At 44.4% G+C, this 288,358-nt stretch overlaps 2 protein-coding genes across 4 annotated transcripts; one reads left to right on the plus strand and one right to left on the minus strand.

Moving 5' to 3' along the window:
• Positions 1–336: 336 nt before the first annotated feature.
• SERP2 (stress associated endoplasmic reticulum protein family member 2) lies at positions 337–47,111 on the plus strand. Its single transcript, XM_040422010.1, has 3 exons — positions 337–478; positions 31,557–31,629; positions 46,591–47,111. Exons 1-3 carry the CDS (start codon positions 395–397, stop codon positions 46,629–46,631), a joined length of 198 nt encoding a protein of 65 aa, XP_040277944.1. The 5' UTR covers positions 337–394; the 3' UTR covers positions 46,632–47,111.
• A 40,903-nt stretch (positions 47,112–88,014) lies between these two features.
• Positions 88,015–193,619, minus strand: TSC22D1 (TSC22 domain family member 1). 3 transcript variants are annotated; one of them, XM_040425427.1, is made up of 3 exons: positions 190,918–193,619; positions 94,490–94,541; positions 88,015–89,760 (listed from the first exon to the last, which is right to left on the minus strand). In XM_040425427.1, exons 1-3 carry the CDS (start codon positions 193,617–193,619, stop codon positions 89,488–89,490), a joined length of 3,027 nt encoding a protein of 1,008 aa, XP_040281361.1. In that variant the 3' UTR covers positions 88,015–89,487. The 3 variants fall into 3 exon arrangements, with proteins under 3 accessions (XP_040281361.1, XP_040281362.1, XP_040281363.1); XM_040425428.1 differs by lacking the exon at positions 190,918–193,619 and adding an exon at positions 104,218–104,367; XM_040425429.1 differs by lacking the exon at positions 190,918–193,619 and adding an exon at positions 94,704–94,994.
• Between the last annotated feature and the right edge of the window lie 94,739 nt (positions 193,620–288,358).

The following is a 288,358-nucleotide window of genomic DNA, read 5'->3' on the forward strand; positions in this document are numbered from 1 at the left end:
ATACTAATAGGAACAATGGCTGGCACATATGTAATATATAGATGGCATATGGACACTTTGACAATACTAATAGGCACAATGGCTGGTACATATGTAATATATAGATGGCATATGGGCACTGTGACAATACTAATAGGCACAATGGCTGGCACATGGTGAGACTGCGGTTCTGCCCCTCTGTGTGACCCTCCTCCCGGTCCTCCGTCACTGAGGTGATGGAGCAGCCCTTGCACCGACTTGGAAAGCCTCCATCACCCACGGTGGCTCTTCCAGTGCTATGGACAGGTATCTGCCGACAGGGGGAGCTCTTACGTCTGGTCTCCGGGAATCGCTCCGGCTGCGCTCTGCACGCCCGTTATCCGCTGACTAGCCGGCCTCGCTTCCCGTGAAGACTATGGTGGCCAAGCAGAGGATCCGGATGGCCAACGAGAAACACAGCAAAAACATCACACAGAGAGGAAACGTGGCCAAGACCCTGGTGAGGAAGGACATGGGGGGCTGCAGGCGTCGCTGTGTGTGCAGTCGCCAGCCTTTGTGTGCGGTGTGCATGCGGGTCACACTATAGGGGTGCAGTGTGTGCTGCGGTACCGGATCGCTGTGGATTAGGGGGTTGCTGTGTGCAGTCAGTATGAATGCTGTCATATGTCAGAGCTGTTCTCAGATGGCTGCCCAGCTGTTCACTCAGCCTGCAGGTGCAGTCATGCTATTGGCTATGATGGGAGTTGTAGTTCTACAGCAGCCAGGAAGCTACAGGTTTCCCAAGTCTGCTTTCCTGGTGTATATTGATTTTCCCATATTGTAGCAGGCGGCTCCATACAGAAATGAGGTCTCCTGGGAGCTATGTACAAACCACAGTATTCATTAGGGCTATCACTTCTTGTGTGTCTCAACGTGGACCTTAGAAAAGCAAAAATGAATACATAAAATGCAGCTGTTGCCCATAGCAACCAGGGTTAGGCCTTATGGTATGGCCTCCGTAGTCAGGTGTTGTGGCTGATGGCTAACCTCCGGCACTCCAGCTGTGTTAAAACTACGACTCCCAGCATGCCCTATTCATTTCTATGGAGTTCCAAAAACAGCCAAGCAAGAGTTCATGCTGGGAGTTGTAGTTTTACCACAGCTGGAGTGCTGGAGGTTAGCCATCACGGCCCTATGGTGATCAGTCCAGGCTGTAATAGGGTAGGTTCACATGGAGGAGGCTTTGAGGCCATTTTTTAAAATCCAAAGCTAGAAGTGGATCCAGCAGGAAGAAGAAGTCCTTCCAATTCCCTTCGAATCCAGTGTCCTGTGAACCTACCCAAAGGGTACGACCCCGCGGCTTTAGCGGACACTATTTAAATGAATGAAGGCTAAGGATGAGCGAACTTGTGCTTACAAGGTTCGTGTTATCTAAGAATTCCGTCCGTGGTAGCGGAATCCATAATGGCATTCTTAGATAACCCGAACATTGTACGCCAAACTTGAAAACACAATTTCGCTCATCCCTGATGAAGACCACCAATTAGAGCCCGCTGCGGCCCATACTACATCACATTGCGACTGCACCACATAGCTGTGCTTAGTGTTAGGCCTCATGCCCACGGACGTTCCGTGCATTGGGGACTGCAACTTGCGGTCCCCAATGCACGGGCAACATCCGTGTGGCGGCCGGGACGGATCGAGACCCATTCAACTTGAATGGGTTCGTGATCCATCTGCACCGCAAAAAAATAGAACATGTTCTATTTTTTTGCGGTGTGGAGGCACGGACAGAAACACCACGTTCCGCACCGCAGCTCCGGATTGCGGACCCATTCAAGTGGATGGGTCCGCATTCGTGATGCAGGGAGCACACAGCCTGTGCCCGCATATTGCGGGCCGCAATACGGCAACGGCCATGTGCATGAGGCCTTAGAGTGGAGTCACACCATGGATTTTTCTGCAGCAAAATATCCATGCATTGCATGTGGGTTTATGCTATTTTTGTGGCAAATTCCTATCAAAATCCACATGTAACATGCAACAAATCCATGGCTTAAAATAACGCTCCCTGTGAGTAAACCCTTAAAAGGGGTCATCCACCTAGGAAAGGGGTCCTACTGCCGCTCCCACAAAAGTGAGCTGTGCTCTTTTGCATAGTAGTATTAGGCTGTGTTCACACAAGACTGAATAGCTGCAGGTTTGACACTGCAGATTTTTGTGCAGCGTTGTACAGCACCAGCAAAGTGGATGAGATGTTAAGAAATCTCCATGCCTACTCTGCATTCAAAAACTGCAGCGGAAATAGACCTGTGGTGAAGGGATGAAGTCCGCTGGCTTTTCTGCAGCAAAAGCCGCATATATTACATGCGTTTTTTGTTGTATTTTTTTCAGCGGAACTTTTGCTAAAACCACTTTGGATTATCCACTACCATTTCCAGTATGTGTGGATATACTCAGGCTAGGTTCACATGGAGTATTTTCAGTGCTGAAAAAAACCTCAATCCTCATTAGTTTTTTTTTTTCCCATGCGCCTTTTTTCTGACATGTTCTTTTAATGCGGTTTTGGCAAAGATTTTCATGGAATCCGCGTTAAGAATAGACAGGACACTTTTTTTGTCTGTGGTGCGGTCACATAGCATTATATTGATTTATGATACTAGTTAACCCTTAGGCCCCTTGCAGACAAGCGTGTCCGGATTAGGTCCTGATGCGTTGCGACTGAGATCAGGGAAAATTGTGCGAGTGCGTACGCAATTTCAGTCAGTTTTGATTGCGTTGCTCAGTTTTTCTTCCACGCGGTTGCAATGCGTTTTTCACGCACGTAAGAAAAAACTGATTGTGGTACCCAGATCCGAACCCGGACTTCTTCACTGAAGTTCGGGTTTGGGTTAGGTGTTCTGTAGATTTAATTGTTTTTCCTTATAACATGGTTATAAGGGAAAATAATAGCATTCTTAATACAGAATGCTTAGTACAATGTGGATTGAGGGGTTAAAAAAGATTTAAAAAAATTAACTCACCTCATCCTGTTGTTCGCGCAGCCGGCATCCTCTTCTTTCTTCTTCTTTCAGGACCTGCCAAAGGACCTTTGATGACGTAATCGCGCTCGTCAGCGCAGGTCCTGCTGAATGAAGATAGAATCTTCTATCTTCATTCAGCAGGACCTGCGCTGACGTCACTGCGCTCACCATGTGGTGAGTGCAATTACATCATCAAAGGTGCTTTGGCAGGTCCTGAAAGAAGAAGAAAGAAGAGGATGCCGGCTGCGCGAACAACAGGATGAGGTGAGTTAATTTTTTAAATCTTTTTTAACCCCTCAATCCACATTGTACTAAGCATTCTGTATTAAGAATGCTATTATTTTCCCTTATAACCATGTTATAAGGAAAAACAATTAAATCTACAGAACACCTAACCCAAACCCGAACTTCAGTGAAGAAGTCCGGGTTCGGGTCTGGGTACCACAATCATGCGCGTGCAAAACACATTGCTCTCGCGTGGAAAAAGCAACGCAATCGCAGTCAAAAATTACTGAAATTGTGTACGCATTTGCACGATTTTCCCTGATCGCAGACGCAACGCATCCGGACCTAATCCGGACATGCTTGTCTGCAAGGGGCCTTAGGCCTCTTTCACACAAGCAAGTTCAGTCAGTTTTGTCTGCGATTGCGTTCAGTTGTTCAGTTTTTTTCCACGCGGGTGCAATGCGTTTTGATGCGTTTTGCACACGCGTGATAAAAAACGGAATGTATACAAACAACATCTCTTAGCAACCATCCGTGAAAAACGCATCGCATCCGCACTTGCTTGCGGATGCAATGCGATTTCCACGCAGCTCCATTCACTTCTATGGGGCCAGCGTTGCGTGAAAATCGCAGAAGATAGACCATGCTGCGATTTTCACGCAACGCACAAGTGATGCGTGAAAACCAACGCACATGTACACAGCCCCATTGAAATGAATGGGTCCGGATTCCGTGCGGGCGCAATGCGTTCGCATCACGCATTGCACCCGCGCGGAATACTCTCTCGTGTGAAAGGGGCCTAAGGGTTACATAGCATCATAAATCAATATAATGCTATGTTACTTTCACACTTGCGCTTTCCCTTTCTGCTATTGAGATCGGTCATAGGATCTCAATAGCGGGGAAAAACGCTTCAGTTTTGTCCCCATTCATTGACAGTGGGGACAAAACTGAACGAAACGTAGTGCACCAGAATGCATTCCGTTTGGCTGCGTCCCCATCGCGGACAGAATAACGCTGCAAGCAGCGGTTTTATGTCCGCAATGTGCTGTGCAAAACGGATCCGGACGGACTTTCAATGGAGTTCATCACGGATCTGTCATGGCTATTTTAAAGATGATACAACCGGATTCATTCAGAACGGATGCAGACGGTTGTATCCTCATGACGGAAGTGTTTTTTGCTGATCCATGACGAATCCAGCAAAAATGCTGTTGTGAAAGTAGCTTTAGTTGCCCATTCCAATCAATCAGATTCTACCTTTCATTTCCCAATGGAGCTGTGAAAAATGAAAGGTGGAATCTGATTGGTTGCTATGGGTAACTAAGCCAGCTCTACTTTGCACCAGTTTGATAAATCAATTCTGTTCATCTGAATGAGGCTTTTAGAAATCCATGCTCTTCTTTCCAAAACAACCCCATTCAGATGAATGGAACTGATTTTCAGTCGCAGAAATTTCTGCAACAAAATCTGCCATCTGTGAAGGCACCCATGAGCCACCTGCCCATATTGCCGAATATGTGCGATTTTTCCGCAGCGTACTGTAGTACAGTACCAGCAAAGTGTAGGAGATTACACAAATCTTATGTACACTTTGCAGATTGTTTCTGTGCAAAAAAATTGACCTGTTGCGCGTATTTCCAAATCCACAGCATGTCAATTACGGTATGTTTGCCGTTTTAGACTACTTTCACACTAGCGTTTTGGCTTTCCGTTTCTGAGATCCGTCATGGGCTCTCACAAGCGGTCCAAAACGGATACGTTTTGCCCTAATGCCTTCTGAATGGAAAAGAATCCGCTCAGAATGCATCAGTTTGCCTCCGATCAGTCTCCATTCCGCTCTGGAGGCGGACACCAAAACACTGCCTGCAGCGTTTTTCTGTCCGCTAAGTGGTGCGGAGCAAGACGGATCTCTGACACAATAGAAAACGGATCCCTCCTCCATTGACTTTCAGTGGTGTTCATGACGGATCCGTCTTGGCTATAGAAGACATAATACAACCGGATCCGTTCATGACGGATGCATGCGGTTGTATTATTGTAACGGAAGCGTTTTTGCAGATCCATGACAGATGTGAAAGAAGCCTTAGCTGCGGATTTCACCCTTTTCCAATAAGAATAAGATCTGCGGCACAACAGCATCAAATCCGCTGTTAGGAATTGAGGATTTTGGTGCAGGAACGCACATAAATCCGCATGAAAATTTGTGTGGCTCTTATGTGCGTTTACTCACACCCGAGTGCAGGTACCCTTAGGGTAATTTCACACGATGCGGATTGTTGCGCTCATGCACACTTGATCCGAATTTTTTGCGGATCAGATGTGGACACGTTCATCTCAATGGGGTCGCAAAAGATACAGACAGCACACCTGTGAATGGGTCCGCATCTGTGAAAGGGTGCGCACACGGATGGTGTCCGTACATTACGTATTTGCGGGCCACAATACGGGCACGGCTGGCACACGTTCGTGTACACGAGCGGTTAGGCTGGAATTACGTGTGAATGATTAGCTGCAGATTTTCTGCAGTGTTTCTGCTTGTAATCTGCAGCAGAGAAAAAACACTTTGCATTGGAAAGGGTGAAATCCACAGTATAAATTGACATGCCACAGATTTAGGCTAGGGCTACATGGTGACAGTTGTCGCACAAAAGTCGCACGACAATTTTTAGAATGATAGTCAATGGTGTTGCACTGCAACATACTGCAACACGACAGTTGCAAAAAATCTACTGCGACAAGTTGCATTCGCAGCTTTTCGGATGTCGCAGTGCTGTACCATTGACTATCATTGCAACAAATGTTGCGCGACATTGGTGGTGGTGCGACATGAATGTTGCACGACACTTGTCGCAATGTAGTTGTTCTCTTTTTGTCGCACGACATATGACGCCATGTAGCCCTAGCCTTAAGATCCAGGTCAGTGGTGTGAATGGGTCCGCATGCAACCCGCAAAAAATTGAGGATTGGATGTGGAAACAAACCACGGTGGTGTGCATGAGCCTTAAGGCCTTAGCACAAGTCTGTGATTCACAGACATTTGAATATCTGTGTTCTGTACAGCCTTTCTGGGGACTGTATTTCCCTTGTAACTGGGGCTACTATGTCAGCCCCAGTTACAGGAGAAATCAGAAATAAATAAAAAAGTAATGTTAAATGTCTTTTATGACCTCATGAGGAGCACAAAGTTTAATATAAATAAATAAATAAATAAAAACTGTGCCAAAAGTGCTATGTACCCCTAAATGGTATCAATGAAAATGTCAACTCATCTGACAAAAAAACGAGTGCCCACACAAGACCATTGCCATAAAAAAATGGTGACCCAAAAACATATTTCCAAAAATGCTTTTATTGTGTAAAACTTAAAAAAAATTATATTTGATATCGCCACATCCATAACTACCTATTCTGTAAAAATATCACATGATCTATCCCGTCAGGTGAACGCCGTAAAAAAAAAAGCCAGAACAGCTATTTTGTGGTCACTTCCCAAAATGCATATCGAGCGATCAAAAAGTCTAAAAGACATGGTGATTCAAAATATTAATTATTTTATAATGCAAAAGTAATAAACCATGAAAAACTATTCGGGTCATTTAAAAAACTGGTGTAAAGTAGAACTGGCTTAGTTGCCCATAGCAACCACTCAGATTTCACCTTTCATTTTCCAAAGGAGCTGTCAAAAATGAAAGGTGGAATCTGATTGGTTGCTGTGGGCAACTAAGCTAATTCTACTTTACACCAGCTTGATAAATGACCCCATATACAGTACAGACCAAAAGTTTGGACACACCTTCTCATTCAAAGAGTTTTCTTTATTTTTATGACTATGAAGGCATCAAAACTATGAATTAACACATGTGGAATTATATACATAACAAACAAGTGTGAAACAACTGAAAATATGTCATATTCTAGGTTCTTCAAAGTAGCCACCTTTTGCTTTGATTACTGCTTTGCACACTCTTGGCATTCTCTTGATGAGCTTCAAGAGGTAGTCCCCTGAAATGGTTTTCACTTCACAGGTGTGCCCTGTCAGGTTTAATAAGTGGGATTTCTTGACTTATAAATGGGGTTGGGACCATCAGTTGCGTTGAGGAGAAGTCAGGTGGATACACAGCTGATAGTCCTACTGAATAGACTGTTAGAATTTGTATTATGGCAAGAAAAAAGCAGCTAAGTAAAGAAAAACGAGTGGCCATCATTACTTTAAGAAATGAAGGTCAGTCAGTCAGCCGAAAAATTGGGAAAACTTTGAAAGTAAGGGCTATTTGACCATGAAGAAGAGTGATGGGGTGCTGTGCCAGATGACCTGGCCTCCACAGTCACCGGACCTGAACCCAATCGAGATGGTTTGGGGTGAGCTGGACCGCAGAGTGAAGGCAAAAGGGCCAACAAGTGCTAAGCATCTCTGGGAACTCCTTCAAGACTGTTGGAAGACCATTTCAGGGAACTACCTCTTGAAGCTCATCAAGAGAATGCCAAGAGTGTGCAAAGCAGTAATCAAAGCAAAAGGTGGCTACTTTGAAGAACCTAGAATATGACATATTTTCAGTTGTTTCACACTTGTTTGTTATGTATATAATTCCACATGTGTTAATTCATAGTTTTGATGCCTTCATAGTCATGAAAATAAAGAAAACTCTTTAAATGAGAAGGTGTGTCCAAACTTTTGGTCTGTACTGTATACATTTGGTATCGTCATAATCATATCAACCCACATAATAAAGTTACCACATGGTGAACCCCATAAAAAATAAAAAGCAGACTAAATTGAAATTTTGTGATTAACCACTTACCGTCACGCTAACGCCGAAAGGCGTCATTTCTGCGGCGCTCCCAGGTCACACTAACGCCAATAGGCGTCATCTCGCGTGAGCCGAGATTTCCTGTGAACGCGCGCACACAGGCGCGCGCGCTCACACAGGCGCGCGCGCTCACAGGAACGGAAGGTAAGAGAGTTGATCTCCAGCCTGCCAGCGGCGATCGTTCGCTGGCAGGCTGGAGATGTGTTTTTTTTAACCCCTAACAGGTATATTAGACGCTGTTTTGATAACAGCGTCTAATATACCTGCTACCTGATCCTCTGGTGGTCCCCTTTGTTTGGATCGACCACCAGAGGACACAGGTAGCTCAGTAAAGTAGCACCAAGCACCACTACACTACACTACACCCCCCCCCCCCGTCACTTATTAACCCCTTATTAGCCCCTGATCACCCCTGATCACCCCATATAGACTCCCTGATCACCCCCCTGTCATTGATTACCCCCCTGTCATTGATTACCCCCCTGTAAAGCTCCATTCAGACGTCCGCATGATTTTTACGGATCCACTGATAGATGGATCGGATCCGCAAAACGCATCCGGACGTCTGAATGAAGCCTTACAGGGGCGTGATCAATGACTGTGGTGATCACCCCATATAGACTCCCTGATCACCCCCCTGTCATTGATTACCCCCCTGTAAAGCTCCATTCAGACGTCCGCATGATTTTTACGGATCCACTGATAGATGGATCGGATCCGCAAAACGCATCCGGACGTCTGAATGAAGCCTTACAGGGGCATGATCAATGACTGTGGTGATCACCCCATATAGACTCCCTGATCACCCCCCTGTCATTGATTACCCCCCTGTAAAGCTCCATTCAGATGTCCGCATGATTTTTACGGATGCACTGATAGATGGATCGGATCCGCAAAACGCATACGGACGTCTGAATGAAGCCTTACACGGGCGTGATCAATGACTGTGGTTATCACCCCATATAGACTCCCTGATCACCCCCCCTGTCATTGATCACCCCCCCTGTCATTGATCACCCCCCCTGTCATTGATCACCCCCCCTGTCATTGATCACCCCCCTGTCATTGATCACCCCCCTGTAAGGCTCCATTCAGACATTTTTTTGGCCCAAGTTAGCGGAATTATTATTTTTTTTTTCTTACAAAGTCTCATATTCCACTAACTTGTGTCAAAAAATAAAATCTCACATGAACTCACCATACCCCTCACGGAAACCAAATGCGTAAAATTTTTTAGACATTTATATTCCAGACTTCTTCTCACGCTTTAGGGCCCCTAGAATGCCAGGGCAGTATAAATACCCCACATGTGACCCCATTTCGGAAAGAAGACACCCCCAGGTATTCCATGAGGGGCATATTGAGTCCATGAAAGATTGAAATTTTTGTCCCAAGTTAGCGGAACGGGAGACTTTGTGAGAAAAAAATTAAAAATATCAATTTCCGCTAACTTGTGCCAAAAAAAAAAAAAAATTCTATGAACTCGCCATGCCCCTCATTGAATACCTTGGGGTGTCTTCTTTCCAAAATGGGGTCACATGTGGGGTATTTATACTGCCCTGGCATTCTAGGGGCCCCAAAGCGTGAGAAGAAGTCTGGTATCCATATGTCTAAAAATGCCCTCCTAAAAGGAATTTGGGCACCTTTGCGCATCTAGGCTTCAAAAAAGTGTCACACATCTGGTATCGCCGTACTCAGGAGAAGTTGGGGAATGTGTTTTGGGGTGTCATTTTACATATACCCATGCTGGGTGAGAGAAATATCTTGGTCAAATGCCAACTTTGTATAAAAAAATGGGAAAAGTTGTCTTTTGCCAAGATATTTCTCTCACCCAGCAAGGGTATATGTAAAATGACACCCCAAAACACATTCCCCAACTTCTCCTGAATACGGCGATACCACATGTGTGACACTTTTTTGCAGCCTAGGTGGGCAAAGGGGCCCATATTCCAAAGAGCACCTTTAGGATTTCACAGGTCATTTACCTACTTACCACACATTTGGGCCCCTGGAAAATGCCAGGGCAGTATAACTACCCCACAAGTGACCCCATTTTGGAAAGAAGACACCCCAAGGTATTCCTTGAGGGGCATGGCGAGTTCCTAGAATTTTTTATTTTTTGTCACAAGTTAGTGGAAAATGCTGATTTTTTTTTTTTTTCATACAAAGTCTCATATTCCACTAACTTGTGACAAACAATAAAAACTTCCATGAACTCACTATGCCCATCAACGAATACCTTGGGGTCTCTTCTTTCCAAAATGGGGTCACTTGTGGGGTAGTTATACTGCCCTGGCATTCTAGGGGCCCAAATGTGTGGTAAGGAGTTTGAAATCAAATTCTGTAAAAAATGACCTGTGAAATCCGAAAGGTGCTCTTTGGAATATGGGCCCCTTTGCCCACCTAGGCTGCAAAAAAGTGTCACACATCTGGTATCCCCGTACTCAGGAGAAGGTGGGGAATGTGTTTTGGGGTGTCATTTTACATATACCCCTGCTGGGTGAGAGAAATATCTTGGCAAAAGACAACTTTTCCCATTTTTTTATACAAAGTTGGCATTTGACCAAGATATTTATCTCACCCAGCATGGGTATATGTAAAAAGACACCCCAAAACACATTCCTCAACTTCTCCTGAATACAGAGATACCAGATGTGTGACACTTTTTGCAGCCTAGGTGGGCAAAGGGGCCCATATTCCAAAGAGCACCTTTCGGATTTCACAGGTCATTTTTTACAGAATTTGATTTCAAACTCCTTACCACACATTTGGGCCCCTAGAATGCCAGGGCAGTATAACTACCCCACAAGTGACCCCATTTTGGAAAGAAGAGACCCCAAGGTATTTCGTGATGGGCATAGTGAGTTCATAGAAGTTTTTATTTTTTGTCACAAGTTAGTGGAATATGAGACTTTGTATGAAAAAAATAAAAAATAAAAAAAATCATCATTTTCCGCTAACTTGTGACAAAAAATAAAAAGTTCTATGAACTCACTATGCCCATCAGCGAATACCTTAGGGTGTGTACTTTCCGAAATGGGGTCATTTGTGGGGTGTTTGTACTGTCTGGGCATTGTAGAACCTCAGGAAACATGACAGGTGCTCAGAAAGTCAGAGCTGCTTCAAAAAGCGGAAATTCACATTTTTGTACCATAGTTTGTAAACGCTATAACTTTTACCCTAACTTTTACCCAAACCATTTTTTTTTTATCAAAGACATGTAGAACTATAAATTTAGAGCAAAATTTCTATATGGATCTCGTTTTTTTTGCAAAATTTTACAACTGAAAGTGAAAAATGTCATTTTTTTGCAAAAAAATCGTTAAATTTCGATTAATAACAAAAAAAGTAAAAATGTCAGCAGCAATGAAATACCACCAAATGAAAGCTCTATTAGTGAGAAGAAAAGGAGGTAAAATTCATTTGGGTGGTAAGTTGCATGACCGAGCAATAAACGGTGAAAGTAGTGTAGTGCAGAATTGTAAAAAAGGGCCTGGTCTTTAGGGGGGTATAAACTTGTGGTCCTTAAGTGGTTAAAAAGCCAAATGTACCCCAAAATGGTGTGAATAAAAACTATGACTTGTCCATAAAAAATTAGCCCTCCCACCGTTCAGACAGCAAAGAATTTAAAAATGTATAGCTCTTAAAACCCATTTTAGCAAATTCCATATTTGAAAATCCTGATGGTGCTCCTTCCATTCGAAGTCTGCCATGTATGAAAATAGCAAGTTACGACCTTATATGGGGTGTTTCCATACTCAAGAAAATGCATAACAAATGTGGAGTGCATTTTCTTCTGTTTCCCGTTGTGAAAATGAAAAACCTGGGGCTTTTATTGTAAACATTAAAATTTTTCATTTTCACATCCAAATGTGTCTAAATTCTATGAAACATATCTGAGGTGAAAGCACTCACTATACTACTCATAAATTCCTTGAGGGTTGTAGTTTCCAAAATGGGGTCACTTTTGGAGGGTTTTCACTACCTCAGGGTCTCTTCAAGTGCGACATGGCACCCGAAAATCATTGTACAAAATCTGCCCTCCAAAAACCATATGGCGCTCCTTCTTTTCTGAGTCCTACTGTGTGCCTATACAGCAGTTTATGGGGTGTTTCTGTAAACTGCATAATCAGGGTAATCAATAAGGAGGTTTGTTTTTTCTGGTAAGGCCCCTTTCAAACGAGCGTAGGTCCGGATGTGTTCAGGGTGCATTCAGTGAAAGTCGCACCATTTTGCAAGCAAGTTCAGTCAGTTTTGTCTGCAATTGCGTTCAGTTTTTTCTGCACGAGTGCAATGTGTTTTGATGCTTTTTTCACACATAAACTGAAGGTTTACAAACAACATCTCCTAGCAACCATCAGTGAAAAACGCATTGCATCCGCACTTGCTTCCAGATGCAATGCACTTTTCACTGAAGCCCCATCCACTTCTATGGGTACAGGGCAGCGTGAAAAATGCAAAATATAGAACATGCTATGTTTTTCACTCAACGCAGAACTGATGCATGGAAAAAAAAAATGCTCATGTACACAGACCCATTGAAATGAATGGGTCAGGATTCAGTGCGGGTGCTATGCGTTCACGTCACGCATTGCACCCGCACAGGAAAACTCGCTCATGTGAAAGGGGCCTAACCCTTGCTATTTACAGGAAAAAACACCTGTGAAACACCTAAAGGGTTAATAATGTTTCTAAAATTAGCTTTAAATTAAAGGGGTGTAGTTTTTAAAATGGGGTAATTTATGGGTAGTTTCTACTATGTAATCCTTTCAAAGTGATTTCAGAACTGAATTGGTCCTTAAAGGCTATGGACACCTTTGGGGTCAATTTATTTTATTGCATTGTAATAATTTTGAGCTAAAAATAATTTTTTCAATTGGTCTATAATAAAAATATTGAATTTTTTTTGTGTACAGAGCTGAGATGCTCTACTAGTTGCCTGTGGATTTTCTCTCTTTTATGTCAGTTGGGGAGCAGACGGCTCCTTATCTCTGCTCTCCGCCCTTATAAACACTATAGCTCAGTTCTTATCTTACTGATAAGAATGTGGCTTAAAGAGGATCTATCACCGATCCTGACATTGTGAACTAAGTATCAGGATATATACAGCGGCGCCCAGGGATCTCACTGCACTTACTATTATCCCTGGGCGCCGCTCCGTTCCCCCGTTATCTCCTCCGGTATGTTCAGGGACTTGGTTATAGTAGGCGGAGTCTGCCCTTGTTCTGCGGGCATCTCCTTCTCCTAGGGCAGCTGTAGCGTTGGCCAATCGCGGCGCAGAGCTCACAGCCTGGGAGGTTTTTTTCTCCCAGGCTGTGAGCTCTGCGATGCGATTGGCCAGCGCTACAGCCTAGGAGAAGGAGACGCCCACAGAACAAGGGCAGACTCCGCCTACTATAACCAAGTCCCTGAACATACCGGAGGAGATAACGGGGGAACGGAGCGGCGCCCAGGGATAATAGTAAGTGCAGTGAGGGAGATCCCTGGGCGCCGCTGTATATGTAATGATACTTAGTTCACAATGTCAGGATCGGTGAAAGGTCCTCTTTAAATAAGTGTTTATGACCTCTCAGTAGTTTAGAGATCAGGTTTATTATATGACCGTCACTAAGTGAAAGTACCAGTCACAGAGTTAGAAAAACAGTTAACCCTTTGTGACAGAATGGCTCAATATTTTTAATAAAGGCCAATTGAAAATATAATTTTTAGCCAAGTGCAATCATAAACATAAATTGCCTTTAAACTGTCTGTTTTGGAAATTTTACTGAAAAGTTTAAACATTGTTTATACAAATTCTAAGCCTTCCAATGTCCTAAAAAATTTAAATGACATTAACAAAATGATCCTAACACAAATATACAAAATTTGTATATAAAATTTGTCCCAAACCACAAAGTCCCTTGGAGCGCAGCAGGTCTGTAGTGAAGTAGGTTCCAATTCACACTCAGTCCTTTGTACAAAAAAAAGACCGCGCGGCTCAAACTCTTTCCATAGGAGCGTGGATGAATAAGGTAGGTGGATGGTATCTTTAGATGCACTCGATCACTGGATTTAAGGTTCCCTTCACATTCAGATTTCTCACCTCCTGGATGTTAAATTAGAGGACTGAACATAGTGAGGTACCGCAACAATTCATTAAACAAATGGTTTTATTATACTCACATAGATAAAAAGTCTCATGCATATAAAAGTATAAAATGATGCCTGATCCGGGTTTCGCCTTATCTTGCTTCGTCAGGGGCTGCTCTGAATGCACTTATTCTCCCCACCCTTTTATATTCAGGTGAGTACTAATTAAATAGACCATTTAAACAATCCCAAAAGTGCAACTCCAAAAAACTCCATAAAATCGGCAATACAAACAAGTCTTCTATAAAATCATCCTCAATCAACACATTTTCTAATAAGGCAAATAAATTGTTTTTCTTCTACCTCACAGTTTACATAGCAGCAAAAAAACGCATTCCTCTTCTCTAGCCCTATTCACATACAAAAACACACATGTTCATAATCTTAAAACCCCTTTAGACATATCTTGATATTAGCTTGCAATACGGATATAACCGCATTCCTCTCCTCCAGCATTATTCACATGAAAAGCACACATACTTTACAACCATGTCGATGGAACCGTAGTTGTTTTGGGTATCTTTCATCACCCCTTCAGGCATGTCTTGATATCAAATTCTATATTTAACCCATCAGGTTGCAGTGTACCCAGACGGTAAATCCATTCGACCTCCTTTTTATTAATTTTTTTAATCGGATCCTCCCCTCTCCAATTCATCTGAACCCTTTCCAACCCCACAAACTTTAACCCCTGTGGGTTTTTATTATGTGCTTTCTTGAAGTGAGCTGAAACACTATGTGTGTCAACTCCTATTTTGATGTTTCTTAAATGCTCCTGTAAGCGAGTTTTCAACTTCCTAAAAGTCTGTCCAACATACTGGAGGCCTCATGGGCACTCCAGAATTTAGATGACCCCCATACTTTCACAGGTTAATTCTCCTTGCACAGTGTAGGTTACTCCCTTGCTGTTTGAAGTCACCTCTTCAGTTCTAATTTGTCTGTTTTCTCTTGTGCGCACCTTGCAAACCGCACAGAAACCGCACCAAGTGAATGAATGGTTTTTACTTTTTTGTTGATGTATAGGCAAACAGCTGTGAACCAATTTGTCTTTAATATTTGGTGCTTTCTTATATATTACAGTTGGCTTATCTGGAATTAACCCTCCAAGAACCGGGTCGTTCTTTAAAACCGCCCAGTTTTTTCTTACTGCATTTTTTATCAAGCCGGCACTATCACTAAACTGAGTGATAAACGCTAGCCTCATTTTCTCAGAGGCAACGTTGTCATCTTCCTGTTCTTTTATCTTTTGTCTACTTTCTTTTGCAACTGCATCTTTACACTCTCTCAAGCAACTTTCTGTATAGCCTTTTTCTAAAAATGTCTTCTCAATCAGTTCACTTTGCCTATAGTAGTCATGAATTTTTGTACAATTGCGATGTACAGGGTGGGCCATTTATATGGATACACCTTAATAAAATGGGAATGGTTGGTGATATTAACTTCCTGTTTGTGGCACATTAGTATATGTGAGGGGGGAAACTTTTCAAGATGGGTGGTGACCATGGTGGCCATTTTGAAGTTGGCCATTTTGAATCCAACTTTTGTTTTTTCAATAGGAAGAGGGTCATGTGACACATCAAACTTATTGGGAATTTCACAAGAAAAACAATGGTGTGCTTGGTTTTAACGTAACTTTATTCTTTCATGAGTTATTTACAAGTTTCTGACCACTTATACAGGGAGTGCAGAATTATTAGGCAAGTTGTATTTTTGAGGATTAATTTTATTATTGAACAACAACCATGTTCTCAATGAACCCAAAAAACTCATTAATATCAAAGCTGAATATTTTTGGAAGTAGTTTTTAGTTTGTTTTTAGTTTTAGCTATTTTAGGGGGATATCTGTGTGTGCAGGTGACTATTACTGTGCATAATTATTAGGCAACTTAACAAAAAACAAATATATACCCATTTCAATTATTTACTTTTACCAGTGAAACCAATATAACATCTCAACATTCACAAATATACATTTCTGACATTCAAAAACAAAACAAAAACAAATCAGTGACCAATATAGCCACCTTTCTTTGCAAGGACACTCAAAAGCCTGCCATCCATGGATTCTGTCAGTGTTTTGATCTGTTCACCATCAACATTGCGTGCAGCAGCAACCACAGCCTCCCAGACACTGTTCAGAGAGGTGTACTGTTTTCCCTCCTTGTAAATCTCACATTTGATGATGGACCACAGGTTCTCAATGGGGTTCAATTCAGGTGAACAAGGAGGCCATGTCATTAGATTTTCTTCTTTTATACCCTTTCTTGCCAGCCACGCTGTGGAGTACTTGGACGCCCTGTGATGGAGCATTGTCCTGCATGAAAATCATGTTTTTCTTGAAGGATGCAGACTTTTTCCTGTACCACTGCTTGAAGAAGGTGTCTTCCAGAAACTGGCAGAAGGACTGGGAGTTGAGCTTGACTCCATCCTCAACCCGAAAAGGCCCCACAAGCTCATCTTTGATGATACCAGCCCAAACCAGTACTCCACCTCCACCTTGCTGGCGTCTGAGTCGGACTGGAGCACTCTGCCCTTTACCAATCCAGCCACGGGCCCATCCATCTGGCCCATCAAGACTCACTCTCATTTCATCAGTCCATAAAACCTTAGAAAAATCAGTCTTGAGATATTTCTTGGCCCAGTCTTGACGTTTCAGCTTGTGTGTCTTGTTCAGTGGTGGTCGTCTTTCAGCCTTTCTTACCTTGGCCATGTCTCTGAGTATTGCACACCTTGTGCTTTTGGGCACTCCAGTGATGTTGCAGCTCTGAAATATGGCCAAACTGGTGGCAAGTGGCATCTTGGCAGCTGCACGCTTGACTTTTCTCAGTTCATGGGCAGTTATTTTGCGCCTTGGTTTTTCCACACGCTTCTTGCGACCCTGTTGACTATTTTGAATGAAACGCTTGATTGTTCGATGATCACACTTCAGAAGCTTTGCAATTTTAAGAGTGCTGCATCCCTCTGCAAGATATCTCACTATTTTTGACTTTTCTGAGCCTGTCAAGTCCTTCTTTTGACCCATTTTGCCAAAGGAAAGGAAGTTGCCTAATAATTATGCACACCTAATATAGGATGTTGATGTCATTAGACAACACCCCTTCTCATTACAGAGATGCACATCACCTAATATGCTTAATTGGTAGTAGGCTTTCGAGCCTATACAGCTTGGAGTAAGACAACATGCATAAAGAGGATGATGTGGTCAAAATACTCATTTGCCTAATAATTCTGCACTCCCTGTAAAATGTGTTCAATGTGCTGCCCATTGTGTTGGATTGTCAATGCAACCCTCTTCTCCCACTCTTCACACACTGATAGCAACACCGCAGGAGAAATGCTAGCACAGGCTTCCAGTATCCGAAGTTTCAGGTGCTGCACATCTCGTATCTTCACAGCATAGACAATTACCTTCAGGTGACCCCAAAGATAAAAGTCTAAGGCTGAGTTCACACGAGTGGATGCCGTGCGTGGCATCCGCTCCGTGAAAGAGTGCCAAGACCCGATGCAGACTGCAGAGGCACGGAGCATTAACATGACTGATAATGCTCCGTGCCTCTCTGTGATCTCTTTACTACGAAATCACAGTGACACTGGATATGCGAAATTGCTACATGATGATGTGTTTTCCTCTTTATGCACTGAAGCTGGCACGTTCCCTTAGTTTTTCCAGCAAGATGGTGCACCACCACATCTCGTATCTTCACAGCATAGACAATTGCCTTCGGATGACCCCAAAGATAAAAGTCTAAGGGGGTCAGATCGGGAGACCTTGGGGGCCATTCAACTGGCCCACGACGACCAATCCACTTTCCAGGAAACTGTTCATCTAGGAATGCTCAGACCTGACACCCATAATGTGGTGGTGCACCATCTTGCTGGAAAAACTCAGGGAACGTGCCAGCTTCAGTGCATAAAGAGGGAAACACATCATCATGCAGCACCTGAAACTTCGGATACTGGAAGCCTGTGCTATCATTTCTCCTGCGGTGTTGCTATCAGTGTGTGAAGAGTGGGAGAAGAGGGTTGCATTGACAATCCAACACAATGGGCAGCACATTGAACACATTTTATAAGTGGTCAGAAACTTGTAAATAACTCATGAAAGAATAAAGTTACGTTAAAACCAAGCACACCATTGTTTTTCTTGTGAAATTCCCAATAAGTTTGATGTGTCACATGACCCTCTTCCTATTGAAAAAACAAAAGTTGGATTCAAAATGGCCAACTTCAAAATGGCCGCCATGGTCACCACCCATCTTGAAAAGTTTCCCCCCCTCACATATACTAATGTGCCACAAACAGGAAGTTAATATCACCAACCATTCCCATTTTATTAAGGTGTATCCATATAAATTGCCCACCCTGTACTCTTTTAAACTGACTTTTAGGAATATTAGTCAGCCAAGGTTTATAATAGCAACTCGTGGTCTTAATATAGGTGTTAACATCTGTGGGCTTAAAATAGGTAGTTGTCTTAAAACTACCCCCCTCTAGGGAGATCGTGAGGTCTAAAAAAGTCAACAGAGGTTGCACTTATATTGCTGGTGAACTAGAGATTCCAGCTGTTGTGATTCAAATAATGCAGAAAGTTTCCCAAATCATGTGCATTTCCTCTCCATACAAGCAAGCAATCGTCTATATATCTTTTCCATGACAATAGGCCATCATCTGTTGTATTTTTCTGTATTTTAGGGGCAATAAAGGACTCCTCCCATATGGCCATATACAGGTTGGCGAAACTGGGAGCGAATTTCGCCCCCATCGCCGACCCGGTGCATTGTAAGTAATAGCTGCCGTCAAACCAAAAATAATTATGCATTAAACAGAACTTCAAACACTGTAATAAAAACTTCCTTTTCTCCTCTGACATTTCCACATCTTTTTTCAGCACACAATCTACTGCAGCAATCCCTTTTTCAATTGGGATTACTGTATACAATGATGTCACATCGACAGTTGCCAAAAGAATGTCACCTTCTAAAAACCCCAAACTTTCCAGGTGCTTAATAGTGTCCCCTGTATCTTTCAAGTACGATGGGACCCTTGCCACATATTTTTGCAAATAGAAGTCAATATATTCTGATACACGATTGGTGAGGGAATTGATACCGGAGACAATCGGTCTTTCGGGGGGATTTGTAATACTTTTATGAATTTTCGGGAGGTAGTATTTAATATTCAAATATTCATGTTCTTTTTTTATTTAAAATTCCTTTTTCTTTTCCCTCACTTAAAAGCACGCTTAGATCCCTCTTAAAGTCAGCGGTCGGATCTTTTTTCAATTTTTTATATGTTCCCTCATCCTGTAGCATACTTTGCATTGTCTCCTCATACTTTTCTTTGTCCAAAATAACTACCGTATTCGCCCCCTCCCCCTTTATCTGCTGGTTTCACAACAATTTTTTTATTGGCTTCTAAAGACTTTAAACCCTGTTTTTCCCCATAAGTAAGATTAATAAATTTTGGTTTTGTATAAATTTTTTCCAGCTCTCGTAATAACCCTGTTTTGAATGCATCAATGCACTCATTATTTTTCAAATGAGGAAAAAAACTTGATTTTTCTTTTACGTTAGTGTGTATAATAACATTGTGTTTGGTCTCTACTACTTCCTGCTTCTGGTTTGTTATCATATATTTGGCGATATTCAGTTTCCTGATATACCGATGAACATCTAAAAATGTTTCAAATTTGTTCATTTTTTTCGATGGTGCATATTTTAACCCTTTTGTCAACGCCGCTATTTCATTTTCATTCAGTTTGTGTGTGCTGAGGTTATATATCCCGTTTATCACTCCTTCACTTTCTTTCCTTTGGGGCTGCCTGTTTCCTTTTCCTCTGCACCCTCTGTTCGATTTCTTTTTTGGGGAGTTCTCATTTTTTCTGGAGCGCTGGTTATATGCTCCCTTGTCTGCTTCTCCTCCCTCTGAATGCCTTTGATGCTTTGATGGGGAAAATTTTCTTGCTGTATATCTTCTATATTAGTTACTATTTTCCCTTTATCTTTAGGACTGCTATATGGTTGTTGCCGATAGTAATTATTCACATGGTATCTAGATTGCTCATGTCTGTATCCCCGTTGATATCTCTGTTGATATGGGCTTCTATAATTATTTTGCCCATTGTAACCTCTCTGTGGATAGGGGTTTCTATATCTCTGTTGGTTGCCTTTTCTGTATGGCCTCTCTTCTTTTAAATAGTAGTAATTTTCTTCATAAACATTATTATTTTTATTTTGAGTATCTCTCTTGTTATAACTTATTTCTCCATTACCAGTAGATCCCTCTCTATGAGCCACGACTGCATCTCCTTCCACGTTCCCTACTCGATCACTATACTCCCCTGGTTTTGATTTCCATTTATATACTTTCTCTCTCTTATAGTCATTAGCTACTTTAATATATTTTTTTTGCTTCTTATTTTTAATTTCTGCTTCTATTTTTATCACAGTTTTCTGACAAGCTAGAGATAGCTCTCTATAATCCTCTAGTGATTTAAACGGTTCTAGTTTTTTATTTATCTCTTCTATTTCTTTATTTATGTTGAATTGCTTGTTCTTTCTAATTCCTATAATAAATTGCATAGCTTTAAAAGCACATTTATTCATGAGGATCTCCCACCCTTCCAATTCATTAACATCTTCTGTGCTCAGAGGTAGTTGCCATCTGAGTCCTTCCGGTATTTTCCTTTCTGCCAAATATTTCTCTAATGCAAGTGGTATATCAGGAAACTGAATATCGTCAAATATATGATAACAAACCAGAAGCAGGAAGTAGTAGAGACCAAACACAATGATATTATACACACTAACTTAAAAGAAAAATCAAGTTTTTTTCCTCATTTGAAAAATAATGAGTGCATTGATGCATTCAAAACAGGGTTATTGCGAGAGCTGGAAAAAATTGATACAAAACCAAAATTTATTAATCTTACCTATGGGGAAAAACAGGGTTTAAAGTCTTTAGAGGCCAATAAAAAAATTGTTGTGAAACCAGCAGATAAAGGGGAAGGGGGGGGGGGATTGTTATTTTGGACAAAGAAAAGTATGAGGAGACAATGCAAAGTATGCTACAGGATGAGGGAACATATAAAAAATTGAAAAAAGATCCGACCGCTGACTTTAAGAGGGATCTAAGCGTGCTTTTAAGTGAGGGAAAAGAAAAAGGAATTTTAAATAAAAAAGAACATGAATATTTGAATATTAAATATCCAGTTATTCCCGTTATATACTACCTCCTGAAAATTCATAAAAGTATTACAAATCCCCCCGGAAGACCGATTGTCTCCGGTATCAATTCCCTCACCAATCGTGTATCAGAATATATTGACTTCTATTTACAAAAATATGTGGCAAGGGTCCCATCGTACTTGAAAGATACAGGGGACACTATTAAGCACCTGGAAAGTTTTGGGTTTTTAGAAGGTGACATTCTTTTGGCAACTGTCGATGTGACATCATTGTATACAGTAATCCCAATGAAAAAGGGATTGCTGCAGTAGATTGTGTGCTGGAAAAAGATGTGGAAATGTCAGAGGAGAAAAGGAAGTTTTTATTACAGTGTTTGAAGTTCTGTTTAATGCATAATTATTTTTGGTTTGACGGCAGCTATTACTTACAATGCACCGGATCGGCGATGGGGGCGAAATTCGCTCCCAGTTTCGCCAACCTGTATATGGCCATATGGGAGGAGTCCTTTATTGCCCCTAAAATACAGAAAAATACAACAGATTGTGGCCTATTGTCATGGAAAAGATATATAGACGATTGCTTGCTTGTATGGAGAGGAAATGCACATGATTTGCGAAACTTTCTGCATTATTTGAATGACAACAGCTGGAATCTCCAGTTCACCAGCAATATAAGTGCAACCTCTGTTGACTTTTTAGACCTCACGATCTCCCTAGAGGGGGGTAGTTTTAAGACAACTACCTATTTTAAGCCCACAGATGTTAACACCTATATTAAGACCACGAGTTGCTATTATAAACCTTGGCTGACCAATATTCCTAAAAGTCAGTTTAAAAGAGTACATCGTAATTGTACAAAATTCATGACTACTATAGGCAAAGTGAACTGATTGAGAAGAGATGTTTAGAAAAAGGCTATAAAGAAAGTTGCTTGAGAGAGTGTAAAGATGCAGTTGCAAAAGAAAGTAGACAAAAGATAAAAGAACAGGAAGATGACAACGTTGCCTCTGAGAAAATGAGGCTAGCGTTTATCACTCAGTTTAGTGATAGTGCCGGCTTGATAAAAAATGCAGTAAGAAAAAACTGGGCGGTTTTAAAGAACGACCCGGTTCTTGGAGGGTTAATTCCAGATAAGCCAACTGTAATATATAAGAAAGCACCAAATATTAAAGACAAATTGGTTCACAGCTGTTTGCCTATACATCAACAAAAAAGTAAAAACCATTCATTCACTTGGTGCGGTTTCTGTACGGTTTGCAAGGTGCGCACAAGAGAAAACAGACAACTTAGAACTGAAGAGGTGACTTCAAACAGCAAGGGAGTAACCTACACTGTGCAAGGAGAATTAACTTGGGAAAGTATGGGGGTCATCTACATGCTGGAGTGCCCATGTGGCCTCTAGTATGTTGGACAGACTTTTAGGAAGTTGAAAACTCGCTTACAGGAGCATTTAAGAAACATCAAAAAAGGAGTTGACACACATAGTGTTTCAGCTCACTTCAAGAAAGCACATAATAAATACCCACAGGGGTTAAAGTTTGTGGGGTTGGAAAGGGTTCAGATGAATTGGAGAGGGGAGGATCCGATCAAAAAAATAAATAAAAAGGAGGTTGAATGGATTTACCGTCTGGGTACACTGCAACCCGATGGGTTAAATATAGAATTTGATATCAAGACATGCCTGAAGGGGTGATGAAAGATACCCAAAACAACTACGGTTCCATCAACATGGTTGTAAAGTATGTGTGCTTTTCATGTGAATAATGCTGGAGAAGAGGAATGCGGTTATATCCGTATTGCAAGCTAATATCAAGATATGTCTAAAGGGGTTTTAAGATTATGAACATGTGTGTTTTTGTATGTGAATAGGGCTAGAGAAGAGGAATGCGTTTTTTTTTGCTGCTATGTAAACTGTGAGGTAGAAGAAAAACAATTTATTTGCCTTATTAGAAAATGTGTTGATTGAGGATGATTTTATAGAAGACTTGTTTGTATTGCCGATTTTTATGGAGTTTTTTGGAGTTGCACTTTTGGAATTGTTTAAATGGTCTATTTAATTAGTACTCACCTGAATATAAAAGGGTGGGGAGAATAAGTGCATTCAGAGCAGCCCCTGACGAAGCAAGCGAAGGCGAAACCCGGATCAGGCATCATTTTATACTTTTATATGCATGAGACTTTTTATCTATGTGAGTATAATAAAACCATTTGTTTAATGAATTGTTGCGGTACCTCACTATGTTCAGTCCTCTAATTTAACATCCAGGAGGTGAGAAATCTGAATGTGAAGGGAACCTTAAATCCAGTGATCGAGTGCATCTAAAGATACCATCCACCTACCTTATTCATCCACGCTCCTATGGAAAGAGTTTGAGCTGCGCTGTCTTTTTTTGTACAATTAACAAAATGATGCCAACATAAAGAAGACATGTGGTGATTGTTAATAAATAACGATTTTTGAGGTATCATTACTGTCTTGAAAGCAGAAAAATTCTAATTTTGAAAATTGTGAATTTTTTGTAAATTTGAAATTATTTTAATAAATACAGGTAAAACATACCAGCTCAAATCTTTCACTAACATGAAGTACGATGTGTCACAAGAAAACAGTCTGAGTGGCTTGTATAAGTAAAAGCATTCCAAAGTTATTACCACATACTGTAAAGTGACACATTAGATTTGCAAAATTAGGCTTGGTCAGGACAGAGGGTACGGGGGTAAATTGCTTGTTCTGGAAGTGGTTAAGGAGAAAGAAAGAAATAAGTTAGTATAAACAATACAGCCTAGTTACCAGATCCTCTTCTTTTCTGTTTGCTCTGCATACAGCAACAGGCACTGTGCTCTTTGAGGAGTGCCGAAGTAGTTGGTCTCCTCTTCTTGGGGAAAGGGGTCTTTGTGCTTCTTGATGACTTTCTTCTTTGAGAGGTCAGCAGCTGGGCTGTCCCTCATCTTCATCTGCTGGACACCTGGGGAGGGAAGGGGTCAAAACCTCCACAGTGGGGACTACAGCAACTGAAGGAGTGGTTGGTGCTGCTGCAGTGGTGACACAAGGGAGGGGGTTTGGCCTGGGGGCAGGTGATCAGGGCCGACTCTATCATAAGGCAGCCCAAGCAGCTGCTTGAGGGCGCAGAGAAGGGGGGGAGGCGGCAAACAATTAACTTGCACTTGCCCCGCAGCCCGGCCCTCACTAGCTCAGTCCGAGCGGCACGCAGCTGACAGGCTGTGAGCTACGAGACCCTGGTGTATTTAAAATCTCATTTAGCATGTCTTTCAGAAAAGTTTCTCCTGGGATTCGAACTCACGACCTTTCACATCAGAGGCAAGGCATTTACCCACACAGGTATGAGAGCTGTATAGCCAGTTATGTAAAAAAAAAATAACTTTGATACCTAGTGTACATCCTGAAAGACAGGCTAAATAAGAACATGAGCACCAAATCTTTAACACTAGAGGCTGGTGGGAACACAGGCCGGAAGAGGCCTGCATCGCTGACATGGAGGTGTAAGTATAAAAGTGTGTTTTTTTTTTAAATACCGGACTGTTACTTTACTGCCGGGGGGGGGGGGGCTATTGGCGCCATGATACTGGCACATGGAGGGGGGAGGAGAGAGGCACTTGATACTGGCACATTAGGGGGCAGGGGGAGAGGATGGCACTATGATATTAGCACATGGGGGGGCAAGAAATGGACATAAATCATGAGGGGCAGAAATGTGAATGATGGGGGGGGCAAGAAATGGACATGAATCATGAGGGTCAGAAATGTGAAATGATGGGATGGGGGGGCAAGAAATGGACATGAATCATGAGGGGCAGAAATGTGAAATGATGGGATGGGGGGCAAGAAATGGACATGAATCATGAGGGGCAGAAATGTGAAATGATGGGGGGGGGGGGGGGCGCCAAAATGTAGATTTGCTTGTGTTGACAAAAATCCTTGCATCGGCCCTGCAGGTGATGTTGCCACTAAGGCAGTGGGAAGGTGGAGTAGATAGCCCTAATGGGTGTGGTAGGATTGGGGTGGGCTTCGCGCTGGCCAGAGCTTTAGCAGCTACAGATGTTCTCTCTCTTTGTACACAATGAAATTAAGAACACATTCCATTGAAAGTATGACATTTAGGCCAATTAACCATCCAAAAGGACAAGAAAACTAGAATAACCCACCCAGGTATACACTTCTCTTAATAAGACATGCAAGCCAGCTCCCATTCCAAAAGGTCAAGAGAACTAAAATGTCTTGAGAGAAAATTGCCTTGCTTAGCAGACTGGCCTTAGGGGGTAATCTTCGCACTGCTCTTTATAATTAGGGAGATAAAAAATATGCATGATACATATTGTATGTCAGGAGACACTGCTTTCAGTTTCTAGGAAGAATATACGCAAATTGGAATATCTTAATTCAGCTGGCATGAGATAAGATTAGCATTCTTTTCTTTTTTGGAAGAAAAACTAATTTGAATATTTTTCCCAGAAACCCAAAGTTATGCAAATTAGCTTAACTCACAAAACTGAAAAGAGAGGATATCCTTTCTATTGCCAGCAGAATTAAGATATGCACATTTGCATCTATTCCTCCCGGAAAGCTTGAGAACTGTTGCCTGGCATACAGTACTTATCATGACAATTTTCTTTTGTCTCCCTAATGATAAAGAGCACCATGAAGAGTACCAAGGCCATTTCACTAAGCAAAAAAAAAATTCTTTAGTCATTCTGGTTTTCTTGACTATTTCTCCTGTCTCTCTGGAGAAGGCTGGGTTGAGACAAGTGGGACATCCCTTGGTACTACTAGGACCTTCTTGAGTTTGTAAGGGAACACCAGTTGTAAGAGCTCAAACCTGACTTGTAGAAACCAAAGCCTATCCACAAGCTCATCCGAGCAAAGGACTTATTGGAGTCTATTCCAGGGCTTCTTGTTGCCACCGCTGAGGTTGTCTGGACGAATGTGGCTTTTAGCAGGTTAATTAACTAGCATAAAACCTGGTATATATGACCATTTGGGGAGCCTGCCCCTGAGAACTTTCATGTATGCCCGTGGACTATGCAACACCAGGTACTGCCCTAGGTGCCCTTTTGAAGAGGAAAATGAATTTAGAGACTCTATTCCCAAGAGCAGCCTAAAGTACACCACACTTTTTTACAGACTTTTCCACGGGACCCACACTGTTCAAGCTATCCAGGACGCCTGGTGCTTTATGAACTGTTTTAAGGATGCTCTGTAGCTTGCCAGGAAACTCCTGGTCATGAACAGGAAGAGGATGTCCAGGACTGCTGCAGGCTGGTTTGTAGCCTGCTCAGAGACTGCTTCACCATGGACTGTCTGGGTGTCGACGAAGAAGAGGATTAAAAACCCCTCTCCTTCCCCCTTTTCCCTCGGTGTGTCTGTCTATCAATAAAGCTTTGGGCCTGTGACTCCCTTCCCCTATCACTTGACTGATCCTTATTGATTGAAGTTTTATTAGTCAGTGTGGTGCAGTGCCTAATGCATAGTATAGGATCTGTGCCTATACTGTACATTATACTCCTGCACTTCAAAATAAATTTGTAGTATTTATTGCACTGTGTTACATCCTGTGCTGCGTCACAGTATTCTTTTTGTTTTTGTCCTGATGACTGATAGTAAATAAATGCCTTTTGCAAGGGGAGCTACTTTGCATGTCTCATTGACAGAAGTGTAATTATTCTGGATGGGATATTCTAATTCTCCTGTACTTGTTGATGGAGAATCGGCTTGCACCTGTCATGTGTGAGGGGGTGTTTTAAAATCCATTCTTCCCTTCTGTACTCATATTTATTTGCGAGTACGAGTAGTAGTAGGCTGAAGAAGGCATGTTTGATTCGTGTAGAATCGATTTGAGTTCAAATTAAACTTTTTAAAAAGTTTGATAAATTAGACCCCCAGCAAATTTCAGGAAGTTCGCTCATCCTTAATCTCTTTATTATGTAATAGTAGTTTCCACTTTAATGTTATCTTCATTTCCTTACAGATTCTTTTAATTTTCTTACGGCTAATTGACTACTAAGCTACTTTTGTTTCATTTTGATCAATAATGTTCTAGCCAAATAGGACTTCTGATACATTTGTGTTTGTATGACTACAAATGTGCTGCTTATTCAAATTCATAATTTTACTATATTGTCTTTCATCTAGTAAAACTAGTTATAAATTAAAGGGGTTGTCCGGGATTGGGGACATTGGTGTATGTGTACAATGGTCCCCTAAATATTACATTCATGCCTGTCCTTCCCTTACCAGACATTTCTGATGGCCCTTTTTCACTTCACAAATTTTCAGCCGGAAGTGCAGTTTCTATCACAGTCAGTGACGTACCGGGTCCCTTTCTGCATAGCGAAGCTTCTTCTTCCACTTCACAAGGAGCCCGGTGACGTCACCGTCAGCCTCAGTAATTATTCTGAGCGCATGGAGGAGCGGTAACTAGGCGGCAACACACCGCGCTAAGCCATGTCCCTCTGGTCCGATGACGTCACTGGGCAGGGCATATTCCTAGCAAGGAAGGAGGCGTTTAGGGGCATGCCTAAGAGGGAGGAATAGTTGCAGCAGGAGGCGGCATATGAATTAGGGGGTGACTGCACGGAGGAGCAGACACACACTTGAAACAACGTGATGCTGCACTGCGCTGGGACCCAGAAAGCAGTGCGGCAGGAAGTTACCGCACACATAAACAGAGAGGTAAACAATCAGTGGGGGACTGTAGGATCCCTGCTGGAGTGTAAAAATACCTAAAAACTTCTGGGGGGGACCGCTGTTATAGTGATTTAACTGGTTTTAAAAACAATCTTGATCCTGGACAACCCCTTTAAGGTACTATTTGTACCATTACATCTTGTATTCTACTTTTAAGGCTCTGTTCAAATTTCTGTCAAAATTGCAACATAATAGGAAAAACAGCGCTGCATGCTGTGCTGCTCATCACCATGACTTAAAGGGAACCTGTCATCCACTTTGTGCTGCCCATACTAACGGCAGTATATAGTAGAGACAGGTGAGTTGATTTCAGAGGTCTGTCATTTATAAGTTAAAAGTAAGTTGTTGCCGAGAACCAACATCACAATCATTGCAGACTAGACCTGGAAAAGAGTCACGGCCACCTGAGAAGAGTCCTGTTATCCATGACTTCCTGCTCTCCTGCCCACCTGCTGATGACTGACAGTCTTCTACCTAGTTTTCTCCCTTTCTCTCTAGTAGAGAACTGCCAATCATCAGCAGATGGGGGAGAGCAGGAGATTATGAATAACCAGGACTCTTCTCAGGTAGATTTGACTCTTTTCAAGGCCTGGGCTGTAATGATTATGATGCTGGTTCTCAGCAACCACTTACTTTTAGCTCATGTGTAACACACTACTGAAATACTTAAATCAGCATTTCTGTCACTAATTTATGCTGCCCTCAGTGAGATTAGCATAAAGTTGATGGCAGGTTCCCTTTAAGCCTAATGAATCCATTATGTCATTGGTGGCCGTCTGATACCATTAGTGTTCTTCACAAGATAGGTCCTGCACTGCGGTACTCCTGTATTTTTTCTTATGTTACATATTACTAAGGCTACTTTCACACTTGCGGCAGAGGAATCCGGCAGGCAGTTCCGTCGCCAGAACTGCCTGCCGGAGCTGTCAGAACGTATGCCAACTGATGGCATTTGTAAGACTGATCAGGATCCTGATCCGTCTTACAAATGCATTGAAATGCCGGATCCGTCTTTCCGGTGTCATCTGGAAAAACGGATCCGGCATTTATTTTTTTCACTTTTTTTTTCGGTCTTCGCATGCACAGATCGAAAGGACGGATCCGGCATTGCGGTATTTTGAATGCTGGATCTGGCACTAATACATTCCTATGGAAAAAATGCCGGATTCCGGCAAGTGTTCCGGATTTTTGGCCAGAGATAAAACCGTAGCATGCTGCAGTATTATCTCCGTCCTGAAAAGTCAAAACGACTGAACTGAAGTTATCCTGATGCATCCTGAACGGATTTCTCTCCATTCAGAATGCATTAGGATAAAACTGATCAGTTCTTTTCCGGTATAGAGCCCCTAGGACGGAACTGTATGCCAGAAAAGAAAAACGCTAGTGTGAAAGTACCCTAAGTCACCACCAGTATTCTAGCAGTGTAATTTGTTACACTGTTACATCCATACATTTTGAACCTTTTCATTATGGAAACCTAGTGATGTGATCTCAAGTCTGGAACCTTGTTCTAATGTGTAAACAGGAACTCGGTCTCTCCCCTGTGGCTGACTTACGTTGAACTACAGGATGACAACATCACTAATCAAATCCCTCCTGGCAGCACTCAGGCCCCTCCCCTCTCCTCTGTATCTCCCTGCATATAATGTATCTTCTATCTAAAGGACCAGCAGTGCAGATATATTGTAGGTAAGTGTATACAGTGATTAGGTGCAGTTATATAAACCTTCTGACTCACACTGCCTGTACTATCTGTGTGTGCTGACTCTCCAGTGTACTTCTGTGGGATGTAGCTTCACACTGGTCTACCTGCCTCCTGCATATAAGAGCTGAAGGGGAAGAGAGAGGGCAGGTTCAAGCTGCATAGGAATACATAGAGAGTCTGCGGTGTCACTAATCTGTCACGGTTTCCCTCTGAAGGCACAGCGTAGTGTGGTGAGACTCCTCCCCCTCTGTCTCTGCAAAGCCAGGCATGATGGGAAATGCAGTACTCATTGGGAAAACCATATCTGAGGGGAGAACCAATCATGGTAGAGAACCCACAAATTACACATCAGATACAACAGGCATACACAACAGACTCTTATTCTGTAATAATGGCCTATCCTGCACTATATAGGCAAAGAAAAAAAATCTTGGAGTGCTTCTTTATCTTTTTTGCTCCTGTGATGTAAAACAGAAATATTAGAGGAAGTTTAATTTCTCAGTTTTTTTCCCTGAAAAATAAACATTTTTGCAGGGTGGATTGTGACTTTTGATCATATGACCAGTCACCCACGCTATAGCAGTAATTCTCAATTATAAGTCTTTGGGTCAGGTTCTTATCTCAAGGTCACACACTTGCTCAGATTCATGAATGGTCTAGTTTTGCAGTTATTTTGAGCACAGATGATGTATTACTGCATAACTAGGCAGACTGATGAAAAGCCCTCGAAGGGTATGGCCACATGACGTGGCCCTGCTGCAGTTGCTATGCGACTAAGTACCGTATGGCCATACCAGCCATAACGGGATCAGATTAACTAATTAGAACCAAACTGTTTAATCAGTGGTCACTGTTAATGGCCGCACGTTTTTGTGGGTTACCACGCAAACCTTTAACAGTGAACACCACATGCACTCTTTGGTCCAAGTTTGGTTTGATCCTGTTGCGGCTCATATGGCCGCTCTGTAATCGGTCACGTCCCAACCCCGGCATGCCTGCCCAGTGTGGCCATACTCTAAGGGCTTAAGGCTATTATATACCCATCGGCACTCCTTATGATGGTGCTCCTGTGAGAAAAAAATGTGGTGTGCTCTATTGCATTCTGTATTGCGGAGGTTATGGAACATGCCAAATTTAATTTCCTTATCTCTGAACTCCCGACAGCTCATAAACACTCATTTAAGCCATAGGGTACAGCAGCATGTGTTACTGAAAAGTCATGCAACAATTTTTGTAACGATAGTCAATGGTGTTGCAATGCGACACACTGCAACTGTGACAGTTGCAAAAAAATCCAAGTTAGATGGATTTTTATGACAGTCACAGCATGTTGCATTGCGACACCATTGACTTTCATTACAAAGAATGTTATGCGACTTTTCAGCGACACATGTCAGTGTGTAGCCGTACCTATATTCTTATCAGTTTGATAATAAGTGTTTATGAGCTGTCAGAGATAAGGGCTACAGATTGAGCTGTCAGAGGAGCTCCCTGATGGATTCAGGATAAGGCAGAGAGCCTATAGGTGTAGTGAAACTGAAAGCTGTAGAGGAAAAAATGATTAATTTTTTTTATAAAGAACAATGAATGATCACCAAAATGAGTAAAGTGCAATGATAAAAAAATAAAATTGGCCCCAAAGCGGTCCATAACTTTTGAGAAACAAATCTGAAAGGGTGCTGACATTCTTATCAATACATACATACTGGTAGTGTAGTAGACTTTTTTTTTTTTACACTTTGTATGTTTGTATTTTTGGGACATACATATGTAGTATTTTCAAATTAAATTGTAAATTCTTTTTTCCACATTTTAGAGACCACAAGAAGAGAAATATCCTGTAGGACCTTGGCTACTGGCACTGTTTGTTTTTGTTGTCTGTGGATCAGGTATGAATATAAAGCAAATCCAGATATAAGAATATGAAATAAGCATTACCTGTCCAAAAAGTTTAGTGTTTTTGAGTCATTTGCCAAATGATGAGAAAAACATCGATTTTTACATAGCTGCATATGGAGTACTGGATACTTTGTAACTGCAGGTCATGGTATTTGCGACTATAAGGCTCCATTCAGACGTCCGTAACGTGTTTTGCGCACCTGCAAAACACGGACAGCGGCAATGTGTGTTCCGCATTTTGCAGACCGCACATTGCCGACACTAATAGAATATGCCTATTCTTGTCCGCAATTGCAGACAAGAATAGGACATGTTCTATTTTTTTCGGGAACGGAATTGCGGACCCGGAAGTGCGGGTCCGCAATTCCGTATCCGGGCAGCACCTCGTGCTGCCCCATAGAAATGAATGAGTCCGCAATTCCGTTCCGCAAAATGCGGAAAGAAATTGCGGACGTGTGAATGGGGCCTAAACAGAAAGACAAGAGAAGAATACTACTTGTACTTCTGCAATCATTGTAACTATTATCTTGCTAATTTTCAGAGTTGGAATACACATGTCTCAGCATGATTTTATATTTTTTTTATACCTAGGTATAACAATAATTTGAAAGTGATACAGGGTTTTCTGTACAGGAGAGAGCTGCAAGGGAAATCTGAAAGGGTTGTGTGGTTTGTATAGAGTTAATTGGAATTGCTCAATGAGACCGATACTTTATGAAACTGGCTCATCCCTTGTTTCTGAATTCAGTATTTCCTGGCTAGAAATTAGCCGCCCAGTGTCCACCTTGAGGGGCCTGCCAAAGCTGTAAGACTGTATAGACAACAGGACATGTACCTGAAGATCCTGACTGTAGCATAGCAAAGCATCTGTGAAGGACACATAGTGAGAGCTGTAGGTAGCTTGGAGCTGGGACGTCACTGTCTGCCATATTGGCGCTAATCTCCAACACCCACTGGGGATAACTTCATAAGATGCCAATTTACCTCTTAGCTTATTGTTGGAATGTGGAAGGAAAATTGAGCACCAGGAGGAAACCCACAGAGAACACACAAATTCCAGGTAGATATAGCCCACAGTTGAATTTGAACCCAAGATCTCATTGCTGCAAGGCAACAGGGCTAACCACTGAGCCACCAAGCTGCCTGTTTCCTCACAAGTATACGGCACAAAACTGCTGAAGCCAAGGTTAAGCTTTCTCTTGGACAATGATCGATGACACGTTCATCTGTCACATGGTCTAGGCGCAGCTCAGTCCCATAGAAGTCAGTGGGGCTGAGCGGGATACCAAGCACAGCCGCTATACATTGTACAGAGCTGTGCTTGGTGAGCACGGAGAGGCGCTGGTGCTTTCTCAAACAGCTGATTGCCGGGAGTGCTGGGTGTTGGACCCCGATCGATCAGACACTGATGACCTATAAAACAACCCTCTCTTCTTTCTTTCTCTCCCTCTTTCCCTCTTCGCTTCTTTTGCTCTGGTTCTTTATTTCTCTTTATTTCTACAATAATTACTCTGCAACGCAGGTTTGCTAAAATTGAACTGTCATTTTCAGTGTTTATTGACAGTCTAGCGCTTTATTTTATCCAACAGTCAGGCATTTGGTATGTTTGACAAATCACTGAGAATGATATAGAAGATAGTTGCAATAACAAAGAATATCACTGGGGGGAACTTCCTAAAACTTAACTTTTAATCAATTTTATAAAATACATCCAATAAATCAGGTTCCTACAGGACCAATATAGCCGTAGTACAGCAAAAAGAAAATCGGAGAGCTATTACGCAGGGAAGGCCAGTTACTCGAGCAGACAAGTGATGCAAATGGGACAGCACGTCAAAAATGCCTATGCCTGCCCCTATGCTCACCCTGAGAAAATCTGATACAATATACACACCAGACCAGCATGCACGGTTGGAGGGCTCCAGGGGGCCAAAGATGTAGCTCCATTTGATCAAGGGAGTGTACTCTCTTTTAAATGTAGGATCTTGGGTGGGCTAACGCCCCATAGGTGGATTCAGGCTGCCAGACTGCCCATCCCGGTCACATGATCCTGGTGTATGCCGCTGTTTGGCATACCATCCACCTAACTCCTTCCCATGTCCTCGCCCCCTAAATCCCAGTAAATTCATTCGGTAAAACAGATTAAGATGATAAGGGTGCGCTCCAAGCCCTCGACACGTGGAGCGCATCCGCACAAGCAACCAGCCCCATTGACAAGCAGGATCTCGTATTACGCAGCGAGATCCCACAATACTTTCCAGGAAGTGCAGATATACTGCAATCACATGATAAGCTCACGTGATCGCATCACCAATAGCCGTGCGCTCCACCCATATCAGGTGTGGAATGCAAGGTCCCTACCGACACATGAGGGCATGGCGTAAACGGGGGAATATATAGAGATTAACCCCATATACACCACATCCTCAAACGACCAGATACAGCAGCAGGTGGAAAGGAGGGTCCTATATTACTCAATTAAATAAACAAGGGTAACGTAAGATAGAAAATTTATAATCCAGAACCCTCAGAATGCATAGGGAGGGGGAATACAGGGAGTGCAGAATTATTAGGCAAGTTGTATTTTTGAGGATTAATTTTATTATTGAACAACAACCATGTTCTCAATGAACCCAAAAAACTCATTAATATCAAAGCTGAATATTTTTGGAAGTAGTTTTTAGTTTGTTTTTAGTTTTAGCTATTTTAGGGGGATATCTGTGTGTGCAGGTGACTATTACTGTGCATAATTATTAGGCAACTTAACAAAAAACTAATATATACCCATTTCAATTATTTATTTTTACCAGTGAAACCAATATAACATCTCAACATTCACAAATATACATTTCTGACATTCAAAAACAAAACAAAAACAAATCAGTGACCAATATAGCCACCTTTCTTTGCAAGGACACTCAAAAGCCTGCCATCCATGGATTCTGTCAGTGTTTTGATCTGTTCACCATCAACATTGCGTGCAGCAGCAACCACAGCCTCCCAGACACTGTTCAGAGAGGTGTACTGTTTTCCCTCCTTGTAAATCTCACATTTGATGATGGACCACAGGTTCTCAATGGGGTTCAGATCAGGTGAACAAGGAGGCCATGTCATTAGATTTTCTTCTTTTATACCCTTTCTTGCCAGCCACGCTGTGGAGTACTTGGACGCGTGTGATGGAGCATTGTCCTGCATGAAAATCATGTTTTTCTTGAAGGATGCAGACTTCTTCCTGTACCACTGCTTGAAGAAGGTGTCTTCCAGAAACTGGCAGTAGGACTAGGAGTTGAGCTTGACTCCATCCTCAACCCGAAAAGGCCCCATAAGCTCATCTTTGATGATACCAGCCCAAACCAGTACTCCACCTCCACCTTGCTGGGGTCTGAGTCGGACTGGAGCTCTCTGCCCTTTACTAATCCAGCCACGGGCCCATCCATCTGGCCCATCAAGACTCACTCTCATTTCATCAGTCCATAAAACCTTAGAAAAATCAGTCTTGAGATATTTCTTGGCCCAGTCTTGACGTTTCAGCTTGTGTGTCTTGTTCAGTGGTGGTCGTCTTTCAGCCTTTCTTACCTTGGCCATGTCTCTGAGTATTGCACACCTTGTGCTTTTGGGCACTCCAGTGATGTTGCAGCTCTGAAATATGGCCAAACTGGTGGCAAGTGGCATCTTGGCAGCTGCACGCTTGACTTTTCTCAGTTCATGGGCAGTTATTTTGCGCCTTGGTTTTTCCACACGCTTCTTGCGACCCTGTTGACTATTTTGAATGAAACGCTTGATTGTTCGATGATCACGCTTCAGAAGCTTTGCAATTTTAAGAGTGCTGCATCCCTCTGCAAGATATCTCACTATTTTTGACTTTTCTGAGCCTGTCAAGTCCTTCTTTTGACCCATTTTGCCAAAGGAAAGGAAGTTGCCTAATAATTATGCACACCTAATATAGGGTGTTGATGTCATTAGACCACACCCCTTCTCATTACAGAGATGCACATCACCTAATATGCTTAATTGGTAGTAGGCTTTCGAGCCTATACAGCTTGGAGTAAGACAACATGCATAAAGAGGATGATGTGGTCAAAATACTCATTTGCCTAATAATTCTGCACGCAGTGTACTTTTAAAATAAGACTGGTAAAAAGGACCACATCATAGAACTGGTGCACATGTGCTATGTAACTGACACAAATCTGCTGTACAAGGGGAGATATCACAGTACTCGCTGTGTATTGATATTGCGTTAACGGCATACATGGGGGGGTGGAAAGACCATCCATATCCAATATAGTAAAACAATTATTGAGTGCTCCAATGACAGAAAGCCATTACTACTATAGAAGATATTACAAGATATTTCAGAGAAAAACGTACAGATATCGAGCCGTTTATTAAATAATCACATGACACTTCCTTTGTCGATAATTGTTTCCGTCACACATAGGAGGTGGAGCACTAAACACTGACAAGGGACTGACCATAAGTGTGGGATGTCAAGGGATCAAATAAAGCAGGAAAAAGTGAGTCTCTCATTAAGTCCCCTGGGCGAGGGATTGGAACCTATATATCCATTCCCTTTTTTTTTTGGAGGATTCTACGATCCCAGTCGCCTTTTCTGGGAGACGGTCTCACCAGTTCTAATGCTAAGAATGTCAGTGAGTTCAAGTCCCCATCATGACATTCCCAGATATGGTTAGCTACCGGAGTGTTTTTCTTTTTCTTGATGTCATTTATGGGATCGGACCAAGGTGGGAGAGGATTAGAGGAGAATGACCAACTACAAATAATTAATCTCTCCTCCCGTGTACTCAGTGAAGCTGAGAATAACTTGCTGAAAAAGGGACTTTCATTTGTTCCAACAGCAAAGTTTGATCCCTTCATATGGGTCAAGGACCTTCATTTGTTCTCAAGGAAATTGAAATGGCATAAGTTTATGAAACATAATAACAAAGTTACCTGTGAACAACTTGGTTTGCAGGAGAATGAATACGCTGACCTCAAGGTATTTCTGTATTTATTGGATAAAGGTACATGTAAACCAGGACATGGACCATTTACGGACCTACGTCCAAAGAGTAATACATTACCGCCTCCCATGAGTATATCTGCACTTCCTGGAAAGTATCGCGGGATCTCGCTGCGTAATACGAGATCCCGTTTGTCAATGGGGCTGGTTGCTTGGTTACTTGCACGGATGCGCTCCTCATGTCAAGGGCGTGGAGCGCACCCTTATCATCTTAATCTGTTTTACCTAATGAATTTACTGGGATTTAGGGGGGCGAGGACATGGGGAGGAATTAGGTGGATGGTATGCCCAATAGCAGCATACACCAGGATCATGTGACCGGGATGGGCAGTCTGGCAGCCCGAATCCACCTATGGGACGTTAGCCCACCCAAGATCCTACATTTAAAAGTGAGTACACTCCTTTGACCAAATGGAGCTACATCTTTGGCCCCCTGGAGCCCTCCAACCGTGCATGCTGGTCTGCGAGAGGAGGATATCTACGTCTACTGCTATCAGATAAGTTTATGGCATTATCTTTGTATTATACTATGTATCTGTGACAGAGACCAATCATTGTTTCTTTTCCTCATCGCAGACCACTGCAGTTTTGGGGCGCTCCAGTTTTGTTACCTATCTCTTATATCTGTATTGGTATCCCTTTGCAAGACTGATACCGTATGTCGCCTGATGAACCCTGTCTACTACGGGGGGAAACGCGTTGGTACTGTGTACATTGTATCAGATGAGCGAGTGTGTATATTGTATCAGATAAGTTAGAGATTCTGTATATTGAATTTGATAAGGGATCGTGTATATTGTATCAGATAAGTTATAGGGGTTGCATAGGGATAGGTTAGCCGAGGTACGTGGACAGAATACTCCTACCATCAAGGTGTATCTCTGGGCTGAGCAGATTTTCTCAGGGTGAGCATAGGGGCAGGCATAGGTATTTTTGACGTGCTGTCCCATTTGCATCACCCATCTGCTCGAGTAACTGGCCTTCCCTGTGTAATAGCGCTCCGATTTTTTTTCTTGTTTGCTGTACTACGGCTATATTGGTCCTGTAGGGAACTGATTTATTGGATGTATTGTATTAAATTGATTAAAAGTAAAGTTTTAGGAAGTTGTCCCCAGTGATTTGGTATGTTTTGAGTCTTAAGCTACCTTTGACTGTAACGTCATCTTGCATCTCCTGTTGTACAGACAATTTTCTTGTCTTAGGCCTCATGCACACGACCGTGCCGTTTTTTGCGGTCCGCAAACTGCGGATCCGCAAAAAACGGAAGCCACCCGTGTTGCCTTCCGCAATTTACAGAACGGGCGCTGGCAATATATTTGCGGCCCCATTGAAGTGAATGGGTCCGCGGACCCAAACAACGGTCGTGTGCATGAGGCCTTATTGTGTTAACTAGAACTTTAACAAAAATAAGATTTGAAAAAAATAATAAAAAGCATCTTTAGTATCTTCAACAATTTTCTAGATACGGTACATTGCACTTAGGATTTGTCCACCTGTGCAGTATAACATAGGGGTCAGTCTCAATGGATCAGTAGAATACGAGGCAGGAAATTAGGACATTTCCGGGCACGTTGGCTGGCTGGCTCCTAGGATTTGTCCACCAGAGATGCATTGATCCACAGGCTACAAGTACATGATGTAGAGGCTTACTCAGCATGTAATCATTATATCAAGGTACATGCCAGGTATGTGTCACATTACATCAGATACGTTCCCTAAACAACCTGCACAATGTCCACAGTCCATAACTGCTGCAGTATGACAGATAACTGTTATTACACTCTGTGCCAAGTGCACATTTACCCAGTATATAGCTGCCAAGTTCTTCTATTGTTTTTACACTGGGAGACACCTATCATGACGCAATATCATTTATCAGATCACTGCATTTTAAAGATACCTGCCCTGTTATTATGTTCTCAAAAGAGCTTGATTTTTGACAGAAAATCCAGTTTTTCCATATTTCTGTCAGCCAGCTCCTTAAAATGCAAGTACTATGTTCTTGGCAGTATTGGTTAGTATTGTCCTTGAGTATCCTGGTTTATAATCATATGAGTACATCATCAATAGTCGCTGGGCTATGTGCTTCTAAGTATGGAGGAGGGGACATAAGGGAATTGTAGCTTGGCATGCTGCCAAGTCAGTCTGGCTGCTAGGCTGTGAAAATGAAGTAAACAGGAGAGACTGGCGTGGATGACAGAAAAAATACATGATTACAGGAAAAATCATGCTTTATACTTATCCATACTTGATAGAAATACAATCGTTAGACTGAAATTCCTACCACATAAAGAGCCCCTTTAATAGAGCGGAGCAGTGTTCACCTATTGTCTTACTGCACAATTTCTATATGCTTGTATGACCAATATATTCAATATATATGAGGTTATACAGTGCAGATATGCATGTACGTAGGTGGATATGGATCCGTGGGACCCTTGACCCTTCTGAGGGCAGTTTCTTACACATGCTGGAAAGGTGGTCACTCTCCATTTAAGATGTACAGAGATTACCAAGTGAGTGTGCACAGATGTTTCCGAATCTCCCGTTCGTAATAAGTGAACGTTGACAACATGGTAGTATGGGATCGGTGCTTGTCCCAGCTGATGGACTCCCACAATAAAATATTAATGACAGATCCTATTGGATGCCCTTTAATAGTGCTGATGATGGTCATTAAAATGTTATGTGGTTAAAATCTGGTGTCTGTACATGATACATTTGACATGCAGAGAAATTCGGAGTAGAGTGCACAGATAGGCGAAAGGAGCAATAGGCACGACAGATTGGCAGAAAAGTAATTCAAACCAAATTAAAGAATTGCTGCTGTTTAATTTTTTTTTTTTCTTAATTGTGTAGGGCAAATGATTTGGATTATTTTTGCTCTATACGTTATTATTGATTTTGTACTTTCTCATTACAGTCTGTCTTCACAGCACGGTACATAACAGGGTAGACGCTCCAAACTCACTGCTACTGAACCTCAATGCCTCTTTCATATGTAGCTAAAAGTGGCCATATATATTATATGTACTGCCCTGTCTGTCTGACTTCTGTACACTGTCAGTGGCTGACAGTGTACGTGCAGTGTGTATCCCAGGCACGCTGAATAACAGGCGAGCTACCGGGAAATGCAGGAAAGTGGGCAGTGATCTGCGTTTCCCGGCGGCTAGTTAGTCAGCACGCCTGGAATACGGATTGCAGGTACACTGTTAGCGCTCACCACTGACAGTGTACAGAAGTCAGCCAGACAGGGCAGTATATATAGTATATATGGCCAGTTTTAGCTACATATGAGGGAGGCAGTGAGCGAGGAGCGTCTACACTGTTAAGGCTACTTTCACACTTGCGTTCAGAGCGGGTCCGTCTGATGTCTGCACAGACGGATCCGCTCCTATAATGCAGACTTTTGGATCCGTTCAGAACGGATCCGTCTGCATTATAGTTTAGAAAAAATTCTAAGTGTGAAAGTAGTTCAGACGGATCCGTCCAGACTTTACATTGAAAGTCAATGGGGGACGGATCCGTTTGAAAATTGAGCCATAGTGTGTCAACTTCAAACGGATCCGTCCCCATTGACTTACATTGTAAGTCTGGACGGATCCGTTTGCCTCCGCACGGCCAGGCGGACACCCGAACGCTGCAAGCAGCGTTCAGGTGTCCGCTTGCTGAGCGGAGGCTGAACGCTGCCAGACTGATGCATTCTGAGCGGATCCGCGTCCACTCAGAATGCATTGGGGCAGTACGGATGCGTTCGGGGCCGCTTGTGAGCCCCTTCAAACGGAGCTCACAAGCGGCGCCCCAAACGCTAGTGTGAAAGTAGCCTTAGTACTGCACTGTGCTGAACAGTGAAGACGGGTTTTCCATAGCAACTCACTACTAAAAGACAACTTCAGAGGCAGTTTTTTTATTTTAAAAAAAGTACAAAATCAACAAATGAAGTATGTTGCAAAAATAATCAGAATCACTTGCCCTACACGTCTAAGGAAAAAACAATGGCAGATACACTTCAAATATGCTGTATATTGAACTACAGCAGTAATGTATTCATATTCCATAAAATGACATTTTAGAACAATTACTGAAACAGCTCCAGAAGGGCAGAATCAGTAACAAGCATTAACATGGCTGACTGCCAGGATTACAGCCTTTGCTGTCCTTCCCTTTCTAGCCTCATGTTTAGATAGATTGATCAAGGTGGCTTCTGGAACTATAAAGTTCCTTCATGTTCCAGGTACTAGACAGCAGGTTAACAGTCCTGCTGAACTGCGAAGGGATAGAGAGCCAGACTGCAAATAAGACCCCATCCTCCTAATGATCTCATGATCTTCCAGTTAAGTTTTGATCAGAATAGATATTACTCCCCAGTCCCTTTCTTTTAGATGGTTTACAGGAACTAACTTTGGTGGGTTAAAGGGGTATTCCAGAATTGGGTTCCTTTTAAAGTAAGCCCTCTAGGTTCCTAAGGGAAGAATCATACTCACCAGCTCCCAACCCATTTCAGTGATCTTCTGGTCCCCAGCTTCTTTACATCCAGCCTGCCTAAGTATAGGGTCACGTTCACAGCTACAGCCAATTACTCACCTCAACAGTGATGTGTCCCCAAGCAGCACATCACTGCTGGGTCACACGCCGCTTGGAGATACGTCACCGCTGAGTTTAGCAATTGGCTTCAGATAGCTGTTGGCCAGCAGCTATCTATCTAACATGAACAAAAATATAAACACAACACTTTTGGTTTTGCTCCACTTTTTCATGAGCCGAACTCAAAGATCTGAAACATTTTCTACATACACAAAAGACCCATTACTCTCAAATATTGTTCACAAATCTGTCTAAATCTGTGTTAGGGAACACTTCTCCTTTGATGAGATAATCCATTCCACCTCACGGGTGTGGCATATCAAGGTGCTGATTAGACAGCATGAATATTGCACAGGTGTGCCTTAGACTGCCCACAATAAAAGGCCACTCTGAAATGTGCAGTTTGATCACACAGCACAATGCCACAGATGTCGCAACGTTTGAGGGAGCGTGCAATTGGCATGCTGACTGCAGGAATGTCTACCAGGGCTGTTGCCCGTGCAATAACTGTTCATTTCTCTACCATAAGCCGTCTCCAAAGGCATTTCAGAGAATTTGGCAGTACATCCAACCGGCCTCACAACCGCAGACCACGTGTAACCACACCAGCCCAGGACCTCCACATCCAGCATGTTCACCTCCATGATCGTCTGAGACCAGCCACCCGGACAGCTGCAGCAACAATCGGTTTGCATAGCCAAAGAATTTCTGCACAAACTGTCAGAAACCGTCTCAGGGAAGCTCATCTGCATGCTCGTCATCCTCATCGGGGTCTGGACCTGACTGCAGTTCGTCGTCGTAACCGACTTAAGTGGGCAAATGCTCACATTCAATGGTGTCTGACACGTTGGAGAGGCGTTCTGTTTAAGGATGAGTCCCGGTTTTCACTGTTCAGGGCAGATGGCAGACATCGTGTGTGGCGTCGTGTGGGTGAGCGGTCTGCTGATGTCAACGTTGTGGATCGATTGGCCCCTGGTGGCGGTGGGGTTATAGTATGGGCAGGCGTATGTTATGGACAACGAACACAGGTGGATTTTTATTGATGGCATTTTGAATGCACAGAGATACCGTGACAAGATCCTGAGGCCCATTGTTGTGCCATTTATCCACGACCATCACCTCATGTTGCAGCATGATAATGCACGGCCCCATATTGCAAGGATCTGTGCACAATTCCTGGAAGCTGAGAACATCCCAGTTCTTGCATGGCCAGCATACTCACCGGACATTGAGCATGTTTGGGATGCTCTGGATCGGCGTATTCGACAGCGTGTTCCAGTTCCTGCCAATATTCTGCAACTTCGCACAGCTATTGAAGAGGAGCGGACCAACATTCCACAGGCCACAATCAACAACCTGATCAACTCTATGTGACGGAGATGTGTTCCACTGCGTCAGGAAAATGGTGGCCACACCAGATACTGACTGGTTTTCTGAAATCCCCCCCGGCCCCAGTAAGGCAACACTGTGCACATTTAAACTATACTGCGCCTACCTCATCCTTTTCTCCATTAGCGGCATTAGTCTGAAGAAGGCCATTGGGCCGAAACGTTACATACTGTACATACTGTATAGCTGCAGTAACCTGGAAACAATAAAATAATCATCTAACTACAATTTATGCTGGAGTTTGTTGCATCACTTATAATCAAATACTATACAGCATAGCTTGCATGCTTATTTCAGTGATGGGGGAGGGGTTGTACCAAACTGCTGCCACACATTTTTTTTCTCATGGCAAAAAAAGATTGGGCATCTTGAAATCCAACACTTCAAATTCCTCTTTCCACACACATTTGCTGATGGGAAAATACTGATAGGTCTCTGTATATATGGACCACTTCTGCCATATTGGTCAGGTTTGTCTGAATTTGCTCTAACAAGTATGGCCAGCTTTAGACTAGGTTCACATGTGACTGAAGTATTTTATAGTACGAGCAAAGTGGATGAGCTTAAGAAATCTCATCCACACTCTGTGTACAAAAACCGTAGCGTAAATTGTTTTGTCAGTTTGTCATGGATTTTGCTATGGAAAAGCAGCATAATCCACAGCATATTTTTCTGCTGTATTTTCAGTCATGTCCTTTTACACGGTTTGATATAGCAGGCAATCATCGGTAACAAACAAAACATTTTTTTGATCATTGCCTCATCGTCACTCGTCTCCATATAGATTCATTGTTTCTGGGCAACATACCCAGAAATTATGATTTTGGGTACTGGACGAAAAACATCATCATCCAGTGAATAACTGGGCACCTTTTAACACAGGCCAATTTTCAGGAAGGAATGTTTCTACGGTCACTCATCCCTAATAATTGGCCAGATTGTCGGTCCGTATAAAAGGACCATGAGTTACTGAAAGCTTGTTATAGCTCAATAACTTTCCATAATAACCCTATTTCCAAACATTTAACCTTGTAATACATGTTTTGTTTTTGTTTTTTTGGTAGGCTTTTACATTTATTTTTCCTTTCAGAGGGATCTCTGTGTCTGTATATTTTTACAGACACTGGATCGGAAAATGTACTATTTTTTTCATGTTTTACTTTTCAAAAAAGCATAGGGCTTCACAGAGTGGGCGATGTCACCTGCAGGTTGATAGGTTATAGCCATATTTACGTCCGAAACTAGCAAAATTGGCTGGTAGCTGGTGTAGATTTCCTTCTCTGGAACACCGACTTCTGAATAAATATGGCCACTTCCCAGCAAATATGCCAGGATTTGGCCGTACAAAAACTGCTACATGCACACTGGTAACATCTGGCAACGCCGTATCCAGAGAGCTTCGGCAGGCTGCTAGAAATACGAATGGAAGTGAGAAAGAAGCCTTAGCAGATTATGAAAAACATGATGTGAACCCAGCCTTAAAGGGGTTGTCTCACATCAGCAAAAGGCATTTATCTGGTAGAGAAAGTTAACACAAAGCACTTACTAATGGATTGTGATTGTCCATATTGCCTCCTTTGCTGGCTGGAATAATTTTTCCATTACATTATACACTGCTTGTTTATAGGGGTGACAACCACCACCGCAGCAGCACAGATACCAGGTGGACAATATGGGAGCTGCTGCACATGCGTGTGTATGTACAGTCGTGGCCAAAAGTTTTGAGAATGACACAAATATTAGTTTTCACAAAGTTTGCTGCTAAACTGCTTTTAGATCTTTGTTTCAGTTGTTTCTGTGATGTAGTGAAATATAATTACACGCACTTCATACGTTTCAAAGGCTTTTATCGACAATTACATGACATTTATGCAAAGAGTCAGTATTTGCAGTGTTGGCCCTTCTTTTTCAGAGCCTCTGTATTTCGACTGGGCATCCTCGTAATCAACTTCTGGGCCAATTCCTGACTGATAGCAACCCATTCTTTCATAATCACTTCTTGGAGTTTGTCAGAATTAGTGGGTTTTTGTTTGTCCACCCACCTCTTGAGGATTGACCACAAGTTCTCAATGGGATTAAGATCTGGGGAGTTTCCAGGCCATGGACCCAAAATGTCAACGTTTTGGTCCCCGAGCCACTTAGTTATCTATCACTTTTGCCTTATGGCACGATGCTCCATCGTGCTGGAAAATGCATTGTTCTTCACCAAACTGTTGTTGGATTGTTGGAAGAAGTTGCTGTTGGAGGGTGTTTTGGTACCATTCTTTATTCATGGCTGTGTTTTTGGGCAAACTTGTGAGTGAGCCCACTCCCTTGGATGAGAAGCAACCCCACACATGAATGGTCTCAGGATGCTTTACTGTTGGCATGACACAGGTCTGATGGTAGCACTCACCTTTTCTTCTCCGGACAAGCCTTTTTCCAGATGCCCCAAACAATCGGAAAGAGGCTTCATCGGAGAATATGACTTTGCCCCAGTCCTCAGGAGTCCATTCACCATACTTTCTGCAAAAGATCAATCTGTCCCTGATGTTTTTTTTGGAGAGAAGTGGCTTCTTTGCTGCCCTTCTTGACACCAGGCCATCTTCCAAAAGTCTTCTCCTCACTGTGCGTGCAGATGCGCTCACACCTGCCTGCTGCCATTGCTGAGCAAGCTCTGCACTGGTGGCACTCCGATCCCGCAGCTGAATCCTCTTTAGGAGACGATCCTGGCGCTTGCTGGAATTTCTTGGACGCCCTGAAGCCTTCTTAACAAGAATTGAACCTCTTTCCTTGAAGTTCTTGATAATCCTATAAATTGTTGATTGAGGTGCAATCTTAGTAGCCACAATATCCTTGCCTGTGAAGCCATTTTTATGCAACGCAACGCGTTTCTTTGCAGGTCACCATGGTTAACAATGGAAGAACAATGATTTCAAGCATCACACTCCTTTTAACATGTCAAGTCTGCCATTTTAACCCAATCAGCCTGACATAATGATCTCCAGCCTTGTGCTCGTCAACATTCTCACCTGAGTTAACAAGACGATTACTGAAATGATCTCAGCAGGTCCTTTAATGACAGCAATGAAATGCAGTGGACTATGCAATTCATCTGATCACTCTTCATAACATTCTGGAGTATATGCAAATTGCTATTATAAAAGCTTAAGCAGCAACTTTTCCAATTTCCAATATTTATGTAATTCTCAAAACTTTTGGCCACGACTGTACACTCCCACAGTCCTGGCCATCAAAGATGCCGGTACTTTTTCCTATAGTGTGCAAGCATGACCACCAAGCTGGATTACAGGGTGGTCGTAACTAGGTCTGAGTAATCTCGGTTTCGGATCAAAGATCCGAAGTCGATTCGTTCCCCACTTTCGTTTTAATGCTGTACGGAGAGGTGTCTCCATACAGCATAAAAATGTATGGGCTTCGCAGAAGCAAACTTCATTAGGTCTGAAGTCGTGTGAGACTTTGGAGAAGAACTTCAGCCTTAGATTCTACAACTTTAAAAACATTTTAAAACAGCAATCTGAAGTTGGATTCGGTACCAAGGTGTCACCAAGCCCATACATTTTAATGCTATACGGAAACAGGTCTCCGTACAGCATTGAAACTAAGTTTGGGAACGAATCGACTTTGGATCTTGGAACCGAAGCGCGAATCACTCAACCCTAGTCATAACCCTGGAAACGTGCAGTGTAAAATGCAATGAAAAAAATTTCATCGAGCCAGCAAAGGAGGCAATATGAACAATCACAATACATTAGTAAATGCTTTGTATTAACTTCCTCTACATGATAAAATGCTATTTGCTGAAGAGAGACAACTCCTTTAATGACTCGCACAATCATCTGTATGAAGAAATACTCCCATTGCTACAGATCGCAAATAATGTTCCTTGTACTCTTTGGCCATATTGAAGATTTTATTTATTTATTTGTATTTATTTTTTAATTCTCTCTTCCAGCAATTTTTCAAATTATTCAGAGCATCAGGATGGGTATGTGAAGGAAGAAATGAAAAAGCAGGACGTCTGGACATTTGCCTTATCTTAGCAGTCATAGCGGACAAAGCCACAGGTGTGAGTTGGTAGACGTCTTGGGACCCCTTCAGTTATGTTGTCCCTATGGAGTTTACCTTAAAGAAGGAAATGCCTGAGGACCATGTCCTTAATCTTGTTGAGCTTAATCGTCAGCAACTGCTCCAAGGAAGGACTTAATTATTTTCTTAATATGTGTCAGCCGATGTATATCAGTTGACTGTTGCCATAATCATTATTTATTTATTGATTTATTTATTTACTTATTTATCTAGTCTGTGTTTTTTTAATCTATTTATTAGATATGGATGAGAAGGTTTGTGGCCAGTATGTTAAATGAATCCATTAGGCTATGTTCATGCAGTGTGACTAAAAACATGCAGTTCTTAGGAAATGCTGCAATAAAAAAAGAATTGCAGCATGTCCTATCCCTCACTTGTAGGGGGAAAAGTGATTAAGTGTATCAGATGAAGCAGATCTACGAGTATATATCCTTCTACTACAACTTTAAGATTTAGAAAATGCAGTAAGCCCTTATGCATTTAACACAGGGGAACATACTCTATGCTGATGTTTGAATAAAGAACATTTTATTGATATTTTTGTCTTTATTACTTACATATCCTTGGTAGACGGTGGTTAAAATTTTCTTCATTACCTTCAATGATTATAATAGAGATATTAGATATATAAATATCCAGCATGAATCTTCATACCACACCATAAAACTCAATCTGAAATCACACCTCAGGGACAGAATGGTGTATTTATATCGAGCAGTAAACATCATACAGCGAGGTTCTCTCTTGGGTTCTTTACTGGAAAGTTTCCTAATGCACTTGTTGTTGCGTGTGTCAGATAAACAACAGGGGTATTGGTGGTTTCTGATTCTTCTTTTTCCCTACCTCTTTATTGGATTTTATGACCTTATTTAAGATCAGTGCAATGCATATGTGGTCACCTTCTTAATAACACTCTATCTGTCATTCACACCAGCAGCTGAAGCTGAGATCAAGAAAGTGTCTGAAGTGATCAGTCTCCATCCTGGATTTACAGTGTCAATGAACGTTCAAAAAAACATTTGATATGTCAAACGTTTTGGTCGGTGGAAGTCTGAGTGCTTAGACCCCCACCGATCATTAGAACGAGGAGAGAGAATTGCTTACGTAGCGCAGAAGACTCAATTACATCTTCTGCAGTGAGCAGAGAGAGCGCTTTATGTGAGCACTTCCTCCTCACTCTAGCAATTGGTGGGGATCTCAGCACTTAGACCCCCACCGATCAAAAACCTATCTTCAATAGTGCGCTCTGATTGGATGCGCTCACAGCCAGGGAAAAGAGAACCGCCCACAGCGAAACTGCGAGTCTCCGCCTAGTATAACCGAGTCGGCTCATTATAATATAAGGCGCCGAAATCAACTGGGCCAAGAGCGGATGAACGGGGTGGGGGGGGGTCTTTGGAAAAAAAAAAAATTGCCATGGCATTAGTGGGGGCTGCCCTATAAGGTAAGACCATAATTAGACTAGAGCTAAACTGATGAAAGGTCCTCTTTAAGAGCATGCGACACTGGCTGAAACAAGATACTGTAAATGCTCCGTTTACAATTAAGATGAAAAAATCTCTTTGTTTGAAGTAGTCACAAAGGAATTGATTGCCGTTTGCCCGTAATAACTCATTTCAAACAATTCACCAGGGTGATGAAACTAGCTGTAGGCACTGACTGAGCAGAACAGAATGGATGGCCAATCACTTTAGAAAGATGCGGTTGATGAAGGGCAGACCATCGTCATTGTTTTATCTAATATTAACCTATACAGTGGGGAAAATAAGTATTTGATACACTGGCGATTTTGCAAGTTTTCCCACCTACAAAGAATCGAGAGGTCTGTGATTTTTATCGTAGGTACACTTCAACTGTGAGAGACAGAACCTAAAAAACAAATCCAGAAAATCACATTGTACGATTTTTAAATAATTAATATGCATTTTATTACATGAATTATGTATTTGATACAATAGAAAAACAGAAGTTAATATTTGGTACAAAACCTTTGTTTGGCCCACTTCTCCAGATCTTTCAGGTTTTGGGGCTGTCGCTGGGCTACATTGAGTTTCAGCTCCCTCCAAAGATTTTTCGATTGGGTTCAGGTCTGGAGACTGACTAGGCCACTCCAGGACCTTGAAATGCTTTTTACAAAGCCACTCCTTAGTTGCCCTGGCTGTATGTTTCGGGTCATTGCCATGCTGGAAGACCCAGCCATAACCTATCTTCAATGCTCTTACTAAGGGAAGGAGGTTGTTGGCCAAAATCTTGCGATACATGGCTCCATCCATCCTCCCTTTAATACAGTGCAGTCGCCCTGTGCCCTTAGCAGAAAACCACCCCCAAAGTATGATATTTCCATCCTCATGCTTCACGGTTGGGAAGGTGTTCTTGGGGTTGTACTCATCCTTCTTCCTCCAAACATGGCGAATGGAGTTGATACCAAAAAGTTCTATTTTGGTCTCATCTGACCACAAGACCTTCTCCCATGCCCCCCCTGGATCATCCAGATGGTCATTGCCGAATTTCAAACAGGCCTGGACATGTGCTCGTGTGAGCAGGGGGACATTGTGTGCCCTGCAGGATTTTAATCCATGACAGCATAGTGTGTTACTAATGGGAATCTTTGAGACTGTGGTCCCAGCTCTCTTCGCGTCATTGACCGGGTCCTCCCGTGTAGTTCTGGGCTGATTCCTGACCTTTCTCACAATCATCATTACCCCATGAGGCGAGATCTTGCATGGAGCACCAGACCGAGAAAGATTGACACTTGTGTTTCTTCCATTTTCTAATTGCTCCAACGGTTGTTGCCTTCTCACCAAGCTGCTTGCCTATTGTTTTGTAGGCATCCCAGCCTTGTGCAGGTCTACAATATTGTTCCTGGTTTCCTTAGACAGCTCTTTGGTCTTAGCCATGGTGGAGAGGTTGTAGTGTGATTGAGTGTGTGGACAGGTGTCTTTTATACAGGTAAAAAGTTCAAGCTGCTGCAATTAAGGGTCCATTCACACGTCCGTTTTTTCAGGAACAGATCAGGACCAGATCTGGACCCATTCATTTTCAATGGGTCCTGGAAAAAATCGGACAGCACAATGTGTGCTGTCCGTTTCCGTTGTTCCGTTCCGCATGTCCGTTTAAATATAAAACATGTCCTATTCTTTTCCTGAAAAATCGGATCCTGGTACAATACAAAGTCAATGGATCCGCAAAAAATGGATGACATACGGATGTCATTCCGTATGTCATCCGTTTTATACGGAATCCGTTCCTGGAAATTAAATCCTGCCCACAGAAACCAAAGGGGAAGGGCTTGGCAGAGCTGGATCCTGTTTTTTGGTAATCAGACTGGAAGAAGTTGTCAGGATGCCACTGTATGATGTGGAACGATTGATTACACTAATTGAAGAGCGTCCCAATCTATGGGATACACGACTGGAGTCATACCATGACCGAGTGCAGAAGGAAAGGTCCTGGGAGGAGATTGCCAAGGAAATTGATGGGGCAGAATTTGCGAAAGCAGACTCAAAGAAGCGTCACATCATCAGTGAGTAATTTATATATGTATATATGTCTGGTCATATTTCTTGTATGAAATGCATATACTCAGGAATGTGTAAACTATGGCTCTCCTAAACTACTACTCCTCCTATGACGTGCTGTCTAGAGTAGTAGTTTTTCAGCATTTGGAGAGCAGCAGGCTGACCATGCATTCCATATAGAATAAAGATCCAGTTGCATATTCATGCTTTTTTTTGCTTTGCAAAGTTTTAAAATCCTTACGTCTAAGATTTTTACTTTGCAAACCTGTGCATAGCAAGGCATTCATATACATCTGCATATGCATGCTTTTGGAACTGGTTTGCAAACTTTTAAAATCCTTACGTATAAGATTTTTACTTTGCAAACCTGTGCATAGCAAGGCATTCATATACATCTGCATATGCATGCTTTTGGAACTGGTTTGCAAACATTTGAACCCCCCAGTCCCAGATTTTATCTTTGCAAACCTGGGCATAGCAAGGCATTATTAATACAGCTGCATATGGCTACTTTTTTTTTTAGGCCTTGCAAACATGTTAACTCCTTATAGCATGGCTGCTCAAGCTGTGGCCATCCAACTTTGGACAATCTACAACACCTAACATGCCATGCTATAGGCTGATAGCTGTAGCCTGTGCAGAAATGATGGGAGTTGTAGTTTGCAAACAGCATGAGGGCCTGAGGTACTGCATGCCAGCCTTACAGCTAATACTTTAAATTGAGTAGATTAGTGTTTGGATAGTGTGTAAATCTCAGATATGTTTTTTTTTTTTTTAATGATTGCAAATTTAAAATTTATGTCTGTTTATTCTTTTTTTTTTTTTATCCTAGTCAGCAAAATTAAAAACCGCTGGTACTCATGTCGTGACCAGTTCAAGCGGGAGATGAACCTGCGGCATAAAAGTGACGATGGATCTTTGGCCAAAAAGCCATACCTATATACCGAGAATTTACAATTTCTAAGGCCAATAATGGAAACTAGACCGTAAGTAATGTTTTATTAATATTATATTTCAATGTCATCTTGATGAGTATAGTTTGGTTCCTTTCAGACTGGCGTTTCTCGGTCGACCTGTGAAATCACTTTTCAGGCTCTCGCAAGCGGCCCAAAAATGAACAGTTATGGTCCAATGCATTCTGATTGGATATGGATCCATTTAGAATGCATAAATATGACCGGCATCATGCCTCTTTTACGCTCAGGAGGCGGGCATCTAAATGATGTATGACGAATTTAGGTGTGCTCCAGGAGGTGGCGAACCAAAGGGATCCGTCCTGAGGTACAATGTAAGTAAATGTGAACGGATCCTTTTGCAGTTACACAATATGGTGCAATTGTAAACGGATCCATTTCCCATTGCCTTTCATTGGAAAGTCAGGAGTCCGTATTAATATACCATTGGATCAGATTTTTCTCCTATCCAATGGTATTTTTTATCTTGAAACGTCCCCATCACCATGAGAAAGCCTCTATGTTATAAAATACCAGGCATGCTCAACCTGCGGCCCTCCAGCTGTTGCCAAACTACAACTACCAGCATGCCCGAACAGCATACAGCTATCAGCTTACAGCAGGCCAACGTGGGAGTTTTAGTTGGACAACACTCATTGAGTGAGGAATCCTGTGGGTTTAGTTGAACTAGATAGTCAATCTATCCAGACAGAATCAGTTATTCTCGTCTGCAGTGGGCCTATGGTATTTTCATATCCAATAGCTTGGATAGTGACCCTGCGTCATTCATAAAACTGTTGGCAACTAGCAACTCCCACAATGGTCCTATTAAGAGGATTTCTGTATGCCGTTCGGAAATTATGGGAAATGTAGTTCTGAAACTGCTTGACGTTTTCCAGATCTGCATGTCTGTCAAATAATAATCATTTTTACTTTTTTGATTTTCTTGAATAATTAACTTTAATAATACTTCTGAAAATATTTTACAGGACCGTTGATAACCTCAGCAACGCTTCGGAGGATGACCAAGCACCATCTGGGCCATCTTCCCTAGAAAATCCATCGGCCCCTCCATCCACGGATGAAACTCCACCATTAGAAACGGTCATGGAGGATGTCCCTGAAAATCGCACAGTGCCACAGCAGATAAGCACCCAGCCTCGTTCCTCGGGTAGACGTAGGGGTCCCCCTCCCCCCGATTCTGGTTTAGATACTCGAGCCATTGTTGAAGCTAGGGTTATGGAGTATCTAAACCAGAATCGTGGTGAGAGTGCGGACGAAACCATGGTTAAAAGTTTGGTGCCCTTACTTAAAAAAATACCCGAGGAACGAAAAGCTCGGTGTCTATCTGCTGTGGCACTTTTAATGGACCTATTTGCAGGTCCACAAGAACCAATTGAAACTGTTCACAATTTGGAGCGCGACCGAGATGCTATCCTGAATTGGAGGCCATATGCTCCAACGTATTCCCATAATCCACCCCCATCTCGTTTCCATCATGGAGAAATCTCTACCCAGGGGAGTTTTCAATTCGAGGCTGGACACCCCAGGTCTTCACAGGGAACTCGTCTCCCCAGTTCCAACCCTGGCCCTTTTACAAGGGATCTTTTTGAGCTATAATTTTATCCTTTACTAAAAAAAAAATTCAGAAAAAAATTTCATTTTTCATTTAAATATGTCTATTAATTTTTATTTATAGAATTAACGTTAATAACATATAGTTAATAAAATGTACGGCAAACACAAATTTTACAATTTTTGATTGGTTTAAAAAAATATATATTTTGGGGTTACAAAAACACAATTCAAAAACACATTTCCAACATTTTTTGATTAATGTTATTTAGAGGTATTTGAAGGTATTTAATAGCAAAATAAAAAACAAAAAAAATTTAAAACACTATCACCAAATTTTGAGAGAATGATAGTCATTTGTCAAATATTAAATACCTCAGCTCGCAAGCCCACGTCAAGGGTCCTCTTTATCTTGCGAGTCCCTAAACTAAACTAACAGGGGATCTAACTAAACTAATAAATTGAAAATTTGGATAGTAATTTGGAAACCAGATTCAAGCTGAAATCAACGACTTCCACGGATGGCTTCCAATTGCCACAGTAATGCCCCCTCTGGACTGCTGAAAAAGTCGGCATAGAATTCCCGAACAGCTAGCCTAGCCGTTCCCGGTCGTCCAGTCCGACTGAGATCAAAATTGACAGAAGATGGCACATTTTGACCAATATCAGCATCAGCGGAGGCATCATGTATCCTGGTGAAGTTGTGCAGCAGTACACAAGCCTGTATCACCAGGGTGGCATTGTCCGGATTCATTTGTATGGATGACATGAATACTCTCCACTTACTGGACAGTATGCCAAAAGCGCTTTCCACATACCGACGGGCGCGAGTCAATCGATAATTGAAGATGCGCTTCCTGTCATCCAGATCGCGTCTAGGGAAGGGCCGCATCAGGTGGTGTGACAATGCGAATCCTTCGTCTGCCACGATCACAAATGGAGCCGGCGGACCTGCAGATCCGGGTAGTCTTCTTGGCTCTGGCAGGGCAAGCTGGTTTTCACGAAGCCGTTCACCCATTCTGGAAACACTAAAGATGCGGCTGTCTGAAGTGCTCCCGTAGGCCCCGATATCCACAATTACAAACTTGTAGTTACTGTCAACCAAGGCCATCAGCACTACAGAAAAATATTGCTTGTAATTGAAGAACCGGGACCCTGAGTGAGGCGGTTTCTTCACACGGATGTGCTTTCCGTCCAGTGCCCCAATGCAGTTTGGAAACTGCGCGGATTGGTAAAATCCCTTGGCGATACGAAGCCAATCTTCCGCCTTGGGGGTGGGCATCACCGCATCTCTGAGTCGCTGCCATATGACTTTACACGTATGGCAGACAATCCCATAGATAGTTGAGATCCCTAGCAAAAATTCAAAGTGCAGCGATGCAAACGAATTTCCAGTTGCAAGGAATCTGTGGGAAAAAAAATAAATTTTGGTTAGTTCAATTAAAAAACACAAAATATTCACATTACCGATAAAAACTTACCTCAACGTGACAATAAGCCTTTGTTCGGCAGAGATGCTGCGCCGCATGCTAGTGTCCATGAAGTTAAGGTCTGGGTGGAGAGACGACAAAAGGTGATCAAATGACTCCATGGACATACGGCAAAAATTATGAAACTTGAAGGGGTCTTGACGCAGATCATTATAAAGTGTATGAAATTGTCCTTTCTGAAGTCTCTGCGCAACAATGGGATGAATCCACTGTCTCCTCCTCCTCCTCTCCGGTTCTTCTTCCAACATTGCTGCTTGTGGTCCAAATAAGCGAAATAGGACTCAATGGAACAGAACTCCACAAATATCCTTCGGCATGTTATCGCAGTAGAGTATGCATGGAAAAATGGCTATACAGCAAAATTTCCACACAGAGCTCTTTACCTCACGATGAACCAAAGAAAATGGCACCTGAGGTAACACATATCTTGTCTTTTATTCACTTTTTTTCTCATTTTTTCAAAGAAATCCAAACAACTTTATTTGCATCTTTAAATTTATACATCTTTCCGTTTTTTGCGGATCCGCAAAAAACGGATGACATACGGAAACATTTTCAGGAACAACGGATCCGCAAAAAACGGACAGAAAATCGGATTATAGAAAAATACTGACTTGTGAATGTAGCCTAATACAGGTAAAGAGTGCAGAGTAGGAGGGCTCCTTAAAGAAAAACTAACAGGTCTGTGAGAGCCAGAATTCTTGCTGGTTGGTAGGTGATCAAATACTTATTTCATGCAATAAAAAGCTAATTAATTATTAAAAAATCATACAATGTGATTTTCTGGATTTTTTTTTGATTCTGTCTCTCACAGTTGAAGTGAACTTATGATAAAAATGACAGACCTCTCCATTCTTTGTAGGTGAGAAAACTTGCAAAATCGGCAGTGTATCAAATACTTATTTTCCTCACTGTGCATAAAAATTCAAAGTTGTTTTTTTTCTGGATATAATTTTTTTTAAGTCACTCCATGTATTCTTCCTTTGTTTGGACTTTTAGCATTTCAAACAGCCTTGCTTGATATTCTCAGTCCGACCATTACAGACTAGAGAGGGAAGGGGAACAAGTGACTCATTTAGAGTATCACACTGTAGGTATCTTTATCTAGGCCTATCAATAGAACAATAGTGCTGTCACACAGTTACCTGCTGACTCCTGAAGAAGGACACTATTTTGTATTTAATGTTCAATGGCATAGTACTGCCAAAAATGAAAAGAAAAACAAACATGCTAAAAGAATTGTTTTCTACGAGTATTGAGGTTTTTTTTTAAATGCCACTTTCTGGTGGAGGTGTCCCTTTGAAACGAGGAAGTGTTTCTTGCAAGCTTAAAGTAATGTTTTATTGTTCAATAACCAGATACTAAGGAACAGTTAGATGGGTCATATTCAGTAATGACAGTATGAGCACTGAATGTACGTGTACTTACTGGTTGGCTTTGATGTGACTAGAGCAGTAAGAATGTACTTGAAATGTCTCCTTTATGAGGGCACTTTGTGTCGGCTCCTTTATTACTCATCAAATGCCAGAAGAAGGAGCGAGTTATGATGCAGCCAGTTCTGTAGAAATCCACACTAAATGATTAAGTGACTTATTGGGCTACTACGGTTTATTTGGCACATGGTGTATAATTTGAGCATTCAAATAAAGATGTTATTGCTGTGAGGGCGTGTTGACTGCAATGTCTATGGTGGATACCTTGTTTTACACAATCGGTGTCGAACCTTGATAGTAATAAGCTACACCTGGCATCATAAAAGATGTATTCTTCATATAAAATGCTAATGAAGACATAAACTTCTTGTTAAGTCAGGAAAGCTGCTGCCAACCTTCTGAAATAATCATGTTACTAGAATTAAAGCGGCATTATGCCAGCTACAATTTTTTTTTTAATTAAAACCAGGATCAGATACATAAGTGAGGATCAGTATAAATGAAAGCTGGTATCTCATCCCAGTTTTGGTTGTAAGCAAAGAAAGAAAGAAAGAAAGAGAAAAAAGGCAAAAATGTTGTCTAAACCAGCAGTACATGTCAACTTTCCATCAACAAATAGAGAATGCATAGCAGAAGAAATATATAGCTGCTATTTTCAATATGCCAATTTTCCTTTACAGATTAATGGTGGCCCTAATCAGTAGATTCCTATGGCCAGTGCATCATTTATTTTTTTTCTGGCTCACCCGACTTCTTTCATTCCCAGTGGTGGGGTATAACATATACCTACGGGAACCTATAGCAAAACCTGGAATGGGACCACATGCTATCAGGATATGAAAGGCTCCTGATTATTTTACCATGTGGCTTTTCTCCTTTTCTTGGCCTCCCAGTGATCTACACCCATTTTCACACTATCTCCTTCCATCATCCACAGCGATCACTAACTTCACCTCATCTCTGAGTAAAGATTATTATTAAAGGGGTTGTCACACTTCATCAAGCGGTGTTTATCCAGTAGAGAAAGTGAATACAAGCCACTTACTAATGTATTGTAATTGTCCATATTGCTTCATTTGCTGGCTGGATTCATTTTTCCATCACATTATGTACTGCTTGTTTACATAGTTACGACCACCCTGCAATCCTTCAGTAGTGGTCGCGCTTGTACACTATATGAAAAAGCACTGGCCTCTCTGGTGCCCAGGACCGTGAGAGCTCAAATAAGCTGGTGCTTTTTTATATAGTGTGCAAGCATGGCCACCGCTGCTGGATTGCAGGGTGGTCATAGCCATGAAAACGAGTAGTCTATAATGTGATAAAAAAATGAATCCAGCCATCAAATGAGGCAATATGGATAATCACAATAAATTAGTAAGGGACTTGTATTAATTTCCTATACATAACAAATGCTATTTGCTAAAGTGCGACAACCCCTTTAAGGCTATGGACACCTTAGGGTGCATTTTTTTTTTAGTACATTGTACTTGTTTTTGACAAAAAAACTCCAATAGGTATTGTAAAAAAAATGGTTAAAGAGGTTTTCTGAAATTTTTATATTGATGACCTAATCCAAAGAATAGATCATCAATATCAGATCAGCGTGGTCTGACTCCTGGCACACCCGCCAATCAGCTGTTTGTAGAAGCCGCAGTTCATAATGATAGATAATCGGTTCTCTTCCCTCCTGTGTCCTCTCTTGTTTTTATACTATAAACAGTAATAAGCAAAGTGTTCTAGTGGTGATAGATAATCAGTTCTCACCTCTCCTGTGTTCTCTCTTGCCCTTATACTATAAACAGTAATAAGCAGGGTGTTCTAGTGGTGATAGATAATCAGTTCTCACCTCTCCTGTGTTCTCTCCTGTTCTTATACTATAAACAGTAATAAGCAGGGTGTTCTAGTGGTGATAGATAATCAGTTCTCACCTCTCCTGTGTTCTTCTCCTGTCCTTATACTATAAACAGTAATAAGCAGGTGCTATTGAAAGAATCATTCTTACCTAACCTGATCCACTCTGGTCCTGCACACTGGCTCTAGAGTTTACATCTTCCAGTCTGCAGCTTGTTTACTTCCTCCCTGGCATGGTTACCTGCTCCACTGCTGCTAGTGCCTGGCTTCAGCGGTGATGTGTCTCTTGTGGACACATCACAGCTGAATCCAATCATTGGCTGAAGAGGGGATCATGTCCATGCCGGAGAGGAAGTAAACAATCCACAGACTAGAAGATAGACACACAGGAGCCAGTGCCCAGGACTAGAGCTGCGGATAGCAGATCAGTATGAATCTTTCCATAGCGGAGGCTGGCTGCGGGCACCTGTGAAACATTATATTTGTCTGATATTCAAATTTGTTTGATAATCTGAAACATTTAAGTGCGACAAAAGTGCAAAAACAAAAGAAATCTTTAAGGTGGCAAATACTTTTTCACAGCACTGTACATGATGGTGAGAAAAAGCCCAACGTTACCATTTTACTACAGTCAATTTTTATTACTGAATTATTGGCCATTTATAGAGGAGTCTAAGCTGGAGTTGGAGTGTGATAAAATGCAGGAGTCAGAACTTTAACTTACCAATTCCACAGCCCTGCTACTAAGTTTATTTAATTTCTTTAATCTATGATTCCTCCAGAGGGAGACAAGTAACATAGTTTGTAAGGCTAAAAAAAGACATCTATCCATCCAGTTCGGCCTGTTATCCTGCAAGTTGATCCAGAGGAAGGTAAAAAAAAAACTGTGAGGTAGAAGCTAATTTTCCTCAATGTAAGGGGGCAATCACACGTCCATGTGTGTTTTGCGGATCCACGGATCCGCAAAACACGAACACCGGGCGGCAATGTGCGTTCTGCATTTTGCGGACCGCACATCGCCGGCACTAATAGAATATGCCTATTCTTGTCCGCAATTGCAGTCAAGAATAGGGCATGTTCTATTTTTTTCGGGAATGGAAATGCGGACCCGGAAGTGCGGGTCTGCATTTCCGAATCCGGGCCGCACATCATGCGGCCCCATAGAAATGAATGGGTCCACAATTCCGTTCCGCAGAATGCGGAACAGAATTGCAGACGTGTGAATGGACCCTAAGGGGAAAAAAATTCCTTCCCGACTCCAATCAGGCAATCAGATAACTCCCTGGATCAACGACCCCTCTCTAGTAGCTATAGCCTGTAATATTATTACACTCCAGAAATACATCCAGGCCCCTCTTGAATTCCTTTATTGTACTCACCATCACCACCTCCTCAGGCAGAGAGTTCCATAGTCTCACTGCTCTTACCGTAAAGAACCCTTTTCTGTTTGTGTACAAACCTTCTTTCCTCCAGACGCAGAGGATGTCCCCTCGTCACAGTCACAGTCCTGGGGATAAATAGATGATGGGAGGGATCTCTGTACTGACCCCTGATATATTTATACATAGTTATTAGATCTCCCCTCAGTTGTCTTTTTTTCTAAACTGAATAACCCTAATTTTGATAATCTTCCCAGTTATTACTTTAGTTGCCCTCCTCTGAACCCTCTCCAGCTCTGCTATGTTTTCTTGTTCACAGGAGCCCAGAAATGTACACAGTACTCCATGAGGGACATTTACCAATGCTTTAACGCCACTATTGTGGCATTAAAAAGTCGCACATTATGGCACACGGCATCTGTGCACCATAATTTGCGACTTTTTGAGCTTCTCTGCACTTTTCTGAAGTGCGGAGATGAAAAAGTGGTGTGGCTTAGCACCGCCGCTGCATTTACTATAACTTTCCCCAGAAAGTTATAGCTGAAGTCTATGATTGCCTGTAGCTGGTATAGACTTCAGTTTCTGGCGCACAGTAGAGCAGAGGCGCACCTGATTTGTTAAGGGTACTTTCACACTTGCATTGTTGGATTCCGGCAGGCAGTTCCGTCGCCGGAACTGATGGATCCGGCAATCTGTATGCAAACGGATACCATTTGTAGACGGATCCGGATGCAGATCCGTCTCACAAATGCATTGCAATACTGGATCCGTCTCTCCAGTTTCATCTGGAAAAATGGATCAGGTATTTATCTTTATCACATTACTAAAGGTCTGCGCATGCGCAGACCACAAAACCGGATCCGTTTTTCCGGAACACTTGGGGCCGGATCCGGCATTAATGCATTATAATGGAAAATAATCATAATAAGTGTTCCGGAATTTTGGACGGAGAAAATACTGCAGCATGCTGCGGTATTTTCTCAGTGCAAAAACCGTACAGTGACTGAACTGATGCATCCTGACGCATACTGAACAGATTTCTCTCCATTCAGAATGCATTAGGATAAAACTGATCAGTTTTTTTCCGGTATTTAGGCCTCTTTCAAACTTGCGTTGTTGGGATCCGGCATGCACTTCCGTTGCCGGAGGTGCCCGCCGGATCCGGAAAAACGCAAGTGTACTGAAAGCATTTGAAGACGGAACCGTCTTCCAAATGCGTTCAGTGTTACTATGGCAGCCAGGATGCTATTAAAGTCCTGGTTGCCATAGTAGGAGCGGGGAGCGGGGGAGCGGTATACTTACAGTCCGTGCGGCTCCCCGGGCGCTCCAGAATGACGTTAGAGCGCCCCATGCGCATGGATGACGTGATCCATGCGATCACGTGATCCATGCGCTTGGGGCGCCCTGACGTCACTCTGGAGCGCCCGGGGAGCCGCACGGACGGTAAGTACACTGCTCCCCCGCTCCCCACTACACTTACCATGGCTGCCAGGACTTTAGCGTCCCGGCAGCCATGGTAACCATTCAGAAAAAGCTAAATGTCGGCTCCGGCAATGCGCCGAAACGACGTTTAGCTTAAGGCCGGATCCGGATCAATGCCTTCCAATGTGCATTAATTCCGGATCCGGCCTTGCGGCAAGTGTTCCGGATTTTTGGCCGGAGCAAAAAGCGCAGCATGCTGCGGTATTTTCTCCGGCCAAAAAACGTTCCGTTCCGGAACTGAAGACATCCTGATGCATCCTGAACGGATTTCTCTCCATTCAGAATGCATTAGGATAATCCTGATCAGGATTCTTCCGGCATAGAGCCCCGACGACGGAACTCTATGCCGGAAGACAATAACGCAGGTGTGAACGAGCCCTAAGCCCCTAGGACGGAACTCAATACCGGAAAAGTTTAATGCAAGTTTGAAAGTACCCTAAGGCCCCTTTCACACGGGCGAGTATTCCGCGCGGATGCAATGCGTGAGTTGAACGCATTGCACCCGCACTGAATACCGACCCATTCATTTCTATGGGGCTGTTCACATGAGCGGTGATTTTCACGCATCACTTGTGCATTGCGTGAAAATCGCAGCATGCTCTATATTCTGTGTTTTTCACGCAACGCAGGCCCCATAGGAGTGAATGGGGTTGCGTGAAAATCGCAAGCATCCGCAAGCAAGTGCGGATGCGGTGCGATTTTCACGCACGGTTGCTAGGAGACGATCGGGATGGAGACCCGATCATTATTATTTTCCCTTATAACATGGTTATAAGGGAAAATAATAGCATTCTGAATACAGAATGCATAGTAAAATAGCGCTGGAGGGGTTAAAAAAATAAATAAAAATTTAACTCACCTTAATCCACTTGCTCGCGCTGGCGGCATCTCGTCTGTCTCCTTCTTTGCTGAACAGGACCTGTGGTGAGCATTCATTCCAGGACCTGTGGTGACGTCACTCCGGTCATCACATGATCCATCACATGATCTTTTACCATGGTGATGGGTCATGTGATGACCGGAGTGACGTCACCACAGGTCCTGGAATGAATGCTCACCACAGGTCCTGTTCAGCAAAGAAGGAGACAGACGAAATGCCGGCAGCGCCAGCAAGTGGATTAAGGTGAGTTAAATTTTTAAAAAAAATTTTTAACCCCTCCAGCGCTATTTTACTACCATGTCATAAGGGAAAATAATACAATCTACAGAACACCGATCCCAAACCTGAACTTCTGTGAAGAAGTTCAGGTTTGGGTACCAAACATGCGCGATTTTTCTCACGCGAGTGCAAAACGCATTACAATGTTTTGCACTCGCGCGGAAAAATCGTGGGTGTTCCCGTAACGCACCCGCACATTTTCCCGCAACGCCCGTGTGAAAGAGGCCTAAGAGGCATCTGCCTCTTAATAAATTAGGCACATCTCACGCCAGTGCAAGGATATCAAGACTGGCAGATGGATCCGCCAGGCTTGATATATCTCCTCCCATGTGTGGTCTGACTCGTGGCTTGTAAAGTGGCAGAACTACAGTATCTCACAAAAGTGAGTACACCTCTCGCATTTTTGTAAATATTTTTTACAGCATGTTCCGAGTATTTCTAGAGAAGCATTCAGTATATATATATTTTTTTTTTAATAAACGTTTTTATTAGAATTGTAACATAATTTTATTATGAGATATACCGTAGTGGACAATGTCACAGAAAAATGCAATTGTTTCTTTGTGGTCTGACCTCCACAATGTTGTTTACAATTGACCAGATACATTTGAATATCAATCATAAATTGCTTTGCAAAATATAATGTGTAAAGGGATTATGCGATGGCCGCCCCTGTGGTAGAGTGTGGTTCATTGCATACGTATGGGGAACCGGTAAAAGAAGAGGAGGAAGACAAGGAGAACAAATAAAGACAACTAAAAGGTTTGGTCGCAAACAGTAACATAGAATGTATTGATAGATAAGAACCATTTGACCCATCTAGTCTGCCCAATATACTGAATACTATGGATAGCCCTTGGCCCTATCTTATATGAAGGATGGCCTTATGCCTATCCCATGCATGCTTAAACTTCTTCACTGTATTTGCAGCTACCACTTCTGCAGGAAGGCTATTCCATGCATCCACTACTCTCTCAGTAAAGTAATACTTCCTGATATTATATTTTAAACCTTTGCCCCTCTAATTTAAAACGATGTCCTCTTGTAGCAGTTTTTCTTCTTGTAAATATTCTCTCCTCCTTTACCTTGTTGATTTCCTTTATGTATTTAAAAGTTTCTATCATATCCCCTCTGTCTTGTCTTTCTTCCAAGCTATACATGTTAAGGTCCTTTAATCTTTCCTGGTAAGTTTTATCCTGCAATCCATGTACCAGTTTAGTAGCTCTTCTCTGAACTCTCTCCAAAGTATCAATATCCTTCTGGAGATATGGTCTCCAGTAGTACTTGAAACTAGCAATGCTCGCACAGTCCACAGAACCATATAGATACACTTTTCTTTAATCGGGTAGGGATTCCTAAGGGGCGTATTTAGGCTGAGTTAGCCAGGGAGCCCAGGTAGAATTCTTGAATTTGGGGGAGATTACCGTGTCCGGCAGTAGTTGTTCATATCGACAGGTTGTGTTCAGTTCTTGGATTACTTCTGATATGGGCTTAATAGTTTTTTTCCAGTGCCAAGTTATGATCAGTTTGGCGCTCAGTAGCACATGACCCACAAGATTTCTTTGTCTGGGGTTAATTGACTGTATACCCAGGAACAGTAGCGCGAGCTCCGGGGATGGAGTTACTCTCGCTGAGGTTAGTTCAGATATTAGCTCAAAAATCTGTTGCCAGAATGAGGTGAGACTGGGGCAGGTCCAGAAAATATGGTACAGGGAGCCTATGTTACCACACTCTCTCCAGCAATAAGGGGGAGCGCTAGGATATATTTTACTTAATCGTTGGGGGTGAAATACCATTGTAAGAGAGTCTTTACTCCCGCCTCATAGTGCGTAACTTATTTAAAGTTAGAAGATAGAAAACTCACAGCTGCGGCCCAGTTTTCTTCTGAGAGTGTCCCAATTCAGATTCCCACCTTTTAAAAGGGGGGATTTAACAAAAGTAGCTTTGTCCCCAAGGAGATCATAAATATATCTTGTAGTGTGTTTCTTGAAAAATGAGGGGTGTTGGTACAGACTAAGGATGTCCTTATTGACCAGAGGAGGGGATTGGAGGAGTGTGCTAAGATAGTGACGTATTCTTAGATAGTTATAATTAGGGCTGCACGATATATCGCAAAAGTAATCGAATTGCGATAATCGGCAAATGCGATTTGGCGATTCGGCCGACCCGAAAATGCCGCGATTATATATGAAGGGGCCCCTATTGATAAAAAGTCCTCTGTCCTATTGATAACAGGTCCAGCCTCTGTACTTACTTTCACGATGAATGCACTGCAGCGACGAGCGGGAGCGAGCGAGGCAGCCGGCCGGCGCGTGACTGACGTCACTTAGTCACGCTCCTGCTTCCTGAATTAAGTGGGAGGAGCGTGACAGTGACGTCAGTCACGCGCCGGCCGGCTCCCTCTCTGCCCTGCAGAGCATTCATAGTGAAAGTACAGAGGCTGGCCATTTTATGAATAGGAGAGTTATGTGCGCAGTTTAGGACACATGAAGGGACACATAGGGCCATGAGGGGGACCAGCATAAGATGCTATATGTGTGTCTTATGCTGGCCCCCCTCGTGGCCCCATGTGTCATAGCACACATCCACTATAACAGTGCCATCCACAGGTCCCCCATAACAGTGCCCTCCACAGGTCCCCCATAACAGTGTCCTCCGCAGATCCCCCATAACGGTGCTATCCACAGGTCCCCCATAACGGTGCCCTCCGCAGGTCCCCCATAACGGAGTCCTCCGCAGATCCCCCATAACGGAGTCCTCCGCAGATCCCCCATAACGGCGTCCTCCGCAGATCCCCCATAACGGCGTCCTCCGCAGATCCCCCATAACGGCGTCCTCCGCAGATCCCCCATAACGGCGTCCTCCGCAGATCCCCCATAACGGCGTCCTCCGCAGATCCCCCATAACGGCGTCCTCCGCAGATCCCCCATAACGGCGTCCTCCGCAGATCCCCCATAACGGCGTCCTCCGCAGATCCCCCACATAACAGCGTCTTCCGCAGATCCCCCACATAACAGCGTCCTCCGCAGATCCCCCACATAACAGCGTCCTCCGCAGATCCCCCACATAACAGCGTCCTCCGCAGATCCCCCACATAACAGCGTCCTCCGCAGATACCCCACATAACAGCGTCCTCCGCAGATCCCCCACATAACAGCGCCATCCGCAGATCCCCCATAACTATGTCATACCCAGCCGCGTCAGCGGCTCATATGGGAAAATCCAAGCAAATAGACCTCTAGCACAATTCCCTTAAAATATCGCATCGCACATCGTTATCGCAATTTTTAGGGCCCTAATCACAATCGCACAAAATTCCCATATCGTGCAGCCCTAGTTATAATATTCTCTTTGCAGTAATGCAAAGGTAAGTTTGAGTGAGTCGAAGCGAAGAACCGAGTTAGCGTTTATGAGTTGTGAGAGAGTCCTAACCCCCTTTGTGCGCCACTCTGAGAGATCAAAATCAGGTATTACTGTCTCCAAAGTACAGGTAGAGGATTGGGAGAGTAGAGGAATCTTTGAGTCCCCATGTGTCTTATGGACCTGGGTCCACAGGTCTCCCCATGTGCTACTGTTAGTAATTTGGCTTTTGGTAAGGCTACTTTCACACTCGCTTTTGGTGCGGATCAGTCATGTATCTGCACAGACGGATCCGTTCAGCTAATACAGCCGTCTGCATCAGTTCAGAATGGATCCGTTTGTATTATCTGTAACATAGCCAAGACGGATCCGTCTTGAACACCATTGAAAGTCAATGGAGGACGGATCAGTTTTCTATTGTGCCAGATTGTGTCATAGAAAACGGATCCGTCCCCATTGACTTACATTGTGTGTCAGAACGGATCAGTTTGGCTCAGTTTCGTCAGACAGAAACCAAAACGCTGCAGGCAGCGTTTTGGTGTCCGCCTCCAAAGCGGAATGGAGACGGAAAGGAGGCAAACTGATGCATTCTCAGCGGATCCTTTTCCATTCAGAATGCATTAGGGCAAAACTGATCCGTTTTGGACCGCTTGTGAGAGCCCTGAACGGATCTCACAAACGGAAACCAAAACGCCAGTGTGAAAGTAGCCTAATCCTGTAATGTGCACCGGCCTATAGATTGAGACTCTATTTGGACCCATGCCTTAGAACTATTAGGTGTCCACCATTCACGAGTGAACGAGAGCCCTATCGCTTTGTGGTCTTTGTGTCTTTAATGGACGGAAGGCCTATGCCTCCTGCTCTCTTTTTTCTAAACATTAACGTTTGGGTTATTCTGGGTCTAGACGAACCCCAAATGTAGGCGTTTAAGATAGTGTGGGCTCTTTTGAAAAAGGCATTTGGGACAGTAATAGGGAGAGCCCGGAAAATGTATATAAGTTTAGGGAGCGTCATCATCTGGAATGATGTGACTGCCCACCCAAGACATTGCCTTCATTGCAAAGTTGGAGAAATCATTAGTCATGGTAGATATGAGGGGCTCATAATTGTGTTTATATAGAAGGGAGCATGGAGATGTGAGTTTGACTCCCAGGTAAGGTAATTCAGTAGATTGCCAGTCTAGGTTGTATAGATGAAGTATCTGCCTCCAGAGTCAGCTTTGCTGTTGATAAGGTTGAAGGCTACTGTATTCTTAATAGCTATGAGAACCCCCCTGGACTTCTTGCTGAAATAGGAGTGCAAGATATTAGGAAAAAGGTGGTGACATACTCTAGCAGCATCAGTTTGCAATAAGTGGGATTCTTGAATGCAAAGGATGTCTGCATTAGAAGATATTGTTTACTTCCATATATAGGACCTTTTCTGAAGGCAATTGAGCCCCTTGGCATTCAGTGACATAATTTTAAGCCCCATATTATTGGAAAGAGGACCGCTTAATAGGTGCTACAGTATCTGTGGAAGCAAGCAAGTTGCCTATGGTACATGAACATTGAAACAGAATAACTAAGAGTAAACCGTAACTAAAAATCAAAAGTAAAGAAAACCTGAACGGCTCTGGGCCGCTTGCAGGAACATAGGGCACAAGTCCACTATTGAGGCCGAAAGTGAACGACGTAAAGGTGGTATTCTGTAGAAGAGGTTCTGCACTATAGGGAACGATGGTGTTGTCATCCCCTGATGGGGGTTTGATGCAGATCTTCCACACATAAGTCTGAGTACTTTGGTGGTAGGACAAGGTGGCAGTTCTTATATCTATGTAGCATTGGCGGTGGGCTGAAGGATCCCCCATTTATTTCACTGTATGCCACGTTGATGTGGTAGGTTGTAACAGATGCCTTTTGTCAGGGTCCCAAGAGGGCAAAGGGATTTGCCAGGATTGTAGTAGATCTTTTCCACCTTCAAAGGACTTGATGGCGTGAGTCTGGCCATTTCTTTGGACGAGCAATTTCAAAGGGTACCCCCATTTGTATACAATTCTGTGGTCCCGAAGGGCTACTGTGATTGGTAGTAGTGCTCTGCGTTGTTGGAGGGTCACCACAGACAAATCAGCAAACTGCTAAACTGTATGGTATGGTGAGGGAGAGTTCCTTGTTTTCTGGCAGCCGCCATCAGTGCATCTTTGATATGAAAGAAATGGATGCTTGCTAGAGTGTCATGCGGGACGTTGGAGCCCAGATGTTGGGGCTTTGAAACTCTATGAGCCCTGTTAATTATCATGTCCTGGGGGGACAGGTGTGGGAGAAGTGCTGACATCAGGCCTTTCAGGTAGATTGTAGGTCTTGCGGTGTAATATCTTCTGGTATGCCCCTGAATTTGATATTATTTTGCTGTGAGCGATCCTCCACGTCCGCCATTTTCAGCTTTATGGCTTCCAATTTGTCTGCTACATCATTGTGGGCATCAATAATGGAGTTTTGCGAGGTGGCAAATTCATCCATTTCGGTTTCAATATGGAGTATTTTGTCCTCCGCCTCTTGTACTCTGGCAGAGATAGGGTTAATCAGACCCGCTATATCTCAATGGAGGGAGGTTTTAAAGGCTATAAGCATGTTTTTTAAAGTGTCCTCCGATAGTGGTTTGTTAGTAGTAGGGTAGTTCTGAAAAGGGTTGATGACGGCAGTGTCTCGTGGAGAAGTGCAGGAGGGTGTACTAACCTTTAGACAGTCCGAGGCCTCTAGACGTGGCCTTTGTTTCTGCGGACTGCCAGAGGGAGATTCCGGCGACATGTGGAGCCGAGCGCCATCTTGAATTTCAGGCCTCTCCCGGGCCAAGGATCAGACGTCCTCTGGCGTTGGTGGTAAGGTAGTTGTCGCAGCTTTAGGCGGCATCATTGTGTCTGAGGCTGTCAGCGGTGATGAGGACCTCGGAGTCTGCGGAGGAGACATGCTGCGGAGGGAGGACGGTGACGCCGGCTTGCTGCTTGACTCGGCGCCATCTTTAGTTCTGTCTCATTCAAAGTAATTCTCCAGGTTATTGCTATTCAGCTTGGGTAGATGTCTCTTCGGCTTTCCCATAATCTACAGGAGGTAGTCTGGCATTTGTGGAAGTGGAAGAATCCGTGCTAGCGGGGGATTAGCTGAGTATACAGTCGCTCAAGTGCAGGAGCTTTCCTCTCATGCGGCCATCACTCTCGGCAGCCAAGCCACCCCCCCATTCAGTATATTTTACAATAAAGCCAGGATATAGACAAGATAGGGACAGTGATGAATGGGAACCCTACTGCTCTGTGAGTACACACCTCACATTCTTCTAAATATTTTATTATATCTTTTCATGGGACAACACTGAAGATATGACACTTTGATACAATGTAAAGTAGTGTACAGCTTGTATATATTGACCAATTAGCCATTTTACCTCCCCGGTGTCATGTGACTCATTAGTGTTACAAGGTCTCAGGTGTGTTAAATTTGATGTTAATCGCTCTCACACTCTCTCATACTGGTGACTGGAAGTTCAACATGGCACTTTATGGCAAAGCACTCTCTAAGGATCTGAAAAAAATAAATAAAATTAATTGTTGCTCTACATAAAGATGGCCTAGGCTATAAGAAGATTGCCGACACCCTGAGACTGATCTGCAGCACGGTGGCCAAGATCATACAGCGGTTTAACAAGACAGGTTCCACTCAAAACAGGCTGTGCCATGGTTGACATGGCGCGGCCTGAGTCCAGATGCTCAGCACCATATCCAGAGGTTGTATGAGTGCTGCCAGCATTGCTGCAGAAGTTAAAGGGGTGGGGGGGGGGGGGTCAGCCTGTCAGTGCACACACCATACGCCGCACACTGAATCAAATTGGTCGGCATGGCTGTCGTCCCAGAAGGAAGCCTCTTCTACAGATGATGCACAAGAAAGCCTGCAAACAGTTTTCTGAAGACAAGCAGACTAAGGACCTGGATTACTGGAACCATGTCCTGTGGTCTGATGAGACCTAGATAAATTTATTTGGTTCAGATGGTGTAAAGCGCGTGTGGTAGCACCGATGTGAGGAGTACAAAGCCAAGTGTGTCTTGCCTAAAGTCAAGCATGGTGGTGGGGGTGTCATGGATTGAGGCTGCTTGGGTGCTACTGGCGGTGGGGAGCTACAGTTCATTGAGGAAACCATGAATGCTAACATGTACTGTGACATACTGAAGCAGAGCATGAACCCCTCCCTTTGGACACTGGGCCGCAGGGCAGTATTCCAACATGATAACGACCCCAAACACACCTCCAAGACCACCACTGCATTGCTAAAGAAACTGAGGGTAAAGATGCTGGACTGGCCGAGCATGTCTCCAGACCTAAACCCTATTGAGTATCTGTGTGGCATCCTCAAAAGTAAGATGCAGGAGTCCAAGGTCTCTAACATCCACCAGCTCCGTGATGTCGTTATAGAGAAGAGGATTTCAGTGGTAACCTGTGAAGCTGTAGTGAACTCCATGCCCAAGAGAGTTAAGGCAGTGCTGGAAAATAATGGCGGCCACACAAAATATTAACACTTTGGGCACAATTTGGCCATTATCACTTAGGGGTGTACTCACTTTTGTTGCCAGCGGTTTAGACATTAATGGCTATCTGTTGAGTTATTTTGAGGGCACAGCAAATTTACACTATTATACAAGCTGTGGACTGACTACTTTACATTGTATCAAAGTGTCATATCTTCAGTGTTATCCCAGAAAAAGATATAAAATATTTGCAAAAATGTGAGATACTGTACATGCTCCTCTGGAATTCTGGGAAGAAAGGGATGCAAATGAGCTCTTAACAAGCTCTGCCTCTAATGCCACCTGATGTAAGGCAGCTATCCTGTAATTCAATGGTCAACCCATTACATAGGCTTTGAGACATGACTCGGATATTAAATAGGCTAGCACCTCATTTGCAGACAGCTGTTTCGGGGCATTCACTAATGTGAAAGTAGTCTTAGGCCTCATGCACATGACTGTTGTTGTGGTCCGCATCCGAGCCGCATTTTTTGCGGCTCGGGTGCGGATCCATTCACTTCAATGGGGCCGCAAAAAATGCGGACAGCACTCCGTGTGCTTAGTTGAAAGAAAGAACCGGCACTCCTTGCAGTATAATTATCGGTATTTTATTCGCCACTCTGGGATAGAGGTGACGCGCGTTTCGGCACATGCAAGTGCCTTTGTCAAACTCATGCAAACAGCAAGTGGCAACGAAATGAACATCAACATAGGTTTAAATAGCCCGCCCCTCATCACATGATAGAGGCTTGCGAGTCATCTGATTCTGACGTCATGTTGGCAAGGCAACCAAAGGTGTATTTACTAACATTCCAAAGAAAGAAAATAAAAGCGGTCCTTCTATCTCATCGAGGATCGCTAAGTTTCAGTTACACTGTGGAAACACATAGAGGATATAGAAAAAACGATTACTTATATGAATATGAAAGCATAATTAGTCGCAATGGATGATTCTTATATATGCTCATAGAAAACTACTCTAGGGGTTGAATCGTGAGTACACGGTGAGTAGTTTTCTATGAGCATATATAAGAATCATCCATTGCGACTAATTATGCTTTCATATTCATATAAGTAATCGTTTTTTCTATATCCTCTACGTGTTTCCACAGTGTAACTGAAACTTAGCGATCCTCGATGAGATAGAAGGACCGCTTTTATTTTCTTTCTTTGGAATGTTAGTAAATACACCTTTGGTTGCCTTGCCAACATGACGTCAGAATCAGATGACTCGCAAGCCTCTATCATGTGATGAGGGGCGGGCTATTTAAACCTATGTTGATGTTCATTTTGTTGCCACTTGCTGTTTGCATGAGTTTGACAAAGGCACTTGCATGTGCCGAAACGCGCGTCACCTCTATCCCAGAGTGGCGAATAAAATACCGATGATTATACTGCAAGGAGTGCCGGTTCTTTCTTTCAACTAAGTACTTGGGGGACACCCGCGGACCGTGCACCCACACCAGCAGTGCCGCCCGACATCTATCTTTTAAGCACTCCGTGTGCTGTCCGCATCCGTTGCTCCGTTCCGTAGCCCCGCAAAAAAAAAATATAGCATGTCCTATTCTTGTCCGTTTTGCGGACAAGAATAGACATTTTTACAATGGGCCGCCCGTTCCGTTCCGCAAATTGCAGAACAGTCGTGTGCACGAGGTTTGCTGTTCACTAAAATTCCTCAGTCCTTTTCCATGCCAGTGTTACCATTTAGTATGTACGGGTGACTTGTATTATTCCTTCCCATGTGCATAACCTTACATTTGTCAGTGTTAAACTTCATCTGCCCAAGCCTCCAATCTATCCAGATCCCTCTGTAGCTGTATAGTGTCCTCTTCTGTGATAATTACTTTACACAGTTTAGTGTCATCTAAACTAAATTCATCTGATCCAGAGGCATTCCTACACACCCTCCAGCATTTCAGCATCATATGAAGGCTTGAGAGTTCAGTTCCTTCTAATCCATCCCTCTTCAATAGGTGTAAGATATACTGTTCTTTATTTAATAGCTGACACAGAAGATTATTACTGTCACAAGGTCTAGGGGAATCCCAGTCCCTCATATAATTAATTTGTACAGCCAAAAAATATCTGAAGGGGGAAGGGATATATAACCGAGCCTAGTTCTTGCTGTTTGTCATGACTTGAAAGGTTGATTCTAGTGTTTGTTTGTTTTTGTTTTTTTTTAACTTCCAAACCAAATCTCTGAATATACCTTCTATGGCTTTAAATATGGATTTATTGCAGTATTAATGCATTTGTCAACAAATACGGTTTATTACCTGAGGGAACCATATCATTTTTATTAATGCTATTTGATCGTCCTTATTAAAGTTCAAATTCAAAACTTCACATTTATCTCATAATTTCCCAGTAAGGGTAAAATATTTAATTCTCCAAAGTCCCTAGGATTTGATACATATAAACCTAAGTATTTGACATTTAAAGTTGAAGTGCATCTGTCAGCAGATTTGTACCTATAACACTGGCTGACCTGTTGTATGTGCACTTGGCAGCTGAAGGCATCTGTGTTGGTCTTCCATTGATCGTGCCGTCGGAAACACTTGCTGCTCACGACAGGACCTGCGCATCCAGGGAGCAACGGCGTGATCAAATGGATGAGGTGAGTGTTTTTTGTTTTTGCACAGTTTTGGGGAAGGGGACATTAATATTTCTGGGCGCTACTAATGGAAAAATAATACTGGGGTGCACTAATGGGGATTTCTTAATACTGGGGGCCACTAATGGGAGCCTTATTAATACTAGGGGGTGCCAATGGGGGGGCATTCATTTTACTGGGGCCTGTGTTAAGCCACGCCCCCACAGCTTAACTTGGCCATTATTTTTCAGTATTCAGGTTGAATTGCTGTGTTGGTACTTTGCGATAAAAAAAGAGGGTTTACGGTTGCAGTTTGGGCACTCTGTCTCTAAAAGGTTCGCCATCACTGGTCTATGGGTACGTAGAGCCATACCTTTCAATACGTTTTTTCTTTTTACAAATGTATCTGCCTCATGTACAGCAAAAACGAGATGTGAACAGCACCTTAGTGTAAAGGAAAATGTTGATGTTGTTATACCTCCGTGGACTTTTCAAAAGTGTAAAGTATGCATTTATCAGTAAATCAAGAGATATAGGAACTTTTTGGTCTTTTTGCAGTGGCCATTTTTGCAAAAGTGACAGACTGTTCAATCACCCTGAGCGAATAAAACTAAATAAACGAATCTTTTTTTTTCTAATAGCTGTCCATTATTACATTTTACTTGAAATCTCTTTAATGTTGAGCTCTTTTAACCTGTGCTGCAGAACAGTTGTCTTTTGGCTTATCGGATATTACGAGTAGTCATTATTATTACTGCATATAGCAGGCGTTACATGCTCCACACAGATCTGCCTTCATCCCTTGTCCACTTTACAATTCCCTATAAACATAAATTGAATGCATGGTTTCAATAGAACGCTAGGTCATTCCGTACACAGTATAGCTGTTAGATTTCATACTAAGTCAGATTGTATCTATTCCGGCATATGGCAGACGTCTTATCATCGGGAACTCAGGCAAGACATGAAACCTGGAGAGATGAGATGTCTGATGTAACGTGCTGATGAAGCCTTGGTCTTGTTTCACTCCCACCCAGAGTCAAGTAAACCGGTCATGTAATCTATTACTGTCCCAAATTACCTGGCCCCCATGTTATTGGGGTATAGGCAAAGATCCAAGCGCTGTCACCAAATGACCAGTGACATTTAGACATATTCTGACTCACAAGTGTGATGCGTAAACCCTGCTGCTTACAATATGGAGTCTTAGAAAGCAATGTAACAAACAAAACTGCTCTGTAAAACTACATGCAGAGGATCAGGACAGTGATCGGGTACAAATGCTGGTTCCTGAAAACTGTTCTGTGTAACAGGTGCCACCAGTCACCTGACGTATGGCACTCGTTCATTGGGTGATGACATCTATAAAGCAGCACCTAAAATTGTTTGAGGGCAGCACATGTCCATGGGCATTGAACTGTGTAAAAGGTGGACATAGGGCAGTAAATGAGCTCTTAAAGGGCATCTGTCAGCAGTTTTGTACCTATGACACTGGCTGTCCTGTTGCATGTGCGCTTGGCAGCTGAACACATCTGTGTTGGTCCCATGTTAATAGGAGCAATGGGGACTTTGTCATTACTCCTAGAAGCTCTGCTCTCTCTGCAACTGCTGTGCCCTCTGCACTTTGACAGGGATCACGTTTACACTGCCGGGACCTGTCAATCAAAGTGCAGAGGGCGCTGCCGTCGCAGAGAGCTGAGCCTCTAGGTGTAACAGCACTGACTCCATTGCTCCAAGAGCAGGGCTTGACAAATTTCCTTGGAATCTAGGAGCCAGCTAAAAAAGTTAGGAGCCAGGCGGAGCCGCGTCATAAAATCTATGACGATTTTAAGCATGTATATTGCAATATATTGGTTTTCTATATTTGGGGGGGGGGGGGTGTTTAAACTTTTTTTTTTTTTACTTTATTTAATAACTATTAGCCTTCTTAAGGGCTAGAACCCTTGTCATATTCACCCTAATAGAGCTCTATTAGGGTGAATAGGACTTTACACTCTCCCTGCTGCCCTGCGCATAGTACACACAGCAGGGAGCTGACCATGGCAGCCAGCCTCTGATCAGCCCCTCCAGCCTCTGATCAGCCCCTCCCCCCCTCCCTCTCATCAGCCCCTCCCCCCCTCCCTCTCATCAGCCCCTCCAGCCTCCCTCTCATCAGCCCCTCCAGCCTCCCTCTTATCAGCCCCTCCAGCCTCTGATCAGCCCCTCCAGCCTCCCTCTCATCAGCCCCTCCAGCCTCCCTCTTATCAGCCCCTCCAGCCTCTGATCAGCCCCTCCCCCCCCTCCCTCTTATCAGCCCCCTCTGGTAACAAACCCAACCCGCCTCCCTCCCCAGTATTAATCATTGGTGGCAGTGGCCACAGGGTCCCCCTCCTCCTATCATTGGTGGCAGTGGGCAGTTCCGATCGGAGTCCCAGCAGTGTAATGCTGGGGCTCCGATCGGTTACCATGGCAGCCAGGACGCTACTGAAGTCCTGGCTGCGATGGTATGTTAGTAAGCAGCATTATACTCACGTGCGCCGTGATCGCCGGGAGCTCCTTCTTCTCATAGGTCTGTGCGGCGCATTGCTAATGCTATAAGCATTAGCAATGAGCCGTACAGACAGAAGAAGGAGCGCCCGGCGGCCACAGTGCACGTGAGTATAATGCTGCTTACTAACATACCATCGCAGCCAGGACTTCAGTAGCGTGACTCCTGGCTGCCATGGTAACCGATCGGAGCCCCAGCATTAAACTGCTGGGACTCCGATCGGAACTGCCCACTGCCACCAATGCAGAGAGTCGAGACTGAAGAACCCGGCACCCGACCTCTGACAGGACGCTGTGATCCGCGCGAATAACCCCTCAACTGAGGAGTTAATCGCGCGGATCACAGCGTGCAGTCATAGGGGCCGGGATATGGCCGGCACATTCATTGGTGGCGCAGTGGCCACAGTCCCTCCCCTCCTCCTCCTACTCTGTTCTTAGTGGCCAGCGGCAGCCGCGCACAGTGGGGAGGGAGGGACTCCTCTCCTCCACTGTGCCGCTCAGGAAACCATGGTGCTCGCCGAGAGCGCATCTTTGAAAACGGGCTGACAAATACCCAAGCGCCAGGACCAAATTCCTGGTCGCCATGGCGACCTGGCGCCCGGGATTTGTCAAGACCTGTCCTAGAGGCTCATTTGCATATATTAAAACTTAATTTTTCTCAGCAATGCGGGCTCATATGAACATGGGACCAACACAGATGCCTTCAGCTGCCAAGAGCACATGCAACAGGTCAGCCAGTGTCATAGGTATAACTCTGCTGACAGATGCCCTTTAAAAGGGGGTTGTCTCACCTCATTAATAAATAGTCATTCTGTCAGACATCTTTATGCACATGCGCAGTGACTCCCAGCCCCGGCCACCTCGTCTGTGCTCTGTCACATTCTCCCACAGCTTGTAGCTTCTAGAACATGGGTGCGTGCACGCACAGGCAGGGGGTGGGATTGCATCATGATCGCTTGTGCCTTCAATCAAATGTATCAGCAGCAAGCTAGGAATCAAGGCCTTGAGAGGCGTGTGGCAGCCAGCAAAGACCGAGGTGAGACAACCCCTTTAAGGACTGGGCCAATCTTAATTTTTCCTCTCCGCCTTCCAAGAGACGTAACTTTTTAATTTTCCGTTCACATTGACAAATGAGGACTTCTTTTTTTTGCATGACAAGTTGTATATTTTTTAATACACTGCTCAAAAAAATAAAGGGAACACAAAAATAACACATCCTAGATCTGAATTAATTAAATATTCTTCGGAAATACTTTGTTCTTTACATAGTTGAATGTGCTGACAACAAAATCACACAAAAATTAAAAAATGGAAATAAAATTTTTCAACCCATAGAGGTCTGGATTTGGAGTCACCCTCAAAAGTAAAGTGGAAAAACACACTACAGGCTGATCCAACTTTGATGTAATGTCCTTAAAACAAGTCAAAATAAGGCTCAGTATGACCTCCCTACAACGCCTGTGCATGCTCCTGATGAGGTGGCGGACGGTCTCCTGAGGGATCTCTTCCCAGACCTGGACTAAAGCATCTGCCAACTCCTGGACAGTCTGTGGTGCAACGTGACGTTGGTGGATAGAGCGAGACATGATGTCCCAGATGTGCTCAATTGGATTCAGGTCTGGGGAACAGGCGGGCCAGTCCATAGCATCAATGCCTTCGTCTTGCAGGAACTGCTGACACACTCCAGCCACATGAGGTCTAGCATTGTCTTGCATTAGGAGGAACCCAGGGCCAACCGCACCAGCATATGGTCTCACAAGGGGTCTGAGGATCTCATCTCGGTACCTAATGGCAGTCAGGCTACCTCTGGCGAGCACATGGAGGGCTGCGCGGCCCTCCAAAGAAATGCCACCCACACCATTACTGACCCAATGCCAAACCGGTCATGCTGGAGGATGTTGCAGGCAACAGAACGTTCTCCACGGCGTCTCAAGACTCTGTCACGTCTGTCACATGTGCTCAGTGTGAACCTGCTTTCATCTGTGAAGAGCACAGGGCGCCAGTGGCGAATTTGCCAATCTTGGTGTTCTCTGGAAAATGCCAAACGTCCTGCACGGTGTTGGGCTGTAAGCACAACCCCCACCTGTGGACATCGGTCCCTCATATCACCCTCATGGAGTCTGTTTCTGACCGTTTGAGCAGACACATGCACATTTGTGGCCTGCTGGAGGTCATTTTGTAGGGCTCTGGCAGTGCTCCTCCTTGCACAAAGGCGGAGGTATCGGTCCTGCTGCTGGGTTGTTGCCCTCCTACGGCCTCCTCCACGTCTCCTGATGTACTGGCCTGTCTCCTGGTAGCGCCTCCATGCTCTGGACACTACGCTGACAGACACAGCAAACCTTCTTGCCACAGCTCGCATTGATGTGCCATCCTGGATAAGCTGCACTACCTGAGCCACTTGTGTGGATTGTAGACTCATGCTACCACTAGTGTGAAAGCACCGCCAGCATTCAAAAGTGACCAAAACATCAGCCAGGAAGCATAGGAACTGAGAAGTGATCTGTGGTCACCACCTGCAGAACCACTCCTTTATTGGGGGTGTCTTGCTAATTGCCTATAATTTCCACCTGTTGTCTATCCCATTTGCACAACAACATGTGAAATGGATTGTCACTCAGTGTTGCTTCCTAAGTGGACAGTTTGATTTCACAGAAGTGTGATTGACTTGGAGTTACATTGTGTTGTTTAAGTGTTCCCTTTATTTGTTTGAGCAGTGTATAACCTTTTAATTTACACCATAACTTGTACTGGAATGGGGGAAAAAATAATTTTTTGAGGGGGCAAAAGTGTGGATTTTTTATTTTTTTTTCCATGTATTTGTATTGTTTTTGTTTACAGCATTGACTAAGCAAAAAATTACGAACACGATACCTATATTGATATAGGGGGAGATTTATCAAAACTTATGTAAAGGAAAACTAGCTTAGTTGCTTATTTGATAAATCTCCCCAATAGTTTCTATTATGTTTTACTACTTAGAATAAGTTTTTTATTTTTTAATATTTGTAAAAAAAAAAATTTCTTTACATCACCATATTCCGACACCCAACCTTTTTATATTTCCATTTACAGAGCTATCCATTTTTTTTGTGGGGTGAGTGGTAATTTTTGTTGGGGAACACATGACTTTTTTTTTCAGGGACATTGTAACCAAAAAAACGCTAATCGTCTCCCCCTTCCCCCCATTACGGTGTCCACCACGCATGATAAATCTATTTTAATAGTTCGGACATTTTCAGACTAATTGTTAGTCTGCTTCACAAGGCCCCAGGCTGCCATAGCAACTGTTCAGAGCCCTGTGATTTCTCTGTGGGGGCTCTGATCGGAGGACAGAGGGCACTTCAATCTTCTAACACCTCAGATGCTGCAGTCGCTGACAGTGGCATCTGAGGGGTTAAATCACTGGGATGACCTGGGTTGGCATCCGTGCGCTTTCCGGAAACGGCACAGACAGCCTTTAATGTAACTGCCTATTCTTGTCCGCAAAGCGCGGACAAGAATAGGACATGTTATATTTTTTTTTGCGGGGCCACGGAACGGAGCAATGGATGCAGACAGCCCACGGAGAGCTGTCCGCATCTTTTTTCCAGCCCCATTGAAGTGAATGGGTGCGGCTCGGATGCGGACCAAAACAACGGCCGTGTGCATGAGGCATTAATTTGTGAAAAAGGTAGTCAGTCATGCATCTGTCAAGATGTCTGTGAAGGATCTGTGTGTCATCCATGTTCGTGCTTTAGGATACATTCACACGACCGTATGTATTTTGCGGTCTGCAAAATGCAGATCTGCAAAAAATACGGATGACATCTATGTTGCATCGTTTTTTTTTACGGATCCATTTGTAACTATGCCTATCTTTGTCCACAAAATGGACAAGAATCGAACATGTTCTATAATTTTTGCGGGGCTACGGAACGGCCAGCACACGGTGTGCTGTCCACATTTTTTGCGGACCTGTTGAAATGAATAGGTCCTCGTCCAATCTGCAAAAAAAAACAGAACGGACACGGAAATTATATACCTTTAGTGTGAATGTAGCCTTAAGGTCCATTCACACATCCGTGTGTGTTTTGCGGATCCCTAAAACACGGACAGCGGCAATGTGTGTTCTGCACTCTGCGGACCGCACATTGCCGGCACTAAGAGAATATGCCTATTCTTGTCCGCTATTGGTACTTGGTGGCCATACCTGATGAATTACTGTGAACATTAAAGGGACCCCAAACCCCCCTTCACCGTTTTGTCTCTACACTAATGGACTATAAACAAGAGATCATCATGTCATCTTCTAGACAGGTATGGACAATTGTACTGGACACACAGGTATTCTAACCAGCTCATAGACTCTCCATAAACCAAGCAGCCCGCATTGCTGAACCCACCCTCTCAACAAATCACCAAAGCTCCCAGAAAAGTACAAATTGTTTCCTGGCCTAGGAACCAAACAGTAGATCTCGTCATCAAAGGCTGCTACCAGGGTAGTCTGGGCAGAACAAAGATTAGCATAGTCATAGTCTGTCCTTATCAGGCGGCTCAAGTGCAAGCTAGGATTTCACGTCTTCCAGGTCAAACCAGGGACGTGTACAAGAGAGACTGTGCGCTTCACCAGTGCACGTTTTAAAGGAAATGTCACCATTTTTTTTTCTGGCAGTTAAAACTAGTTAACAACATATATCCTTTTTTTGTAATCAGTTTTTATTTTACTGATTGCAGGAGATGTTTTTGATTCTACTTCCTGAACATGATTATGGGAGCAGCCATCTTGCCTGAGCTGTTAACAGCATTTAGCGGTATGCTTTACAGCAGCCACCATGGACAGGAGGGGACCTCGAACTTCTAAGGCCTCTTGCACATAAAACGTTTTTTTTTTCCGTGTACGGTCCGTTTTTTGCATTCCGTATACGGAAACATTAATTTCAATGGGTCCGCAAAAAACCCAAAATGTACTCCGTATGCCTTCCGTTTCCCTATTTCCGCTCAAAGATAGAACATGTCCTATTATTGTCCGCATAATGGACAAGGATAGGACTGTTCTATCAGGGGCCAGCTGTTTCATTCTGCAAAAAAACAGAATGCACACGGACGTCATCCGTATATTTTGCGGATCTGTTTTTTGCTGACCGCAAAATACTGCAAAAGCCATACGGTCGTGTGCATGAGGCCTAAGGGAGAGTTTTCTAGACATGCTCTGTGTAGAAGTCAGGAGGTGTGATATCACCAATTGTGAATGGTGGATCCTGTGTTATCTATGTACGTATAGGTGATATCAGCTTATGATTGTAATCCTGCCTATAATTATAAGTAGATAACTGCAGTAAAGTGATCTGTACAGAGCAGTAAGTGGAGCCAATTATTAAAGGGGTTGCCTCACCAGCAAATGGCATTTATCATGTAGACAAAGTTAATACAAGGCACTTACTAATGTATTGTGATTGTCCATATTGCCTCCTTTGCTGGCGGGATTCATTTTTCCATCACATTATACACTGCTCGTTTCCATGGCTATGATCACACTGCAATCCAGCAGTGGTGGCCGTGCTTGCACATTATAGGAAAAAGGTCCGACCTACGTGCACCCTCACAGTCCTGGCCACCAGAGGGGTCAGTGCTTTTCCATATAGTGTGCAAGCATGACCACAGCTGCTGGATTGCAGGTTGGCCATAACCCCCAGATACAGTCCTGATCAAAAGTTTAAGACCACTTGAAAAATGGCAAAAAAAAAATCATATTTTACATTGTTGGATCTTAACAAGGTTCCAAGTAGCGCTTCAACATGCAACAAGAAGAAATGAGAGTGAGACAAAACATTTTTTGAGCATTCAATTAATTGAAAATAAAACTGAAACAGGCTGTTTTTCAGCTAATCCAAATTTTAGGACCACATGCCTGTAAAAGGCCAAATCTGTGCAAAGATGTGGATTCATTGTCATTTTCTGTCAGGTAGTCACACGTTGTGATGGCAAAGGCAAAAAAACTCTCCCTTTTTGAACGTGGTCGGGTTGTTGAACTGCATAAGCAGGGTCTCTCACAGCTCGTCATCGCTGCTGAGGTGGGACGCAGTAAGACAGTCATTTGGAATTTCTTAAATGATCCTGAGGGTTATGGAACAAAAAAGTCAAGTGGAAGACCCAAAACAATTTCATCAGCACTGAGCCGGAGGATCCAATTGGCTGTCCGTCAAGACACTGGACGATCCTCGACCCAAATTAAGGCCCTTACTGGTGCCCCATAACCATCAGAGGGCATCTGAGACTGAAGGGCTTCAAAAACAAAAAACGTCTTCAAAGACCTCGTCTCCTTGAACGCCACAGAACTGCTCGTTTGGACTTTGCAAGAGAGCATCAAACATGGGACATTCAAAAGGTGGAAGAAAGTTTTATTCTCTGATGAGAAAAAATGTAACCTTGATGGTCCTGATGGTTTCCAACATTACTGGCAGGACAAGCAGATCCTACCTGAGATGTTTTCTACAAGACACAGTGGAGGGGGCGCCATAATGGTCTGGGGTGCTTTTTCCTTCAGTGGAACAATGGAGCTTCAGGAAGTGCAGGGGCGTCAAACGGCCGCTGGCTATGACCAGATGTTGCAGAGAGCATTCCTCATGACGGAGGGCCCTCGTCTGTGTAACGACTGGGTTTTTCAACAGGACAATGCTACAGTACACAATGTCCGCAGGACAAGGGACTTCTTCCAGGAGAATAACATCACTCTTTTGGCCCATCCTGCGTGTTCCCCTGATCTAAATCCAATTGAGAACCTTTGGGGATGGATGGCAAGGGAAGTTTACAAAAATGGACAACAGTTCCAGACAGTAGATGGCCTTCGTGCGGCCGTCTTCACCACTTGGAGAAATGTTCCCACTCACCTCATAGAAACGCTTGCATCAAGCATGCCGAAACAAATTTTGGAAGTGATAAACAATAACGGCGGAGCTACTCATTACTGAGTTCATGTTTGGAAGTTGGATTTCTGTTTTTTTTGGGGGGGGGGGGGGGGGGGGGGGGGGGTTTAGTTTTTTTTTTGGAGGTGTGGTCCTAAACTTTTTATCAGCTGAAAAACAGCCTGTTTCAGTTTATTTGTTGTTTTCATTAAATTGAATACTCAAAAAATGTTTTGTCTCACTCCCATTTCTTCTTGTTGCATGTTGAAGCTCTACTTGGAACCTTGTTAAGATCCAGCCATGCTAAATATGACTTTGCCATTTTTAAAGTGGTCTTAAACTTTTGAACAGGACTGTATAAGCAGTGTATAATGTGATGGGAAAAATGAATCTAGCCAGCAAAGGAAGCAATATGGATAATCGCAATACATCAGTAAGTGACTTGTATTAACTTACTCTGCATGATAAATGCCATTTGCTGAAGCAACACAACCTCTTTAAGGCCTCTTGTACACGTTTTTTTCCCCTCTGTTTTTTGTGTTCCGTATACGGAACCATTCATTTCAATGGATCCGCAAAAAAAAAAAACTGAAGGTACTCCATATGCCTTCCGTTTCCGTATTTCTATTCAAAGATAGAACATGTCCTATTATTGTCCACATAACGGACAAGGATAGTACTGTTCTATCAGGGGCCAGCTGTTCCGTTCCGCAAAAAACGGAAGACACATGGACATCATCCGTATTTTTTGTGGATCTGTTTTTTTTCAGACTGCAAAATACTGAAAAAGCCATATGGTCGTGTGCAAGAGGCCTAAGGTTGTATTATTCTTTAAAGGGATTTGTCTGGTTTGAAACACATTTAAAAAGGTCCCTTGATGACCTGACTGATCGTACACACGAAAAGGTGCCTTCACACACAATGGAATTTGTTGCAGTGTATGGCTTTGACTTGGATGGGTCTGCATATGTCATAAAAACGACCGAAGATAGGACTTTGCCTATCTTTTTGTGGTGTGGCGTTACGGATTGAAAGCGCTTCCATGGGATGTTCAATTTCTGTTGCTGTGCAGACCATATAATGCAGATCACGGACCCATTCAAGTCTATGGGTCCGCATCTGCAAACGAAGTGCACCTGGCTGGTGCATTGCGGACCACCATTTCTGGTCCGTAGCACGGGGTACACATGCTCGTGTGCATGAGCCGTAAGGCTGTGTTAAGTAACCAATACTGGGCATGGATCCAAAAACTGCAAATAAACCTTTCATTTTTACCACTCACCCCTTAAGTCTGCCGTTTTGGTGATGCCAAAGTAGAAAGTGTGAACTGGACCAACAAAAGGGCAAAGATTGTTGGTCAGAGGTGAAACTGGGAACCATACCTACTATACAGGCTTATCCTTAAAGGGGTTTTCCGAGAGTTTATAACTGATGTGCAATCCTCTGGATGGGTCATGAGTATCTGATCAGTGGGGGTTGACACCCAGGACCACGGCCAATCAGCTGTTTGAGCTGGCAGCAGCGCTCACAGCTTTTCCCAAGCCTGAATGGGGCTGAGCCTGATACCAAGCACAGCCGCTATACAATGTATGGCGCCGTGCTTGGCAAGCTGTCCTTCTCAAACAGCTAACTGGCGGGGTTCACAGGCGTCGGACCCCCCACCGATCAGATACTGACTACCTATACAGAGATTATAAAATGTTGGAAAACCCTTTTAATTCAGTGCCTCCCACCAGTTAAACTAACATCCTGAATTGATGAGAGCGCCATAGATTATAAAGTGCAAGATACACAGTGTATCTTCCCATTTAGCAAGAGGGCTAAGCCTTATGTTTAGGATTATAAGGTCATCAACAATATTTCCCGGATAACCTCTTTAATCACTTAGTCCAGGTAATGATACATACTGACTCAATCTTGAAGTTATACAGACTGTGAGGAGCAATGCTTACCTATACAGATTCTGTATTAGACCGTGTCCTACCCACATTTTTTTTTTTATAGGTCTATTGACTACATTGCAGACATATTCTATCTTTTTGTGGAACCAGACACAGATGAAGAAAGCGCACTGATGATCCGTGTGCTTTCCGCATCCAAGTCTGCTCTGCAGAAAAATAGAACAGGTCTTATAACTTAGCCACAAAATGCAGACCATGCCCCTATTGAAGTCAATAGGTCCGCCAAAAATGTGGATGCAAAACTAATGGTATTTGTATTTTGCGAATCCGTAAAAATACATACGGTCGTGTGCACGAGTCCTTAATAAAAGATCCAAAACAATAATTAGCAGACAACAGAATTATTGTGGATGCCAAGTAAACCAGAGGAAGATGAGGGCACCGCAGACAGAGAACAGCACTCCAGGCCTGTATTGTTACAGTGATGCAGCTTTCTGACTACACAGACATTAATGGGGACATCACCGCCAAACAGTCCATTCATTCCAAAGTCTACAGTAATGGAGATAAGTCATACAAGCCGCTGACGTGTCAGCTCTTCACCAAACTGCTCACCTGGAAAAAAATTTAATAAAATCGCCAGTCGCTCATATCTGGTCCGTCTATTAATCCTTAGCTGAGCAATGTTACTCGCCCATTACATCACCAGCAGAGAGCACTCATGAACAATTCATTGCAGAACATGATTAAAAATGCATCAGACTGAGAAACTCAGATAAATATATTATCCTCATAATCAGATTATTTGCCCTCCCCTATGACAAATACAAGTCCTTAATAATAGCAATTGTCTCGATATACAGGTATCCTGATGGAGCGGCTGACAGAGTATGCACCCTGCAGCTCCATTCTCTATGGCTGGAAATAGCCTGCCGCCCCATCACATCGGGAGACGGGCCCCAGCAGTTGGACTATACATTTTCGGTTCAATGGCTATTCCAGTCGTAGGGGCTAGAAAACCCTGAGCAGTTTTCCTCGACTGCGCTCAGACTGAATTCTTGAAAACTTTAAGCTTTTGAGAATGTACTACACAAAACAATCTGTAATCTTGGAGTATTTATACAATTCGAACTATAAATCAATCGTTCGTACATCGTGTGATCTAGACTCTATTGCATATTTTCTCACAACAGATGCATCAACACCACAACGGAAACCTCGACAGGAACTTACAGGCCCCAAAATAAGTCAATGTGGTCCACTGGGTGCTGTGAGGGGCCACGGTGTAACGGATCTGGCACTGCTTTGGAACAGACCATGACATGAACAGAGCCTAAAGCTACACATAATTGTCAGTCAGGCAATAGTTTAGCCAACAGCCATCCTCCTATACGTATGTATACGCTGACCATGCACGTCCCGTGAATGAGCAGAATGCAGCAGCCACACTCCTGGCAGCAGCTTATCTCCTGAGAACAAAAGGGTCGGGCAGTAGTGTTGAACAAACTTGTGCTTTAAGTTCGGCGTCTAAAGTTCAGGTTATCGAAGAATCCAGTTATGGATTCCGCTACCACGGACCATAACGGAATTTAGAATCCATAAAGGGATTTCTTCGATAACCCAAACCTTAAACGCCGAACATAAAACACAAGTTCGCTCAACACTATCAGGCAGTAAGAATCCAACATGCCTGAACCTTACTTCTCCTGACACCAGCTGGAGAGTTAGGAGGCCCCATACGCATTAGATGGACAATCAAACCTGCGGAAATTGATGGATTCAGCTGACACAGTACTGTGCAAAAGTTTTTGGCAAAATACTGCAAAGTAAGAATGCTTTCAAAAATAAAAGTATGAGTAGCTTAAGGCTACATGCACACGATCAGGATTCATGTGCGGAGAATCCGCACTGAAATCCGCAGGTGTTCGCAGGCAAATCCGTGCGGTCAATCCGCATTAATTGGTGCGGATTTGCATACGGATTTGCGTGCGGATTTGGTGCGGATTCGGTGCGGATTTTCCGCATGCGGATTTCACTAAGTGAATGAAGAAAATCCGGTCAGGAAAAAAAAAATTAATTGACATGTCGCGGATTTTAAAATCCGCACCGCAGGTCAAAATCCGCGCGGAAAAAATCCGCATCGTGTGCATTGAGAATTTCAAATTCTCATAGAGTACAATGGACATGACCTACGGTGCGGATTTTCCGCACGCAAATCCGCGCGGAAAATCCGCACGCAATCCTGATCGTGTGCAGGGGGCCTAAATTTATTCTGCAGCAGGAAAACCCCAAACATACAGCTAATGTCATTAAGAACAAGAAGTCCTAGAAGTGATAATATGGCCCCTACAGATCTCAACATCATCAAGTCTGTCTGGGATTACATGGAGACTTAGGCTCCATTCACACGTCCACAAAATGGGTCCGCATCCTTTCCGCAGTTTTGCGGAATGGGTGCGGACCCATTCATTCTCTATGGGGACGGAATGGATGCGGACAGCACACAGTGTGCTGTCTGCAGCCGCAATTGCGGAGCGCGGCCCCGATTTTGGGTCCGCAGCTCCGCAAAAAGATAGAGCATGTCCTATTCTTGTCCGCAGCTTGCGGACAAGAATATGCATTTCTATGGGGGTGACGGGCTGGTGTGTTGCGGACCCGCAATTTGCGGGTCCGCAACACACCACGGACGTGTGAATGTAGCCTTAGGCCTCTTTCACACGGGCGTGTCCGGATTAGGTCCGGATGCGTCACGATGCATTGCTGCAAACCCGCGCGAGTAGGAACGCAATTGCAGTCAGTTTTGACTGCGATTGCGTTCCGATGCTCAGTTTCTATCGCGCGGGTGCAATGTGTTTTGCACGCGCGTGATAAAAAACTGACTGTGGTACCCAGACCCGAACTTCTTTACAGAAGTTCAGGTTTGGGTTCGTTGTAGTGTAGATTGTATTATTTCCCCTTATAACATGGTTATAAGGGGAAATAATACATTCTGAATACAGAATGCATAGTAAAATAGGGCTGGAGGGGTTAAAAAAAAAATTTACAAAGAATTTAAGTCACCTTAATCCACTTGTTCGCGCAGCCGGCATCTCTTCTGTCTTTATCTGTGAGCAATAGGACCTTTGATGACGTCACTGCGTTCATCACATGGTCCATCAAATGATCCATCACCATGGTGATGGATCATGTGATGAACGCAGTGACGTCATCAAAGGTCCTATTGCTCACAGTTAAAGACAGAAGAGATGCCGGCTGCGCGAACAAGTGGATTAAGGAGAGTTAAAAAATTGTTGTTGTTTTTTTTAAACCCCTCCAGCGCTATTTTACTTAGCATTCTGTATTCAGAATGCTATTATTTTCCCTTATAACCATGTTATAAGGGGAAATAATAATGATCGGGTCCCCATCCCGTTCGTCACCTAGCAACCGTGTGTGAAAATCGCACCGCTTGCGGATGCTTGCGATTTTCACGCAACCCCATTCATTTCTATGGGGCCTGCGTTACGTGAAAAACGCACAAAGAGGAGCATGCTGCGATTTTCACGCAAGGCACAAGTGATGCGTGAAAATCACTGCTCGTGTGCACAGCCCCATAGAAATGAATGGGTCAGGATTCAGTGCGGGTGCAATGCGTTCAACTCACGCATCGCTTCCGCGCGGAATACTCACCCGTGTGAAAGGGGCCTTAAGGATCTGAGCAAGCCTACGTCAACAGAAAGTCGGTGGTCAGTTCTACAAAAACTGTGTACAAGAGTACCTAGAAGAACTGATGTAGTTTTAAGAGCACAAGGGTGGTGATTTGATTTAGATTTCTCTTCTTCATTCGCTTGCAATTTTGTTAATTGATAAAAAATAAACTATTAACACTTCTATTTTTTTAAGCATTCTTAGTCTGCAACATTTTCCCCACGCTTGCCTAAAACTTTTGCATAGTACTATACATCTAATGTGTATTGTCAGCCTTAGACAAACTTATACACACACATAGCTAAAAAATGCTTAAGTAGAAATATAGATCTTGTCTGCACGAAAAATGCATGCTGCCATAACAAAACCAAGTATACAACAAATCACCTTGGAAACTGCTTAAAATAGCTGAAAAATCATCATTTAGGTCTTTTTACCACATCCTGAGCAGGCAGAAAAAAAAACTGGATTGCGCAGGATTTGGAGGAGAAGGCAGCCAGCCAAATATAGTAAACGACACTGAAAGGAAAGGTATGGAAAACATTCCTCAGAAATGGCTGAAGATCACACATAATATGGCTGTTGTAATCGCCCTTAACATCTCATGCCAATATGCTCTCAGGATTTGTAAAACCACGCAACATTTTCCATGTCATCTTCTTGTGCCTGCGGGCTGTTTGCATGGGAAACCCTTCATGGCTCTGTTTTGGGAAGGGGGGGGGGGGAGGGGCTGTTGCTAAGCAAAGCCGTCTCTCCTAATAAATCTACCAAGATCAGCTGTAACTCCCTGCGTTCTGGAATATGCCAGCGCAGCGCATTCTCCAAGGAAAGTCCTCCTTGTCAGAGCATTAAATTACAAAGATCTGGGTGCAGGTCCCTAGAGACCGAGTGGCTGCAGCGGCCAGGGCACCTTCGGCGTCACCTTGCCGGTCCGGTCATTTAAAGCGGAGGCTGAAGTACGCCGACTCCTCTTTACCAACAATGTATGCTTTATTGAAAGTTGACAAGTGCAACAGTTAAATACAATGACGTGTTACAACTGTTTAGAGAACATGCACAACGTAGGCATACTACCTTACAGCTCAAATATCCCATTAGGTTAGCAGAAAGTGGTCAGTATCTGGAGTGATTCAACAAAAAAACAACAAAAAAAAAACCTTCAGTGAACTGGGTCTGACTTTAGGGGATATTCACCAGACAGGGCAAAGTTCAAGAAAAGAATGCGCAAAACGCGGCATGAATCTGCCATGTCCTTACCCAGACTGTACCAACCTATGACTTTGGCTTTTGCTGAACCACAAATCCCAGCGCGCTCCTGCCAACCGGTATTGGACAGTGTACGCTGTGAGACTTGTACATCGATAGAACCATAGGTCGCCTATCTCTACCCTGAACAGTTGTGCGGGTGTGCTCTTAGCTAACGCCTTTCGCGCCAGGGGAACCTGCATGTCCAGTTCTTCTAGCCACGTAAAGGGTAGCTGCTTTATATAAAAAAAAAAAACAACAAAAAAAATAAAAAAAAATTTCAGTTCAGCCAATGAAACCACTAAATTTCTAATCTGTACAACCTAAGTAGTACTTACAAGGTTTTTTTTTTTTTTCCTATTTTACAGAGTACTTACACTACATACACAAATATACAGTAGGCAAACTTCATTGAAATAATAATATTCCTAATTTCCAACAGCATCTTCTCATAACGGATCAGTGCATCCAATCCTATCAATAAGAGATATTGCAATTTAAGGGCTCAGCTGACCAAAGGGAGATAACCCAGGAGAACACTTCAGTATACCTTTACCCGCTAGGAATGTGTCTGTGGCATAAAATTGTCCTTCTCGCTGCAGGAGAACGGAAACCTCCCGTTACTTCCAAGTCCAGCTTTCCCACCCTTACGCCCAAACAGATTTGCATTGTACAGAATACAATAAAATAATTAAAAAGAAAAAAAACATGAAAACCCTATCTGTAGGTATCACAGCTCGCTTACAATGCAGTGTCCGTGCATTTACATTTGTAGTCCACAGACCATTCCCAATGCAACGCGCTTCAGAGGAGGTGGAGTGAGAGCTCTTTAATACTGAAAACTGGATGCAAGCGGAAAGCTGTAGCAGAGCAGGAGGCACGGGTTCTGCCTTATAAATAAGTGGAGATCAGAGGCACATCCAAAAGGTGAAGAATCTTGTGAATTCTGCAGTCACTGAAATTATTAGGACACTTCATAGCTATAAAAGAAGGCTGTGATTCTGGCCACCTCCTCGATAAATGTCAAACTCCAAGCTTTTAAAGCACTCCACGCCATGTCACCATCAGATGGTATTATACGCGGGCTCTTCTGAATAATAAGACCTGATGGTAACGGGACTCTTCCGCACTTGTCAGGATGGTATCAATGTACTAGATATGTCAACTGGAATCGAGCCCCATTTGGAGAGCTAAAGCTGCTACGCAGAGGGGCCCGAGCTCTGTGAAGCAGATTGTGCCGGTGTGGAGGTGCTTGCTGGAGGCTGTGAGGATGAAGATGAGGAGGAGGAGGGCGGAGAGCCGCTCTGAAGCTGAGCCTGGAACTGGGCGAGCTGCTCGGGGCTCGCCAGTGTCTTTAGCAGGCTGTTCTCCTGTTCCAGCTGGGAGTTCTTCTCAATCAGCTCCTTGATTTGCTCTTTGAGGACTTCGACTTCTTCCCTAACGGCGTACATCAGGTGGCTCTTCACCAAGTCCTGCAACAGAAAAGAGCAGTCAGTAGTCCACCCCGGGCAATCAGGACATGACTGGGGGAGTAGTGGATACAAAACTGTATCTGGCTTTCCTTTGTGCCCCTTTTTGGATCCATTCCTGGCTAAAAATTAAATGCATCAAAAACTGCATGTGTGATCAGAGCAGGGGTAAGCAACACAAAGGTCCATGTTAAAGGGGCTGTCCACGATTTATTTTTTCATCGCCAGAGACAGTGTTATAAAATACATATTGTACCAAACCCTCTGTTCCAGCACCCTCGTTGCATCAGTGATGTAATGTTTTGGCTGCACTGACAACATGCTATAACCACTGCAGCCAACCACCTGCCTCAGTGGTATAGAGCACAGGACTGCTGAGGAGACATCGGCAGGTAACGAAGGGGGTTCCGAACAACATCTTGGACAACCCCTTTCACCCAGTGTTCCTCAACTCCAGTCCTGAGGACCCACCTGCTGGTCATGTTTTCAGGATTTCCCTAGTATTTAGTGTCAGTGCATCAGGAGTTACCACAGGTCTTCATTCTGTGGGATATTCTCAAATCATGACCAGTAGGTGGTCCCTGAGGACTGGAGTTGAGGAACACTGCTTTAACCACCAAATCATGGATTGACAGAAGATAACCACCCTAGAAAAAAACCACCAGCGGCACTTTTTTTGGCAGCTGGCACATTGATTACTTGGCTCTTAGGATTTATCCAGTCCTACAATACATGATTGGCAGGCTAGAATCAAATCTCCAAAGTGTCACTGATGGCAAGGGGGTCAATATATATATATTTATTAGGGATCGACTGATATTGATTTTTTTAGAGCAGATAATTATAACCTGTGAACTTTCAAGCAGATAGCTTATACCGATATTCTGTGCATTTTCATTTTTGAAAAAAATAACTAAAAAATTTCTGTTACGGCGTTCACCACATAGGAGATTATTATATATATATATATATATATATATATATATATATATATTACATATACATACATATATATACACATACATATACACACATATATATATATATATATATATATATATATAATTTTAATAGTTTGGACTTTTCAGACGTGGCAATATGCGATATGTTTATTTATTGTTTATATATATTATATGTAAAATTGGAAAAGAGGGGGATTTATACTTAATATTTTGGTGTTTTTTTTAATTTTTTTTATTTAATAACCATTTCCCCCCTTAGGGCTAGAACCTGGGATCTTTTAATCCCTTGTCCCATTTACCCTAAAGCCTCATGCACACGTCCGTGGAACACGGACCGTGTTATACCGGCCTGGATTTCTTCTGAAAGCAGGAGCGCACGGCGTCATTGGTTGCTATGACGCCGTGCGCTTCTTGCTTCAGATCATACCAGTGTATTACTGTACTGCGGCAGCAGCAGGAAGCGCACAGTGTCATAGCAACCAATGACTCTGTGTGCTCCTGCACTCAGAAGAAATCCAGGCCGGTATCACACGGTCCGTGTTCCACGGTCGTGTGCATGAGGGTTAATAGAGCTCTATCAGGGTGAATAGGACTTCACACTCTCCTGCTGCCCTGTGCTATGTGCACACAGCAGCAGGGAGATTACCATGGCAGCCAGGGCTTCAGTAGCATCCTGGCTGCCATGGTAACCAATCGAAGCCCCAGGATTACACTGCTGGGGCTCTGATCAGAAGCTGCTACTGTCACCAATAAGGAGGAGGGGAGGGGACCCTGTGGCCACTGCCACCAATGTTTTTAATATTGGGGAGGGCACACTGCGCCACCAATGATAATTAACGTTTAATACAGGAGGCGGGTGTGTCAGCGCAGAATCACATAGCCAGCACCCTGCCTCTGACAGGGAACTGCGATCAGCGGCATCAGTTAACCCCTCAGGTGCAGCACCTGAAGGGTTAAGTGCCGCTGATCGCAGCTTCATGTCATATAGGCTGGGCACCGCCTCCTGTATTTGTATTAGACGTTAACCCCTCCTCCTCCTCCCGTCTCTCCTCATTGGTGGCAGCGCGGCACAGGGGGGAGGAAGAGAGTGACTCCTTCTCCCCTGTGCTGCTGAGGGAACATGAGCGCACTGACAGCAGCGCGCTGGACGCATTATCGCCAAGGTTAGATGTCGATAACTTTGAAAATAATGAATATCGGCAACTCTGATAAATCGGTTGAATATAATATATATTTTACACACACACTCTGGTCCTCTGTGCTGCCTCAGTCTTTCTGTCCCTGCATTGTTTACACCCGGTCATGGTCACATGCACTGCTCCAGCCAATGACTGGCTTCAGCAGTGACATGCTGCTTGTGACATCACTGCTGAATCCAGCGGGGGGCCCAGACGTGGACAGCTGTTATCAGCAATTGCCGGAGCCGGAAATATCACAGTGGCCGCAGCCAGATGCACGAAGCTCCATCCACTGTGTAGTGCCGTTGCCCATTCACTTGGATGCCAGCTGAGCTGCAGTGACCTGGCATGGCTATCTGACATTGGAAGGAGCTTTCTACTTCTGGCTCCATCCAGTGTTATTCTCGGCTGCTGCTGAGAACAGCTGATCGGCGTTCCCTTAGGATAGGAAAAAACAATTTTTAGGAGGTTTTGAAGTAGATTTTCCAGCCAAAGCCAGAAGTGGGTTGAGCAGGAAGGTGAAGTATAAATCCTTTGATTTCCAATTCTTTTTGAATCCACTTCAGCCGAGAAAACTGCAGGAAAATGTCTGTCAAATCTTCCTCCAAAAAACTCCAAGGACAGATCTTCTATATCTAGAGCACGGACAACCCCATTAATGTGACCTAAGCGAGTCCTAAATCTGACCAGCTTTCTTCATGACCTGAACTGAAAGGTTCAGACGTTCAGGCTTTGAGCTTCAGTGCAGCCGCAGGTGACCCAACTTGTGCCGGGCAATAGTTCTGGATGAGACCATGGAAACAGTGTGGTTGGGACCATTAAAGGGAACCTGTCAGCAGCAAAACCCATCCCAAACCGCCAGCAGTACCTTCAAGTAGCCGGCAGTGAGTTTCGAATGATTACTTTCTTACTGCATTCTGACGAGGCAGAAGAATGAAAAACGCTCTTTTATCCTCTGTCCGCGCTATTTTCCAGTCAGGCTTGAAGTCAAGGCGGGCAGCGGCCTCTTTGCTTCAAGTCAAAGTAATCACACCCCCTCCCGTGACTGACAGCCGGCTGTTCGGCAAAGCCAGCCTGCTGTCGGGCATAAGCGCTGTCAGTCACAGCGAAGGGGACGGGAAGGATGCCGCTGCCCCCTTGACTTCAAGCCTGACTGGAAAATAGCACGGACGGAAAATAAAAGAGCGTTTTTTATTCTTCTGCCTCATCAGAATGCAGTACGAAAATCATCATTCGAAACTCACTGCCGGCTACTTGAAGGTACTGCTGGCGGTTTGGGATTGGTTTTGCCGCTGACAGGTTCCCTTTAAACGGAACTTGTCACCTGGATTTTGGGTATAGAGCTGAGAACATGGGTTGCTAGATGGCCGCTAGCACATCCGCAATACGCAGTCCCCATAGCTCTGTGTGCTTTTATTGTGTAGAAAAACGATTTCATACATATGCAAACTAACCTGATATGTGTCCTGTACGTGAGATGAGTCAGGGACAGGACTCATCTCAGGTTAATTTGCATATGTATCTTTTTTATTTTTTACACAATAAAAGCACACAGAGCTATGAGGACTGGGTATTGCGGATGTGCTAGTGGCGATCTAGCAACCCATGGCCTCAGCTCTATACCCAAAATCCAGGTGACAGGTTCCCTTTAAGTACATTCTGGTAAAGGGAATTCTTTTATGATCTAATGTGGCGACAAGCATTTTATAGGGGCCCCTCCATACAGGTCTGGTGATCCTGCTCAGCTTCCCTCTGGCTTGGTACAGAAATGCCGGATCATCGGCCATATGTGAAGGGGCCATTACAAGATGCTTGAGAAGTTGCCCATTTATCAGAGCTGCTGCCATTTTTTATGGGATCGTTCATAATCATCCGCCGCATGATGGTGGGAAAAGAGTGCTGGACAGAAATACAATGCATGCACTAGACCGCACGTACATCAGGTGTGACAGACAGGTCAAGCTGGGCTACCAACTGTAGACAGGGGGCAACTGAATGTAAAGAGCATGACAGGTCGTCACATCGATGAGCTTTACAGTATGAGCCAGTGCGAAACCTATAGAAAATATGGATCACCTCACACATGGCCCCCTGTATGGGATGCATACAATCAGCTGGCTGCAGCCCTCTGACTGTCTCATGGATTGTCCCTAAAATATTCCCTTATGTGTGAAGAGTTGTAAAATACACGACTATATCATATATATGTACAGGTATATTACAGACTAAGCAGGGAGTGAAGCTAATGTACATATGAACTCCGTGTCCTCCGAGTGGGAGCGACATGGAGATGCGAGGACAACAATAGCCGGAGAGCTCGGCCGCCGCACACCGGCTGCAGCCGGTCTGAGCAAAGCAGGTTGCCGCATAGTGTTTTCCTCTCTGTCAGTGACGTCACGAAAAACCGTCCCCGCCCACCGCACTGACTGCGTCCTGGCCAATCAGCGAGCGAGATATTTATAGCCGGGAGTAAAAGCTTCTCCTCCTGCCTAGTAACAGCGAGCAGGGAATCGTGAGGAGCAGCGGCGGCGGCAGAGCCCCGGGCAGCGCTCCAGTAACAAAGAGGAAATGTGCCGCACACACTGCACTTACCATGGCTTGCTCGATTTTGTTGTCGATAGCTACCACGCTGGCCCCGGAGGCGCTGTAACACAAACAGAAGAGAGCCGCGTTATTACACATGACAGATAAGCGCAGGGACATAATGACAGAGGACAGTGAGACAGCGACCCCCGGCCGTGCAGGTGGCCGCCACAGTCTATAAGTCACACACAGGTCCCTATGGGGCAGGTGCGCCCGCCGTTACCTGCTGTCTAGTGTGGCCGCGGAGGTGTCTGCGCCCAGCAGGGAGGACAGGAAGGAGATGGAGAAGTGCCGCAGCTGGTAGACCCCTAGATCCATAGCGGCCGCCGCTCTACATCGCTAGCATTACAGCGGGGAGCGGGCACGGAGCGGCGCCGTGTGATGCTGAGGATGCTGCGGGAAGAAATGTCCCAGCTCAGCTCCCCGGGCTCCCTTCAGCGCCGGCCTGATTACATAATCCATGCACTGCGCGCTCATTGGCTGACGCCTGCTCGGAAACGCCCACGCCATTCCCAAGCCAGCCTTTCCCGGGCAGGAGAGCACTGAAGGATGCGTGATGGCTGCGGAGGAGATCATCTCCTGACCGGCCATACACCGGCCCTATACAGACTTTCTACAGCACGCCTGACGAGAACCGGGGGCACAGAGCACCGTGCGGGGTCTCAGCGGAGGTGACCCCGGGAAATCTCCAAAAGACGCCGGTCAAAGGCTGCAGGAGGGAAATACGCAGCGCAACAGCGGCCCCTGGCGGACAGAGTATATACTAGATCTGCCTCCAATACATATAATGCAAATACAAAACCATATATCCCGCACCCCTGCCTACAGTACACACATTTTATAACTATACGTGTATATATATATATATATATATATATATATATATATATATATATATATATATATATATATATGTCGGCCTAGGTCCCTTAGTTCCAGTGAAGAGTTAATGGTGCAAGTGGTTCTAAGTCCGGTTATGTGATTTTTTTTTTCCATCTTCATTCTTGCTTTCTGACAAACCAGCAGTAAGATGCATTAAGAGGACTCCTGGGCTCACACACAAGGAGGAGTCCTCCCAATGCATCTTACTGCCGGTTTGTGGGAGCACAGCGTCAGAATCCGAGTGAGTACGAAGATAGAAAAGACCTAATCGGAGCCGGCATCACTTACACTATACATCGCCTACTCTATAGATTCCCTTTCAGCACAAGTCACTTTGGAGTACAGCAGGACTGTGCGCCAGCGCAGAAAACAAGGTCCATAAAGGCCTGGTTGGCGAGTTTGATGTGAAGGAACCTGGCTGGCGGCACAGAGCCCTGACCTCAACCCCATCCAACACCTTGGGGATGAACTAGAATGGAGACTGGGATCCAGGCCCTCTCCTCCAACATCAGGGTCTGACCTCACAAATGTTCTTCTGGATGAGTGGGCAAGGATCTTGTAGAAGCCTTCCCAGAAGAGCGACGCTGGGACCGGCTCCATATTAGTACCTATGGATTTAGAATGGGATGTCAGAAAAGCTCCCGTCGGTGTAATGTGCAGGCGTCGCAGTGCTTTTATCCATACAGTGTGTGACCCCTGCCAACAGTATATATGCAACTTTTTCCATACATATATTTTACATCTGTCTAGAACTGCTGTGTGCACGGCCAATAGAAACCCTCATTAGGGCAGAGAACGGACCAGATTAAGGGTACTTTCACAACCTCTAGAGTTCCGTCACAGGGGCTCTAAACCGGAAAAGAACTGATCAGTTTTATCCCCATGCATTCGGAATGGAGAGTAAGGCTACTTTCACACTTGCGGCAGAGAGATCCGGCAAGCAGTTCCGTCGTCGGAACTGCCTGCCGGATCAGGCAAAATGTATGCTAACTGATGGCATTAGTAAGACTGATCAGGATCCTTATCAGTCTTAAAAATGCCTGATCAGTCGAAAAAATGCATTGAAATGCCGGTGTCATCTGGCAAAAACGGATCCGGCATTTATTTTTTCACCTTTTTTTCAGTCTGCGCATGCGCATACCGGAAGGACGGATCCGGTATTCTGAATGCCGGATCCGGCACTAATACATTCCTATGGGAAAAAATGACTGAACTGAAGACATCCTGAACGGATTACTCTCCATTCAGAATGCATGGGGATAAAACTGATCAGTTCTTTTCCGGTATAGAGCCCCTGTGACGAAACTATGCCGGAAAAGAAAAACGCAAGTGTGAAAGTACCCTTATCCGTTCAGGATGTCTTCAGTTCAGTCATTTTGACTGATCAGGCAAAAGAGAAAACCGCAGCATGCTACGGTTTTATCTCCGGCCCAAAAAAACTGAAGACTTGCCTGAATGCCGGATCCGGCATTTTTTTTATATAGCAATGTATTAGTGCCGGATCCGTTCTTCCAGTCTGCACATGCGCAGACCGGTAAAAATATAGAAAAATTATAATATCTAATCTGATCCGTTTGTCCGTATGACAGACGGATCCGTTCTTGCAATGCATCTGTAAGACGGACCAGGATCCTGATCAGTCTTAAAATGCAATCAGTTGGCATATGTTTTGCCGGATCAGACAGGCAGTTACGGCGATAGAACTGCCTGCCGGATTCCTCTGCCGCAAGTGTGAAAGTAGCCTAGGGTCCATTCACACGCCCGCAATTCCGTTCCGCATTTTGCGGACCCATTCATTTCTATGGACTTCCAGGTCCGCATTTCCGTTGCGTAACGGATATCGCTGGTCTCTGTGTTTTGCGGACGTGAATGGACCCTTAGGGTGCATTTACACTGCGCTGATGAGTGGACAATGGGAAGGAACTGTTTACAGGCAGTGATCCCCTCCACTGTAGGAGGATGAGCGATGGCTGCTGCTATCATGCGTCCTTGTACAAATTCGTTGTTTCTGGGCATGATCTGCTGCCCAGAAACAATGATGAGGTGTCCGCACTAAAGATACATTTACCCGATGAACAAGAGTTTCGCTCACTCACGGGGTGATCTGCGGCACTTTTACACGGGCACGTTATCCAGAACGAGCGTTTGTAGGAAAGTTTGTTTCTGACAATCTCTCCGTGTAAGTCAGCCATAAAGGTTGTATAAGGAACCACACACTATGGGGCCATACACAGACTGGACATTTGGTTATTAGATACAGGATTCTGTACTGGATAATTACACCAAGTGGATATTAGACATAGATTTAACTATAAGTATACATCCTCACATGGAACAAGAGGGGTCATTTATCAAATTGGCGTAAAGTAGAGCTGCCTTAGTTGCCCATAGCAACCAATCAGATGCCACCTTCTATTTTTCACAGCTCCTTTGGAAAATTAAAGGTGGAATCTGATTGGCTGCTGTGGGCAACTAAGCCAGTTTAAAAAGGTCCACAAATTGCAGATCCGCAAAAAAAAATAAAAAAATTGATCCGTTTTTTTGCAGATCCATTGTAACAATGCCCAAAACAGACAAGAATAGGACATGTTCTATTTTCTTTGCGGGGCTACGGAACGGACATACTGATGCGGACAGCACACATTTTTTGCAGACCCACTGAAATGAATGGTTCCGCATCCTATCCGCCCAAAAAAACGGAACGGAACCAAACAACGTTTGTGTGCATGTAGCCTAATAAATAACCGCAAATGTTTACGTTGCATATATGTCAGATGTATGTTCTCCAAACCCACCAATTCCATCGGGACCCGCCGATCATCTAATGTGTATGAAAGCCTCCCAACTCATCCATGTTGTATTTCGACTGCCCGATCCATTGTTTTGGGAGAAATATGCCACTGCCAGAGGAGAAGCAGTAGCTTCCTCCCCCTCTTTCTACTAAAGGTGGTGAAATACCCTCATCTCTCCCAGCTCCCCCATACATCTACACTCAGCCAAGCATCTATGTGTGGTCAGCCCCTGCCAGATGACACCAGCAGTGGTTTCCAGGGTTCCCTGGAAAATAAAAGTATTGGGTGAAAATTTTTTTAATTCTCTCGATGCTCCTCTCCCCCGACATCATCCGAGTCAGGAGCTGTTTGCTGGCAAACAATGAATCTGTATGGGGACAAGCGATCACAGTACTGGCCGGCATTAAAATGGCCTTAAAACTGGTCCAAACAAGACCGTGCCTTGAAGGCTGGGTTGGCGCACGCACACATTTCTGACCAATTTCAGCATTTGTAAGACAGGTCTGAGCTGCCTTTTTCCACATTGATCTTTGGTTCTGATAGAACTGGTTTGGTCTCACTTCTTATTCCCTAGGATGGAGGGGTCCTTCAGATGTTGTTTACAAGCTACAACCACAGTAAGGCCTCACGCACACGGCCGTTGTTCTGGTCCGCATCCGAGCCGCAGTTTTGGCGGCTTGGGTGCGGACCCATTCACTTCAATGGGGCAGCAAAAGATGTGGACAGCACTCCGTGTGCTGTCCGCATCCATTGCTCCGTTCTGTGGTCCGCAAAAAAATATATAACCTGTCCTATTCTTGACCGTTTTGCAGACAAAAATAGGCAGTTATCAATGGCGGTCCGTGCAGTTACGCAAATTGCGGGACGCACACGGACGCAATCTGTGTTTTTGCGGACCGCAAAACACACAACGGTCGTGTGCATGAGGCCTAATAATGGTGATCATCTATCCAATACCCAGGTATCCTCAGATATCACATCCAATAGGGGGACCCCTTAATTTGTGCATGGATTCTCTAAAAAGTGGAAAACCCCTTTAAGAAAAGACAGTTTTTTTTTTACAAAGGAATTTTAGATATAACCATTGTTATGTAACATCACATTCATCCCTGATTCAGACCATGACAATACTGGGGACATGCAGTACAACGCTCATCTGCCACCAGGGCAGGTACAGTGCCTTCCTTTCTCATGGACAGGAGATCCTGTTTTCTTTACATCTGACAACCACTGCGCCTGCAGCAGACTACATACCATAAACTACTCATGTCAGTAAATTACAGAGGACAGTAACATGTTTGGCATGTGACGACGCTGGATCACTTAGGATGGGAATATACTGTACATTTATTGAGAGATTTTAGGGTTCAGAATAGAAAATTGCAGCTCATTTCTCAAATGATTACTATATTTTTCATCCCATAAGACACACTTTTTCCCCCAAAGTGGGGGAAAAATGTCACTGCGTTTTATGGGTTGAATACTAATGGACGGTTCCATTATGGAAGCGCTTCATTAGTACCGGAGGACCGGGACGTGGTGAATGCCGTGCTGTGGGTACTCTGTGACCTTACGCTGTGAGCATCGGGTCACAGCACAGCTGACGGCAGGAACAAGAAGAGAGCGCTGAAGGTGAGCAACAGCGGCGTCCAAAGCAGGAGAGGCGAGTGGATTTTTTTATTTTATGTGACCTGAGGCTGGGGGCTGATATGAGGCATGTCGGGCTCATCTGAGGTCCAAAACGGATCAGTCTGCATTCTAATGCATTCTGAATGGAAGCAACGTTTTTGTGTCCGTCTGATGAAACTGAGCAAAACGGATCCGTCCTGACACACAATGTAAGTCAATGGGGACGGATCTGTTTTCACAGACACAATAGAAAACGGATCCATCCTCCATTGACTTTCAATGGTGTTCAAGACGGATCCGTCTTGGCTATGTTACAGATAATACAAACGGATCCGTTCTGAACGGATGCAGACGGTTGTATTAACTAAACGGATCCGTCCATGACGGATCCGCACAAAACGAGAGTAGCCTAAAGTAGAACTCCAACTAAATGCATTCTTATACAAACAAATGGCCAACATGGCATTTTGGCTTAACACACATGTTAATGATGCCGTTTGAGTGGTAGTTTTTAATATTGTTTCTTTTTTTAGCTAAATCCAGAAGTGGCTCACAAACTGCATTAAAAACTACAACAGCTGCCAGCCCCCTTGGCGATCAGCCAACGAAGGGGCCACATTTTGTTATGGCTGTGCCTGGTGCTGCAGCTCAGTGGCATTCCCATGAATGGAAGTGAAGAATCGGGCAAATTCTTGGAAAAGCTCTTTAAGGACAGAGAAGGTCACGCCTAGAAAATAGCACACTGAAATAAGGACAAGTAATCTTAGACTGCGTGATACGGATGTGGTGCCTGACAACGCTGCTGAAACTCATTTGGTTGCTTGTCACTGTTTTTCTGGCCGCTGCTTTGTTTAATGTGACTCAGCAGTTCAGCTGGAAGCCGGCAAGTCCCATCATTCTTCCTTCCAGCTTTGCTATTAGATTTTTCTTAAAATTTACATAGAGTTACAATGGGTCTAATGGACTGGCAGCTGTATAGTTTCAATTGCTGGGTCAGTCATTAGTTTGGTAATAGTTTCCTCTGGTTGTCGCGATCTGAGGATCTGTCGGTATTTATCCAGTTTGCACGAGCAGTTTAAGGATCCATTCGCACGTCCGTAGTGTATTGCGGATCCGCAATACACCCAGCTGGCACCCCTATAGAAATGCCTATTCTTGTCCGCTATTGCGGACAGTGATACAGATGAATGGTGGGGAGAGGCGTCTCCCTTGCCCGTTCCTCTGATAGGCTACAGGCCTAGTGCCTGTAGCCTATCAAAGGCTGGTGCAGGCGGCGTGATGACATCATCGAGCCGTACAGAGCGGGACACAGGCATCGCATCACTGACAGCAGCATAAGGTAAGTATGTGTGTTTATTGTTTTTATTATTTATAGTATACTGTGGCAAGAAGGGGGGTGGGGGCCCTATATACCGGCACAATAGAGGCCACTATGGAGAAGAGTGGAAGCACTATGGGGGCCCTATATACTGCCACAATATGGGGGGGTGCACTATGGAGTAGAGGGGAAGCACTATGGGGGCCCGATATACTGCCAAAATATGGGGGGCCCTATGGAGAAGAGGGGGAAGCACTATGGAGAAGAGGGGAAGCACTATGGGGGCCCTATATACTGGCACATTATGGGGGCACTATGGAGAAGAGGGGAAGGAGCACTATGGGGGCATTTACTGGCACGCATTATGGGGGGCACTATGGAGAAGTGGGGGAGAAAAGCACTATGGGGAAGGGGGAGAGGAGCATTATGAGGGCATCTATGTGGGGCAGTCTATAGGGGCATTTTATACTGGCAAATTATGGAGGACACTATGGGGGAGGAGCACTATGGGGCATCTTCTGGGGGCACTATATAAGAGTATTTTATACTGGCACAAATTATAGGGGCACTATGGGCACCTAAGCTCAACTGGGGGGACAAAGTTTTTCTAGTGGCACACAGTATGGGCCATTGGAACACATGAGGGCACTCTGGGGACATTGGCTCTACTGGGGGCACTAAGATATATATATTATTTTTTTACTGACACACAACGGGGCATTTTTTGCACTGGCGCACATTATAAAGAGAATTATTACTACCAGGGGCATTATGGTGGGCTTTATTACAACTGGGGGACTATGGGAGCATTATTACCGTACTTCTGGGACACAATTACTGTTGGGGGCACTATAGGAGCACTATTACTACTAAGTGCACTCCAGCACAGAATTATCACTATTGTTGGGATTTTGGGGAGCACTATTACTGTGGGGGCACCCTGGCACAGTATCAGCTTAGCACAGTTACTTTTGGGGGACATTATGGTTACACTATTAGTGTCAGGGACACTATTTGCTGGGTGCAGTTATTTTTTAGAGCATTGTGTTCCAATAATTATTGAAGGTGGCGCTATCTGTGTGTAACTAGTATTTTCAGGGGGTTTATTAGTTTATGCAGTATAGTTTTGGGGGTGCATGATGGTATGTGAAGGTGGGAGGATGATGGAAAAGTAGGAAACTAAGATGTCTGTCAAACTCTGCAGAGAGAAGAGATGGCTGAAAGAAATCATCATGGCGGTCTGGTCTGTATGGAGAAGATAAAGAAAGAACATCTACATCAAAGGAGACGTCACTGGATGTAAGAGGTATGTGGAGCTGTATTAGGCTACTTTCACAACTGCGTTAGTGATTCTAGCAGACTGTTCCAGCAGAGAACAGCCTGCCGGAATTCACTGGATCCGGCACAGCAGACTGAATGCCCGGCGCTTTTTTGATGTTCACTCTGTTGGTAAATTTCCCTAGAAACTGCCCTGTACATCGACATCTGTCCAGAATTGTATACGGGGCCTTGTCCAATGCCTCTGCCTGGGGGCATACCCAGCAAAATGTACTGCCACTGTGGTTATCTCAAATCTATTGCTTCAATTTCCACCACAATGTTTGGCCAGTTAGTGGTGGCCATAGGGGCAATATAACATACTATTTTCCTAAACTAGAAAACCACGTAGTTCAAGCAAACACCATTGTAATCCTCAGAATAATGGCAAAACCATTCAAAAAATTTCTCAAAGCGACTGAAGAGACAGTGTATTCATGGTGTCCGCTGAGAGAAACGTGCAGATGTCATTACTTTCTATCAGATCTACTGACCTTGGGACACGCTGGGCTACAATAAGACGATCACTTACAAATCATTACCCACGTGAATGCATTGACTCCATCTCTTGAAAACCTTTCTGGTCAAGCAACTTGTCAATCATTTCATAGTCTGATTCATAGAAAAACAAGAAAACTGCTGATAAACTGTATGACCAAAACGTCTGGTTACAAAAGTCGAGCCCATACATATGACAGCTACTGCACCCTCCCAATCTCGGAGACCCCCCTCAGACATGCACTCTGTAAAGCACGAAGGTGTTTTTAATAGGGAGAAGTGAATACACTGCTGCCAGATATCCCGAAAGCGGCTTATTTAAAGCGAGAACAAAGTATCATTCTCCCCCGACAGCACATGTTGGGGGAGAGTCGGGACACCACACATATGCCGGGTGGCTGATTCTCATTTAAGCAGCACCTTAGATAAAATGGGGTAGGCTCAATAATTTAATAATCCTGTCTAATATATAGACAGAGTAAACTTAGTGTAACGATGCGTCAGATTTAATTTCAGTAGCTTTTGGTAGTTGCTAAATTTTGTGCATTTTTACACACTTTTGAACTCTACATCCCCTAATTTTGTGCCAACCTTGTGGCACAATTTTAGCGCCTGCTTGTTGAGCTAGACCCATTCTTTACTTTACAAGCTGGACTAAATCTTGATGCAACATTACGCGCCAAAAATGCACCAAATGTTGGCTTCAAGATCTAAGAAAACGTGTCCCAATATCTTCAAGAATAGAAACTGAAGAAATCATTTGTTTTGGTGAAGAAAGCAACAAAGACTGTACAAACGGCTCAGTATTGAAAAAAAAGGGATGCACCGCCAGCATGGGCACAATCTTACGGCTCCTGCAGAAGATACTGTGCCTGCATATCGTTATGTCCTAATGGCAAACTATGGGGAGTCAAGGATCTGCACAAGATGTCTTCCTGCCCGTCCTGAGGGAACCATTCATAAAAACAAGCAGTCATCTCAGGTAATAGGAAGCAGAAACCACAGGGAAGACAAGACTACCCTTCACACAGCAGAAAATCCCGCAGTTAATCCTTTACTACAACCTCGTTTTATTGTGCAAGGCGGAGAGATGAAAGACTTCCTGAGAACAATCACTCCTAGCAGCCCATAAACACACAAGTCACCATTGTATCAAACAGACCATCACTTGTTTCTAGAGATGGGTCCAGCTCATAATCTGGGCACAGTCCGTGAATATGCTGCATTGTGCTGGTATTCTCTCGGATCATAAAAAAAAACATTGCAGACAACAGACAGTTCTCGGAAAAACTAGAATATACCTCTTGAGATGCTGCTCCAGCTCCAAGACAAGCACCTTCATGGTTCCTGTGCTAGAACCTCTGCTATGGAGAATGTCCCATTGCACTGAGAAGTCTGGTGGAAACCTTCTGCCTAGCTGCCAAGTGCGCCCTTCATGCCGTATCATTTCACAAATCGTCCAGCACAGCCCGGGCTCATCTCACTATTCTGTGATTTCTATGTAAAAAGGGGGGGGGTTACTTTTCGGTAGCAGGATACACAGATCTCTTGTATGTTTAGCGGAGATGTTGGTGCCTGGCTTGGCTTCTAGATCAAGAAGAGGAAACAAGGGCAGATGATGACAGCACAAGCCTCACATCACGTGACGCTGTTACATAAAGCATCAAGAGAGATTAAAATCTTTACGACTGGGAGATTTTACATCTCGCCAAACACATGAGCTCGCCTCTGCCCACAGTAGGCTAATCCAGTTATGAAATCGCTGTTCTATCCCCAAGCAGCCTGGTAACTAATTGGTGCAGATTTTCCTGTTGCCTAATCCACTTTACAAGGAGTCTGTTACTACACTTCAACTCCCAGATTACAATCTAGTATTAGGAGCTGCGTTCAATGAGCAGGTGTTTCCACGACTAGAAAAACGTATAGGCCAGCCAGCACAGGGTTAAAGAAATCCACTCATTCGAGTCACAAGTAATTATCACTGGGGCAGAGAGCGCCTGTCTTGAGGAATTAGTCATGATCAACACAACCTGGAAACAAGTCACGTTGAAAAATCATACATGAAGGAAAGCACACGGGAAAAAAAAAATATATATATATTATATAATATACACTCACCTAAAGAATTATTAGGAACACCATACTAATACGGTGTTGGACCCCCTTTTGATTACAGAACTGCCTTAATTCTACGTGGCATTAATTCAACAAGGTGCTGATAGCATTCTTTAGAAATGTTGGCCCATATTGATAGGATAGCATCTTGCAGTTGATGGAGATTTGAGGGATGCACATCCAGGGCACGAAGCTCCCGTTCCACCACATCCCAAAGATGCTCTATTGGGTTGAGATCTGGTGACTGTGGGGGCCATTTTAGTACAGTGAACTCATTGTCATGTTCAAGAAACCAATTTGAAATGATTCGAGCTTTGTGACATGGTGCATTATCCTGCAGGAAGTAGCCATCAGAGGATGGATACATGTTCTCATTCTGTTTACGCCAAATTCGGACTCTACCATTTGAATGTCTCAACAGAAATTGAGACCCATCAGACCAGGCAACATTTTTCCAGTCTTCAACAGTCCAATTTTGGTGAGCTCGTGCAAATTGTAGCCTCTTTTTCCTATTTGTAGTGGAGATGAGTGGCACCCGGTGGGGTCTTCTGCTGTTGTAGCCCATCCACCTCAAGGTTGTGCGTGTTGTGGCTTCACAAATGCTTTGCTGCATACCTCGGTTGTAACGAGTGGTTATTTAAGTCAACGTTGCTCTTCTATCAGCTTGAATCAGTCGGCCCATTCTCCTCTGACCTCTAGCATCCACAAGGCATTTTCGCCCACAGGACTGCCGCATACTGGATGTTTTTCCCTTTTCACACCATTCTTTGTAAACCCTAGAAATGGTTGTGCGTGAAAATCCCAGTAACTGAGCAGATTGTGAAATACTCAGACCGGCCCGTCTGGCACCAACAACCATGCCACGTTTAAAATTGCTTAAATCACCTTTCTTTCCCATTCTGACATTCAGTTTGGAGTTCAGGAGATTGTCTTGACCAGGACCACACCCCTAAATGCATTGAAGCAACTGCCATGTGATTGGTTGACTAGATAATTGCATTAATGAGAAATAGAACAGGTGTTCCTAATAATTCTTTAGGTGAGTGTATATACATACACACACACAGAGCTAAACTGTTCCAGCACAGAGCAGTCTGCGGATCATCTACTTCACCACCAGATTCCCATTGGCTGCAATGAGGTCCGGCCGTGATCTGCCAGATTTCCGGCATAAATACTGGGTTTTGGCCAGACAAAAAACGTTATTCTTTTTGTGCGGCCAACGAGCCGCCATTTGCACTGGATCATGACCTCTGAAATGGAGACATGAACGCAGCCTAAAATGTCATCAGCAGATAAAAAGTTAAATTTACCAAAATTTGTTTCAGGTCCGATTAGGCCGTCTGATTCTATCCGCTCCACATAAACTCAACCAAACTCGAAGAAGCCTCAATTGCCCTGAAAAGTCGTGCACAACACGCTGAGGTCTCCTAGGGTCCGAATCCAACCCCGTGACGGTGACCTGTATGGCTATGAGTAAATGTATGGCAACTACAGGTAATAAACAGCCCCTTTTATAACACCCGCACTCTCTGAATTTATTTTTAACCACTTCGTTACCGGGCAGTTTTCAGTTTTTGCACAGCCATGTTTTTTACTTTCAGTTTACATATCTGCATGAGGGTCTGTTTTTTCGCAGGATAAGCTGTTTGTAATGGCACCATTTAATATTGCATACAATGTGATTGAATGGGGGAAAAAATGCAATTCTGACACAATTTTATGGGTTTGTTTTTGCAGTGTAAAACTGACCAGCCCCCTTTATTCTCTAGGTCCGTACGATTACAGCAATACTGCATTTACATATGGTAGTTTTTCTTGTGTTTTAGTATTAAATAAAAAAAATAAAAAAAACTTTTATAAAAAATTTATCTCCATATTCTGACCCGAAAACATTTTTATAGTTCCAGTACATCTGCAGAGCTGTGGGAGGGCTCATTTTTTGTGTGACCATCAGTAGTTTTTATTGATGCCATTTTGGGGTGTGTATGACTTTTTGATTACGGTACTTTATATTCAACTTTTTGGGGAAGCTAGCAACAAAAATGTGCAATCGGCCATTAAATTTTTTTTATTTACACTATTGCCGTATGGAATAAATGTTTATATATTTTGATAGTACAGGCATTTTCTGACACGTCAATGCCTATGATGTTTATTTTGTTTATTGTTTACTCTTTTTTAATTTTGGGGAAAGGGGGGTGATTTGCATTTCTCTAGTTTTGTATGTTTTTCTTTTATATTTTTGAGCTTTTTCCTTTGTACAGGCTCTGGCCTATTACTGCTATGGAATGCCTTCCCAGATCTCAGCGAGGGGAAGACATTCCTGCCTGGGAAGCATGGGCTTCTGGGTTTTTTAAGGGGGTTTAATGTCTGCAATCAGCATCATCTCTGATCACAGACATTACCCCCTCTGGAACAGGCGCCATCTTTAAAGACTACCACTGACATATATAGTCATATGATGGTAGGGAAGTACTTAAATTTTAAAAAAAGGTCTAAAAAAAAATAAAAAATTCCCTTTTTGGGGTGACTCCTTCTCGGTCTTTTGATCTGTAAAATGGTGGCCGCCATTGTGAGCGATTCATGCAGGATGAACTACAAATATTTCGAATTTGGCGACATTAAAGACTTTTGGGAAATTGTCAAGAAATTTGACTCCTCTCTAATCGGATGCCTACATTTTGCTACCAGATTTTAAGATTTTAAGATTTATTTTATACACGTTACTTTTAATCCCCAATATTGTCCTGTACATTAAGATATTCTGACAGGACAGCATCATAAATCTACCAGTACAAGGTTTCCCAGTGATAAGTTCTACACAGAACATAGAGAATGCGGTCATATTCCCTAGACTGAGATAAAATCACATAGAACCTATCCTCACTTGACCCAAAACTTTCCCAGATACAACAATGGAAAACACCTTCTTAGTAAAGGTTGTCGTACACATTCACCAACTGTCTACAGCTCTCTCTCTCCTGGCACCCCGTACACGATCGGCCAAATGTATATTTAATGGGGAGAAGGGAGAAAGCTGCTGTCAGACACCACTGCAGCAGCGTCTCATCTCCCAGGAGAACAAAAGGATTGGGCAAAATAATTCGCTTTGTCCTATCCTTCTCTCCCCTGACGTCATCTGGTGGGTGGGGGTGGGGAGTCGGGGGCTCCCAACACACATAGGACTGTCAGCCAAACCCACCTCTTTGTGGATTCTGCTGACAATGCGCTAATGTGTATGGAGACCTTAAAGGCTATGTACACCTCTGGAGGCATTTTGTTTTTATCATTGCATTTTACAAATTTTTGGCTAAAAATAATTTTCAAATTGGTCTTTATTCAAAATATTGAGCCATTCTGTCACAAAGGGTTTGTCTAGCTGTGTAAATCCTACTTTCACTTCCACCTTGTCAGTCATCTAATAACCCTTATCTCTAACTTAGGCTACATGCACACGACCGTATGGTTTTTTGCGGTCCACAAACCTCGGATCGGCAAAAAAACGGAAGCCGCCCGTGTGCCTTCCGCAATTTGCGGAACGGAACGAGCGGCCCATTGTAGACATGCCTATTCTTGTCCGCAAAACGGACAAGAATAGGACATGCTATATTTTTTTTGCAGGGAACGGAGCAACGGATGCGGACAGCACACAGAGTGCTGTCCGCATCTTTTGCGGCCCCATTGAAGTGGGCCCCATCTTTTGCGGACCCAAACAACGGCCGTGTGCATGAGGCCTTACTGAGAGGTCATAAACCCTTATTTAAGCCACATTCCTATCAGTAAGATAAAAACTGAGCTACAATGAGCGTTTATAAGGGCAGAGATAAGGAGCCCCTTAGGTGAGCTGGCTGACAGAGCAGAGATTCTGCTAATAGAGCATCTCCGCTCTGTACAGGGAAAAGGGCTCCATGTTTTTAAAGGGGTTATCAGGTATCTAAAATATCCCCCCCAATGCCCGGGCCCGTTGCATGGATTGTAGTCTCCTGCTCCCTGGCAAACGAGTCGTTCCGGATCTCTGTACCTCCCCATCGCTCGGATCAAAACATGTAGGGGTCTGGAGGTGGTTTATCTCCCTCCTTGAGAACAACAGGGTTGGACATGTTAAAATCCAACAGCCTGACCCTTCTCTCCCCCAACACCTGCTGTCTATGGAGTCAGGAGGCCCCCATACACATTAGCGGGTTTGGCTGACTTCTGTGCAAAGTGTATGGCCGCCTTTAGCGCACGTTTACAGATGTGATGTGCTCAACATGAATACTTGGATCAAATTGTAATTAAAAAAAAAGAATACACATGCAAGTGTTTCTGGGTTGAGTTTTGATGAGTATGGCCCAGTTACAGCAGCAGAATTTAGGAGTCTATCCTTAAAGGGATTCTGTCACCTCTTTTTCCCCTATAGAGATGCGTACATGCACGGCTAGATCGTCGCTAGCATGTCCGCAATATACTGGTCCCATATCTCTGAGTGGTTTTATGGGGTGTAAAAAATGATTTTATATATATGTAAATGAGCCTGGTAAGGAGCCCAAAGGGCTGCACTAACCGTTCTGGAGCCCAGCCACGCCCCCTGTGAAGGAGCCCAGCACCGCCTGTATCCACGAATCTCCTCCTTGCTCACGAAGTCAGATCGCCATAATCTCGCAATGCACGAGCTCGCATATGCGCAGTGACGGCATAGTGTTCCTATGCGCACCGTGAGATTACAGCGATCTGACTTGGTGAGCAAGGAGGAGATTCGTGGATACAGGCGGTGCTGGGCTCCTTCACAGGGGGGCGTGGCTGGGCTCCAGAACGGTTAGTGCAGCCCCTTGGGCTCCTTACCAGGCTCATTTACATATCCATCTCTATCGATATATCCATCTCTATCGATATATCCATCTCTATCGATATATCCATCTCTATCGATATATCCATCTCTATCGATATATCCATCTCTATCGATATATCCATCTCTATCGATATATCCATCTCTATCGATATATCCATCTCTATCGATATATCCATCTCTATCGATATATCCATCTCTATCGATATCTCTATCGATATATCCATCTCTATCGATATCTCTATCGATATATCCATCTCTATCGATATCTCTATCGATATATCCATCTCTATCGATATCTCTATCGATATATCCATCTCTATCGATATCTCTATCGATATATCCATCTCTATCGATATCTCTATCGATATATCCATCTCTATCGATATCTCTATCGATATATCCATCTCTATCGATATCTCTATCGATATATCCATCTCTATCGATATCTCTATCGATATATCCATCTCTATCGATATCTCTATCGATATATCCATCTCTATCGATATATCTATCGATATACACTGCTCAAAAAAATAAAGGGAACACAAAAATAACACATCCTAGATCTGAATTAATTAAATATTCTTCTGAAATACTTTGTTCTTTACATAGTTGAATGTGCTGACAACAAAATCACACAAAAATAAAAAAATGGAAATCAAATTTTTAAACCCATGGAGGTCTGGATTTGGAGTCACCCTCAAAATTACACTGCGTGCAGAATTATTAGGCAAATGAGTATTTTGACCACATCATCCTCTTTATGCATGTTGTCTTACTCCAAGCTGTATAGGCTCGAAAGCCTACTACCAATTAAGCATATTAGGTGATGTGCATCTCTGTAATGAGTAGGGGTGTGGTCTTATGACATCAACACCCTATATCAGGTGTGCATAATTATTAGGCAACTTCCTTTCCTTTGGCAAAATGGGTCAAAAGAAGGACTTGACAGGCTCAGAAAAGTCAAAAATAGTGAGATATCTTGCAGAGGGATGCAGCACTCTTAAAATTGCAAAGCTTCTGAAGCGTGATCATCGAACAATCAAGCGTTTCATTCAAAATAGTCAACAGGGTCGCAAGAAGCGTGTGGAAAAACCAAGGCGCAAAATAACTGCCCATGAACTGAGAAAAGTCAAGCGTGCAGCTGCCAAGATGCCACTTGCCACCAGTTTGGCCATATTTCAGAGCTGCAACATCACTGGAGTGCCCAAAAGCACAAGGTGTGCAATACTCAGAGACATGGCCAAGGTAAGAAAGGCTGAAAGACGACCACCACTGAACAAGACACACAAGCTGAAACGTCAAGACTGGGCCAAGAAATATCTCAAGACTGATTTTTCTAAGGTTTTATGGACTGATGAAATGAGAGTGAGTCTTGATGGGCCAGATGGATGGGCCCGTGGCTGGATTGGTAAAGGGCAGAGAGCTCCAGTCCGACTCAGACGCCAGCAAGGTGGAGGTGGAGTACTGGTTTGGGCTGGTATCATCAAAGATGAGCTTGTGGGGCCTTTTCGGGTTGAGGATGGAGTCAAGCTCAACTCCCAGTCCTACTGCCAGTTCCTGGAAGACACCTTCTTCAAGCAGTGGTACAGGAAGAAGTCTGCATCCTTCAAGAAAAACATGATTTTCATGCAGGACAATGCTCCATCACACGCGTCCAAGTACTCCACAGCGTGGCTGGCAAGAAAGGGTATAAAAGAAGAAAATCTAATGACATGGCCTCCTTGTTCACCTGATCTGAACCCCATTGAGAACCTGTGGTCCATCATCAAATGTGAGATTTACAAGGAGGGAAAACAGTACACCTCTCTGAACAGTGTCTGGGAGGCTGTGGTTGCTGCTGCACGCAATGTTGATGGTGAACAGATCAAAACACTGACAGAATCCATGGATGGCAGGCTTTTGAGTGTCCTTGCAAAGAAAGGTGGCTATATTGGTCACTGATTTGTTTTTGTTTTGTTTTTGAATGTCAGAAATGTATATTTGTGAATGTTGAGATGTTATATTGGTTTCACTGGTAAAAATAAATAATTGAAATGGGTATATATTAGTTTTTTGTTAAGTTGCCTAATAATTATGCACAGTAATAGTCACCTGCACACACAGATATCCCCCTAAAATAGCAAAAACTAAAAACAAACTAAAAACTACTTCCAAAAATATTCAGCTTTGATATTAATGAGTTTTTTGGGTTCATTGAGAACATGGTTGTTGTTCAATAATAAAATTAATCCTCAAAAATACAACTTGCCTAATAATTCTGCACTCCCTGTAAAGTGGAAAAACACACTACAGGCTGATCCAACTTTGATGTAATGTCCTTAAAACAAGTCAAAATGAGGCTCAGTAGTGTGTGTTTACTCCACTTGCCTGTATGACCTCCCTACAACGCCTGTGCATGCTCCTGATGAGGTGGCGGACGGTCTCCTGAAGGATCTCCTCCCAGACCTGGACTAAAGCATCTGCCAACTCCTGGACAGTCTGTGGTGCAACGTGACGTTGGTGGATAGAGTGAGACATGCTGTCCCAGATGTGCTCAATTGGATTCAGGTCTGGGGAACAGGCGGGCCAGTCCATAGCATCAATGCCTTCGTCTTGCAGGAACTGCTGACACACTCCAGCCACATGAGGTCTAGCATTTTCTTGCATTAGGAGGAACCCAGGGCCAACCGCACCAGCATATGGTCTCACAATGGGTCTGAGGATCTCATCTCGGTACCTAATGGCAGTCAGGCTACCTCTGGCGAGCACATGGAGGGCTGTGCGGCCCTCCAAAGAAATGCCACCCCACACCATTACTGACCCAATGCCAAACCGGTCATGCTGGAGGATGTTGCAGGCAGCAGAACGTTCTCCACGGCGTCTCAAGACTCTGTCACGTCTGTCACATGTGCTCAGTGTGAACCTGCTTTCATCTGTGAAGAGCACAGGGCGCCAGTGGTGAATTTGCCAATCTTGGTGTTCTCTGGCAAATGCCAAACGTCCTGCACGGTGTTGGGCTGTAAGCACAACCCCCACCTGTGGACGTCGGGCCCTCATATCACCCTCATGGAGTCTGTTTCTGACCGTTTGAGCAGACACATGCACATTTGTGGCCTGCTGGAGGTCATTTTGCAGGGCTCTGGCAGTGCGCCTCCTGTTCCTCCTTGCACAAAGGCGGAGGTAGCGGTCCTGCTGCTGGGTTGTTGTCCTCCTACGGCCTCCTCCACGTCTCCCGATGTACTGGCCTGTCTCCTGGTAGCGCCTCCATGCTCTGGACACTACGCTGACAGATACAGCAAACCTTCTTGCCACAGCTCGCATTGATGTGCCATCCTGGATAAGCTGCACTACCTGAGCCACTTGTGTGGGTTGTAGACTCCGTCTCATGCTACCACTAGAGTGAAAGCACCGCCAGCATTCAAAAATGACCAAAACATCAGCCAGGAAGCATAGGAACTGAGAAGTGGTCTGTGATCACCACCTGCAGAACCACTCCTTTATTGGGGGTGTCTTGCTAATTGCCTACAATTTCCACCTGTTGTCTATCCCTTTTGCACAACAGCATGTGAAAATGATTGTCACTCAGTGTTGCTTCCTAAGTGGACAGTTTGATTTCACAGAAGTGTGATTGACTTGGAGTTACAGTGTTTTGTTTAAGTGTTCCCTTTATTTTTTTGAGCAGTGTATCTGTCTCTATCTATATATATACACACATACACACACACACACACACACACACACACACATACATACATACATACATACATTTTTTTAACCATTTAGAGATATGGGACAGGTATATTGCGGACATGCTAGCGGCGATCTAGCCGTGCATGTCTGCATCTCTATAAGGGAAAAAGAGGTGACAGAAACCCTTTAAAGTAATAAGACCTCAGACTTAGCCAATCAGCTAGTGATGGCCTATTCTGAGGAAATAAAACCCCTTTAACTAATAAGTAGCACTGACCGCATGACAGTAAAACGTCAGTAAATACAACAAATGTACCCATGTAATGTGAGGGCAGAACGTAGGCCATTGCCCAGTTATGTGTGAATCCAGCCTTAGCAGATATTAAAACTAATTCAATTATTAAACCAACCGGATTAGTCAGAGAGCAGAGACCTGTGAAGTCTACGGAAAACAGCCTCCAGCTACAACTGAACACAACTCAAGTGCACGGATCTGTTTTCTTCTGCTGTCAGATTGAAGAATTCAGCAGCAGCCCATGTCTGGCCCCCTCAGATTCTGATGTATGGTGACAGGGCGTGCTCGGAAACATCACCATACCGGTAAATCGAGACCTTCCCCATGTTGATCAGTTTCGGTAAAGGAGATACCACTTTCAGTTATGGGGATGTTGTAAAACACAGTCCAGTCATCATCACTACAAAAGTCATCTGACATGAATTTACAAGTCTTGCTGCTGGTAATCTTTTCCTATATACAGTAATTGCTTTGGGCATCTTACAAGCTTTTAAAAAGAAAAGAATAATGAAAAATGCACAAAAATACTCACTCTTCCTCCCCTAATCTGTTTTTCCTTTATCCCATTTTATCTCATATTACAATTAAAATTAAGAAATATAAAAAGAAATCTACATGCGTCTCGAGATCGGACATGTCCTCCTCGCTGTCCAGTGCCCGGCTGTAAGTCAGCTGGCTGCAGCAGGAGACTCCTCCCATCTGGAGCAGAACAAAATGATTGTTAAAGGGGGTGTTGGGCCATTAGCAAGCAAAGTGTTTAAAAAAATAATCATCACTCGCCTGCTCCCTCTGATCCGTTCCAGTTCCCTTCAGCAATTATCACTCCCCAGCCTAAAATGTGATAGATGGCTGATATGCGCTGCTGCAGCCAATGATTGGCCTCAACAGTGATGTATCCTCAAGCAGCATGAAACCCAGCAGTGACGTGCCACTTGGCGACAAGTGAACACTGTGGCCAGTCATTAGCTGAAGCAGCGGGTGTGACCCCATGTCAATCTATTAATGTACAAACTGCACACAGCAAGAGCATTGAATAGAACCAAGCTGGTGGTTATGATCTTTTCAACAGGTACAACATGCTGCTGGAGACAGTTAAAGTCCTAAAGGCTGGACAACCCCTTTAAACCTGCCCTCAGTCATTACCCTTGTCAAACTTAGCAGGACATTAACCAGTTTTCTTGGCAAGACGTCTCAGGAGCAAGCAGAAAATGCTGCAGACTGATAGTGGAGGCCAGATAATCTGCCGTCACTCATTTCCAGGCTTAGTGGTACACCACTGCGCCTTTACCGGGCTGTAGCCTGCGCGTCTCAGACTGACATCACTTCCCTGGGTCCATAATTAAATAGGAGATTCCAAATCTACCCCAATGTGATGCAAAATGAAAACGCCCAAAATAAATCTCTGCCTGGTCTCCTGCTCCAATATGCGGAAACACATTGGCACAAAATATGCCAACCAATAGGTGGTATAAAGTTAGAAAGAAGAGTCTGAAGATGAACCAGATTTAATATCCAGACTGAGCCACTTAGACCTCCTAAAGGTGCGCCAAATCAATTACGGTATGTTCGCACAACGCATTTGAAAAATCTGCGTATCTTTTCAGTTTTTTAAAAAGCAGTTTTTCTACATATATTTTTTAACCAATGGGTGTTTCAGCAGAAATCATGCAAAAGAAAATGCTCGGACGCGAACTGAGTGTTCTTTTTATGCTTCCCATTCATTTCAGTGGGAGATTGGGTGCGGATTCCGCCCCACGATAGGGCATGCTGCTTCTTTTTTACTCGTGGAAAAATAAAGCAAGTGCTGCTTCTCATTGAAATAAATGGTAGGCTTTTTTTGGAGCCGATTTTGAGACAGGATCTTAGGATTATTAAAACTGTACTTCCCTATCTGCTCCCTGATGATGGGTCAGAGCGGGAGGCAGACATCACTGACCGCCCATCTTTCCACCCCTACCTTGACTCATTAGCATGCAACTGGTCCCAAAATAGCCCTCTACAGGGTAAAACAAGGACATATTATTAGGAAGTATTGTTTGCCCTCCTCCAGCAATGAGCAGAATCCAGACAACTGTTCCTGTAACACTATGAAGTGTCCTTATAAAACACTAATGTGGTCTTAGACCCCAAGGTGTGACAGCCACATTTGAAGATTTCCACTACTGCATAAATACAGTGCTGTAAATGTCTACCATCCACCACAGGGACAGTGTTTAGATGAGAAGCTGCAGCGCCACCTGGTGGACAAATCATGCCATGACATGGCAGGAACTAAACGTATGCAGACATCATTACTACTAGTCCGTGCCCAGGCTTATGCATAACATTTATGGAATGCCGATGTATGCAAAAAGAATGTCATTTTGGCATACGTCGGGGAGGTCACCAACACTAAGGCCCCAGAAGGAGGGAAGGAGAAAGAAAGGAAAGGAAAGAAACAATTTGACCCTATGGGTGATGTATGTAAGCCTATACTGTGGAATATGACAGAGGCGTATGTTGGGAAATGGTCAAATACTCCTAACATTTACCTCTGATGAAAGGTTTAAAAGTGATGTGTATAGGGCACAAAACTACTGAACATTGGCCCAGGGGTGCACCTAGCCTTTCTGCTGCCTGAGGCAAAGACTGAAACGGTGCCCCAAACCCCCAATGCCAATTTACTAACCTAACCCCTTCCCTCCAGCCCTACTGTTAAAGACATACTTGGAGAACATTACATACAGAGCTACAAAACATACAGGGCAATACAGCGCCACATATTGTGCCCACAGGGCTTCCCAAAACTATACTGCAAAAACAGATAGTCCCCCTTCTGCTGCCCCCCTCTTGCCCCTAGCTGGTGCTGCCTAAGGCAATCACTGTATAGACTGCTCCCTGACAACACAGAAGGCGGCTGGGGCATTGCTTTTGCGGCAAAATTAGATTAAAAAAATAAATGGAAAAAAAAGGGGGGGGGGGGGAGGAATTGGCAGGTGAAGAAGTCAGGTTTCTTTTTTTCCTAATCTACAGGCACCAAGTCTGTCAACATGTACAGTATTTTATGCCATACACTTAAAGGGGTTGTCTCATTGCAGCAAATGGCATGTATCATGTAGACCAAGTTCATACAAGGCACTTCCTAATGTATCGCAATTGTCCATATAGGAAAAAATGCAGGGCTATGAACGCTTCCATCATCCCGGCCACCAGAGAAGCTGGCGGCTTTTCCTGTAGTGTACAAGCATGACCACTGTTGCTGAATTGCGGGGTGGTCATAACCCCTGGATATTAGCAGTGTATAATGCGACTGAAAACGGAATCCAGCCAGCAAAGGAAGCAATATGGACAATCACAGTACATTAGTAAGTGGCTTGTATTAACTTTCTCTACATGATAATCGTTACTTCCCTCGAAGGCTGGGATCACAGTGCGTTTCTGCACTCTGCTGAGCTTTCCGCCAGATGTATACATCAGAATACCTGAAAACGGTATGTCATTCAAACGTATACCGAGATGGATCCACTCATATCAGCGAGGCGGACGCCGATTCACCTACTGTATGTTCGCTTGTTTTCATTACTGAACAGAAAGCAGGTCCTTGGTGACCCGTGTGCCCCATTGGACAGATCTGCGGTGGTCTCTCTCAGCTATCCACATATACCCCTCATGGAGAGCCCAGTGGAGGGCTAAAACCCAGTGTGATCCCAAGCCGTACAGACAAACATGCAGCAAGAGGGTTACACACAGCGTAAGCATTAACTTCTTACCTGAAGTTGTCCAAGAAATGAGCCATTTCCATCAAGAGAGAGAAAAAAAGGAAAAAGAAAGGAAATTTACAATTAGCATCTTAATACATTTATCCAATAATTCTTTAACTAGAAAAACGAACGTCCTGTGCAAATACCTATAAAAGCTAGACGGACACACTAAAAATGCCAGCAGCCTCCCAGAGTTAGGCTACTTTCACACTCGCGTTTTGTGCGGATCTGTCATGGACGGATCCGTTTGTATTATCTGTAACATAGCCAAGACGGATCAGTCTTGAACACCATTGAAAGTCAATAGGTGACGGATCTGTTTTCTATTGTGCCAGATTGTGTCATAGAAAACAGATCTGTCCCCATTGACTTACACTGTGTGTCAGAACGGATCCGTTTGGCTCAGTTTCGTCAGCGTTTTGGTGTCCGCCTCCAAAGCGGAATGGAGACTGATCGGAGGCAAACTGATGCATTCTGAGCGGATCCTTTACTATTCAGAATGCGTTAGGGCAAAACTGATCCGTTTTGGACCGCTTGTGAGAGCCCTGAACGGATCTCACAAAACAGAAAGCCAAAACGCCAGTGTGAAAGTAGACTTACCTGGACAAGCAGCACTATGCCAGGTGCATTCAGTAGGATCATGTACACTCCACAGGTACACTTTTTTTTTTTGCAAGATACACTTACACAGATCAATGCTGCCACCCAGTGGTGGGATGAGATTACTGCACGTTATGAGCAAAAGCAGCTAAACACCAGCCAATAAACACACTGAATTGGGGGAAGTCTTTACAATGAGAGTTGCTTTATTTTCAGAATGCATTGCTGGTCATAATGCAGTGGTAAATGTCCATATTCACACTGGATTAGCAAACGTATAGGCCCTGTCTGATGCCACAGGACAGCACCATAACAATAAGGCTAGGTCTACACGACAACATTTGTAGGCACAACTACACTGCAACATTTGTCGCCCGACATTTTGTTGCACTAATGTCGCGCAACAATTTTTATAATGGCAGTCTATGGTGTCGCACTGCAACATGCGACATGCTGCGACTGCGACGCAACAGTCGCAGAAAAATCCATCTCAAATGGATTTTCTGCGACTGTCGCCTCGCAGTCGCAGCATGTTGCAGTGCGACACCATAGACTGCCATTATAAAAATTGTTGCGCGACATTGGTAGACCTAGCCTAATGCCCCATATGAGAATATCTCGGACAGTACCTCACACCTAAGACCAGAGAAAATAAAATTACATGACAAAACCAATGCACACCGTATAATAACAAAATAAAGCTTTTATTGGGCAACCAGAAAATCGATTAAAAACACACAGTAGACCAGGGGGGTCTCAAATGCAATATATGTGAGACCACCCCTACACATTGCACAAATAATGTGGAGGTCTGAAATATAGGCCAATGGATCAGATAACTACACTACAGCGGAGAAAAAAATCCACAATAATACAAAGAAAAAAAATAATGAATCAATATTAAACAAAATATAAATCAGAATAATTAGTTATAAATAGAATATCACATGATTCAAAAGTTGTAAAGTGTTGTCACATTTATAATGAAATATTTTTGCACCGGCACATTATACCTTTTCAATCATGTGATATTCTGTTTAGAAGGAATTATTTTGATTAGATTGCTTCATTATTTTTTTCTCTGTGTATTGGATAGGGATGGTCCTTCAGTTATTATGGATTTTATTTCCCGCTCTAGTGTAGTTATCTGATCTATCGGCCTATATTTCAGACCTCCACATTATTTGTACATTGTGTGGGGGGTGGTCTCATATATTGCATTTCAGACCCCCTGTTCTGTGTGTTTTTTATGGTTGTCCAATATGCTTCATTTTGTTGTTCTTCGGTGTGCATCGGTTTTGGCATGTACTTTTCTCTGATCTTGCAATATCACATGCAGATGGCATCCGTAGTAACTGCATGGGCAGTGGTGCCCGGCCACTTCCTTATATATGGTATCTCACACCTAATACATCATATGACAGCATACCACAATGTTTTTGGAGGATGGTCAGCTCTAACAAGTGAAGTTGTTCTATTGCTAGATAAGGGTACTTTCACACTAGCGGTTTTCTTTTCCGGCACGGAGTTCGGTCACAGGGGCTCTATACCGGAAAAGAACTGATCAGGCATATCCCCATGCATTCTGAATGGAGAGTAATCCGTTCAGGATGCATCAGGATGTCTTCAGTTCAGTCTTTTTGACTGATCAGGCAAAAGATAAAACCGTAGCATGCTACGGTTTTATCTCCGGCGAAAAAAAAACGGAAGACTTGCCTGAATGCCGGATCCGGCATTTTTCCCCATAGGAATGTATCAGTGGCCAAAATACCGAAATGTGAAAAAAAAGGTACAAGACGGATCCGTCTGTCCGCATGACAAGCGGAGAGACTGATCCGTTCTTGCAATGCATTTGTGAGACGGATCCGCATCTGGATCTGTCTCACAAATGCTTTCAGTCACAGCCTGCCCACCGGATCACACTGCCGCAAGTGTGAAAGTAGCCTAACACACATGTAAAAAAAAAAAAAAAAAAAAAAAAAAAGCTTTACAGAAGAGGGCAGCAAATACCTATTCTTAAATTGTCAAGACTGTCGCGCCAAGACACATGCACTACACAAATGCTATTTACTGCAGAAACCCAAAGTAATGTCATCAGACTACTGACCATGTTGCCCAAAAGCATTTAGCATCCTAAATATACATTAACCATAGACTGCATTAAAATGGGAGCCTAAAAAATTATAGTACAGTACACTGCCAGAAAACACTGCCACAAGCAAGACGCTGGCAATAAAAGAAGAGGCATCAAAACTGTGGAAAAAAGTTCAGATTCCAGTTCACAAGTGAAGTCTCCCAGAAGGTGGCAGTATAAGCCCGTTTATCCTCTGCACTAACAGTGATGTATAGTGACATCTAGTGGCTCTCAGGAGAATGCAGCCAGATGACTATTTCAATAATTAATTATAGATTACACTGTTTCCTCAACCTCAAAATGAAAACATTAATAAAACAAACCAGGACACACAACATTTGTAACATCTCGCCTGATAAATGGTGTCTTGTGTGGTGCACAATGGAATAGGCACCTATGTTCGCACAGTATCGGCGATATGCGATTTACATCATTTATGCAGAATTATAATTTATTTATTGAAGGACAGGGTAGAATCAAATGTTATCCCAAGGCAGTGTAGAAAAAAAAAGGAAGATGCCTTCCGCTGGGGGGAGGTGCAGTGGTATAAGGGTGAAGACCCACTTATAGTCAATATGCATGAAACCACGCACTCTCAAAGTAATATGCAAGAGTAGGTTTAATGTAATGCTCCTTTATACCAAAATAGATATATATCTCAGGAATGCAATAAAGAAAAAGTTTTTTCGAAATAAGAAAAAAATAAAATAAAATTCAATTATAAGCAAATCTCCATATGCGATATAGATGAAGCACTTTATATTGCGATTGCTGTGGGAGACGAACCATTAAACCTTTATCAAATCATCGCTTAAAAGTAGAGTAGTATGTATGGTCGCGGTGGCGTCCCATGTGGAGGACGTTAGACCAGGAGCAAAATCTACTCCCGGTCTAACGTCCTCCACCGCACCCATACATACTACTCCACTTTTAAGCGATGATTTTATTTTTTTTATTCTTATTTCGAAAAAACGTTTTTTTATTGCATTCCTGAATTTTTTGTGCAACTATTTGTGACCATTTAGGAGTTTTTGCCATGGACACTTTTTTTTTTTTTTTTTTTAAATGGACAGGGCTCAGCTAATGGGCCTACTTGGCCCAACATATTAATGGGTGTGAATTACAGCTGACCTTTATGCCAGCCAGTAGCTGTTGTAGATTTCAGGATGTTGCATACAGACAGCCCAAGATGCCACAAATTTATTAAAGGGGTTGTTCCATTAAAAAAATTACCTCCTATACCGTGGATAGAGGATGCGCGTTGATCGACAGGAGTCGACCACTGTCCCCCCCCCCCCCCCCATATTCCCCCACTTGAATGGAGCCGAGGACAAGCATGTGTACTGCTGCTCCATGGGGCTGCTGGAGATAGCGGAGCACTTGTACTCAGCCCTCTCCAGCAGTCCTATTTAGTTGAATGGAGCAGTGGACATGCATGCACATTTGCTGCTCCATTCATACGCTGGAACACTAGCCTCCATTGTCATGATCAGCAGGGTGCCCCTGGAGTCAGACCCCTGCCAATCACACCTATCTTATGGATAATGAGACAACCCCTTTAAGAAACATGGATTTTACCCCAACAGGCTTTTGACTATGAGCTGATGCACATGACTGTCATCGGCCTGGGAAACACGGTCCATGTGTCCACCGCATCTCCTAGGCTGACTGTGGCTCCCATGACCTGAACTGACTACACCAGTTTTGATAAATCTCCCCCCACTGATAAAGGAAAACTGGCTTAGTTGCAAATAACAACCAATCAGAATTCACCTTTAATTTTTTAGAGCTCCTTTGGAAAATGAAAGGTGGAATCTGATTGGTTGCAACTAAGGCTACTTTCACACTAGCGTTCGGGGCTCCGCTTGTGAGCTCCGTTTGAAGGGTCTCACAAGCGGCCCCAAATGCATCCGTCCAGCCCTAATGCATTCTGAGTGGATGCGGATCCGCTCAGAATGCATCAGTCTGGCGCCGTTCAGCCTCCGCTCCGCGGAGGCAAGCGGATCCGTCCAGACTTACAATGTAAGTCAATGGGGACGGATCCGTTTGAAGATGACACAATATGGCTCAATCTTCAAACGGATCCGCCCCCATTGACTTTCAATGTAAAGTCTGGACGGATCCGTTCAGGCTACTTTCACACAGTGCAGACGGATCCGTTCTAAACGGATGCAAACGTCTGCATTATAGGAGCGGATCCGTCTGATGAAACATGAGACGGACCCGCTCTGAACGCTAGTGTGAAAGTAGCCTTAGTCAACTTTACACCAGTTTTGGGAAATCTCCCCATAGCGTTTTAGGATATTACAGTCAGTTCATGTGTGATCCCAGATCTCTTGTACTGTACTCCTCATTATCCGTGAATCAGCCGCATAGGAAACGTCAGTCATAGGAAATGTGCCCTAGGGGGTCTAGACGTCAATTACATCAAGCCATGGACCTAAGGCCTCTTGCACACAACCGTATGTATTTTTGTGGTCCGCAAAAAATACAGATGACATCCGTGTGCATTCCGTATTTTGCGGAACGGAACACTGGGCCCTAATAGAACAGTCATACAATAATAGGACATTCTATTTTTTTGCAGAACGGAAATACAGACATACGGAAATGGAATGCACATGGAGTAACTTCCGTTTTTTTTTTTGCGGACCCACTGAAGTTAACGGTTCCGCATACAGTCCGAAAAAAAGGAATGGACACGGAAAGAAAATATGTTTGTGTGCAAGAGGCCTAACTGGAATATCTGGCATTTGATGATTATCGGAGGCTGTATAATTATTTAGTGTCCAATTATAAATCACAGCACCGGTTCTAGTAATGAGCTTCCTGATGTCATCTCATTATACAGGGAATTTTTTTCTTACATAAATTAAATAAATATTAATGCACTTATATAACGCTGACATATTCCACAGCGCTTTCCAGGCATTAGCATCACACCGTCCCCCTATGGGGCTCACAATCTAAGATCCCTATCAGTATGTCTTTGGAGTGTGGGAGGAAACCGGGGAGGACATACAAACTCCATGCAGATGTCGTCCTTGGTCGGACTGTGCTGCCCAAGTAGTAAATAGGGTTTCGGGGTCAAGTGAAGATTATGTCCCCCTGGATTATTTATTTTTAATTTAATTCAGGGAATTTTTTAATGAAATATAAAACCAGCAATAAACAATGTACATCAATCATTAATTATCACTAAAAATATTAGCAGGGGTTTAGTGAGATAAATTAAATAATCCAGGGGAACATGATCTTCACTTGATCCGAGTTTTGTTATTAACAACTCCAGTTCTGGCTCATGTACAATCATTTGTAATAATGGTGATATCGGGCTTTTCCTTAACAATATTTAAAGGGGTTCTGCAGCTTGTTTAAACTGATGATCGGCAGGGGTCCGACACTCGGGACCCCCGCCGATCAGCTGTTTGAGAAGGCAGCGGCGCTATAGCAGCGCCTGCTGCCTTCTCACTGTTTACCGCTGGCCCAGTGACGTCACGACTAGTATCAACTGGCCTGGGCGGGGCTAAGTTCTGTTCATTTAAATGGAGCTTAGCCGCTCCCAGGCCAGTTGATACTAGTCGTGACGTCACTGGGCCAGCGGTAAACAGTGAGAAGGCAGCAGGCGCTGCTATAGCGCCGCTGCCTTCTCAAACAGCTGATTGGCCGGAGTCCCGGGTGCCAGACCCCCACCAATCAGAAGCTGATGATCTATCCAGAGGATTGATCATCAGTTTAAACAAACTGCAGAACCCCTTTAAGGGCCTGTCCACTCCTTTAGGCCATCATTAACCCCTCTGATGAGATGGAGCTCCTGCACAGGAACAACACAGATCTGTCCATGACAGTAAATATGCATCAAGCCTTAATAAATAAAATATTAATAGTACCCAAACGAAGAGTTAACTCCCCTCCGTCCCTAGACTGTCCTGTAACATGGTACACAGTCACAAAATCCTACACACCCTTCCATCTAGCTTCCATGGATGCAGGATAAAACCTGTATAGAGAGATCTGGACTACATAACGCCCATATCTGCATAACTTTGGTCTCCTGCCTTTGATCTTCTCCGAAGTCTAATCTGCGTGACAGCTAAAGATAAATGGTGCCTTTGTTTCTGGAGACTTCAAGCAAGTTGTATGCAAAAAGGACATGCTGGCCTCGGCGTCCCCTTCTACAGCACAGGATGCCTCCTGGGGGTTAAACTTTTAAAGGAAAAGTAAACCACAAGTCAGTGGATTCTACTATTATCCATATATATCATGGTGTAACAAGTAACCATGGGGCCCCATAGCGAAAACTGAAATAGGGCCCCATTCCACCAGTGCTGCTTCATCTTCAAGATTACACTGCGCGTCGTATTGCTTGCAGTGGTGGCGCAGTATAATTACAAGTGCTCGTCCCTTTCAAGTGACTGGAACAAGCACTTGTAATTACAATGCACCGCTGAGACTTCCAGGACGATGCACAGTGTAATCTTGGAAGAGGAAGCAGCGCTCGTACGAGTGATACCTCCTCTTCAAACTGCTGATCGGTACGGTGCCGGACCCCCGCTTATCAGATATTGATGACCTATCTTGAGGATAAGCCATCAAAATAGGTCATGGCTGCACAACCCCTTTAGGCTAGGTCTACAGAACGACATTTGTAGCGCGACATTTTGTTGCACCAATGTCGCGCGACAATTTTTATAATGGCAGTCTATGGTGTCTCGCACTGCAACATGCTGCAACTGCGACGCAACAGTCGCAGAAAATCCATTCGAGATGGATTTTTCTGCGACTGTCGCGTCGCAGCATGTTGCAGTGCGAGACACCATAGACTGCCATTATAAAAATTGTCGCGCGACAAATGTTGCAGAGTAGTTGTGCCCTATCTGTCGCGCGACAAATGTCGTCGTGTAGACCTAGCCTTAATGTCACAATACCCACAGTGACATCACAGAACAGGAACAATCTACTCAGACATTACAACACTGAAATTATGAAGTGACGTTTAATGCGAATATGATGTTGCAGTGTAGAAACAAAGTGATGTCACAGGATTAAAAAAAACATAATAAATGGGGCATAGAAGGAAAAATGCAAAACAGCAGAAGTAACCATAAGGCTCCATAGTAAAATTTAAAATGGGGGTTAGGGATCGACCGATATAGATTTTTTAGAGCAAATACTGATAATCTGTGAACTTTCAGGCCGATAGCCGATAATTTATACCGATATTCTGTGAATTTTCATTTTTGAAAAAAATTAATTCCTACACAAATCTGCTGAAAATGAATATGTTTATTGATAACGTGTATTTTTTTTGTAAATCTTTCTTTTTTTTTTTTACTATTAGCCCCCTTAGGGATTAGAACCCTTGTCCTATTCACCCTGACAGATCTTTATCAGGGTGAATAGGATCTCACACTGTCCCTGCTGCTCTGTGCCCTGTGCACACAGCAGCAGGGAGCTGAACATGGCAGCCAGGGCTTCAATAGCGTCCTAGCTGCCATGGTAACCGATCGGAGCACCAGGTTTACACTGCTGGGGCTCCGATCTGAACTGCCACTCAGGAGGAGTGGAGAGGGGACCCTGTGGCCACTGCCACCAATAATTAATACTAGGGAGCTTGGGTGGGGGGGGGGGGGGGGCCGCACTGCGCCACCAATGTCTTTAATACTGGGGTTGGGGGGGGCACTGCACCATCAATGTCTAATACTGGGGTTGGGGGGGGGGGGCACTGCACCATCAATGTCTAATACTGGGGTTGGGGGGGGGGGGGGGGGGGCACTGCGCCATCAATGTAGATACTATCTCATGAATTCATATACAGGAGGCGGGAGCTGGCTGCAGAATCGCATAGCCGGTTCCCGACCTCTATGAGCGGTAGCTGCGATCTGTGGCAGTTAACCCCTCAGGTGCCTCGGACCGCAGCTACTTGTCATAGAGGTCAGGAGCCGGCTATGTGATTCTGCAGCCAGCTCCCGCCTCCTGTATATGAATTCATGAGCGAGTTATCTTTATTGGTGGCGCAGTGGCCACAGCCCCGCCACTCCTCTTGTCCCCTCTCCTCTTATTGGTGGCAGCGGCACAGGGGGGCAGGAGGACCGGTTCCTTCTCCCCCGTGCTGCTGAGGGATCACAGAGAGCGCTGTCAGCAGCGCGATCCTTGTTCCCCATACGTTATCGGTATATCGGCAAAATAGATGCCGATAACTTTCAAAATCCTGAATATCGGCTGATAATATCGGTAAAACCGATAATCGGTCGATCCCTAATGGGGGTCACATTAAATTTTCCATGGCACCAAGTAGGAACTGAAGACAGTTGCAGTAGAGGCCTGGCAGAGCATCACCAGGGATGAAACCCAGCGTCTGGTGATGTCTATGCGTTCCAGACTTCAGGCTGCAATTGACTGCAAAGGATTTGCAACCAAGTATTAAAAAGTGAAAGTTTGATTTATGATGATTATTCTGTCCCATTACTTTTGGTCCCTTAACAAGTGGGAGGCACATATGCAAACTGTTGTAATTTCTACACCGTTCACCTGATTTGGATGTAAATACCCTCAGATTAAAGCTGACAGTCTGCAGGTAAAGCACATCTTGTTCGTTTAATTTCAAATCCATTGTGGTGTTGTATAGAGCCAAAAATTTTATATATTTGGACATCGACACAATTCTATGGACCCGACTGTATACACAACCACTAACTGCATCTTATGTCTGAATGAATAGGGCCCCTTTAGTTGTAGGGCCCCATAGCAGCTGCTATGTCTTCTACCCTGGTGGTTTTGCCAATGACACGTATGTATATAAAAGGGTTTAAGAAATAGACATCTAGCGATCATAAAGGTAGACAGACCCCCTACTCAAGAATTCTCCCCAGCCTCAAATGCCTGCTTACCTGTGACGCCAACAGCCTGTACAGTGCATGTTGGCGAGAGACTGTCAGACATGGCACATTCCTGGACCATGATCCTAAACCAGTACACCGACAGGGACGGGGACTTTTCTTCACTACCAGAACAGGCAATAGAAAAATACTCCATAAGTAAAAGCACAATGAGGTCACCGCCACTGCTTGGTACAAAGCCCTCTACTACGGCACTGTCTGATGGCAGACTCTGCTTGCTTTCTGTCGGGACATGGGTACATTAGCATATTTGCTTACTGCGAGGGATTAGCGCGGAGTCTGGAATCTCATTTTCTAGGCCTTTGTAGTGACAGTATGAATACAGTAACCATGCCAGACAGCAAGATCCCAGCTAGGCAGACACAGCTTTTAGCATAAAATATTCAGGGCCCATTATATTACAAAAACACAGGTTAAGACACATCATAAAAAAAGAAACAAGCAGTAACATTTACCGTAGCAGTCATTAAAAGGACATCTGTCAGCAGATTTGTACCTATGAAACTGGCGGACCTGACGTGCGCTTGGCAGCTGAAAGTTTCTGTGTTGGTGCCAAGTTCATATGTGCCCACATTGCTGAGAAAAATTACATTTTAATATATGCTAATGAGCCTCTAGGAGCAAGAGGGGTATTACCATTGCACCTAAAGCATCTGCTCTCTGCACAACTGTCGCGTGCTCTGCACTTTGACCGGACCAGGCAGTGAAAAAGTGATCACACCTGTCCTGTCAAAGTGCAGAGGATGCAGCAGTTGTAGAGAAACTGGCGAATATGTCACCACGTACCTTATTTATTTTACTTATATAGCGCTGACATATTCCGCAGCGCTTTCCAGACATTCTGTCCCCAGTGGGGCTCACAATCTAAGGTCCCTATCAGTATGTCTTTGGAGTGTGGGAGGAAACCCACGCAAACAGGTGGAGAACATACAAATTCCATACGACTCTAAGGCCAGGCGTGAGTACATCTACACTGCCTGCCAGTCAAAGAGGTGCGAGCACAGCAGGCAGCAAAAATGAGCAATGTGCAATAGCAATGACCTCATTGCACCAAGGGGCCAACTAGCACAATGTGGCGACAAATTCCCTTTAAAGATTATTATTACTACTACTATTATTTAGATGACTGGCAGGGGTCCAACTCCCAGCACCCCTGCCAATCAGCTGTTGGAAGAGAAAGCAGCGCCATCGCAACTGCAGCGGTGAGCAGGTGTAATTACAACTAAGCCATCCGATTCACTTCAATAGGACAGCTCCCTAGCATTCAAGTGAATAAGAAGGATCCGTACCATTGAAGTGAATGTAACGGCTGAGACATAATTACACCTGCTCACCTCTGTGGTTACGACGGCGAGCAGGTAAACAATGAAGAGAAAGCATCTGCTGCTTTCTCTTCAAACAGCTGATCAGAAGGGGGTGCCAGGTGTCGGCAACCTGCCAATATGATATTGACGACCTATTCTGAGGATAGGTCATCAATATAAACAAAAAAAACAAAAAACAAAGGGGATAACCCCCTCAAGTCTAAAGCACCCTTAATCCAAAAAATAAGTACATTTTTCTTTGTTGATTTGATTTCATTGAGTGATAGCTGCAGGCACAAGACTGAAGTCATGGAGTCAGACTAATTTTGGATGGTGTACAAATGTACCGACTCCAGCTTAAAAGGATTATCATCTGCTAATAATATTGTATAATAAATTTATTAACTATCATATACATTTGGAAAAGTTTAGAAATGTTTATCATGAATATATTTCTGTTCTATCAATCTAAGGATTAAATAAAATAAAAAAAATTAAAAATAATTAATAAGCAGAGTGTTCTAGTGGTGATAGATAATCAGTTCTCACCTCTCCTTATACTATAAACAGTGATAAGCAGGGCGTTCTAGTGGTGATAGATAATCAGTTCTCCCCTTTCCTGTGTTCTCCCCTGTCCTACTATAAACCATGATAAGCAGGGTGTTCTAATGGTAATAATCAGTTCTCACCTCTCCCTTGTTCTCTCCTGTCCTTATACTAAGTATCTTCCGGCTGCTCGAAGGCCCTTCGTTATAATGCCTGAAACTGTGCTGCACATGCTCAGTAGTGATAACCAAAAGGAGGAAGTTCACTACTGGGCATGTATGCAGTCTTCTCAGGACTAGTAGCCATAACAGGAAGACAGTATTAGGCGTAATGCAAAATATTCCAGGTCTCACGGTGACACACAGCATTATAAAGCATTGTAATGCCATGCGATTCCATCAGAGGAGCAGAGGTCAGAATGGGAACTCACTCTGCCACACGCAGCAAGTTTCTGACATTAAAGGGTCTATTCACACGACCGCAATTCTGTTCCGCATTATGTGGAACGGAATTGCGGACCCATTCATTTCTATGGGGCCGCACGATGTGCTGCCCGGATCCGGAATTTCTGTTCCTGAAAAAAAAATAGAACATTTCCTATTCTTGTCCGCAATTGCGGACAAGAATAGGCATTTTCTATTAAGTGCCGGCGATGTGCGGTCCGCAAAATGCGGAACGCACATTGCCGGTGTCAGTGTTTTGCGGATCCGCAAAACACACACGGACGTGTGAATGGACCCTTAAGCCAAAAACAGACGAGTGCGTTCAAAGGGATTATCTGGGAATAAGTAACTCTTCACAGATGCCTGCAGTCTGACTCTATGGAAAGAATCATACTTACCTGTTACCCTCAGCTCCAGTTTTGCACACTGGCTTCCAATCCATGGCTTGTTTGCTTCCTCCTCTGCATGGACATAATCATCTGCTTTGCTGCAGCCAACGACTGGCTTCTGGGGTGATGTGTCTCTTGTACACAAGTCCAGTCACCACTAAAGCCAGTCATTGGCTGCATCGGAGCAGATGATCATGTCCATGCCGGGGAGAAAGCTAACAAGCCATGTACTGGAAAATGGACCCAGAGCAGAGGACCAGAGCGGCAGGGAGCAGGTAGGTATGATTCTTTCCAAGCCATAATTTGAGATTTAGCAGGAGAAGGTGGGGCTGCCCACCCAATTCACAATAACTGGCTCAAGAAACTGGCGTAAGTTATAGGTTAAGTCTACGCCAACCCCTAGCAATGGCAGGAGATCAGCGAGTGCAAATATGGCATATTTTTCGAATTTTTTTTTTAACTCTTTGTGGCCCTTCTTATATGGAAAATCTCCATCTAGTGGCAGATTCAGACGTCTTAATTTTATCAAGTAACTTTCTATGCAGGGCATTTGGAGCTCTGTATCAGAAAAAACTGATCGCTGTAAAAATATAAATAGACAAAGTTAGCCCCAATTGGATGAAAGGGGTGCACCACATTCACTTTAAGCTTTTAGGATGGCACAAAACACACATCAATGGGGAAGTGATGGTTGCTGCTGCATAACAGGCCACATGCCTTTGCGGCGGGCACTCACAGATCACAAGTGCACGCATCCGGCAGCACTACATCCCCCACCGCAGGGCGCTCACTTTTTAAAAGACATTTCAGCCATGATTTGGCCTCAGTTATTAAAACATTTGTGGCGCTGGGTGTCATGTTCCAGCCAAATAACTGTATTAATCACCCCGAGACAAACCTGAGCAGATGGTTAAGAGAAACCACTCAACACGCATTCACTGCAGCAAAGTTGCTGTGAAAGTGGAAAACCCATGGGAAAAGGGCTCATGAATAATTGATGAGCCTGAAAGCATTTCTCAAAGTCCATTCATTTCTTTTAAAGGTTTGGTCTATTGTGCACATATGAGTAACGCAGGATGAGCTCACTGGAGAGAAATGCAGAAGAGAGAATGCATGCGAGCAAGCCAGATCCGAACCAGGCGCAGCACCAATGTGAGCCTCCTAATGTTACATGACCACAACTGTTTATGTGGAACATGCAGCTGATAAAGCGCCAACCCGACCCGAGCCAAGAGGAAACGCTGAGAGGATGACTAGGTGGGGTCGCGCTCAGTGGAAAATTGGTCACGGGCTTGGAGGGCGCTTTATTGTTAGAAAAGGGAGCATGGAAAGGAAAGCATTGTGTGTTCTCTAGGGACATGCTTCAAGGGAAGGAAAAACATTATACTATTAGAAAAGCAAATACATGCATACGGTACAATATACATATACACACAGTGTATGTAAAAAAATATAATATATATATATATTTATTAATTAGAGAAAGCAGGACTGCACTCCAAGTTGTGGTGAAAATCAAAGCAGTTTTATTCACCCATATTATGGCAAATCTTGCGACGTTCCAGCTCATACGAGCCTTTCTCAAGCATAGAGATAGTGAAAGTGAAGACATATAAAGCGTTACAAACTTTTTAGGTTGGACGGTCTCTCTCTCTCTATATATATATATATATATATATATATATATATATATATATATATATATATATATATATATATATATATATATATATCTATATATATATATATATATTATTTTTTTCTTCTAATGCCTCATGCATATGACCATAGCTGGTCCGTGCCTGTATTGCGGCCCTGTGTGAATGCCATATTACGGGTGCAGACCCATTGACTGTATTGCGGCCCTGTGTGAATGCCATATTACGGGTGCAGACCCATTGACTTGAATGGGCCCACAATCCAGAAGATCCAGTGCGGTTGCACAGATCAGATCGGTTTTCTGTCTGTGTCTGCGCAGTGCGCACTGCAAAAAAGTAGTGTATGAATGCCGTCAGATGCGGATCGTGGACCCCATTCAAGTGAATGGGTCAGCGTTTGCCGACGGTGGGCACACAGTCGTGCCCATGCATTGCGGACCGTAGCAATACTTTCTGTAAAAAAATAAATTAAAATTATAATAATACAAAAAACACTCCCTGCACTGATCTACAGCAGAGCAGTCCCATACAATGGAGATTTATACCAATACGAATGCAAATGGAAGATTTGCCCTAAGCAACCAATCAGGTTGCAGCCTTCATTTTCCAAAAGGGATTCTGAAAAATGAAAGCTGGAATCTTATTGGTTACTTTTGGTCAGATCTTTCTTTTCTTTTGCACTAATCTGAAATATCTCCCAGTCTGTCCTGCACTGTAACCCATGGGAGCAAGTCAGCAGCATCTAGTAAAGGATGGAGGCCTTATACCCATGCCAGATGTACTTGATGGTCTCAGCACACCGCGGCAGTGTAGTCATGATGCCACATGATCCTCGAGTCACTCTGGGTCATTTACTTAAAGTGCAACTTTTTTTTAAACACCCCTTGCAACTATATTTTTGTTGTACAGGCGGTATTTTTTACGTGGTCGTTACCAATGCAGAGTGGTAGTGGTATCGCGGGGGCGGCCAATTGTGCCCGGCACATTCCGAAACATTTATGGCATTTCCGGGCATAAATGTTTTTGAAAAAAAGACTTCACTCGGTGGTGAAGTAGAATTTTTGTCCCGGCAGCGCAGGGCCCATCAAAGAGTCTGATGGGAGTCTACGCTGCTGTTCAGAGCAGATATGAAGGGATATGGACTCATCGGTATGCAGACCAACTGCAAATCTGCAGAAGAATGCCGACGGTCAGCCTTGGACTTTGGCCATGGATTCCTTGTGGGATTATTCCATACAACTTAACATCCCACAGTATCATACTCGTACATATGTTAAGGCTCCATTCACACGTCCGTGGTGTGTTGCGGATCCGCAACACACCCGCCCAGCACCCCTATAGAAATGCCTATTCTTGTCCGCAAGCTGCGGACAAGAATAGGACATGTTCTATCTTTTGCGGAGCTGTGGACCTGAAGATCGGGGCCGCGCTCTGCAAATGCGGATGCTGACAGCACACTGTGTGCTGTCCGCATCCATTCCGTCCCCATAGAAAATTAATGGGTCCGCACCCGTTCCGCAAAATTGCAGAACGAATGCGGACCCATTTGCGGACGTGTGAATGGAGCCTAATAGGTCGGTTATGGTGACTGGTTCTAATTCTGTTCAAAAAGTCCTTTTCAAATAAAGAATTCTTAACTAATAAAAAGAGAGCCCTCCCCTCCAATTCAGAATCCCTCCCAGAACTAGGGCTCGGGTCATGCAATGAGAAGGAAGGAGGAGTCTGGGACAACCCCTTTAAAGGGAACCTATCACCGGGATTTTGTGTATAGAGCTGAGGACATGGGTTGCTAGATGGTAGGCCTGCACAATATATCGCCAAAGAAATCGCAATAAATCGCAATCGCCAATTGGCCGACCCAAAAATGCTGCAATTGTATTAACCATATTTTTCGCTTTATAAGACTAACTTTTTTTCCCCCAAAAGTGGGGGGGAAATGGCAGTGCGTCTTATAAAGCGATGGTTGACTTTTTACGTGGCCGACACGGATGTATCGCCGGCCGCTATGTTGCACAGCGCGGCCGGCGATACATCAGTTACAGTGCGGGGAGGGGGGAGGGGCTGGAGGCAAGACGTTATTTTAATGAACAAATGTTCTTCTATTTATTCTGTTTATCTGTTCTGTGCAGTGCTATTAAGAAAACGGCAAGTTTTGTATTTTGTACTTTTGCAGTAAATTTACTTTAGTAAAAGATGTTTTATTTTGAAAAACACTGTGCATTTCAGTTCTTGAGTTAAGCATAACTACATTTCAGCATTATCAGTCATTTCTGTGTGCTTTTGCCTTGAAAATCCAGGCAAATAGACCTCTAGCACAATTCCCTTAAAATATTGCATCGCATATCGTTATCGCAATTTTTAGGGCCCTAATCGCAATCGCACAAAATTCCCATATCGTGCAGCCCTACTAGATGGCCACTAACACATCCGCAATACCCAGCCCCCATAGCTCTGTGTGCTTTTATGGTGTAAAAAAAACTATTTCATACATATGCAAATTAACCTGAGATGAGTCCTGTATGTGAGATGAGTCAGGACAGATATCAGGTTGATTTGCATATGTACCAAATAGTTAGTTTTTTTTACACAATAAAATCACACAGAGCTATGGGGACTGGATATTGCAGATGTGCTAGCGGCCATCTAGCAACCCATGTCCTCAGCTCTATACCCAAAATCCAGATGACAGGTTCCCTTTAAAGGGTTTCTATCACTTGGTATGACATAATTAGCTGTCAGACACTAGCGATCTGCTAGTGTCTGCTCTGGCCAACCATCCTACTATAATCACTTGTGGGGCAGCGGTTTTGCTAAAAAACTAACTTTTATAAATATGCTAATGAGCCTCTAGGTGCTATGTGGGCGTCATTAGCACCTAGAGGCTCCGTCTACCTTCATACACAGCCGCCGCCCAGCGCGTCCCTCCAGCCCGCCCATGTCCTCCTCCGTGTGACGCAGCGGCCGAATTCTCGCGCATGCGCCGTGCGCGGCTGTATTCGGCGCATTTGAGATGTCAGCTCGGAGCGGTCAGACATTCAATGCGCATGCGCGGATGTATTCGGCGCATGCGCATTGAATGTCTGACCGCTCCGAGCTCACATCTCAAATGCGCCGAATACAGCCGCGCACGGCGCATGCGCGAGAATTCGGCCGCTGCGTCACACGGAGGAGGACATGGGCGGGCTGGAGGGACGCGCTGGGCGGCGGCTGTATATGAAGGTAGACGGAGCCTCTAGGTGCTAATGACGCCCACATAGCACCTAGAGGCTCATTAGCATATTTATAAAAGTTAGTTTTTTAGCAAAACCGCTGCCCCACAAGTGATTATAGTAGGATGGTTGGCCAGAGCAGACACTAGCAGATCGCCAGTGTCTGACAGCTAATTATGTCATACCAAGTTATAGAAACCCTTTAAATCCACTGACTATGCTCCCAACCAATGAAGGTGCAGCTCACACACCTCAATAGGTCAGGCTACGGAGGTCTGTCGGTGTGCTCCTGTTTGGCTCACTTGTCCAGCTTATCTGCACCAACAAAGATTATTTTATTACCAGTCATTCAACATTACTGATAGCAGGACTGCCTTCTACAGAAATCATTTTTGATCCCATATCGATCGCTGCTTCTCAATGGCTTCATTCCCACTCATTTATGACTCCAAACATGTTACGCAGATCTGGCTGGAGACCATCACTGCATACTTCCAGAGGATAAAGTGGTCATATTATGATCACAAGGGTGCACGACTAGGTGGAAAGATTGGAGAGTATCACTTTTTCCATATGCAACTGCACCCATGTTGGGCGCAAACTGTGGAACGCACACGGGTGACATCTGTGTTTTGGGGCTCCGCAATTTGCGCAAAACACGGATGGTCATGTGCATGAGCCCTTATTTGTAGTCCTCCCTCTTAGCTTCTTCCACAAGACTACCTATTGAAGTAATGGCACTGCCCCGGGAAGGATGTGTTAAGTGCTCTTTTCATGTGAGGGCTCAATTTTTGCAGAGCGATCTGTAGTTTTAACTGATAGCATCTTGGAGTGTGCGAGTTTGATCACTTTTTATTCCGTTTTTTTTTTTTTTTTTTTAAGAGGTGAAGAAACAAAAAAAACTGTGAATCGTCCATTTAAATATTTTTTCCTGTTACGGCATTGATCGCACAGGATAAATACATTTATATTTTAATAGTTTGGGCATTTTGGGATGTGACGATGCCTATTGTGCGAGCAGTCTCCTCATACAGCTGATCAGGGGGGTGTCGGGTGTCAAACCCCCGCCGATCTGAGGATAGGTCATCAATAGGGATGAGCGAATCAACTTCGATCGCATACTTCGTTTGAATACAGTACGGCGCGAGCGCTCCGTATAGTATTAGAATGTATTGGCTCCGATGAGTCGAAGTTATTACTTCACAAAGTCTCGCGAGACTTTGCATAACTTCATAAATCTATTTCTACTGTAAAAAAAAAAACACACAAAACTTGGGTTCGGTTCCAAGTGTACCTACATTTCTATATATTATTACAGAAGTAGACCACAGTTCAGTGTGCCACAACTTATACAATGGGGGAGATTTATCAAGACTGGTGTTCCCATATGCCAGTCTTGATCTCCGTTAGCTGGAGCAAGATGTGCCCAATTTATTAAGAGGCAAATGGCTCAAATTAAATCACATCTCTGGCCCTCTGTGCGCCAGAAACTCAAGTCTACGCCAGCTAGGAGCTCGAGCAGACTTGAGCTACAACCCACAGCGGGCCGTGCAAAGCTCTACCCCTCCAGCTAAGCCCCGGCCCTTTCGAAAGGTGTCGAGAAGTAAAAAAAAAAAAAAAGTTGAAAATTGTAACGCAAATATGGCGTGCGCCATAATTTGCAACCTTTTTACGTAAATCGCTTAATAAATGTCTCTTCATGTCTTTTATGTCCGCCAAGTACTCCTAAACAAGTAGTAACGCATGTAAAGGCCAATGTCTAAAGCATTAAACAAAACCGAGGGCAGTGCCAAGTCATGGGACTTTTATTACACTTGACTGATTAACTAAAGAAAATGTTAATAGACAATGTGGTAGGGCTAAGTGTTTATGGATCCTGGTCTGGTATAGCTGAAGGCTCCCACTTGGCGGGCAAACAAACCGTGAAGGTGACTAGTGCAGGTGCCTGACCTTGGACTTAACTGTCCAGCAAAATAGCTTTTCCTCAGTTTTACAGTCACTCAAAGAACTAGAGCAGGGATCAGCACCCTCCGGCCCTCCAGCTGTTCTGAAACTACAACTCCCAGAATCCTCCTTTCACTTCTGTGGGAGGTACAAGAACAGCCAAGTAGTACAGCAGCTGGAGTGCCGAAGGTTGCTGATCCCTGGACTAGAGGGATTGCAAATGGTAGATTGCCAAGTGCCCATGCCACAGTGTAGCCAGGTAAGTGACGCGGAGAAACGGCCGGTGACACCAGAGATAGGTAGAAATGGGGGGCTCCCAGACAAATGTAATGTCTCTTTACTCGTAGGACAAGGGAACTTTCTACATTGATCATGTGCGGAGCAAGCGTTTTTTTTCTAAGCTATACATAGCCCAGCACAGCCTACATTTTCATGCAAGCAGTATATTACATAAGTATTTCCACACACCCGTCACGTCATCTGACCAGCAGGAGCCATTACACCTGTACATGGTAACTGATGAGCCGAATCCCACTTTATTATTACCGTATCCATACGTGAATAAGTGTGGTGACACAATGCTGCCTTTATCTCACACACAGAAATATATGGGCACAAGCCCAGCCAGAAAAACCGTAATCACATGAGGGGCAAGAAAGTCCCAGCAAAAGTTTAGTTCATGTCTAAATATGGTCTCCTGTCATCTCCAGTCCCTCCACTAGTCACTATGACAATGGATTGTGAGACTCGGTGCCAACAAGTGACAACATTTCTAGTGTTAGTCATAATACAAATCTGAGAAACAAGTGTTTTATTAAAGGGGTTGCCCCACGAAAATATTCTACAGTTTTCAAACCAGCACCTGGATCTGAACATTTTTGTCATTGCACGCAATTAAAAATTTAGTATAGCCACAAAGTTATTCAATAAAATGTATTTGCATAGCGCCACCTGCTGTTTGTTTTTTCAATTTCTTTGTCCTGCTCACTGAGAAGGCCGCACATGCTCAGTTTCATCCTGCAACTGCCTCCTCCCCTTGAGCGGCCAGCTTGATATAAATCTAGCAGAGCAATGAATGGGAATATCTCTGGATCCATGTGAGGTACAGGGCTGGTTCTAGCTTGGTTATAAAGAGGGTGCCATGTACTATATGATGTCTGATTTTTATTTTTTAGATTAGTCATGGGAGAACCTCTTTAATTCCAAAATACAAAGCAAATCTTGTATACCCTGCCACGTCCTAAAATACCGGACCACGTTTCCCTTTCCGATGGCTGTCATAAGAAAGCTGCTGGTTAAACAATCCCAATGACGAGCTTGTAGCACTGATGTAGTCTTGCATCTCATTCCAAGTTTTCCATGCAAATCGGCGCTCCCAACCACCCAGCTGATGTCCCATTCATCTGAATGAAGCCACAATGCAGTGCCATGCACTGTACATGGAAAACCAAAGGAGACACACTGCTAATTTTAGGGGTCCTTGGGAGTCCTACAGACAGAAGCTCCACCAGTCATAGCCATAGCAATATGCCATCACTTTTTAAAATGGGATTAACCTTTTAAAAGGAACTATCTAGTTTTGATCACACCTATATTTCCTTTTGGTACATATGGTCATCATTGAAGGCACTGGACAGACCCCACTGACTATAATAGGGTCCGCTAGGTAGCCTCTGATGCAGTGAGCATAGCCAAACAAACTTGCGTACCATTATAAAAACAAGATAAGATGTCCTAAAATACTTCACCTACAAAAGTCCTAATGACAGTCCTTCATTCAGAAGACTGGTATGTGAACCACGTGGCCCTCACGGTGTAATAGCTACTAACTCAACTATTAACCGTTATATGTATACATAATATACGCTACGTTCCATTTTTGATATGTATGGTGTCCCTTCACTGTAGCATCAGCAGAAGCACAGATGCTCGGTAGGCACTTGGTAGCCTTCATACCGATCACATACCTGTTCTCCAAACAAAGGATTGTTCTTAGAACTTTTGAATGGGGTCGGATTTATCATTTGCGGTGGTTTTAAAGGGGTATTCCGGTTACCATAAATATAACTTATGTTTTAGAATAATTCATCAAGAATTACCTAATATAATGTAAATTTCACATATTTACCGTTCAGTAGTTATATTTTGTTTCTTCTGCTACCCACTGTGTTTCCTCATAAGTTACCATGGCATCGACCTGTAGTTCTGAGCCTTTGTTAGGTCGAGCATGCTCAGTGTGTTTCTATCAATTCTCTAGCTAAATGTCTTGTAAAACATAGGGAGTGTTAGTGTGCTGGTGATTACTAGTAGAGGGGGCGTGACCGGACTGTATATCAGGCAGCCAATCAATAAACATAAACACTCACAGCAGGAAAGCTAGGGATTGTGGGGATTGTAGTCTTTGAATTTTTGTGAGAAGATCAGGCGCCATGACACTCTGTGTGTTGCAGGCTCACACAGGAGCTAGACAAATGGATTACAAGATAAAATAAAGCTGTGGTTATATGTATAGGTATGGGTTCTGGACGGTCGACAGCTTGCAGCCTTAATGCAGTTTTTCATAAACTAAGTTACTTTACCGGAATACCCCATTAAGGGCTCATGCACACAAACATATTTTGTTTCCATGTCCATACCGTTTTTTTTTAGGACTGTATACGGAACCATTCATTTCAATGGGTCCGCAAAAAAAACAGAAGTTACTCTGTATGTCCGTATTTTCGTTCCGCGGAAAAATAAAACATGTCCTATTATTGTGCGCATTATGGACAAGGATAGGACTGCTCTATTAGGGGCCAGCTATTCTGTTCCGCAAAATATGGAATGCACACAGATGTCATCCGTATTTTTTGCGGACCGCAAAATACATACGGTTGTGTGCATGAGCCCCAAGTCTGTTTTTGCTCTGTGAGGTTGCACCAAATTTCTGAAGTGGCACACAGGAATAATATATTTGGTGCAAGTGCAATGTGGTGTACGCCGACGTCTGTAAAAGTACACCAGGGGGTTGCCTGGCATGGAGACTTTAAAAAAAGTTACACATCCTAAACAAGTGTTCTAAACTGAAATCCTGACCTACTTTTCACTCCGCTTCTGAAAGTGGCGAGGCACACCAAATGTTACAAAATTTGACCAAAAGTTGCATGCAGGCCTCACTTGAGATTTTTTTTATGTCACAAAACTGGCATAGCAGACTTGATAAATGTCCCTCTATGCTTTTATCTGCTTTAGGCTACATGCACACGAACGTTGTGTGTTTTGCAGTCCGTAAATCGCGGATCCGCAAAACACAGATGGCGTCCGTGTGCGTTCCATAACCAACAAGAGCCAAAACCAATAACCCCACAAAAAAATGAGGAAACGCTCATATAAAATATATGTAGTTTATTAATACAAAAAATAAATATACAATGACACGAAGACACAAGGTAATGTGGGATGGGACGCCCCGTGTATCGGAGCCGTAAACCCCCACCCTCACATATACCATACTAACAGGGGAATATGCCAGGAGCACTGGGTACAAAACCACACTATAGTGGGTGAGATGTACACTGCGTGCAGAATTATTAGGCAAATGAGTATTTTGACCACATCATCCTCTTTATGCATGTTGTCTTACTCCAAGCTGTATAGGCTCGAAAGCCTACTACCAATTAAGCATATTAGGTGATGTGCATCTCTGTAATGAGAAGGGGTGTGGTCTAATGACATCAACACCCTATATTAGGTGTGCATAATTATTAGGCAACTTCCTTTCCTTTGGCAAAATGGGTCAAAAGAAGGACTTGACAGGCTCAGAAAAGTCAAAAATAGTGAGATATCTTGCAGAGGGATGCAGCACTCTTAAAATTGCAAAGCTTCTGAAGCGTGATCATCGAACAATCAAGCGTTTCATTCAAAATAGTCAACAGGGTCGCAAGAAGCGTGTGGAAAAACCAAGGCGCAAAATAACTGCCCATGAACTGAGAAAAGTCAAGCGTGCAGCTGCCAAGATGCCACTTGCCACCAGTTTGGCCATATTTCAGAGCTGCAACATCACTGGAGTGCCCAAAAGCACAAGGTGTGCAATACTCAGAGACATGGCCAAGGTAAGAAAGGCTGAAAGACGACCACCACTGAACAAGACACACAAGCTGAAACGTCAAGACTGGGCCAAGAAATATCTCAAGACTGATTTTTCTAAGGTTTTATGGACTGATGAAATGAGAGTGAGTCTTGATGGGCCAGATGGATGGGCCCGTGGCTGGATTGGTAAAGGGCAGAGAGCTCCAGTCCGACTCAGACGCCAGCAAGGTGGAGGTGGAGTACTGGTTTGGGCTGGTATCATCAAAGATGAGCTTGTAGGGCCTTTTCGGGTTGAGGATGGAGTCAAGCTCAACTCCCAGTCCTACTGCCAGTTTCTGGAAGACACCTTCTTCAAGCAGTGGTACAGGAAGAAGTCTGCATCCTTCAAGAAAAACATGATTTTCATGCAGGACAATGCTCCATCACACGCGTCCAAGTACTCCACAGCGTGGCTGGCAAGAAAGGGTATAAAAGAAGAAATACTAATGACATGGCCTCCTTGTTCACCTGATCTGAACCCCATTGAGAACCTGTGGTCCATCATCAAATGTGAGATTTACAAGGAGGGAAAACAGTACACCTCTCTGAACAGTGTCTGGGAGGCTGTGGTTGCTGCACGCAATGTTGATGGTGAACAGATCAAAACACTGACAGAATCCATGGATGGCAGGCTTTTGAGTGTCCTTGCAAAGAAAGGTGGCTATATTGGTCACTGATTTGTTTTTGTTTTGTTTTTGAATGTCAGAAATGTATATTTGTGAATGTTGAGATGTTATATTGGTTTCACTGGTAAAAATAAATAATTGAAATGGGTATATATTTGTTTTTTGTTAAGTTGCCTAATAATTATGCGCAGTAATAGTCACCTGCACACACAGATATCCCCCTAAAATAGCTAAAACTAAAAACAAACTAAAAACTACTTCCAAAAATATTCAGCTTTGATATTAATGAGTTTTTTGGGTTCATTGAGAACATGGTTGTTGTTCAATAATAAAATTAATCCTCAAAAATACAACTTGCCTAATAATTCTGCACTCCCTGTAGATTCACCCAAAATAACATAAATAGACGCATTCCGCAAATGTACAAAAAAAAATCACCTAGTCACACATATCAAGGTTGCCCGCCACATGTGGCGATTGTGGCCTGCCTGTATGTAGGAACAAACAGCCAGGTCACATGGCAACAATGGTATGTGTAAGCAGTAACAGCAAAATGAAGCACAAAAACCATAGATTACAGAATGCACAAGTTACCCATGATATGCGGAAGCACCGAGTGTCTGACCAGAGCTGCACCTCGACGCGCGTTTCGCCTCCTGACGAAGCCTTTCTTGGCGAAACGCGCGTCGAGGTGCAGCTCTGGTCAGACACACTTCCACATATCATGGGTAACTTGTGCATTCTGTAATCTATGGTTTTTGTGCTTCATTTTGCGGTTACTGCTTACACATACCATTGTGTAGGGCTGGCCGGAGGAGGAGATCGCGGCTGGCCCTGTCAATCGACAGAAGGAGGGGGCGGTTTTCTGCGGCTGCTACCAGCAAGTAGACGCCCTACTTGCTGGTAGAAAGGTAATTAGCATATCATAAAAGTACGTTTTTTGCTAAATCTACTGAACGAAAATTATTAACATAATGTATGGCAATATGGCAGGATAGGGATTATAAGTACACAAAAAAAAAAACCTCAGGGGCTTCTATAATTACTCTCTGGCTTCACGGCTGTTGTGGGCACTTTACAATGTCTAGATGCGGGGAGATAATGGGCTCATAGATAATAAAACATAGCATACCACTATGGAGGAGTTGAGGTGACCACCATATATTACCCTGCTGCCAATTCATTGAATGAGCACAATGTAATACTGCAACTCTCCTACAGAGGCCGCTGCAGGCGAAATGTGCACCTGCTCACAGCTTCCCCCAGCAATAATGGCCAACTGCTGGGCTTTCAGCTGCCGTTACAGAGTGTCTTGTCTAGACGGGACAACCTTTTTGATACACGTGATTTGTATAGGAAAGTTGTTCTTTTCGGGTCTCAAAATTGGCTCCCAACAGGGTCTAACTGACTCCTAAAGCCAGTGGTGGGTGCTCATGTTTCTCTCACCCACCCAGCATCCAGGCTCTACATTTCGGGACTTGGTATCACAGATTGTACTATTATTTCTAAGCTCTCCATTACAGACTAGATCCGTCAGCACAAACCCTCCAAGCCCCTATCAAGCAAACGAGCAGATTAATGATTTGGGAATCTTGTAATAGACGTCAGAAGTGCAACCCAAGCTTAATGACAAGTGGCTTGTACGTACACTTGTCCTCAATCCCCATGGTTCAATACCAGAGCGCCTACTGCTTGTGCTCGATAAAGAACATCAGACAAGCTATGTGACACTTAAGGGGTTGTTGAGCTTGCTCGTTCACTTATTAACATACTTTAATTAAAGGGGCTGAACCCGGACATATCCCCATTTTCACCCATGATATTCATGCTCCGATGCTCTAGCCTGTAAAATAGCTAGGGCAGCACTAAAGCCCACCCATCAGTGCCGGTGATGCCACTGGGAACACTGCTAGGTGGAAGCCTCCGCCTAGCAGTGTGAGAATGTATTCATAAAAGACCTTGCCCTGCACTATACAATGCCTCCCCCAGTCAGCCCTCTTCACATACACATGGCTGGTCGCTAGCCAACACAGGGAAGACTGTGGAACGGGCGATTGGCACTTATATCAGGAGATTGGGGTACATTTGTTAATTTATGTATATTAGTACTTCTTTATAATCTGAATTTTCTTTAAGCTGAAATACCCCTTTAAGAATTTCCTTTTTAGCATCATCAGTGTGGAGGTTAGCTGGATGCACACATGCAGTATTTGAGCCAAAGGCAGAAGTGAATTTCTTTGACTGAAAATATCTGCATGTGTGAATTCAGCCTGAAAGGTAAGGTGTCATCGGAAAATGACCAATTGTTTTTAGGTTACATATTTTTATAGAGGGTTTGGTGATATTTTCAATTTCCCATGTCAATATCTAATGAATTTTCTCACTGGCCACTAAGCCTAATATTCCAAGTACCACTTTTTGGTCTCTATACTGCACTTATCTGCTATCATCACAGGCAAGATTATGTTCAGGAACCAGAATAAAAATAAAAAATAAATCTAAGCAAAAAAATTTCAAACAGATTAGAAAAAAAGGATAGGTTCTACCAATATAACAGGGAGAAAAATATACATAAGAGAGGGGCAAAAACGACTCCAGTCAGGGTCTGGAGTAGTTTTTACATTCAGGCGCACAGACACAGTCAGGGTCTGGAGTAGTTTTTACATTCAGGCGCACAGACACAGTCAGGGTCTGGAGTAGTTTTTACTTCAGGCGCACGGACCCAGTCAGGGTCTGGAGTAGTTTTTACTTCAGGCGCACGGACCCAGTCAGGGTCTGGAGTAGTTTTTACATTCAGGCGCACAGACACAGTCAGGGTCTGGAGTAGTTTTTACATTCAGGCGCACAGACACAGTCAGGGTCTGGAGTAGTTTTTACATTCAGGCGCACAGACACAGTCAGGGTCTGGAGTAGTTTTTACTTCAGGCGCACGGACCCAGTCAGGGTCTGCAGTAGTTTTTACTTCAGGCGCACAGACACAGTCAGGGTCTGGAGTAGTTTTTACTTCAGGCGCACAGACACAGTCAGGGTCTGGAGTAGTTTTTACCTCAGGCGCACAGACACAGTCAGGGTCTGGAGTAGTTTTTACTTCAGGCGCACAGAAACAGTCAGGGTCTGGAGTAGTTTTTACTTCAGGCGCACAGACCCAGTCAGGGTCTGCAGTAGTTTTTACTTCAGGCGCACAGACACAGTCAGGGTCTGGAGTAGTTTTTACTTCAGGCGCACAGACACAGTCAGGGTCTGGAGTAGTTTTTACTTCAGGCGCACAGACACAGTCAGGGTCTGGAGTAGTTTTTACTTCAGGCGCACAGACACAGTCAGGGTCTGGAGTAGTTTTTACTTCAGGCGCACAGACACAGTCAGGGTCTGGAGTAGTTTTTACTTCAGGCGCACAGACTGCCAGAGGCGCGCCTAATTTATATCAAAGCCGGCGCCTCGTCATAAATTAGACGCCTCCTGCAGGAGCTAGCAAAGACTGGCGTAAAAATCGGGCCTTTGATTAATGACCCCCGCGTGTGTATATAACAGATCGAGATGATGGAATAGTTGTAAATAGACCTATATTTGCCTCCAGCGGCTGCCCATCAAGCAGGACACCTAGTTTTATAATCATCTACACACACACTGAAGTATTTAGAACTTGAAAAAAAGTTTGTCTTTTCGACAAAATTTTTTCAAATTCATTGTGTTTGAGCTTCCCTTACTTAGATCCAGTGCTCGATGTCAGCACCGAAGGGTAACGATGAATTCGAAATCCTACATCCCCGCTGGTTATCTCTGACCCACCGGACATATAGTGAAGACCTATGATCCTGGGAGGACATGCCACCGCGTCCGCTGACCATAGACTAAAGACTCGGCCTCCATGTCCCACTGAAAACTACCGCAGCAAATGCATGTGACAAAGCTGCCACCACACAGAAGAGACGTCACTCATTACATGGGTAAGTATACACCAGTATATAGGAGGCGCAGAGGCCCTTTGAAGGGGAGGAATCTGTTTAGCTTTGCATTTCTTTCCATATTTAGTCTGTATGTGCTGGAGCAAGGAGAGCACTACAGACCCTTCGCTGACATGTAACCGGCCCCCCGCCCCGGCCCCCACTCATCACCAGAGAATGCATAGTTACACAGGAGCTGTCACCAATCCGGACATGTCTGCTTGACTAAATAACATTATTCCTCGTGAAAAAAACAAGCACTGCGCTATCCCGCTGTTATTCCTCCCGGAAAATACATGAATAAATAAATAAATAAATAAATAAATAGACAGACATTTTTGGAATTTCTGCATTGTGCAGTCCCTGTTATTCCTCCTGGAAATATATGAATAAATAGGCATTGCCATGCCTCCTGTCAATAGGGCGCAACTGTTCATGTCTGACATTTCCAAGAGGAATAACAGAGGACTGACAGCACAAAAATGGTTATTTTATAGGGAACAAAAAACTAAAACATACATCAGGAGGGGTGACAGGCTTAAACCTGGTAGTAAATAAAAGCAGGCCGAGTTGATATTAAAGACATCCTCTGTGCGTATGGTGCTTTTTGTGGCTTCCGTTCTAGCGAACCTCAGAAGTGCTTCATCTGAATGGCCACCATGTAATACTACATTCCCCCGGCAGCAGCGTGGCTGGCCACCTCCTTCAGAGGGGTCGTCGCCTAAAGAAATACATAGCCATTTAAGGCTACTTTCACACTTGCGTTCGGAGCGGATCCGTCTGGTATCTGCACAGACGGATCCACACCTATAATGCAAACGTTTAGATCCGTTCAGAACGGATCCGTTCGCATTAGCATGAACAAAAAAAAATATATATATTTTTTTGTTTTTTTTTGTTCATGATAATGCAAACGGATCCGTTTTGACTTTACATTGAAAGTCAATGGGGGACAGATCCGTTTGAAAACTGAGCCATATTGTGTCAACTTCAAACGGATCCATCCCCATTGACTTACATTGTAAGTCTGGACGGATCCGTTTGCCTCCGCACGGCCAGGCGGACACCCGAACGCTGCAAGCTGCGTTCAGGTGTCTGCTTGCTGAGCGGAGCGGAGGACAAACGGTGCCAGACTGATGCATTCTGAGCGGATCCGCCTCCACTCAGAATGCATTAGGACTGGACGGATCCGTTCGGGGCCGCTTGTGAGAGCCTTCAAACGGAACTCGCAAGCGGAGCCCCGAACGCTAGTGTGAAAGTAGCCTAACATGTAAGTCTGTGTTCACACCAGCGCTATAGTTGCCACAAAATTAACGGAAGCGCTGGAGCTACCAAATGACAGTAGCACACAGCCCAACAGGACTCGTTTGGGGAGACTTATCAAACTGGCTCCGTTGCCCATAGCAATTTGATTGGTTGCTATGGGCAACAGTCAGTTTTCCTCTACACCAGTTTGATAAATCTCCCCCTATTGACTACAATGGGGTCCAGTCAGGGTTACACTAGAAAACCAGGCCTCATGCACACAACTGTATGCATTTTGGAATTTTGGATCCACTGAACTAAGTGAGTCTTCAAATAACAAAAAATAATGTATACATACAACGCATTTTTTGCGGATCTGCATTTTGTGGCAAAATACATACGGTCCTGTGGATGTCCCCTAAGCCATTCAGCAATAATATGACTATTTTATACTGCATTTTCTTATTACTAGTTATCAAGTTTGTTCCTGATAAGTGCCCAAAAATCAGGCAGTGGGTTCGCGTCACATCTAGTTTTCGGGTTTCTTCAGAGGCAAGTGTCAGGGAATACGACTTCTGTGCAGGCATACAGTGCATACGCTAGCCACTGACTCCCACTGTAAATTAGAATAAACGATATATTTTTTTTTTATTGCATCACTCCGTATAGGAAAGACATGCAGATTATGCCTCACTATACAGTAAAAACCATCCACACATACCAGCCCGCCATATGCCTGACCTATAGTTATCACTTTACGATAGGTGGTGGTCTGATGGTCTGACTCCAAGACTAGGGCTACACTACGACCTGTCACGCGCGACACATTGGGCACAACTACACTGCAACATGTGTCGCGCAACATTTTCTATAATGATAGTCTATGGCAGGGATCAGCAACCTCCGGCACTCCAGCTGTTGTGAAACTACAATTCCCAGCATGCTCCATTCATTTCTATGAGAGTTCTGAGAAGAGCAGAGCAAGTATGCATGCTGGGAGTTGTAGTTTCACAACACCTGGAGTGCCGGAGGTTGCCTACCCCTGGTCTATGGTGTCGCGCTGCGACTACAACGTGACAGTCGCAGAAAAATCCATCTTGGATGGATTTTTTGCTACTGTCACGTCGCATGTTGCAGCGCGACACCATAGACTATCATTATAACAATTGTTGCGCAACACCCTGACACATGTCGTTGTGTAGCCCTAGCCTAAAAACGTAGGAGCCACAGCACTGAATCAAGCGAATGGGGAAGGTTGCAGGATCCTGCACTGGGGCCAATGAACTTAATGGGGTGGCAGCGCAACTCACAAGTCACCAAGACTGCAGCACTGACAAAAAAATAAAAAAATCCAGCAGCACCTTGCCCTCCGCCAATCAAGACTTTAGACATGTCTCTGTAAAGCCCAAGGCTTTTGAAGATGACACTACCTCTTCAAGGTATGTTCCTACCCAGGGCCGGCTCCAGGTTCATGTGGGCCCTTGGGCGATAAATCCCAGTGGGCCCCCATGAGGCATTTTTTTACATTGACATGTCCCCCTGTGGCTCCTACACGGTATAATGACCCCCAGTGGCCCCTATACAGTATAATGACTACTAGTGGCTCTTCACACAGTATAATGACTACTAGTGGCCCTTCACACAGTATAATGAACCCCCAATTTCCCCCCCACACACTGTATAATGACCACCTGTGGCCCTGCATTTAGAATAATAACCCCCAGTCGCCCCCATTTAGAATAATGACCCCCAGTAGCCCCCACACTGGGGGAATACTGTATGGAGGGGGCTCTGGGGGTCATTATACTGAATGGAGGGTCATTGGTGATCATTATACTAAATGGGGGACACTGGGGGTCATTATACTATGTAAAGGGCCCTCACAGTATAATGACCCCACAGTGACCCTCCATTCAGAATAATGACCCCCAGTCGCCCCCACACTGGGGGTTATACTGTATGGAGGGGGCACGAGGGGTTATTATATTTAATGGGGGCTCTGGTGGTCATTATGCTAAATGGAGGGTCAATGGGGATCATTATACTAAATGGGGGGCACTGGGAGTCATTATACTGTGTAAGGGGCCCTCACAGTGTGATGAATGACCCCCCAGTGGCCCCCTCACATACCTATCATTGCAGGGGAGCTGGTGGTCCTGTCATTCATTAATCGCAGCTCCCTGCGCTCCTTCTCTCCTCCGGCCCGCTGCAGCAGTGAGCCGGGCCTGGAGGAGAGAAGGAGATGTGCAGTGATGGAGCTAGAACTGACTGGGCGCCACAGCGAAATTTAGTACGCCCCCCTCCCCCCCAATGTGTGTTCACATTACGTTTTTCCTATCGGTTTGATGTATACAAATGCATACGTTAACGTATATGTTTTTTTACCATGGAACTGTATGGTGAACGGACGCCACTGTTCGGCATCAGTCTGAGGCATCTGTTAACGCATACATTTTCAGTATGCATTAAATGGATGGCAAAAATAGGATGTGAACCCAGCCCTAGTGTCAGAATAAGCACCAGTACACAGCGGAGCAGCGTGGCGGAGAGGGGAGGCCGCCATGTACTGACAGAGCGCTACCTGGTCCTGGTGGTCAGGGATGAGGACTGTTTCCCAAGGATCATTTTCTACTGGGAAATACAGGGCGCAGTATAATACACTAGAATCTATATAATATAAAGATATTAGCCTTACCCCCTAATGATAATACAATTAGGTGGTCATTTATTATATAGAAATACGTCTATGTTGGGCGTATTTCTGACACAGATGTGGCGCAAAGGTCCTTAACACCGCAATCTGTATCTTTTCCCGCTCATGCCAGGTCTAAAAAAAGTGGTGTGGGCAGGGAAAGGATACAGTTATGGCCATGCAGTTATTGGATACCACCGCCATATAGTGATAACACCGCCATACAATGATAAAACCACCATACAGTGACCGGATAAGGCTACTTTGACACTAGCGTTCGGGGCTCCGCTTGTGAGCTCCGTTTGAAGGCTCTCACAAGCGGCCCCGAACGGATCCGTCCAGCCCTAATGCATTCTGAATGGACGCGGATCCGCTTAGAATGCATCAGTTTGGCACCGTTTGTCCTCCGCTCCGCTCAGCAGACGGACACCTGAACGCAGCTTGCAGCGTTCGTGTGTCCGCCTGGCCGTGCGGAGGCAAACGGATCCGTCCAGACTTACAATGTAAGTCAATGGGGACGGATCCGTTTGAAGATGACACAGTATGGCTCAATTTTCAAACGGATCCGTCCCCCATTGACTTTCAATGTAAAGTCTGAACGGATCCGTTTGCATTATCATGAACAAACATGTTCATGGTAATGAAAACGGATCCGTTCTGAACGGATCTAAGCGTTTGCATTATAGGTGCAGATCCGTCTGTGCAGATACCAGACGGATCCGCACCTAACGCAGGTGTGAAAGTAGCCTTAAAGGGTATAAGAGGACACAGTACAGGGAATGACTAGGGGCACTGCACATGGTGTGGTAGGAGGGCACAATGCAGGGTATAAAGGGGCACAGTACGGGGTGGGGGGGCACAGTCACATGACCCTGTGACGTTAGAAGGTTCTTATGGTGAATGCGGTTCAGATGCCACCATAATGAGAGGCAGAGGAGTGAGACGGGGCCCTGGATGGACAGGAGGGGTGGACACAACAAGTAGTGGCAGGAGGTCTGTGCAGGGCAGCAACAGGAGATAGGAGGGTGGGACAGGAGCCCTGGATACATGAGGGAGGAAAGGAGACAGCAGGGGCTCCATGAGGATGAGAGAGGACAGGATATGGGGGGGGGGGCAGGTGTCATGGAGGCAAACTGCTTAATAAAACAGTAACACAACTAAATAGAATGAAGAAGAAGCAGCAGCAGCAGCAGCAGCAGCAGCGACCCCCCCCCCCCTTCCTTCTGTCCCACAGAGAAGAGACAGTCACAGTGCAGACTCACTCACAGACTGTCTCCACACTTCTCTGCTCCAGCTCCAGCCGTGCGGTCTCTCTCCAGTCTCCTCAGGCAGCGTGTGTCCTGTGTAGAGGGGGCGTGTCCTGTGTAGAGGGGGCGTGTCCTGAGTCTCTGCAGCTCAGAGGGCCCACCAGAGGGGTACTGCTTATGTGAAATGACAGCAGTGAGAGCTCCCATCTGTATTGATGGAAGTGCTCATAGCAGCTCAGTGGGCCCCCCCAGGAGCATTGGGCCCCGGCACTTGCCCGGGGATGCCGGGTTATGACGCCGGCCCTGTTCCTACCCAAAGAGTTCATAAAAGTTTGTGGCAACTAATAACATGTCAGTATAAACCATCAGCAGAATAAAGCAGGAAAATACACGAGAAATGACAGAGAAGTCCCAAGATGGAGCAGACAATGAGAGAGATCTGCTGGTCACATCCTCACAGGTCTTCCTTCTGCACAGAGGAAGACGACCTGTAGGAAGCTTAACTGGTCTACATGTAAAATAATGTTCAGAAATCAGGATGTGTGAAATGCTGACGTACTCTAGAGGAGGACTGGGGTGCAGCAGGTTTGGTGACGCTCTGCGGTCACATCACAGATGTCAGGCACCAAGACTTTGCTTTTAATGACCAATCCCTAGGGTTGCCGCTGAGCTTACAAGACGTGTCCTCCTCCTGTTTTGGATGATCAGGTTGCTGGGGGGGAATGCACTTCACCAGCAGTTAAGTCAGGGAGCAGTGGTGAGCCGCAAACAGTATCTCTAAGGAAAAAAAAGAGCACGGGAAGGAAACGCCCCTCCAGGTACGAGCACGTGTGTGACATAACCACAGTGAGCTGGTATGTTACATGGTTAGGACTAACCCCTTATGTACAAGTCTTGTAATCTATAGACATTGGATTTACAATTTCCTATTTATAGACCTCATGAGCAGAACAGACAGCAGATGGGCATCTTTTGGAGAACATAATGGCTAGAGACACCTTTTGGGGGCATTTTTTTCCTAAAAGGAATCGGTCACTACAGACTTCACCATCAAACGGTGTGTATAGACACATAGCCGTGGTTGACCTGAATAAAACGTTGTATTTCCTTTAGTTGATCCGAGGCTCCATTCCTGAGATACAATACCATTTCCTAATATACAAATTAGGCCTTTGGTGCAATAAGGGCATCATCATTGCTCTTGTTGCACCCAAGCTCTGCTCCTTTCTGTTGGCTGCCCCTCCCTCGCTGCTTTGATTGACAGGGCTAGGTAGCGGCAAAGCAGTGAGGGAAGGGCTGGCCATGGAAATGAGCATCCATCTGTGATCCTGAAGCTTTCCGCATGCAGGACTCTATCTCCAGGTTCTCTAAAGAGAATTGGTCACCACATAGCTGTGATCCACCTAATTAAAACTTTATTTTGTTGATCTGAGGCCCAGTTAATCAGTTATTACTCTGTTTTCTTAATATGTAAATTAAGCCTTTGGTGCTGTTAAGGCGCCACCATTACTCTAGTTCCAACCAAGCTCCACCCCTTTCCGTGGTAAGACCTTCCCTCGCTGCTTTGATCGACAGGGGTAGGCAGTTTGATGTGGGGGGGGGGGGGGTTGTCACTGGTGATTGATTCTCTTTAAAAGGGGTTGTACCATCTCTGTCATTTCTGGCACTAGGATATGCCATAAATGTCAGATAGATGTGGTCCCAGGACAGGGGCCCCTGAAATGAATGCAGAGAAAGCCATGTCCTGTCTATTCACTGCTATGTAACCTCCGAAAATGGCCAAGTGCCCTAGCTCTCCATTCACTGCTATAGGACTCCTGAAAATAGCTTGGTTATTTTCAGATGTTCCATAGCAATCAGAGGACAATGTGCTCTCCATTCACTTTGAATGCCCCGTTTTAGAGACAGCAGTGGATCCCCCAGGTGGGACAACCCATTAAATGCATGCCATTTCAGTCAGTAAGGCAATTTTGTAATAAGGTCTTACTAAAAAACGTTGCACTATTTGGCTTCTGCGTATCACAGAATGCAGCTCATCTAACAGCTCCTTCTCCAGTCCCTCTCTGGCTGTAGGATTGTGTCTGTGAGGGTCCTTATTACAGATATCACCATTCAGAAATGGAAAAATAATTGGTGTTCTTTCAACCTGACAAGCAGAAAACTCAGTAGTGAATTCATTCACCAGCAATGGCATATGATGTCATTCAAGCAGAGATGACAGTGCCAATATGTCCGACCAATGTTAAAAAGGCCCCGTTAGCTCTTCTGACATCCATTGTAACTAATACTTGTATCCCCCGTAATGTAAAAGTGCTGGGGACGTTACTGTTCTATATCCTAGAAACTAATGGATACGCCGACAACTTAGCATTATTAATCCACTTGACAACTGGATGTGTCCCTACAGAATGTGACATGAATTATCAAATTATTCATACATTCCCATGACAAACTGTACTAGGCTGGGATGATGCTCCAGATTATTTTTTTTATTTCACAGAGAATAAAAGTATTTAGTAAAAGCGAAAAGTCAGAGGTCTGCTCTAACCACTCAGACAAGAAGTGCCCCGCTCATACCGGTCCAGCATTACACAGATGCCTATATGAAGGAATAGCTGCTTGGTCACAGATTCTCTCCCAATTTGGCGTAAAGAGGTCGTGCCACTAAACAGCACCTGGATCTGAACACTTTTGTATTTGCATGTATTGCATAAAAAATTTTGTAAAGCCACTGAGGTATTCAATAAAATGTATCTGTATAGCACCACCTGCTGTTTGTTCTTTCTATATTTCGTGTCCACCTCACTGAGGTGGTCACACTCGTTCAGTTTAAATCTTCACCTGCCACCAGCTATATATTCTGTTACAGAGAAAGCTACAGCAGAAAGGACACGCTCCCTGAGCTCCCAGTCTGAAGAGAATGCAGCAGAACAACTAGAGCAATGAATATGGAGATATCTCACTCCATGTCAGGTACAGGGCTGGTTCCAGCTTGGTTAGAAAGAGATTTTCATGTACTATATGATTTTTTTCATCAATCAAGGCATAACCCCTTTAAGTCCAGAGAACAACCTGAAGCTAATTGCACTGAAACAACCTTTACATTTCCAGTATATGGCCTGCTGTGCTATTTTGTCTACCTTTTTCAAGAAATCTGCGATGGTGGCCCCTAACGCAGATGTGAACAAAGACCTATTTAATGGGCTTCCTCCCAAAATCTACTTGGAAAAAAAAGCCAGTTTCACAGGAGCATGTTCTGTCGGTGACGGCCACGTTTCCCAAACACTGCTCCTCTGACCCGAGCTCACAGCATCATTATGATTTATGCTCCTGCCCATCCAAGGGCCTGCTATACTGTAATAACATAATGCCACGAGTCCAGTTTCCGTAGACCTGCGGTCAGGCAGGAGCTCATCATTACAATCGGGTCAGAGGAACAGTGTTCGGTCAGGGAAATGTGCCCGGACAGAACACGCTCGTGTGTAACTGGCCAAAAAGCTGATTCTCTGCAGAAAGCGGCACGTGCTTTCATTACTGTGATTTAGGGCGGACGTATTTCTCTGTTTCAACTACAAACTCTTCAGTTACGAAGCAAAGTAATAACTGGATCTTCACCTGCTCCGCTCCCAACTGCCAAGGACGCCCTACAATCACAGATCGTGTACTATACAAACACTACATCCAGGGTCTGATTTGTGGCATTCTGGTGCCATGCGCTGGTCTGTACCATTTTCACACCGGCTTCCTCTTAAAACATGACAGAAAAGAAAATACTTTAAAAATGCAACGAAATAAAAATAAAATAAGATTAAAAAAATATATATTTTTTTTTTTTTCCGGATCCGGGCCGCACATTCATAGAAATGAATGGGTCCGCAATTCCGTTCCACAAAATGCGGAAAGGAATTGCGGACGTGTGAATGGAGCCTAAAGGGGTTTTTCAAGACTTTCTAACTGATGACCAACCTCATTAGTAACTCACAGGAGCGCCGATGCCTTCTTAAACAGCTGATCAGCGGGGATCTTGGGTGTCGGACCCCCACTGATCAGATAAAGGTGACCTATCCTGAGTATAATAATCCTGGAAAACCCTTTTAACGTAGGTTAAGCCACAAGCGCAGAAGAAATATTAGAACTGAAACCAGCTCCTGGTTTTACCTTCGAACATTTTCAGGTCTTTTCGTTCTCACACACAACTAAGTAAATGATTTTGCCCTGCAGGGCCATTCTGATTGCTCAGCCTGGAAGATTTAATATAGAGATAAGACAAGTGCTTCGCTTTGGGGCAGAAGCACTTACCGTGGTTTTACCTTGAGATTAACTAAAGTTAATATGTCACCAGCGACCTCCCTATAGACACATGCGGTAGCTGTGGTTCACCTGATGAAAACACTGCTTTTCTTTTGTTGATCTGAGGCTCCGTTCCCGAGTTACGGTACAGTTTCCTAATATATGTCTTTGGTGCAATGAGCGTCACCATTGCTCTTGTTGCACCCAAGCTCTGCTTCTTTCTATGGTCACCCCCTCCCTCACTGCTTTGATTGACAGGGCCAGGCAGTGGCAAAGCAGTGAAGCGGGGGCGGGCTGTGATCCTGAAGCTTTCTGGCCTGACAGTCATGCATGCAGGACTTTTTCTCCAGATGAAGCGGCACTTAGGCCAAAAAGCAGCCAGATCACCACCAAATCCCATTATAGTCAATGGTGCATGGCGGTGTCTGGCTATGCTGGATTTGGTGAACTCTGGCAGGCTGTTCCAGTGCCCGATCAGTTAAGCAAGCCTTCACATGCGGTTTTGCACTAATCTCACCCCCTCCATTGCAAAGCGTGAAATCCATACTAAAAATCCACACAAACAATTGACATTCTGCATGGTCGACTTCACATTGCTGGTACTGTATTATGCTGCATTTTTTTCTGCACGAAAATATGTGTGGAAATACTGATGGTAATCTGCAACGTCTGCAGGTAGTCTAAAGCATTGTGTTAGAGGACTCCCTACTAAAGCAATGTAATCGGAGTCTCACCTTTTTCAGAGGCCTACTGGTTCCCCACAAGCGCCATGTATGGCAGCCAACTTTGTCAGGCTATTTTATATCTTATGTCAAAGACATCAATGTGTAAGGAACTTTACCTGTGTCCCCGTGACAACACTGCCTGGTCCTGTGGTCAGCATAGGATGGGTCTCAATTGGTAAAGTGCTGTTACTTGCAATACACAATGAAAGCTGGGTGCTACAAGTAGCAGTATCCCTATGATAACACTGACCTGTCAGTAATGATGCAGGAAGTGTTGATACAGGGACAACTGCAACCTGATAATGTGATACCTGCTGGGGGCCGGGTAACTGCATGAGCCACTGGGTCTTAGCAGACCTAGATAATCTCTGCAGCATTGTAAAACCTTTGTGGGCTGTATCCTCCCTGTAACTGAGGCTAATACATCAGCCCCATTTACAGAAAAAAATGTAATCTTTAAATAACCCAAAATTGCAGAACGGATGTGGATCCTAAAATACGGCCGTGTGAATGGACCCTAACAAGCAGTGCAGATTTTACTGATACTTTCTATGGATTTTTGCCTTTTACAATACATAGGGCAAAATCATCAGAAACTGCTTTTTAACGGTTTAGAAAATTGTCCTAACCATAGAAGATGCGATTTAAAAAAATAAATAAATACGGTACTCCTGCCGCTCCAGCACTTCCTACCAGTTTGTTTACTTATCCTGCAGTGATGACATCGTGTACATTTACAATGTAACAAGACGACTGGCACTTCGCAGGATTTCAATGAATGGATTTATTGGTCACATATTGTCAAAGTGACGCGTTTCACCAGCAGTGTGCTTTCTTCAGACTATGCATCTCACATAGGCTCTTTTAAATAGACAATTGAAAGATTCCAATAAGGGGCAGATTTACATGTGATAGTAGATTCGTGATTTACATTCTCAAGTGTCCATGTGGATTGTTATATGTGGGGGAAACCTCAATGAGAATGAAGGACAGACTGAGTAAACACAAGTTTACTATCAGAAAAGGTAATTTATTACTTCCAGTACCCCTTCATTTTCACCATAAATATTGCACAACTGCGGTATCAAATAAGGCTACTTTCACACCTGCGTTCAGGTGTCCGCTCGTGCGCTCCGTTTGAAGGGGCTCACGAGCGGCACCGAACGCAGCCGTCTGGCCCTAATGCATTCTCAGTGGAGGCGGATCCACTGAGAATGCATCCGCCTGCCAGCGCTCAGCCTCCGCTCAGTGAGCGGACACCTGAACACTGCTTGCAGCGTTCGGGTGTCCGCCTGGCCGTGCGGAGGCGAGCGGATCCGTCCAGACTTATAATGGAAGTCAATGGGGACGGATCCGTTTGAAGATGACACTATATGGCTCAATCTTCAAGCGGATCCGTCCCCCATTGACTTTCAATGTAAAGTCTGAACGGATCCGCTCAGGCTACTTTCAGACTTAGAAATTTTTCTAAGTTATAATGCAGATGGATCCGTTCTGAACGGATGCAAACGTCTGCATTATAGAAGCGGATCCGTCTGATGAAACATCAGACGGACCCGCTCCGAACGCTAGTGTGAAAGTAGCCTTATTGAGGGCGTTTCGTTACCCCGTCGTGGGGTGACAGAAATAAATTGTTACTAAAGAGAGAGGCCTACTGGATCCATCGTTTACAAACTATGGAACCCAGGGGCCTCAATCGTGAATACAATGTATCTTGTTTTCTTTGATGTATCCTGCCTTTTATGTATTACATTTTATTTGTAATAATTAAGTATATAGTTTATAAATGTATTTCCTTTTTTCCCCTAGCGGTATTGATTAACCAAATGGATTGGATAATATCCTACTATATACTTTTCACTAGATTGCCTATTGTCGTCACTGAGGGGGAGGAGTCCTGCTGATGTCAGTTCCTCTGTATTTCATTTGTCTATTTAAAGGGAACCTGTCATGTGGATATTTGATTATAATCTAACTAATTATATACAATCATTAACTACTAAAAAGTACCTTAGATGTATTTACTTACTGGTGTGACAGATGGTTATCTCATAATATACACACAATGATGCCACATGCCGCATGCTAATGAGCTGATTTGAGTCCAGCGTGATGTCATTGAGTCCAGCCTATATTTAATTAACAGCTATAGCCACTCCCTACCCACCTGCTGCTGATTCATATGGAAAATAACTGTCAATCAGCAGCAGGTGGGCGGGGAGAGTCAGGAGCTCATGAATATTCAGGACTCATCATCATCAGCTGGAGCTTTTCAATACAAGATGTTGGCAGATTTACTGGGTCAATCAAAGAAAGTGACCCAGCATTGTGCTAAGAGAATCAGTCACTTATTTATGTTGCCCTTAGTTAGGACACCATAAAACTGGTGACAGGTTCCCTTTAAAAGAGCCTATGTGAGATGTCTGTGCATAGTCTGAAGAAAGCACACTGGTGCTGAAACGCGTCAATATGACATAATATGTGACCAATAAATCCATTCATTGATTGAAATCCTGCGAAGTGCCAGTCTTCTTGTTACATTGTTTCTCTGGACGCCAATCCACTGACACGTGCACCGCAACTCCAAAAAAGGTAGTGCCGACCTGTTATCTATTGAAACGTATCATGTACATTTACGTGATCACTGTGGCCAATCACTGGCCTTAGTTGTCTTGTGCTGTATACATCACTCCTGAGACCTGTGATTGGCTGGCTGCTGCAGTAAAAGTAAACAAAGACGAGCAGAGATTTTCCGTTATTTCTATTTTAGCACATTTCCTACTGTTAGAATATATTTTCCAACTTCTGGGTAAGCCCTTTAAAGACTGTCTGAATACCAGCTGTCATATCCAATGACAAGAAGAATGGAGATCACAGCTTCTCAATTATTAGCCTCCTCACTCAAAACCGCCCTCTTGGCTGGAGGGTAGCACTGGCAGCATATGCAAGACATGCCATGCAGCACAACTGAAATGAAACCATATGGTGTTTCCTAGTGACCTTGTGACGACAGAGAAGCAATAAATACCTGCACCCTACAGCCATACAATGGTGGATTAATATAGAGAATACTAAACAGGAGCCTCAACTAGCACGTAATAATAGGCGTACAACCTGGCTGTATTCCCTTCCTTTATATAATGTAGATCCACGGTGAGGACCTCTCTTGTATATAATGTAGCTCTGCGGTGAGGACCTCCCTTCCTGTATATAATGTAGATCTGAGGTGAGGACCTCCCTTCCTGTATATAATGTAGCTCTGCGGTGAGGACCTACCTTCCTGTATATAATGTAGCTCTGCGGTGAGGACTTCTTGTATATAATGTAGCTCTGCGGTGAGGACTTCTCTTCCTGTATATAATGTAGATATGCGGTGAGGACCTCCCTTCCTGTATATAATGTAGCTCTGCGGTGAGGACCTCCCTTCCTGTATATAATGTAGCTCTGCGGTGAGGACCTCCCTTCCTGTATATAATGTAGCTCTGCGGTGAGGACCTCCCTTCCTGTATATAATGTAGCTCTGCGGTGAGGACCTACCTTCCTGTATATAATGTAGCTCTGCGGTGAGGACCTCCCTTCCTGTATATAATGTAGCTCTGCGGTGAGGACCTCCCTTCCTGTATATAATGTAGCTCTGCGGTGAGGACCTCCCTTCCTGTATATAATGTAGCTCTGCGGTGAGGACCTACCTTCCTGTATATAATGTAGCTCTGCGGTGAGGACCTCCCTTCCTGTATATAATGTAGATATGCGGTGAGGACCTACCTTCCTGTATATAATGTAGCTCTGCGGTGAGGACCTCCCTTCCTGTATATAATGTAGATATGCGGTGAGGACCTACCTTCCTGTATATAATGTAGCTCTGCGGTGAGGACCTCCCTTCCTGTATATAATGTAGATATGCGGTGAGGACCTACCTTCCTGTATATAATGTAGCTCTGCGGTGAGGACCTCCCTTCCTGTATATAATGTAGATATGCGGTGAGGACCTACCTTCCTGTATATAATGTAGCTCTGCGGTGAGGACCTCCCTTCCTGTATATAATGTAGCTCTGCGGTGAGGACCTCCCTTCCTGTATATAATGTAGCTCTGCGGTGAGGACCTCCCTTCCTGTATATAATGTAGCTCTGCGGTGAGGACCTACCTTCCTGTATATAATGTAGCTCTGCGGTGAGGACCTACCTTCCTGTATATAATGTAGCTCTGCGGTGAGGACCTACCTTCCTGTATATAATGTAGATATGCGGTGAGGACCTACCTTCCTGTATATAATGTAGCTCTGCGGTGAGGACCTCCCTTCCTGTATATAATGTAGATATGCGGTGAGGACCTACCTTCCTGTATATAATGTAGCTCTGCGGTGAGGACCTACCTTCCTGTATATAATGTAGCTCTGCGGTGAGGACCTCCCTTCCTGTATATAATGTAGATATGCGGTGAGGACCTACCTTCCTGTATATAATGTAGCTCTGCGGTGAGGACCTCCCTTCCTGTATATAATGTAGATATGCGGTGAGGACCTACCTTCCTGTATATAATGTAGCTCTGCGGTGAGGACCTCCCTTCCTGTATATAATGTAGATATGCGGTGAGGACCTACCTTCCTGTATATAATGTAGCTCTGCGGTTAAGACTTCTTCTTGTATATAATGTAGCTCTGCGGTGAGGACCTACCTTCCTGTATATAATCTAGCTCTGTGGTGAGGACCTACCTTCCTGTATATAATGTAGCTCTGCGGTGAGGACCTCCCTTCCTGTATATAATGTAGATATGCGGTGAGGACCTCCCTTCCTGTATATAATGTAGCTCTGCGGTGAGGACCTCCCTTCCTGTATATAATGTAGCTCTGCGGTGAGGACCTACCTTCCTGTATATAATGTAGCTCTGCGGTGAGGACCTACCTTCCTGTATATAATGTAGCTCTGCGGTGAGGACTTCTTGTATATAATGTAGCTCTGTGGTGAGGACCTCCCTTCCTGTATATAATCTAGCTCTGCGGTGAAGACTTCTTGTATATAATGTAGATATGCAGTGAGGACCTCCCTTCCTGTATATAAAGGTAGATATGCGGTGAGGACCTCCCTTCCTGTATATAATGTAGATATGCGGTGAGGACCTCCCTTCCTGTATATAATGTAGATCTGCGGTGAGGACCTCCCTTCCTGTATATAATGTAGATCTGCGGTGAGGACCTCCCTTCCTGTTTATAATGTAGATATGCAGTGAGGACCTCCCTTCCTGTATATAAAGGTAGATATGCGGTGAGGACCTCCCTTCCTGTATATAATGTAGCTCTGCGGTGAGGACCTCCCTTCCTGTATATAATGTAGATATGCGGTGAGGACCTACCTTCCTGTATATAATGTAGCTCTGCGGTGAGGACCTCCCTTCCTGTATATAATGTAGATATGCGGTGAGGACCTACCTTCCTGTATATAATGTAGCTCTGCGGTGAGGACCTCCCTTCCTGTATATAATGTAGATATGCGGTGAGGACCTACCTTCCTGTATATAATGTAGCTCTGCGGTTAAGACTTCTTCTTGTATATAATGTAGCTCTGCGGTGAGGACCTACCTTCCTGTATATAATCTAGCTCTGTGGTGAGGACCTACCTTCCTGTATATAATGTAGCTCTGCGGTGAGGACCTCCCTTCCTGTATATAATGTAGATATGCGGTGAGGACCTCCCTTCCTGTATATAATGTAGCTCTGCAGTGAGGACCTCCCTTCCTGTATATAATGTAGCTCTGCGGTGAAGACTTCTTCTTGTATATAATGTAGATCTGCAGTGAGGACCTCCCTTCCTGTATATAATGTAGATATGCGGTGAGGACCTCCCTTCCTGTTTATAATGTAGATATGCAGTGAGGACCTCCCTTCCTGTATATAAAGGTAGATATGCGGTGAGGACCTCCCTTCCTGTATATAATGTAGATCTGCGGTGAGGACCTCCCTTCCTGTATATAATGTAGATCTGCGGTGAGGACCTCCCTTCCTGTTTATAATGTAGATATGCAGTGAGGACCTCCCTTCCTGTATATAAAGGTAGATATGCGGTGAGGACCTCCCTTCCTGTTTATAATGTAGATATGCAGTGAGGACCTCCCTTCCTGTATATAAAGGTAGATATGCGGTGAGGACCTCCCTTCCTGTATATAATGTAGATATGCGGTGAGGACCTCCCTTCCTGTTTATAATGTAGATATGCGGTGAGGACCTCCCTTCATGTATATAATGTAGATATGCGGTGAGGACCTCCCTTCCTGTATATAATGTAGATCTGCGGTGAGGACCTCCTTTTTTGCATGTAATGTAGCTCTTCTTCATACATCATAGCTTCTACTTTATATTCTTGCTCCAGGCAGGTTCAAGCCATTAGCAGGAATGTGGGTGAAGCAGTCTTTCTGCATACAAGTAATAGCAGTCTTTACCTCCATTCCTGTGTGTGTGGTTCATCTAGATATCACCAAGCAGATGCAGCATCCACTATGCGAGCCTGGGCTGTCATATACTACAATGGGTAGGAAGCTTCTGTGAAGAATGCAACCATATCTTTAGCACTCCCATCCAAAAACCAAAGAGATGAGTGCAAGACAGAGATACTCTGTCAACTGCAGAAGACCCCCATAATTCACTTTAACTACATGTCAGACAGTGGGGGTCTGCTGTCAGGTGACAAGTTAAAAGTTAGGGGGAGTTCACATCACCGTTATTTCTACTGTTATTCTGATCAGTTAGAAAAACAGAAAAATAAAAGGATCCTGTGCATCAGTTATGCACATTTGGCATCCGTTTGAGGCATTTCTATCAGAGATCTGTTAAGTCCTGCATTTCCGGTCTGAAATAATGGACCTCTGACAGAAATGGCTCAAACGGATGCCACATGTGCATAACAACTGGTGCACGGGGTCCATTTCTTTATTTTCCTGTTCTTCTGACAGATCAAAACTATTCAGAGGGGTTTCCAGGATATATAATAAATATCTGATTGGCTAGGGTCCGAATCCCAGCAACCCTGTTTGAAGAGGCCGCGGCTTTCTCCTAGACCAGATGTCACATCACCTAGACACAGCTCAGTCCCATTCAAGTGAATGGACCTAGGCCACAATACCAAGCACAGCTGCTATACAAGGTAGATGTGAGGAGGCCACAGGTCACTAGAGCGCTGCTGCCTATTAAAACAGATCGGCAGGGGTACCTGGTGTTGGACCTCCACCAATCAGATATACATCACCTATTCTGAGGATAGGCCATCAATATGAGACTCCTGGAAAACCTTTTCAAACTAAGTATTAGGCTCCATTCAGACGTCCATAGTGCATTGCGGCCCCATAGAGAATGAATGGTTCCGCACCGTTCCGGATAATTGCAGAACGGATGCAGACCCATTCTACCGACGTCTGGGGTTTTCCTACACTAGAATTTCAGGACATGCTACACAAATGATATCGGAGGTCTGTCAAATGGGGCTATAGTAGTTTTTTTGTTGAAGGGCAGAAAGAGAGTACCTCGATTTCTACAATCCTAAGCATGCTCTGGGTGCGGCATTTTCCCATGAAAACAAATTCACAAATTACTTTTTACAAAAAAATAATAATAATAATAAATTGTAGCATGACAGCAACCCATGGCAGGATTTTTCATAGCACATTTTTATGCTATTTTAAAGTCTATAGTGAATTTTGAAATTCACAACTAAGGGGGTCATTTATTAAGACCAGCATTTTAGACGCCAGTCTTAATAACCCCTATATCTGGCGGTGGATCCGCTGAAGTTGTGTAGAGGCACGGGGCCTCTACATACATTTAGACTGGCACAGGATGCGCCAAAGTTAGGACAGCTTCCTTGCTGGCTTACATTTAGACCATTTTAGAAAATGACGAATGACATGAGCCTGGCAGCCTAATATAGGCGTACTTCTGGATGATAAATGACCCCCTAAGTGTTTTTTTTTTTGCATGGTGTTCTTCGGGTTGTGTTTGTGTATTTTATTGCGTGTTTTTGCTCTAGGTAGGGTGTTTTCAGGCACTCTTTTGTAGGGAATCTCCACATCGGAAAACACCTGTTCTAAGCATACAGGTAGGGTCCATTCCATTGTCTGTGAATGTGTCCGCACCCGTTCCGCAATTCTGTGGAACGGGTGCGGACCCATTCATTCTCTATGGGGACGGAATGGATGCGGAGAGCACACTATAAAAAAAAAAAAAAAAAAAAAAAAAAAAAAAAAAAACACCCAATTACATGTGACAGGAGCCAAATGGTGCTTATTTAGAATAATGTTGGCTGAACCTGCAGATTTCAGTGGTACCCACCGACTATCTGAATATGGGATTTCCAATGGCTGAAGTGAGTGTGTGTGCAGGGGAATTTGAGGGGAAATGTTGGAGGAGCATCTTAAGGATAGTGCTGTGGAGTAGGAGAAATGTACCCGAGTTTATCGCAGTGCTCCAGATTAAAAAGAAAATAAAAAAAAAAACCTAGGAGCCAAATTTAAACCGAATCAAAATTTTGGTATCATGAAAACGATACGCCGATCAGATCGGCGTAGGGTTGTTTCGATACCAAAATTTTGATTCGCTTTCGACACCATAAAAAAGTATTGCGATACTCAATACCACGCGAAAAAAATAAAATAAAAAAAACACCCAAAAACATTCCGCATTTTATTAAACATTCGGCCCATAATAGAACAGTCCTATCCTATTTTTTGGGGCGACAAGGTGACCAAATTTTTTTTTTTAAATTACGAAATGGTGTTTATTTATTGTTTATATATTTTATATGTAAAATTGGGAAAGTGGGGGGATTTAAACTTAATATTTTAGTGTTAGTTTTTTTGTTTTTTTTTTACTTACTATTAGCCCCTTAGGGGCTGGAACCCTTGTCCTATTCACCCCAATATCTCTATTAGGGTGAATAGGACATCACACTCTCCCTGCTGCCCTGGGCTTTGTGCACACAGCAGCAGGGAGCTTACTATAGCAGCCAGGGCTTCAGTAGCATTCTGGCTGCCATGGTAACTGATCGGAGCCCCAGGATTACACTGCTGGGGCTCCGATCGGAAGCTGCCACTGCCACCAATGACTTTAATACTAAGGGTTTGGTGGAGGGGGGAGCACTGCGCCACAAATGTTTATAATACTGGGGTGTTGGGGGGGCACACACTGCGCCACCAATGAAGATAACTGACCTGTCAATACAAATACAGGAACCGGGTGCCGGAATCAAATAGTCGGCACCCGACCTCTGTGACAGGGAGCTGCGATCAGCTGCAGTTAACCCCTCAGGTGCGGCATTTGATTCCAGCACCCGCCTCCTGTATTTGTATTAACAGGTCTGTTATCTTCATTGGTGGCGCAGTGGCCACAGCCCCTCCCCTCCTTCTCCCGTCTCTCTTACTGGCGGCAGCAGCACAGGGACGAGGGAGAGACTCCTTCTCCACTGCGCTGCTGAGAAGAACATCGGCGGCGGGGCAGAGAACTATAATCTCCGGTGCCCTGCCTCTGTATTCAACTGCAGAGCTGCGGCGGCGGGTCTAGTCACAAATGGCGACAAGACTAAAAAGTCTTGTCGCCATTTGTAAATTCTAAGTCGCATTGGCGACCATTTTGGTCGCCATCTGGAGCCCTGTATCGGATAGGTCATCAGTAACTGATTGCTGGGGGGTTCAACACCCAGGACCCCCGCCGATCAGCTGTTTGAAAAAGGCACAGGCACTCCTCGCAGCTTACCAAGCACAGCGCCTTCCACTGTACAACAGCAATGCTTGGTATCGCACTGAGGATCAGGGGCTGAGCTGCGTCTAGGCCATGTGATCGATGAACCTGGCCTAGAAAAAGCAGAGAGAAGGTTGTGGTGTTGCTGCGAGCACCATGCAGTCTGAAACAGCTGATTAGCAGGGGTCCCAGGTGTCAGAGCCCCCACCGATTAGATACAGAGGACCTATCATGAGAATAGGTCATCACTTAAAGTCTCGGAAAACCTCTTTAATTAGGGTATATATTAACACCGTATAATTTATTGAATGCATACCTTAGCAAAGGTAAGAAATTATATCTATATGTATTGTCATATCAACCTAAGGTCCCCAATTAAGAAAAACAGTCATAACTAGGATGATCTAATTATACAGAAGCCATTTATAAGGGAGTCTGAGCTGGAAACATGGTGTGGAAAAAAATAGATGAGTCAGAGATTAAATTTGGCTTAGGCTTCATGCACACGACCGTTGTTTTGGTCCACATCCGAGACGCAGTTTTGGCGGCCTGGATGCGGACCCATTCACTTCAATGGGGCTGCAAAAGATACGGACAGCACTTCGTGTGCTGTCCGCATCCGTTGCTCCATTCCGTGGTCCGCAAAAAAAAATTATATATAACCTGTCCTATTCTTGTCCGTTTTGCGGACAAGAATAGGCAGTAATATCAATGGCTGACCATGCCATTCCACAAATTGCGGAGTGCACACGGACACCATCCGTGTTTCGCGGAGCCGCAATTTGCGGACCGCAAAGCGCACAATGGTTGTGTGCATGAGGCCTTAGAGACCCCACAACTTAGAGGAGGTTGTAAGTTTCTGCGACTGTCTAATTCATCGTAATGGGGGCTGCAGAAGTCCATGTGCTAACAGACAATACAATCCCTTGCAGATGTATGGAACGGACAAGTTCCAGAAATTTCTACACAGGAAGATCCTCTAACAAATTTCCATAAATAATGCTGGATAAGGGGACCCAGCTGCCATAAGGACTCCAACATGGTCTTCTGGTCGTCAGAAAACAAATTGTGCATTATTTCATTAAAATATATTCAAACTTTTCCCCTATATAAAATGTTGACCACAAAACACAGGATCCCGGACCCTCATACGCTACATGTTCTTGGCAGATTGCCAGTGAATCTCCAATGTCAGGTCAGCAATGTCTACTGAGCTATTTAAAGCCATGGCCCTGCTGACAATTAAATTCTTCAAGCAAGAGAACAGCTTCCTGAAACTACAGTCCAAATGAATGACTGCTTTTTTGTTTGTTGGGGTGATGGGCAAGGCCTACATTCCATGGGGTGACAATTCCCATCAATATCAGAGCATTCTGTAACATCAAGATATAGATGGAAAACAACCATACCAATGTTTTCATGTATATGGTTTTATGGCAAGTCATCAAAAAAACACGAAAAGTAAAATGGGCCGAGTCACAGTATAATACAGTCAGTTACTATCTGATCACGGGTCTAAGATGAAGTGAGTACAGAACAATAGACCGTCGATCAAATTGGAACCATTATAAAACACTATGAGTCAGTTTGGGTGAGTGGAGCGGCAGTCAAATATATATAAAAATGCATTAACAAAAATAAATAAATAAATAATGTACATGAAATACACAAGTGGGCCTAATAACAGAGCTACACAAATTTGGACTTTGGGATCCTGAGCAAGAATGCAACTTGGATAACATCATGGACTTGGAACGTACTTCTCGTGTCCATATGAGGAACCCGAGGGTACTCTAGATCTCTGCATAATTTGAAAACCAAACTGGTGAGTGAGCTTAAAAGGTGACCACCTTTAAAGGGATTGTGCCATAAACTACTTTAAACTCACTCATCAGTTTTTTTTTTTTTTTTTCATTTACCTTATTTGCAGTTTTCTCTTATCCCCCATGCTTGAATCCTACTTCCTGCTGTCCCATCATCCCTTAGGGCAGTGAGCTGTGTCCTGACAGCAGATCATGTGACACTAACCACGCACCATCTTACCAAAGACCCTTACTACGTCCTACATTAAGGCTCCAATGCAGTACGTAACCTACAGCAAATTAATATCAAAACAGATTTGCCACAGGGAGCAATGGTGGGCTAAAAAACTAAAAAATAAGGCAGTTTTGATAAATGGTGGTAATTGGGGAAAGTGATAACCTCAATATCTGTTGGGCGAGATACATTTATATTAGTGGCGCCCCTTTAATAGTTGGCAGCCTAATGCCCCTTAAGGAAACTGCTATTCCTTACTAGGCTATGCGTTTTGAATGACTAGAGGAAAATCTGTGCCTCCTGCTCTGGTAGGCCTGACTCCTCCACGTATTAAAGACACATATGAGGAAATGTATTGCTAGCAGCATCTTCAGATGGCTATAAAAGATGATCACCAGGGGTTTCAGAAGATGGACCCCACCGACAGCTATAAAGGTTTTCGCGGGAGTTAAATTTTGATGGCCGATCCCTCAGGATAGGTCATCAGTACATGATTGGTTGAGGTCCGACTCCCGACAACCCCACCCATCATCTGAAGAGGCCACCGCAGCCTTTTCCTAGGCTAGTGACATCACATTCATCAGTCACATTGCCTAGGTTTTACACAGTGGTCCCTCAAGTTACAATTAGGGTTGCACCGGGTATCGAAATATCGATACTTTTGTACTGGTATCGATTCGATACCGGGATTTGCCTTTTACCGATACTAGGCTGCGCTACTGTTACTGCTCTCAGCGTGCTCTATGTTCCCTCAGCAGCACAGGGGAGAAGGAAGCAATCTCTCCCTCCACCCTGTGCTGCTGCTGCTGCTAACGAGGGGGGAAAGGGGAAGAGGAGGTGAGGGACTGCGGAACCTGAGAGGTTAACTGCCGCCCATCGCAGCTCCCTGTCAGAGGTCAGGTGCCGGCTATGTGTTTCTGCAGCCGGCACCCGCCTCCTCTTCATTGGTGGTGCAGTGGTAGTTGTGATCGGAGCCACAGCAGTGTAAGCCTGGGGCTCCGATCAGTTACCATGGCAGCCAGGACGTTACTGAAGTCCTGGCTGCCATGGTAATCTCCCTGCTGCTGTGTGCACTATGCACAGGGCAGCAGGGAGAGTGTGAAGTCCTATTCACCCTAATAGAGCTCTATTAGGGTGAATAGGACAAGGAATTAAAAGATCCCAGGTTCTAGCCCCTAAGGGGGAAAAAACAATTATTAAATAAAAAACACACACACACACACCAAAATATTAAGTATAAATCACCCCCTTTCCCAATTTTACATATAAAATATATAAACAATAATTAAATAAACATATCGCCATGTCTGAAAAAACTAAACTATTAAAACATTTTAAAAGATCTCCTATGTGAACACCGTAACAGAAAAGAAAAAAAAATAATATAAAATAAAAACCATGTGATTTGCCTGTTTTTTAGTCACCTTGTCCCCCCCAAAAAATAGGATAGGACTGTTTGATTATGGGCTTTTTTATGGTATCGAAATCGAATCAAAATTTTTGCATCGCGACAACCTTAGTTACAATATTAATTTGTTTTATAACATTATAATTTGACGTTTCTTGAAATCTTAACGGTTTGGAATATTTGTTCCAAAGCCCCCAAAAGCGTCTGCTGAAAAAAATAAAATAAAGAATATTAAGATTAAGGGTCCATTTACGTGTCCGTAATTTGGGTCCGCATTCGTTCTGCAACTTGCGGACCCATGGGGCTGGAACGGATGCGAACCTGAAATTTCGGGATCCGCAATTCCGTTTCTGAAAAAACTAGAACATGTCCTATTTTTGTCCGCAATTGCGGACCAGAAAAGGCATTTTCTATTATAGTGTGGCCTCATGCACACGACCGTTGTGTGCATCCGCGTCCGTTCCGTCATTTTTCACAGTTTAGCGGAGGTCCCATTCATTTCTATGGAGCTGTGAAAAAAAACTGATATTCCTCAGTTTTTTTCTCCGCGTCCATGATCCGTGATTCCAGTCCGTAAAAAAAAAAAAATAACCTGTCCTATTCTTGTCAGTGGAAAACGGAGGACGGACCCATTCAAGTCAACTGACCACTGAAGCCAAATCACTGACAGTGAAAAAACACTGTCGTGTGCATGAGGCCTGTCTGTGATGTGCGGTCCGCAAATTGCGGATCGCACATTGCAGGTGTCCATGTTTTGCAGATCCGCAAAACACTTACGGACGTGTGAATGGACCCCAAAAAGGTGTTTTTCCAACATGTACATACTGATGGCCTATTCTCAGGACAGATTACCATTATCAGGTTGGCAGGGGTCCGACTCTCAGGAACCCCACAGATCAGCTGTAGAAAGAAGCTGCGGCGCTCTGTGAGCACTTAGGCCTTGTGACATCACGTTCATCGGTCACATGGCCTAGGTGCAGCTCAGCCCCATTCGAATGGGCCTGGGCTGCAATACCAAGCACAGTTGAGAAAAGGGGGTTCAGCGGCACTCCTTGTTGGAGGTTGGGAGGTGCTCAGTGGTAGGGGTACGTGCAAATTTCATCAAAAGACCACAGCACTCAAAGTAATAGCCACTGGCCAACGTTTCGGTCTAGTCTTAGACCTTGTTCACGGCCTTAGTTCTGTGGAGTAGGGAGAATAGAAAAAAAAAATAGATATATAAAAAAAGATATGAAATAAAATAAGCAACTAAAAAATGTACAGAGTGCCGTGGTCTTTTGAAGCAATACCAAGCACAGACACTATACCATAGGTGTCTCTGTGTATGGTAAGCTGAGAGGAGGCCACAGCACTCACCGGAGGGCCTCTTCAGGGAGCTGATCCTGGGGGTGTCAGGAGTTGTTCCCCCACCAATCAGATATTGATGACCTATCCTGAGGACAGATCGTTGATATTGAACTCTTGGAAAACCCAGATTGGGGTTGTGTACAACATAGCTACATAAATTGGGAAATAAAGAGAATACAATTTACATAAAAGTTAAAACTAGTACTTGAAGTGTCCCTTTAGGCTCGGCCTTGATTATAGACCAATTAATTTTGTATTGGCATTCCATGCGGCTTAGCTAGCCAACATTCCTTACTGTGCTACAGGCCTGAATAACCCACATATCTCTGCACCTCAAAATAACGATTTCCTCGTCAGTCATCCACAGATCACCATGCAAAGAAAGGCAAGCCAATTATAAGGCTAACTCTACAGCAAACGAATAGTTACAATGAGCATAAAGTAGAGAGCATGCAGACAGGATACCACCGTCAAGGTAGGAAATACACCAGGTAAGCCGGTCAGCACCGGTACGTGGAGCGGGTGGACGGCTCCCTGCACACAGGGTGGATTTTTCCACTGCAAGTCATTCATCACAGCTCTCCAGCAAATACACAGCAAACTATGCATGTCTGCAGATGTCATCAGGGGCTTCATCCCTCACATTGAAAAAGTGTGAAATCTGCAAAGTAAATGGACATTCTGGGGAGGGGATACAAAAATAAAAAAAAATACCCTAGACCTATTTCAGTGCTGCCCCTGAACCAAGCAGCCTTGTGCAGGAGCCCAGTTTACCCTGGTTTGTCCAACTGGTTCATTATCAAAAACCAGGGTGGATAAAAAAAAAAAAAAAAAAGGTTTTTTTTTAACCACCTCAGCCCCCAGTGCTTAAACACCCTGAAAGACCAGGCCACTTTTTACACTTCTGACCTACACTACTTTCACCGTTTATTGCTCGGTCATGCAACTTACCACCCAAATGAATTTTACCTCCTTTTCTTCTCACTAATAGAGCTTTCATTTGGTGGTATTTCATTGCTGCTGACATTTTTTGTTATTAATCGAAATTTAACGATTTTTTTGCAAAAAAATGACATTTTTCACTTTCAGTTGTAAAATTTTGCAAAAAAAACGAGATCCATTTATAAATTTTGCTCTAAATTTATTGTTCTACATGTCTGATAAAAAAAAAATGTTTGGGTAAAAAAAAATGGTTTGGGTAAAAGTTATAGCGTTTACAAACTATGGTACAAAAATGTGAATTTCCGCTTTTTGAAGCAGCTCTGACTTTCTGAGCACCTGTCATGTTTCCTGAGGTTCTACAATGGCCAGACAGTACAAACAACCCACAAATGACCCCATTTCGGAAAGTACACACCCTAAGGTATTCGCTGATGGGCATAGTGAGTTCATAGAACTTTTTATTTTTTGTCACAAGTTAGCGGAAAATGATGATTTTTTTTTTTTTTTTTTTCACTAACTTGTGACAAAAAATAAAAAGTTCTATGAACTCACTATGCCCATCACGAAATACCTTGGGGTCTCTTCTTTCCAAAATGGGGTCACTTGTGGGGTAGTTATACTGCCCTGGCATTCTAGGGGCCCAAATGTGTGGTAAGGAGTTTGAAATCAAATTCTGTAAAAAATGACCAGTGAAATCCGAAAGGTGCTCTTTGGAATGTGGGCCCCTTTGCCCACCTAGGCTGCAAAAAAGTGTCACACATCTGGTATCTCTGTATTCAGGAGAAGTTGAGGAATGTGTTTTGGGGTGTCTTTTTACATATACCCATGCTGGGTGAGAGAAATATCTTGGTCAAATGCCAACTTTGTATAAAAAAATGGGAAAAGTTGTCTTTTGCCAAGATATTTCTCTCACCCAGCATGGGTATATGTAAAATGACACCCCAAAACACATTCCTCAACTTCTCCTGAGTACGGAGATACCAGATGTGTGACACTTTTTTGCAGCCTAGGTGTGCAAAGGGGCCCATATTCCAAAGAGCACCTTTCGGATTTTACTGGTCATTTTTTACAGAATTTGATTTCAAACTCCTTACCACACATTTGGGCCCCTAGAATGTCAGGGCAGTATAACTACCCCACAAGTGACCCCATTTTGGAAAGAAGAGACCCCAAGGTATTCGCTGATGGGCATAGTGAGTTCATGGAAGTTTTTATTTTTTGTCACAAGTTAGTGGAATATGAGACTTTGTATGAAAAAAATAAAATAAAAAAAAATCATCATTTTCCACTAACTTGTGACAAAAAATAAAAAAATTCTAGGAACTCGCCATGCCCCTCACGGAATACCTTGGGGTGTCTTTCCAAAATGGGGTCACTTGTGGGGTAGTTATACTGCCCTGGCATTTTCCAGGGGCCCTAATGTGTGGTAAGTAGGTAAATGACCTGTGAAATCCGAAAGGTGCTCTTTGGAATATGGGCCCCTTTGCCCACCTAGGCTGCAAAAAAGTGTCACACATCTGGTATCTCCGTACTCAGGAGAAGTTGGGGAATGTGTTTTGGGGTGTCATTTTACATATACCCATGCTGGGTGAGAGAAATATCTTGGCAAAAGACAATTTTTCCCATTTTTTTATACAAAGTTGGCATTTGACCAAGATATTTATCTCACCCAGCATGGGTATATGTAAAATGACACCCCAAAACACATTCCCCAACTTCTCCTGAGTACGGCGATACCAGATGTGTGACACTTTTTTGCAGCCTAGGTGGGCAAAGGTGCCCAAATTCCTTTTAGGAGGGTATTTTTAGACATTTGGATACCAGACTTCTTCTCACGCTTTGGGGCCCCTAGAATGCCAGGGCAGTATAAATACCCCACATGTAACCCCATTTTGGAAAGAAGACACCCCAAGGTATTCAATGAGGGGCATGGCGAGTTTATAGAATTTTTTTTTTTTGGCACAAGTTAGCGGAAATTGATATTTTTTATTTTTTTCTCACAAAGTCTCCCTTTCCGCTAACTTGGGACAAAAATTTCAATCTTTCATGGACTCAATATGCCCCTCACGGAATACCTGGGGGTGTCTTCTTTCCGAAATGGGGTCACATGTGGGGTATTTATACTGCCCTGGCATTCTAGGGGCCCTAAAGCGTGAGAAGAAGTCTGGAATATAAATGTCTAAAAAAATTTACGCATTTGGATTCCGTGAGGGGTATGGTGAGTTCATGTGAGATTTTAGTTTTTGACACAAGTTAGTGGAATATGAGACTTTGTAAGAAAAAAAATATATAATTCCGCTAACTTGGGCCAAAAAAATGTCTGAATGGAGCCTGACAGGGGGGTGATCAATGACAGGGGGGGGGTGATCAATGACAGAGGGGGGGTGATCAATGACAGGGGGGGGGGGGTGATCAATGACAGGGGGGGGGGGTGATCAATGACAGGGGGGGGGTGATCAATGACAGGGGGGGGGGTGATCAATGACAGGGGGGGGGGGTGATCAATGACAGGGGGGGGGGGTGATCAATGACAGGGGGGGGGGTGATCAATGACGGGGGGGGGTGATCAATGACAGGGGGGGGGTGATCAATGACAGGGGGGGGGTGATCAATGACAGGGGGGGGGGTGATCAATGACAGGGGGGGGTGATCAATGACAGGGGGGGGGTGATCAATGACAGGGGGGGGTGATCAATGACAGGGGGGGGTGATCAATGACAGGGGGGGGTGATCAATGACAGGGGGGGGTGATCAATGACAGGGGGGGTGATGATCAATGACAGGGGGGGTGATGATCAATGACAGGGGGGGTGATGATCAATGACAGGGGGGGGTGATGATCAATGACAGGGGGGGGTGATGATCAATGACAGGGGGGGGTGATGATCAATGACAGGGGGGGTGATGATCAATGACAGGGGGGGGTGATGATCAATGACAGGGGGGGGTGATGATCAATGACAGGGGGGGGTGATCAATGACAGGGGGGGGGGATCAATGACAGGGGGGGGTGATCAATGACAGGGGGGGGTGATCAATGACAGGGGGGGGTGATCAATGACAGGGGGGTGATCAGAGAGTCTATATGGGGTGATCACCCCCCTGTCATTGATCACCCCCCTGTAAGGCTCCATTCAGATGTCCGTATGTGTTTTGCGGATCCGATCCATGTATCCGTGGATCCGTAAAAATCATACGGACATCTGAATGCAGCATGACAGGGGGGGGGGGTGATCAATGACAGGGGGGGGTGATCAGGGAGTCTATATGGGGTGATCACCCCCCCTGGAAGGCTCCAGGGAGACGCCTGTATGTGTTTTGCGGATCCGATCCATCTATCAGTGGATCCGTAAAAATCATGCGGACATCTGAATGAAGCTTTACAGGGGGGTTGATCAATGACAGGGGTGTAATCAATGACAGGAGGGTGATCAGGGAGTCTATATGGGGAGATCACCACAGTCATTGATCACGCCCCTGTAAGGCTTCATTCAGACGTCCGTATGCGTTTTGCGGATCCGATCCATCTATCAGTGGATCCGTAAAAATCATGCGGACATCTGAATGAAGCTTTACAGGGGGGTTGATCAATGACAGGGGTGTAATCAATGACAGGGGGGTGATCAGGGAGTCTATATGGGGTGATAACCACAGTCATTGATCACACCCCTGTAAGGCTTCATTCAGACGTCCGTATGCGTTTTGCGGATCCGATCCATCTATCAGTGGATCCGTAAAAATCATGCGGACATCTGAATGGAGCTTTACAGGGGGTTGATCAATGACAGGGGTGTAATCAATGACAGGGGGGTGATCAGGGAGTCTATATGGGGTGATAACCACAGTCATTGATCACACCCCTGTAAGGCTTCATTCAGACGTCCGTATGCGTTTTGCGGATCCGATCCATCTATCAGTGGATCCGTAAAAATCATGCGGACATCTGAATGGAGCTTTACAGGGGGTTGATCAATGACAGGGGGGTAATCAATGACAGGGGGGTGATCAGGGAGTCTATATGGGGTGATCAGGGGCTAATAAAGGGGTTAATAAGTGACAGGGGGGGGTGTAGTGTAGTGTAGTGGTGCTTGGTGCTACTTTACTGAGCTACCTGTGTCCTCTGGTGGTCGATCCAAACAAAAGGGGACCACCAGAGGACCAGGTAGCAGGTATATTAGACGCTGTTATCAAAACAGCGTCTAATATACCTGTTAGGGGTTAAAAAAAACACATCTCCAGCCTGCCAGCGAACGATCGCCGCTGGCAGGCTGGAGATCAACTCTCTTACCTTCCGTTCCTGTGAGCGCGCGCGCCTGTGTGCGCGCGTTCACAGGAAATCTTGCGTCTCGCGAGAGGACGCGTATATGCGTGATTGTGCGCAGCGCTGCCACCTCCGGAACGCGATCCTGCGTTAGGCGGTCCGGAGGTGGTTAATTTAAAATCTGAATTTTTTTTTTTTTTATTTAAGATGCTTTTTGGGGAAAATATATCATCCAAAAGGTTATTCCATCATGAAATAAAGATTCGTTTTTTAATTATGTAGAATAAGGCTGTATAGGTTTCATTTTTTTGGTAAATAAATTCCATTAATCCATTCACAAAGTCATGCTCTTCCAGAGGTTTTTGTAAGATTATTGGGCAGTTTCTCTGCCTACAAGATATTATCACAGATGCTTTGTTTACTTTTGCAGTTCGCAAAACTGAATTTGACTCAGCAGAGATCACATGCCTCTTCTTCACAGCAAAAATGTTATAACATGAACAGAGTTGAGAAAAAGACCTTAATCCTAATTTCTACAAACCTATGAATACAGAATCAACCTAATTAAACTAATTTGAAAAGTTGTTATTCTAAAAATCTTTATCTACTTGCATATTACAAGTTATACCAGCAAGAATTAGTCTTTATGTAGAAAACTAGGATTTAAATCAAATCCACCCTGTCAAAAACCAATTTAAAACTATGGTTTATAGTGAAAATTAGAGGGGGGAAAAAAAAGAAAAAAAGGCTTTTATGACCGACATCTTTCAAAGACATTAGATATTCCTCTAGTGATAGTTACTGCAGCATGTACCGAGTATTGCTAGAGAAGCATTCAGTATATTTTACATTAAAGAGGACCTTTCATGGGTCCAGATATTATAAACTAAGGTCCAGATATTATAAACTAAGTATCAGGATACGTAGGGCATACTGCAGGGATCTAACTGCGCTTACTATTTTTTCTGGGCGCCGCTCCGTTCGCCCGCTGTGGCCCCCATTGTATTCTCCTGCCTGATATGCTAATAAATAGCATCGGAGCAATGAGGAGGAGACTGAGTCTTTCTCAGTGGGCGTCTCCTTCTCATTAGCTGTAGCGCTGTCCAATCACAGCAGAGAGCGTCACAGAAAGGGAGAAAAAAAATAAATCCAACTCCCCTTCTCCGCTCTAATTGGACAGCTCACAGTCAGGGAGAAGGAGACGCCCACGGAGAAAGACTCAGTCTCCTCCTCATTGCTCCAATGCTAAAAGTAGCATACCAGGCGGGAAAATACAACGGGGGCCACAGCGGGCGAACGGAGCAGCGCCCAGAAAGAATAGTAAGTGCAGTTAGATCCCTGCACTATGCCCTACGTATCCTGATACTTTGTTTATAATGTTTGGACCCATGAAAGGTCCTCTTTAATGCCAGGATATACCGTAGACAAGATAGGGACAGTGATGAATGGGAACCCTACTGCTCTGTGAGTACACCCCTCACATTCTTCTAAATATTTTATTGTATCTTTTTGGGACACTGAAGATCTGACACTTTGATACAATGTAAAGTAGTCGGTGTACAGCTTGTATAACAGTGTCAATTTTGTGTCCTTAAAATAACACCACCATTAATGTCTAAACCGCTGGCAACAAAAGTGAGTACATCCCTAAGTGATAATGGCCAAATTGTGACCAATTAGCCATTTTTCCTCCCCGGTGTCATGTGGCTCATTGTTACAAGGTCTCAGGTGTGAATTGGGAGCAGGTGTGGTAAATTTGATGTTATCGCTCTCACACTCTCTCATACTGGTCGCTGGAAGTTCATCATGGCACCTCATGGCAAAGAACTCTCTGAGAATCTGAAAAAAAGAATCGCTGCTCTACATAAAGATGGCTCAGCCTGCAGCTCTCCAGCTGTTTCAAAACTACAACTCCCAGAATGCCCTAGCAGCTGCAGGTTGTGACAACCAATGACACTTCCATGAGCCGTTCTAACTGTGGTGGTAATATTTTATAGGCCCATTCGCTCCCGCTCGGCCACACATTTAAGGCTAGGTTCACACCTGAGCGTTTTACAGCGCGTTCCTACGCGCTGTAAAACGCTCAACAAGCAAAAACCAATGTTTCCCTATGGGCATGGTTCTCACCTGAGTGTTTTACAGCGCGTACGAACGCGCTGTAAAACGCCCTACGCCCCAAGAAGTACCGGAGCTTCTTTTCATTGTACGCCTCTGTGGTCAATAGCAAGAACGCGCGTAAGATGCGCGATTCCAAAATACAAAAACGCCCCTAAAATACGCCCAATAAAAACGCCTGTAAACAGCGCTTATCGAATACGCTCAGGTGTGGACCCAGCATAAGTTTCCGTGCTGGGTCCACCATAGTGGTGTCTTATCTCCTAGAAAACACATGGCAGTACTGAGAAAAGGTTTCACACGCGAGTTTCTGCGTAAACGTAAAGACAATATCAGCAGATTGGATGCATCTCCAGTGAGCAGGTTTTTTTGGCGGTCCCATTTCTTATGAATTACAGCACAGGAAAGGGAAAAAAAAAAAAATAATGTTTACACGTTCAGCTGGTTTTCAGGAGGAAGTTTTTGCAGGCAAAGCCAGAAAAATATTCAAAAACAGAGGTGACATAATATCTGTCCTTTATACAGACTGCAGTCACATGTCCATTTAAAACGGAAACACTCACAATATGATCATGTGCATGAAGCCTAATACGGCGTGCACGAAAATACGCTACGGGCATAGTTTGTGTCTCTTGATGAAAATGGAGTCCGTGGCGCTGCAGCTGTAGTATACGTGGCTATAATAAGCCTATATGCATAGGCCAACGGTCTCCCTTTTTAAACGTTCAGTGTAAGATATGGCGCATCTTTTTTAATCTTTCCAACATATCTTTTTGATAATCAGGGAAACACTAGCTAAAGATCAAGGCCTTGGGTTGGGTTATGAAACGGCCACTTTGCATTAGGCTACTTTCACACTGGCGTTTTGGTTTCCATTTGCGAGATCCGTTCAGGGCTCTCACAAGCGGTCCAGAACGGATCAGTTCTGCCCTTAATGCATTCTGAATGGAAAAGGACTCGCTCAGAATGCATCAGTTTGCCTCTGTTCAGTCTCCATTCCGCTTTGGAGGCGGACACCAAAACGCTGCCAGCTAAACAGATCCGTCCTGGCACACAATGTAAGTCAATGGGGAAGGATCCGTTTTCTATGACACAATCTGGCACAAAAGAAAACTGACCCGTCCCCGATTGACTTTCAATGGTGTTCAAGACGGATCAGTTTTGGCTATGTTACAGATAATACAAACGGTTCTGAACAGATGCGTTTGTGCAGATCCATGACGGATCCGCACCAAACGTTAGTGTGAAAGTAGACTTAGGTGTTTCTGGGTCCGCTTGCGAGATCCGTTTCAGGGATCTCACAAGCGGCCCAAAACGGATCAGTTAAGCCCCAATGCATTCTGAATGGATGAGGATCCGTTTAGAATGCATCAATTTGGCTGCGTTTGGTCTCCGTTGCGTTTTTCAGATGGTCACTAAAACGCAGTTTGCAGCGTTTTGGTGACAGTCTCACTATGCGGAGCCAAAACGGATCGGTCTAGACTTACAATGTAAGTCAATGGGGACGGATCAGCTTTTCACTGACACAATATGGTGCAATTGAAGACGGATCCGTCCCCCATTGACTTTCAATGTAAGTCAAGACGGATCCGTTTTGAATTAGACTTTTTTTTTTTTATAAATAATGCAAACGTATCCGTTTTTAACGGATACAAGCGTTTGCATTATTCGTGCGGATCCGTCTGTGTAGATACAAGATGGATCTGCACAAAACGCGAGTGTGAAAGTAGCCTTAGATGTCCATGTGAACCTGCTGAATCGAAATGCACATAAACTGAAAACAAATCCGGTAACAATGTGGCGGAGTAATTGTATCCGCCTCATACGTTTCTCTGTGGATACATTTAGATACGCTTAGAAAGCAGATGGGCTGTCGAGTCTATTCCACTGCAGGCAAACATCACTTATGTACAATATCATTTTTCAAGCTGACCCCCTACATCTCCATGATAGAAATCAACATGTACAAAGCCTTCCAGCGCTAAAGGTGTTAACAAAAGGCCTTTGTTCTCATCCTTTGGCAACAGCATCATCAACATTCCCTGTATACAAAGCGGCAATGGAAATTCACCGGCTTATTTCTAGACCACAATTAGAACGAGGAAGAGCACATACCGCAGCGTGTGCACCGCAGTACAAATGCTTCCCCAAATAAAAGTCCTGTAAAAGCCAGAAAACCCACCGCAGAGAGGACACATTAAGGGCTCATGCACACGAACATATTGGTTTTCTGTGTCTGTTCTGGTTTTTTTTGCGGCCCGTATGAGGAACCATTCACTTCAATAGGTCAGCAAAAAATACGGAAATGACAAGGATCGGTAGGTATTACAATGGAGCCAAAAAAACAATGCAATACGGATGTCACCTATATTTTTTGCGGATCACAAAATACATATGGTCGCGTGCATAAGCCAGGGGCTCCGATCCACCATCAGCAATGCGGTCAGTGTAGACGGGAAGCACAGTCCTGCAGCGCCAGTCCACCCATTAAAGCCACAACCACCATGATGGATTGGACGCCATTATAAATCAATGGGGTCCATTGATTTTGGTGTCCGTTGTGTGACTGATTTTCCACCGTAAACAGAAACCATGATGGCAGCGTGAACACAGCCTTAAGCCTCATGCACACGACCGTTGTTTGGGTCCGCATCCGAGCCGCCGTTTTGGCGGCCAGGATGCGGACCTATTCACTTCAATGGGGCCGCAAAAGATGCGGACAGCACTCAGTGTGCTGTCCGCATCCGGTGCTCCGTTCCGCGGCCCTGCTAAAAAAATATAACATGTCCTATTCTTGTCTGCGCTTTTGCGGACAAGAATAGGCATTATATTGACGGCCGCCCGTTCAGTTAATTGCGGAAGGCACACGGGCAGTTTCCGTTTTTTGCAGATTAGCGGTTTGCGGACCGCAAAAAACGGCACGGTCGTGTGCATGAGGCCTTAAAGGGGTATTCCAGTTACATTAAGTTATCCCCATCCACAGGATAACTATTAGATCAGTGTTATTGTCCATGCAGCCAGAGGTCTCGCTACATTTTTTCTGGAAGAGTAAAAATACTCCTCTTACCATTTTTGAGGAGTATTTTTAGCCGATGAGGAGTACGAAAGTTACAGTAATTTAAATAGTTAATACGAAGGCCTACATAAAATTAAGGGGTTGCTATTTATGCAGGGAAACCATTACTAGTATCTAGAACTGTCTTCCATGCATATATGGCAAATTTAGACAATTAAAAATTTAGCTGAGGTCACTGTTGCTCTGAGGGGGTCGGCACCACTGAGGTCACTGTTGCTCTGAGGGGGTCGGCACCACTGAGGTCACTGCTGCTCTGAGGGGGTCGGCACCACTGAGGTCACTGCTGCTCTGAGGGGGTCGGCACCACTGAGGTCACTGCTGCTCTGAGGGGGTCGGCACCACTGAGGTCACTGCTGCTCTGAGGGGGTCGGCACCACTGAGGTCACTGCTGCTCTGAGGGGGTCGGCACCACTGAGGTCACTGCTGCTCTGAGGGGGTCGGCACCACTGAGGTCACTGCTGCTCTGAGGGGGCCGGCACCACTGAGGTCACTGTTGCTCTGAGGGGGTCGGCACCACTGAGGTCACTGTTGCTCTGAGGGGGCCGGCACCACTGAGGTCACTGTTGCTCTGAGGGGGCCGGCACCACTGAGGTCACTGTTGCTCTGAGGGGGCCGGCACCACTGAGGTCACTGTTGCTCTGAGGGGGCCGGCACCACTGAGGTCACTGTTGCTCTGAGGGGGTCGGCACCACTGAGGTCACTGTTGCTCCGATTTTATGAGGTTTAAAGGGTTTGTCCTAAGATCGATATTTATCCCCTGTCGTTAAAGAGGACCCCTCACCTCTCCTGATTTGTCTGTTTCGGAAACTACTTGCACCCCCCCCCCCCCCCCCCCCCCATATAATAACAATCCTGGAGCATCTATTCTTATAACCTTATGTTGCATCAATCCTCTCATTTCTGCTATTAGTTATGAATGACTTGCTAGCAGTTTGCAGTGAAGGTCCAGATGGGGGTGTCACTGCACAGCCTGATATTATTCAATCAGTGCTGTCAACTGGTAACCCCCCGCTGGACCTTTATTGCAGACTACTAACAATTTGTTCATAAGTTCTAGTAGGAATAATAGAGGAATGGTACAATATAGAGTCACAAGAATTGACTCTTCAGAATTGTTATTGAATGGGAAATGCAAGTTTTCACTAAAACAGACATGTCCCCTTCAAGTACATGATCACTGGGGGCCCCACCTTGGTTACCATGTTTTAGTGCTCTCTGGGTTAAGTATGGATAGGTAAAAAGTGTTGATCTTGGGACAATCCCTTAAATTTTTGCTGCTGTTTCTGTGCCGCTGGTCACTGGGGTTTGCCATCCATCACATGGGCCAGGCATGTTACCCCCAGGCAGAACAGTACCAGCCATATGAGGCCCATCAAGTAACCATGGGGCAGCAGCCTCCTAATGTGCAGGCAGCATGCGTCATGACTACAGGAGTACAGTACAGCTGTTACCCATAGCAACCGGAGACAGCCTGCTCTGTAATTAGAGGAAGAAGCCACAGTCTGTTCTTAAAGGGAGTCTGTCACCACATTTGAGCATATTAGACTGATCAAATAGCGTTATATGTGCCACCCAGAACTTAAAAACTGTACCTTTGTTGTATCTAATGGAGTTTTCTTTCAGCCAAAAATGAACTTTTAAGATTCTGTAAATGCCCTCTCAAGTGCCCAGGGCGGCGTCTCAATCGTCCGAGCCCCAGGCAGCACCTCAACGGCTCATAACCCCGCCCTCCGCCTGCCTCTGCCCGCCCGTTTACTCTCCTCCTCTCTCCTTTTCCACTGCGGCTGCGCGGTCAAATTCGTAGCGCAGTGGAAAAGGAGGGAGGAGGAGAGTAAACGGGCGGGCAGAGGCAGGCGGAGGGCGGGGTTATGAGCCGTTGAGGAGGTGCTGCCTGGGGCTCGGACGATTGAGACGCCGCCCTGGGCACTTGAGAGGGCATTTACAGAATCTTAAAAGTTCATTTTTGGCTGAAAGAAAACTCCATTAGATACAACAAAGGTACAGTTTTTAAGTTCTGGGTGGCACATATAACGCTATTTGATCAGTCTAATATGCTCAAATGTGGTGACAGACTCCCTTTAAGTCATAACCCCATCAGCCACATTACCCCCAGAACAGTGCCAATCTGCCAGACTGACTTATGAACAGACGGTGGCTGCTTCCTCCAATTACAGAGCAGGCCGTCTCCGGTTGCTATGGGTAACAGCTGTACTGTACTCCCGTCCTCATGACGCACGCTGCCTGCACATTAGGAGCTGTACACTACAGATAAGCGCGGGAAACTGAAAAGTTGTCAGTGACACAACACTCACCATGCTGCCGGCCGTCACTTACGGGTAACCTGTGCAAAATGTGGAGTTACCGAACAGTTACTACTAGCAGGGCTGGTCCCTGACAGGGCGCACACCGCGGACGAGCACCGCTGTAGCGCTCACATATCCGTGTGTTCACAGCCGGATTAGCCTCATACAGCATGTGAGGCTGAACAAGTTAAAACAAGGCGCTGCAGCAAGGCCACTTACCCCGCCAGTGACAATCGCGTGCGCCTCCTTCCTAGTTACTTCAGAGCAGTGTTCCATAAGCTCCGGCAGCCACTCAAACTGACCAATCACAAAGCTCCTCACTGTAAGGAGCTTTGTCATTGGTTGTTTCAGGCAGCATCGCTGCGCCGTTCAAAGCGCTCACTGCGCTGATGAATGGCAGGGAAAAGTCTAAGGCGTATCGGGACTTTTTCCAGGGAGTAAAATGGCCTGAACAGGCGTCTGACGCTTGTACAGGCGTTATTGCGACCTCTGCATGCAGCCATCATCACAATTCTGGAACTACAGTATACACAATTATTAATGCCATATTCTTTATCAGGATCACCCACACATGGCAGACCTTGCAGGGCTTGGAAAATAAATCTGCTTTCCTACATTTGGAAACTAGGAAAAAAAGATGCTGAGGCTCCACAAAGCACAGGAGATAACCATGGAGGGGGCAACATGAAAAAGAGTGGACCTTAAGAAGCCGATTAGATCCCCCAATCTAGATTTCTCTAGAGGTCAATATTAAAGGGGTTGTCTCATTATGGACAATATCGCTAGGATAAGCCCTCTGTCTTATAGGTGCGGGTACCACAAGTTCATTTCAGTCAGCCCCATAGAAATGAATGGAAGCAGGGGCCACGCATGCGCGGTAGCTCCCATTCACTTTTATGGGGAGCCGGCTTGGTGGCGGCCAGACCGGAGTCCTCCAGCCACCACCTTGTGGGGCTCAGTTATCGATATAGGTGCGGGTCCTAGCGGTGGGACCTGCACCTATTAGACAATGTGTAGACAGACTTTAGAAAGGTCAAGGCACTCTCGAACTTCAATCCAAAAAATGAGTGTTTAAATCACACGAAAATAACAGCAATGTTTCGACATACAAGTCTTTCTCAAGCTATACCTGAGGCCGGGACCTGACGCCACGAGCACCGCCGCCAGTAGTGAATTGTTTTCAAGTAAGTGGTGCTGTCCTACTCCATTTTTTCTTATAAGACAATGGGGGCATATCCTAGCGATATGCCCCCATTGTCTATGACGAGACAGCCCCTTTAAGAACTTTCATAGACATCAGCAGAAGAAGCCACCGGTAACAGTTCTGACCTCATCTCCTGGTTGCTAGTAGCAGAGAACTAAATTTATGTTCTTCTTGCTATGGAGACAATCTCCATGGCCAGGTCAGAAGATAACACACTAAATATAGCAATGGAGGATCAATAAATTGTTCTCTTCCTTAAGCTGGTCACACACATTAAATCAATGGTCCAAACCTGACACTTCTGGCTTCAGCTGGGTCTAGTAGCGGCTGCTTCTCCTCACAAGTGAAATAAACATGCACACTTGACCAAGAGTGGATGTTTAAAAGTGGTCATACAAATCCAGACGAATGTCATGTAAATGGAGGGGTGCCGCACGATCCCCCCACAGCAGCAGATGTTAGGAGAAGGATAGAACAAGTATGTTGGATTTCGACATGTCTGATCCCACGAGAGAGGCTGCACCAGAGGTGTCTGGGCTTCTGTCCCCAACATAAATATGTGTATTGGGGGAGTCAAGAAGAATAGTTGTCAGCTATTGTAGGTGAATGGGCACCTTTAAAGGGGCTTTCCGGCTTTTAGATGTTGATGACTTATCCTCCAGGAAGGCCATAAATATCAGATCGGTGGGGGTCCAACACCCAGCATCCCAACTAATGAGCTGTTCTTCAGCATCCTACAGCACCAGAAACAGATCAGTGCCTGGAGCTGGAAGCAGAAGGATCAGTCCACGCCAGTGTAATGTAGCACAGCTCCCATTCAACTGAGGATAGATCATCAATATCTAAAAAGATAGACAACCCCTCGAGGGAATGTCCACATTGAGCAGATTTGTAGTGGATTCCACAGCAGTATAATGTAAGAGAGAGTGTTTCAAAATCCCAGTTACACACCACAGGGAAAAGAAATGAGGATTTTAGGGGCAAATCTGTAACTGGAGATTTTGGGGTTGTTTATTAAACAGAAATACGCCTAAATTAGGCATATTTCTGGCACAGATTGCAGAGCAAAAGTTCTTTGCGCCTCAATCTGTGACTACTCCCCGCTCACGCCAGGTCTAAAAAAAAGTGGGCGGGGGCCCGGCAGGCCCGTCCCATTTACCATTTTCTATGCCTGGTTTAGGGTCAAAAATGGTCTAAATGTAAGATGGCTAGGAAGCGGTCTTACATTTTGAACGCCGGCGGCTCTACATAACTCCGGTGGATCCACCGCCAGTACAGGGCTTGACCACATAAATGCACATTTCATTGCAAATTAGATGCAGTTTTCTTTAAAGAAAATTGTACCTGTGTGAAAATAGTCTTATGGTGCGAGAGAGAAATTTTTTTTTTGCAAAAAGCATTCGGCATCTCATGTGTGGTTGACATTATATGGCTTCCAACTTTACTGCATATTCATAGGATGTGCCAAGTCCCACTTCTTAGAACTGAACCTGAAGGCCACCTCTTCATTCAATCCTCATCTCAATGCAGTTGCCACCTCACCAGGCAGGTTGAAGGACCCCCATTCAAGAGACGAGAAGAAATCGCCTCTATCAGACATTTATGACACGTCCTGTACATCTGCCATTAGTGTTCACGTTGGGAATACCCCTTTAAAGAGAATGCTGCTTCTACCTTTCACTAAGGCTACATGCACACAACCGTATGCATTTTGCTCTCCGCAAATTGCAGATCTGCAAAAAAAAAATACGGATGCCATCCATTTTTGTTTTGCGGATTCATTGTAACAATGCCTAAAACAAACAAGAATAGGAACATGTTCCATTTTTTTTATTTGTGGGGCTACAAAACGGACATACTGATGCTGACAGCACACGGTGTGCTGTCCGCACTTTTTGCAGACCGATTGAAATGAATGGGTCCGCATCCTATCCGGAAAAAAATCAAATAAAATGTATGGATACTGAAACAAACAACGTTCGTGTGCTTGAGGCCTAAACGTCAGAAGTTATTGTCCACTAAAGAACCTATGGATCTGCGTGTTGTCTACATGGGCAATGCAGGTGAGAGGCTGCCCATCTATCCTGCATTACCAAGCATGGTTCATCTACAGCACACCGAGGCCACCAATGGGTTTCAACAGTCTGACTTTCAATGGTCTTCAGTCGCGTATAAACTGTTCAATGGAAACGTGGTCAGTGACTAATCATTCATGTTACCCACTATCAGAGCAGTTTATGGCCAAGGTCCAGTGTTGGCTTACACAAGCCATGCTGTATCACCTTGCACTGGAGCTTGATAAAGACTCCTTTGAGTCGAAACGTTGCACGCTGGTTGAGCAATAAACACAAATTTATTTGAGAAGCTGGAGTGCTGCAGTTTTTCTACAAATCTCTTCACCTCGCACTGGACCACCCAGCAGGACTGTCACATCCTAATAAAAGTCCATGGAAATATCACACAACCACCTTACGCTATGTAAGTCACTAACGTGGGCCTCAGCTCAGGTTAAAAGCCTCAAAGCGCACACACACAATATACCAACACAGACTTGCTGGATTGGGAACATCGTCCAGGCCCAAGCTAATTTTGTGCTTTAACATAAACTAGTCACATATTCCACTGCAATTCTGCCATGTCTGAACACGGCCTTACGCTGCAACACAGGGTTGACAGTTTTCCTAAATTGCTCATGCAGACGACTATATGTTTGGTCCAAATCCAATCCGCATGTTTTGCAGATTGGATGTGGATCCATTCATTTCACACAGTGTACATTATTTTACTGCAGGGTGGATTTGATTTAAATCGCTAGTCAGCAAGGCTTGAGTTAAATCATAGTTTTCTACATAAAGACTAATTCTTGCTGGTATAACTTGTAACATGCAAGTAGATGAAGATTTTTAGAATAACAACTTTTCATATTAGTTTGATTAGGTTGATTCTGTATTCATAGGTTTGTAGAAGTTAGGATTAAGGTCTTTTTCTCAACTCTGTTCATGTTATAACATTTTTGCTGTGAAGAAGAGGCATGTGATCTCTGCTGAGTCAAATTCAGTTTTGAGAACTGCAAAAGTAAACCAAGCATCTGTGATAATATCTTGTAGGCAGAGAAACTGCCCAATAATCTTACAAAAACCTCTGGAAGAGCATGACTTTGTGAATGGATTAATGGAATTTATTTACCAAAAAAATTAAAACATATACAGCTTCATTCTACATAATTAAAAAACCAATCTTTATTTCATTTTGGAATAACCTTTGGATGGTAATATATTTTCCTCAAAAAGCATTTTATATATTAAAAATCAGATTTTTTTTATTTTTTTTTTAAATCATTGATTTTTATCTACCCTGTTTTACTGTATACCTTTGTAATTAACTACGCTATTCCATGCTGGGGAAAAATAAGGTATCTCAACATATATCAACCCAACTAAGGCCTAAAAGACAGTTTTGAAGGCCTCAAGCTTTTTCCTGGTGCACGTGGCAAACAAAGGGATAAACAGGTTTCCTAGAAGTTGAACATTAATAATCTACCCTCAGGATAGGTCATCCATATCTGATCGGTGGGGTCCGACTCCCAGCACCCCTGACGATCAGCTGTGTGAAGAGGCCATGAAGCTCTGACGAGCGCTGCAGCCTCCTTACAGCTTACATACCATCCAATGTACAGCGGCAGTGCTTGGTATTGCAGCCCAGGTCCATCCACTTGAATGGGACCGAGCCGAGCACTGATGACCTATCCTGAGGTAAGGTCATCAATATTCTCCTCCTACCACCCCAGTCAAACACACTTTAGGCTAGATGCACACAACCGTTCCGTTTTTTTTGCGGTCCGCAAACTGCAGATCCGCAAAAAACTGAAGCCGCCCGTGTGCTTTCCGCAATTTGCGGAACGGGCAGCCCCATTGTAGAAATGCCTATTCTTGTCCGCAATACAGACAAGAATAAAAACAGGTTATATTTTTTTTGCGGGACCACAGAATGGAGCAATGGATGCGGACAGCACATGGAGCCCTGTCCGCATCTTTTGCGGACCCAAACAACGGTCGTGTGCATGAGGCCTTACTCTGAAATTCTAGAACAGGCATGCGCAACCTGCGGCCTTCCAGCTGTTGCAAAACTACAACTCCCAGAATGCCTGAACAGCCTACAGCAGGGCATGGTGGGAGTTGTAGTTTTACAACAGCTGGAGGGCCGCAGGTTGAGCATCCCTGTTCTAGAACCAAAAGGCCATTTTTAAAAAAAAAAAAAAATGTAAAGGCTCTGACCACAAAGGGCAGATTTTCCCGCTTTTCTGCTGCGGATCTCTGGTAGATTACACTCCATTTTGCATAGGGTGAAATCCGCAGCATAAATAAAAAATCTGAGTTTCCACCGTGGATTTCACCCTTTGCAAAGTAGGATCTAGAAGCAAGAAATAAAAAGCAGCATCTGGATGATGGCAGAAAATATATACTGCTAGTTTCAGTCCCAATGTACACATTTCACAAGGAGATGCCTGCCAATCACAGATGAGGAGAAACCACCAGTGGAGCACACCGGTGGTCACCAAGCATTCGGGGAACCAGGTACAATGAAGGTGCTGGCCTGAAACTGACAGAAGATGAGCAGGATGAATGGATTACAAATGGTACAAACTGCATCAAATGTATCAAAGTACATGGGGCCTAAGAAATGTGTAACATATTAGATACATTTTTACAAAGGGATATTGTGGTTATGTAACATTATGTCAGAGCTGTGCTCATCTCTGGAAATCCCATAGAAATGAATGGAGCAGCTGCACACAAGCCAGACTGGCTGCTCTGTTCACTTCAGGGGGCTGCACTGGGTTCTTGTGATGGTGGGGGATCCCAGTAGTAAGACCCTCCAACTACCTATCCTGTGGCTAGGGGATAACGTCACATACCTGGAATGCCACTTTATGGGTATGTTCACACAATGGATTTTGAAAAGGCGTTCAGAGTGGAATCCACACTGATTTTCTGTACAGTTTTGTTGTGGTTTTTGTCGCTTTTTTTTACGCTTTTCATGCATTTCAATGGGAGAAGGATCACCGATTCTGTTCTGAGATAGCACATGCTGCTTCTTTTTGCCACACTTTTTTTCGGCGTGGAAGAAAAAGCAAGCCTTGCCTCCCATTGAAATGAATAGGAGGCTTTTCAGAGGCCTTTTTTGGAGCAGATTCCACACCGAAAACGAGTAAAAAAAAAAAAAAAAAAAAAACAGCACCAAAAAAACTTTGTGTGAATGGACCCAAAAGGAGTTTTCTGGTATTTAGATATTAATGACCAGTCCTCAGGATAGATCATCAATATCAGGATTGGTGGCGGTCCAATGCCCCACACCACCACCGATCAGCCTTTTTGGGGCAGCCTCTGGCACCAGAAGCTATACAGAGGGCAAAGCCAGAAGCGGAATGCTCCACCCGCTGTGTAGTGGCCGTGCTGGGGTACTGCAGCTCAGTGCCCACCCATGTGAACAGGCGCCGAGCTGCAGTATGCCACCACTGGAAACTACACAGTGGACACAGCCTTCCATCCAATGTACGGTTTCTAGCGGCTGCCTGAAAACGCTGGGTGTGCCGGATGTCAGACCCTCAACGATCTGATGACCGGATCCTGGGGGGGGGAAATCAGCCATTAATATCAGATCCCAGGGGTTCGGCCATCAAAATGCAAGTACCAGAAAACACCTTTAGGGTCCATTCACACGTCCGTTGTTTCTTTCCTGATCTGTTCCGTTTTTTGCGGAACAGATCTGGACCCATTCATTTTCAATGGGTCCTGAAAAAAATACGGACAGCTCAATGTCTGATTTTTTTTTCAGGACCTATTGAAAATGAATGGGTCCAGATCTGTTCCGCAAAAAACGGAACAGATCAGGAAAGAAACAACGGACGTGTGAATGGACCCTTAAGTCACATTTTTGGTGAACATATTTTAAGATTTCTCTTAGTCCCTTTCAATACCATCAAGGTAGGCGACTTACAACTCAAATTTTGCGCACACCATGCACTGAACTATTTTTGTGCAACCTTTGACAGAATTCTGGTGCATTTTGCTCATTAAAAGCTACCCCGATGATTGAGAGGGTGTACAACTTTATAGACTGAAGATGGCGCGCTTTCTACAGAATATCTAACTGAAAGCTCAACCACAACACCACGCTCACAGGAAGCAGCTAATAGCTGGAGGGGAGAGAAGCGACATTAGTTTTATTTCCTGTCATACACATTAGTAGCGAACAAAAAATTAATAAAAATAATAATGATTTAGGCTGGATTCACACATGCAGTTATTGCAGCAGTTACTTTTTTGTTTTTCTTAAATCAAAAGTGCATCTAAAAAGAAGAAATCGTATTAAGGAAAAATAAAATAAAATGATACTGCTGTTGTATCCACTCCTGTGCGATTCCAGCCCCGTACGTAACTTTACATGAGCCTTTTTGGTACTGCGAGGAGTAACCTGAACTTTTCACCTCAGTGCGCAGCCGCTCATATAACTATGACAGCACTCGCTTTACTGCTTCACGCGAGCAGGCCTGGGAACAGGATGACAAATCTCTTGTGCTAGCTAATAAAATAGTGAATAGCTCTGATCACATCCATTACGTAAGCCAATCCCAAGGAGGAAAACCACCGTTAATATCTCAATGAGCTCACATGTCTAATTCCACAGCACGTTACAGAGTCGAGAAGAATCCCAATCTACCAGGCGGCTGAAGGACTGCACTTGGGTGGGAGCACTGGAAAATCCACACAACGCGAAGGGAAATAATGACAGATTAATACAGGATGCCTGCTATGTGTCAAGGACAATAGTCCCTACATTTTACAGTTAGAGACAGAAATTTGACAATGGGAAGCAAAACAGTCCAATTCACTTCACTGCAATATTTCAGAGAATTACAAATGTGTCAGATCTCACCTTTCATCTTCTCCATCCACCAGAGGTGCCGTCAGGGGTAAGGACTTCAAGGGAAGGAAAGATCCTGCACTCTGAAAGCCTCCACTATGATCCAAAGAGGAGCCTTCACCACCATGTGGTAGACCCGCCATTGAGTGCTCCATCAGACGTCTAGCGTCTTCAATCTGGCTTGCCACGGATTGAATGAAAGATGGTGCCAAGAACTGACCGACACTACCAGTCATCTGAAGGGGCACATTTTGTGCAACTGGCAAACTTGCAATCACTGGAGCCTGATTTCCACTTAGGACTAAACTCCCATTTTGTGGTGCTGAAAGCTGAGCACCAGGTGGTGGGCCAAGGGTAGTAAGTGCTGGCGATATTCCAGTAGGTATACTTGTGCCCAGCTGTTGAACTGCTGGGACATTGGCAGCTGTTGGTAAAGGACTGACTGCGGGTACTTGCTGAGTGGTCATTCCCTGTACAGCAGCGGATTCAATAACTTGTGTCGGAGGTTTCGAGGGGAGCAAAGGATTCTGGGGTGCAATCATGACAGAAGGTGGATGAACAGAAGCACCAACTTGCATCCCTTGGGTGGGTGGTGGCACTGGCTGAGTAGGAGCTGGAACATTTTGCTGGATAACAGATGGTGCAGTCTGACTGGCAGATACCTGGTGTACTGGAGTTGGCAGATTTACTTGTTGGCCAACACCTACAACTTGACCGCTGGTAGCTGGCATGGGTGTCTGAGCATGTACCACAGGCTGGGTTGGAGCTACACAAGTTGGAGGAGCTTGTGTTAATGCCGACTGAATCTGCGCCTGCAAGACTTGTGCTTGGACAACAGGTAGCGATGTGGCGGTATTGCCCACTCCTGATGACCCAGACTGCACGGGTGTAACTCCCGTCTGAAGGATCTGCGGATGTTGTATGTATTCCGGTAAATTCCCTGGAACAGAACTTTGATTTGTTGGCATTACATGCCCAGTAGTCATCGGAGCGGACTGTGGGTGTGCATACTGTATCGTTGGTGGTTGTTGAACAGTAGGCAGATTTTGTAAGGGCTGTGCCGGTTGAGGATATGGCAACTGTTGGGGGATCATGGTAGAAACTGCTGGCTGCTGATGGGCTAAAGAAGAAGGGACCCCAAGTACAGCGACAGGAGCACTTATAGTAGCCGGAGCGGCCTGCCCTACTTGTTTCTGAGGCGAAAAAGTGGCATCTTGTGAATGTATTTGTAACTGTGCAAGCTGAGGCTGGGAAACACTCTGCGGTATATTTGAAGGTGGGACATTCTGGGCGAGTGGGTTGCTGAAGTCCATCTGCTGAGGTGCCAGGGCTTGAAATCCTTGCATTGCAGGTGCCCCTATTTCCCCACTTCCAACACTTTCTGTGTAGTGGCTCAGAGTGCTGATATTGCTACTTACTGAGCTCCCACTGGTGCTCTCTCGCTCAGACGTCATCTCAAGTGGGTTTTGTTTAACGCTTTCCACCGCTTTGTTGACTGCAGCTCCCTCTGAAGCAGCTGCTGCATTCTCTTTGTCATAGAACTCCATACAAGTCCATCTGCCCTTCCTGAACGGTTCTGAACTGGAGTCTAATTTTACTACTCTAAACCTAGATGTTGCTGCACCCGAAGGTGCCGCCTGGTGCTGTCCTGCAGCTGGCACAACTGCTGGTCCTATAGGGGCACTAGCAACATTGTTAGGTATACTAGATGCAGCAAGATTTCCATTGCCAGAAGAACCTAAATGTGGATTAATGTTCCCAGAGACAGCACTTACATTACTAGTACTAGTCATACTGGTGGAGGTAACATTTACGCTAGTGGGCAAAGGAGCCGCCATGCTTACATTTTGAATATTAACATTGTGCGCTGTCCCACTCCCTGGAACAGGATTGACACCTGCGCTAACAGGCCCGCTTGCTTTACGCACGATGGGTGGGATTGTCCCCACAGCTGGAACAGCGACAGAGGGGGCAGAAGAAGCAGGTGCTGGGACTGTAGTCTCTGTAGTTCCTTGAGGAGCCAATTTCACAGATGGTGGATTCTGAGAAGCGGTAGAGGCACTAGGTAAGCCATGATGGGCAGGCACGGGAAGTCCATGATGATGAGGATGATGATGATGAAGATGGTGGGGATGGTGTACATTCCCATTGATCAAGATATTCTGCTGGACATTAGTGGGCAAATGTTGATGAAGGTGCGGCTGATTGGGAGACACCGCGCCAGGCGTCTCGGCTTCTTGAAAGTTATTCAAGGTCTCTTCTGAGGAGCTTCTCTCTGGACCACCGAGATCTGTAGCTCTAGACAAGGACACATCCAGGATCTCCGAGGAAGACAGATCTTCGGTGTGGGACTCGTCCAAGTCGTCGTAGCTCTCAGTGTCCTCGGCGATGCTGTTATTGGAGCTCATGCTGGCAGAAATTTGAGCAGGGGTGACACTGGTAATCTGAAAGCCACTTTTCTTTTTAATCTGTGCCCCAGACTGTACAAGGGGTTGTGCCATCAAGTTCAAGGTTTGGGGAGGATGCTGCTGCTGCTGAGGTCCAGGGGAGGATGCAGGTGGCACCAGCACGGGAGGCTGGTAGTCCTCAGAAGACAAGAGGTGCCCACTGAGTGCAGAGGGGTGAGCACTGGTCCCACTGCCCCTTCTGGGGAGATCTGCCGGGTGCGCCATCTTCCTGGCAGCTAGGTCTGCAGATGGATCCGGCTGGTGCATGGCGATTCTCCTCCTCCAGCACTCAGCCCACCCACCTTCACTCCTCCAAACGTGCGAGATGTGTTCCCCTCAGTGAGGGGGAGCGGGGCTCTCCCGCTGCGATCGTTCACACACACGTCACCTCTCTCCGGTACAATACACGGATGTGGCACTCCCCCGGTGATCAGCACAGATCGCTCCTCAGGGAGGGCAGCACGGCTAGTAGCCCTGGATCCGGGGCGACAAGGCAGGCGTCGCTAGGCTGCAGTCTGGAGGCCGGCTGCCGGGAGGCGACGACAAGGATGCTGGCTGGAACGATGCAGCCGGTGGACGCGGCCATCACTGACAGTCATCAACAGTCCTCCTGCCCGGGGCCCGGCGGCGGCGGCCCCATCCTCTGCACCGAGAAGACACGCATAGAAACAGCGGCCGCGGCCGTGCGCTCCCCCGCAGTGAATCCGGCTGACGAGGCCGGCGGCTCGCGGACTCCTCTCCCTGTATCTCTCCCCCGTGACTCTGCCTTTCTTTTCTCTCGCAGTGTCTCTGGGCTCCCTGTTACACGGCGCCTGTGCCTCCCACCCCCTTCTCTTAATCTGACATGTTATTGGAGGAGAGCGGCTGCTAGCCGGGGAAGCGGCTCACTGAGGGGAGGAGAATCCCCAAAAAGATGGCAGCCGGACATGCGCACTGCGCTCCTAGTGGATCTGTAGCGAAACGAACGGCCTGCAGGGGGAGGGATAGAGCCGAGCGTGACGCAGCGGGCTCGCCCGAAGCTCGGCGGAAATGGCCGAACGCTGGGCGAGGGTTTCGGCGGCGTTCGGGGTTCTCGGAGGGATGACGTCAGTGCGGGAGTCATGCAGACGTGTCCTGCTTGTTGAATGTCGGGGCCGGTCTCTTTAGTAATAGCCATTGTGCAACGGTCGAGACACGTGGAGGGGTAGTCGCTGGGGAGCAATGAATGACGGTGACGCGGTAGATAGCGCTGGTGCAGTGTGACTCAGAGGGTTCTCTGCCATTACTGATGTGGTCTAAAGCAAGAGCCCCATCTCCAGAGACACCTCTTCTGAGCAGAGCAAAAACCCGTCCAGTGTGAACGGTGGGCATCATTCTGACCACTGGCTAGTCTCACCTTTGGTAGCATGAGAAGCCTGTGGTTGTGTTCAGGGGTCAAGTCCTGGGGAAAAAAAGTGTGAGAACTCACCCAAGATCTACTATCTCCCCCCCCCCCCCCCCAAAATAAATAAATATATATCTTTCATATATAATTCAGTGCAACATAAAACGTAAACAAAAACTGGAATTTGCGCTATATGTCTGTTCAGGCGAAATTCGTCTTTTTCATATTATAAGCTCCCCTTATATATAATTTACTTACAGTTCTAAAGACTCAGGGGTGCCGGCAGGCTTGGCCTCAGGGGTGCCGGCAGGCTTGGCCTCGGATGCCGACAGGCTTGGCCTCAGGGGTGCTGACAGGCTTGGCCTCAGGGATGCTGACAGGCTTGGCCTCAGGGGTGCTGACAGGCTTGGCCTCAGGGGTGCTGACAGGCTTGGCCTCAGGGGTGCGACAGGCTTGGCCTCAGGGGTGCCGGCTGGCTTGGCCTCAGGGGTGCCGGCTGGCTTGGCCTCAGGGATGCTGACAGGCTTGGCCTCAGGGATGCTGGCAGGCTTGGCCTCAGGGATGCTGACAGGCTTGGCCTCAGAGATGCTGACAGGCTTGGCCTCAGGGGTGCCGGCTGGCTTAGCCTCAGGGGTGCCGGCAGGCTTGGCCGGGCAGAAGGAGTGTGGGAGACTGTGAGGCCTTTTTTATCTAAGCTTCTCCAGAAAAAATAATAATTTCATTACACCTCAGGTCAGAGCACCAATCAGACCCCCAATGTTAATTAGACCTCAGCTAACAGCCCCAATAAGATCCCCAATGTCAATAAGACCTCAGATCACACCTCAGCTCAGATCCCATTATGAATGACCCCCAATCAGACTTTAGATAAGAGCCCTATGCCTCATAGCAGTCCCCAGTAGCCTTATAGCAACCCCCAATAGCCTTATATCAGCCCCCAGTAGCCTCGTAGCAGCCCCCAGTATCCTCTCTATCAGCCCCCAGTATCCTCTCTATCAGCCCCCAGCAGGGCCGATCCTAGGGTCACAGGCGCCTGGGTGCAGAAATATTTCTGGCGCCCCCACATGGGCGTGGTTATCTTACTAACTCCTCCCCTTTACAATGTTTCTATGGCAACAACTTCAGCCCCACGAATCGGCGGCTCTGCTGCTCGGCTTAAAAAAAAAAAAAAAGTCCCGGCGGCTCGCTCGGCCAGGGCCGGACTGGGGATAAAAACCAGCCCTGGAAAAAGTTGCACACCAGCCCCACAGCATTGCGTCATTATTTACTTGTTTATAATAGGAGAAAGCATTCATTTTAACCACCTCAGCCCCCAGTGCTTAAACACCCTGAAAGACCAGGCCACTTTTTACACTTCTGACCTACACTACTTTCACCGTTTATTGCTCGGTCATGCAACTTACCACCCAAATGAATTTTACCTCCTTTTCTTCTCACTAATAGAGCTTTCATTTGGTGGTATTTCATTGCTGCTGACATTTTTACTTTTTTTGTTATTAATCGAAATTTAACGATTTTTTTGCAAAAAAATGACATTTTTCACTTTCAGTTGTAAAATTTTGCAAAAAAAACGACATCCATATAGAAATTTTGCTCTAAATTTATAGTTCTACATGTCTTTGATAAAAAAAAAATGTTTGGGTAAAAAAAAAATGGTTTAGGTAAAAGTTATAGCGTTTACAAACTATGGTACAAAAATGTGAATTTCCGCTTTTTGAAGCAGCTCTGACTTTCTGAGCACCTGTCATGTTTCCTGAGGTTCTACAATGCCCAGACAGTACAAACACCCCACAAATGACCCCATTTCTGAAAGTACACACCCTAAGGTATTCGCTGATGGGCATAGTGAGTTCATAGAACTTTTTATTTTTTGTCACAAGTTAGCGGAAAATGATGATTTTTTTTCTTTTTTTTTTTTTTCTTACAAAGTCTCATATTCCACTAACTTGTGACAAAAAATAAAAAGTTCTATGAACTCACTATGCCCATCAGCGAATACCTTGGGGTCTCTTCTTTCCAAAATGGGGTCACTTGTGGGGTAGTTATACTGCCCTGGCATTCTAGGGGCCCAAATGTGTGGTAAGGAGTTTGAAATCAAATTCTGTAAAAAATGACCTGTGAAATCCGAAAGGTGCTCTTTGGAATATGGGCCCCTTTGCCCACCTAGGCTGCAAAAAAGTGTCACACATCTGGTATCTCCGTACTCAGGAGAAGGTGGGGAATGTGTTTTGGGGTGTCATTTTATATATACCCATGCTGGGTGAGAGAAATATCTTGGCAAAAGACAACTTTTCCCATTTTTTTATACAAAGTTGTCATTTGACCAAGATATTTATCTCACCCAGCATGGGTATATGTAAAAAGACACCCCAAAACACATTCCTCAACTTCTCCTGAGTACGGGGATACCAGATGTGTGACACTTTTTTGCAGCCTAGGTGGGCAAAGGGGCCCATATTCCAAAGAGCACCTTTCGGATTTCACTCCTCATTTTTTCCTGAATTTGATTTCAAACTCCTTACCACACATTTGGGCCCCTAGAATACCAGGGCAGTATAACTACCCCACAAGTGACCCCATTTTGGAAAGAAGACACCCCAAGGTATTCCGTGAGGGGCATGGCGAGTTCCTAGAATTTTTTATTTTTTGTCACAAGTTAGTGGAAAATGATGATTTTTTTTTTTTTTTTTTCAAACAAAGTCTCATATTCCACAAACTTGTGACAAAAAATAAAAACTTCCATGAACTCACTATGCCCATCAGCGAATACCTTGGGGTCTCTTCTTTCCAAAATGGGGTCACTTGTGGGGTAGTTATACTGCCCTGGCATTCTAGGGGCCCAAATGTGTGGTAAGTAGGTAAATGACCTGTGAAATCCGAAAGGTGCTCTTTGGAATGTGGGCCCCTTTGCCCACCTAGGCTGCAAAAAAGTGTCACACATCTGGTATCTCTGTATTCAGGAGAAGTTGAGGAATGTGTTTTGGGGTGTCTTTTTACATATACCCATGCTGGGTGAGATAAATATCTTGGTCAAATGCCAACTTTGTATAAAAAAAATGGGAAAAGTTGTCTTTTGCCAAGATATTTCTCTCACCCAGCATGGGTATATGTAAAATGACACCCCAAAACACATTCCCCAACTTCTCCCGATTACGGAGATACCAGATGTGTGACACTTTTTTGCAGCCGAGGTGGGCAAAGGGGCCCATATTCAAAAGAGCACCTTTCGGATTTCACAGGTCATTTTTTACAGAATTTGATTTCAAACTCCTTACCACACATTTGGGCCCCTAGAATGCCAGGGCAGTATAACTACCCCACAAGTGACCCCATTTTGGAAAGAAGAGACCCCAAGGTATTCGCTGATGGGCATAGTGAGTTCATGGAAGTTTTTATTTTTTGTCACAAGTTAGTGGAATATAAGACTTTGTATGAAAAAAAAAAAAAAAATAAGCATTTTCCACTAACTTGTGACAAAAAATAAAAAATTCTAGGAACTCGCCATGCCCCTCACGGAATACCTTGGGGTGTCTTCTTTCCAAAATGGGGTCACTTGTGGGGTAGTTATACTGCCCTGGCATTTTCCAGGGGCCCTAATGTGTGGTAAGTAGGTAAATGACCTGTGAAATCCTAAAGGTGCTCTTTGGAATATGGGCCCCTTTGCCCACCTAGGCTGCAAAAAAGTGTCACACATGTGGTATCGCCGTATTCAGGAGAAGTTGGGGAATGTGTTTTGGGGTGTCATTTTACATATACCCATGCTGGGTGAGAGAAATATCTTGGCAAAAGACAACTTTTCCCATTTTTTTATACAAAGTTGGCATTTGACCAAGATATTTCTCTCACCCAGCATGGGTATATGTAAAATGACACCCCAAAACACATTCCCCAACCTCTCCTGAGTACGGCGATACCAGATGTGTGACACTTTTTTGCAGCCTAGATGCGCAAAGGTGCCCAAATTCCTTTTAGGAGGGCATTTTTAGACATTTGGATACCAGACTTCTTCTCACGCTTTGGGGCCCCTAGAATGCCAGGGCAGTATAAATACCCCACATGTGACCCCATTTTGGAAAGAAGACACCCCAAGGTATTCAATGAGGGGCATGGCGAGTTCATAGAATTTTTTTTTTTTTGGCACAAGTTAGCGGAAATTGATATTTTTAATTTTTTTCTCACAAAGTCTCCCGTTCCGCTAACTTGGGACAAAAATTTCAATCTTTCATGGACTCAATATGCCCCTCACGGAATACCTGGGGGTGTCTTCTTTCCGAAATGGGGTCACATGTGGGGTATTTATACTGCCCTGGCATTCTAGGGGCCCTAAAGCGTGAGAAGAAGTCTGGAATATAAATGTCTAAAAAATTTTACGCATTTGGATTCCGTGAGGGGTATGGTGAGTTCATGTGAGATTTTATTTTTTGACACAAGTTAGTGGAATATGAGACTTTGTAAGAAAAAAAAAAAAAAATTCCGCTAACTTGGGCCAAAAAAATATCTGAATGGAGCCTTACAGAGGGGTGATCAATGACAGGGGGGGTGATCAATGACAGGGGGGTGATCAGGGAGTCTATATGGGGTGATAACCACAGTCATTGATCACGCCCGTGTAAGGCTTCATTCAGACGTCCGGATGCGTTTTGCGGATCCGATCCATCTATCAGTGCATCCGTAAAAATCATGCGGACATCTGAATGGAGCTTTACAGGGGGGTAATCAATGACAGGGGGGTAATCAGGGAGTCTATATGGGGTGATCACCACAGTCATTGATCACGCCCCTGTAAGGCTTCATTCAGACGTCCGGATGCGTTTTGCGGATCCGATCCATCTATCAGTGCATCCGTAAAAATCATGCGGACATCTGAATGGAGCTTTACAGGGGGGTAATCAATGACAGGGGGGTAATCAATGACAGGGGGGTGATCAGGGAGTCTATATGGGGTGATCACCACAGTCATTGATCATGCCCCTGTAAGGCTTCATTCAGACGTCCGGATGCGTTTTGCGGATCCGATCCATCTATCAGTGCATCCGTAAAAATCATGCGGACATCTGAATGGAGCTTTACAGGGGGGTGATCAATGACAGGGGGGTGATCACCACAGTCATTGATCATGCCCCTGTAAGGCTTCATTCAGACGACCGGATGCGTTTTGCGGATCCGATCCATGTATCAGTGCATCCGTAAAAATCATGCGGACATCTGAATGGAGCTTTACAGGGGGGTGATCAGGGAGTCTATATGGGGTGATCACCACAGTCATTGATCATGCCCCTGTAAGGCTTCATTCAGACGTCCGGATGCGTTTTGCGGATCCGATCCATCTATCAGTGCATCCGTAAAAATCATGCGGACATCTGAATGGAGCTTTACAGGGGGGTAATCAATGACAGGGGGGTAATCAATGACAGGGGGGTGATCAGGGAGTCTATATGGGGTGATCACCACAGTCATTGATCATGCCCCTGTAAGGCTTCATTCAGACGTCCGGATGCGTTTTGCGGATCCGATCCATCTATCAGTGCATCCGTAAAAATCATGCGGACATCTGAATGGAGCTTTACAGGGGGGTAATCAATGACAGGGGGGTGATCACCACAGTCATTGATCATGCCCCTGTAAGGCTTCATTCAGACGACCGGATGCGTTTTGCGGATCCGATCCATGTATCAGTGCATCCGTAAAAATCATGCGGACATCTGAATGGAGCTTTACAGGGGGGTAATCAATGACAGGGGGGTAATCAATGACAGGGGGGTGATCAGGGAGTCTATATGGGGTGATCACCACAGTCATTGATCACGCCCCTGTAAGGCTTCATTCAGACGTCCGGATGCGTTTTGCGGATCCGATCCATCTATCAGTGGATCCGTAAAAATCATGCGGACGTCTGAATGGAGCTTTACAGGGGGTTGATCAATGACAGGGGGGTAATCAATGACAGGGGGGTGATCAGGGAGTTTATATGGGGTGATTAGGGGTGATCAGGGGCTAATAAGGGGTTAATAAGTGACGGGGGGGGGGGGGTGTAGTGTAGTGGTGCTTGGTGCTACTTTACTGAGCTACCTGTGTCCTCTGGTGGTCGATCCAAACAAAGGGGACCACCAGAGGACCAGGTAGCAGGTATATTAGACGCTGTTATCAAAACAGCGTCTAATATACCTGTTAGGGGTTAAAAAAAACACATCTCCAGCCTGCCAGCGAACGATCGCCGCTGGCAGGCTGGAGATCAACTCTCTTACCTTCCGTTCCTGTGAGCGCGCGCGCCTGTGTGCGCGCGTTCACAGGAAGTCTCGCGTCTCGCGAGATGACGCGTATATGCGTGACTGTGCGCAGCGCTGCCACCTCCGGAACGCGATCCTGCGTTAGGCGGTCCGGAGGTGGTTAAAACACGTGTGTAAACACGAATATGAACTTTGCCCCACGATAGCTCTTTTGTAGAACCCCCATAAAAACTTACAGTTACTTGACTTGGCCCTTGGGGATCTCGGACGCCACTTCAACACTTTGGCCGGGGGCTCGGCGGAGCTGATGTTGTGCTTTAACCTAATGAGAAAGATTTCATAATAAGGATTTGGAGAAAGGGCAGAGGGATAGCAGAGCAGGGAGAGGCTGGTGCTGCTACTAGGGGGTCATACCATGGGGGAGTAATAAAGCCCACCATAATGCCCCCCCAGTAGTAATAATTCTCCTTATAATATGCAAAACATTTGTAATGCCCCCAGTTGAGCTAATGTTCCCATAATGTGCCAATATAAAATACCCCTTCTCAGTGCCCCCATAGTGCCCCCCCTTCCCCATAGTACCCACCATAATGTGTCCCAGTATAAAATGCCCCTATACAGAGCCCCCATATAAAATATCTTCTTTTTTAGCCTCAGTAGATGCCCCTATAGTGCCCCCCAATAATCTGCAGTAAGATGTGCCCCCATAGATGCCCCCAATCATGTGCCAGTAATAAGAGCCCCCCCACCATCATGTGCCAGTAGCCAGAGCCCCCCCATATCATGTCAGTAGCCAGAGCCCCCCCATATCATGTGTCAGTAGCCAGAGCCCCCCATATCATGTGCCAGTAGCCAGAGTGCCCCCAATCATGTGCCAGAAATAAGAGCCCCCCCACCATCATGTGCCAGTAGCCAGAGCCCCCCATATCATATGCCAGTAGCCAGAGCCCCCCCATATCATGTGCCAGTAGCCCCCCTTATGTGCCAGTAGCCCCCCTATGTGCCAGTAGCCCTCCTTATCATGTGCCAGTAGCCCCCCTTATCATGTGCCAGTAGCCCCCTTATCATGTGCCAGTAGCCCCCCTTATCATGTGCCAGTAGCCCCCCATATCATGTGCCAGTAGCCAGAGCCCCCCCCACCATCATGTGCCAGTAGCCAGAGCCCCCCCATATCATGTCAGTAGCCAGAGCCCCCCCATATCATGTGTCAGTAGCCAGAGCCCCCCATATCATGTGCCAGTAGCCAGAGTGCCCCCAATCATGTGCCAGAAATAAGAGCCCCCCCACCATCATGTGCCAGTAGCCAGAGCCCCCCCATATCATGTGCCAGTAGCCAGAGCCCCCCATATCATGTGCCAGTAGCCCCCCTATGTGCCAGTAGCCCCCCTTATCATGTGCCAGTAGACCCCCTTATCATGTGCCAGTAGCCCCCCATATCATGTGCCAGTAGCCAGAGCCCCCCCCCCCTTATCATGTGCCAGTAGCTAGAGCCCCCCCCCATATCATGTGCCAGTAGCCAGATCCCCCCCATTATCATGTGCCAGTAGCCAGAGTGCCCCCATATCATGTGCCAGTAGCCAGAGTGCCCCCATATCATGTGCCAGTAGCCCCCCATATCATGTGCCAGTAGCCCCCCTTATCATGTGCCAGCCCAGTAGTCCCCCCTTATCATGTGCCAGCCCAGTAGTCCCCCCTTATCATGTGCCAGCCCAGTAGTCCCCCCTTATGTGCCAGCCCAGTAGCCCCCCCTTATGTGCCAGCCCAGTAGCCCCCCTTATGTGCCAGCCCAGTAGCCCCCCTTATCATGTGCCAGCCCAGTATTGTACCTATATAAAAAAAATAAAAAAAATAATACACTTATACTTACCTCCAGCAATGCGATGCGATGCAGGCCACCTCTTCCGTCTGTGTCCCTCGCTATACGGCTCAGGCGATGCGATGACGTCATCGTGCCATCACCGGCCTCTGATAGGCTGCCGGCTTAGTGCTGGCAGCCTATCAGAGGAACAGGAGGGGACACACCTCTCCCTCCTCTGCCGCAGCACAGACAGGCATCTGTATTGCCGTCCTGAGGACGGCAATACAGATGACTATGGAGATGAGCGCTTCCGCAATGGAGGCGCTCATCTCCTGCTCTGCCCTGCCGCCGGCCGCGGCCGCCCCCACTTGTCACCAGGGCCGCAGCGCTGGGGTGCGGGGCACCCACTGCACCCCGTGTAGGATCGGCCCTGGCCCCCAGTAGCCTCTCTATCAGCCCCCAGTAGCCTCTCTATCAGCACCCAGTGCCTCTCACCAGCCCCCAGTGCCTCTCCATCGGCCCTCAGTGCCTCTCACCACACCCCAGTGCCTCTCCATCAGCTCCTAGTGCCTCTCACCAGCGGCCCCCAGTGCCTCTCCATCAGCCCCCAGACAGTGCCTCTCCATCAGCCCCCAGACAGTGCCTCTCCATCACCCCCCAGTGCCTCTCACCAGCCCCCAGTACCCTCTCCATCAGCCCCCAGTGCCCCCTCCCCGGTATTAAAATCATTGGTGGGCAGCGCGCCCCCTCCCTGGAAATCATTGGTGGGCAGTGCACCCTTCCCGGTATTAAAATCATTGGTGCGCAGTGCAACCCCCCCTCCCGAGTATTAAAATCATTGGTGGGCAGTGTGTCCTCCCCCCCCCCATCATCATTGGTGGCAGCGGCAGTTCCGATCGGAGTCCCAGCAGTGTAATGCTGGGGCTCTGATCGGTTACCATGGCAGCCAGGATGCTACTAAAGCCCTGTCTGGCTGCCATGGTCAGTTAGTCAGCAGCATACTTACATGCGCTTATGCTTATAGCAATGCGCCACACAGACCTGTGAGTTACAAGAAGAAGGAGCAACGGGCGGCCACAGCGCATGTAAGTATATTGCTGCAGAGTAACTGACCATGGCAGACAAGACTTCAGTAGTGTCCTGGCTGCCATGGTAACCGATCGGAGCCCCAGCATTACACTGCTGGCACTCCGATCGGAACTGCCGCTGCCACCAATGATGGGGGGGGGCGCACTGCCCACCAATGATTTTAATACTGTGAAGAGTGGGGGGAGGGCGCACTGCCCACCAATGATGCAAGTGTCCCCATCGCCTCGGATTTAGAATATACCATCGGATCAGAGTTTTCTCCAATCCGATGGTATATTTTAACTTCAAGCATTACCTACAGAGGACCAGGAAGCGGTACAAAGCCTTCACCGCTTCCTGGTCCTTTTGCCCGGCATTAAAGACAGGCGGCCCAGAAAGGGAACGGCGTTCCTGCTATGAAAAAAGTGTAGGAACGCCGTTCCCACAGGTCTCGAGCCCTGGTTGTGTTGCTTTCCCTAAAGCACAAGGATCACCTACATGCTGAAGTTATGGCACAGTCATAGTGGGGGATTTATCAAACTGGTGTAAAGTGGAACTGGCTTAGTTGTCCATAGCAACCAATCAGATTCCATCTTTGGAAAATGAAAGCTGTTTGATAAATCTCGCCTTTAAAGGGGCTGAACCCGGACATACCTCCATTTTCACCCAGGCAGTTCATGCTCCGATGTTCTCCTTTGCCCTGCGCTAAATCGCGCAGGGCAAAGGCATTTTTTGGAGATCGGGTGACGTACAGGGGTTCTCCATGGGGCTGCCAGGAAGCCCCGTGACGTCACCGGCACTGATGGGTGGGATTTAGCGCTGCCCTAGCCAGTAAAAAAGCTAGGACAGCGCTAAAGCCTGCCCATCAGAGCCAGTGATGTCACCGAACACACTGCCGGGCGGAGGCCTTCGTCCGGCAGTGTGTTATGATAAACAAAAGAGCCCGTGCCCTGCACGATTTAGCGCAGGGCAAGGGAGCGCATCAGAGCATGAGATGCTCCGATGCTAGCCTCAGGGGGGCTGCCTGGGTGAAAATAAGGGTATAGACAACCCCTTTAATGTTCACAGAGGTGTCACTGCGCAGCAATTAGGCTTCATGCACACGGCCGTCGTGTGGCCGTGTGACTTTGCCTGCGAAATCGGGCAACATCCGTGCAGCGGGCCGGACCCATTCAACTTGAATGGGTCCGTGGTCTGTCCGCACTGCAAAAAAATATGACATGACATATTTGCGGTGCGAAACAACGGAAAGAAACACCACGGAAGCACTCCGTAGTGCTTCCGGTGTTCCGTGACTCTGTTCCGCATCTCTGGAATTGCGGACCCATTCAAGTGATGCGGGGTGCACGCGGTCGTGGATTGCCGACCCGCCGTTTGCGGGCCGCAATACGGCCACCCAACGGCCGTGTGCATGAGGTCTAAGGCTCACAGTGATGTCATAGTAGTATGATAATTAGGGTTGGCCATGGCCGTGTGCATGAGCCCTAAGGTCCCTTTCACACGAGCGAATATTGCGGGTGCAATGTGTGATGCAAACGCATTGTGCCCGCACGGAATCCGGACCCATTCATTTCAATGGGGCTGTGTACATGAGCGTTGGTTTTTGCGCATCACTTGTGCGTTGCGTGAAAACCGCAGCATTTTCTATATGCTGCTATTTTCACGCAACGCTGGCCCCATAGAAGTGAATGGAGCTGCGTGAAAATCGCATCCGCAAGCAAGTGCGGATGTGATGCGTTTTTCACGGATGGTTGCAAAGAGATGTTGTTTGTACACCTTCAGTTTTTTATCACGTGCGTGCAAAACGCATCAAAACGCATTGCACCCGTGCAATAAAAACGGAACAACTGAACGGCATTGCAGGCAAAACTGAATGAATTTGCTACGAAATCGCGCATTTTTCACTGAACGCATTTGCAACGCATCCGGACCTAATCCGCACACGCTCGTCTGCAAGGGGCCTAAGAGATTTTTTTCAGTAGTCTTTTCAGAATCAGCTGCTGATAGCTCTATATCTGACTGCTATATGACTTGTATCTCGCACTATTTAGCAGTTTTTTCCTCTAGGTTATAAGGTACAGCAGTCCGCCAGGCTTTTCCAGCAGAGGACAGCCTGCCAGAGTTCTCTGGAACCGACATAATGCCGCTTGCTCTCCAGACCCCCTTGACTATTATGGGATCTGGCCACTCCCCAACATAATTGCCAGGATTTGGCTGAACAAAAACCTTGCCTACAAGCAATTTTTGACCGACCGCATACCGGCATGCCAGGGAGCAGCCGGACCCTCCTAGTTCCCATTATAGTCAATGGGGTCGGGCAGGCAAGCGGCACTGTCCAGCTATGCCAGATCCAGAGAACTCTGGCAGACCATTCTGGGGATTTTGCTGTAGGGGCTCTGATCCGAGGAGAGAGGGACCCTCTACCTCTGTCTAACCCCTCAGATGCTGCTGTCAATAGCGACTGAGAGGTTAAATGATCGTCATCTGAGTCGTGTCTGATTCTTTCCAGTGTGTGTCAGCTATGTTATACAGCCAGCACAGACCCTGTGTGGATCGAGCTTAGCTCATGAGCCCCATGTTATAGAGAAGGAGAAGCCGAGCAGATTAAAAGATATTTTTGTGGGAAAATATTCAGTAAAACCTGTAGTTTATACATTTATATCTTTGCTTCTTTTCACCTCCTGTGAGCAGCTATTGGTACAGGCAGGAGGTGTTATCAGTGACTGACCGCTATCTATGTACACACTTTTACACACAGTGCCATCAATCACTGATAACACCTCCCTCCTGTACCGAGGAGGAAAATGCAAAGATATAAATTACAGGTTTTACTTAATCTTTTCCCACAAAAATATATATCAACATAGGACAACATCTGCATGGAGTTTGTATGTTCTCCCCATGTTTGCGTGGGCTTTCTCCGGGTACTCCGGTTTCCTGCCACACTCCAAAGACATACTGATAGGGAACTTGGATTGTGAGCCTCATTGGGGACAGAATAATAATGTCTGTAAAGCGCTGCAGAATATGTCAGCGTTATATACAGTACAGACCAAAAGTTTGGACACACCTTCTCATTCAAAGAGTTTTCTTTATTTTCATGACTATGAAGGCATCAAAACTATGAATTAACACATGTGGAATTATATACATAACAAACAAGTGTGAAACAACTGAAAATATGTCATATTCTAGGTTCTTCAAAGTAGCCACCTTTTGCTTTGATTACTGCTTTGCACACTCTTGGCATTCTCTTGATGAGCTTCAAGAGGTAGTCACCTGAAATGGTCTTCCAACAGTCTTGAAGGAGTTCCCAGAGATGCTTAGCACTTGTTGGCCCTTTTGCCTTCACTCTGCGGTCCAGCTCACCCCAAACCATCTCGATTGGGTTCAGGTCCGGTGACTGTGGAGGCCAGGTCATCTGGAGCAGCACCCCATCACTCTCCTTCATAGTCAAATAGCCCTTACTTTCAAAGTTTTCCCAATTTTTCGGCTGACTGACTGACCTTCATTTCTTAAAGTAATGATGGCCACTCGTTTTTCTTTACTTAGCTGCTTTTTTCTTGCCATAATACAAATTCTAACAGTCTATTCAGTAGGACTATCAGCTGTGTATCCACCTGACTTCTCCTCAACGCAACTGATGGTCCCAACCCCATTTATAAGGCAAGAAATCCCACTTATTAAACCTGACAGGGCACACCTGTGAAGTGAAAACCATTTCAGGGGACTACCTCTTGAAGCTCATCAAGAGAATGCCAAGAGTGTGCAAAGCAGTAATCAAAGCAAAAGGTGGCTACTTTGAAGAACCTAGAATATGACATATTTTCAGTTGTTTCACACTTGTTTGTTATGTATATAATTCCACATGTGTTAATTCATAGTTTTGATGCCTTCAGTGTGAATCTACAATTTTCATAGTCATGAAAATAAAGAAAACTCTTTGAATGAGAAGGTGTGTCCAAACTTTTGGTCTGTACTGTAAGTGCATACAATAAAGAAATAAATCTGCTCGGCTTCTCCTGCTCTGTAACAAGGTGCTTTCCGATTGCATTGCATTTTGTAGTGACAGGTCCTCTTTAAGGGCTCATGCGCACGACCATATGTATTTTGCGATCCGCAAAAAATACGGATGACGTCCGTGTGCATTCCCTATTTTACGGAACAGCTGGCCCCTAATTGAACAGTACTATCCTTGTCCGTAATGCAGACAATATTAGGACATGTTCTACGTTTTGCGGGAACGGACGTACGGAAATGGAATGCACACGGAGTAACTTCCGTTTTTTTTGGGTTCCACATACGGTTCGGAAGAAAAACGGAACGGACACGGAAATAAAATACGTTCGTGTGCATGAGCCCTAACACAAATGACATAAAAGTACATGATTTTGCTTTAAAGGAAATGTCTTAAGAAAATGACCTATTGTTTAAATCACATTTTTATTTTTAACATATTTTTAAAGAATTTTTGGTGATGTTATTTTTTATTTTCCATGTCAAAATCTAAATATAACCAATAACCATAAACTCCTACAGTTTTCGCACTGGCCACTAATAATTGGCGTCACTTCTTTGTCTGCACAGATCACTTTACTGCGGTTACCTGCTTATCTGTCATTCTAATCCTGTCTGTAATGATATCACTTCTGTGTACAGATAAGACAGGGTCCACCACTCACAATAGGCGATTGTCAAATCTTATCTATTCTTTCCTTGTACAATGACTTCTGCACAGGTCACAGAGCATGCCTAGAAAACTCTCCCATAGAAGTCCTGACCATTGTGTCTATGGCCCATAGGGCTGCCGTAAATAAAAACTTTTAATGCTTTGTAAATGCTGTTAAGAACAGCTCAGGTAAGATGGCCGCCCCCATAATCATGTTCAGGGATCAAAAATAGAAAAAGAATACAAAAATCAGTAATCAGGAAATAAAATCATATTAGAAACAAAGGAGATTTGCTGCTATCTGAATTTAACTGGCAGATACAGGTACGCCCTGATGTCCGAGTCCTTAAGGACTGTCATCCGCGATCTAGTGATGACGATGAGTCCCCGAGGTGGCGGAGCCAGGGGACCCCCATGCCAGGGACCCTGTGGCCCACACTAGTATGAGCCGCCCTGGGGCTCGCACTAGTTTTCCGGCCCACCAGATAAGTCCACCTGAGCCCTCTACCGGTGAACTTGTCTGGTGTACCCCAGAGGATTTTGAGCCTGTGATTCCTGACTTTGTTGGCCAACCAGGAATCCAGATTCCCTCAGTGAGCTTCACTGAATATGACTTTCTTAGTTTTTTTTTCAGTGACCACTTTGTGAATCTGATGGTGGAGCAAACAAACTTGTTCGCTGTACACCCGGACTCCTTTTTGACTAGGTCTGGTGGCTAGACTCCGATCAGTGCAGCTGAGATGAGGACGTTTTGGGGCCTCATGCTGCACATGGGCCTAGTCAAAAAACCCAGTGTCAGGCAGTACTGGAGTGGGGTCGTCCTCTACCAGACCCCACTCTACTGTATGGCCATGACACTTTCCCGTTTTGAGTCCATTTGGAAATGCCTGCATTATGCAGATAATGCAGCATGTCCGTGTCCCCCCCCCCCCCCCAGTCCCGTCCCCCGAGGTGATCCCACCGCCTGTACAAAATCAGGCGGTCATCGATCACTTCAGGGCCAAATTTTTGGAGGCCTATGTACCTGCAAGGGAGGTCGCTGTTGATAAGTCTCTCATTGCTTTCAAGGGGAGACTCATTTTCCGCCAGTATGTTCCCTCTAAGCGGGCGAGGTATGGTGTGAAGCTGTACAAACTTTGTGAGAGTACCTCAGGGTACACTTACAAGTTTCATGTGTATGAGGGGCAAGATTCCCGTATTGAACCCCCAAAATGTCCCCCCACTCTGGGTGTTAGCGGGAAACTTGTGTGGGACCTTATGCACCCACTGCTAGATAAGGGTTACCACCTGTACGTGGATAACTTTTATACTAGTATCCCCTTGTTCCAGTCCCTCGCCGCCAGATCCACGTCCGCTTATTGGACCGTGCAGAAAAATCAACGTGTCCTCCCTACCCACTCCTTTCAGGTACCTATCCCCAGGGGTGAGACCCGTGCCCTTACCAGTGGAAACCTGTTGCTGGTCAGATATAAGGACAAGAGGGATGTCCTTGTACTGTCCACAATTCATGGTAACGGCCTCACCCCTGTCCCTGTGTGAGGTACCGTGGCAACGGTTCTCAAGCTCGATTGTATCGTTGACTACAATCGGTATATGGGAGGAGTTGATCTCTCTGAACAAGTCCTCAAGCCATATAACACCATGCGCAAAACCCGGGCATCGTACAAAAAAGTTGCGGTCTACTTGGTACAGGTTACCTTGTACAACTCTTTTGTGCTGCCCCGGAGCGCTGGCAACACAGAGAAATTCCTGCAGTTCTATGAGGCAGTCCTCAAGGCCCTGATCTTTTCTGACCGGGAAAGAGCAGGCCGGAGTACCTCGGGAACTGAAGGCGCCCGGGTCGTCCCTGGCCAACACTTTCCAGGTGTGGTCCCCCATACTGGAAAGAAGGGACGGTCCCAAAAAAAAGTGCAGAGTGTGTCACAGGAGGGGGATACGGAAGGACACCACCACTCAGTGTGACACGTGCCCCGATCAACCGGGCCTCTGCATTGACGGTTGCTTCAGAGAGTACCACACTTCCATGGAGTACTACATTTATAATCCCCTTCCCCAATTTTAAGGAGACACTAAAATAAAAAAATAAATTTTTTTAAATTATATTATTTTGTAAAACTAAAATAAATATAAAAAGTATACATATTAGGTATCGCCGCGTCCGTAAGAACCTGAACTATAAAAATACCACATGACCTAAGCCCTCAGATGAATACAATCCAAAAAATTAAATAAAAATGGTGTAAACAATTTTTTGGTCACCTTACATCACAAAAAGTGTAATCGCAAGAGATAAAAAAGTCATGGGCACTCCAAAATAGTGCGAATAAAACCGTCCTCTCATCCCGCAAAAAATGAGCCCCTTACCTATCAGGTAAAAAAAAAAAACTGACAGACTATGGAGATACTAAAATGTTTTTTTTTTATTTAAAAAAGGATATTATAGTGTAAAACCTAAATAAATGTAAAAAAGTAGACATATTAGGTATTGCCGCGTCCGTAAGAATCTGCTTTATAAAATAACACATGACCTAACCCCTCAGATGAACACAGTCAAAAAAATAACATAAAAACAGTGTTAAAAAAGCAATTTTTTGGTCACCTTACATCAAGAAAAGTGTAATAGCAAGCGATCAAAAAGTCATATGCACCCCAAAATACTGCCAATAAAACCGTCCTCTCATCCTGCAAAAAATTAGCCCCTGCCTAAGACAATCGGCTAAAAACTAAATAAAACTGACTCAGACTATGGAGATACTAAAATGTTTTTGTTTTTTTTGTTTAAAAAAGGAGAGTATTGTGTAAAACCTAAATAAATTTAACCCCTTAGGGACTTAGGGCATACCGGTACGCCCTGTTTCCCGAGTCCTTAAGGACTCGGGGCGTAACGGTACGGCCTAACTTTAAACAGACAATGCGGCGCGGTGGGGGTTAAAAGGAACAGGATGGCCGCTGAAATCATTCCCTGTCACAACGCCGGGGGGCAATTCAGACCTGCGGTTTGCGGCTTTTACCTGCGGTTGCGACGGCTGTGCGGCGGTGCCATCGGGTCCCCATGCGGCTGTAGGGGGGACCCGATGGCATGGAAGGCAGCGCGATGTCTAAGGAAGGCATCGCGCTGCCTTCCGGTGACGAGCCTGTGAGATGCAGCCCCCTGGATCTCACAGGCCGGAAGCTGTATGAGTAATACACACAGTATTACTCATACAGCCAATGCATTCCAATACAGAAGTATTAGAATGCATTGTAAAGGATTAGACCACCAAAAGTTCAAGTCCCAAAGTGGGACAAAAAAAAAGTTGAAAAAAGAAAGTTTTCCCCTCCAAAAATTTTAAGTTTCAAGTAAAAATTAACAAAATTGTCATTTTCCCCAAATAAAGTAAAAAAAAAATTGGTTAAAAATAGGAAGAAAAAAAAGCATACATATTAGGTATCGCTGCGTCCGTATCGACCGGCTCTATAAACATATCACATGACCTAACCCCTCAGATGAATACCGTAAAAAATAAAAACTGTGCTAAATAAACAATTTTTTGGTCACCTTACATCACAAAAAGTACAACAGCAAGCGATCAAAAAGGCGTTTGCCCACCAAAATAGTATTAATCTAACCGTCACCTCATCCCGCAAAAAATAAGCCCCTACCTGAGACAATCGCCCAAAAAATAAAAAAAAACTATTGCTCAGAATATGGAGACACTAAAACATAATTTTTTTTGTTTTAAAAAAGCTGTTATTGTGTAAAACTTACATACGGTAAATAAAAAAAGTATACATTTTTGGTAACGCCGCGTTCGTATCGACCGGCTCTATAAAAATATCACATGACCTCAAATGAACACCGTAAAAAATTTAAAATAAAAACTGTGCTAAATAAACCATTTTTTGTCACCTTACATTACAAAAAGTGTAATAGCAAGCGATCAAAAAGTCATATGCACCCCAAAATAGTGCCAATAAAACCGTCATCTCATCCCGCAAAAAATGAGACCCTACCTAAGATAATCGCCCAAAAACTGAAAAAACTATGGCTCTCAGATTGTGGAGACACTAAAACATGATTTTTTTTTGTTTCAAAAATGATATTGTTGTGTAAAACTTACATAAATAAAATAAAATTATACATATTAGGTATCGCCGCGTCCGTATCGACCGGCTCTATAAAAATATCACATGACCTAACCCCTCAGATGGACACCGTAAATTTTATTTTATAAAAACTGTGCTAAATAAACCATTTTTTGTCACCTTACATCACAAAAAGTGTAATAGCAAGCGATCAAAAAGTCACACGCACCCCAAAATAGTGCCAATAAAACCGTCATCTCATCATACAAAAATCATACCCTACCCAAGGTAATCGCCTAAAAACTGAAAAAATTATGGCTCTCAGACTATGGAAACACTAAAACAGGATTTTTTTTGCTTCAAAAATTAAATCATTGTGTAAAACTTAAATAAAAAAAAAAGTATACATATTAGGTATCGCCGCGTCTGTATCGACCGGCTCTATAAAATATCACATGACCTAACCCCTCAGATGAACACCGTAAAAATTTTTAAATAAAAACTGTGCTAAATAAACCATTTTTTGTCACCTTACATCACAAAAAGTGTAATAGCAAGCGATCAAAAAGTCACACGCACCCCAAAATAGTGCCAATAAAACCATCATCTCATCCCGCAAAAATCATACCCTACCCAAGGTAATTTCCCAAAAACTGAAAAAATTTTGGCTCTCAGACTATGGAAACACTAAAACATGTTTTTTTTTGCTTCAAAAATGAAATCATTGTGTAAAACTTACATAAATAAAAAAAAAGTATACATATTAGGTATTGCCGCATCCGTGACAACCTGGTCTATAAAAATATCACATGATCTAACCTGTCAGATGAATGTTGTAAATAACAAAAAATAAAAACGGTGCCAAAACAGCTATTTCTTGTTATCTTTCTACACTAGGGGTGCATCAGGGGGGCTTCAAATGGGACATGGTGTCAAAAAAAACAGTCCAGCAAAATCTGCCTTCCAATAACCGTATGGCATTCCTTTCCTTCTGCACCCTGCCGTGTGCCCGTACAGCTGTTTACAACCACATATGGGGTGTTTCTGTAAACGACAGAATCAGGGCCATAAATATTGAGTTTTGTTTGGCTGTTAACCCTTGCTTTGTTACTGGGAAAAATGGATTAAAATGGAAAATTTGCCCAAAAATTTTAATTTTGAAATTTCATCTCCATTTGCCAAAAACTCTTGTGGAACACCAAAAGGGTTAACAACGTTTGTAAAATCTGTTTTGAATACCTTGAGGGGTGTAGTTTCTTAGATGTGCCTTTCAAAAGCCGTATGGCATTCCTTTCCTTCTGCGCCCTGCCGTGTGCCTGTACAGCGGTTTACGACCACATATGGGGTGTTTCTGTAAACTACAGAATCAGGGCCATAAATATTGAGTTTTGTTTGGCTGTTAACCCTTGCTTTGTAAAAGTAAAAAAAATATTAAAATGGAAAATCTGCCAAAAAAGTGAAATTTAGAAATTTCATCTCCATTTGCCAATAACTTTTGTGGAACACCTAAAGGGTTAACAACGTTTGTAAAAATCTGTTTTGAATACCTTAAGGGGTGTAGTTTCTTAGATGGGGTCACTTTTATGGAGTTTCTACTCTAGGGTTGCATCAGGGGGGCTTCAAATGGGACATGGTGTCTTAATAACCAGTCCAGCAAAATCTGCCTTCCAAAAACCGTATGGCATTCCTTTCGTTCTGCGCCCTGCCGTGTGCCCGTACAGCGGTTTACGACCCCATATGGGGTGTTTCTGTAAACTACAGAATCAGGGCCATAAATATTGAGTTTTGTTTGGCTGTTAACCCTTGCTTTGTAAAAGTAAAAAAAATATAAAAATGGAAAATCTTCCAAAAAAGTGAAATTTAGAAATGTCATCTCCATTTGCCAATAACTTTTGTGGAACACCTAAAGGGTTAACGACGTTTGTAAAATCTGTTTTGAATACCTTGAGGGGTGTAGTTTCTTAGATGTGGTCACTTTGATGGATTTTCTACTCTAGGGTTGCATCAGGGGGGCTTCAAATGGGACATGGTGTCAAAAAAAACAGTCCAGCAAAACCTGCCTTCCAAAAACCATATGGCATTCCTTTCCTTCTGCGCCCTGCCGTGTGCCCGTACAGCGGTTTACGACCACATATGGGTTTTTTCTGTAAACTACAGAATCAGGGCCATAAATATTGAGTTTGGTTTGGCTGTTAACCCTTGCTTTGTAACTGGAAAAAAATTATTAAAATGGAAAATCTGCCAAAAAAGTGAAATTTAGAAATGTTATCTCTATTTTCCATTAATTCTTGTGGAACACCTAAAGGGTTAACAAAGTTTGTAAAATCAGTTTTGAATACCTTGATGGGTGTAGTTTCTAGAATGGGGTCATTTTTGGGTGGTTTCTATTATGTAAGCCTCACAAAGTGACTTCAGACCTGAACTGGTCCCTAAAAATTGGGTTTTTGAAAATTTCTGAAAAATTTCAAGATTTGCTTCTAAACTTCTATTTAAAAATAAAATATCATTCCCAAAATGATCCAAACATGAAGTAGACATATGGGGAATGTAAAGTAATAACAATTTTTGTAGGTATTACTATGTATTATAAAAGTAGAGAAATTGAAACTTGGAAATTTGCTGATTTTTCCAAATTTTTTGTAAATTTTGTATTTTTTTATAAATAAAAATGACTCAATTTTACCAGTGTCATGAAGTACAATATGTGACAAAAAAACAATCTCAGAATGGCCTGGATAAGTCAAAGCGTTTTAAAGTTATCTCCCCATAAAGTGACACTGGTCAGATTTGCAAAAAATGGCCTGGTCCTTAAAGAGGACCTTTCACTACAATAAAAAATCTAAACTAAGTATACAGACATGGAGAGCGGCGCCCAGGGATCTCCCTGCACTTACTATTATCCCTGGGCGCCGCTCCGTTCTCCCGGTATAGGCTCCGGTATCTTCATATGTTCAGCTCAACTGGGTGGAGCCTGCCGGCGTCTCCTTCTCCCAGGCTGTAGCGCTGGCCAATCGCAGCGCTCAGCTCATAGCCTGAGAGGTTTTTTTCTCTCTCAGGCTATGAGCTGAGCGCTGAGATTGGTCCCTAAGGGGTAGAGTTGAGCGAACACCTGGATGTTCGGGTTCGAGAAGTTCGGCCGAACTTCCCGGAAATGTTCGGGTTCGGGATCCGAACCCGATCCGAACTTCGTCCCGAACCCGAACCCCATTGAAGTCAATGGGGACCCGAACTTTTCGGCACTAAAAAGGCTGTAAAACAGCCCAGGAAAGAGCTAGAGGGCTGCAAAAGGCAGCAACATGTAGGTAAATCCCCTGCAAACAAATGTGGATAGGGAAATGAATTTAAAAAAAAATAAAATAAAAAAATGACCCAATATCAATTGGACAGAGGTCCCATAGCAGAGAATCTGGTTTCACGTCAGCAGAGAATCAGTCTCTTCATGCCATAGCAAAGAATCTGGCTTCATGTCAGCACAGAATCAGTCTCTTCATGCCATAGCAGAGAATCTGGCTTCATGTCAGCACAGAATCTGTCTTCATGTCATAGCAGAGAATCAGGCTTCACGTCACCCACCACTGGAACAGGCCACTGTCACACATTTAGGCCCCGGCACCCAGACAGAGGAGAGCGGTCCCGTAACAGAGAATCTGGCCTTATGTCAGCGCAGAATCTGTCTTCATGTCATAGCAGAGAATCAAGCTTCACGTCACCCACCACTGGAACAGGCCACTGTCACACATTTAGGCCCAGGCACCCAGTCAGAGGAGAGAGGTCCCGTAACAGAGAATCTGGCTTGATGTCAGCACAGAATCTGTCTTCATGTCATAGCAGAGAATCAGGCTTCATGTCACCCACCACTGGAACAGGCCACTGTCACACATTTAGGCCCAGGCACCCAGGCAGAGGAGAGAGGTCCCGTAACAGAGAATCTGGCCTTATGTCAGCGCAGAATCAGTCTTCATGTCATAGCAGAGAATCAGGCTTCACGTCACCCACCACTGGAACAGGCCACTGTCACACATTTAGGCCCCGGCACCCAGACAGAGGAGAGCGGTCCCGTAACAGAGAATCTGGCCTTATGTCAGCGCAGAATCTGTATTCATGTCATAGCAGAGAATCAGGCTTCACGTCACCCACCACTGGAACAGGCCACTGTCTCACATTTAGGCCCAGGCACCCAGGCAGAGGAGAGAGGTCCCGTAACAGAGAATCTGGCCTGATGTCAGCACAGAATCTGTCTTCATGTCATAGCAGAGAATCAGGCTTCACGTCACCCACCACTGGAACAGGCCACTGTCACACATTTAGGCCCAGGCACCCAGTCAGAGGAGAGAGGTCCCGTAACAGAGAATCTGGCCTTATGTCAACACAGAATCTGTCTTCATGTCATAGCAGAGAATCAGGCTTCACGTCACCCACCACTGGAACAGGCCACTGTCACACATTTAGGCCCAGGCACCCAGGCAGAGGAAAGAGGTCCCGTAACAGAGAATCTGGCCTTATGTCAGCACAGAATCTGTCTTCATGTCATAGCAGAGAATCAGGCTTCACGTCACCCACCACTGGAACAAGCCACTGTCACATATTTAGGCCCCGGCACCCAGACAGAGGAGAGAGGTCCCGTAACAGAGAATCTGGCCTTATGTCAGCGCAGAATCTGTATTCATGTCATAGCAGAGAATCAGGCTTCACATCACCCACCACTGGAACAGGCCACTGTCACATATTTAGGCCCAGGCACCCAGGCAGAGGAGAGAGGTCCCGTAACAGAGAATCTGGCCTTATGTCAGCGCAGAATCTGTATTCATGTCATAGCAGAGAATCAGGCTTCACGTCACCCACCACTGGAACAGGCCACTGTCACACATTTAGGCCCAGGTACCCAGGCAGAGGAGAGAGGTCCCGTAACAGAGAATCTGGCCTTATGTCAGCGCAGAATCTGTCTTCATGTCATAGCAGAGAATCAGGCTTCACGTCACCCACCACTGGAACAGGCCACTGTCACACATTTAGGCCCCGGCACCCAGACAGAGGAGAGCGGTCCCGTAACAGAGAATCTGGCCTTATGTCAGCGCAGAATCTGTATTCATGTCATAGCAGAGAATCAGGCTTCACGTCACCCACCACTGGAACAGGCCACTGTCACACATTTAGGCCCAGGTACCCAGGCAGAGGAGAGAGGTCCCGTAACAGAGAATCTGGCCTGATGTCAGCGCAGAATCTGTCTTCATGTCATAGCAGAGAATCAGGCTTCACGTCACCCACCACTGGAACAGGCCACTGTCACACATTTAGGCCCAGGCACCCAGGCAGAGGAGAGAGGTCCCGTAACAGAGAATCTGGCCTTATGTCAGCACAGAATCTGTCTTCATGTCATAGCAGAGAATCAGGCTTCACGTCACCCACAACTGGAACAAGCCACTGTCACATATTTAGGCCCCGGCACCCAGACAGAGGAGAGAGGTCCCGTAACAGAGAATCTGGCCTTATGTCAGCGCAGAATCTGTATTCATGTCATAGCAGAGAATCAGGCTTCACGTCACCCACCACTGGAACAGGCCACTGTCACATATTTAGGCCCAGGCACCCAGGCAGAGGAGAGAGGTCGCGTAACAGAGAATCTGGCCTTATGTCAGCGCAGAATCTGTCTTCATGTCATAGCAGAGAATCAGGCTTCACGTCACCCACCACTGGAACAGGCCACTGTCACACATTTAGGCCCCGGCACCCAGACAGAGGAGAGCGGTCCCGTAACAGAGAATCTGGCCTTATGTCAGCGCAGAATCTGTATTCATGTCATAGCAGAGAATCAGGCTTCACGTCACCCACCACTGGAACAGGCCACTGTCACACATTTAGGCCCAGGTACCCAGGCAGAGGAGAGAGGTCCCGTAACAGAGAATCTGGCCTGATGTCAGCGCAGAATCTGTCTTCATGTCATAGCAGAGAATCAGGCTTCATGTCACCCACCACTGGAACAGGCCACTGTCACACATTTAGGCCCAGGCACCCAGGCAGAGGAGAGAGGTCCCGTAACAGAGAATCTGGCCTGATGTCAGCACAGAATCTGTCTTCATGTCATAGCAGAGAATCAGGCTTCACGTCACCCACCACTGGAACAGGCCACTGTCACATATTTAGGCCCAGGCACCCAGGCAGAGGAGAGAGGTCGCGTAACAGAGAATCTGGCTTCATGTCAGCACAGAATAAGTCTTCATGTCATAGCAGAGAATCAGGCTTCACGTCACCCACCACTGGAACAGGCCACTGTCACACATTTAGGCCCCGGCACCCAGACAGAGGAGAGGTTCATTCAACTTTGGGTTGCCCCGCAATATAATGGTAAAATGAAATTAAAAATAGTATTGAATGAGGAAGTGCCCTGGAGTAGAATAATATATTGTTAAGGGGAGGTAGTTAATATCTAATCTGCACAAGGGATGGACAGGTCCTGTGGGATCCATGCCTGATTCATTTTTATGAACGTCAGCTGTGCCCGTACAGCGGTTTACGACCCCATATGGGGTGTTTCTGTAAACTACAGAATCAGGGCCATAAATATTGAGTTTTGTTTGGCTGTTAACCCTTGCTTTGTAAAAGTAAAAAAAATATAAAAATGGAAAATCTTCCAAAAAAGTGAAATTTAGAAATGTCATCTCCATTTGCCAATAACTTTTGTGGAACACCTAAAGGGTTAACGACGTTTGTAAAATCTGTTTTGAATACCTTGTGGGGTGTAGTTTCTTAGATGTGGTCACTTTGATGGATTTTCTACTCTAGGGTTGCATCAGGGGGGCTTCAAATGGGACATGGTGTCAAAAAAAACAGTCCAGCAAAACCTGCCTTCCAAAAACCATATGGCATTCCTTTCCTTCTGCGCCCTGCCGTGTGCCCGTACAGCGGTTTACGACCACATATGGGTTTTTTCTGTAAACTACAGAATCAGGGCCATAAATATTGAGTTTGGTTTGGCTGTTAACCCTTGCTTTGTAACTGGAAAAAAATTATTAAAATGGAAAATCTGCCAAAAAAGTGAAATTTAGAAATGTTATCTCTATTTTCCATTAATTCTTGTGGAACACCTAAAGGGTTAACAAAGTTTGTAAAATCAGTTTTGAATACCTTGATGGGTGTAGTTTCTAGAATGGGGTCATTTTTGGGTGGTTTCTATTATGTAAGCCTCACAAAGTGACTTCAGACCTGAACTGGTCCCTAAAAATTGGGTTTTTGAAAATTTCTGAAAAATTTCAAGATTTGCTTCTAAACTTCTATTTAAAAATAAAATATCATTCCCAAAATGATCCAAACATGAAGTAGACATATGGGGAATGTAAAGTAATAACAATTTTTGTAGGTATTACTATGTATTATAAAAGTAGAGAAATTGAAACTTGGAAATTTGCTGATTTTTCCAAATTTTTTGTAAATTTTGTATTTTTTTATAAATAAAAATGACTCAATTTTACCAGTGTCATGAAGTACAATATGTGACAAAAAAACAATCTCAGAATGGCCTGGATAAGTCAAAGCGTTTTAAAGTTATCTCCCCATAAAGTGACACTGGTCAGATTTGCAAAAAATGGCCTGGTCCTTAAAGAGGACCTTTCACTACAATAAAAAATCTAAACTAAGTATACAGACATGGAGAGCGGCGCCCAGGGATCTCCCTGCACTTACTATTATCCCTGGGCGCCGCTCCGTTCTCCCGGTATAGGCTCCGGTATCTTCATATGTTCAGCTCAACTGGGTGGAGCCTGCCGGCGTCTCCTTCTCCCAGGCTGTAGCGCTGGCCAATCGCAGCGCTCAGCTCATAGCCTGAGAGGTTTTTTTCTCTCTCAGGCTATGAGCTGAGCGCTGAGATTGGTCCCTAAGGGGTAGAGTTGAGCGAACACCTGGATGTTCGGGTTCGAGAAGTTCGGCCGAACTTCCCGGAAATGTTCGGGTTCGGGATCCGAACCCGATCCGAACTTCGTCCCGAACCCGAACCCGAACCCCAATGAAGTCAATGGGGACCCGAACTTTTCGGCACTAAAAAGGCTGTAAAACAGCCCAGGAAAGAGCTAGAGGGCTGCAAAAGGCAGCAACATGTAGGTAAATCCCCTGCAAACAAATGTGGATAGGGAAATGAATTTAAAAATAAAATAAAATAAAAAAATGACCCAATATCAATTGGACAGAGGTCCCATAGCAGAGAATCTGGTTTCACGTCAGCAGAGAATCAGTCTCTTCATGCCAAAGCAAAGAATCTGGCTTCATGTCAGCACAGAATCAGTCTCTTCATGCCATAGCAGAGAATCTGGCTTCATGTCAGCACAGAATCTGTCTTCATGTCATAGCAGAGAATCAGGCTTCACGTCACCCACCACTGGAACAGGCCACTGTCACACATTTAGGCCCCGGCACCCAGACAGAGGAGAGCGGTCCCGTAACAGAGAATCTGGCCTTATGTCAGCGCAGAATCTGTCTTCATGTCATAGCAGAGAATCAAGCTTCACGTCACCCACCACTGGAACAGGCCACTGTCACACATTTAGGCCCAGGCACCCAGTCAGAGGAGAGAGGTCCCGTAACAGAGAATCTGGCTTGATGTCAGCACAGAATCTGTCTTCATGTCATAGCAGAGAATCAGGCTTCATGTCACCCACCACTGGAACAGGCCACTGTCACACATTTAGGCCCAGGCACCCAGGCAGAGGAGAGAGGTCCCGTAACAGAGAATCTGGCCTTATGTCAGCGCAGAATCAGTCTTCATGTCATAGCAGAGAATCAGGCTTCACGTCACCCACCACTGGAACAGGCCACTGTCACACATTTAGGCCCCGGCACCCAGACAGAGGAGAGCGGTCCCGTAACAGAGAATCTGGCCTTATGTCAGCGCAGAATCTGTATTCATGTCATAGCAGAGAATCAGGCTTCACGTCACCCACCACTGGAACAGGCCACTGTCACACATTTAGGCCCAGGCACCCAGGCAGAGGAGAGAGGTCCCGTAACAGAGAATCTGGCCTGATGTCAGCACAGAATCTGTCTTCATGTCATAGCAGAGAATCAGGCTTCACGTCACCCACCACTGGAACAGGCCACTGTCACACATTTAGGCCCAGGCACCCAGTCAGAGGAGAGAGGTCCCGTAACAGAGAATCTGGCCTTATGTCAACACAGAATCTGTCTTCATGTCATAGCAGAGAATCAGGCTTCACGTCACCCACCACTGGAACAGGCCACTGTCACACATTTAGGCCCAGGCACCCAGGCAGAGGAAAGAGGTCCCGTAACAGAGAATCTGGCCTTATGTCAGCACAGAATCTGTCTTCATGTCATAGCAGAGAATCAGGCTTCACGTCACCCACCACTGGAACAAGCCACTGTCACATATTTAGGCCCCGGCACCCAGACAGAGGAGAGAGGTCCCGTAACAGAGAATCTGGCCTTATGTCAGCGCAGAATCTGTATTCATGTCATAGCAGAGAATCAGGCTTCACGTCACCCACCACTGGAACAGGCCACTGTCACATATTTAGGCCCAGGCACCCAGGCAGAGGAGAGAGGTCCCGTAACAGAGAATCTGGCCTTATGTCAGCGCAGAATCTGTATTCATGTCATAGCAGAGAATCAGGCTTCACGTCACCCACCACTGGAACAGGCCACTGTCACACATTTAGGCCCAGGTACCCAGGCAGAGGAGAGAGGTCCCGTAACAGAGAATCTGGCCTTATGTCAGCGCAGAATCTGTCTTCATGTCATAGCAGAGAATCAGGCTTCACGTCACCCACCACTGGAACAGGCCACTGTCACACATTTAGGCCCCGGCACCCAGACAGAGGAGAGCGGTCCCGTAACAGAGAATCTGGCCTTATGTCAGCGCAGAATCTGTATTCATGTCATAGCAGAGAATCAGGCTTCACGTCACCCACCACTGGAACAGGCCACTGTCACACATTTAGGCCCAGGTACCCAGGCAGAGGAGAGAGGTCCCGTAACAGAGAATCTGGCCTGATGTCAGCGCAGAATCTGTCTTCATGTCATAGCAGAGAATCAGGCTTCACGTCACCCACCACTGGAACAGGCCACTGTCACACATTTAGGCCCAGGCACCCAGGCAGAGGAGAGAGGTCCCGTAACAGAGAATCTGGCCTTATGTCAGCACAGAATCTGTCTTCATGTCATAGCAGAGAATCAGGCTTCACGTCACCCACCACTGGAACAAGCCACTGTCACATATTTAGGCCCCGGCACCCAGACAGAGGAGAGAGGTCCCGTAACAGAGAATCTGGCCTTATGTCAGCGCAGAATCTGTATTCATGTCATAGCAGAGAATCAGGCTTCACGTCACCCACCACTGGAACAGGCCACTGTCACATATTTAGGCCCAGGCACCCAGGCAGAGGAGAGAGGTCCCGTAACAGAGAATCTGGCCTTATGTCAGCGCAGAATCTGTCTTCATGTCATAGCAGAGAATCAGGCTTCACGTCACCCACCACTGGAACAGGCCACTGTCACACATTTAGGCCCCGGCACCCAGACAGAGGAGAGCGGTCCCGTAACAGAGAATCTGGCCTTATGTCAGCGCAGAATCTGTATTCATGTCATAGCAGAGAATCAGGCTTCACGTCACCCACCACTGGAACAGGCCACTGTCACACATTTAGGCCCAGGTACCCAGGCAGAGGAGAGAGGTCCCGTAACAGAGAATCTGGCCTGATGTCAGCGCAGAATCTGTCTTCATGTCATAGCAGAGAATCAGGCTTCATGTCACCCACCACTGGAACAGGCCACTGTCACACATTTAGGCCCAGGCACCCAGGCAGAGGAGAGAGGTCCCGTAACAGAGAATCTGGCCTGATGTCAGCACAGAATCTGTCTTCATGTCATAGCAGAGAATCAGGCTTCACGTCACCCACCACTGGAACAGGCCACTGTCACATATTTAGGCCCAGGCACCCAGGCAGAGGAGAGAGGTCGCGTAACAGAGAATCTGGCTTCATGTCAGCACAGAATAAGTCTTCATGTCATAGCAGAGAATCAGGCTTCACGTCACCCACCACTGGAACAGGCCACTGTCACACATTTAGGCCCCGGCACCCAGACAGAGGAGAGGTTCATTCAACTTTGGGTTGCCCCGCAATATAATGGTAAAATGAAATTAAAAATAGTATTGAATGAGGAAGTGCCCTGGAGTAGAATAATATATTGTTAAGGGGAGGTAGTTAATATCTAATCTGCACAAGGGATGGACAGGTCCTGTGGGATCCATGCCTGATTCATTTTTATGAACGTCAGCTTGTCCACATTGGCTGTAGACAGGCGGCTGCGTTTGTCTGTAATGACGCCCCCTGCCGTGCTGAATACACGTTCAGACAAAACGCTGGCCGCCGGACAGGCCAGCACCTCCAAGGCATAAAAGGCTAGCTCTGGCCACGTGGACAATTTGGAGACCCAGAAGTTGAATGGGGCCGAACCATCAGTCAGTACGTGGAGGGGTGTGCACAGGTACTGTTCCACCATGTTAGTGAAATGTTGCCTCCTGCTAACACGTTCCGTATCAGGTGGTGGTGCACTTAGCTGTGGCGTGGTGACAAAACTTTTCCACATCTCTGCCATGCTAACCCTGCCCTCAGAGGAGCTGGCCGTGACACAGCTGCGTTGGCGACCTCTTGCTCCTCCTCTGCCTTCGCCTTGGGCTTCCCCTTGTTCCCCTGTGACATTTGGGAATGCTCTCAGTAGCGCGTCTACCAACGTGCGTTTGTACTCGCGCATCTTCCTATCACGCTCCAGTGTAGGAAGTAAGGTGGGCACATTGTCTTTGTACCGGGGATCCAGCAAGGTGGCAACCCAGTAGTCTGCACACGTTAAAATGTGGGCAACTCTGCTGTCGTTGCGCAGGCACTGCAGCATGTAGTCGCTCATGTGTGCCAGGCTGCCCAGAGGTAAGGACAAGCTGTCCTCTGTGGGAGGCGTATCGTCATCGTCCTGTGTTTCCCCCCAGCCACGCACCAGTGATGGGTCCGAGCTGCTTTGGGTGCCACCCCGCTGTGAACATGCTTCATCCTCATCCTCCTCCACCTCCTCCTCATCCTCGTCCTCCAGTAGTGGGCCCTGTCTGGCCACATTTGTACCTGGCCTCTGGTGTTGCAAAAAAACTCCCTCTGAGTCACTTTGAAGAGACTGGCCTGAAAGTGCTAAAAATGACCCCTCTTCCTCCTCTTCCTCCTGGGCCACCTCCCCTTCCATCATCGCCCTAAGTGTTTTCTCAAGGAGACATAGAAGTGGTATTGTAACGCTGATAACGGCGTCATCGCCACTGGCCATGTTGGTGGAGTACTCGAAACAGCTCAACAGGGCACACAGGTCTCGCATGGAGGCCCAGTCATTGGTGGTGAAGTGTGTCTGATCCGCAGTGCGACTGACCCGTGCGTGCTGCAGCTGAAACTCCACTATGGCCTGCTGCTGCTCGCACAGTCTGTCCAGCATATGCAAGGTGGAGTTCCACCTGGTGGGTACGTCGCATATGAGGCGGTGAGCGGGAAGGCCGAAGTTACGCTGTAGCGCAGACAGGCGAGCAGCGGCAGGTATGTGAACGCCGGAAGCGCGAACAGACGGCCCGCACTTTATGCAGCAGCTCTGACATGTCGGGGTAGTTGCGAATGAACTTCTGCACCACCAAATTCAGCACATGCGCCAGGCAAGGGATGTGCGTCAAACCGGCTAGTCCCAGAGCTGAAACGAGATTTCGCCCATTATCGCACACCACCAGGCCGGGCTTGAGGCTCACCGGCAGCAACCACTCATCGGTCTGTTATTCTATACCCCACCACAACTCCTGTGCGGTGTGGGGCCTGTCCCCCAAACATATGAGTTTCAGAATGGCCTGCTGACGTTTACCCCGGGCTGTGCTGAAGTTGGTGGTGAAGGTGTGTGGCTGACTGGATGAGCAGGTGGAAGAAGAGGAGGAGGAAGCTGAGTAGGAGGAGGAGGAGACAGGAGGCAAAGAATGTTGCCCTGCGATCCTTGGCGGCGGAAGGACGTGCGCCAAACAGCTCTCCACCTGGGGCCCAGCCGCCACTACATTTACCCAGTGTGCAGTTAGGGAGATATAGCGTCCCTGGCCGTGCTTACTGGTCCACGTATCTGTGGTTAGGTGGACCTTGCCACAGATGGCGTTGCGCAGTGCACACTTGATTTTATCGGACACTTGGTTGTGCAGGGAAGGCACGGCTCTCTTGGAGAAGTAGTGGCGGCTGGGAACAACATACTGTGGGACAGCAAGTGACATGAGCTGTTTGAAGCTGTGTGTGTCCACCAGCCTAAATGACAGCATTTCATAGGCCAGTAGTTTAGAAATGCTGGCATTCAGGGCCAGGGATCGAGGGTGGCTAGGTGGGAATTTACGCTTTCTCTCAAATGTTTGTGAGATGGAGAGCTGAACGCTGCCGTGTGACATGGTTGAGATGCTTGGTGACGCAGGTGGTGGTGTTGGTGGTACATACCATGTTTGCTGGGCAGCAGGTGCCAACGTTCCTCCAGAGGCAGAGGAAGAGGCCGAGGCGGCGGCAGCAGCAGCAGAAGAGGCAGAGGCAGCAGCAGAAGAGGCCGAGGCGGCAGCAGCAGAAGAGGCAGCAGGGGGAGCCTGAGTAACTTCCTTGTTTTTAAGGTGTTTACTCCACTGCAGTTCATGCTTTGCATGCAGGTGCCTGGTCATGCAGGTTGTGCTAAGGTTCAGAACGTTAATGCCTTGCTTCAGGCTCTGATGGCACAGCGTGCAAACCACTCGGGTCTTGTCGTCAGCACATTGTTTGAAGAAGTGCCATGCCAGGGAACTCCTTGAAGCTGCCTTTGGGGTGCTCGGTCCCAGATGGCGGCGGTCAGTAGCAGGCGAAGTCTTGTGGCGGCGGGTGTTCTGATTTTGCCCACTGCTCCCTCTTTTGCTACGCTGTTGGCTCGGTCTCACCACTGCCTCTTCCTCCGAACTGTGAAAGTCAGTGGCACGACCTTCATTCCATGTGGGGTCTAGGACCTCATCGTCCCCTGCATCGTCTTCCACCTAGTCTTGACCCCTGACCTCCTGTTCAGTCTGCACACTGCAGAAAGACGCAGCAGTTGGCACCTGTGTTTCGTCATCATCAGAGACGTGCTGAGGTGGTATTCCCATGTCCTCATCATCAGGAAAAATAAGTGGTTGTGCGTTAGTGCATTCTATCTCTTCCACCCCTGGGGAAGGGCTAGGTGGATGCCCTTGGGAAACCCTGGCAGCAGAGTCTTCAAACAGCATAAGAGACTGCTGCATAACTTGAGGCTCAGACAGTTTCCCTGATATGCATGGGGGTGATGTGACAGACCGATGGGCTTGGTTTTCATGCGCCATCTGTGCGCTTTCTGCAGAAGACTGGGTGGGAGATAATGTGAACGTGCTGGATCCACTGTCGGCCACCCAATTGACTAATGCCTGCACCTGCTCAGGCCTTACCATCCTTAGAACGGCATTGGGCCCCACCAAATATCGCTGTAAATTCTGCTGGCTACTGGGACCTGAGGTAGTTGGTTCACTAGGACGTGTGGCTGTGGCAGAACGGCCACGTCCTCTCCCAGCACCAGAGGGTACACTAACACCACCACGACCATGTCCACGTCCGCGTCCCTTATTAGATGTTTTCCTCATTGTTCCCGTTCACAACAATTTTGAGAATGGCAAATTTGGGAATGCTTTTTCAACCCAGAACAAAAAGTCTGCTTTTACGGTCACTACAAATAACTTGACCAGCTAAAACTGTGCAGATTTGGTTGAATAGAGATGTAAGACCTGTTTTTTTTTTGCGCTGTGTGACAGTTATAGGTTTAATCACAGAATGACACTTCTATCAGCACGCTAGCGTGTGTCTTAGGTTTTTCTGAATCACACTATCAATACCTTCAATGTAAGATTTTCTTTTTGGGATAGATTTCAAGTAGGCCTCAAATACCACAAACTAGTTATTTTCAGAATGGCAAATTTGGGAATGCTTTTTCAACCCAGAACAAAAAGTCTGCTTTTACGGTCACTACAAATAACTTGACCAGCTAAAACTGTGCAGATTTGGTTGAATAGAAATGTCAGGTCTATTTTTTAGGCGCTGGGTGACAGGCTCAACTTGCCTCTGATGTAATATATGGCCAAAAAATAACCACACTGTTGATGGTTAAATGCACTTGGGTGACACAGGCTCAGCCTGCAGCTGATGTAGTATATGGCCAAAAAATAATCAGACTGTTGATGGTTAAATGCACTTGGGTGACACAGGCTCAGCCTGCAGCTGATGTAGGATATAGCACAAAATAACCACACTATCGATGATTAAATACACTTGGTGATAGCTCGTGCTGGCGCACCACAAGTCACAAAATGGCCGCCGATCACCCCAGAAAAAAAGTGATCTAAAAACGCTCTGGGCAGCCTCAAAAAAGTGAGCAAGTCAATAATAGCACTTCAATGATCCACAGCTGCAGATCGATCACAGAATCAAGTCTTTTGGAGGAGTTAATCTGCCTAATCTCGCCCTAACATCGCAGCTGCAACCTCTCCCTATACTGATCATAGCAGAGTGACGTGTGGCGCTACGTGACTCCAGCTTAAATAGAGGCTGGGTCACATGGTGCACTGGCCAATCACAGCCATGCCAATAGTAGGCATGGCTGTGATGGCCTCTTGGGCCAAGTAGTATGAGGCTTGTTGATTGGCTGCTTTGCAGCCTTTCAAAAAGCGCCAAGAAACATGTTCGGGTTCGGGTCCGTGTCACGGACACCCCAAAATTCGGTACGAACCCGAACTATACAGTTCGGGTTCGCTCATCCCTACTAAGGGGTTAAGGGCCTAAAGGGCACCTGTTGGCAGATCTGTACCTATGAAACTGGCTGACCTGTTGCATGTGCACTTGGTAGCTAAAGGCATCTGTGTTGGTGCCATGTTCATATGTGCAGGGCCGGTGCAAGAATTTTTGCACACACAAGCGAAGCTACATTTTGGCGCCTTCTCCCCCCCAACTCGGTGGGGGTGATGTAAAAAGGAGGGCGTGATGTGACATGAAGGGGGATGAGAAATGTGCCATGGAGGGGGATGAGAAATGTGCCATGGAGGGGGTTGAAATGTGACATGGAGGGGGGAGAAATGTGACATGGAGGGGGGAGAAATGTGACATGGAAATGTGACATGGGGGGTGATGTGACATGGAGGGGGAGAAATGTGACATTTCTCCCCCTCCATGTGACATTTCTCCCCCTCTATGTCACATCACCCCCTGCTTTTTACATCACCCCTTTGTGTCACATTTCTCCCCCCATGTCACATTTCTCCCCCCTCCATGTCACATTTCTCCCCCTCCATGTCACATTTCTCCCCCTCCATGTCACATTTCAACCCCCTCCATGTCACATTTCTCCCCCTCCATGGCACATATCTCCCCCTCCATGGCACATTTCTCCCCCCATGTCACATTTCTCCCCCTCCATGTCACATTTCAACCCCCTCCATGTCACATTTCTCCCCCCCATGTCACATTTCCCCCTCTATTAATGTTGTGTAAAAATAAACATTATGCTCCTCACCTGGCCCTGGTCGTCTGCAGCAGCTCCCCTTCTCCTCTGTGTGGTCCTGGTATCTTCTCTCTGTGCTCCCGACAAGACTTTGAGGACCTTTCCCACTCAGCCAATCAGTGGCTGCAGCTGTGTCATGTGTCAGACCAGTGATTGGCTCATCAGGAAATCACTGCCATGACACAGCTGCGGCCACTGATTGGCAGAGTGGGAAAGGTCCTCAAACAACTTGTCAGGACTCGGGAGCCCAGAGAGAAGATATGAGGACCACCACACAGAGAAGAACAGCTGCAGGAGGCCGACGGCATGCAAGTGATTAATGAAGATTCATTTTTCCGCTCCCCCCCCCCCCCTCCTTCTCAGCGCCCTTAGGCGGCCACGTGGTCTGCCTTATTATAGCACCGGGCCTGCATATGTGCCCACATTGCTGAGAAAAATGAAGTTGTAATATATGCAAATGAGCCTCTAGGAGATCTGCTCTCTCTGTAACTGTTGTGCCCTCTGCACTTTATTGACATGGCCAAGCATGATGACATTTACACTGCCTGGCTCTGTCAATCAAAGTTGCAGAGAGAGCAGAGCCTCTAGATGCCTTCAGCTGCCAAGCGCACATGTAACAGGTTAGCCAGTTTCAGAGGTACAAAGCTGCTGACGGATGTCCTTTAAAGGCAGGGCCTTAAAAAAAAATAAAGTAATTTGATAGTTTTCACATTTTATTTGCTAACCCAACCCAAGTGTATTTAGAAGTTGTCCCCATGCTTTAGTTAACATATTGAAGCACAGTTACCAAATTAAATGTGCCAGAAAGACTTGTAATGTGCATTAAAACAGTGGAAATGATGTGTACCGTGTTTAGGAAAGATGGGTGGCACTTTGGCTTCCTTTTACTTACCGTATTTTTCGCTTTATAAGACGCACCTGATGATAAGACGCACCTAGGTTTTTGAGGAGGAAAATAAGAAAAAAATATTTTGAACGAAAAGGTTATGGGGGATCTGTGGATGACGCACTGTTATGGGGGATCTGTGGATGACGCACTGTTATGGGGGATATCTGTGGATGAAGCACTATTATGTCGGATACCTGTGGATGACGCACTGTTATGGGAGATATCTGTGGATTACGCACTGTTATGGGAGATGTGTGGATGATACACTGCTATGGGGAATGTGTGGATGACACACATATAGCATCTTATGTGTCATATTATTACATTATTAATGTGTCCCCTCATGTCCCTGTGTATAGTGACCCCATTACACCGGGCCCCGCTCACAGCAGTCTTTATATGTAAAGTCTATTTAATGCTCAAGCAGTGGCTCCCTCTTTGTTAAACTACTGTAATCATCTGTAGTAGTACTCACTTGCTCACTAAAAGCAGCGGTCAGGCCGGCAGCGTAACATCACTCGCTTAGTCAGTCACGCTCCAGCCAGCTTCATTAATGAAGTGGGAGGAGCATGACAGAGTGAGTGACATTACTCTGCCGGCCTGACCGCTGCTTTGAATGAGCTAGTGAGTACTACAACAGATGATTACTGTTTAAGCATTAAATAGACTTTACATATAAAGACTGCTGTGAGCGGGGCCCGGTGTAATGGAGTACAGTGACTGCACCGGGCCCCACCGCGAGTGCAACAGCAGTTGCCGGCCTCCAGCCGCTCCTCCCACCCCGCTTACTGTTACTGATACATCGCAGTCCGCGCTGTGCAGCATAGCAGCCAGCGATGTATCAGTGACAGCCATGTAAAAATTCACCATTCGCTTTATAAGACGCACTGCAATTTCCCCCCCACTTTTGGGGGGGGGGAGTGCGTTTAATAAAGCGAAAAATATGGTATATGGTACACGGCCACACTGTCAGGTTTCAGTCAAAATCAGGAGTGCAAATTTTATAGAAAGCCAAATAATCTATCAGCATGTTTTCTTTCGAGAAAAAGTGCCGGATCCATTGCAAGATTGACACCAGTGATGACCATTAGAGCCCACTGACTAATTATGGGGTCCGTCAGATTCTTCCACAGTGTCGTCATTTTAACAGAAAAAAATAACACTGCTTGCAGCGCTATTCTTCCCGCAAAGTATGATGAGGGCTCCATCTTAGATGTGAACATAGCCTAACTGGAGATACCCTGCAATAATAATTAAATCAGTTTCATTTAGTATTTTCATCTACATCATCACATCCTAGATTTTGTTTCTTAAATTTATATTTATTTTCTCAAATATTAACAGTCTATAGGTTAATATTCTATGTACTGTATTTTTCAGACTATAAGACACATCCAGGATTTGGAGGAGGAAAATAGGAAAAAATATTTTTCATCAGACCTCAGATCAGACCCCAAAATCAGCCCTGCAAGCACCATCAGACCTCAGATCAAAACTCCAAAATCAGACTCCCAAGCTCCATCAGACCTCAGATAAGACACTCATTAGATCCCGAAGCTCCATCAGCCTTAGATCAGACCCAGGCTCCATCAGTCTCACATCAGATTCCCCCAACCTCCATCAGCTTCAGATCAGAGCCCCATCAGCCTCAGATCGGACCCCCCAACCTCCATCAGACCTCAAATTAGACATTAAAAAATAAATACAGTAAATTAATCTTACCTCACTTGCTATTATACTAACAGATAACATCTTTCCCTCACAGCAGCAGTAAACTACCAATAGGTTCCCTATCTATATAGGGGTTTATCTCCCTGTGCTAACTGCTGCAGAAGGCCAATATTTAGTATTTAATTTTCAGTGGTATAGTACTATTGAAATAAAAAAGCCCCCCAAAAAATGTTTTCTATGAATATTGAGTTAAAAAAAACTTTCTGACAGATGTGCGCTTTTAAAATTTTGCATGTAATGTGTTCTTTATGTTTTCTCCTATTGACTACAGGTAACTGGAGCTCCTAGCATGTTAACAGTCCACACAACCAGATACTGTACACTATTTGCTGCCACTACTACCGAATTTGGGTCTCATAGGTACCCTACACACACTGTCACAAGCCGCCTGTTTGCAATATTTGAATGTCATTTAGTAACATAGTACATAAGGCCGAAAAAAGACATTTGTCCATCCAGTTCAGCCTGTCATCCTGCAAGTTGATCCAGAGGAAGGCAAAAAAAAACTGTGAGGTAGAAGCCAATTTTCCCCACTTTAGGGGAATAAAAAATTCCTTCCCGACTCCAATCAAGCAATCAGATAACTCCCTGGATCAACGACCCCTCTAGTAGCTATAGCCTGTAATATTTTTACGCTCCAGAAATTTTGTGCAAAGTACGTTTTTAAGCCACCCTCGTTACTTTTGAAAAAGGGTGTGGGCCCTGGCTGATTTATCATTGTTTATGCCAGATTTTATTCCAGGTGCAAATGTATGACAAAGCAGGCTCCTCATCCTTTGGTGGTGCAAGAGATATCAAGACCAGCAGATAAAATGCCGGTCTTATTGAATAACCCCCATTGTTCCATCAGAGAAAGACTTAAAAGATTTTCTAGGGATTTTTTTATGTGTCATAGAGAGCAGGGGGCTGTATGAAATAAAGAAAAAAGACATAAAAATCTGAAATAGAATGAGAACTTTTATTGGTTTCTCAGATTACATGTGAAAAAGCTGCGGATTAGGGCCCAACATCCACAGCAGAAATCTCAGTGTCACCCACAGGTTTCTGCTGTAGATCCTTGTGTACACATTTATGGCAAATATGAGACACGTGAACATACCATAAAAGCTGACCCGATGGATGAGATTTGATTGGTTATTATTACTGTCCAAGGAATTTGTGGTACAGTAATCTATCAAAGCTGAAGGGTTCACATTAAGATCCACACTCAAGTGGATAACATTGCTTTACATATGTAACAGGGTGCTGGATATAATATAACTAGTCACTAGTTGGACCATGCGATCTTCTATGTTGCTGCCACCAAATCACTTAATGAAAATGTATGATAAGTACAATAATGTTAACTGAAGGATGTCAGAAGGGCTCTCATCTAATCACTGCTGTACAGAGTACAACTGATGCTCATCTGAAGGAAGGAGAAGTGTGCCAGATCAAAATCCTCACTCAATAAATGTTTTTATGGTCAGTTTTCTTAGGCTACTTTCACATCTGCGTTTTTTGCTGGATTCGGCAGGGTTCACCAAAAACGCTTCCGTCTGGATAATACAAATGGTAGAATCCGTTAGGAACGGATCCGGTTGTTTTATATCTAAAATAGCCATGACGGATCCGGCACTAAAACCATTGTAAGTCAATGGTGGACAGATCAGTTTTCTTTAGTGTCCAAGAAAACGGATCCGGAACCATTTACTTACATTGTGTGTCATGCTGCATCCGTCTTGCTTGCAGCAGATTTCTGTCCGACATGGGAACGCAACCAAACGGAATGAATGCATTCTGGTGCACTCCGATCCGTTCAGTTTTGTCCCATTGACAATGAATGAGGGCAAAACGGAAGCGTTTTCCTCCGGTATTTAGATCCTATGACTGATCTCAATACCAGAAAGAAGAAATGTGCATGAGGCCTAAAAGGAATGAGTCATCAGCAAATGACCTATTGTTTTAATCAGGTCTTTATCGTAAACATATTATTTAACTCCTCCCTGCCCTGTGCCATGCTATTACGTCACTTCAAGTGCTTACTTCAGTTCTTTACGTTGCTGGGGTAGGCTCAGAAGCTGTGCTCACACCATCACTCACCGGTGCCAACTGTGTTATACAGCTGGCAACCTGCTCTCACTGCCGGTATGAAAGAAAACTCCAATACCACCGGGTTTAATTGCATCTAAATAGCTAGACAGAGTGAGGCGTCTCCTTCTGTCCTTCAGTCAGCACCCTTTGAACGCAGTCACGAGGTGCCATGCTGTTGTCAAAGCAGCTGGGGGCCTTCTGAAGGCCCCAAGGCCTGTCATGTTACTGCTTCTATTGCACCCTTTTCTTTTACATTTTTTTTACTCCTCTTTGTATGTCGGTAAAATGTACTGCAAACTGTAATACAGAAGTATTACAACGTGTAAGTACAAGCAAACAAAGGATCACTATGTAAGGGGGCTAAAAACAGTTGAAAAAAGTATTGTACATGGAAAAACATACCGTTTCTCATATATATTGGAAAAAACGAATAATTTAAACATAATTGATATCAATAGTTTGAATAAAAATGACTTAAAAAATTGGTACATTTTCCCCCTAATAAAACGAAAAAAATATATAAAAAATCCCTGTGTCATGTAAGAAAAAGCTGCAAAATGTATTTTGGTAGTTCAACAGCAAAACAGTAACTGGCAATTAAGGCATTTTCAGGCCTGGTCATTAAAGGGTTAACCAATAAGTGCGTTCCCCACTAGTAGGGCCCTATATACACGACTGTGCTGTGTTTTGCGGTCCGCAAAAGACGGACACCAGCCACGTGTGTTCTGCATTTTGCAGAACGGAGTAACGGATGTGGACAGTGCACAGAGCGCTGTCTGCATCTTTTGTAGCCCCATTAAAGTGAATGAGTCCACATCCAAGCTGCAAAAAAATGCGGCTCAGATGCAGACTAAAACAATGGCCGTGTGCACGAGCCCTCAGGGAAAACGCTTACTGGTTATTTCAGGGCACCTACAGTATATCTGGGGGTGCAGGAGGCAGTAAGAACCAGTGAGCGCCGTCCTCTGCAGTGCAGTGAAGAAATGCACTTATTTGTGAATAGGAGGCAGGAAGGAAATGTCACCACTTACAGGGGTTTCCCAGTAAAAATGATAATTTTTTTTGTCAAATATCTTTTTATTGACCGGTTTATATTCAATATAGTACAAAATAAAGAAAAAAACAATATCATGAGTCAGTACGCTCTAGGTATAGCATATAGGATTGCATAAAAGGGGGGGAGGGGTATGATAAGGTTGATAGGGATATAGCAATGGAGCTTTACTCATTATTATTATTATTTATTCCATAGCGCTGTACATATGACAAGAGGTATACATACATAATACAGACAATTGCACTAATCATAAACAAGACAAGTTACAAACTGGTACAGAAGGAGAGAGGGCCCTGCCCGTGAGGGCTTACAATCTACATGGTATGGGAGAAGGACACAGTAGAAGCAGGGTCACTGGTTGTAGGCTTGTCTGAAGAGGTGGGTTTTCAGGTTTCTTTTGAAGGATTCCACTGTAGGTGAGAGTCTGATATGTTGGGGTAGCGAGTTCCAGAGTATGGGGGATGCACGGGAGAAATCTTGGAGTCGATTGTGGGAAGAGGCAATAAGGGGAGAGGAGAGAAGGAGGTCTTGTGAGGATCGGAGAGTGCGTGTGGGGGTGTATCGGGAAAGTAGCTCAGAGATGTACGGAGGGGACAGGTTATGGACGGCCTTGTATGTATTTGTTAGTACTTTGAAGTGTTCTGCATATAAAAGGATATACACAATGTTCTTCTTCATGGGGGAAAATTGTCACCACAAATGAACATGGCACATATTCGCATGCTCCCAAAAGAGAGAAAGCCAGCTGAAGACCCCGCGTCGTATCGTCCGATCTCCCTCATTAACCAGGATCTGAAAATCCTCTCAAAACAAATGGCAAATAGGTTAGCTCGCATTCTTCCGGGACTGATCAGCCCAATGCAGGTTGGTTTTTATAAGAGAGAGAGTGGTCGGCGGTTACCAATATACGAAGAGTCCTGGTGGTTCTAGATGAGGTTAGCCGGAGAGGAGGGGGAAAGTCAGCACCCTCCATAGTCACCCTAGGTGCTGAAAAAGCTTTTGACAATATACACTGGGAGTGGCTAGGGAGGGTGCTAGACAAGATTGGGATAAGAGGCTCTTTTAGGGAGTACCTGTCACAGTTATACCCAACCCCAATGGCCAGAATAGGCATGCAGGGTTTTTTATCTGAGCCTTTCAACCTGCATAGGGGAACCAGGCAAGGTTGTCCCTTGTCCCCCCTGCTGTTTAATCTGGCTGTGGAACCCCGGGTTCGCCTTTTAAATTCTCGTGGGATATTTGAAGGCATCAAAGTAGGAAATATTGAATTAAAAGCTATTTTCTTTGCTGACGATATACTCCTGTTTATGGAGAACCCCGAAACAGAGCTGCAGAAGGTCCTAAATAATATAGCAGATTTTGGAAAGCTTTCAGGCTTTAAGCTCAACACGGCCAAGTGTGCTCTTTTGCAATTACGGAAGGGGAGGGGAAAAGACTGAACCAAGAACAGACCCTATGCGGAATACCGATAGTTAAAGACTACATTACCTACCTAGGGATTAAGGTAGGACCTAGGACTGAGTCCATGTATTGACTAAATTATAACCCTCTCCTTAACAAGGTGACACATAAGCTGCGCAAATGGCAGAATCTACCTCTATCCCTCCTAGGCAGAATTCATCTAGTCAAGATGATAAGTTTCTCCAGACTTCTCTATCCACTTCAAACATTGCCCTTACTAATTAAACACATAGACATCACCAGATTTCACAGTGAAGTAACGCATTTTATTTGGAAAGGTAAAAGACCTAGAATAAGTCTACGGAAACTAATGGCCCTTAAGATCAAGGGGGGAATGAATATGCCTGACATCAGAATGTATAATCAAGCATGTCTGTTCAGACATATTATTGATTGGGTACGTCATACCAATTTTCATTCTGACTATGTACTAGAGAAGAACCTTTGTGCCCCTTGGGATCCCTGCACCTTGTTACACACGGCTTTGAGGTCTCTCCCCATGCATTTGCGAAACTCAATTCTATTCCGACATACTTGGGCAGCTTGGCGAACCCTTAGGAAAAACTTACGTCTCTGCCAAAGGGTGTCAAAATATCTGCCTTTATAGGGGCATCCGGAATTCGAACAAGGTAGATGTAATGCTCTGTTTAGGGAGTGGAAACAAAAGGGAATATTACCAGCCCAACAATTGCTACATAAAACTGAGAATAGGTGGCTTTCGTGTCAAGAAATAAGGGACATCTATCAATTGAGTCCTTTTCAGAGCATTCAATATGCTCAAGTCAAGAATTTCTTGACTGATAGACTAAGGCCTCTTTTACACGGGCGTGTCCGGATTAGGTCCGAATGCGTCCCGGTGCATTGCGGCAAACCCGCGCGAGTAAGAACGCAATTGCAGTCAGTTTTGACTGCGATTGCGTTCCAATGTTCAGTTTTTATCGCGCTGGTGCAATGTGTTTTGCACGCGCGTGATAAAAAACCGACTGTGGTACCCAGACCCGAACTTCTTTACAGAAGTTCAGGTTTGGGTTAGTTGTAGTGTAGATTGTATTATTTCCCCTTATAACATGATTATAAGGGAAAATAATAGCATTCTGAATACAGAATGCATAGTACAATAGGGCTGGAGGGGTTAAAAAAAATAAAAAATAATTTAACTCACCTTAATCCACTTGTTTGCGCAGCCCGGCTTCTCTTCTGTCTTCATCTGTGAGCAATAGGACCTTTGATGACGTCACTGCGTTCATCACATGGTCCATCACATGATCCATCACCATGATGGTGATGGATCATGTGATGAGCGTAGTGACGTCATCAAAGGTCCTATTGTTCACAGCACAGATGAAGACAGAAGAGTTGCCGGCTGCGCGAACAAGTGGATTAAGGTGAGTTAAATTATTATAATTTTTTTTAACCCCTCCAGCCCTATTGTACTATGCATTCTGTATTCAGAATGCTATTATTTTCCCTTATAACCATGTTATAAGGGGAAATAATAATGATCGGGTCCCCATCCCGATCGTCACCTAGCAACCGTGCGTGAAAATCGCACCGCATCCGCACTTGCTTGCGGATGCTTGCGATTTTCACGCAACCCCATTCATTTCTATGGGGCCTGTGTTACGTGAAAAACGCACAAAGAGGAGCATGCTGCAATTTTCACGCAACGCACAAGTGATGCGTGAAAATCACAGCTCGTGTGCACAGCCCCATAGAAATGAATGGGTCCGGATTCAGTGCGGGTGCAATGCGTTCAACTCACGCATCGCATCCACGCGGAATACTCGCCCGTGTGAAAGGGGCCTAAGAGATGTCTCCAAGGACATAATTAAAAATGATTTTGACAAGATAGTATTAAGAGGTACAGGCCCCCAGTCCATCTCTTTTTTGTATTCCCAGTTACGGGAGGTGTTGGGAGATGGACTGCTGCGCCAGGCTTTTCGACCATGGGCTCGAATTTTGGGGGATGAAGAGGCAGGGGAAAAGATCTTGAAGGGTTGGTTGGCTTTAAGGAACTCCATAGTAAACTAAACATGGAGAGACACGCACTTTAGGCTAATGCATAATGCCATTTACGCTTTTAACCTACCATCGGCTCCCAGCAGGCCTGACAGGCTCACCAGTTGCCCAAAATGTAATACACCGTACACTGATCTTTTTCATGGCTTATGGACCTGCCCCCAAATCCATAGTTTATGGAGACAGGTAGCTCAGGTGTCTAGAGATGTCTAGAACATGGTAGTCCCATAAAATCCCATGATATTTTTGTTTCACTACTGGGAGGAAACGAAGGATGGGGTCCCCACGGAACGTAGGTTGCCAGCTCTTTTTCATGCAATATACATGGTAACTAAAAGGAGCATATTACAACACTGGCTACAACCCTCAATTCCCTCTAGAGACAACATTCTAAACTCCCTCAAAGATTTATTGGCTTTAGAACGTAGGGAGGCGGAAAGAAGTAAAGAAGGAAAGGGAGGCAAATTTCTGAAAAGATGGCGGGGTTTCCTGACACAATTCTCGTCCGACTCGGAAATAGAGAATATAATGAAACCCTTCACTCTTACGCAATGGTACTTAAAGGCCGTTTAGCACAATGAAAATCAGTTCACAACGGTACAGGAAAATGTTTATGTTTCAGCATAAAATCTTTTGCTTTTTCTGTCTTGATATATGGAATATGCCAAGTTTGTATTTTGGTTCTTGAGCAGGATATTTACTAGGTTAATTAATGTTGAGGGGCTAGGGAAGGAGGGGGGGTGCGAGGGGAGGGGGGGGGAGGTTTTTGGAAAAAGAGGGGGGAAAATGGGGAACATATTGTATGGATCACTTACTCTCCAGTGAATGGTACAAAAGTCATCAACCTGTTTTTTTCATGTAAAAAATGTCTTTTATTGATACAATATGTAACCTCCAAGATATTTTTGTCATGAACCATACATGTCTTCTCCCGTGGTATACTGTATTCAAAATAAGTCAAGTAAAAATTATTTTTAACAAGTTCCTGCAGCATGGCCCCTGACACAGAAGATTCCTACTTTGTTGTTTGAAAGATATGGAGATACAGGTGAAACTCAAAAAAAATTTATATTGTGCAAAAGTTCATTTATTTCAGTAATGCAACTTAAAGTTAGAATATTGTGAAAAGGTTCAATATTCTAGGCTCAAAGTGTCACACTCTAGTTAGCTAATTAATCCATACCCCCTAAGCAAAGGGTACCTCAAAATTGTGACTTTGGGGTTTCATAAGCTGTAAGCCATAATCATCCAAATTATAACAAATAAAGGCTTGAAATATCTCACTCTGCATGTAATGAGTCTATCTCATATGTTAGCTTCACCTTTTAAGTTGCATTAGTGAAATAAATGAACTTTTCACGATATTCTAATTTTTCGAGTTTCACCTGTATAAATTTGGAACCAGAAAGAAATACATATTACATAAAGAGAGAGACAATTTTGTCAACTCAACAACAAAGATTACACTATAAAGTTTTACAAGCCCATAAATTTTACAGTACGTAGTTATCACGCATTGGCACTTCACACACTTAGGTCTCTCCAGTCCTTTCCTCTTTTCTCTCCTGCTTGATCTAACACTCTCCTTTCCTCCAGGTTCCAACCTTCCTGGTTTCCTCATATTCCCTTCCTATTCCATCCAGGTTTCTTACCATATGACCAAAGCTTTTTTTTTTTTTTATCCCTTGGAACAGTCTACATCCCCTCATGCATGGATATACCTCCTCTTGGTTATCCAAGAATCTTATGACCTTTCCCCTCATACAGTATGTAAAAACAGAATCTTGGGCATTCAGTTATTTGGCATTTTATGGCAGTTGGCCCTTATTTGCATATCCTGTGTGCCTTTTGTTCACCCCATATTTAGCATCTGTAGGAGATGCAGGATACTCATACTTTCTTAGGGTTCATTCAGATCATTGCATGCTGTATTTATCCTGCAGAAAGCCAGCATTTGTGCTAGAAACCCACAGTATTCTAATGTTTCTTGTAATCACATGTACTGCTGGTTTATGCATGACTGTACTTACTGTTGCACTGATTATGGAGTTATATATAGTTAAACAATGACGTTTAATGCAGGGAATTTAACTCACAAGACAACCTTGACATTCTGTATTAAAATAGCCATGTATAACTCTTTCTATACCAGTTATAACTTCCACTGAAATAAGAGGAGGAAATAAAAACCTGTTGAAGCTTTTGGCTGGTTTTAAAGGGAACCTATTATATGGACCATACTGTGAATCAGAAGACATCATGTTATAGAGCCGGAGGAACTGAGCAGATTGATAAACTGAATATCCTCCGCAAACATTGGGCAGTCCTTTAAACTGATAGAGATCTCTCTATGACCCTGCCATCTTACCCTCAAATCACTTGGAAGAGATCACGAAATTTGCATGATCTACTGACAAATAGCCACTATACTGTGGATACAGCGAAAAGGTTCTTTGGCAGTAGGGGTCCTAAATTGGGATCTTTCTCATGTGGATCATGTGCGGCCTGCAAATATATGATTCAGTCCACCACTTTTTGGGATTCCTCCAAAGAAAAAGAGTATAGAATTGTACATAATATTACTTGCAATACACAAGCCGTGATATACCTGATCACTTACCCCTGTCATCTAATATATATTGGGATGACCAAAAGACCGCTTAAAGTGCATGTCTTAGAACACGTTAATTAAATCCAAGCTGCCTTTAATGTCTCTGAAAAAGATGTTGATGACCTACAATCTATCCCTCATCATTTTCGTAAGTACCATGCCTGTAACCCAAGAGGTCTAAAAGTGAGGGGTATAGATAGGATAAGACTGGGATCTAGGGGTGGAGACATAAAACAAGCCCTGCTACGCAAAGAAACTAAATGGATGTTACTGTTGGACACGGTAATTCCAAAGGGCCTTAATGAGTTCAGTAGCTTCAAATCTTTTTTGTAAAAGCGTGAATTTTAACATGTAGGGTATATATGTTTTTATCTTGTAGAATTTTTGTTTTCTTTCTGATTGATTTACCCTATTTTTGATTCTATATAGATCTTCTTATGTTTTTCGTATGTCTATGGTGGATGAGGTGTGTGGGCCTCATAGATAAAGATCTCAAGTATTGAAAGAAAAAGGAAAAAGAAGAATAACAGAACATTAGAGAAAGAAAGAAAAATAAAGAAAATGTGTATCTGTGATATGGCATGTGAGATCAATAGATAACAACGGGGTCTATTACTCTGTGATTCTCCTGACAATGGAGCATGAAGTATATGGGGGTGCACTGCATCCGTCTGGTTTCCGGATGGGTGGACTCCACTCCTGATGATGCACTTTATTAATATGTGGGAGTGCGTAACACCTGTCTGGTATCCGGACGGGTGGACTTCACTCCCATATATTGTCACTTTTTATAGTAGTTTTTTTTTTTTTAGTGCACGATTTTTCCCACGTTTGTAGTTTTCACCATTTTTCGGTATTTATATTTTTCTTTTTTTATCTTTTACTTTGTGATGTCAAAGTACACGTCACTTTATTTGTGTGTGCTCTAGATGGCAATGTCTTATATAGCACATACAACATTATATTTTTTAACAACTTGTCTTCATTTATCACTTGTTGCACGTTCACGTTTTTTTATGTGCGCTTTACATGTGTCACACATTATATGAATTATATATACATTTTTATGATACTTATTGCAACTTTTTATTCTGGTATATGGGGCAAAATTGCTCCTATTGAGTTTTTACATATACTAAACATGTTTTTTTCATCACGATTTCCTAAATCATGGAATTTATATTGATTGTATTATGTTGATTGATGTTGTTCATTTCCGAATTTTTGGTATATCTGTATTAATTATAGGCCCTCATTGTATGGTGTGCCTAATTTACATACCAGCTATTTGATTTATTCTATCTTATCTATATACAACAGCCATTCTAGATTATTGTGCATGGTGTGCCTAATTCACATTCTATCTTACTTATATACAACAGCCATTTCAGATTCTAGTGTGCGGAATGCGCTCTGTTGCAGATCACATGATCCTGGGGTCACATGATCACATCAAGACGTGGCCTGATATATGCTCTGGATGACCTCATCTGGATGCGCTCCATCACACGCTACCGTGCATGCACAGTGGTAGCGTGGGGATGCGCTGAAAGATGATGTTCATCCATCATGACGGAGCCGCGCTACACATGATGTTGTTCAGGTAATTCCTCTAATTATTAATCTAGTGCCCGCCTCCTTTCCCTTTATATACCCTGTTTTTTAATTGTATACTCACCTCCTGATGAAGCCTGAGGGGCGAAACACGTGTCGAGGTGTTTGTGCGTGGGGTGATACTTCAGTATATTGCACATGTCTGTGGGTAGGTTGCTATAGCTGCATATGGGCTGTTCCCCTGAGCAGTTTGTTATCTTTTTGTATGTACATGTGTGCTGTGTGCAACTATTGATTTGATTACTATATGTCATTATTTACACTCAGCACGGCACCAGTACTACTGCTCCGGTGAAACATAGCATCTAGGACTCCGTGTACTTTTCATGTATTCAGCTAATATATATCTAGCTAGAAGTCTAGTATAGTATCTGCAGCTCTGTGCAATATTCATGTACTCCGCTTCAGGTATTGTAAAGCCTTTATATGTACTAAGCTTTAGGGCTAACTGGATTTTGGATGTATTCAGCACTATATACTTAGCCAGTAGCCAAGTGGAGCATTTATAACTTTCTGCAATATTTTTGCACCTAGCCCTTGGTATCATTAAATTCTTATAAGTACTCAGCCTTATAGTTTTAGTCTAATCTACTACCCTGGGCTTCTATTTGTTGTTGCCCTGGTGGAGAGCCTGAATTATCCAGCTTGGTCTTCAAACTTTTTTTTTGGGGCGTGTATTTTTTCGCCCCCACTGGTGGAGTACAACTATTAGGACTCTATGGGATCTTTTTGGCTTTACTATGTAGCTAGATATAAGAGTTTGGGGTTTGTTTCCCATTATTACATCTGTGACATAAGTGCTGTATCTGATCTATGTACCCCATGTATATCTTTTCTGCATCACTTTCCATCGTGCCTCTTTCTTCTTATTATTGTATTTAAATTATATTTTTGACTAATAAAGATTATTATATATTTTATAGTCATAGTCCCATTGATCTTTCTTTTGGTTAGGATCTATGTTGCGTTTTGATCTGGGGACAACTTGGATAATATAAGGTGGTTTTAGGTTTTGATGATAAATTATAGTTTATGGGAAAAGATTTAGTAAAACCTGTGATTTACAGTACTCATTTCTATCCATACTCATTCTGGGTGGTTCTAGCAGTGATTGACAGCTTTCCCTTTTATGACTGTGTATACAGAGATAGCTGTCAATCACTGATAGGACCGCCTCCTTGACCTCAAAGCCCAGAATGAGCATGAATTTAAATGAATGAAATACAGGTTTTACTGAATATTTTTCCATATAATTATATATCAATCTGCTTAACTCCTCCTGCTCTATGACATGCTGCCTGCAGATTACTTTGAATTTTCATGGTGATAGGTGGCACCCAATGGCACCATCACGATTAAGGTGTGTGAGAGTGGACCGACACATTACAGTGGAGCAGCTTACCACCAAGATGAACCAAGGGTCCACCAAACATGTGTCGAAAACAACAGTTCAGGGGACCCTACTGTGTATGGGGCGCCAAAGTCACTGCACCTCTGTTAACAAATTTGTATCAGCAGAAGAGGCTTAATTTTTTTGCAGGAGTCTCGGCATTGGACCTTCACTGCTTGGCAAAGGGTTGCCTTCTCCGATGAGTCATGTTTTCTGCTTCATCGAACGGATGGACCTTGGCAGTGTCAGACTGGCCCACCAGAGAACCACAAACCACTAGGTTTTATTTCTTTGCATGAAAACCTATTAGACTTTATTGATAATACAAGTTTTGGGCCCCAATCATAATTTCCTCTGTTGGGCCCACAGAAACCCAATCCAACACTGGACGTTGGCATGTCAAGAGAGAAACATCAGAGAACAAACGCCCGGCTACCATTGTTGGCAGCATTATGGTCTGGGGAATGTTTTCAGGGCAATCTCTGGAGCCACTCATACATGTGGAACGCACTCTTAACCAATTTGGGTATAAATCCATGCTTGTGCACCCCTCCATGCTGATTGTCTTTCCTGGGGCAGATGGGATCTTCCAGTAAGACAATGTGAAATGTCACACAGCTATAAACCAGGGGGCGGATGGGAACTTAAAGTGGCCTTAGAAAAAAACATAGAAGTGGCCCATGTTGTAGATGCAGCCAAATTAGCAGGTGTGGCCAGGCCAAGCAAGTGTTTTTTTTTTTACGAGGCAGTCATTTTTATTGATACCATTTTGGAATGTACATATGCCTTTTTAATTACTTTTTATGAAGTTCTTTTGGGAAATGAAGTGATAAAAAAGCGACGAATCAACAATTTAGATTTTTTTCCCCATTATGGCGTTTACCTTACAGAATAAATACATTTATATTTTAGTACAGGCATTCTTTGCACAACAGTGACAATAATCTTTATTTTTTATGGTTTATTTTTGTTATGGGGAAAGTGGCTAATTTGAATCTTTAAAAACTTTTTTAATTTTTGCCATAACAACCTTGATCTCGGCACAGTGAATCTGTTCAGGCCTTGAAAATGCAGAGCTCCAGGGGAAAGGTGGCTCAGATCCTGTTGCCCAGGGATTAAATGTCTATGATCAGCGTTATTGCAGATTGCAAACAATGCCCCTGGGTGTCTGCTGAATAAAGCAATAAGCACCTAGCAGCTATGGTGGACGCCATGTTTAAATTCCCGACTTCCACTGTACATGTATAGCAGAAGTTGGGAAGGAGTTAAAATATGTAATTCCCCCATATAACTAGGGTTTTCAGCAATTTAATGGTGCTTGAGAACACCCATGTGTATTTAAAAACTCAAACTTAAGTATCGGAGGAAAAATTATTACCAGCTGAGCCATAGGCTTGACAGCAGTGAGTGAGGGGAATTTCTCTAATTAAAAACCTTTACTAGTATTCATGTACAATGCACTGGTGTCTATAGATTCATCTCTGTACACCAGGACATTTGGATAACAGCAAAAGTCTAATTTACTTAGTAATCACAAAATGTAATGGAGCAAAATAAATTACCATGAACACTTTTTTTTTCTTTCTCTCTCTACACACAAGAATATGTTTATTGTATTTTTTTGTGATTACTAAGTAAATTGATCTTTTACTGTTACCTCAGGACTTGAACTTATGAACTTTTCTAATATTTAGATTATATATGCATATATATTTACAGCATATATACAAAGAAATGTGTTTATTTTAATGATTGTTTTTAGTTTAAAAAAACCTCTTTTCACCAACAGTAGTGCGCTTTGTAGAACACTGGTAAGGCTTCAGTCTCCCTTACAGAAAGTTGTGAGTTTGAATCTGGTGGTAACCATTTAAAAGTAAAGACTGAAACATTTTTAAATTTACAGGGGTATCCCCATAATTCTAACAGTGCTTGGGGATACCCCACGGATGCATCTGTATATGGAAATAGCCAATGGTCACTAAATTCTTGGATAGTCTGTATGGGACTCCATATATGGAGTCAGGCAGGGGACTCCTAAGCAGTACAGGGACTTGGGACTCGGCCCACTGCATGTGAAAGACAATCAGCCCATCAGGAAAATTCCCGGGAAGGTACATTGCCAGCCTGCCCCGGCTAGAAATGTCTGACATTGGTTGGAAGAGCATGACCAAGACTTCCAAGTACTACCCTGGCCCCCTAATTCCCCAGACTTGAACCCAACTGAGCATCTGTGGGACAACAATCGCACCACCTTGATTGTTGTGTACACTCTATGGATCCTCCTCCATGCACCCTCCAGCAGCTGTGGGATGCACTGCAGCCATCATGGCTTCAGATACCTGTGACAACCTACCAGGACCTTATTGAGTCACTCCCAGGCCATCTAGCTGCACTCGGCTGTTACTCTGGCTATTAGCTGGGGGTCATAAGAATGTGACTCGACTGTGTACGTCCGATATAGTTGGAATACTGAAGAATGAAATATTATGTTGGCTTGAAAAGCCTGTAACATACTGTTGTTACTGTTATTCGATTGTTTCAGCTTATTATTCCGTTTTATTCTTCTTCTTCGCCCCCCCCTTTTTCTATACGCTACGCCTTTTACAATTTTAGGGTTACAAATAGAGATGTCGCGAACATAAAATTTTTCCGTTCGCGAACGCGAACATCCGCGAATGTTCGCGAACGGGCAAACCGGGCAAACAGCCATAGACTTCAATAGACAGGCGAATTTTAAAACCCACAGGGACTCTTTCTAGCCACAGTAGTGATGGAAAAGTTGTTTCAAGGGGACTAACACCTGGACTGTGGCATGCCGGAGGGGGATCCAGGGCAAAACTCCCATGGAAAATTACGTAGTTGACGCAGAGTGTGGTAAGTTGAATTCGCAATGCGATTAATATAACCTGCATTAATCACATTGCGAATTCAACTTAGATCTGAGTTCCTAATGGTTGTATTGCTAGAATTGACGAATATAACGAATATAGCACTATATTCTCAATCTTCGTTATATCCTAGCAATACAACCATTAGGAACCCAGCTCTAAGTTGAATTCGCAATGCGATTAATATAACCTGTATTAATCGCATTGCGATTACAACTTAGATCTGAGTTCCTAATGGTTGTATTGCTAGGATATAACGAAGATTGAGAATATAGTGCTATATTCGTTATATTCGTCAATTCTAGCAATGCAACCATTAGGAACTCAGATCTAAGTTGTAATCGCAATGCGATTAATACAGGTTATATTAATCGCATTGCGATTACAACTTAGAGCTAAGTTCCTAATGGTTGTATTGCTAGAATTGAAGAATATAACGAATATAGCGCTATATTCTCAATCTTCATTATATTCTAGCAATACAACCATCATGAACCCAGCTCTAAGTTGAATTCGCAATGCGATTACAACTTAGTCAAATTTGTGACACTGCAGCTTCAGAATGAATCTAAGATGGATGCTGTCCTTGCTTTTTGATAGGAGGTGGGAGGGTCTGGGAGGGAGGGTATGCTGATTGGCTGGAATGTGTCTGCTGACTGTGAGGTACAGGGTCAAAGTTTGCTCAATGATGATGTATAGGGGGCGGACCGAACATCGCATATGTTCGCCCGCCGCGGCGAACGCGAACAAGCTATGTTCGCCGGGAACTGTTCGCCGGCGAATAGTTCGGGACATCTCTAGTTACAAACGGAACACTTTCCACACTTCTTTGACCTATAGTGAGGAAAGTTGCTTGTGCTTTAATAAGCGATCCCACCCTCCGGGCCCCTGTGGCGGACCACCGAAGACCCCTTTTTTGCCATTGACTTTGACAGGGAAAATTTTCAAATCGCTCCCACTCGCACAGTTTTGAAGCTACACTCCCCAAACTCGGACCACATATTGTTGGTGTCAACCCGAATAAAAGGGGACACTCCAAAGTGGGTGGAGCTAGCAACGGCCAATGAAAATTTTGCTATTTTCAATACGCTACTCCTTCCACAGTTTTAGGAGTACAATTACCAAACTTTGCACACTTGTTCGGCACAGACCCGAATTGTTTTCTTGTGCTTTGTTAACCGATCCCACCCTCCGGGCCCCTGGGGCGGCCCCCCGAAGACCCCACTTTTTGTCATAGACTTTCTTCGGAAAATTGTAAACTTTTGCCACTCGTACAGCTTTGAAGTTAAACTGTCACTACCAGAGCTTTGGGACGTTCTCACAGCTCTGTTTCTCCACCCCTGTGATGATGTCACTACTAGAGCTGGGAGGAGTTCTCACTGCTCTGTTTACTTTTGGTTTCCTTCCTCCCAGCTGTTCCTCATGCGTTTGATTTCCCTCTCTTTATATCACCCCTCCTCCTATTGTAGGGCGTGGATTATAGTTCTCATTTCAGTTGTAGCTCTTGCTTTAGTATCTTCACTTGTAGCTATCAGTTCACTGGACCTGTGTTCTGCTGCAGCAAGCACTCCGGATATTGCCAGCTGTCCTTGGATCCGTCTTCTCTGCGGCTGCAACACCTTCAGCTAAGTGTACAGACATTGTTGTGTACCTGATTATTTTCTGACTGGATCTGAGGTGGCCACGGTTCCCTCCATATACTGAGTAGGGCACCGGTGGCCGTGCCCCTTCCACTATTGTAGGGGTTACAGTGGTCATCAGTCTTAGGCACGTGGGCATGCCTCGTTCCGCCATTTGGATTCGGGCATGTGCTTTAGCAGAATAGGGAGAGCTTTGAGGGTCTGACAGGGGTCACCCTTTATCCTCCCTAGTTTGGGTCCGGTCAGTAGCTCTTTTACTGAGTATACTATTGTTGCTCACATACAGCCGTGACATTATAATCCACCAAAACCGTCCTTTTTTGACATGGATCCGCTTTCTGGCCTGGTTGACCGCATGCAGGGTCTTTCTTTGGAAGTAGCGGATCTCCGTCAATCTATGACTCAGCTTCAAGCATTGGGCTCTGCTCCGGCTCATGGAGTCTGTTGCGAGCCAAAGGTCTCACTTCCGGAAACGTTCTCCGGGGGCAGTGAGAATTTTGTTCGCTTCAGAGAGGCATGCAAACTCCATTTTTGCTTGTGTCCCCACTCCTCTGGTAAGGAGGAGCAGAGGGTGAGGATTGTCATCTCCCTGCTCAGGGGTAATTCTCAGACTTGGGCTTTTTCGCTGCCATCAGGGGATCCCTCCCTTCGATCCGTGGAAAGATTTTTTGTGGCCCTGGGGCAGATTTATGATGACCCGGATCGTGTTGCTCTGGCCGAATCTAACTTACGTGTTTTATGCCAGAACAAACTGTCTGCGGAGCTTTATTGTTCTGAATTTCGGAGATGGGCAGCTGATTCGGGTTGGAATGATGCTGCACTCCGGAGTCAGTTCTGTCATGGTCTCTCAGAGAGATTGAAAGATGCGTTTGCTTTCCATGAGAGACCAACGTCCTTAGAGTCTGCCATGTCATTGGCGGTACGCCTTGACAGGCATCTAAGAGAAAGAAACGAGACCTCTCTGTCCAGCCATTGTCAGTCTAGGGGCAGTGGTGCAGACTCATTCAGTGTGCAGGGGCCTCATCCTGTCTCGCTCCCCTCTGAGGAGGAGACCATGCAGCTAGGTCGACTTGCCCCTGATAAAAGAGGATTTAGTCCTCAGAGTATGGTGTGTTTTTGTTGTGGGGGCATAGGTCATTTGGCAAATGTTTGTCCGTCTAGGACATGCATGCTCAACTTGCGGCCCTCCAGCTGTTGCAAAACTACAATTCCCAGCATGCCCGAACAGCTTACAGTTATCAGCCCACAGCAGGGCATGGTGGGAGTTGTAGTTTTACAACAGCTGGAGGGCCGCAGGTTGAGCATCCCTGGTCTAGGAGATTCTTGAACTGTACTAAGAGCGATAATAAGAGAAAAACCTCAAAAGGTAAATCATCAAATTCTGCTTCATCTACTACTTTGGGCAAAGTTGATGTAGGAATTGATGCTTTTCCTCTGACCTGCAGTTCCCGTTTTCTCCTGTCTGCCAGGGTGGCGCTAGAGAGCAAAGTCATTTCTTGTGAGATTTTTGTCGATAGTGGAGCGGCCGTCAATCTTATTGACACTCAATTTGTAGCCATGCATGGTTTTCAGGTTTGCACATTAGAAAAGGATATACCTGTTTTTGCTATTGACTCTGCTCCACTCTCACAGAGATCTCTGAAGGGCATTGTTCACAATATCCGGCTAGCTGTAGGTGACACTCATGTGGAGGATATATCTTGTTTTGTCCTTAACGGATTGCCTTCTCCTCTAGTTTTGGGGTTACCCTGGCTCACTAGACATAACCCCACTACACTGTGTACAGAATTATTAGGCAAATGAGTATTTTGACCACATCATCCTCTTTATGCATGTTGTCTTACTCCAAGCTGTATAGGCTCGAAAGCCTACTACCAATTAAGCATATTAGGTGATGTGCATCTCTGTAATGAGAAGGGGTGTGGTCTAATGACATCAACACCCTATATTAGGTGTGCATAATTATTAGGAAACTTCCTTTCCTTTGGCAAAATGGGTCAAAAGAAGGACTTGACAGGCTCAGAAAAGTCAAAAATAGTGAGATATCTTGCAGAGGGATGCAGAACTCTTAAAATTGCAAAGCTTCTGAAGCGTAATCATCGAACAATCAAGCGTTTCATTCAAAATAGTCAACAGGGTCGCAAGAAGCGTGTGGAAAAACCAAGGCGCAAAATAACTGCCCATGAACTGAGAAAAGTCAAGCGTGCAGCTGCCAAGATGCCACTTGCCACCAGTTTGGCCATATTTCAGAGCTGCAACATCACTGGAGTGCCCAAAAGCACAAGGTGTGCAATACTCAGAGACATGGCCAAGGTAAGAAAGGCTGAAAGACGACCACCACTGAACAAGACACACAAGCTGAAACGTCAAGACTGGGCCAAGAAATATCTCAAGACTGATTTTTCTAAGGTTTTATGGACTGATGAAATGAGAGTGAGTCTTGATGGGCCAGATGGATGGGCCCGTGGCTGGATTGGTAAGGGGCAGAGAGCTCCAGTCCGACTCAGACGCCAGCAAGGTGGAGGTGGAGTACTGGTTTGGGCTGGTATCATCAAAGATGAGCTTGTGGGGCCTTTTCGGGTTGAGGATGGAGTCAAGCTCAACTCCCAGTCCTACTGCCAGTTTCTGGAAGACACCTTCTTCAAGCAGTGGTACAGGAAGAAGTCTGCATCCTTCAAGAAAAACATGATTTTCATGCAGGACAATGCTCCATCACACGCGTCCAAGTACTCCACAGCGTGGCTGGCAAGAAAGGGTATAAAAGAAGAAAATCTAATGATATGGCCTCCTTGTTCCCCTGATCTGAACCCCATTGAGAACCTGTGGCCCATCATCAAATGTGAGATTTACAAGGAGGGAAAACAGTACACCTCTCTGAACAGTGTCTGGGAGGCTGTGGTTGCTGCTGCACGCAATGTTGATGGTGAACAGATCAAAACACTGACAGAATCCATGGATGGCAGGCTTTTGAGTGTCCTTGCAAAGAAAGGTGGCTATATTGGTCACTGATTTGTTTTTGTTTTTGAATGTCAGAAATGTATATTTGTGAATGTTTAGATGTTATATTGGTTTCACTGGTAAAAATAAATAATTGAAATGGGTATATATTTGTTTTTTGTTAAGTTGCCTAATAATTATGTACAGTAATAGTCACCTGCACACACAGATATCCCCCTAAAATAGCTAAAACTAAAAACAAACTAAAAACTACTTCCAAAAATATTCAGCTTTGATATTAATGAGTTTTTTGGGTTCATTGAGAACATGGTTGTTGTTCAATAATAAAATTAATCCTCAAAAATACAACTTGCCTAATAATTCTGCACTCCCTGTATTGATTGGCAAGGAAGGCAAATAAATGAGTGGAGTGACTTTTGTAGAGAGCATTGTCTCACAGCGACTTTTGCAGAGGTGTCTACTAAAACTGTGCCATCATTTCTCTCTGATTTCTCGGACGTGTTTTCCGAGAGCGGTGTTCAGGAGCTACCTCCTCACCGGGAGTTTGACTGTCCCATTAACCTCATTTCCGGCGCCAAGCTGCCAAAAGCACGCCTCTACAATCTCTCACAACCGGAAAGAATCGCAATGCGAACTTATATCTCCGAGAGTCTCGAGAAGGGGCATATTCATCCCTCAAAGTCACCTGTTGCCGCGGGTTTTTTTTTTGTTAAAAAAAAAGATGGCTCTCTGAGACCTTGCCTAGATTTAGGGAGCTGAACCGTATCACGATTCGCGATCCCTATCCCCTTCCTCTGATCCCGGACCTCTTCAACCAAATTGTTGGGGCCAAGGTGTTTTCCAAATTGGATTTGAGAGGCGCGTACAACCTGGTCAGGGTCAGAGAGGGGGATGAATGGAAAACGGCCTTTAATACCCCTAACGGGCATTTCGAGAATCTCGTTATGCCTTTCGGCCTGATGAATGCTCCGGCCGTCTTTCAGCATTTTGTTAATAGTATTTTCTACCATTTAATGGGGAAATTTGTATTGGTGTATCTTGATGATATTTAGATTTTTTCCCCTGATGTTCAGACCCATCAGGATCATCTTTTTCAGGTTCTGCAGATTCTGCGGGAAAATAAATTGTACGCCAAGCTGGAGAAATGTCTTTTTATGGTATCAGAGATTCAATTTCTGGGTTTTCTCCTCTCTGCTTCTGGTTTTCGCATGGATCCGGAGAAGGTCCGTGCTGTACTTGAGTGGGAGCTTCCTGAGAATCAGAAGGCATTGATGCGCTTTCTGGGTTTTGCGAACTATTACAGAAAGTTCATTTTGAATTATTCCTCTGTTGTCAAACCCCTTACTGACATGACAAAAAAGGGGGCGGATTTTTCCTCTTGGTCGGAGGAGGCGCTTGCAGCCTTTTCTAAGATTAAAGAGAGTTTTGCGTCTGCTCCCGTCTTGGTGCATCCCGATGTTTCCTTACCTTTTATTGTTGAGGTGGATGCTTCCGAGGTGGGTGTGGGTGCGGTTTTGTCCCAGGGCCCTTCTCCTGCCAAATGGCGACCCTGTGCCTTTTTCTCTAAAAAACTCTCCCCGGCAGAGAGAAACTATGATGTGGGAGATAGGGAGTTGTTGGCCATCAAGTTGGCTTTCGAGGAATGGCGCCATTGGTTGGAGGGGGCCAGGCACCCTATCACCGTTTTTACCGACCATAAGAATCTGGCATACTTGGAGTCGGCCAGGCGTATGAATCCGAGACAGGCCAGATAGTCTCTGTTCTTCTCCAGATTCAATTTTGTTGTTACATTCCGACCTGGGATAAAAAATGTGAAGGCTGATGCTCTCTCTCGCTGTTTTCCGGGAGGAGGAAACTCCGAGGACCCGGGTCCCATTTTGGCGGAGGGGGTAGTTGTTTCTGCTCTATATTCCGATTTGGAGGCCGAGGTCCAGGCTGCCCAGACTGAGGCACCTGCCCGTTGTCCTTCTGGGAAGTTGTTCGTGCCTCCTGAGCTACGTCACAAACTCTTTAAGGAGCATCATGATACGGTTCTTGCTGGTCACCCCGGGAGTAGAGCCACGGTAGATCTCATTGCTCAGAGATTTTGGTGGCCGGCTCTTCGTAAGTCGGTGGAGGGTTTTGTGGCTGCTTGTGAGACGTGCGCTCGCGCTAAGGTCCCTCGTTCACGGCCTTCAGGTTCCCTTCTCCCGTTACCCATACCTTCCCGTCCTTGGACACACCTGTCCATGGACTTTATCACGGATCTTCCTCGTTCCTCGGGGAAGTCGGTGATCCTGGTGGTGATGGACCGTTTTAGCAAGATGGCTCATTTCGTACCTTTCCCTGGTTTACCCAATGCTAAAACGTTGGCGCAAGCTTTTGTCGACCATATTGTTAAATTGCACGGCATTCCCTCTGATATTGTTTCCGATAGAGGCACGCAGTTTGTGTCCAGGTTCTGGAAGGCTTTCTGTTCTCGCCTGGGGGTTCGGCTGTCCTTCTCTTCTGCTTTTCACCCGCAGTCGAATGGTCAGACTGAGCGCCTCAATCAGAATCTGGAGACATATTTGCGCTGTTTTGTGGCAGAGAACCAGGAGGATTGGTGTTCATTTCTCCCTCTTGCTGAGTTTGCTCTGAACAACCGTCGTCAGGAATCTTCTGATAAGTCACCATTCTTTGGTGCATATGGGTTCCATCCGCAGTTTGGGACATTCTCGGGAGGGGCTCTTTCTGGTTTACCTGAGGAGGAGAGATTTTCCTTGTCTTTGTCTACCATTTGGCAAAAGATTCAGAGTAATCTTAAAAAGATGATTGAGAGGTATAGGCGTGTGGCTGATAAGAGACGTGTGCCTGGTCCGGACCTGAATGTGGGTGATCTGGTGTGGTTGTCTACAAGAAATATTAAACTGAAGGTTCCCTCCTGGAAATTGGGTCCCAAGTTTATTGGGCCTTATAAAATCTTGTCAGTCATCAATCCTGTTGCCTTCCGTCTTGATCTTCCACGGGTTTGGAAGATACAAAATGTATTTCACAGATCTCTCTTAAAACCATATGTGCAGCCCACGGTACCCTCCTCTTTGCCTCCTCCTCCGATTTTGGTTGATGGCAATCTGGAGTTTGAGGTTTCCAGAATTGTGGACTCTCGCATTGTCCGCGGTTCTCTTCAGTACCTCGTTCATTGGAAGGGTTATGGTCCTGAGGAGAGGATGTGGGTTCCGGTGTCGGACATTAAAGCCACTCGCCTCATCAGGGCATTTCATAGGGCTCATCCTGAGAAGGTGGGTCCTGGGTGTCCGGAGTCCACCCGTAGAGGGGGGGGGGGTACTGTCACTACCAGAGCTTTGGGACGTTCTCACAGCTCTGTTTCTCCACCCCTGTGATGATGTCACTACTAGAGCTGGGAGGAGTTCTCACTGCTCTGTTTACTTTTGGTTTCCTTCCTCCCAGCTGTTCCTCATGCGTTTGATTTCCCTCTCTTTATATCACCCCTCCTCCTATTGTAGGGCGTGGATTATAGTTCTCATTTCAGTTGTAGCTCTTGCTTTAGTATCTTCACTTGTAGCTATCAGTTCACTGGACCTGTGTTCTGCTGCAGCAAGCACTCCGGATATTGCCAGCTGTCCTTGGATCCGTCTTCTCTGCGGCTGCAACACCTTCAGCTAAGTGTACAGACATTGTTGTGTACCTGATTATTTTCTGACTGGATCTGAGGTGGCCACGGTTCCCTCCATATACTGAGTAGGGCACCGGTGGCCGTGCCCCTTCCACTATTGTAGGGGTTACAGTGGTCATCAGTCTTAGGCACGTGGGCATGCCTCGTTCCGCCATTTGGATCCGGGCATGTGCTTTAGCAGAATAGGGAGAGCTTTGAGGGTCTGACAGGGGTCACCCTTTATCCTCCCTAGTTTGGATCCGGTCAGTAGCTCTTTTACTGAGTATACTATTGTTGCTCACATACAGCCGTGACATAAACTCACCAAACTTGGGTCACTTAGTCATGGGGTCAACCTGAAAATTTCTGTCACATTTTGGGGACTCTAAAAAGTGGGAGGAGCCGCGGACAACCAATCAGATTTTCCCTATTGACTTCAATGAGAACATTTAAATTGCTGTCATTCTCACAGTATTTAAGCCAGAGTACCCAAACTTAGCACCATGGGTCACTGGGTGACTGTGGTTAAAATTGATAAAATGTGAGCAGAGTCTATAACAGCCAATCAAATTTCAGCCATTTGTTTAAATGGGAAAATTTAAAACTGCCGCTGCTCTTAGACTGTTAATGGCAGGGTACTCAAACTTGGCACAGTTGGTCACTGGAGGACTGGGATTAAATATCAGAAAAGTGGGCAGGGCCAAAAACAACCAATCAGATTTATTTGATTGATTTAAATGGGAAAAATGAAAAATGCTGCCATTCTCATATTTCTGATGTCACGGACGTCAAATATCACAAATGTGGTCATTGGGTGTTTCCACTTCAAAGTTAGAAAAAGTGGGCGGAGCTACCCAAAAAAAATCTAATTTTACTTATTGATTTTCAATAGAAAACAATAAAACTGCTGCCATTTTTACACGTTAAATGCCATAATTCCCAAAACGTAAAGTGTTAGTCACTGGGTGACTGTGGTTCACAATTAGGAAAAAAAGGGGCGGGGCAACAACAGCCAATCAGTTTTCAGCCTTTGACCTTAATGAAAAGCAGATAAACTGCTGCTATTATCACAGTTTAAATGCCAAGTATTGGAATGCATTGTAAAGGATTAGACCCCCAAAAGTTCAAGTCCCAAAGTGGTACAAAAAAGAAAGTGAAAAAAAAGTTGAAAAAATAAACTTTTCCTCCAAAAAAATTAAAAGTTTCAAGTAAAAATAAACAAAAACGTCATTTTCCCCAAATAAAGTTAAAAAAAAATTGGTAAAAAATAGAGGAAAAAAAAAAGTATACATATTAGGTATCTCCGCGTCCGTATTGACCGGCTCTATGAACATATCACATGACCTAACACCTCAGATGAACACTGTAAAAAATAAAAACTGTGTTAAATAAAAAAAAAATTGTCACCTTACATCACAAAAAGTACAACAGCAAGCGATCAAAAAGGCGTTTGCCCACCAAAATACTACCAATCTAACCGTCACCTCATCCCGCAAAAAATGAGCCCCTACCTGAGACAATCGCCCAAAAAATAAAAAAAACTATAGCTCAGAATATGGAGACACTAAAACATAATTTTTTTTGTTTTAAAAAAGCTGTTATTGTGTAAAACTTACATAAATAAAAAAAGTATACATATTTGGTATCGCTGCGTTCGTATCGACCGGCTCTATAAAAATATCACATGACCTAACCCCTCAGATGAACACCATAAAAAATAAAAACTGTGCTAAATAAACAATTTTTTGTCACCTTACATCACAAAAAGTGTAATAGCAAGTGATCAAAAAGTCATATGCACCCCAAAATAATGCCAATCAAACCGTCATCTCATCCTGCAAAAAATGAGACCCTACCTAAGATAATCGCCCAAAAACTATAAAAACTATGGCTCTCAGAATATGGAGACACTAAAACATGATTTTGTTTTTGTTTCAAAAATGATATTATTGTGTAAAACCTACATAAATAAAAAAAAAGTATACATATTACGTATCGCCGCGTCCGTATCGACCGGCTCTATAAAAATATCACATGACCTAACCCCTCAGATGAAAATCGTAAAAAATATAAAATAAAAACTGTGCTAAATAAACCATTTTTTGTCACCTTACATCATAAAAACTGTAATAGCAAGCGATCAAAAAGTGACACGCACCCCAAAATAGTGCCAATAAAACCGTCATCTCATCCCGCAAAAATTATACGCTACCCAAGGTAATCGCCCAAAAACTGAAAAAAATTATGGCTCTCAGACTATGGAAACACTAAAACATGATTTTTTTTGCTTCAAAAATGAAATCATTGTGTAAAACTTACATAAATAAAAAAAAGTATACATATTAGGTATCGCCGCATCCGTGACAACCTGGTCTATACAAATATCACATGATCTAACCTGTCAGATGAATGTTGTAAATAACAAAATATAAAAACGGTGCCAAAACAGCTATTTCTTGTTATCTTGCCTCACAAAAAGTGTAATATAGAGCAACCAAAAATCATATGTACCCTAAACTAGTACCAACAATACTGCCACCCTATCCCGTAGTTTCTAAAATGGGGCCACTTTTTTGGAGTTTCTACTCTAGGGGTGCATCAGGGGGGCTTCAAATGGGACATGGTGTCAAAAAAATCAGTCCAGCAAAATCTGCCTTCCAAAAACCGTATGGCATTCCTTTCCTTCTGCGCCCTGCCGTGTGCCGGTACAGCTGTTTATGACCACATATGGGGTGTTTCTGTAAACTACAGAATCAGGGCCATAAATATTGAGTTTGGTTTGGCTGTTAACCCTTGCTTTGTAACTGGAAAAAAATTATTAAAATGGAAAATCTGCCAAAAAAGTGACATTTTGAAATTGTATCTCTATTTTCCATTAATTCTTGTGGAACACCTAAATGGTTAACGACGTTTGTAAAATCAGTTTTGAATACCTTGAGGGGTGTAGTTTCTTAGATGGGGTCACTTTTATGGAGTTTCTACTCTAGGGGTGCATCAGGGGGGCTTCAAATGGGACATGGTGTCAAAAAAATCAGTCCAGCAAACTCTGCCTTCCAAAAACCGTATGGCATTCCTTTCCTTCTGCGCCCTGCCGTGTGCCCGTACAGTAGTTTACGACCACATATGGGGTGTTTCTGTAAACTACAGAATCAGGGCCATAAATATTGAGTTTGGTTTGGCTGTTAACCCTTGCTTTGTAACTGGAAAAAAAATTATTAAAATGGAAAATCTGCCAAAAAAGTGAAATTTGGAAATTGTATCTCTATTTTCCATTAATTCTTGTGGAATACCTAAAGGGGTAACAAAGTTTGTAAAATCAGTTTTGAATACCTTGAGGGGGTAGTTTATAGAATGGGGTCATTTTTGGGTGGTTTCTATTATGTAAGCCTCGCAAAGTGACTTCAGACTAGTGTTGATCACGAATATTCGAGTTGCGAATTTTAATCGCGAATATCGGCACTTCGAGAATTCGCGAATATTTAGATTATCGCAAAATATATTCGTAATCGCGAATATTCAAATTTTCTTTTTAAATACCAGTTCATGCAAATTTTTATGCGAAGTCTTTAGGCAAATTTTATGCGAATTTTCGCAATCAAGAAAATAATGCCTAGAGATCATGAATTCGCAAATTCTCGAATATATGGCGAATATTCGCCCAAATATTCGCGAAATATCGCGAATTTGAATATTGCCCCTGCCGCTCATCACTACTTCAGACCTGAACTGGTCCCTAAAAATTGGGTTTTTGAAAATTTCTGAAAAATTTCAAGATTTGCTTCTAAACTTCTAAGCCTTGTAACATCCCCAAAATGATCCAAACATGAAGTAGACATATGGGCAATGTAAAGTAATAACTATTTTTGGAGGTATTACTATGTATTATAGAAGTAGAAAAATTGAAACTTGGAAATTTGCAATTTTTTTAAAATTTTGGGTAAATTTGGTCTTTTTTTATAAATAAAAAAGAATTATTTTGACTTAATTTTACCAGTGTCATGAAGTACAATATGTGACGAAATAACAATCTCAGAATGGCCTGGATAAGTCAAAGCGTTTTAAAGTTATCAGCACTTGAAGTGACACTGGTCAGATTTGCAAAAAATGGCCAAGTCTGTAAGGTGAAATAGGGCCGAGTCCTTAAGGGGTTAAAAAATAGAGAGATTGAATCTTCATGCATGCGCAATGGACAAAGGGATGCTGGAAATGTTCCACGTCCCGGCGCATGCGCAGTATTGAAGGAAGACTACTTTGCAATATGAATAGAATGAAGTGGAGAACTTCAAGTTCTGGCTCATAAGCGAGATGGAGCGGGATAGAACGGGAACTAAGCATCACCAGGACCAACCAATAGGGGGGAAGAATAGATAGGCAAGGGAGAATGATGGAGAGAAAGCGATGATTATTGGCCCACGACGAATGACGTCATAAACAGAGGTATTAAAAGATCAAGTCATCGTCACTTGGAATCATAGACTGCCCAGCCCCTGAAGACGCCGGTACTCCGCGAAACATGTCGGGGGGGCAGATTCTAAGTTACAGTTTTAGTCCAGGAAGTGAGCGCCATGAGAATGAATATACCTAATAGGATATTAGAATAGAGGCGTCAGTGTGAGTGCGCAGCCACAGACGCTATTAAAGATAGTACTGAATTGCAGTGAGATTAGAGCTCACCCTGAAAGTTTTAACTATAGGTTCTCATTGATATAGTAGGTTTTATTAAGTACAAAATAAAGGTGAAGTTTTAACAATCAATGTGGGGGAGGAAAAAGTGTAAATTAGCTGTTGGAATACAGCTTAAACTACAATGGCCTTTAACAGCCAATCACATTTCAGCTATTCGTTTTATATGGGAAAATTTAAATTACTGACGCTCTTTGTCTGTTAATGGCAGGGTCCTCAAATTTGGCACAGTCAGTCATTGGGTAACTTGGGTTTAAATTTTAAAAAGTGGGTGGAGCCACAAACAGCCAATCAGATTTCAAGCCAACATCCTGTGTTTTCTTCAGAAAAGACACCATCTAGTAATTACTGTTTTCACTTACCTCAGAGTATTGTGAGCAGAGATAAGCAAATCCCCTGAAATTAGTTTTGGTTCCAATTCTATCGGTTTGACTGTCAGATTTCATTTGATCCAAATAAATTTGGTGCAAATCAGAAGTGCCCCAATTGCTTTGAAATATTGTGTATGACATTTGGCTACTGTGTCCACCTTGCCCCAAACATATTGGAATCAATTAAAATTAAATTAAGCCTTTATTGTATAATTCATTTAAAAGTAGTGATAATGGACTTCCGGTTCCGGCGCTAGTATGTGAAGACGCTGGAGACTGCTGCTCCGTACCACCGCCGAGTATATCTGCTAACATCGGCTAGCTGGGAGTTGTGAGAGGGCTGCTTCTGGCAGAGTGGAGCCCTGAAGGGTGTATGGAGCGTTACCTGCTGAGAAGCGGACAGAAAACTTTTCCCCAGACGGCAGCCGACGCTGATAGCGCAAGTGGGACTTGTCTCAAGATGGCGCCGCTCCCTCCCCCCTCGCCGAAGCCTGCGTCTCCTGAGGAACAAGATCCCCAGATAGTTAACACGCAGCTGGATCTGTTTGAAAACTCTGGTAAGGCGATCGATGTTAAAACTCTGGCCATTGAAGTGGCGAAACAACTAGCCCCCGATATTATAGCCTCTTTATCTACCACCCTGCAAGCTGCGCTTAATAAGCTTAAGGAGGAGGTGGACTTACAGGACCATAGGGTATCTGAGGTGGAACAACGGGTGGCCTGCATGGAGGAGGAGGCGTCAGACACCGCGCAGAGGATGCGGGATCTATACCAACTGGCTGAGAAATTGAATGACTGCGTTGAGGACCTTGAAAATAGGTCCAGACGCAGCAATTTGCGATTGGTCGGGGTGCCTGAATTGGTGCCGGTGATTGAACTTCGCCGAGTCTTTGAAATGGAATTGCCTCAGGCCCTGGGGCTCCAGGGCGGAAGAAGGAAGGTGGAAAGGGCTCATAGAGTGGGACCCTGGAGAGATCAAGGTTCGTCTGCTAACACCAGAACAGACCAAAGGCCAAGGCAGGCGATTTGCAAGTATTTAGATTACTCCGACAAGGAGGACATTCTGCGGGCTTACCGAGCAAGAAGGGAGACGTTAATAATGAGGGGGTCTAAGGTTCTGCTTTTTGCCGATTACTCTGCAGAAGTGGCGCGAAAACGGAGGGCTTTTGGGCCTGTTTGCTCTAGCCTTTATAAGAACGGAACCAGATTTCAGTTAGCGTATCCTGCTATCTTACGGATACAGTTGTCGGATGGTGGCGCTAAACAGTTCACGGATCCAGTGGAGGCGGAAGAGTTTATGCGAAACCAAGTGGATCGTGGACCGGGAGCTGTTGATATTGGGGAGGACCGTCAAGTCACTTCCATGCGGCAGGGAGCTAATGGTTGGCACCGGGCGCATCAGGTCTCCTCTTCTCTTCCACAGAGGATGAATAAGATGCCAAAATCTTCGGGAGCAAAGTTCGCACGGCAGATGGGTGGACTGTGATAATAATGTCAGGTTATGTTCTGAATATTAGATATTATCTTCATGGCTTTGGGAAAGGGGGGAGGGAGTTTATTCCTTTTTTGTCATGACAGAAGTATTTACAGTGACTTTCACAATGCTGGGGGACTCTGGTTAGTATCAGCTGACAGCTAATAGGCGGTGGTGGCGAGCGTCTAATGCTAGAAAAAAGGGAGTTCTAAAACTAATTGTGGTGTCTAATGTATGTGGTTCTACTTAGTTTACTTATATTGCTTAGCCATAGTTCCTATGTGGCTTATTTTTTTATGTTCTAGGGCAATCTATGAGCAATCAATGTGTGATGATGAATGGAGTGCTGTTGGGCTGGGAGGCAGTGCTTCTTTGGATAATATTCAAACGATGGCAGTAAGGTGGGGAGGGGTTCTCTGTCGCCAGGTTGGTCTTACGTAACTATTCCATTTATGAGAATAATCTCGTGGAACGTAAAGGGGTTGAAATCTCCCAATAAGCGTATGAAAATTCGGAGGCACTTGCGCAGATTAAAGGCGGATATTGCCTTGTTGCAGGAGACCCACCTGTCGACGGCGGACTTCCACAGGATGAAGAAGTTGTGGGTTGGGGAGGTATATGGCTCTGCGGCGGTGGACAGAAAAGCAGGCGTTTTAGTCTTGATAAGTCGTCACTTGTCACATACTGTTCACTCTGCAACAGCGGATGATGCAGGTAGGGTGTTACGTTTGCATATTTCTGGCCTGTTTGGGGACATTAGCCTTTACAATATTTATGCACCCAATACGGGCCAGAAAGCCTTCTTTGATTCTTTATGCACCAGATTGTTGCAGGATACACATGGTGTAAAAATATTAGGGGGTGATTTTAATGCCGTAATGAATCAGCATGAGGACAGGAGGACTACTAGTGATATTTGTCGTCATAATTCTCTGGGGGACTTTGCCGAGTCGTTGTCCCTCAGGGATATGTGGAGGGTTTCTAATCCTCAGGGTCGGGAGTTTACTCACTATTCCCATGTGCACAAGAGTTGGTCGAGAATTGATTACTTTTTTGTATCGGCAGCTATTGTGCATAGAGTGACTGATATTGTTATAGGGGATATGGTAATATCGGATCATTTACCTCTCCTAATGGATATCAGGGAAGTGTACAATGGGGGAGGGGAGTATATATGGAGGTTTCCTAATTATTTGGTGAAGGATGCTGAGTTTGTAAAATTATTGAAAGGATGGTGGATGGAATTTGTTGATGACAATGGGCAGCATGTGAATGATCCGATATTATTCTGGGAAACGGCCAAAGCTGTTCTGAGGGGAAGGTTGATGGCGTATGTGTCCTCCATTAGGAAAATAGCAAGGAATAAGTATGAGAAGGCGAGCACATGTTTAAGGGAAGCATATAGTAACTTTCTCTTGGCCCAGACCCACATAGCTAAAGAACGCTGGATCTCGGCTAAGAGAGACTTTGATGAATGAGCAGAGAAAATAGAGATTTCAAAGAGGTCTCAACTAGAGGCCAGGTTGCACAGATTTGGCAATAAGTCAGGGAAGCTACTTGCTTCTTTAGCCAAGGGTAGGCGTCCTCTGAATCATATCCAGGCGGTGAGGAAAGGGGATGGGACCAGGGAGCACAGACCACAACAGATCAATCAGTTGTTCGAACGTTATATGGAAGCATTTTATCAAAATACTGGGGATAGGGTGGAAGAGGGGAGGGCTTTCTTGGAGCGTATGTCCTTGCCAACTCTGACAGTGGAACAGTTGGATGTGTTGAACGCCCCTTTGACGGCAGTGGAGGTTCAGGCGACTATAAAATCCTTTCCTTCTGGTAAAGCCCCAGGCCCGGACGGGTATACGGTGGACTTTTATAAAGCGTTAGATGCTCAGGTGGTGCCTTATTTGACGTCCCTGTATTCTTCCATAGTGGAGGGGACTCCGTTGTCGGAGCATATGAATACGGCGCATATAACGTTACTCCATAAAGCTGGGAAAGATCCGGAGGATTTGGCGTCTTATAGGCCAATATCCCTGATCAACCATGACATTAAGATCATATCATATTGCTTGCTAATAGGTTGGCGACGGTTCTTCCCTCTTTGATCTCCCCTGCACAGGTTGGTTTTATTAAAGGTAGGGCGGCTGTCACCAATTTGAGAAAAGTGTTGTTAGCCCTCTCTGTGACTGGCAAGGCGGAATACCGGGGGCGGGACCCAGCCATCCTCACTTTAGATACGGAAAAGGCTTTCGATAGCATTAATTGGAGATGGCTGGGTCTAACTTTGGATTCGGCGGGTATTACAGGATTGTTTTGTACTCTATTAGATGGATTATATTTAGGTCCAAAGGCAAGGGTTTGTACAGGGGGTTGTATATCTGATTCTTTTTTCTTGAAAAGGGGAACTAGGCAGGGATGCCCCTTGTCTCCTCTCATGTTTGACTTGGCTATAGAGCCATTGTCTAGATGGCTTGATTCAGGAGATTTCTTTGAGGGTTTGGAGGTGGGCAAGAAGCAACTGCGTACGGCGTTGTTTGCTGATGATATCTTGCTTTTCTTGTCAGACCCTCAAAGGGATATTGGGAGGATTATGGAAGCACTAGAGGAGTTCGGCCTTCTCTCAGGGTTGAAGATTAATAAATCAAAAAGCGAGATACTATTTTTAAAGGGTGGGGGGCAGAGGGTGTTAGGTGATGAATTAGGGGGTATACCTATCGCTAGATCTTACATAACTTACTTAGGGATTAAAGTGGGGATTACTCCCGAGTCTTTAAATAGACTTAACTATGACCCATTAATTACTAAAATAGTTCAAGAATTGCGGAGGTGGCATGATCTGCCGCTGTCGTTGCTGGGGCGTAATCATCTTATTAAGATGATGTCAGTTTCTAAATTGCTATATCCTATGCAGACTATCCCTATTCTGTTAAAACATAAAGATGTCTCCAAATTGGTCAAAGCATTCAAAAATTTTCTGTGGCATGGCAAAAGACCTAGGATACTAATGCGTTCCCTGATGAAGGGAATCGAGCAGGAAGGGATAGCATTTCCTGATATTAGAAACTACAATCTGGCGTGCATGGCAAGGCATATTTGTGACTGGATTAATGACTCAAGTTTTTATTCAGCTTTACTGTTGGAAAAGGAATTCTGTGCTCCCTGGTCTCCGGTGGCGTTGTTGCATTCGCGGTTGCAGGTGATTCCTATTTGGATCAAACAGTCTTTATTGGTTAAGGACACAATAGCTGCATGGAGGATTCTTAGGAAAAAGTACTGGTTGTCGTACAGAATCTCCAAGCATCTTCCATTGTGGAACAATCCTGAATTCCCACAGGGTAATAGGAACAAGCTGTTTGAGGAATGGAGGAGGAAAGGGATTTTGTGCGTGAAACAGTTATTGCATGATTCGGACCCTAGGTGGCTGACAGGAGAGGAAGTGATTGAAAAGTTTTCTTTGTCGTCATTTCAGACTATTCAGTGGTCTCAAGTGAGGGAGGCAGTGGTGAACCAGCTAGTATTGGTGCAGAAGGAAATACGTAAAAACACTCTGGACAAGATCTTGGACCTGGGGGGTGGGAGGGTCTCGATTTCTACGATATATGCAGATATGCGGAGGGAAGAAGGGATTAGGGATGGGAGTAAATGTTTTGGAAAATGGGCGGAGCAACTGGGTGATGATGACATTGAACCAAAGATAGTGAAAGGGTGGGAAGTAGTGAGGAGACATATAATTAATGAGTCATGGAGGGACACCCAGGTTCGACTTATGCACAGAGCTATTTATGGTTTTAATATTCCTCCTCATCCAGCTAAACCAGACAGGATTACAAGTTGCCCAAATTGTGGGATAGGGTTCCCCGATCTATTCCATGGGATCTGAACGTGCCCAAATAGTAAAAGGTTATGGGAGGAAGTGGGAAATTTGGTTCGGGGGATCTGGGGAAGGGAGCTTCCATTATCAGCTACACTGTATTTATTTCACTACGAGGAGGGAGAGGTAGGGCAAGGTGGGATACCCCGCTTGTTCCATACGATATGTATGGTAGTGAAGCGTAGCCTCCTGCGACAATGGCTTCAAGATGATACCCCAAGGTTACAGGTTATAATTGAGCAGCTAAAGCATGTTTTTCATATAGAAAGGTTAAATTCTCTTGCAGAGAAGGAACGACAGGCAAAAGGGTTGTTTCAAAAATGGAAACCGTTTATTGAATATTGTATGTCAAATACGGAGATACAGCTGATTATGAAGCCATTTACACTCACGGAATGGTACCTGATGGGTCAATTGAAAGGGACACTTGGTCGTCTGCTGCTTAGTCTAGCCAACTCTTCTTGATTCAATGCAAGTGTATTGATTGTTTATGCTACTATACATTGATTGTGAATTGTGACTGCTTTGTACTACGGAAAACATATTGCCCTATGTTTGTGATTGTACTGTCTGTGGCACTTGAAGTGCCTTACTTTGTTTTGTTGTTTGTGTTTTAAAAAATAATAAAGAATTATTAAAAAAAAAAAAAAAAGTAGTGATAATGAAAGTGCGTAAAGGATTAAAAATAGAAAGCTATTAGTAATGGTCTATTCTACAAATCAGTTCACTTCACTGACTAGATTATTGAGTAACAAACATCAGTTTGTCACCCAAAATCTAACCACTGCCCCCTAACATGTTTCGCCAGCTAAACTGGCTTCATCAAGGGTATCAGGCCAGTTTAGCTGACAAAACATGTTGGGGGGCAGTGGTTAGATTTTAGGTGACAAACTGATGTTTGTTACTCGATAATCTAGTCAGTGAAGTGAACTGATTTGTGAACTGATTATTGTTTAATAATCCCTTCTTGATGACAGATGCCACCTTCTCTGTTTTTTAGGGTACATGCACATGGCCGTTGCTCGGCAGTTCCATGCATTGGGGACCGCAATTTGCGGTATATGCAGATGAATGCAGACCCATTCATCTGCGATCTGTCCACACTGCAAAAAATAGAACATGTTCTATTATTTTGCAGTGCGGAGGCACTCCGTAGTGCTTGCGTGGGCTTCTGTGCTTCTGTTCTGCACCGCACCTTTCAGATTGCGGACCCATTCAAGTGAATGCATACGTATCTGTGATGTAGTGGAAAAACGTCCGGACCCCATATATATTGCGGACCCGCTGTTTGCGAGCCACAATACAGGCGTTCGTGTGCATGAGCCCTTAATCTGTAAAAAGGTTGCTTGCCTTTGTGATTCAGGATTAATCACAAAGTTTTGGATTTGCCAAAATTAGAATGTTATGGGAAGTTTGTAATGCATTTGATTTGTGCAGAATCGATTTGCTCATCTCTAATTGTGGGGCTGCTGGTGTAATATTATTTTGCCCATTGCAACCTTACATTATACCTTACAATACTTATTGCAACCTTATCAAGATGCCCATACTAGTATTATACTTGCCAATAAGACAACATAAATATAATACTAGGCTTGAAGATAATGTAAAAGGGGTTGACCCCCGAAAAAGCTGTTTATATGTGAGTCTCCAACACCAGAGCTGCCAACCTAATTTTCTTTTCTTTTTTTCTGGATAACTGTTCCAAATAAAATCACATCCTACTTTTTTAAAAGATACATTGTAAACCATATCAAATCATAGGGATTAAAACTGACCCATATCTACAGCCCAGAGTACGGTTATGAAGACATCAGCTACAACTGGATAATTACAGTAAAGCTGCACAAGCTTCTCCAAATTCAGAGAAAATCAAGGACAACTCAGTTTTTTACAGATAGTGGAAAAAAGCCTTCTATTTTTACAGACTATCCAATAATTTTGTGACCAACACCTTATCTGATTAACATGTGCTGTTAGGGAGGAAAATTATCCATGGCAAAATGTTCCCTTGCTTGAGTACAATGGTGGTTGGTTTGTAGACTGAGAGGAGCCGTGCACCAGCCACTGCTCTCCTGCCACAACAGCCAGGATTGTAGATAACCCAGCAGTTTGGCACCTTAGATGCTGTGGGTAATAGCCTCCAAAAAAGAATATAAAAGCGATCAAAAGGTTGTATGTACCTCAAAATGGTATCAAGGAACATAAAAAATATACAAATTTGGTGTATACAGAATCATATTGGCCCACAGAACAAAATATTATGTCAGTTATACTGTATGGTGAACAATATGGTTTATGTTCATCAAAAATGTTACTGCTAACATACAGTATATGACTGTGTTGATGGAAAAATAAAAAAGTTATGGCACTTTGAATGCCCAAAGAATAGCTCCATATTTTCATTTCCTACAGTGTGCAAGCACTACCACCACTGCTGGATTGCAGGGTGGTCCTAACCATGGAAATGAGTAGTGTATAATGTGATGGAAAAATGAGTCTAGCCAGCAAAGGAAGCAATATGGAGAATCACAATGTATTAGTTAGTGGCTTGTATTAATGTATTCTACATAATAAATGCTATTTTCTGAAGTGACACAACCCCTTTAAGTTTTTTTTTTCCACAGGCCAATCATCAGGTCAATTATCAGTGCTGTGTCCATGTTTGTGTGTCACCAGTTTTGCACTGGGCATGCTCGGCATCCAATCAGGACATAGCGCTCCACACGGACACAGCGCTACACACAAGTTTCCCTGCACCCTATAGGCAGGCCACAGCTCTCCCTCCGCCGTCCGCTCCTGCCACAGTTCCGTCGCCGCCGTCCGCTCCTGCCACAGTTGCCCTGCCGCCGTCCACTGCACCGTCCAGCCAGTGCGCATGCGCCGCCTTCACTGCACGGGGTGTGGTCTGTGTGGACGGTGGGCGGTGCGGACGGTGTGTGGGGAGCAGCGTTGATCAGCCGAAGCGCTGTGTGATTATTGCTCTGCGCGCCGGACAATTCTAGCGCCCGTTATTGTAACGGGCATAATGTCTAGTTATATTATATTACCTATATCTTGTGTAGCTTAAAGGACCAATTTGTTAAGTGGTTGTGCTATATCCTTGAAATGTTCTGCTGAAGGAAGCAATTCTTTGGAGAAAGGATAAAATCCTCTCTGTTTGCAGTTGTTTTTAGGGCTTCAGATAACAACATACAGCACAGCACCAGGAGACTTTTCATTCATTTCTTTGTATTAGCAAATATAGAGAGGTTATGTCTCCTAAGCGCTGTGGAATATGTCAACGCTATATAAGTATGTAAAATGAAAAAGAAATACAATTCTGTTACAGAGTTTGTGCAGTGGAAAGATATTTATGACCTCAGGATAAGTCATCAATACAAACAGCGGTTTTTGGTGTGGATTTGATGCAGATCTCACCTTTCATTGGACGTGGGTGAAATCTGCAGCTCACCCAATTAAGCCAGTACTCTCTGCTCTGCACTGATGAAGGGCAATCATCCCAAAACCGCTGTCTGCAGATGAGCTGCCAGCTTATTTAATATCAAAGTCATGTCTCAAGGTCAATATAAAGGGTCAAACATTGACTTCTAGGATAGCTGCCTTACATCAAGTGGCATTAGAGGCAGAGCTTATTAAGAGCTCATTTGCATCCCTTTCTTCCCAGAATTCCAGAGGAGCATGTATGTGCTATAAGTCTCCTCATGCTGATTAAGGCACTTTCTCCCCAAGGAGAGATAGTACCCCCCAAATCCGCAGATAAAAATGAAAACATAATTGACATGCTGTGGATTTGGAAATCCGTACGGCAGGTCACACAAAAAAAATCTGCAAAGTGTAAATGGGATATGTGTAATCTCATACACTTTGCTGGTACTGTACTATGCTGCAGTTTTGAATTTGCAGCCGCCCTATATTCATTCTTATGGGGCCACTGAAAACAGCCAAGAGCTGGCTCGGCTATTTCCGTCAGGCTGATAGAAGTGAATGAAAGTGATGGCTGGTCATGCACAGTGTGCTTCCATTCACATCTATCGGGAGAGCACTTGGTGGTGGCCGGACCGGAGTCCTCTAGCCACCACTTTGGCCGGCTCCATTCTCGATATAGGGGTGGGCCCCAGCGGTGGGACCCACACCTATCAGACAATGGGGGCATATTCTAGCAATGTGCCCCCATTGTCTCAGATGAGAGAACCCCTTTAAGGTAAAACAGACAAATCACATACAGAATAAATCACAGACATAATAATCAATCATCAAGGTCAGTATGCAAACAATTTTTCTTTCTTCCTTCTCCCTTTTGACAGAGAACCAAGGGCTGCAAATACCCTTTTGTATGGATATCCTGCAACTAATAAAAGTTTAAAATAGTGTAAGTCCGTATGATTAGGTGACCTGCACTGCACAGATTATACTTACACAGCGCTATGTCAACCAAGGAGTGTATATAATCCCTCCGTAACTTGCTGTTCTTATTTTGGCGGAGATCCACGTTCTCATGCAATACCGCAGGATCTGCACACGGACTTAATTCAGATATACCCCAGGTGAATCTGCTGTTTTTTCTTTCGATTTCTTTTCCTAGAGGTTTCTGTGAATAAAAGTGGCTTCTGCAATAGTGAAGCTCCGTTGGTGTTTGATTAAAATTTTTTATTTGCGCATACTCACAAACACGCTCTTTAAAATTGGCATTTAAAAATCCCAGCGTCTTAAACTTTTGCCCGACCCGGGTTTCACTCCTTGAGCTTCGTCAGGGACACACTTCATCTATCCCTCCCCCTTCTTTTTATTTGATAGGCTGGAGTTAATCAAGCATCAGATGTGCTACTCCAGACAACTTGCCTAGTGCTACTTTAACCCTATACTTATATCACCTAATCCTCAGGAGAAAAAAAACAGATGCTATTAGGTCCCAATTCACATGGACATAATTTTACTGTCAGTTTTATATTCTAATTTAGCACAGCTTGCAGGTCAAAGTCTACATTCAGACCTCCTGGTTGTAATGTACCTAAGTCATATATCCACTCTCTTTTTTGTTAATTTTTTCCAAAAAGCTTCCTCCCCTCCAGTGGTTTTGTACAGATTCTACCCCCATAAACTTTAGACCTTCTGGATTTTTTTGGTGATATTTTTTATAATGAGCCGATACACCATGACTTTCAAGTCCTTTTTTGATGTTTCTTATGTGCTCCTGCACACGGACCTTGAGAGTTCTAATTGTCCGTCCTACATACTGGAGGCCACAAGGACACTCCAGTACATATACAACCCCTTTACTGTAACATGTCATCTCACCCACTAATTCTAACTGTTTCTTTTTGCTGGTGCTCATGATTATAGTGCTCTTTTGTAACCTATCTGTTTTTTTCCTGTTTTTGCAAGCAATACAAAAACCGCACCAGTTAAAACAGTTTTTTTCTTTTTATTTTTATCTTCCAATCGGTTGGCACTGTGTACTAATTTATTTTGTAAATTGGGTGCTTTTTTATAGATGACTAATGGTTGTTCAGGAATCACCGGTCCCAGTACTGGGTCATTTTTTAAAATCGACCAGTTTTTTTTAATTGCGTTTTTCAATTCCCCAGAGCACTGTGTGAACTGGGTTATAAATGAAAATCGAAAATCCATGGTTCTTTTAGATGTTTTAGGTTTATTAGGGGTTCCCTCTCGTTGTTTGATTACATCTTTTATACATCTATCTAAATTGTCGTTCTCAGAACCTTTTTCCAAAAACCGTTCTTTTATTACATTACTCTGCTTTTTGAAAATAGCTAGATCAGTGCAGTTTCGGTGGATTCTCTGGACCTGTCCCTTCGGTATATTATGCAACCAAGGGGCATAGTGGCAGCTCGTTAGATCTATATACCCGTTAACATCTGTGGGTTTGAAAAAGGTCTTTGGTTTTGAGCTGTCCCTCTTCGACATATATAGTGAGGTCCAAAAAATCCACAGAGACCGCACTGACCGTACTAGTGAAACTCAGGTTCCATTCCTCATTATCCAATCCTGCGATAAAGGCCTCCAGCTGATTTTTTCACCTTCCCATATCACCAAGCAATCGTCTATATACCTTTTCCAGGTTTTTAGAGTCTTACTTTTTTTGGATTTTTTAATCTCGGGGTCAATGTATTGTTTCTCCCACATGGTCATAAAAATATTCGCAAAACTGGGGGCCAATTTCGCCCCCATCGCCGTTCCAACCTTCTGTAGGTAATATTGGCCCTTAAACCAAAAATAGTTGTGTTCTAAGCAGAATTCAACACAGCGCACTATAAAGTCAGCTTGCGTCTTAGTCATGTCAGGGTCATTGTACAGGGTTTCTTGTATTGCTTGTAGTCCTAGTATTTTTGGTATAATAGTATACAGGGAGGACACATCGATGGTAGCCATCCATGTGTTCTCCCCAATCCCCTGCATTTCTTTTATTATTTTAACCACACTACCGCTGTCCTTCAAATAGGAAGGTGCCAGTGGTACATATTTTTGTAAAAAATTATCTATATACTCCGTAGTTCTACTAGTGAGGGAATTAATCCCTGACACTATAGGTCTACCGGGGGGATTTGTAGCACTCTTGTGTATTTTTGGCAGTATATAGATAATTGGGGTCATCGGTTCTTTTATGTTCAAATACTCCATTTCTTTTTTATTAAGTATGCATTTGTCACCACCATATTTAACCAAAGCTTGTAGTTTGTTTTTATATTCTGGGAGGGGGTCTTTTTTCAACACAGCATAGGTCTTGATGTCACTCAGCTGTCTCAAGACCTCAGCTTCATAATCCTCAATGTTCATAACTACTACCCCCCCCCCCTTATCTGCAGGCTTTATTATTATACCCTGATTATCCTGTAACATTTTTAATGCATCTCTTTCTTTTTTAGTTAAGTTACCTCCTTTCTTTTTAAATTCTATTTTTTCCAATTCATTCAGGATACTTCTTTTAAACGCATCTATGCACTCATTATTTTTGTTTTTCGGGTAAAATTTTAATTTGTCTTTTATTTTCGTATGCGTATATTCTTGTTTCTGCTCTGCATTATGTTGGTTATTAGTTGGTTCCTTCCCTGCAAAAAATTTTGCTATATTTAGCTTTCTAATGTATTTATGGATGTCCACAAAGGCATCAAATTTATTTAAACTTTTAGTTGGCGCAAATTTCAACCCCTTTCTTAGTACCGCTTTTTCAGATTCTGACAAGGTGTGCCTGCTGAGATTAAATATCCCTTCATTCACACCTTGCTTCTTTTGTTCAGCGATTTTGTGTTTTTTTCCCCCTCTTTTTCCTCTATAAACCTTCTTTTTTGCGGTGTATTGGTGTTTGGTGTGGTTTTGTTTTTTCTTTCCTGCAGTTTCTCAGATTTTTCTTGTTCCTCCATCTTTTAATTCATCTCCATTTTGGGTTGGTCTCACCCTATTTCCCTGCATTGACGTGGGGTCCTCCTTTACAAATTTATATGGGTTATTATTTTTGTATTGTCGCCCGTATTGTTGATATGGTCTCCTCGCATTGGGCCACTGATAATGGTTGGAGTGACTCCCATATCCATTATAATTTCCATTATAATGCTGTGTGTTCCACCCACTAATACATGGAACACACAGCATTATAATGGAAATTATAATGGATATGGGAGTCACTCCAACCATTATCAGTGGCCCAATGCGAGGAGACCATATCAACAATATGGGCGACAATACAAAAATAATAACCCATATAAATTTGTAAAGGAGGACCCCACGTCAATGCAGGGAAATAGGGTGAGACCAACCCAAAATGGAGATGAATTAAAAGATATAATGCAGGAAGAGAGGAAGTTGGACCAACAGAATTTTCCACACCAAGCGATCAAGGGTGTACAGAGGGAGGAACAAGAAAAATCCGAGAAACTGCAGGAAAGAAAAAACAAAACCACACCAAACACCAATACACCGCAAAAAAGAAGGTTTATAGAGGAAAAAGAGGGGGGAAAAAACACAAAATCGCTGAACAAAAGAAGCAAGGTGTGAATGAAGGGATATTTAATCTCAGCAGGCACACCTTGTCAGAATCTGAAAAAGCGGTACTAAGAAAGGGGTTGAAATTTGCGCCAACTAAAAGTTTAAATAAATTTGATTCCTTTGTGGACATCCATAAATACATTAGAAAGCTAAATATAGCAAAAAATTTTGCAGGGAAGGAACCAACTAATAACCAACATAATGCAGAGCAGAAACAAGAATATACGCATACGAAATTAAAAGAGAAATCAAAATTTTACCCGAAAAACAAAAATAATGAGTGCATAGATGCGTTTAAAAGAAGTATCCTGAATGAATTGGAAAAAATAGAATTTAAAAAGAAAGGAGGTAACTTAACTAAAAAAGAAAGAGATGCATTAAAAATGTTACAGGATAATCAGGGTATAATAATAAAGCCTGCAGATAAGGGGGAGGGGGGGGTAGTAGTTATGAACATTGAGGATTATGAAGCTGAGGTCTTGAGACAGCTGAGTGACATCAAGACCTATGCTGTGTTGAAAAAAGACCCCCTCCCAGAATATAAAAACAAAGTACAAGCTTTGGTTAAATATGGTGGTGACAAAGGCATACTTAATAAAAAAGAAATGGAGTATTTGAACATAAAAGAACCGATGACCCCAATTATCTATATACTGCCAAAAATACACAAGAGTGCTACAAATCCCCCCGGTAGACCTATAGTGTCAGGGATTAATTCCCTCACTAGTAGAACTACGGAGTATATAGATAATTTTTTACAAAAATATGTACCACTGGCACCTTCTTATTTGAAGGACAGCGGTAGTGTGGTTAAAATAATAAAAGAAATGCAGGGGATTGGGGAGAACACATGGATGGCTACCATCGATGTGTCCTCCCTGTATACTATTATACCAAAAATACTAGGACTACAAGCAATACAAGAAACCCTGTACAATGACCCTGACATGACTAAGACGCAAGCTGACTTTATAGTACGCTGTGTTGAATTCTGCTTAGAACACAACTATTTTTGGTTTAAGGGCCAATATTACCTACAGAAGGTTGGAACGGCGATGGGGGCGAAATTGGCCCCCAGTTTTGCGAATATTTTTATTACCATGTGGGAGAAACAATACATTGACCCCGAGATTAAAAAATCCAAAAAAAGTGGGACTCTAAAAACCTGGAAAAGGTATATAGACGATTGCTTGGTGATATGGGAAGGTGAAAAAATCAGCTGGAGGCCTTTATCGCAGGATTGGATAATGAGGAATGGAACCTGAGTTTCACTAGTACGGTCAGTGCGGTCTCTGTGGATTTTTTGGACCTTACTATATATGTCGAAGAGGGACAGCTCAAAACTAAGACCTTTTTCCAACCCACAGATGTTAACGGGTATATAGATCTAACGAGCTGCCACTATGCCCCTTGGTTGCATAATATACCGAAGGGACAGGTCCAGAGAATCCACCGAAACTGCACTGATCTAGCCATTTTCAAAAAGCAGAGTAATGTAATAAAAGAACGGTTTTTGGAAAAAGGTTCTGAGAACGACAATTTAGATAGATGTATAAAAGATGTAATCAAACAACGAGAGGGAACCCCTAATAAACCTAAAACATCTAAAAGAACCATGGATTTTCGTTTTTCATTTATAACCCAGTTCACACAGTGCTCTGGGGAATTGAAAAACGCAATTAAAAAAAACTGGTCGATTTTAAAAAATGACCCAGTACTGGGACCGGTGATTCCTGAACAACCATTAGTCATCTATAAAAAAGCACCCAATTTACAAAATAAATTAGTACACAGTGCCAACCGATTGGAAGATAAAAATAAAAAATAAAAAAACTGTTTTAACTGGTGCGGTTTTTGTATTGCTTGCAAAAACAGGAAAAAAACAGATAGGTTACAAAAGAGCACTATAATCATGAGCACCAGCAAAAAGAAACAGTTAGAATTCGTGGGTGAGATGACATGTTACAGTAAAGGGGTTGTATATGTACTGGAGTGTCCTTGTGGCCTCCAGTATGTAGGACGGACAATTAGACCTCTCAAGGTCCGTGTGCAGGAGCACATAAGAAACATCAAAAAAGGACTTGAAAGTCATGGTGTATCGGCTCATTATAAAAAATATCACCAAAAAATTCCAGAAGGTCTAAAGTTTATGGGGGTAGAATCTGTACAAAACCACTGGAGGGGAGGAAGCTTTTTGGAAAAAATTAACAAAAAAGAGAGTAAGTGGATATATGACTTAGGTACATTACAACCAGGAGGTCTGAATGTAGACTTTGACCTGCAAGCTGTGCTAAATTAGAATATAAAACTGACAGTAAAATGATGTCCATGTGAATTGGGACCTAATAGCATCTGTTTTTTTTCTCCTGAGGATTAGGTGATATAAGTATAGGGTTAAAGTAGCACTAGGCAAGTTGTCTGGAGTAGCACATCTGATGCTTGATTAACTCCAGCCTATCAAATAAAAAGAAGGGGGAGGGATAGATGAAGTGTGCCCCTGACGAAGCTCAAGGAGTGAAACCCGGGTTGGGCAAAAGTTTAAGACGCTGGGATTTTTAAATGCCAATTTTAACCACCTCCGGACCGCCTAACGCAGGATCGCGTTCCGGAGGTGGCAGCCCTGCGCAGAGTCACGCATATATGCGTCATCTCGCGATGGCCGAGATTTCCTGTGAACGCGCGCACACAGGCGCGCGCGCTCACAGGAACGGAAGGTAAGAGAGTTGATCTCCAGCCTGCCAGCGGCGATCGTTCACCTGCTACCTGGTCCTCTGGTGGTCCCCTTTGTTTGGATCGACCACCAGAGGACACAGGTAGCTCAGTAAAGTCCCACCAAGCACCACTACACTACACTACACCCCCCCCCGTCACTTATTAACCCCTTATTAGCCCCTGATCACCCCTGATCACCCCATATAGACTCCCTGATCACCCCCCTGTCATTGATCACCCCCCTGTCATTGATTACCCCCCTGTAAAGCTCCATTCAGATGTCCGCATGATTTTTACGGATCCACTGATAGATGGATCGGATCCGCAAAACGCATCCGGACGTCTGAATGAAGCCTTACAGGGGCATGATCAATGACTGTGGTTATCACCCCATATAGACTCCCTGATCACCCCCCCTGTCATTGATTACACCCCTGTCATTGATCAACCCCCTGTAAAGCTCCATTCAGACGTCCGCATGATTTTTACGGATCCACTGATAGATGGATCGGATCCGCAAAACGCATCCGGACGTCTGAATGAAGCCTTACAGGGGCGTGATCAATGACTGTGGTGATCACCCCATATAGACTCCCTGATCACCCCCCTGTAAAGCTCCATTCAGATGTCTGCATGATTTTTACGGATGCACTGATAGATGGATCCGATCCGCAAAACGCATCCGGACGTCTGAATGAAGCCTTACAGGGGCATGATCAATGACTGTGGTGATCACCCCATATAGACTCCCTGATCACCCCCCTGTCATTGATTACCCCCCTGTAAAGCTCCATTCAGATGTCCGCATGATTTTTACGGATGCACTGATAGATGGATCGGATCCGCAAAACGCATCCGGACGTCTGAATGAAGCCTTACAGGGGCGTGATCAATGACTGTGGTGATCACCCCATATAGACTCCCTGATCACCCCCCTGTCATTGATTACCCCCCTGTCATTGATTACCCCCCTGTAAAGCTCCATTCAGACGTCCGCATGATTTTTACGGATCCACTGATAGATGGATCGGATCCGCAAAACGCATCCGGACGTCTGAATGAAGCCTTACAGGGGCGTGATCAATGACTGTGGTGATCACCCCATATAGACTCCCTGATCACCCCCCTGTCATTGATCAACCCCCCTGTCATTGATCAACCCCCCTGTCATTGATCACCCCCCTGTCATTGATCACCCCCCTGTCATTGATCACCCCTCTGTAAGGCTCCATTCAGATATTTTTTTGGCCCAAGTTAGCGGAATTTATTTTTTTTTTTCTTACAAAGTCTCATATTCCACTAACTTGTGTCAAAAAATAAAATCTCACATGAACTCACCATACCCCTCACGGAATCCAAATGCGTAAAATTTTTTAGACATTTATATTCCAGACTTCTTCTCACGCTTTAGGGCCCCTAGAATGCCAGGGCAGTATAAATACCCCACATGTGACCCCATTTCGGAAAGAAGACACCCCCAGGTATTCCGTGAGGGCCATATTGAGTCCATGAAAGATTGAAATTTTTGTCCCAAGTTAGCGGAACGGGAGACTTTGTGAGAAAAAAATTAAAAATATCAATTTCCGCTAACTTGTGCCAAAAAAAAAAAATTTCTATGAACTCGCCATGCCCCTCATTGAATACCTTGGGGTGTCTTCTTTCCAAAATGGGGTCACATGTGGGGTATTTATACTGCCCTGGCATTCTAGGGGCCCCAAAGCGTGAGAAGAAGTCTGGTATCCAAATGTCTAAAAATGCCCTCCTAAAAGGAATTTGGGCACCTTTGCGCATCTAGGCTGCAAAAAAGTGTCACACATCTGGTATCGCCGTACTCAGGAGAAGTTGGGGAATGTGTTTTGGGGTGTCATTTTACATATACCCATGCTGGGTGAGAGAAATATCTTGGTCAAATGCCAACTTTGTATAAAAAAATGGGAAAAGTTGTCTTTTGCCAAGATATTTCTCTCACCCAGCATGGGTATATGTAAAATGACACCCCAAAACACATTCCCCAACTTCTCCTGAATACGGCGATACCACATGTGTGACACTTTTTTGCAGCCTAGGTGGGCAAAGGGGCCCATATTCCAAAGAGCACCTTTAGGATTTCACAGGTCATTTACCTACTTACCACACATTAGGGCCCCTGGAAAATGCCAGGGCAGTATAACTACCCCACAAGTGACCCCATTTTGGAAAGAAGACACCCCAAGGTATTCCGTGAGGGGCATGGCGAGTTCCTAGAATTTTTTATTTTTTGTCACAAGTTAGTGGAAAATGCTTATTTTTTTTTTTCATACAAAGTCTCATATTCCACTAACTTGTGACAAAAAATAAAAAGTTCCATGAACTCACTATGCCCATCAGCGAATACCTTGGGGTCTCTTCTTTCCAAAATGGGGTCACTTGTGGGGTAGTTATACTGCCCTGGCATTCTAGGGGCCCAAATGTGTGGTAAGGAGTTTGAAATCAAATTCTGTAAAAAATGACCTGTGAAATCCGAAAGGTGCTCTTTTGAATATGGGCCCCTTTGCCCACCTAGGCTGCAAAAAAGTGTCACACATCTGGTATCTCCGTAATCGGGAGAAGTTGGGGAATGTGTTTTGGGGTGTCATTTTACATATACCCATGCTGGGTGAGAGAAATATCTTGGCAAAAGACAACTTTTCCCATTTTTTTATACAAAGTTGGCATTTGACCAAGATATTTATCTCACCCAGCATGGGTATATGTAAAAAGACACCCCAAAACACATTCCTCAACTTCTCCTGAATACAGAGATACCAGATGTGTGACACTTTTTTGCAGCCTAGGTGGGCAAAGGGCCCACATTCCAAAGAGCACCTTTCGGATTTCACAGGTCATTTACCTACTTACCACACATTTGGGCCCTTAGAATGCCAGGGCAGTATAACTACCCCACAAGTGACCCCATTTTGGAAAGAAGAGACCCCAAGGTATTCGCTGATGGGCATAGTGAGTTCATGGAAGTTTTTATTTTTTGTCACAAGTTTGTGGAATATGAGACTTTGTATGAAAAAAAAAAAAAAAAAAAATCATCATTTTCCACTAACTTGTGACAAAAAATAAAAAATTCTAGGAACTCGCCATGCCCCTCACGGAATACCTTGGGGTGTCTTCTTTCCAAAATGGGGTCACTTGTGGGGTAGTTATACTGCCCTGGCATTCTAGGGGCCCAAATGTGTGGTAAGGAGTTTGAAATCAAATTCAGGAAAAAATGAGGAGTGAAATCCGAAAGGTGCTCTTTGGAATAAGGGCCCCTTTGCCCAACTAGGCTGCAAAAAAGTGTCACACATCTGGTATCCCCGTACTCAGGAGAAGTTGAGGAATGTGTTTTGGGGTGTCTTTTTACATATACCCATGCTGGGTGAGATAAATATCTTGGTCAAATGACAACTTTGTATAAAAAAATGGGAAAAGTTGTCTTTTGCCAAGATATTTCTCTCACCCAGCATGGGTATATATAAAATGACACCCCAAAACACATTCCCCACCTTCTCCTGAGTACGGAGATACCAGATGTGTGACACTTTTTTGCAGCCTAGGTGGGCAAAGGGGCCCATATTCCAAAGAGCACCTTTCGGATTTCACAGGTCATTTTTTACAGAATTTGATTTCAAACTCCTTACCACACATTTGGGCCCCTAGAATGCCAGGGCAGTATATCTACCCCACAAGTGACCCCATTTTGGAAAGAAGAGACCCCAAGGTATTCGCTGATGGGCATAGTGAGTTCATAGAACTTTTTATTTTTTGTCACAAGTTAGTGGAATATGAGACTTTGTAAGAAAAAATAAATAAATAAAATAAATCATAATTTTCCGCTAACTTGTGACAAAAAATAAAAAGTTCTATGAACTCACTATGCCCATCAGCGAATACCTTAGGGTGTGTACTTTCAGAAATGGGGTCATTTGTGGGGTGTTTGTACTGTCTGGGCATTGTAGAACCTCAGGAAACATGACAGGTGCTCAGAAAGTCAGAGCTGCTTCAAAAAGCGGAAATTCACATTTTTGTACCATAGTTTGTAAACGCTATAACTTTTACCCAAACCATTTTTTTTTTTTACCCAAACATTTTTTTTTTATCAAAGACATGTAGAACTATAAATTTAGAGCAAAATTTCTATATGGATGTCGTTTTTTTTGCAAAATTTTACAACTGAAAGTGAAAAATGTCATTTTTTTGCAAAAAAATCGTTAAATTTCGATTAATAACAAAAAAAGTAAAAATGTCAGCAGCAATGAAATACCACCAAATGAAAGCTCTATTAGTGAGAAGAAAAGGAGGTAAAATTCATTTGGGTGGTAAGTTGCATGACCGAGCAATAAACGGTGAAAGTAGTGTAGGTCAGAAGTGTAAAAAGTGGCCTGGTCTTTCAGGGTGTTTAAGCACTGGGGGCTGAGGTGGTTAAAGAGCGTGTTTGTGAGTATGTGCAAATAAAATTTTTTAATCAAACACCAACGGAGCTTCACTATTGCAGAAGCCACTTTTATTCACAGAAACCTCTAGGAAAAGAAATCGAAAGAAAAAACAGCAGATTCACCTGGGGTATATCTGAATTAAGTCCGTGTGCAGATCCTGCGGTATTGCATAAGAACGTGGATCCCCGCCAAAATAAGAACAGCAAGTTACGGAGGGATTATATACACGCCTTGGTTGACATAGCGCTGTGTAAGTATAATCTGTGCAGTGCAGGTCACCTAATCATACGGACTTACACTATTTTAAACTTTTATTAGTTGCAGGATATCCATACAAAAGGGTATTTGCAGCCCTTGGTTCTCTGTCAAAAGGGAGAAGGAAGAAAGAAGAATTGTTTGCATACTGACCTTGATGATATGCGCAGTCCGAACTCTATATTTTTACCTGTTTAAACGTGATTGATCCCACAACACTTTTCGGACCTGCAGCACAGCACTGTTGCGGACTGGTGACTAATTTCTTTTATATAATAATCAATCACATGGCCTGCACAATATAATATGGGGGGACTCCTTTCGCCATGTCGTAGCACAAGGCCGACACCCCATCGTAATACAAGACAGAGACATACCTTACAGCTTCCTACCTGTATGGTGTTCTCAATGGAGTTCCAATTAACTGTCTGCATGCACCACATTTATACCTGTCACCCCCTCCTTCTAAGGATGTCCAGTGTGCAGCACGCATGTCTCTGAGATAATCGCTCAGTAATGTGGCCTTCTCAGCACAATGCAGTGGGTTTGTATATGTTATCATTATTCCTAACTCACTACCTTACAAGAAATATCATGAATATAGAAGGCTGAATAACTATAGGGGACAGAACCAATCAGTACTTAATTAAGTATGTAAAATACCCTTACAACGCAGATCCGTTATTTTAGACAGGAAAAAAAAGTATTCGGGGGACTTTTACTCTGTCTAAAATAATGGATCTCAGACAGAAATGGCTAAAATGAATGCAATGTGTGCATAACTGAGCATAACGGATGCTTAAAATACAGTATCTTTTTTTTTTTTTTTTTATTGTTTTCTGTTTTTCTGACGGATCAGAGGAACAGAAAACGAAACAGTAATGTGTTACAATATATGTCGCCAAGTGCTGTGAAGTCTATAGCCTTGTGCATTATCTTCACATATTTCAATGCATAAACCCTCTTTCTATGGCTGCTCATCCCTCTTAGAAATGCTGGTCTAGCTTCAGTCTCTGGAATGCTACCTGGTCTTGTCCCTGAGTCCCAAGTGCAGTCCATTGCTGCTAAAGGACTGCAGATAATGATAGCGGTTCACATTTCAGCTGTCACGGCTGTAAGTGAGCAACTAGAGCATACACAGAAAATAGAGCCACTGACCGGACCCAAACTAGGGAGGATAAAGGGTGACCCCTGTCAGACCCTCAAAGCTTTCCCTATGCTGCTAAGCACATACCCGGATCCTAATGGTGGAACGAGGCATGCCCGCGTACCTAAGACTGATGACCACTGTAACCCCTACAATAGTGGAAGGGGCACGGCCACCGGTGCCCTGCTCAGTATATGGAGGGAACCGTGGTCACCTCGGATCCGGTCAGAAAACAAACAGATACACTACAATGTCTGCACACTTAGCTAAAGGTGCTGCGGCAGCAGAGAAGACGGATCCAAAGACAGGTGGCAATATCCGGAGTACTTGCTGCAGCAGAACAAAGGTCCAGTAATAAGATAGATAGAAAGTGAAGATACTCAAGCAAGAGCTACAACTCAAATGAGAAATATAATCCACACTCTACAAAAGGAGGAGGGGTGATTTAAAGACAGAGAAATCAAACATAGGAGGAACAGCTGGAAGGAAGGAAACAGAAAGTAATGACCTCATCCCAGGGGCGGAGAAACAGAGCAGTGAGAACTCCTCCAAGCTCTGGTAGTGACATCATCACAGGGGTGGAGGAACAGAGCTGTGAGAACGTCCCAAAGCTCTGGTAGTGACAGTACCCCCCCCTCTACGGGTGGACTCCGGACACCCAGGACCCACCTTCTCAGGATGAGCCCTATGAAATGCCCTGATGAGGCGAGTGGCTTTAATGTCCGACACCGGAACCCACATCCTCTCCTCAGGACCATAACCCCTCCAATGAACGAGGTACTGAAGAGAACCGCGGACAATGCGAGAGTCCGCAATTCTGGAAACCTCAAACTCCAGATTGCCATCAACCAAAATCGGAGGAGGAGGCAAAGAGGAGGGTACCGTGGGCTGGACATATGGTTTTAAGAGAGATCTGTGAAATACATTATGTATCTTCCAAACCCGTGGAAGATCAAGACGGAAGGCAACAGGATTGATGACTGACAAGATTTTATAAGGCCCAATAAACTTGGGACCCAATTTCCAGGAGGGAACCTTCAGTTTAATATTTCTTGTAGACAACCACACCAGATCACCCACATTCAGGTCCGGACCAGGCACACGTCTCTTATCAGCCACACGCTTATACTTCTCACTCATCTTTCTAAGATTACTCTGAATCTTTTGCCAAATGGTAGACAAAGACGAGGAAAATCTCTCCTCCTCAGGTAAACCAGAAGGAGCCCCTCCCGAGAATGTCCCAAACTGCGGATGGAACCCATATGCACCAAAGAATGGTGACTTATCAGAAGATTCCTGACGACGGTTGTTCAGAGCAAACTCAGCAAGAGGGAGAAATGAACACCAATCCTCCTGATTCTCTGCCACAAAACAGCGCAAATATGTCTCCAGATTCTGATTGAGGCGCTCAGTCTGACCATTCGACTGCGGGTGAAAAGCAGAAGAGAAGGACAGCCGAACCCCCAGGCGAGAACAGAAAGCCTTCCAGAATCTGGACACAAACTGCGTGCCTCTATCGGAAACAATATCAGAGGGAATGCCATGCAACTTAACAATATGGTCGACAAAAGCTTGCGCCAACGTTTTAGCATTGGGTAAACCAGGGAAAGGTACGAAATGAGCCATCTTGCTAAAACGGTCCACCACCACCAGGATCACCGACTTCCCTGAGGAACGAGGAAGATCCGTGATAAAGTCCATGGACAGGTGTGTCCAAGGACGGGAAGGTATGGGTAACGGGAGAAGGGAACCTGAAGGCCGTGAACGAGGGACCTTAGCGCGAGCGCACGTCTCACAAGCAGCCACAAAACCCTCCACCGACTTACGAAGAGCCGGCCACCAAAATCTCCGAGCAATGAGATCTACCGTGGCTCTACTCCCGGGGTGACCAGCAAGAACAGTATCATGATGCTCCTTGAAGAGTTTGTGACGTAGCTCAGGAGGCACAAACAACTTCCCAGAAGGACAACGGGCAGGTGCCTCAGTCTGGGCAGCCTGTACCTCGGCCTCCAAATCAGAATATAGAGCAGAAACAACTACCCCCTCCGCCAAAATGGGACCCGGGTCCTCGGAGTTTCCTCCTCCCGGAAAACAGCGAGAGAGAGCATCAGCCTTCACATTTTTGATCCCAGGGCGGAATGTAACAACAAAATTGAATCTGGAGAAGAACAGAGACCATCTGGCCTGTCTCGGATTCATACGCCTGGCCGACTCCAAGTATGCCAGATTCTTATGGTCGGTAAAAACGGTGATAGGGTGCCTGGCCCCCTCCAACCAATGGCGCCATTCCTCGAAAGCCAACTTGATGGCCAACAACTCCCTATCTCCCACATCATAGTTTTTCTCTGCCGGGGAGAGTTTTTTAGAGAAAAAGGCACAGGGTCGCCATTTGGCAGGAGAAGGGCCCTGGGACAAAACCGCACCCACACCCACCTCGGAAGCATCCACCTCAACAATAAAAGGTAAGGAAACATCGGGATGCACCAAGACGGGAGCAGACGCAAAACTCTCTTTAATCTTAGAAAAAGCTGCAAGCGCCTCCTCCGACCAAGAGGAAAAATCTGCCCCCTTTTTTGTCATGTCAGTGAGGGGTTTGACAACAGAGGAATAATTCAAAATGAACTTTCTGTAATAGTTCGCAAAACCCAGAAACCGCATCAATGCCTTCTGATTCTCGGGAAGCTCCCACTCAAGTACAGCACGGACCTTCTCCGGATCCATGCGAAAACCAGAAGCAGAGAGGAGAAAACCCAGAAATTGAATCTCTGATACTATAAAAACACATTTCTCCAGCTTGGCGTACAATTTATTTTCCCGCAGAATCTGCAGAACCTGAAAAAGATGATCCTGATGGGTCTGAACATCAGGGGAAAAAATCAAAATATCATCAAGATACACCAATACAAATTTCCCCATTAAATGGTAGAAAATACTGTTAACAAAATGCTGAAAGACGGCCGGAGCATTCATCAGGCCGAAAGGCATAACGAGATTCTCGAAATGCCCGTTAGGGGTATTAAAGGCCGTTTTCCATTCATCCCCCTCTCTGACCCTGACCAGGTTGTACGCGCCTCTCAAATCCAATTTGGAAAAAACCTTGGCCCCAACAATTTGGTTGAAGAGGTCCGGGATCAGAGGAAGGGGATAGGGATCGCGAATCGTGATACGGTTCAGCTCCCTAAAATCTAGGCAAGGTCTCAGAGAGCCATCTTTTTTTTTAACAAAAAAAAAAACCCGCGGCAACAGGTGATTTTGAGGGACGAATATGCCCCTTATCGAGACTCTTGGAGATATAGGTTCGCATTGCCGTTCTTTCCGGTTGTGAGAGATTGTAGAGGCGTGCTTTTGGCAGCTTGGCGCCGGGAATGAGGTTAATGGGACAGTCAAACTCCCGGTGAGGAGGTAGCTCCTGAACACCGCTCTCGGAAAACACGTCCGAGAAATCAGAGAGAAATGATGGCACAGTTTTAGTAGACACCTCTGCAAAAGTCGCTGTGAGACAATTCTCTCTACAAAAGTCACTCCACTCATTTATTTGCCTTCCTTGCCAATCAATAGTGGGGTTATGTCTAGTGAGCCAGGGTAACCCCAAAACTAGAGGAGAAGGCAATCCGTTAAGGACAAAACAAGATGCTCTCTAGCGCCACCCTGGCAGACAGGAGAAAACGGGAACTGCAGGTCAGAGGAAAAGCATCAATTCCTACATCAACTTTGCCCAAAGTAGCAGATGAAGCAGAGTTTGATGATTTACCTTTTGAGGTTTTTCTCTTATTATCGCTCTTAGTACAGTTCAAGAATCTCCTAGACGGACAAACATTTGCCAAATAACCTATGCCCCCACAACAAAAACACACCATACTCTGAGGACTAAATCCTCTTTTATCAGGGGCAAGTCGACCTAGCTGCATGGGCTCCTCCTCAGAGGGGACCGAGACAGGATGAGGCCCTTGCACACTGAATGAGTCCGCACCACTGCCCCTAGACTGACAATGGCTGGACAGAGAGGTCTCGTTTCTTTCTCTTAGACGCCTGTCAAGGCGTACCGCCAATGACATGGCAGACTCTAAGGACGTTGGTCTCTCATGGAAAGCAAACGCATCTTTCAATCTCTCTGAGAGACCATGACAGAACTGAATCAGCTGCCCGTCTCCGAAATTCAGAACAATAAAACTCTGCAGACAGTTTGTTCTGGCATAAAAAACGTAAGTTAGATTCGGCCAGCGCAACACGATCCGGGTCATCATATATCTGCCCCAGGGCCACAAAAAAATCTTTCCACGGATCGAAGGGAGGGATCCCCTGATGGCAGCGAAAATGCCCAAGTCTGAGCATTATCCCTGAGCAGGGAGATGGCAATCCTCACCCTCTGCTCTTCATTACCAGAGGAATGGGGACACAAGCAAAAATGGAGTTTGCATGCCTCTCTGAAGCGAACAAAATTCTAACTGCCCCCGGAGAACGTTTCCGGAAGTGAGACCTTTGGCTCGCAACAGACTCCATGAGCCGGAGCAGAGCCCAATGCTTGAAGCTGAGTCATAGATTGACGGAGATCCGCTACCTCCAAAGAAAGACCCTGCATGCGGTCAACCAGGCCAGAAAGCGGATCCATGTCAAAAGAGACGGTTTTGGTGGATTATAATGTCACGGCTGTAAGTGAGCAACTAGAGCATACACAGAAAATAGAGCCACTGACCGGACCCAAACTAGGGAGGATAAAGGGTGACCCGTGTCAGACCCTCAAAGCTTTCCCTATGCTGCTAAGCACATACCCGGATCCTAATGGTGGAATGAGGCATGCCCGCGTACCTAAGACTGATGACCACTGTAACCCCTACAACAGTGGAAGGGGCACGGCCACCGGTGCCCTGCTCAGTATATGGAGGGAACCGTGGTCGCCTCAGATCCGGTCAGAAAACAAACAGATACACTACAATGTCTGCACACTTAGCTGAAGGTGCTGCGGCAGCAGAGAAGACGGATCCAAAGACAGGTGGCAATATCCGGAGTACTTGCTGCAGCAGAACAAAGGTCCAGTGAAAAGATAGCATACAAGTGAAGATACTCAAGCAAGAGCTACAACTCAAATGAGAAATATAATCCACACTCTACAAACGGAGGAGGGGTGATTTAAAGACAGAGAAATCAAACATAGGAGGAACAGCTGGAAGGAAGGAAACAGAAAGTAATGACCTCATCCCAGGGGCGGAGAAACAGAGCAGTGAGAACTCCTCCAAGATCTGGTAGTGACATCATCACAGGGGTGGAGGAACAGAGCTGTGAGAACGTCTCAAAGCTCTGGTAGTGACATCAGCTGAGTCAAGCCATAGGTTTAGGGCCCACCCCTTCCTGAACCCTCTCCACAGGCTGGAAACTAACTCTGTTATTCAGCCTTATGCTACATTCACACAACCGCATCTGTTTTGTGGTCCACAAATGGCAGATCCGCAAAATATGGATGCGGTCCATGTGCATCCCACACTTTTCCCTGGCCCCATTACAGAAAACGGACAAGAATAGGACATGGTCTATAATTTGCGGAGTGGCCTCACAGATGCGACATTTTTTGTGGACACATAGAAATGAATGGGTCTACGTCCGATCCTCAAAAAATGCAGATCGAACGCGGACCTAAAATGTGGTAGTGTCAATATAGCCTTACAGAGTATGCAAAAGGCAGAAAACAGGTAGAAATGAAATAAAGCTACAGAAACACAAAGGACATTTCACATTGCTCATCTCACACCATATTTGATCATTTAACACTTTCACACTGGGTCACTGCGCTTTTAAAAGCCAGGAGTGGGTCATGTAAAAGTATTTAAATATATTTATACGCCCCTTATATCTGTACTATAATTTAAAAAAAGTTTATCTATCATGGCATTATGTGACCGATAAAAGCTTTGTATTTATTATGTATTAGGCCCCTTTCACACGAGCGAGTTTTCCGCATAGCACACGCACTGAATCCTGACCCATTCATTTCAATCGGTCTGTGTACATGAGCGTTTTTTTTTTCACACATCAGTTCTGCGTTGCGTGAAAAATGCATATTCTGTGTTTTTCACGCAGCCATGGCCCCATAGAAGTGAACGGGGCTTCAGTGAAAAACGCATTGCATCCTCAAGCAAGTGCGGATGCAATGCGTTTTTCACTGATGGTTGCTAGGAGATGTTGTTTGTAAACCTTCAGTTTTTTATCACGCACGTGAAAAACGAATCAAAACGCATTGCACTCACGTGGAAAAAACGGAACAACTGAACGCAATCGCAGACAAAACTGACTGAACTTGCTTGCAAAATGGTGCGGTTTCAATGAATGCACCCTGA

The sequence above is a fragment of the Bufo bufo genome, chromosome 3, assembly GCF_905171765.1.
Source record: "Bufo bufo chromosome 3, aBufBuf1.1, whole genome shotgun sequence".
Classification (NCBI taxonomy): domain Eukaryota; kingdom Metazoa; phylum Chordata; class Amphibia; order Anura; family Bufonidae; genus Bufo; species Bufo bufo.

Excerpts from the sequence above, each read along its gene's own strand:
- SERP2 (XM_040422010.1), top strand. The coding sequence starts at position 395 with ATGGTGGCCAAGCAGAGGATCCGGATGGCCAACGAGAAACACAGCAAA. Across the intron at positions 479-31,556 it reads GAAACGTGGCCAAGACCCTG|AGACCACAAGAAGAGAAATA; the intron begins GTGAGGAAGGAC and ends TCCACATTTTAG. Across the intron at positions 31,630-46,590 it reads TTTTGTTGTCTGTGGATCAG|CAATTTTTCAAATTATTCAG; the intron begins GTATGAATATAA and ends TCTCTCTTCCAG.
- TSC22D1 (XM_040425427.1), bottom strand. The coding sequence starts at position 193,619 with ATGCACCAGCCGGATCCATCTGCAGACCTAGCTGCCAGGAAGATGGCG. Across the intron at positions 94,542-190,917 it reads GTGGATGGAGAAGATGAAAG|CGCCTCCGGGGCCAGCGTGG; the intron begins GTGAGATCTGAC and ends TTTGTGTTACAG. Across the intron at positions 89,761-94,489 it reads ACAAAATCGAGCAAGCCATG|GACTTGGTGAAGAGCCACCT; the intron begins GTAAGTGCAGTG and ends TTTCTGTTGCAG.